Consider the following 287,914-nt stretch of genomic DNA (forward strand, 5'->3'; position numbering starts at 1 on the left):
CTGATGTATACAGTGCCTCCTAGCGGTGAAAATGTTCGCAAGTGGGTTTTGTCCATGTAAATTGTCGAAAAATCCCATACAAACTTCAAGCACGTTGGTCCGGTAGCTAGACTTGTTCGATTTGGCTCAAATTTGGAGCAGACACTCCTGGTGGGACTAGGAATCGACTCAGGGGTGGGCCGATGGGGGTCATTTTTTTCTGTCACTCTAATCCACACACATCATCACCTACAGAGGCAAGCAATATTGGAACGCAGTGAAATTCCTCACAATGAATTGATCTCGTTAGATGAAATTCCATGAAGTACAATTTTCATAGCATAATTTAGTCGACCGAAATTGTAGTCCTCAGTCGAGAGAATTTTCTTTCGAAAGCTAGCGGCGGTTTCGCGTATCCTGCGCTAAGTAGAGAGCGTTAAGACAGATCTCCGAAGCATGTCAAGTGCTATCAGATGAGAAAAAACGTCGCATCTATGACCCGTACGACAAGGACGGTCTGCTGACCAACGGTTCCGTCCGGTACCACCATTACACACAGCACCGGCGACACACACACACACACATATATATATATATATATATATATATATATATATATATATATATATATATATATATATATATATATATATATATATATATATATATATATATATATATATATATATATATATATATATATATATATATATATATATATATATATATATATATATATATATATATATATATATATATATATATATATATATATATATATATATATATATATATATATATATATATATATATATATATATATATATATATATATATATATTCACAACATAATAATTACTTATCCTTCCGAAAAAGTAAATAAATTAACTATGCAATTTAGCATTCGCTGCCTAGTTATTTCCTGCCAATTTGAACAAGACAGCAGTTGCAGATAGCTTTATTGCGGTGCCAAAATGATGGCAACTCGGGATATAATATAAATTTACATGTAATTTCTCCTCCCTGATATTCTTCCAGAATGTATAATGCTCTGCATTCTTATCACTACTATTAAATCCTTCTTACTCCTTATCGTTAGTGCCGAGCACTGATTTGAATTTGCCGGCTAAATCAACGACAATGCGATAATCGACGATACTTTTGCTGTAATGGAACTTGAACACGAATAATAAATAATTGTTCCATTCGAAAGCGATAACCTTGTTGTCCTCATGTTTGCAGCTATCATACGCTGGTAGGCATTCTGACCAATGGAAACGTTCTTCGGTATGGGTATTGAACGATCAAAATCATTTCAACAACTTATCATCGACCGAATTCGTTACCTATAAAGTTCAGGTAAACTTCACCACCTAAAAATGAGTAATCAATCGGATCATCTTGTTAGGACTTAACCCACGAGCAAACAAACAAATGTGTACAAATCCTTATCCATCATCCAGAAAGCAATCGTTTTGTGCCACCGGGTTTTACATCCAGCGCCGATTGGTCAATGTATGAACCAGGTTCTCATTGTTCCAATCAACCTCTCCAACCTCTTGAGTTAATATTCTTTCAAAGAGCATCGAAAGTATTCAAGTAATGTAAATTTTAAAAGTCCATGTAAACAAGTCTTAGGTAAACAAGTACACTGAACTGTCAGAAAAATGAGGTTATACATTTTCATACAATGCTCTGTGTTTTTGACAGGTATATGAATGAATCATTTCAGCATCAGTGATGCCAGGTCTATTTAAACAATAGCCTGCAGTAAAATATAAAAGTCTGCAGATTGCTACAAAAATCTTCAATAAATTTGACATAGAAATGTAGTATGTATATATTTTAAATGATCAAAAATGTTGAAGGCTGGTGTATAAATTGGCGGCATAGACTTTGTTCTGCTAAATATTTGTAATCTGCAAAAGATCTGCAGTGAAAATGCAAAATCTGCAGATTTTCTAATATATATGCAGATCTGGCATCCTTTTAGTATTCCCCACAGCAAATTCATCCAAATGGTGTAAAAATACGGGGAAACAAGGCAAGATAGGTATTCAGAATATGGGGTTAAATGAGCAGCTTACACTATTTTTGATTTTTTCAATAGTTAGAGGTACCAAATCATCGCGGCAATAGGTAGTAACGAATTGGGGATAAAAAAGGAAGCATCCCATCATATAAAATTTTTTGACGAGAAAGGTCTATTGGTCGGAATTCGAGCAAAATTGTATTGAGATTGGATAAATTTGTTTTTTTTTTTCGAATTTTTTAGCAATGATAGAAAATTGCTTAAATTTTCTAACATTACCGAAAAAATACGAATTCATGCAATCGAATGGAATATAACAATTATTCTGAAGTGGCATTCCCCTCGAGTGCCCATGGGCCATGTTAATTAAAATAACATAAGTGATAAAAGCTGGTTGCCGGTCCGATGGGAATTTCTAGTCCATCCGCTGGGTATGCAGGCTTCACACGTAAAACACAGGTTGGAAGAGTGTAGCAGTTCTTTTTTAGGGAAGAGGAAGAATGTGAGGTGTAAATATACCTCAGTTTCTTACCCCTCAATCTCTTACTCAGCAGTGTCCTACACCGCCAATAATACCTAGTTGTTCTGGCACCACTGACACTGCACATCGGATGTTGGATACTGCCACGATGGTCCTTTTCCAGCGACACTGCACATCGGATGTTGGATACTGTCACGATTGTCCTTTGCCAGCGTCCTTGTGCAGCAGATTCTCGTAGTTGTAAGTTATATACAAAGGAGGCATCTACGTGTCGATTGATTTCCTCAGTTGTAATAATAAATTGCTTCCTATAATACATCCTGTGCAGACGGACGATTTTACAAATAGGTTAAATGCAGATAATATTCGGATTTCTTCTCAAATTATTAGTAAGTCAATTGGGTCATTAAATGAGAAAAAAATCTTTTTTTTAATTACATACATCGATAAAGCTGATTTTCGTGATCACAACAATGTTTTTTTTCCGACTCAGGAAACGTGAAAATAAAATTTAAATTTAAAATAAAGAAATATGTTGACAGTCTTGATTTGACACTATCAAAAGCATTTGACATATCGAATTTCACGACAAATGATGCCCTGTCAGAAAAAAATGAATACATGTTTTCCCGCAGGGTTATTTTTATTTGACATAACCACCATCCAATGCATAGAATTTCTCGACAAACATATGATTACGGCCTAAAAGCCAACTGTCAAAATCCACTTTGAACGGAAATTCCGGACAAACCGTTACATGCCAATCACAGATGTTGGTAGTAAACGAAAGAGAAAAGTTTTCTCTTTCATAAACTGTTGTGAACTGTGTTCAGCTAGTAACGGTTTGTCCGGAATTTCCATTAAAAGTGGATTTTGACAGTTGGCTTTTAGGCCGTAATCATATGTTTGTCGAGATTTCTTCTCATTTTGGGTGTTGTCTTAGGCCAGATGTAAACAACTGCAGTTTTCCTATGTATGGTTGTCTATGTTTACATAAGATTTATTTTAAAAAACAAAACAATCGTTTTTACGTATTACAACGAAATTTTTTTTTTGAAATAATGTTATATTATGTATATTGGACCTAAAATTTATCGAATGGAATGGAAAACTATATATAGCTTAATGACCCAATTGAAATTACAGCTAATTAAATATTTGGTTATGTTACACTATTGTAAGGTGAAAAGTAAAACTCGAATGGAGGGATTCCATGAGAAACCTGCCGACTACAAAATATGACCATCGTCGATTCGAACGAAACCTTGAAGTTGTGTTCGGTTTATGAATCTCCATGATTTTCTCTGACAATTGCAATATTTTGATACAAGAGCAATTCCAAAAGGGCGTAGACATTTCTACATGTATCATTTTCGAAATTTTTTTGATCGATTACTGTATTTTATACAGCAAAACCACGGCCTTAATATACAAGGCTAGCTCGTTAGAGTGTAAATATTTAACGAGCGGGCGTCATAGAAATCGTCGGTGAAAACTATTAGATGAAATTCATATATTCTTTACTGCTAATGGATGAACGGCACCTGGTAAATCACAAGGAAGCTATCCCGATGTCCAAAACCTTTGCTGGGAACAGAAAATTACGGTTTGATATGTTTTCTATGGCTGCAGCCAAATTCCCACTTTTCACTAATAATCACATAGATTCATTGAATATCTACTGTGTATAATGTAATTATGGCGTAATTTTAACCACGAATCACATTATTTTTCCCACCTTAAGAGCTTAAATATTGTTAATTATCAACTTTTGAGAAATCCGTTTGTTTATCTCAACGATTTCTCTGACGTCCCCAAAAACTGTCAATTCGCGGAGGCGCAAGCCTCGTTTCTGTGAGCCGTACAGCAAAACTGAGAACGAGTTACAGGGAATGAATCTAGGGGCAGATCACTTGTGATGCATTTTCAAAAATCAGCAAAATTAAATGCATTTCTTTCCATCAAAATAGAAATTCGTAATGCATTTTGCGTTGGGTGCAATGTTTTATTACGTTGCGTGTAAGACGTCAAAACCCTACAAAAAACAGCCCTACATTCAACAAAACATCGAACAAAGTAGATCATCGTAGGACGATTGCTAAAACAGTCTCTGGTTAAATAGTCTTTTCTGCGATGGATTTTGCATTTTTTTTCCAATTTGATGCAAGTTTGTTATACATTCCTAGAGTGATCTGCCCCTAGGAATGCACATTTCTGTACAAAAAAAAAATGTACTGAAAAAATGTGTCATTTTTCACAATAACAAAATAGTTTGTTAAAAATTTAAATTGCAAAAAACCTATTTTTTTTAATTTTTTATATTTTGTCAACAAAAACCTGAAGAGAAAAGAAACATTTTTAATGTGATTGTATGATGGAGAACTTATCGGTAAAAAAGTTTTTCTAACAATAACTTTATACATGTTTTTAAATTCCATACTGAATAACATACAAATCTATAGTTTTATTACAGAATATATACCCGTTGGAGATTTTTACACAAGTTGAATACTGAAGTTGGACGTCTGTTCTCTGTGGACAAACGTTCCCCTTCCGTAGCTCGTGTCAAATGAAATATCTAACAACTATCCTACAAACAACAGCGGCGATAATCTAACTGTTTCTGCCATCAGGGCAGGCATGGCAATGAAGAAATTTGGTCAAAAACATTCCTTTTATTTCAAGCGATGAAATATGTAGGACGCTTATGAATGTCTAGATGAGGTCCGTGTTAGGGAAAGTGTTGCGCAAATTGTATATGTTTCCTTTTTTTTTTTTTCATATTTACGGATTTTTCAAAAGTGTGCTAATAAAATGCACTGATAAATTTGACAACATTTTTTTACTGGCAATTTTCTGAAACGAAACACCAATCGTGAAAATCCATCAACAACTAACAAAACGTAAGCGAAAACTTTGTTTTCTTGCATTTTCCCAATATTTTATCAATAATTCGGATTTTTCAATAGTGTACAGTTTAAATACCAATTTTAGTTACAACCAATTATGCCACATTTTCGTGATCCATTTCGCAATCAGATTTTAGTTTTACACCTAGCCCCAGCCCTATATAGTATGTAGAGTAAAGCATTTTCAATGCTAAAAACCTTTACTATTGAAATTAAACACACCACGCGTTATCAAAATGCCATTATTTTAAAACCCCGCCGTTGCAGTGTTTCCAAATAGGCAAAAACGTGATCGAAATCATTTTGACCACGAAAAAACGATTTTCGAGCTATAGTGTCTTCAGCAAAGTTTGTCTATAAAATATTACCTATCTTATTAAAGTATTATTTTGGTGATAAATCCTCCTAAAGCTGAGAAGCAAATTTTTGTTTGGTCATTTATGAAAATAATAAAAAGCTGTATTTAGCACAGTTGTAGGAAATATCAAATCCCGAGATAACTATTTATCGCATGCTGTCTCTTGCATGCAGAAACATATATTCCAAAAACGACTATAAAACCCTTTTATTAGGCCATTCAAAAATTACATCACACATTTAAGAGTAAAACGAGAAATTAGGAAGCATGTTGTTACATGTCTGAGAGAGGAGAGGGGTTAGTTTGATTATCAGGGGTGTATCATCATTACTCCACAAATGTGTATTAAAAGCAAAAGATAGATACATATTTTCTTCAGCAAAGTTGTTTCTTATTATATTCCCTACAACTTTGCTGAATACAGTTTTTATTATTTTCATGAATGACCAAACAAAAATTTGCTTCTCAGTTTTAGGGGGATTAATCACCAAAATAAAACTTTAATAAGATAGGGAATATTTTATAGACGAACTTTGCTGAAGACACTATAGCTCAAAAATCGTTTTTTCATGGTCAAAACAATTTCGATCACGTTTTTGCCTATTTGGAAACACTGTGCGTTGTGTCATATGCTTCTACAAAAATACAAAACTAAAATGCAAACACCTGCCCTCATCGATTCAGTCAATTTCCTACGTACCACGAATCACAAACAAGCTACACACCAAATACAAATTAACAAATACAAGAACAACAAAGCAATACCTGTGTTGCTAGTTTTAGCACTATCTCATCAAAGTAGACTGACACTCTGACAGTGTACCTTTATTGGTGTACCTGGGTTATAAAACGTGTCCTCGAAAAATCATCAGAGCATTCCGTATTGACATATTTGTATTTGTACACAGGGGCCATGCATAAATGACGTAGCATTTTGGGGGGTAGGGGGGTATACTAAATTTGTGACGAAGTGTGACGAGGGGTAGGGTAGGGTCATAAGTTGCGCGACGTAGCATTAAGAATTTTTTTATGGGAATTAAAACCCATTGATTAGAAAAAACAATTTGATGTTCCTCCATTCCCAAGAGAAGTAAATTTAAATTCACCCAAGTTACATTTCATGAAATTTTTAAAGTGGTAAGTTTGCGTGTATGCGGATTTAACTTGCTACATTAGTTAGCTACTCTTGCTAACTAGTAGACTTAGTTTGTTAGCTGAATTAAGTTTTCTCTTCGGATTCAACCGAACAAAATTTAGTAATTTTGTTGAATGTATGCTTCTTAGAATCATTGGCAGCTGCAGCATCGTGAACTGAGAGATCTTTTGTTCATGTTCCACGACATATAAAACTCAAAACAAAATTATTAACGCGATATTTGTCATGAAATGGGTTTATTTTGTTCGAAATTTGCTATTAAAATAAAAATGTAGATAAAAGCCGTCAAACATTTTGTAAACACATGTATTTAAAAGAATTGTAAACATTTAATTTTTTTTTCATCCCCCGGTCGCGTTGGGAAGGTGGGGGGGGGGGGGGGTTGCACACAGCAAGATAATGGATGCGAGTTGAACTTGAGGCCGAAAAATTTGCACTTGGTTGAACTGAGTGCGGGTTTATTGGCAAATAAACTCAAGCCTGAACGTATTCCACGAAAGCTATTTGTTTATACTTCTTGTTTTTGATGTAAGTCATGTTCTTCCTTTTTTCGCGGTTTCAAGGAACATGTCCAACGGAAAACAGACAGAGAAAGAATGACCGGAACGGCGAGAATGAAGAGGGTTAAAATTCAGCTTATTATTGAAGAAGCTGAGTCCTTAACCCATTATTTCATACGCAAAAACAACACATTTCTGGATCATATTTGTTATACAATAAAGGCGTTTTAAAACTTATGGTCTTCTGTGAACGTTAACTAATACCCTATAATTTAAAATGTTTATGCTCAATAATCTTTTTGCCTTTCTCATATAGAAAGGTTATGCAATCACTCTGAAAAACGTCAACCTAATCCCGGCCAAATTTTTTTTTCGACTCGCATAAGGTTTCTGGATTTTAACAGGGGCGTAGTTGATGGTTTACGGAGAGGAGTTACACCCCCCCCCTCTACTGTTCACTCCCCTCCTTTAAAAATCTCCTTAAATCACCCCTCAGACCACCACCCCATCCAGCCCTCATACCCCTCCCTTTCAACCCCATCGTCTTTAAACCACCACTATATCATAAAGCATACCAATTTAAGCTGGGGAGTCGTTCGTTCATGGGACTTTCGCCCTCCTCACATACCCACCCCGCATGACAAAATGAGTTAGCAAGCAGATAACATTGATCTAATGCTGATTAGGCTAATAGAGTATGATATTTTTTGTTTCAAGTGTTTCGCCGTCGACACGTAGCTCATCAAGTTCGTGGCTGGCATGCCATTGTGTATAAGTGCAAAGTGTACTAAGAATGTAATGGACATTTCCACAATTATGTTGTTAGCCTCCGTGCCATAGTTTAGAGAAATGAGAAAGGCACAATTGCACCGCTAGGTGGATTAAAACAGGTTTTTTTTAATTCCATTGTGTTTACGAATGTCAAAGTTGGACAAAATTCAAACCAACATATGAACAATACATATTATTAAATTTCTCTTCTAAATAACTAATTCTTGTTTCGGATTGAGAACGAATGGCCAAGAGAGTTGTGAAAAAATGGAAGAAATTAGTGAAACAATTGCGAAAATTCTGCTGGTAGTTCAAGGTATGAAATTTCATACGCTAGGTTGAACCGATATTTTTTTTTCTTAAAGCGAAATTATTCCCTCTTTAGGACCCGGAGGGGATTCACAACTTTCTCGCTGATTTTAACGTTGAATCAGTGTATTCAAGGTTAACAAATGCTTAATACGTTGCAAATCATGCCTGGTTCTAACCAGAATATTTTTTATGTGAATTCTTGTAATAAAATGTACTTTTTCTTAAAATAATTGCAGAGATTGAGAGAAAGATAGTTTGATGAAACGAAACAATTGTGCGACGAAACGGCACGAAAGAGGGGAGAAGTGTTAAAAGCATTAAAAAAGCTGCTAAATTAATGATCTCGCAAGGTTGAAGATATTATTCGATTTTATGCTAAATATAAGCATATTAACCGAAATTTCTTTGTTATGATTTTTTTGATAGCCTATCAGCCCAGCGTATGAATTTTCATACGTTAGTTTTTTGCGCAACAAAACGTTTCAAAGAGGTCATTTTATTTTTCCCATACTTAATTCGGAATAATATGAGGGCTCACGAAGTATTTTATAAATTATCAAAAGTTTTAACATACCTGGGTTATAATGGGTTAAGCAAGAAGCGAACCTGCGATCTCCCAGTATCAAGTTGGGTGCGTTAACCACTCCGCCACCGAGGAACTGTGGACTCATCGACCCCCAATGTCTCCTATAAGTAAATCGTCACCGTCGTCTCTCTGGGATCAGTCAGATCTCTCTCGTTATCAGTGTGTTCGATAATAAGGTGAATTCTAACCGAGATGCATTATAGTATAGGTGTTCACATTCGTCATGTTTGAGTGTGTTGGTTTGTTGCTAGTGAAATTAATCATGGTGCGAAACATAATCAACAAACCGACCAATCGAAACGAAGCTTGTAAGCACGTGGTAAAAATAAGTATGGCGTTCGGGATCGCAAAAGAGCAAATGTTTACATCACTAACCAATCAGAATGAAGTATGGGACCACGTGCTTCTGTTTTCTTCTTCATTTCTTCTTGTTTGTCCGAAAAAAGTGACAGCTGATGCACACATAGAAAAAAAATGTGTACACCTGTATACACCTCGAATTCTAACCCGCTTCATTCTCGCCGTTCCAGTCATTCTTTCTCTGTCTGTTTTTCGTTGGACATGTTCCTTGAAACCGCGAAAAAAGGAAAAATATGACTTACATAAAAAACAACTATGAAGTATGAACAAACAACTGTTTCTGAGCTCTAGAGATCTTTCCGCACATAACTGGTGTATTGCTTGATTCACTAAAATACATTGATTTGGGAAGTCCGTTTTTTAATTTAGGTCCGTCGTGTGGGATTTAAATATTGTGCCGAAACCAAATTTTCGGCATCTAGAAACCTTGTTCGTTAAGAATATGTATATTAGGTGGTTCCGGACCCCCTCGGAATTTTTTAAACTTGTTGAAAAATTTTAAATTAGTTTCAATTTTATATTAGTTTCAAACTCAAAATCATTTCAAACCAAATTTGATCACCAAAACTGATTTTCATTTAATGAGGTAAAAACCGTACCGTTACGTATTGTTCAACGTTCATTTCAAAATCGAAATTTCAGACCATTCCCGAAATTTTGTTCTGGATCTGCCCCTGATAGTTCACCTTCTTCACCGTTCCAACAAATTAAAACTATAATGCATGGTTTCAAATGATAAGGACTCATAAATGCTCACCATTTTTCATTTAGTTTTGCCACGTTAAATTTTGTACAGCATTGTTTGATTTCCAAATATCTTCCCATACCAAAAATATTTAATTCGCATCGCTTCAGATGGTTTTTTGTTACACAAAGTTTAAGTTCTTCATTATGAATTTCAACATAGCGCTAGATATCAATTTTCTTGCTCTAGACAGCTCCCAACTCAAAAATGTCTCATTTCTACAATTAATCGCCAAATCAAGGTTGCCATTTTATATGTATTCCGCCATCTTGGTTTTTAGTAAGGCGGCGAACGTCAACTTTGAAACTGTGAGCAATTTCTCGGAATCAAACATTTCGATATTCTCCCATCGACTCTGATCAACCAATGCATTCAATTCACTGGCCTATTCGGCAGCATTGCACATCAATTTACTGCCTTTCCTTATAACCGAAATACCGTATACAGAAAAAACAGGTTCGGTTTCCTAAAGTCGTACCGAAATCGCACTGCATTGCGCACGCACTATTGACACTAGGATGATTTCGGACTTTAAGACGTCCATTTATTTTAGGATTTTGTCCCGGAAATTATGACTCTCATTATTATGGGACTATATGACCTGGGACATTATGACGCAGTTGTAATGCGCTACAATATCCTAAACTATAAGTGCGTCACAGTGTCCAGGATATCGACTGCGACATGAGATCAGAATTCGAATTTGCGTCATAACGTCTGGAACATTATGACACACAAGGAGTGCGTCATAAGATCCGAAAATAAATGTGCGTTGTAAAGTCCGGGATATTATGACGCACGCCCGTTTTCGGATGTTATGACGCAGTTCGAACGCTGTTACACGATGCTCATGTAAACGTAAGTGGTATTAAGGTGGTGAAGCTCATGCTTAGTGACGAGAAATGCGCTATAGGTAAACTAGCGAACGAGCATCTTTTCATTTTGGCACGATTCTGTAATTGTGAATAAAAAGTGAAATACATGTCAGTTTAAATTAGAATTTTTATTTATGCACCTGATTTTTGCAAGTGTACCGAACTGCGAATGAGAATGAATTTTAAGGGGCTATATAACTGCTTGTGAGGGAAATTTGAAGAAAGTTTGGGCTTTTAAAGAATATGTAGACATACAGTTAACTTTCTCTATGTTAATATTCTCTATCTCGATATCTTTCTCTATCTCGATTATTTCGAAGTCCATTCAGATTGCTTGTGAAAAATCCTCCGTATCTCGATATTTTCTCTATCTCCATATCTCCCTGTCTCGATGTACCTAGCTTGAGATTTGCCTACAATTTTCTTTCTCTATGTCGATATGATCTGTTTTTCTGTCGGGACATCACCAAGTAGATATATAATAGAATGAAAATTGATGATTGGGGCGTTTAGTCCGTTAACTACCTGCCTGATTGTGTATTGATATATGATTAGTAGAGGTAGAGTTGACAGATCCCTATCTGAACTTAATAATGAAAATATTTTCTAAAAAGGTGACACAGATATTGTACAAACCTCGCGTTTGGCAAATTAATCTTGATCTATTATAGCTTCACCGCAAAAAATTGCAATTGTTACGCATGAGGATTAACGTATTTTTTAGAAAATTTCACGCTGCACTGAATATTTAATACAAGTTCGTTGAAAACAGTTTGTAGCACGATTTAAAAATTAATATTCATTTGTATTTGTATGATTTTGTAGTAGATGGAAAGAGAGCAACTTTTAGTGAAATATATTTATTCTCTAGAAGGGCGAATAATTTCCTTGTAGAAACAATTCGTATTCAGAAATCTAAAAATATGGAGTTTGAAGAAAAATTGCCCATATAGGGTAATCAGCTTATTTTCACCATGTTTCTATTATCACCCTACCTATTTGAAGCCCTTGGTTAGAGTAGTGTCTACAATCTTTGTTCAACGCATTGGCTGAAATGGTAATTGTAACGGTAGTAACGTAGCAAAGATGCTGATGCATATTTATACGCATTCCATCGATTGCAGGCAGTAGTAATTATTGAAATTTTACACCCTCTCCCTTCCATAATAGGGCTAAAATTAGCTCTTCACCCTAATGGCTATGAAATAGAAAATATTTAGTGCTTATGAAAGCATTGATCATTTAGTGAAAATATTACCAAACTTATACGAAGCACTCTGAGATGTCCACGAATTTTCGTACATTATGCGAATGATTTTTCTAGATCATTTTTGCGCACAACTCCCAAAACTAACATTCCCATCATTCACGTAAACGAGTTTAGCGAAATATGCAACTATATTTAGTTTTAGAGATTAGGATGAATCCCTTTTTATTAATATTTCGGGAACATTAAAATCGTCAAGTGTCTTCAGCAAAAAAATCTTTGTTCTACCTAATTTTGTCAAAAAATTGCATATGCATACAAAAATAAACAAACCACAGCTTACTTCTCACATTTAGCGGAATTGAAATTGAAAATTTATAATCAATTCCGACACTACTGTACTAAAATGAAATTTCCATGGACAAAACAATTTCGATTCTAATGTTTTCGGGACAAATGTTTCCCCCAGACGCACATTTTACGCCGTCTTCTATTATTTCCCCCTAAGAAAAGCCACAGGCAAACTGACATAACACTCTAAAACTCACCGTCGCTCATGTTGGAAAGAGTTATTTTACAAATATGTTAATATGCAGTAACGCCACACTCAGGATGGTGGTGCTACTGTTAAGGTTTAGAAGCTTGTGAGTAGTAGTCTGGCAAATAACTAGAATGGGTTGCTAATACAAGTTTGTGTTATGTCAAAACAGGAAAAGAGTGGCAATCGTAAACTCGTTTAGTTTCTGTACAACATCAATTTAAATAAAAATATCTTTAAAATTTATATATAAATACACAAATAAAGTCTTGTATTATGACTACGCGATGTATGCACATAAAGTGGGTTTTAAAAGTCGCAGAAACTCACTTCAATTGACGCTACGCGAAAATGTCGTGCTGCCATACGACAGAATTTTTGCCCGACGTTTTGCCAATAACATATTGTCAACGAAGTACCCGAAAGTCACCTACTAAGAATGGTGTAATGATCCTCAATGTAATAGAATGTGCGTATATTAGAACAATGCAGTAACTAGGGACGGGATATGAAAACTTATTTTTTATTAAAAATTGGTTTAAATTTACAATCTAGAAACGAACTCTAGTACTACGTGAATTTGTACTGCCCTATCTACAGCAAAAGCTATCTTTCTTTCATCTCTTTGGCAATTTTGTCAATCTCCTCACTGATTCAACCTGTCACATTTAATTTGCCTGGCGCTCATCGGGAAGACACTAAAACAACAAAGATAATTGATTAGATAAAATACAATACTTGGAATCCTTGGTAAAACATTAGATTCTGCTGACCGGATAGTACTAGCTGCTTTACTCCCGAAACATTTTTAAATTGTCCTCCACTGCTTCATCTTTTATATCACGTTTGTCGCAGTGAAGAGAATCAATTTTTACTCATATCGCCAGATGTTCCAAGGTAACATCCCACAGCTGATACAATATACACAGTTGCTATCCAGTTTCTTCTTTGCTGCTGTAATCAGGAATACACAAATTTACATGTGTACCATCCGGAGCTTGCTTCTACACTCTGTCTGGATCTCAATTCAAATAAAACAAGTTCAAGACAGGATTAATTGAGATTTCTGCATTAGGGACCATTCATAAATTACGTAACGCAAAAATTGCCCAAAATTGACTCCCCCCTCCCCCCATGTAACAAATTGTCACAAATTTCTTCATCCCCCTCCCCTGTTACGTAACAAATTCCTAGAAAAATTTTTTTTCTTCGGTGAAAACATGTTACGTAACGATCTAGCTAACTCCCTCTCCCCCCCTATGTCACAACATGTCACAACTTGTTGTACCCGCTCCCCCCCTAAAAGCGTTACGTAATTTATGAATGGTCCCTTATACGACTGGTCTTGATACTTTCCCATAAACTATGAATGGAATTGGCAGTTTTGACGGAATTGCTCACATATCTTTCATCATAAAAAAGAAAGAAAATGTTAGATGCAATAATATTCAGATAAAAAAACGGATATATTTACCACAATTTTGAAAATTGAAGAAAAGCGGTTCGACGAAGCGAAAACCAACGCAAGCCGCCAAGTAGAGCTGGGATAAGCGAGGTTCACATTGTGATGGCAACAAACAAATTATAGTTGAAAATCTACCGAGTATCTATTGTGCCTTGCAGGATAATCGCTTGATATGCGATTATATGAAAGCTCCATTGAGATAGGCGCGTGACAGCCGCCTATATAAATGTATAGGCAGCTTTTTCCTTGAAGCTTTCGAAAAGCACAAAGCTGGCAGAAAAATAAAACTCCACTGAAATCTGCTTGCGGAGCAACTGCGGCTATATTTGATGCGTCTTTCAGACGCCCACAATGCACAGTGGTCCAGATCGCTAATTTAGGAGGAATTTTTACTTTCTGACAAACCTGTATAATTTAGCCGTATCATGTCTTAGGATGAATTTGTGTACTTTAGAAGATGCTTCTTTTTATTTGAATAGTTATTAGGGTGGTTCTAATTTATCTAAAATACGAAAATAAACTTTTTACTGATGAAAGATAGAGCTCCACAGTCTTCCACAAAGTTGTAAAGTAACTTATTTTGAATAAATTTGTTGAACATATTAAAGCTCTATCTCTTTTAGTTTTTGTTATACAAGAAATTTAAAAAAAAAGATTAGGGTGTTCCTGAAAAAAACGTTTTTTTAGTATAACTTTCGTATCTTTTACTTTTTGTTAACACAACCTTTGAACAGCTTATTGAAAACTTCAAGCCGAGTATTTTTCTCCAAGACACCGAAGGTCTAACTTTTTTCTTTAAAAAGTTATGGACACTTTTCGTTAAAAAAATAGCCTATTTCAAGGCTCAATATCGCTGATGCGGGCACCTAAAATTGAATTCTGTTTCCACCACATGAAAGACCATACTTATTAGTATATTTGAGCAAAAATTGGCGAATACGATATTTTTTTAAAATTTGCAATTTAGATTTAAAGTTTGTAGTTTTGCAGGTTCAACGCATTAAAGCATTTACACACATATCGTTGTATTATGAAAAAAGCCACTTTCAAATATCATTCTCTCATCGCAGCAAGCTTTGCATAAGTGAAACGACTGTCAAAAAAGGTTTCTGATTTTATTCGTTTTAAATAAAACTAGTAAATATGGATATTAGTCGAAGAGAGTTGGCGAATTTGCTTATTGCTGGTAAAAAGACAGATGAACTGCTTAAGTTCATTACAAGTAGTAATCCAAATGTAAAATTGAGACTTGTTAGTGCTCGGAAGAAAATAAAAATCTTCATGTTGGAATTTAGAAGGTTGTGGATTCGGAGTAAGCGCACGCAAATTCGGTTTGAGCTGGAAAATTTTGTGTGGCTTGAAGGAAAGCTAAGATTCGAAGTCGAAGGTAAAGGTAAAGGCCGAAAGAGGAAACCATTTTCCGAAATATGTCGCAGAGCCAAAATAAAAAGATTAGGAAAGTTGCGCGATAAGTATTCCACGGAAGAACTTGGTTTAGCGTCAGCCGTCAACGCTAATTCTACTGGTTTCCGTTTAGTTGGCAGACAAATCGAACGATTGTCGAAAAGTCCCGTCAGATCTACCGTAGAGAATTTAGGATCTATGGCTGTCCCGATTGCAGAAGCGTTTACTGCGGAGGAGGCACTTAGATTTATTTGTGAAAATGATTTTTCTAAGGCGCAGTACCAAAACATACGCAGCTCAGTTATGCAGAAGGGTTTGGACATTTATCCCGCGTATAATAAAATAGTAGAAGAAAAGAAACTATGCTATCCGATCGGTATGTACTATTCTCAAAGATTCGTCCCTGAATCAACAATTTTTTTCAGGAATTTCTGTTCAGCCTTTTTGTGCGTATGTTCCCCTTCAAGCTCTTGTTAACCATACCGTGGAACGACTCATCTCGTTTCTGAATATTGGAGTTCTACCACTGCATCCTGAGGATAATACGTTTGTTATCTTTAAGTGGGGCTGCGATGGAAGCAGCAACCATTCCCGGTAGGCAACATTATTTTTCTTCTAAACTTTGACTGACAGTCTCTTTTCCACTTGAACATAGATACAAGCAAATGTGCGTTGACGAAGATGAAAATGGAGAACTATTCGAGTATAACGATTCGCATATATTTGCTCTATCTATAGTACCTTTACGTGTAGTTAGTCGCCGGAAAGATGAGTCAAGAGATTGCATTCTTTGGAATAATGATTTTCCATCTTCAGTATCCCTGTGCCGACCAGTAAAATTAATTTTCAAGAAGGAAAATCCTGAACTAACAAAGGATGAAGTTGCCGCGATGAACAAGCAAATCGATGAATTAGTCCCGACTATAGTAAATGTTAATATGCGCAAGATTCCGATTAGTTCAAGCTTCATATTTTCCATGGTTGATACGAAGGTAGTGAATGACGTAACAGGCACACCGTCTCAAGCGTGTTATATATGCAAACGCTCCGGGAAGCGATTGAATGATCCTTTACTGGAAGCCAGCGATCCACCGGATAGTTTATATGTTTTTTCACCTTTACATGCATTAATACGAGCAATGGAGTTACTATTGAATATTGCTTACCGTTTAGCTCTAGCAAAACCGCGTAGGCAAAAATACCAGCGAGCTTAAGGAACGACAAATAAAAATTCGACAAGCGTTACGTGACCGTTTAGGTCTTCGTATTAGCGAACCTTTGCCAGGTGGCGGAAATTCTAACGATGGTAACACAGCTCGAAAATTTTTCAGAAACCGAGATGTCGTTGCAGAAGAAACCGGGTTGGACGAAATGTTGCTAGAACGTATGTATGTGCTATTAACAATCATCAACAGCAAATTGGGAATTAACGCGGATGCTTACCGGAGTTACGCCGAAGATACACGATTGCTTTATGTACGCCTGTATGGTTGGTACGCTCTCTCACCAACCGTGCATAAACTCCTGGTCCATGGAGGAAGCATTATTCAACATAACATGCTGCCAGTAGGTATGTGCAGTGAAGAAGTTCAAGAAACCAGGAATAAAAGTATTCGCATATTCCGAGAATTCCACGCACGCAAATTCGATCGACTCGTCAATCTTGATGACGTTTTCAAGAGACTTCTTGTTTCATCAGATCCTATAATTTCTCTTAAATGTAAACGTCGAATTCAACGAGCACCGCTGGATATACCTGAAAATGCAATGCATCTACTTTTGAATTAATTGGCATTGAATAAATTCTCCTTATATAAATCATAAATTGTTGTCATAGCCAAATTATTTTTAATGAACACATTCTGTATTGTTGATATGTAAGCAAAACAGAAAAGGAAATACAAAGGCTTTAGGCAATTTCTTTTATGTCGCTATGCGATAAAATTTAAAACTTTGGTTAGTAAATTTAAAATTACATGCTTAAAAAAAATAATATTTTCCAATTTTTGCTCAAATATACTTAAAAGTATGTTCTTTTCTATGGTTCAATCCGACCTTACTTTTATTTGCCCCAATCAGAGATAATGACATTTGAAAAAGGGCTATTTATGAGCGAAAAGTTTCCATAACTTTTGAAAGTATAAAGTTAGACTTTCAGAGTTATGAAAAAACGTGGATTGAAGTTTTCTAAAAGCTGTTCAAAGGTTGTTTTAACAAAATATAAAATTTCTTTCGAACATTAACAAGTCTCAATTTTACATTTGGATTACTACTTGTAATGAACTTAAGCAGTTCATCTGTCTTTTTACCAGCAATAAGCAAATTCGCCAACTCTCTTCGACTAATATCCATATTTACTAGTTTTATTTAAAACGAATAAAATCAGAAACCTTTTTTGACAGTCGTTTCACTTATGCAAAGCTTGCTGCGATGAGAGAATGATATTTGAAAGTGGCTTTTTTCATAATACAACGATATGTGTGTAAATGCTTTAATGCGTTGAACCTGCAAAACTACAAACTTTAAATCTAAATTGCAAATTTTAAAAAAATATCGTATTCGCCAATTTTTGCTCAAATATACTAATAAGTATGGTCTTTCATGTGGTGGAAACAGAATTCAATTTTAGGTGCCCGCATCAGCGATATTGAGCCTTGAAATAGGCTATTTTTTTAACGAAAAGTGTCCATAACTTTTTAAAGAAAAAAGTTAGACCTTCGGTGTCTTGGAGAAAAATACTCGGCTTGAAGTTTTCAATAAGCTGTTCAAAGGTTGTGTTAACAAAAAGTAAAAGATACGAAAGTTATACTAAAAAAACGTTTTTTTCAGGAACACCCTAATCTTTTTTTTTAAATTTCTTGTATAACAAAAACTAAAAGAGATAGAGCTTTAATATGTTCAACAAATTTATTCAAAATAAGTTACTTTACAACTTTGTGGAAGACTGTGGAGCTCTATCTTTCATCAGTAAAAAGTTTATTTTCGTATTTTAGATAAATTAGAACCACCCTAATAACTATTCCAATAAAAAGAAGCATCTTCTAAAGTACACAAATTCATCCTAAGACATGATACGGCTAAATTATACAGGTTTGTCAGAAAGTAAAAATTCCTCCTAAATTAGCGATCTGGACCACTGTGCAATGTGAGATTTTATTATAAGCGCGACAATACCTATCAAAGGTAACCAGCGTCGCTATCTTTGATGAGGTGAGTAAAAAAGTTGAGCAGGAATAACGATAGGTAGCGCTAGCGGCAAGCAGTAATGCTCATTTAAATGTGATCGATGGAAATATTGAATAATTATTCAAAGTGTTATGTCCCTTTTTGTGAGGCTTATAATGACCGCGATGAAAGTTCATCAGGTCAACTGTAAACCACAGAGAACCGACATATAAGCTGGAACAAACTTTCCCGAAAAACCTGTGTAAACATTTAAATGAAAATACGTTGAAAATCACCATCGCATACAGGTTCGCATGCGTGAGTCATCATTGTATCCAAGTTTGCACACAAGTCCCGTATAGCGATTGCTGGCTGATTGAAGCGCCGGCCAGTGGCAAGTTGCTGTTTGCTGTTGTCATTTCAAAGCGACAGTTTTATTTCTTGCGCAAGTTGAAAACTTTACTTGTATGTCAGTTCTCAGTGCTGTAACGTTGTTCGGCTCTCTGAAAAATTTGCAACGTATTTTTCGATTTTTTGAAAAACAGACCTGTAACACTTAATTGAAATATCACCCAAGCTTTAAAAACATAATTAGAATTTGATAAACTTCATGTTAGCGGAATTGGTCGCACTATATTGGATGTTTCTCCAACGCGGTGTGATTGGTTTCCGAGTTTTCGTTATCAAACGCACTATCGCTAGAAAGTGATTGAATTGGTCATTCACGTGATTTGCTTCTGATATATTGGTTTTGTCGATCTACCACAAACCGGCTTTTCAAGTTAGCTATAGAATCGTAGCAATATGCCGTTCATACTGCACGGACTGAGCTGCATATATTCGAATGAGTAGGGTCAATGTACCAATAGTCGTAACTTCAAAGGGGCTATCTTGCAACAGCGAGCAACGTTAACAATATTGTTTACAATATAGCATTGTGGCTGTCAAATGTGAGCATATGGCAACAGTAATCATGCACTGTTAGTTATTGTGTTTCTTTTGTGCGGCAGTTTAACCGTCAAAAAGGCAAGGGGTATCAGGGGCCGGGTAGTTACAGTTCCCTAGATTCATTGAACTTGTAATTTGAAATACAAATGATTGAGATTTTTCAGGCTTTCAGGCTTCTCTCGCTGATAAAAAGAGGCTTTTGATTTTATTGGGTCTTGGGGGCGTTGCTTATTGAAGTCACAATTTTAGCTTGCCTTTTTGATGGTTAATATTCGTAATCTTCAGATTTTCCAATAGAAAAGAAGCTGGAATGTCGAGCTTTGCTCCACTTCAATAGTAAGAGCATATTATTTGTACTTCTTACTTACAGATCGAATATACAATAGCAAATGTTGCGGTTTGATAAATATTTGTTTACCACCTCAAGTACACCTAGGCAGTCGATGTTACACTAGCTTGCTTCTCTCACAGTACTAGAAACTGCTCAATTTCTATCTTCTACTACACACAATTTTTCTAGCATTTATACTAGCCCGATTGGATGCAAAAGTTAGTTATTGACAGTGTAAATTGATAGGATTATCAGTTTCCAATAATATTTCAAAATATCGAAGATACAGCATAAATTAATTTTAATTACTGCAACTATCCCTAGCAGCACTGTTCCAGCGGAATCCCATCACGATAACGGCAGTTTTAAGAATAATATTTGGAACTATTAGTGCTGAAATGACGGCTTATGGCTCTAGTTATTGGTAATTTTTGCTTTTGTGAGCAAATCTTACATAAATCATAAGTTATAGCAATTTAAAAATACAGTTGTTTGTAAATAACATGGGCTTGATTTTTAGACTAAATAAAATAAATTAAATTAAATTAAATGAATAGTCCAAATTACCGCACATTTGGTCAACGTACTACAGGTAAACGAAAGTAAGTACCGCTTAGTACTCTTCATACCCCCTTAGTGTTTGTACATGGGTACACTGAAACCTCCATTTACGAACCAAAGCGGGGGTTCGTAAATTGAATTAGTTCTTGGAAAAAGTGTTCGTTATTTGGGATTTAGTTCGTAAAAAAAGTTTGCTCCACATTCTTATTAAGATTCGTTGGTTGAGCAATATTCTCGATAACCCTGATAATATGGGTATTTTTGGAACGGGATTGACAAGTAGATGCTGAAAATGGACAATTGGAAGCGTTTTGAAATCCAAGATGGCGACTTCCGGTTGAGCAATATTTTTGATAACCCTTACAATATGTGTATTTTTGGAACGGACTTGACAAGTAGATGCTGAAAATGGACAATTGGAACCTTTTGAAAGTTTAATATGACGATTGCCGGTTGAGAAATATTCTTGATAACGAACAATATGGGTTCTATTTCCGTCATGCACTCGTCAACCCTATCCCAAAAATACCCATATTGTTGAGGTTATAGAGAATTGAATTCCAAAATAGTTCAAGACATCGATTTCCGTCATGCACTCGTCAACCCCATTCCGAAAATACCCATACTGTTATGGTTATAGAGAATTTATCTAAACCGGAAGTCGCCATCTTGGATTCCAAAATGGCTCAAGACATCGATTTCGGCATGCGCTCGTCAAACCCATTCCGAAAATACCCACATTGTTGTGGTTATAGAGAATTTATCTAAACCGGAAGTCGCCATCTTGGATTCCAAAACGGCTCAAGACATCGATTTCCGTCATGCACTCGTCAACCCCATTCCGAAAATACCCATATTGTTGAGGTTATAGAGAATTTATCTAAACCGGAAGTCGCCATCTTAGATTCCAAAACGGCTCAAAACATCGATTTCCGTCATGCACTCGTCAACCCTATTTCGAAAAAAAAAACCCAACTTATATTAGTAACAATTAACTAAGAATACATAAGTAGGGTGATGAGCCTATTTTCACCATACTAAGCAAGATGCCTCACTAATTCTGTAATTTCTTGCCTTACAATCAATGGAATGCGTAAAAATTGACATCAACAGCTTTGCTTCGTTGTTAAGAACCAATATAATAACACAAATGCGTTGAAAACAGTAAAATTCTCGTGTTTGAGCACAATGAAAACTCTAATCGAGTGCCCCTATTGTTGCGCTACCATTTGACTCAATGCGTTGAACAAAGATGGCAGACACTGCTCTAACCAACGGCTTCAAATGGGTAGGGTGATAATATAAACATGGCGCAAATAGGCTCATCACCCTATATGACTTCATGCTGTAATGTACTTTCCAAACTTTTCAAAAAGAGTTCGTTATTTCGAATTTAGTTCGTGAAAAGTTACGTATATCGAATATTACGTAAAAAAAGAGTTCGTAAATGGAGGTTTCAGTGTAATATTATTCTAAAGTTTCGTTATTTTTCGTTATACCGCTTTGATGTTGGAAAGCGTTTGTTACACCATTTGACGGTACCTTAATCCAGTCATATGTACACACCAAAAAATCTGAATTTTATCGTTGACGTAATTGCAAACATGACACAATTCAACAAACCGTAATTTACGATATGACGGAACATTACCGTGTTCCGTTTAATTTTACATGAAACGTATACTTTGCATGCGCAATAACATAAAATTACACTTCCTACCATTCAGAACAAACGCTGTATGTGGAGTAAAATTACATGATTTACGAAATTAATCGTCATGTAAAATTAAAATCAAACCTAAAACTAAGTCATTTTTGATGCTCGTATATGTCAGGGTCAGGAAACGTAAATTTACACTATTTTTTCTAGGTGTGTAGTGTACTGCCTGTGTGTAATCGCAAGTCAGTCCCATGTAGAAAACAAATCCCATAGAACATAGGACTGACTTGGGATTATGGGTAGTGTAGTAGAGTAACCCACTACTACTGCAATTATTGGTATACCTCAACTATAGGAGCATGCACCCTAGCACAAACTTTGTTGTAATTGTGAACACCCGACTATTCCTGTTCATGACTCATGTACATAGATATAAATGTGTACAACGTGTTGCTGGAGTAAGTATCACATTCTATCTAACGAACAACTTGAATATAAATTAGCAATTTATGGTTTACTGAGCAGAAAATATGAACCATTCCTTTCTCTTTCTTGAAACAAAACATAATCTCGTGCTTCAATGCATTGGCTGAGAGCTAATTGTTAATTAGAATTTGGTGCAGCTTGCCTATAGGATGTCAAAAGTGTCAATTAAAGATTTCTAAATTTTCCTTCCTAACTTTTGTCACTGTAAAATGACGTGTGGTGGAAATAATCAGCAGAGATTGTCTTCCCAGTCCCACTGTATCTGGTTTCGCTGTGATACAGCAGCTTGGCACACAACCGCATTGCTAAGCAACTGCAATTATAACTTTTCATTCCGGAATCTTTACTCGTGAGTGTAGCTTCGTTCTAGAAAACATTAAAGTGTTTGCAACATTGAAATATAGTTTGATCATAGAGAACAGACATCGATGTTCGAACAAATGAGTGAACGATACATCTTCTTCTTCTTCCAATTTTGTTTATTTTCCGTCGGCCTATTTCCACTACGAGGCCAAACACCGATGCCAGAGAGGTGACACTCCCACTGTCTGGACTGGATATCGACCCATCAACTCATGGACCGGGGACCAACGGCTTTACTTCCCTTCCGAAGGAAGGCGTGACCTCAGATTTTTCTCACCTCTGAAAAATCTCAACTACCTCGACTGGGATTGAACCCAGACCAACTGGGGTGGGTGGCGGTCACGCTTACCACCCAACCATCGGCGCCGTCGAACGATACATCTGTTGACTGGCTCTTTAGAGGGTGTGCACGGTGTCTTTTTTAACAACTTTATGCAAAAAAATTCAGCATCTCTGAAACTTCAGGATATGAAAGAATGGGCTTTCCCCTTTCATTTGAAACCAACATCAAAATAATCCGTCGGGGGGTCTAGAGCAACTTTTTTTTTTAAGTTTTTTTCGTGAAAACATAGATTTTACAATAGAACTAGTTCATATTTCTGTCCCTAGATGGTGCTTTAGACATTCGAACAACACTAAAAGTGAGAATCTGATATATATTTTAATTGTCTACAACTTTGTCAACAACTAAAAACGGATTTGAAATTATCCGGAAAAGTTGTTTAATATTTTAACGAAGTCTAAGTCTAAGTTAGTTTCACAGAAACCCTAGTGGTTTGTAAGTCAATTCACACGCACTTTTTTATTTGCCAAATACCTGTGTTTAGTTGAACAGTGCATTCAGCGGAATTTGAGAGCTTGGAAAGTCTCATCTTTTAGCAGAAAATTATAATTCCAGATTCCACCTGATATAGGGCACCATTATTATTTTTGGGATGAAAAGTGTTAGATAAGTGTTGATCAAACTAGTATGATATTAATATTCTTCTCCAAGATGGTGAGTGATTCCTCCAGCAGAAAACGCTTTTTCAATGATGTATGCCTTCTTTTTCATTTTTTCGATTGTTCTCGGTGATGACTGATAACTATTCTTGCATGAACCTCCTACTTTGTTAGCATCTTCGTATAAAATTCACTTGTCCTGAACTTCAACCTTTATATTTGAAGAAACTCAATGAAACTGTTAACACCATTGCAATATTTCGCGAATTTCATTGCAATGCTTGGTTAAAAATGCTGATTATCTTTTTCAAAATTAACTCAATGTGACAAACAGTGAACAAAAAACTGAGTTTTTGGATCAAGATAATTTTTTTGGGATAAATTCGTGGATTTGTATGTACCTATATAAAGTTTTTCTTTTACTCAAATCATATTTTGTTTTCAAAAGTAATACATTTCGCATAATCTAGGATCAATTTATTAACGATGTCACGCATAATTGATAGGTAATTGCCGTAAAATCCAACTGCCACAATATACTTTACGGAAAAAATTGAATAAATCGTTTCACGCTTACCACTAATTTGGACAGTTACTTCTGTGCTTTGCGTTCAATTATAAACTGTGTGTCCCAACAATTCAGAATTCAACAGAATTATAATAGCTGACTTAAACGATCATAACCTAAATTATGCGACGTATGGTCCTTTCTAAAACATAAATGTAAGCAAACCCTTGTAACCAAGCAATACCTTCTGATGAATGGTAGTTCCTTCGAACCTATCGGGAAAGATTACAAACTTGAACCAAAAGCACAAATAGTTTTCTGTCTCTGTCAAACATCCAAATTTTCAGAAAATCAATAGGAATTGCCAATGAATAATTTGTAATGAATCCCGTCAAATATTTTCATGTCACTAAACCCAATTATTTTTATGGTAGTGAAATAAGTGCGAGAAAATATATTTCCAAACCACTAGGCCTCATGTGAAACTGTCTTAGATATAACTTCGTTAAAATCTTAAACAACTTTTCCGGGTGATTTCAGATCAATTTTTAGTTGTCAACAAACTTGTAGACAACTAAATTTTCTATCAAACTCTCACATTTAGGGTTTTTCGAATGTCTAAAGCACTATCTAGGGACAGAAATATGAACTAGCTCGAGTAGTAAAACCAATATTGTTACGAAAAAACTTCAAAAAAGTTGCTCTGGATCCCCCGACCGATCATTTTGATCTTAGTTTCAAATGAAAGGGGAAAGTCCATTCTTTCATATTCTGAAGTTTCAGAGATGCTGAATTTTTTTGCATAAAGTTGTTCTAATAAATACACCGTGGTGTGGCGTTGGTTTCATAAACCAGTCGGCTGCAAAGTCTGTTGACATAGGAGATGAACATTCCACAAATGGATTGGTGTACCATGGCTCTGCTTTGTTAACATCTGAACGGGCACTAGTTTAAACACAAGCGCCGTCTTACTAACGTATCCTAACTAGAGGCATATCTACGTTCGGCATTTTGAAATCTATGTGATCTCGTCGAACTCAATAGTGGTTAAAATTATCACTCACACGTAAGATACAGTTAGGTCGCTCGCATGTTATTTCCCCATGGTAACGACCCGTCGAAAGCAAGCGAGAAATATTTTTGCCTTTCATGCAGAGAGTTGATTTTATCAGCAGCTCATTTTCTTCGAGAACAGTTTATCCTCTCTCCCAGAAGATTGGAAAATATGAATTAATGGGTACCCGTGTAGTTACGCGCACTGGTTTTGTACTTCTTGTGCACTTTTGAGCAGAAGTGAATAACACTACAGTTTCCATTGGCAAACTACTTCGGTGCACAGCTATCGAAAATGAATTAGGTTTGTTCCAGTACTAGGAGAAACTGGAAGTACTCCGGAGCAAACAGGGAGAAAATCGTTCCTGTATTATATTCTTTTCTTTTTCATCTTCTGGTAGCAAATCGGAGTGAAAAGGAGCAAGAATTTTTTGCTCCGGAGCAACAGGGAGTGACTTCCGTGTACTGGAACAAACCTATTATAATATGTAAAGATAAGCAAAGCCTTGGTACAATCAGATGAGCTAAAAAAATCAATTCATTAGCTAGTCCACAATACCGCGCGTTATTTGACTTTATCGTCAACTCTAGACTGATGATAAAGAATTATCATCTCTTACGGAAGGAGGATAAGATCAAAGTCCATAAGGAAGCGATAAACGAAAGAAGGAAAAATTAGAATCTTTCCTCCAACAATATAGGAAAAAATACACGCATGCTATGTTAACGATAGACACTGAATAGGTATAAGGCATTCTCTCCTTGCTTCAAATTCACAAGTTATCATCAATGGTGGAAAGCGTTGCTTATCCTCTCCGCGAGAGGATAAATATAATGCCTGGTGACTATATTCCAATCTATCTATCTATCTCTATATATAAAAGTCAAAGTTTGTATGGATATGATTTATAGGCTCCCAAACGGCTTAACCGATTCCCGTCAAAATTTATACATAGTAGGCATTTGTTGTGAATCGTGTTTGTGTGCTATTGGTTGGGGATTATCTGCCCATCAGATGGCGCTTCGGAACAAATTGTGTTTTCCTCCTATTTAGTTGAAAGTCGCAGCAACGCGCGATGGGTATTAGCTGGTATCCTATAAATATACCGTTATTTTTTAAACAACTTTTTACTCGAGAAGTGCGTCTGTTCTCTACGGTGTGATCTTTGTTCTGTAGGAAAATTGTATTGAATAGTGTACCTATGGGTTATTTTTTTGTGTCGAAACTGATCATCGTGCAAGTTCGAGGTGTATACAGGTGTACACATTTTTTTTCTATGTGTGCATTAGCTGTCACTTTTTTCGGGCAAACAAGAAGAATGAAGAAGAAAACAGAAGCACGTGGTCTCATACTTCATTCTGATTGGTTAGTGATGTAAACATTTGCTCTTTTGCGATCCCGGACGCCATACTTCGTTTCGATTGATCGGTTTGTTGATTATGTGTTTTGCGGTCCTGGGCCGCCATGATTAATTTCACTAGCAACAAACCAACACACTCAAACTTGATGAATGTGAACACCTATACTATAATGCATCTCGGTGCAAGTTGTTGTTCATATTTTCGCGTATTGTTTTGACATAATATCAAAAATAAGCAATTTTTACAGCTATTGATTCCGATCCATTTCAGTTAAAGAGATTATACATATGTCGAATTAATGGAGCTATCATATAATCTCATGGATCATTTATTTCCGGAAATGTCTCCGTTTCTTACTAAGTAGAATCTTACTAGTAGAATTTGTGCTTGTTTATTGTTGTTTTTGTCCGTTGAATGTAGAGTGTTTGGCATAAAATCGATCGCTAGCTACAATCGCTGCAATACACTCAGGTTTTTTACGCGGGGGATACGAGCCGCGTAAATGAAAACCGCGTAAATGAAAACCGCGTAAATTTCAAAATCCGCGTAAATGAAAACCGCGTAAATTTCAAAATCCGCGTAAATGAAAACCGCGTAAATTTCAAAATTCGCGTAAATGAAAACCGCGTAAATTTCAAAATCCGCGTAAATGAAAACCGCGTAAATTTCAAAATCCGCGTAAATGAAAACCGCGTAAAAAAATACCGCGCAAAAAAAAACCGCGTAAAAAAAACTTGAGTGTACTTTCTTTGTTCAGTCAAGTTCTTTATATCTAATACTTATCTTATCTAGTTTTTAGAACAATTAAAAGGATAAAACGTCCAAGCGAAGTACCACTTTCATCATGATTATCATCATTACTGAAACATAATATGAAAGAAGTCGGTCCTTTTACAGGTTCCCTGCTGAACATTGCTTTAGCTGGTCTCTTTTTCGGTATTTATACTAAATATATGCAAAAACTACTGTAGTCTGCCGAGTTTTACTAGCCCAAGATGTTTTCAAGGAGACTATTGAAAAACTAGGAAAAATGAACAAATCCTGAAAACGTGAAAACTCCCATACATCAGTCAATCTATCCCCGGCAGAGCCGTCAATAGGGAGCAGCTTAGTGATTCAAACGAACACGAAAAGTTATAAATAAATGTGCCGAGTGCCTGTTTGAATCAGTTGTTGCTTTTTTGCTAGACAAATAACATCGTGCCCATAGCGTCTCGTACGACAGATTAGAGCACCCAGCACACCAAGACGGATCTTGCCAGCACACTACGCTTCTATGAATGACGTCATCCTCGACTATTTAAAGAATATTATTCCTCGAGCGACTTCATTCTCCCGCCGAACGTCGGGCCGTAAAGAACAGCAGTAGCAATCATGCATGTTGACAATGCGCTGCGATGAGTGCTGCATTTGATCACTGCTACCGCTGGGGGTGATCCGATGTAGATAGCGCGCGTCTGGAAGAGTTGGCAAACCTCAGTTGAAGCTGACTAATTGTTCCATTCTGAATGTTATTATTGTTAAATTGAAAGGCCTTTTAAGTGCTATAACAATAACAAACAATAAAGAACAAATTGGAATATTTCCAATCATTGACGGCGATAATCCAATTGCGCAGCTTATATTCGTTATTTGTTGATTGCTCGTATATTGACAATCTGAAATTTGCAACAATCTGTTATTTGTTTAAATTTTTACTTCCGAAACAATACAAAAATGTGCAGCTACTTAAAGTACATTTCCAGGCTGAAATTGGTGAAAACCTGCGATTTTTTGAAAATAATCTTTCGGAAACATAATCCAAAATTCTGCAATGCTTCAGAAAATTGGAGGATGTGGAAACACTGCCAACTAGCGAAAGCCGTACCAAAAAGAATCCGCAATTTTTTTTTCGTTATTCTGCATGAAGACAGTCCTTCCATCATCAGTGCGAAATTGATAAAAGCCGATGTCACGTTTCAAGCTATCAGTATTTCATATAAGATACTGAAGGGAAAGATAGTTTCTTTTCATTTCGAAATATTTATCTGATGTAAGTAGCGTGCGGCTAGAAGAGATGGCAAACCTGTTTTTGCAGCTGACTAATATTTCCATTCTGCATGTTGTTTTCGTTAAACCAAAAGCCCTTATTTAGTTTAGTACTTTTCATTCTATAGCACGCTTGTTTGTGGATACCACAAATAGTCCTTTTCAGGATTCCACCAATGAACCCCAAATATAGAACATTTCAGAGTTAATGTTAATTAAACCACTGAATATATTTGTATTTGTATAAAAAGTCCAACTGACAATTTGTCTAAATGAACTAAACTAAACTAAGTTAAACTAAACACAATTAAACTAGTGACAATACACGACGACGAAACTGCGAAGAATTCACGACGAAGTCGAAAATTTCAGCAAACTCGTTGAAGCGACGACTCATTGCTAAAACCGGACTATTGGCAGCGTAGTTAGTGCTGCGCATTTCAGAATGCAGCAGGGCTCGTGGGCGAAGAGAACGGGTAGGCGCGTAGAGGCTGATTTGCGCTAGTAGCTCCGGATCATCATATTCAGCCAGCAGAATCTTTGACACGAAAGTAGCCTGCGCTGCATGTCTCCGATGCGTTAAAGTATTAAGTCCTAGAAGACGACAACGGTCCTCGTACGGTGGCAGGTTTAACGGATCGTTCCACGGCAATCCACGTAACGCATATCGTATGAATTTACGCTGGACTGCTTCGATCCTAAGGCTCCACGTTGCTTGATAGGGGCACCAAACGACGTTTGCAAATTCCAACTGCGGGCGCACCAATGAGCAATAAAGAGCCTTGAAACACAGAGGATCCCGAAATTCACTGGAAATTTTGAAAATAAATCCCAGTAATCGATTGGCTTTGTCGATGGACGCAGAGACGTGATGAGTATACGTTAGCCTTTCATCAAGAATGACTCCTAGATCCTTCACGTGGTCAACGCGTCGCAGCTGAGTTCCTGCGATGTTATAGTTGAAGGTAAGCATATTTCTCGTTCGAAAATAGCTGATGACAAAACATTTTGCAACACTAAGGACCATCATGTTTCTTACACACCAGCTATAGAAGGTGTCGATAAGATGCTGTAGCTCACGGCAATCGGCTTCATTTCGTATAACAAGAAAAAATTTTAAGTCGTCGGCAAAAAACAACTTTCCTCCACGCCTTAGAACGAAAACTGCATCATTCACGAACAGTGAAAAAAGCAGTGGACCCAGCGTACTACCTTGAGGAACTCCGGAAGTGTTGATAAAGGATTCTGAAACAATATCGCCAATTTCAACAACGACTTCACGGTGTACAAGGTAGGATCGAAGCCAATGGCAGAATCTAGTAGAACACCCTAGCTTATCAAGCTTTGTTATCAGTATCTCATGATTAACTCTATCAAAAGCTGCTTTTAGATCAGTGTAGATAGTATCCACCTGCAATTTCTTAGACAATTGATCCGTGCAAAATGACGTGAAGCAGACGAGATTCGTCTCGACCGAACGTCCGGGGAAAAATCCGTGCTGGGATGTACTGATGTAGTGTCGACAAGCAGAAAATAACGCTTCGTTGATGATTGATTCAAATACTTTAGATTCGACTCCAAGCGAAGTGACTCCGCGATAGCTCTCCATGTTGCATCTGTCACCCTTCTTGAATACCGGGAACATTACTGAGCGTTTCCAATCCTCAGGAAACGTTTGCTGCTGAAGCGATAGGTTAAAAATATATGCAAGTGGTGTTACAAGGAAGTCCGAACATTTTTTCAATACAGTTGAAGGTATAGCACTGAGGCCGGGTGCATAAGATGACTTGGTTTTCCGAATTGCAGATATAACCATTTGTTCGGAGACAGTAAACACATCCATATCAACAGCACAAGCAGGAACGTCACGAGTAGCATTTTCGAGTTCGATTGCGGTTGGCGAGTTAGCTGAAAAAACACTTGAGAAGAATCTGGCAAACAGCGTACATTTCGCCACAGTTGTCGTAGCTTCTTCGCCGTCGTAAAGCATCCTTGATGGAAGTCCAGTTTCTTTTCGCTTCGTGTTAACAAATGACCAAAAGCCCTTCGGGTTTCGGCGTAGATTATTCTGCATGCGGTTTACATAGCGTTTATATAGAAGCTTGTTGTAACAACGATACTCATTACTGGCAAAAGTGAACATGCGCTTAGAAAGAGGACACCGTCGATTTGTGTACGCACGTAGAGTTTTTGCTCGAGTGCGTTTTAGCTTTCGAAGAGTGCTGTTTGACCAGGGCGGCTTGCTAGGAGGCTGACATTTAGGCACTGAGGTCTCAACGCAGTTCAGTAGTAGTCGCTTGTAGAGGGCAACTGCAGCATTAACACTCCTTTGGGCATACAGTACACTCCAATCAATTTGCGACAGAGAACTGCGTAGCTTTACAAAATCAGTTTTGCGAAAGTTGAGACGGTCGACAGAAACAGTTTCTACGTACTGAACTGAGCGAAAAGTGCCAATTGAGATTTCAAGCGCTGGATGAAAGTTGTCAAGTGGAACAATCACGCTGGATGCTTCATTGACGGAACATACAGGTATAATAGTCTCACTAACAAAGACGAGATCCAGAAAGCGTGACTGGTGATTGGGAATCATGCTTACTTGACTTAATCCGTTGAAAGCAAATCCGTCCAGTAGCATACGACTGGCGATGTTGGTTGTCGAAGCAATCGGGTCAGGGTAAGCGTATCCGTGTCGTGACGGCACCCAAATGAGCCCTGGCTGATTGAAATCACCAAGGACAATCATCACGCCATCCGCGCCAGCTTGTGAAGAAGCGTTATTCACAGCATCAATGTGAAGTTGCATGACATTGCAGTCGAGTCGCTTTTCAGGAGGAATATAGACAGCACCAATATAAAAGTTCCTCGATGGAGTTGTAATTCTAACCCAAACAGCCTCAACACTGGTTAAACTACCTACATCAATCTCACATGAGGCAAATGCGGTGGAAACAGCAATCAAAACTCCTCCTCCACGACCGCGAATACTGTTGCCACTATTTCGGTCCGCACGGTACACGGTGTAAGCATCGCCGAAAAGCTGCACCGATGTTATCCTCGCATCAAGCCATGTTTCGGTGAAGACGCAAACATCGTAGTCACCGTCCACAGCAGCTAAATACACGTCATCAATTTTCGTCTTAAGCCCTCTCGCGTTCTGATAGTAGATCCGCAAACCATCAGCGTCATGTGAGAGGTGTTGTGCTGCATACCAATTTTCAGGACTGCGAGTTCGATGATCAGCATAACCGCGAGTGACGCGGGGAGAGCAGGATGTACTGTTGTCCAGAAGGGGAGCAAGCAGCGGTGCGGAGGGAATGACCGAGTTATGACTGTTGTGTCCAGCAGCTGACTGCAATAGGAGGCGTACTTGAGGGTGCGCAGTATCACGTGTAGCTTCGGAAGGACATATATTCTTCAAATGTTTACCTGAGCGGACAGATGCGATGCGATCGAAATTTTCATTTTGACATTGTAGATTCGCTGCAGCGGTAGAGTTCATTAAGTTGTGTTCATCATCAGACTGTAAGTGAAATTTACATTGAGGGTGTGCAGTATCTGGAAGTGCTTCGGAAGGACATATACCCTTCTTGGCTTTACCTGACACAGAAGAAGTCGCCGATTCGTCAGGTAGACCGAGATCGCTCGCCGGGGTACAAGAAGTTGGACAGACGAGTTTATCCAGAATAACTTGGCGCTACTGTCCACCACCAGATGGATTCTTCTCCGCAGCAATTCTGATGATAGGTCGTTGAATTTTTGAATTGGTCACAAATTCACGGAAGTAGATGTTCTCCGGCCAAGAGTCTTTGGACAGAGCCTTATCCCTGTATGATTTGCTAACGCCAACTTTAAAGGTTATGAAGCTCAGAGACGAGAGATCCTTGTCCTTAGGAACTAGACGCACTATTCTCGGTTGCAGATCCACCCCCAGACAGTCTTTTACAAGCTTAGAAATTTCATCATCCGTCGTGGTGGGATCGAATGCAGACAAGTAAACCCATAACAACTCCTCAGGTGGTGAAATTGTTTTTATCGTTTCAAACGCAGCTTTGGATCCGCGAATATTAGGGATTTTCGTTTTGAGCGGATCATCTTCACGTTTGCGCTTCGGCGTGTTTGAAACTGGGTTATATGCAGCAATCCCTTTCCAAGGCGTGCTTACGGTTGGGGATAGCGGTCTCGAGTCAACTTTAACCGAGAGAGCTTTGACGACATCTTTCAAATCAGCTATGTCATTCTTTATAGATTTCAAGGAACTGTCGTCGGGTACTATGTCGCAACAACGCGAAGCCATTCTACGGAAATTATCATTCGAAAATAAGTCAGCACAGCCGTTGCACATCCAGAATAGGTTCCGTGGGTGGGTTCCCAGAACGTCACGAACATCATAATCCATCTTGACGCAAATCATGTGGAACGAATTTCCGCAGTAACCACGACATGTGATTCGATCAGAATCATTAACCACTTTCGAGCAGTTGGTACAAGCCATGCTTTTGGTGCAGAAATAACGCCTAGCGGGTATGCAATATGCGCAAAATAACTAACTGGTATGATAACGTGCGTCAATCCAAGCGAACTTGCACACAATGTGTAATCTCAGCTATCTACCAGAAGATGTCGCTTTTGGCGGAAAAATTGAGCGAGACGTAGTGCGCAGTGATAACGTCAACAAAAATCACAAACAAAACTTGCACTTTCACGAATGAACACAACTAGATAATATCGTGCTTGAAGCCACTAAATTTCAATGCACTCGTACAATCGATAAACAAGATATACACGTAAAACAAAAATAAAACAGATCGCGATTGTAAAAATACTAAAAACTTGAAAAAAACTTTCAGCTTAATAAACAACCGGTATTCAACAGACAGTGATGCCAGAATATAAAGATACATATGTTAAACTTTCTTCGTTTACGAATAATTTGATTTATGACCAGTTATTTTTCTATCGTGCCGTGCTTGCAAACATTTAATTTGATAGCAGGTATTGTCTATCTCGAGATAATCTAGCGTTTTGTCCAGTTGTTGCTATATAGAAAACACTCGAGAGTGAATGAAACAAAAATAAACGTCAAATCGCTTTCAAACTCGCACTGATGCAAATTGAATGGGCGCGTAATTTGACGCATGGCCCGGTGGCGCACGGCTGAAAAGTCACAAAGTGGATTTAAGAAAAGATTCGCAATATTTAAAGAAGGTTTTGTTGTGAGCATCATTAATTTATGTTCCCATTTCAGGGATTTGAGTAAAACTTTTTTAAAATTTGATTTTTTCACACTACAGGTTATCGATTTTAATTTAAAAATTCAAGAATTATCTCTAGTGAAGAAAAGCATGCCTGTGTGTAGTTCTAAAACAGTCGATGTTATTAAGGGGTTTTAGTTTGGCCACGGATAATATTGCTTGCTCATAAAACTGGCTGCATTTTTAATGTCATCGTGGTCGTGTCTTGTACACAACCCTTAAATTTTTTTTTGTAAACTTTTCTGGTGATTTTTTAGAATTTAGAAATATTCCACAGCTATGTCCGGCATAAGATTTAATTATGGAAGTTTATTTCTCTCTCTTACATTTGTTCAGATCGTTGAGTTCGTAGTTTTCTAACGGCTTGGAAAATTCGTGTCTTCCGAAAAAGTGTTGAAATGGTCATGACCATGTACATGCCAAGCATATTAATTCGTAACTTAGCCACCAGGTGGCGCTAGCGTATATGTGAAATGATAGATTAGTGTTCATATCTTATCTGGTGACTGTGGAGCTATTATATATGTTTACTGATGCTTTTTAGAACTCGAATTATTCAGTTAAACTCGCGTCTTTAGCGGAGTAGAATAGAAAAACGTTGTGTTAGTGTACTTGTAACTGAATTAATTATGACAATGAATGGTTTGTTAAAGTTGACCCTGTCACTACATGATGCTTGAGCACTTGTGAAAAATATCGATGAGAATAGAATCATTTTCAAGAAAATGAAGTGAACGATTCATGAAAATCTTTGAATCACTTGGACATCTAATTAATATCAGGTGAATAGTTTGAAATAACTTGAAATAAAGTGAAACAGATCTGATATAATTTTTATGTCTCAAATTGGTTGTGAATTGTTAATCCGGAATTGACAAAACCTTGTTGTCTTCGTGATGTATTTAGCTTCCCCACAGTGCACTATGGTCCCAAAGCTGTATTTAGGAAGACAAAACTGTTTGCGCCCAAACCGTTAGTTTTAGATATATAGTATCTTCGGCAAGCTTTCTTAGAACTTTCTTGCCGATTTTTTTATATTAGTTGAATTAGGGTGGTCCTTGTGGTTAGGTTGTTTAAAGTATCAACTTCTTAGATATGTAAAATTCAGCTAGGGTGGTTCTTGAAAAATTGTTCTATTAATATTTTCTTATGTGTTAATTTCTCGCTAGTACTTTGTCCTAGAGGTTTTTAGAACTTTTGTAAATACACAGTTTTGGCAAAGCAATGAAGTTTCTATCTCTTTTGTTTGCATAGTTACAGGCGATTTTCAATACAAAAATGGGTTTTTTCAAAGCTATATATCTTCCAACATTGCAAATGAATTTTCAATCTTTAATTTAAAGCTTTTTTAGTTTTTGGTGAAAAAACTACGGGAGCGTTATTTCTGTAAAAAAATAATTAATTTTTAAAAATGATGTATTTTACAACAAAAATCGTCCATAACTTTTCAAATAGACTAGATAATAACTTTGTTACTTCAGCAAAAATATGCGCCATAAAAAGTTCTAAAAGTGCTTTAAACAAAGTATTAACGTTAAATCAATGTATGAAGTGACAAATCAGAAAAAAGTGATATTAAGGGGTCACGTTTTCATCGCTCAATCTCTTATGGTAAAATCAACTGAGAAATAGTCAATGTGTGTGTTAATGCCAAAAGTCACAGAAAACCTATTGAATGTGACACTTTTTGAAAATAAAACAGTCTACCGTACAACTACATGTTAGCGTGAATTTACAATAGTGTTAATAGCGTACTATAGTAAACTCTAAATAAAAGTTATCTATTACTTGGACAATAAAGTAAGTACCGTCATCATGCATTATATAGATGCAAGGGAATTATGCTTTAAGAGTTATTTTACCAGTTCGCTGTTAGCGATTTTCAGACCTCTTTTTTTTTTTTTCATAAAACGTTTATTTGACACGGCATTTGCAAAAGCTTTTTTACGCCGGGGTTTTTGTTTACATAACATGTTACAAAGGTTCTTAAGACTATCACGTTATAAAAAAAAATCACTTTCTAATGCTAACACTGAGGATAATCATCATTTTGAATGTTTTTAATTATACTCTATTTTCTTGAATTTCATTGTAAACCTATTGATAGTTTTTCTGTAATTTTTGTTTATTTTTTTTCTTTATTTATATCGTTTTATCTAACTTAACTAACTGCGAAGAAATCTAAATTGTTTGTGGGTAGCAAGGGAAAAAAAACTAGAAACATTGTGGGGATAATTATATTTGAATATTTATTGTTTTCAGGAAATGATAAATATGGCTCATGTATGTAAGATCTCGTAAAGCGAGGATATCACGAACAGGTACATAGGGTGGTTTTCTTCTGGCTCGTAAGGAGTCTATTAATTGGGATCTGGCTTCACGATATTCAGTGCAAGACCAAACAACATGTTCAATGTCTTCGTAACCCTCTCTGCAAGCACATTGATTATCTTCTGCGATCCCAATACGGCGAAGATGCGCATTCAACGTATAATGGTTGGACATGAGTCTAGACATCAAACGAATGAAGTTTCGACTTACATCCAACCCTTTGAACCATGCCTTCGTTGATACTTTAGGGATAATTGAGTGCAACCACCGTCCCAGATCTCCATTGTCCCATGATGTTTGCCAACTAGTAAGCGTCCTCTGACGAGAAGCATTATAAAATTCATTGAAGGCAATAGGTCTTTCATAGATGTCACCGTCCAGCGCCCCTATTTTGGCTAAATTATCTGCTCTCTCATTACCCGGTATGGAGCAATGAGATGGAATCCACACTAAGGTAATTTGATAAGATTTATTTGTTAATTTAGTTAAGTATTCTCGTATCTTCTTCAAAAAGAACGGAGCGTAATTATCAAGCTTTAATGAGCGTAGTGCCTTAATTGTGCTGAGGCTATCTGTGAGGATGAAATAATGGCTCGGAAGTAAAGTATCAATGATTTCCAGACTATAGTGAACTGCTGCTAGTTCGGCTGTATAAACGGAGGCAGGTTCAGCAAGCTTGAAAGAGATCGAGGTGTTATTGTTGAAAATACCGAACCCAGTGGCCTCATTGATTCGTGACCCATCAGTGTAGAACATTTTATGGCAGTCAATGTGTTGGTATTTACTTATGAATATTTTAGGGATCTCCAGAGAGCGCTGGTGATCTGGAATTCCACGAATTTCCTCTTGCATGGACGTGTCGAAAAATAAAGTGGAATCGGGAGTATCTAGTATATTAACACATGTCAGAACATAACTAGAAGGTGTTATTTCTTGTGACATGTGATTGAAGTACACTGTCATGAATCTGGTTTGGGATTGAAGCTCGACAAGTCTTTCGAAATTTTCAATTACAAGTGGATTCATAACCTCACATCGTATAAGTAAACGAGAGGAGAGATCCCAGAATCGATCTTTTAAGGGAAGAACTCCCGCTAGAACTTCAAGACTCATCGTATGTGTCGATTGCATGGAACCTAAGGCGATTCGTAAACAACGATACTGTATTCGTTCCAATTTAATAATGTGAGTGTTTGCAGCTGAACGGAAACAGAAGCACCCATATTCCATTACTGAAAGTATCGTTGTTTGATACAATCTTATCACGTCACTTGGATGAGCACCCCACCAAGATCCGGTTATTGTTCGGAGAAAATTTATCCTTTGTTGGCACTTCTTTATCAGATACCTAATGTGGCCTCCCCATGTACCTTTAGAATCGAACCAAATTCCGAGATATTTAAAGGTCATGACTTGGGCTATCGTTCTACCAACCAACTGAAGCTGAAGCTGAGCTGGATCACGCTTCCTTGAAAAAACAACCAACTCTGTTTTCTCCGTAGAGAAATCGATGCCTAACTTCAAAGCCCAACTTGATAAATTATCCAAACTATCTTGCAGTGGTTGTTGTAAATTTATGGCTTTTGGTCCTGTAACAGAAACCACGCCATCATCTGCAAGTTGCCTTAGAGTGCATGGGCTGACAATACAATTATCAATGTCATTCACGTAAAAATTGTAGAGAAGGGGGCTTAAACAAGAACCTTGTGGGAGGCCCATGTAACTTATTCTGAATGTTGCCAAATCGCCATATGAAAAATGCATGTGCTTTTCTGACAATAAGTTATATAAATAATTATTTAATATTGGTGAAAGACCACATTGATGTAGTTTCTCTGAGAGAACATCAATGGAAACAGAGTCGAATGCTCCTTTTATGTCTAAGAACACAGACGCCATTTGTTCTTTTTTTGCGTAAGCTAGTTGGATTTCTGACGAAAGTAGCGCCAGACAATCATTCGTTCCCTTTCCCCTCCGAAAACCAAACTGGGTATCTGATAGCAAGCCGTTCGCCTCAACCCAATTGTCGAGACGTCGTAGGATAATTTTTTCCAACAATTTCCTGATACAGGATAGCATTGCAATCGGTCTATACGAGTTATGGTCGGAGGCTGGTTTTCCCGGTTTTGGAATGGCGATAACTCTCACTTGTCTCCAGTCGTGCGGGACTATGTTCTGTTCAAGAAGCTTATTGAATAAATTCAACAAGCGTCTTTTTGCTAGGTCAGGCAGATTCTTCACCAAGTTGAATTTAATTCTGTCTGGACCCGGAGCATTATTGTTGCATGAGAGGAGTGCAATTGAAAATTCCATCATTGTCAAAGGCGAATCTATGGAATCGTTACTTGTGGGAGCATCGCGAATGATTTTCTGCGCAGGAGCAGAATCTAGACAAACTTTCTTGGCAAAATTAAATATCCAGCGATTCGAAAAATCTTCGCTTTCATTAGTTACGTTTCGATTCCTCATTCTTCTGGCTGTGTTCCAAAGAGTACTCATTGATGTTTCTCTTGACAAGCCATCAACGAAACGTCTCCAATAACTAGACTTTTTGGCATGACGGAGACTGTCAAATTTGTTTTGTAAAATCGAATAATTTTCAAAGTTTGCACGTGTACACCCTTTCCGTTTCATAATTTCTTTGTAAGCAACTTGTTTAGCTTCATATGCATCCGAGCACTCTTTGTCCCACCAGGGATTAGGAGGCCGGCTGTTCATTATCATGCCAGGATTGCATTTCGTTTGGGTTTGTTCTGCTGCTTCAATAATCAAACCCGCTAGAAATTCATATTCTTCGGTAGGTGGTAGCTCTTCCGTCGAAACAAGAGAAGTGGAAATTAAAGATTGGTATTTTTTCCAATCAATATTTCGTGTCAAGTCATAAGGGACATTGATTGAATTCGTGAGGCCTAATTCACTGTTAATTGAAATAACGACTGGCAAATGATCGCTACCGTGAGGATCAGGTACAACCTTCCACGTGCAATCTAACCGAAGTGATGTCGAGCATAGAGATAGATCTAATGCACTTGGTCGTGCGGGTGGTCTGGGAATGCGTGTTGCTTCGCCTGTATTTAAAACTGTCATATTGAGCTCGTCACAAACATTGTATATCAAAGAGGATCGATTATCATTGAAGAGGGAACCCCACAATACTCCGTGCGAGTTGAAGTCTCCCAGTATCAGCCGCGGAGCAGCCATGGATTCCACTACCTCAAAAATCTGACGTTGTCCAATTTGAGCTTTGGGAGGTATATATATAGAAGCGATAGACATGTCTTTGCCTTTAATATTCGTTTGGACAGCTACAGCCTCAATGCCCGCAAACAAGGGGATGTTAATTCTATAGAAAGGATAGCACTTTTTAATTCCTAGAAGCACTCCTCCATATGGGGTGTCTCGGTCTAGGCGAATAATGTTGAAATCATTCAAGTTGAAATTGATGTTTGAGGTAAGCCATGTTTCACATAAAGCAAAAGCATCGCATTTCAAATTATGCAGCAAAATTTTTAAGGAGTCAATTTTAGGTATGATACTTCTGCAATTCCACTGTAAAACAGTGATGGAATCTTTCATTGGAGGAGGTGAATTACCCATTGAAAGATACAATCGCTGCAAGGATGGGCCATTGAGCAATCAGCTGCTCTAAAAATGTTCTAATTGTTGGGAGGAACGCTGAAAGTATACTTTTTAGTGGTTCAGAAATATTGAATGCTTTGAAAATCCAATCAACAATTTCAGAAAATTTCAATAAACCTATCCCCGGTTGAGGCTCGGAGGAAGTTGAAGTTTTATTATTTCCAGTAATGGTGTTCTGTTTGGATTGTACATTACCAAAACCGGGAGGGACTGGTTTCGGTATTGCATCGGAATTCTTTAGCTTTGGCCGCAATTTATTTGTTGGAGGAGAAATTTTAAGGCCCTTGCTTGGCAGTTTGGGAAAAGAGGATTGTTTTCTTTTCCTGGATCCTCTAGGTAAAACAAATGATGTACCTTCGGACGCTTCGTCAGAGTCAGACTCTTTTGGCAATAGAATAGCGTATCTGTTTTCTGGGACCGTGGGTTCAGGAGTAGCATTTTTCAGTATTTCTGCATAAGAGCGCTTAGATCTCTCCTTCAAGGATCGTTTAATTTTCTCCTCCCGAAATTTATATATGGGACATGCAAGGAGCTCGTGTGAAGTTTCTCCGCAATGTAAACATTTTTCTAAGTTTTTATTGCATGTATCCTCTTGATGAGGCCCCCCACATTTGCCACACCGTACCTTATTGGAACAGTAAGTGGCTGTGTGGCCCAGCTGTTTACAATTGAGGCAATTCATCACACGAGGGATGAAAAGGCGAACGGGGAGACGAATTTTATTAATGAGAACATGGCTAGGCAAAGCAGACCCAGCGAAAGTTACACGAAATGAATAGGATGGTCGGTAAACTTTTTTCTCTTCTTCAATTGACACTGAGTACAATTGCTTAACATCGAGTATTTTTACTTTATTAAGCAAGGTGTTCTTGAAACAACCTTCACCATGCTTAAGTATATCCTCGGCAGTGAGGCTGGGTTCGGAGATGACTCCATCGCATTCTATATCGCGCGAAAGTATATAAACTTTATATTCACGCGTGAAGAGTTCGCAGGCTACTATCTCGTTAGCTTGTCTAATGTTATCAATGCTAACTCGAAGTTTATCTTTATTTACTTTCACGATCTCTGTTACAGCCGAAAATCGTGAAGTCAGATCCCGTGCAATTTGCACAAGGTTTAATGGCTTTCCTTTCCGCCTGAAGAAAACCTGCCAAGGTCCAGAAGACCCTTGGGGGTATAATTTTATTCTAAGGGGAGGTGAGGGAGGGGGATCAGAAGAATTTTGCTCTTGTGAAATGGAGGATTCCATCTCACTATCCTCCATCTCGCCTACCATACACAGTAAGTAAATTAAATACTAACACTAGCAAAATTATATTAAAATCTACCTGTCCTTCGAAGAGTTGCAGATTCTCGCTGTCTCCCTCTATCACGCTCGGGTTGAACACAGCGCAACCACCACTACCAAGATGGAGCCGCTGTTTACCTGTGGGTCCAGGGGTATTTCCTTACTATGCAGCGTGGCTAGGTACACAAATACACAAAAGCCCGTTTCTGCACTAGCACAGATGAATAAGTGATGATGAAGCGAGACGCTTCACCAACAAGATGCAGCTCTGTCTCACTTAGCGCCGACTGTATGCAGCGTAACCACTACCACCACCAAGGTGGGGCAGCCGGTAGTGGTTACAGAGGTATTCCCCTGCTACGCAGCGTGGCTAGGTACACAAATACTCAAAATCCCGTATCTGCACTAATACGAATGAATGAATGATGATGAAGCGAGCCGCTTCACCAACCAGATGCAGCTCTGTCTCACTCCGTCGCAAGCGCCGGTTGTATGCAGCGCAACCACTACTACCACCAAGGTGGGGCGGCGCTTACCTGAGACTTCGTTGCCTTCGCACCAACACTCGCTTATCGCGTGGTACCACCACCAAACGACCGCTCTCGCAGCCAACAATCCTGCCTGTCTCCGCACCAACACGGCATCAAATACTGACACAGTACACAAACTTCTAGCCTATTCACGGCTTGCACAGCCTTGGTTGCTACAACCAATCAGCAAACACAACCTTTCAAGGCGAAGGCTAAAACTGTTATGATTTTCAGACCTCTTACTTTTATTTGTTTTGAAGTAACAAAGAATTGAGAATCTTTCCTTACCTTGCCGACAGCCGTCATTATAGTCGATATTAAATTTATACTTTCAAACATTGCATGAATGTTGTAAAAGCATACAATGATTTCCGTTGCTATGAATAACAAACTCGTTTCAAGCTTTTATTTTAAGATAACAAGACGTGAACTAAAGTATTTTCTTTCTATCACTCGTTTTGAGCACTAGTCCAAACCAAAAAGGATTTACTTAAGTGAGCATAGCTAACTTTTGTTGGCCAATTTAGAATTAATGATAGTTTGTAACTAACACTACTGTAAATCCACGCAACCATTTAGATGTACGGTAGACTATTTTTTTTTCAAAAACGTTTACAGATACAATAGAATTGCCATGACTTTCGGCATCATCACGCACATTGACTATTTTTCAGTTGGTTTTACCATAAGAGATTGAGCGATGAAAACGTGACCCCTTAATATCACTATTTCTCATTTGTCACTTCATAAATTGATTTAATGTTATTACTTTGCTTGAAGCACTTTTAGAACTTTTTATGGCGCATATTGTTGCTGAAATAACAAAGTTATTATCTCGCCTATTTGAAAAGTTATGAACGATTTTTGTTGTAAAATACACCATTTTTAAAAATTAATTATTTTTTTTACAGAAATAACGCTCCCGTAGTTTTTTCACCAAAAACTAAAAAGCTTTAAATTAAAGATTGAAAATTCATTTGCAATGTTGGAAGATATATAGCTTTGAAAAAAACACATTTTTGTATTGAAAATCGCCTGTAACTATGCAAACAAAAGAGATAGAAACTTCATTGCTTCGGCAAAAATGTGTATTCTAAAAACCTCTAGAACAAAGTATTAGCGAGAAATTCACTCATAAGAAGATATTAATAGAAAACCAAATTTTCAACCTTAAATATTGCAAAAATCATACCACATCACAGTGTTTTAAAACGTCGTTTTCGTGCTCAAAATTAATGGCGTCTAAACCGTTGAATTTAGATATATAGTTTGTTCGGAGAAGTTGTTGTTCTTATGATTGCGCATCCACAGGAGTATACCGTTCAGTGATTAATTCGCTCATTTTTTAGATCGCAGTGCCAAACAGAATTCGAATCAACCCGGCATGCAACAAATAACACAACGCAAATCCAGTTCGTCCCGAGCACTACCACAACGAATGCAAGACATTCGCATCAACAGTCAAATTCAATCACCACGTTTGTTCCCAATCGGCCCACGGTTAGTTCGTCAACCCACTCCTCGCACTCCTACACGGCTCCCAATTATACCCACATGTTACCAGTCAGCTCGGGTAATTCAGACAACTCTGGTTTAATCATCTATTACCAGAATATCGGGGGCATGAACGGTGTTATTACTGAATACAATTTGGCAATTTCTGACAACGTTTATGACATGTATGTATTCACTGAAACTTGGCTAAACAGTAATACTTTATCAAAACAAATTTTTGGTAGCTCGGTATACAGGCAAGATCGAAACAATGATAATAGTAGCAAACAGAGTGGTAGGGGCGTACTGATCGCCTGCAGCACAAAATTCAAATCCCGTCTGGTGTCTCTTTCTAACTGCGGTAGCATTGAGCAAACCTGGATCGCTCTCACACTTACACACTGTACACTGTATATTTGTGTGCTTTACATTCCACCTGATCGCGTTAACGATGCCGATCTAATTGATCAACCTTTGCATTCTCTTTCATTGATCACTGATCAAATTGGTTTCAATGATAGGATAATTATATTAGGCGACTTCAATCTCCCTGGTATCAAATGGGTCCGCAGCTCTTCAAATTATTTATATCCTGATGCAAATAGTTCTACAAAAGCACCAGCTACTTCAAAACTCCTAGATGATTACAACACTGGCGGTCTAGTTCAATTGAATGATAATAGAAACAGTAACAATCGCTTGCTAGATCTATGCTTTGCCAGTCAAGAGTTATCGAATACTTGTACCATAACCGTTGCTCCTTCCCCGCTAGTTAAAACTTGTCGTCATCATCCTCCCCTTCTAATGGCTATTTCGGAAGGTACTCCCGCCGTTTTCAATAATGCCGACGAGACAACATACTACGACTTCAGAAATGGAAAATTTGATGCCATGAATCAATTTCTGACATCACTAAACTGGAGCTCTCTATTATCCAACTGCGACTACAACTCTGCAGCTATGTTATGGACGCACATAACATTATATGCTATCGACCAGTTCGTACCAAAAAACACCCGTCGTGAACCAATCCATCCCCAATGGTCCAATCAAACTCTGAAAGGCTATAAACGTGCCAAACGGTCCGCACTTAAGAAACTCACGAAGCATCCCTCTCTTCATTTAAGAGCGCATTATTTGCACCTTAACAACCGCTACAAGCGATTGAATAAAGCCCTCTATTTTGCCTACCTTCGTCGCATCCAGAATAATCTGAAAACTAACCCTAAATGCTTCTGGAACCACGTCAACGAACAGAGAAATGAAACTGGACTACCAACTCACATGATACTCGATGACGTTCAATCATCTACTTTGCCCGACATATGCAGCTTATTCCGAACGCACTTCAGCAGTGTTTTCACTGAAGAAACATTAACCAATGAACAGGTTTCTGAGGCTGCCAGAAACGTCCCTGTTCGTTCTGCAATTGGATCCCATCCTATTATTACATGTGACATGGTAAGCACAGCATGTTCTAAGCTAAAATTATCGTCAAACTCTGGTCCCGATGGAATTCCATCTGTAGTACTGTTCTAGCAGTCTACTGATACCATTATCAATCATATTCAACAGCTCTCTACAGTCTGGAGCTTTTCCTGATACATGGAAGAAGTCGTATATCTTCCCAGTATTTAAAAAGGGCAACAAATCCTTTATCTCTAATTACGCGGGATTGCCTTATTGTGTGCTGTTTCAAAGCTCTTTGAAATAATCGTTCTGGATTTCATTACTCACAACTGCTCTAATTACGTATCCGAGACTCAACACGGATTTATGCCTCGCTGATCAACTTCCACGAACCTTACATCATACACATCATTCATTATTCGATCATTAGAAAATCGTCAACAGGTTGACGCTATATACACCGATTTCTCGGCAGCTTTTGATAAGATCAACCATAGAATAACTGTTGCCAAGTTGGATAGGCTCGGATTCAGTGGATCTTTATTGGATTGGCTTCAGTCTTACCTTACCGGTCGCGAAATGGCTGTAAAAATTGGAGACTGCACCACTGCTTATTTCGCTGTCAGCTCTGGAGTTCCTCAAGGCAGTCATCTTGGGCCATTCATATTTCTGCTCTACCTCAACGATTTGAACCTTTCAGTAACTTGTCTGAAACTATCATTCGCCGATGACTTTAAGTTATACCATCTAATCAAAAATGCTGAAGACACTGAATTCTTACAATCACAGTTAGATATATTCACCAATTGGTGCACAGTGAATAGGATGGTTTTGAATGCTTCAAAGTGTTCTGTTATCTCGTTCACCCGCAAACGCTCGACAATTACATACGACTACAATATTTCGAAAAATATTGTTAAGCGTGAATCTTCTGTAAAGGACTTAGGAGTTATTCTAGATCCCAAACTAAATTTTAAGGATCATATGGAATACGTCATTTCAAAGGCCTCCAAGCTCCTTGGATTCATTTTTCGAGTTACTAAAAACTTCAGCGATATACATTGCTTGAAAGCACTTTATTGTGCTCTGGTTCGCTCTACTCTCGAATATGCAGCAGTGGTTTGGTCACCTCATTACCAAATCGATGTCCAGCGCATTGAAGCTATTCAGCGAAAGTTTGTTCACTTTGCTCTTCGTAAGCTACCATGGAGGGACCCGCTAAACCTACCATGTTACCAAGACCGTTGTCAACTTATCGACCTCGATTTGCTGTCTGTTCGTCGAGACGTTGCTAAGGCAGTTTTCATAGCTGATCTGCTTCAATCAAGAATCGATTGTTCTGATCTTCTGCAACTGGTGGATTTTGACATTCATCGTCGTATTCTTAGATTTTATTCATTTTTAAGAATCCCTCGAGCCAGAACTAATTACGGCTATAATCAGCCATTCATTAGCATGTGCCGTCTATTCAATCGTTGCTCCAATGTTTTCGATTTTCACCTGTCACGTAGTGCTGTAAAACAATTATTTCTAAACTCCCTGTCTCGATAGTCATAGCTCTAGTACTAGTCCTTAGATATAAATGAGGTTCTGTTAATGTTAATTGTATAGTATTAGTCAATGAAATGTATCATTTGGAAATGTGTAATCTGTTGATACAAAAGATGAGGAGGTTTTATGCCGCCTGGAGAGCGAGATTGGAAGGTTGCAAGAATTTCAGCTCCAGGAGGCTTTTCCCTACTCCAAATAAATAAATAAATAAATAAATAAATAAATTCACCTATAAGTGATATACGAAATTTATTTTCCGAACTAATTGAGATATAGACTTTATGTCTTCGGCAAAGTTGTAGCAAATGTTACTAGAAAAGAAATTGCTGAAGATACCATATATCTATCTTCAGTAGTTTACGAGTTATGGAACATATTATATGGAAGACCCCTTAAAATTAGTTTTTTCATGATAACTTTTTTAGACATTCTCGTATCTACTTGGAATCTTCCACAAAATTTTTTGCGGTATCGAAACACATATTTTTGCCGAACATAGTCACTTCCTATCTGTTGAATCTAAAAAGATATTCCAAATTTTACGATTTTTTTTGGGTAACTTCCACCTTAAATAATTCGTTAAGGAGCAAAAAGGAGCAAACAACATCATAACATACTGAAAGTACTAGCTTTTTACTTTCATATAGTGGCCCGATTGTTAGTCGACGAAGAAAGATTCCAAGTAGATACGAGAATGTCTAAAAAAGTTATTATGAAAAAACTAATTTTAAGGGGTCTTCCATATAATATGTTTCATAACTCGTAAACTGCTGAAGATAGATATATGGTGTCTTCAGCAATTTCTTTTCTAGTAACATTTGCTACAACTTTGCCGAAGACACAAAGTCTCTATCTTAATTAGTTCGGAAAATAAATTTCGTATATCACTTATAGGTGAATTAATCACTGAACGGTATACTCCTGTAGATGCGCAATCATAAGAACAACAACTTCTCCGAACAAACTATATATCTAAAGTCAACGGTTTAGACGCTATTAATTTTGAGCACGAAAACGACGTTTTAAAACACTGTGCACATGAACCATTAGAGATAGCCACATAGTTTCTTCACAAAAATTGCTTCAATTAATTGATTTATAACTTTGTAGAACATTATGTAGCTGAATTTTACATATCTAAGAAGTTGATACTTTGAACACCCTAACCACAAGGACCACCCTAATTCAACTAATATAAAAAATTGGCAAAAAAGTTCTAAGAAAGTTTGCCGAAGATACTATATATCTAAAACTAACGGTTTGGGCGCAAACAGTTTTGTCTTCCTAATTACAGCTTTGGGACCATAGTGCAGTGCAGTGAAGGGGTTTATTTAGATTGCGTTAAAACTGTTGACTTTAGCATGTAGTGTCTTTGGGAAAGTTTCTTGGAATTAGGGTTACCACCCCTCCGGTTTTGACCCGGAGACTCCGGTTTTGACCCGGAGACTCCGGTTTTTGGGAGCGATCTCCGGGTCTCCGGGTTTTACATCAATTTCTCCAGGTTTGGTGGGAAGAAGCATAGGTTAATGTTTTTTTGAATTAATTGATTCTTTACAAAATATTTAAATAGTCTTAGTTAACTATTACTCTAGTTCAGATTTATTTTGCCCGACTAACCCTTCGTTTCAAGGTAGCGAAGATGAGTTCACCAAATATTGCTAATTTCTTTCACAAAGCAATGAAAATGAAAAACAAACAAAATTACTACAAATTAACATTCCGCCAGTCGCGCTAGTGCACTGAGTGCACTCTGCTCTGAAAATCTAGCGAAATCGTTTTAGGGTACCAGCGGCTGCTCGTTCGGTAGGCCATATGCGCGACTTCCGGAGGGTTAAGGAAAGTAATATTTCGCCATGTGCTACAATTGAAATGTTGCAAATGTTGCACTAAGTCGTTCAAGATTATGTAAAAAAGTTCTTTGCTGCAATTTTACCATATCATTTCACTCATAGTGGTGCTTATCACCAGCTGCACCAAGGTCTGGCAGATTTGTTCTAATCCAACTGATTAGGTCAACATCAAACGAGTTCTTTCGGTGTTGTTGCTACTCCGGCAGCGATCCTTAACTGGGCTAGGGAGGTGAGTTTTGCCCCTTTGTTGCGAAATGAAAATTTGCTGGTGATGAATAACCGACACCACATAGTGTGATGCCGCAGTTCTGCCTCCTTTGCTCTCCTTTTCCTGTTAGTTGCGAAGGAGAGCAATGCCCGTTCGACTTATCCTCCACAGTGAGAGTAGCTGGTGCTTTTGTATTCTTGGCACTTAGTCGGGGAAGTGAAATACTACACCACATTAAACCGATAAAACCGTTCTCAAACGTGAAAAATTTACAGCTTTACCTTAACGTAGTAATAAAAAGCGATTAAAGTGCACTAAAATGTCGAGCAATTGTTTTGATTTTAATTTCTGTTTCATTTCACTCAAAATCCACCCCCCCCCCCCAGATCAGTGAAAATCTCCGGGTCAAAGCCTCTCCAGAGGTGGCAACCCTACTTGGAATAGAACTCCCCTTCTTTTCGTGTTATCGGATCTCCTTGGACAAATCAACCTCTACGCCCCAAACCGTGTTCTTCGCCCTCGGACATTGCTACACATCGAAATGCGTAACACTAACTACGCTGCTAATATTCCGATTTTAGCGATGGTTCGTCGCTTCAACGAGCTTGCCGAGCACTTCGACCTCAATTATAATTCATCACAATTTCGTCACCGTTTGCTGTTACATTGGGTTAATTATTTTTTGTTTAATTCATTAAGGGGGTAAAGGTTTCAGCGTAAAAAATCAATCCTTTTTCATTTTTTAGAAAGTTGGGTGAAGCGAATTGATCGAAACTTTGTACATTAAACTAAATCATTTAAATAATATCCTGTAATTTTTTCATGCAACAATATCTACAAGCGATTAGGTGGTGAAGCTTTTAGTGGAACGTGTCTGGAAAAAAACACGATTTGCGATGTTAATTGCCGTTTTGATCAATTCGCTTCACCCATCTTTCTAAAAAGAATTGGCAAAAAACTGATTTTTTTAACGCTGAAAACCTTGCCCCCCTTAAGACTTAGTGTCAGATGAACACAAATTTTTAAATACAAATACAAATACCTCCCCAAGGCGGCCCTTTATGGAAATATTCGAGTTGAAGTTTGTCTCATTCCGTATTAGGTTTTTTATGTAGAATGTATAAGCATTAAGTAATTTTTGAATGCAGGTAACACCGCAAATTATGTTTACCCCCACCCCCCGTGAATATTTTGCATCCAGGCACAAATTCTTTGGTAATTTTCGACATACTCCTAATCTTGCGACATTATGCAGTATGGTTTTAGGCATGTTAAAAAAATAACTCAATAAAAAATCTGGTTATTGGCTAGGAATTTGTTCTAGTTACTCTGTGCATCGGTATAACTTTCCTTGTTTGATTTAAACGGTTCCGATTATACTGACAAAAAATCGCCAAACAGTTTTTACGCAACAAAAACAGAAAGCATCGCGCATAATCATCATCAAGTATGACACGAGTTGCTAATTATTTTCTTCTCATTGAACAAGATGTGCACTGAGACAAAAGTTTGCTATATAGGTAGCAAGTATGTATTCTGAAAAGAGAACATCGGATAGCAAAGATGTCCGGGGCTATATACGTGCTAGGGAAAGTGGATACATTCGTAATGACAGCATGTATCAATTGGAAAGCGTGATTGCGGTACATAACCGATACAGCACCGAAGTCCAAGTTAAAACACTTGTGTATCTAGGTAGCACTGACTTCTATTTAAGTAGGTCTTGATAGAACAGAATATTTAGTTTTTACATTACCTCTACTCTTTTTTCTTTGAGCATCATACCGATTGTGTGTTTGAGAGGGAGGAGAAGGTAATACTTCTCAAATAAGCTGAACTTAGCTGTATTATGGACATGTAGCGATGATCCTAAATTAGTAGATGATGCATCTACGTGGTCGGACTCAAGCGAACATTTAATCGCTTCAAAGCGGTGTAATAATGGCACAAAATTGCGAATCCGAAACATAAATGGGTTTTTATTTGTACCTTCCCATATTAAGGTGTCTCTATCACAACTTTCTGTCTTATGTGTTATTTAACGAGCTGCAATGCAGGAATAAAATATTAAAAATTATTTTGCATTTATAAATCGTGCATTTATTAATTAGCTTCTTTCTAGAAAAGCAATACATACAGCCCCGCGGCGCCGTGAAGTTAGCGCCTTGTGCAGTGACAAATACAGAAATTTAATAATAAAAACCAATATTATCCACCTAGCAGTGAGATTGGATATTTCTTACACATATCCTGGCTGGATCAATCATTAGTTTGCAGAAGTCATGTCAAGTAGGCACCAAGCATCCCACCTCTAGTTGTATCCATCCTATCTCTAATTGGTGGTATGGATCCAACTAGAGGTGGGATGGTACAGATGCAGAGTCCTGCACGAACAAAATCTCCAATAAACGAAATAAATTACAGAAAATCAATAAAACAAACGACATTAAAAAACAAAAGTTTTTCACTTATTTTAATTATTTATACACTTTAAATATGCCGTGTTTTGACAAAAGCACCCTTAACTCAGAAAGTAAACAACATACCCAAAAACAAAAATAATAGTGGTCACGTTAGGCTCTTCGTTTGAAACTAGTTTCGTTAGGATCGGTTCAGCCGTTGTTGAGACTTTTACATGACATTAGTGTACATATATACAGACTCACATACATACAAGCATTGTCCCAATTTGTTGAGCTGAGTCGATTGGTATATGAAACTAGGCCTTCCGGGTCTCGGAAACAGTTTTCAAAGTTTGAGCGTAATCTATGTACACATTTCTTTTATAAGAAATGTAAAAAGCCACACATATACTGAAAAATTTGTAGTGTGGAGTTTCCAGATTCTTATGCTTCAATAGCAGATTGAAATGAAAGGTTTAATGATTTAATCAATATTTATCAAACTACAAGCTGATACGGTATCGTATGGTGGATTGTAGTTTGTATTCCACGTCAGTTTCTAACTACACAATTTTGGCTAATCACAATATTCAAATGTTCGAACGGATTAGTTAATCTCGGACTTTGTAATGCAGCACCTCTGCGTTGATTGGATGTGAACTGGAAGGTTGATAATAGTACATTGTTTTACGTAATGTAGGAAATTGTTTTACTCCATGTAGAAAATCGCACAATATTTACTTGATCTGGGAGGAAGATCAACTAACTCAAAATATCATTATCTGATTGCAAATAAGTCATATTTGATCATACGGATGCTCCATTTGAAAGCCCAAATCTTCAAACCTAAACCTCTGCAAAGAGCACTTTGTGACTAGATTTTATGGATATATTTTTCAACATTTGTTTTATCAAGTGGCATGGATAAGGTCGTGGATACGACAAACGAAGGGGCTCATTCGTTCCGCGCACTTTCATTCTTGGACTAGTCTCTTTGGGGCGACTAGCTCGGCCGTAAGCAGCTCTCTCGCTCTCAGGGTCGGTTTGTACAGGGATGAACCCATCAAGAGATCAATTAATACGGACAAGTGTGAATACAACATTTTTATTTTACTCAAATTACAGATGAAAGATTTTTGGCGTGTGTGGTTTGTTGGCTGAAGGTTGACCGGATGCTGACACGTTTGCGGGAGGCGAGGAACAGTGGTCGGAAATTAAAAAAAAACCTGTTTTAATCCACCTAATGGTGTAATTGTGCCTTTCTCATTTATCCCATAGCTGGTTATATTCAATATAATTGTGAAAATGTCTATTAAATTTTAATTTAATTAAAGTCTTATTTCACTTTGCACATATTCACAACACGGTGTCTGTGGTAGAACAATATTTAGACAAAAAAATCAGTATCGCTGAAGTACTCATTAATCGAATGCTTAGATACTCCTCTTTCACCTGAGACTAAATTTTAAATGTTCTATCGGAGGGTCTAGAACAATATCTTTTTTAAACATTTTGATGATTTTTTTTGACGATTGCGTTTCAATGAATAGTTCTCAAAAAATATCGCACTTTTGGGGGGATGAATCTTTAGACATACAGTATCAGAAGGAGGGACTTGTTACGGTAATAAATACCGCCGAAGACACCAATGTCCAACATTTAACCAAATTCGCGTTAATTAAAATTTTAAATTCGAATTATATTTTACTCGATATATTTTTTGTCTCTGGTAGAACAATATTACCACAAACAAATCAATCACAGTGTGTTTGGTAGAACAATTTTATTCGAAAAAAATCGGCATCGCTAAAATTTCAGCATGTGATAGAATGGGCTTTTTCCTTTCATTTTAAAGTAAAATTAAAATATTTTGTCGGGGGCTTCAGAACAACTTTTTATTTAAAGTTTTTTTTTGTTTGAAAACTTAGGTTTTTCAATTAAACTGATTCACATTTTTGCCCCTAAGTAGTACTTTAGACATTCAGATATTACAAAATGTGCGAATCTGATAGATAATTTCATTGTGCATAACTTTGTAGAAAACTACAACGCGATCTAAAATCGCCAGAGAAAGCTATTGAATTTTTATCAAAGTTTCTAGATTCGCACGGGGCCTATTGGTAAAGAAGCTTTATTCCAAAAACATTTTCATTTGTAAAAAATGGATTGCCTTATTTTAACAGTGTGCATAGAAGAACCTGAATTCCAGCAAAGTCCCACCTTTAAGCGGAAAAAACATAATTCCAGATTCCACCGTTTTACGCTCACCAATGATATTTTAGGAGCAAGGAGATATAGAGAAGAGTAGATAAAATTGGAACGAAATTAAAACTCTTTTGAAAGATACAGGGTAATGCAGCAAAATGAAACCGTTTTTTTCTGTCACAGATATATTTGTTTCTTCTTTTTTATTTCTTCACTCATTCTGGAGTATGCTTGATATGATCTTGAATCAATCTTTTTGCTCGTTGGCATCTTGTGGGATATATTTGGCCTAAATTTTAACTTTATATTTGATCAAATTCGATTAGATATTCAGTCATTTGATTTGATTTCGATTGAGAATCCTGATTGACAGTTTCATGAAGGATAGAAAAATAATTCGATGAGATTTATGTTCAGGTTTGTTAACTTTTGGGAATCGCTGTACATTGAACAGAAATCGCAATAGTAAATGAGGAATAAATCTTTTGTCTATTGTACGAAGATAGCGATCTCAATATAAAAATAGATATAGAAAGAATCACCTTTACCCGAAAGTGTTGCAGTTAATGTCTCCAGATTCTGAACTGAACTGGCAACTCTGTCTTCTTGATATATTGTCTTTGCTCTTATCCCGTATTATGAGGGAAATCTTCAATAAACAGACGTATTACTTTGAGAATTTACTGAATGTATGGTCCAGCCTGATATTTTCTTGTTCGTTTTCTTTTGTGATTCGTGTTCAACGAGTAACGATTCCGGAATTTCTTCTTAAAGGAAATTATGAAACTTGGTTTTGTTCTTTTTTCTAAGATTGTGTGTAGTGTGTTCGGTTTGGAAATAAAATTTGAGGACAAGCAAAAATCTGCTTCTATAAATTGTGATGAAATCAATCTACCCCAAAAGATAACAAACATGGATCCAAAACTAGAAGAGCTTTTTTCTCTTTCAATCATCTTTCTTTTAATGTTGATAAAGACTAACAGGATTCTCAACCAAAAATTGCAATAAAATCCGTCGTTTATTACAATGACTCGAACTGTCTACTCTGGTTCATTTAAATATAAAGCTTTGAATTTAAGCCAATTGTATTTTATCAGGCACTATAGGACCAGGAAGAAGGGTGATTCTAGTTTACATTAGCTATCTCCTAGAGTCAGAAAAGAAATGAAAAAGGCATGATAAAATCCGTCACTACATTAATCAACATCTTGAAAATGTATAAGATAATCGAATAAATTTGGACAACACCTTTCCACACCTCCTTGTTCAAAATGTGGCATTTTCGTCCAACACCCGGAGGAATTTGAAAATATATTTTTCTGCTGAGAATGGGACTTTGTATACATTGAAATTTATCTGAATTTACTGTTCATTTAAACCCAACATTTTTTTGTAAGTCCTTGTTATTCGACTTCTAAATCCATAGGCCCTGCGCACACCTAAAAACTGATAAAATTTTAATAACTTTCTCGGGTGATTTTACATTGATTCATAGCATCCTACGAAGTTGTAGACAATGAAATTGTTCATTAGATTCTCACTTTTAGTATTTTTTGAATGTCTATAGTACCAATTAGTAGCAAAAATGCGAATTACTTTCATTAAAAAACTTAAGTTTTCAATAAAAAAAAACTTTAAAATAAAAAGTTGTTCTAGACCCCCCGACAGAATATTTTACTTTTACTTTTAAATGAAAGGGAAAAGTCCATTTTTTCATATCCCGAATTTTTACAGATGCCGATTTTTTTTTTTAAATAAAGTTGTTCGACAAAGACACCGTGCAACTGACATACACTATCCGGAAACTTACTTCTCTTTTAAACGAGACAAGTTTTGAGTTGTTCTTCCTAAGGGTCTAGAATTTTTAAATTTTAGAAAATTTAAGATCTAAGTTTATAAAATATGGCTGCTATTACTCATTTGTATGTCGATCTAGGAAATAAACTTGTTGTTAACATTTATGAATAATTGGTATCAGAAAATATTTTTTTAGTTTATGATGTATTTGTGTTCGTTGAGCTCAATTAGTTTTGCGAATGTATTGTTGAATATTTAAATTTAGAGAAGTTTTTTTCACAAAAGAGCATCCTTTTGATCGAGAAGTCATTTTTATATATACCGACTTCAATGATTACAGTGTTAATACATATGTACTACATATGTTATAAGAACATTGGCATAATATTTACTTCCTACTTCAATGGTAAGTAAGATAAAATCGTGTGAATTAACCTTCCGAAATTTCGAATACTTTCTTTTGTATTTGCGATCAATGCACTAAAATATTTTACTTTACAGAAATACTTCAAGTCCCTTATTTATTTTTTATTTTATGTTATTAGATTTTTTTTGCTCTTGGGTTCTTTTCCGACCCTTTTCTTATTCAAAATTATATCATTTTCGGATTTCTCAGACCATTTTACTCTTATTTGCTATATTTAGATTCTTCGTTTCATCGATTAATCAAATCGAAATACTTGATAAAGTGCACTTTAAAATTTCAACTATCCCATATTTCCAATTATCCGAATTGCTACTTTGAACAAATACAGAATCCCTAAAACAGATAATACCCTGCTGCTTCCAAACTCGCTTTCTCGCAGACTACAAAACAGAACATGAAATGATTCTGCGGTAAATATAATGTTCTACTAAAATGTGGATCACTGACCTCATGTGTTTATAAAGGGAAAGTCTTTCAATCGTGTTTAAACCCCTTATTTTTCAACGAAGTTCAAAACGAAAAGAAATCTAATTGAGATAAAATTGTTCAAAGAATCAATAGAGCAATGGAAGAATTTTGAATGTAACATCAGTTACATAGGAACGTCAAGCAAAAATATATTTCGATGAAAAATAAATTGAAGGAAACGTTTTGTTTTGTGAATTTCAAGATACCTAATTAACAACGCGAAACTGGCTAAATGGTGTCTTCGAAGGCTTTCATTAACGTTACAAATCCGTTCCTCTGACAGTGTGTGTTCACTGATTTAACCTCCTAAAAGGGAGATATCTATTTTGAGCTACAAATTGAAAAATAACCTAAAAAATTGATCATCAAAATGTAAAAAAATAAATGTTCTAGACCCCCCGATATAACATTTCAAAGTTATGCTCAGCTGAAAGAGGAGCATCTAAGCTTTTGATTAGTGAGTAGTTTAGCCATACTGATTTTTTTGTCTAAATATTTTCTACCAGAGACACCATGACAAGGGCACGACTGCCACGAACCTGATGAGCAACATGTTGACGATGACGTCCTTGGAACAAAAAATATAATATTTAAATGGATAAATCAGCATGAGTTAAATGTTGTCTTCGTGTTAACATATTTTGGAATGCAGTGGGAGGGGAAAGGGATTATAACTGTAAAAGAGGATATGAGAGAGGCCTAGTTGGTGAAAATGGTTTCAGTCATCACCGAATCCGATGTGACTTTAGTTCTGGAATATGTCCGGTACATTCTTCCGGTTTAAATTCCGTAGTAACTTCGGAATTAAAACATAGATTTGAATGAAATTCAATTCAGTCAATGAGTGTATTGTATTTATCATTCGAAACCAAGTTTATAAAAATCAGTCAAGAATTTGGTGAGAAATAGGTGTGAACGAACTTTGTGAGTTCCCCGGGAGTATCAAGAACCGTCAAAGGTGGCCAATATGGTCAAAGCTACTTTGATTGGTATTTAGTTATCTAGGAATGCTAATCTAAGTAATGTTAAATACGTTTCAATATGCATTGCATCATTTGGACATCTTTATGGTGCAAGTTTAGAATTTGCTATGTGCCGCAGTCTTCAACCCGTAGTTCCGGAACCGGAAGCAGGAAAAATACAATAGCAGCTTGTGGGAGCATTAGAACCATTCTTTTGAAGCTAAGTTGAGAAAACTGAGCGGCTTTATTTGACACACACATGCTCCCACAGACATTTTGCGGTCTCGACGAATTGAATCGAATAGTATGTGACACTTGGCCCTCTGGGACACGATTGGCAGGTCCATTTTTGAAATGATTTCCTAATATGTGAACAAGAAATCCAAAAATGATTTATATTTCCAAGCCAAACTAATTTCCTATCGGTATTGCAGAGTAGATTTGCTTCGTAATGACTTATTTGATAGGTCGATTGATTTGAGATATCAATTAATGAAAGTAGTACTATTCGTGAAATCTTTTTTCTGGTTGTAGCTTTGCCAAATTTTGCCTTGCCTGATGCCTTTTTAGTTTAGTTGTGTAAATATTTTTTCGTAATAGATGTTCAAGAATATGGTAAGTATGTTTGGTTACATTCAAGATGATGCTGTTCGAATAATACTTCTGAAATTAATAGCATTATTTCAGCAACAATTATAAGCTCACAATTAGCTAAAATATATATTTTCGATATCTGGACGGATATATTTTTTTCAAATTTGGACGAATCTGATGCTGACAAGTCCATACAAGTAACAAATATTGTTATCACTAGTGTATTAGGAAAAGATTGAAGATTTAAAATAACTCATTTGCTTCTTTGATTTAAAATAACTCATTTGCTTATGTGATATATGATTTCTAATTATTCGAATATGATTTCTAATTATTCGAGTTGTTTGAAACACACAAAGAACATCAATTTGAAGGAACAATGTGATCAAATGGTGGAACTAGTTCGCTATGGACGTGTGTGACAAAGATCTATTTAGCGGAGAGTACAGTCGCAATGAGACGAAAAGGTATTTATGGAACATTGTTGTCATGTTTGTTACTATTTCAAGCACGGCACCTTCACTGCACATATCTACATTATAGAGAGAACATTGTACGAATGATAGATTATTAGAATTGTTTAAAGTTGATGAAAGTAATTATGAAAATTCTGCTAGTTAACTTGAGAACTTATGCTATAGAATTTGCGAAGTTAAGTGCTGATGAAGCAGTATCTCTGATAGTCGACACTAAACTAACAAGTCATCAATACTTATTAATTAGCGAATAAGTTGTGGAAAAGCGTCTTTTAATATTTGGTTAGACTATAAAAAATGCACTATTTCTAAAGATAAGTGTTATATCTAAATCGAAAACATAGTTAAGAAATTAACCGAACTGTGGCTAACCTAAACACACAATTAATAAAATCGTCGATTAAAATCAAAAAACCATCCCGAGTCGATAGCTGAAAGTCATAATAAGAATGCCGATAGATTCTATCATCTAATATAAAATTTGTAGAAAAAATATGATACAGTTCACTAAAGTACGTTGAAATCTAATTCGCAAGAAACGAATGGACAATAATGAAATAGGATAGTTTATTTATGTTCTTATTCGTATTCATCATCAACGATTGGCAAACTTATAACATAAAATGTGTGACAAAATCAATGTATCACTAAGATGAATTGATTCGATCGACTTTTTAGCTGAGGCCCGGAGTCATATACCATTCGATTCAGTTCGTCGAGATCGGTAAATGTCTGTGTGTATGTATGTGTGTATGTGTGTGTATCATTTAAACTCACACAATTTTCTCAGAGATAGTTGAACCGATTTTCACAAACTTAATTTCAAATGAAAGATATAACGCTCCGATAAGCTGCTATTAAATTTTTAGTTGATCCGACTTCCGATTCCGGAGTTACGGATTGAAGAGTGCGGTCACACAGCAAATTCCCATATAAACTGGTATCATTTTGATGTACAAATGGTGTAATACGTATTAAAATGGGTTCAAAATTACTTGAATTTGCTGGTCTAGATCACTAATGATCATTCAAAGCAGCTTCGACCACATTGGCCACCTATGACGGATTTTGAGGCCCCCGGGGAACTCGCAAAGTTCCTAAACTAGTATCACACCTATTTCCCAGCGAATTCTTGATCGATTTTTACAAACTTGATTTCAAATTTAAAATACAGTAATTCCATTAACTGCTATTAAATTTCATTTGGCTCTGACTTTTGGTTCCGAAGTTTCAGGTTGGTTGGTAAGGTTACTCTGGAATTTCCTATACAAACCGGTACAATCGTAATACCTCAGAGGCCAAAAACTATTGAAATCGTCACCAAATTACATCCATTCGCAGGTCTAGATCACTGAATGGAAATCAAACATCCTTTGAATATATTGTCCACTATCGACAATTCCGGAAATCCCGGTATCCGGGCGTATTCCACAATTTAAGTCACATCTATTCTTAAGTGATGACTGAACCGATTTTCTCAAACTATGTCTCAAATGGATGGTATAATATGCAGCTGGGTGTTGCATCGTTCGCCCCTCTCCCCCTTACAATTGCGCCTCACCCCTTCATCACCCCCCTCGGACCACCCTCACACTCGCATTCTCTTCATTGACCCCGCATACCGGAAGTGTATGTGTGTCATTTAAACTTACACAATTTTCTCAGAAATGGCTGAACCAATTTACACAAACTTAGTTTGAAATGAAAGGTATAGCGCTCCCATAAGTTGCTATTGAATTTTTAGTTCATCCGACTTTCAGTTCCAGGGTTACGGATTGGAGAGTGCGGTTACACAGCAAATTCTCATATAAACACCATGATGTCTAAATTATTAAAATGGGTACAAGATTGTTTGGATTTGCAGGTCTAAATCACTTATGACCAATCAAAGTTAATTTGACCACATTGGCCACCTATGACGGTCCTTAATGCCTCCGGGTAACTCGCCTAGTCTCTAAATTATTAGCACACCTAGATCCCTGGAGGCTAATCAAGAATTTTTTAAATATATTGTCCACTATCGACGGTTCTGGGTATATACCAGAATCAGTTCTTCGGTGATGACTGAACCAATTTTCACTACCTTAGTCACAAATGCAAGATATAATATGGGGTTGGATGTTTCTCCTACCCTTGATCCCCTCCCTCATACCTTTCCATTCTCTTGGCCCTCTCGACAAAACGATTCGAGCCAATATATTCCGATTCCCATGGGATTTATTTTTTAAGAATGTGAATACTGTTTATCCAATAATGTAATAAAGCATATAAACATTTATCGTCGGTGTGGTTTAAAAAAATGCAACAACGTCATGCGTGGTATTGATGTGATGAAATAACTTCGTGCCAGGTTTTCATTAATAATGCTGCATGTTCAATGTGACTGCGGTCGCGTCTTGTACACTACCCTTTAATTTTTCACTTTTTATTTTGTTCAAACCAATTTATGTATCATTGATTCAATAAAATCCTTACTTTCACTTACACAGCTGTTTTGGAAATTTAAAAACGAAGAAAGTGATATATTATACATGTTTTTTGTTTGCATTTTTACCTGCGAAAAATGCGATAAAACGCGTGGGGTACATTTGTACCCCAGTGCAACGTTCTAGGGTGGAAAACGCAAGTGCAACGTTTAAAATAACGTCGGCATATAAGCTAAAAGGTATAATAACCACAGTTTTTGACTACATGGTAAACGAGGTATTGATAAAATACTCATTTACGTGCATTTTTCAGCTCTATAAGTACTACCAGCAGCCTCCATCGAATTCGCTAGTCTTGCGAATCTCGCCCATTCAATTCTAAACATTGTATCTCCTAGAATGTATGGGACTCAACACGCAATTATTTAATCTAATTTTAATTTAATGATTTACTTTAAACGGCACAATGCGTCAGCACAACTGAGCCGTGGGTTTTTAATTTTTTTTACAATAAGTAAAAATTAAAAAAAATTTCTAAGAATGTCGGTCTGCCAGATCTTGTTGACGTAGTTTGCTGCTGCGTGTTGAGATCCTTTTCCTTAGCGGTAAAGCCGCTTGGAGATCATTCAGTCTGCCTTCTCCCGCGTAATTGTTCCCGTCCATGTTATCATCGGTACTGCTTTCTTGTTGTTCACGATCAGATGTTCTTATTTGTTTCTTGTTCTTACGGGTCGCTGTTGTGAATCCTTCTTGTCTTCATAAAAGAGATTATAACTACTAGAGGGAGCAAAGCGCTACTGTCTCCATGTATTCACGGACTGAAACATGGGGTCTCGCTCTAGCATATGGTATCCCATTACTTTGACATGTGTGTACCCGGGGCAATAGGTGTCAAACTAATTTTGACAATTAACACAGCATTAACATAACTATTGCTGACAAATTTGAACAAACCTAACTTATACAAGTCAACAAATAAAAAAACGGGAAAATACCATTAAAATTTCATAATCACAAACGCTGCGGTCTTCAATGCGATCATGGATTCCAGGGTGCTTCAGAATGGTTTCTTCGGAATTCGCGATACCGTATACCGCGTGGCCATGTTCCCCGCGAAAGAGCTTTCTCCTTCATCGATGCATCTAGTTGAACTTTAAATGAAACAAAGTCGAGAGTTTTTGCGTCTTGCCAAACTGGAACTAGTTTCTTAACGGACAAAGGTATTCGATCATCCAGGCATGTCATTACAAGATTTGACACTTGTTCTTCGCTGACGTCGTTACCGATGTTAGAAAGAAATAGTTCAAAACAGTTTACGGATTCCGAAATGTTAGCATGTGGACTCAATTGCGTCGATGAAAACGGGTGCATTGTTTCATTTTCAGGCATACTAGCAATGTTCATAGCTGGATCGTTCGAAGTTGCCAATTCCATTAAGCCACTGACGGACGTGTTCAAAAGTTCAATGCTGGACTTCAAATGTGCGATCTCCTCGTCATGTTTTTTTCGAGTAGTGCATGAACGGATTCAAGAGATGTTATGGTACTGCGGAATCTTGCATTCTCCAACACGTCACGGCATCTATTACACATCCAGAAAATATTCGAATTATTGCATGCCTCTATTTCATCCTCGGTTAAGCCAGCACATTTTTTATGAAATACTCGCCAACCATCACAAAACCCGTCACAAATAATCCGTTCCGTCTTTCCAACAGCAAGGTCACATTTTCCGCAGATAACTTCCTTCGTCACAGAGGTACAGCGGTCCCACGTACAGTACAATATAAAGCGATCGTTTATTGCCAGCAGTGTGTTATTATGGCAAATCGAACAAAGACCAAATGATAAATTTTCAATGTTAACAGCGACATGTGACCTCTAGTATTTATAATCTCTTTTATCTTCATCGGTATTTGCTTCTTTATTGGCAATGCTAGTTGTTGGTTTGGGAGCGGTTGTCGTGGTCGTTGTACCTGCATTATTGGTTAATTGGATCGTTGTTTTTGGTTTATGTGAAGGTGTCGGTGGCTGCTTGTTAGAGTTGGCTGTAGTAGATGAGTTTTGACTAGATGCTTCGGCGTCTGTTTTTCCGTAGTGAGCTGTATGGTTACAGAATTGGCATGTTGGGGTCTGCCCGGGATATGTGATTAGCGTTGTTTGCTTATAGGTCACGCCTTCCTTCAGTGATTTGCATTCGATAGTCTGGGTGCAGTTGAAAATCGAAATATTGAACTTGCGCCTTTTGGTTTTTTCCCTATTTGAAGAGTGGGCAACTAATGCGCATCTTGTGTACGTGTTAGAGCATCAAGTTGCGCATCATCTACACCAGTTGCGCTTTAGTTCCGTACGCTGAAAATAGGAGAAAACCGAAAGGCGCAAGTTCACTATTTCGATTTTCAACTGCAACCAGAATAGTCATGTAAGAAAGTATTGGTTTAGTCACTCGCATCCTCACAATACGAAGGCCGTTGGGAATGTCGGTGAAAAAATTTCTACAGGTGTCATTCGTAATAGATTCTACTTCTCCATATTGCGACATAATTCGTTTGATGTAATCATCCTTAGTGCGCGGGGCCAAATCATGGATACGCACGTCCACCATGTCGTTTTCCATATGCACGGGGATCTTGAATCTGGTGTTATTAAATTCGACCTCGTGTTGCATGTTGTTTTTTGCAATGAAGTTTTCTGCCTGTGCTAAGCTTCTAAACGTGATCAAAACACAGTTTTTTACGTGGTGTAGCTGAATGTATGTAATTTCTGCAAGATTAAGCTCCATTTTAATCTTAACTAACTGTTCCACATCCTAAACTGTGGGTCTAACACGAGTTTTATTAAAGTCGATCTGTTGTTTCATTTGGCAAACTCATTTCACTACGCAGCAGGGGGCAACGATACAATTTGTTTATGCACTGATATAGAACAAAAGCTGGCTTGATTCACTGGTGCCTATAGCCTGCTATAGCGTAGTGATTTTTTTGCTTCTGCTTTGTGCGAGGTCTGATAGACTGACTCAAATTTTATGTACATAATGTTTGAAGATCGTTCATCAAAAATCGTTTTATCACCGCTCTAGATATTAACCTTCAAAATTGCCTAAAATCGTTCGAAAAATGTCTCGAATTTCTGCAATTTTCCTTAAGACTTGAGACATGTTGTACCTAAAGCTTGAAGAGGCTTTTTGATATTCGTCACTTCTCAAAATTTTATAACTTTTTCTCAAAATAGTTCGTTGAAATTTAGTGTGAGTTTCATGAAATGCACTCGGCATTTTTTTAAGTTTGATAGAATTTTGTAAAATTTGCAGACACCCCCTGATGTTTAAAATTTTTCATAAATCCTTAGAATAGTCTTGAAACGAACTTTCTAGAGCTTCTTAAGATTTTATTTAATATAGTAGGATTTCCTTGAAGCAGCTTGACTGAATCACCGATAGTCGTTAACAAAATCTACTGAAACTGTAATATTTCTAAATGTTCAGTTCGAAGAATTTCCCGAGGTTAGTGAAATCGTAAGCACTCTGTTTTCAATAGATCAAGATCATCTTTAAAGTTCATTGAAATACTCTGACGTTTGACAAAATCAAATTATAACTAATGAGTGTCGTACAAATTATCTGAAGTATTAAAGATCTTGTAAGTCAGCAGTCTCGCAAAATATAATAGATATTCCTGGAACTTGTAAGGCCTCCCTGAAGCTTGCAGATTTTTTTATACTTGTTGGATATCCACAATAAATTTATGATTTACTTAAAGATTGAAATACTTTACTGAATTTTACAAAACTACTGTGAGTAGCACATAACTTCTCTAAAGTATGCAGAAACCCATAGAATTTCCTTAAAATTTGTCCTAATTCGTTGAAGTTAAAAAAAATCAAAGGAAAAAAAATGATGGTAGGTGTACGTACTATCGAAGCAAAATGTACGTACTATCGAGTTATACCTGTATACGACCAGTGGGCGATATCTGGAAATTTTTCCACCCTGAGTATCTACCAGATTGTGGTCTACTGGAACGGCGACGTCGAACCTTGGTGTAGGAATTGGTCTGATTGAATAGTGCGCTCCCAGTACCGTTTGAAACGGTTATCAGATCAGGCCGGAACAGCTACAGACAGATAACGGTAGTTCGATACAATCTCTTCCAAAAAACATATTGTAGCACCAATTGCTGGTGCCATAATATGGTCGATGATCTCGTGTGGCGTGTGGCACATCCTGCATATATCCTCGACGTCTTAGTGGCAAACATACCTCCTGCTATGCCTCAACGGCATTATCCTGTCCTGGATGGCTATCATGTCGGATTCGATCACTTAAGAGAGTTTACCTCGCTTGAGCCACAGGTTCGATGTACCCTTGTCGACGTACTGCTGCTCCACCTGGTGGGCTCCGTCTTTCTGCTTCCATTCTGCAACCTTCTCCTCCGCAGTCTTCAGGTTGTAGTTAAGCTTGCGATAAGTGAACTGCACTATAGTTGTGGTCCGCACCATAAACTGCTTGATATACTCCATGTAGGTTGGAACTTTCCATAAAGTATTCTTGCAGTCGTAGCACCTGCGCTACGCATAGTGCATTGATATCGATTATTCCTTGTCCCGTGGCAATGTGAATCTCTCCAGCACCGACTGCGGATGGCTCATTCCCGCGTGTCTAAACGCATTCCTCAATTTTCTCCAACGATCTTTCAGGTCAGCCTGGCTCCATATGATGACGCCGAAACTGTAGGACACCACGGTGACAGCAAATATGTTGATTGCTCTAATCTTATTTTCCACGTTCAGGAAAGACTTCAAGACACAGTTCACTCGATTAATGAATTTATCTCAGAGCTTAAGCTTAATATCGGTGCGGCGGATCCCGGGGAGCTGCCGGAATCCGAGATACTTATACGATTCGCCATGAGCCACGTCTTGAATTATCACACCTTCGTCGATCTTCCAGTGTCGACCAATCACCCTGATAGTAGATGACCAGATCGGCATTTCTCTAGGCTAAACTCTATGGCGATGTCGCCACTATTCCTTTCAAATAGTTTCATGGCTACACCCAGTCGTTCTGCCCAGTCGGCACAGATCTTGAGATCGTCCATGTAGATGGTATGGGTCACCTCATCTGGAGAGCTTTCTGCGTATCTTATCTGACAGCCATGTGCGTTTCGATGAAGTGTTCTACTGAGCGGGTGAAAGGAATCGCCTTGGAATATCCCCCTCAAGATGCAGAGCGTTCTAGACCGCAACACGTCTCACGACTACAGGTTCAACTTTATACATCTCCAATACTTTAATAAGGAATGAATGCGGTATGGAGTCGTATGCCTTCTTGTAATCGATATAGGTCATACTAAGGTTCCGTTGGTTATACACTGCTTGTCCAACAATGATGGCATGATTTTTGCCGTCATGTCCGTTTTTCTTGCATCCCTTCTGCCCCTAGCATGCTATTCTGCTCACAGTGTGCTCATGCGTATGTGATAATAAAGTTGCTCATGATCTTGTGCAGACTTGCTAGACAGGTAATTGGTCTGTACTTTGATGAATTGGACGTGTCCTTGGGGAGGAGAATTGTGGTACCACGGGTGATGAAATCTGACAATAAGCGTGGCTCGCGTAACGTCCTGTTGAAATACACAGCCATCGGGGGATTTACAACGGTCAGCTTCTTGTATCAAAAGTATCCAATGCCGGGTTTGGTCCAGGTGCCGCCCAATTCCTAAGGTAGCGCGTAGCCTCGCGTATATCATCAGTTTCGACGGAGACAGCTAGCATATCCTCAATTTCTTCACCTGTTAATTTTTTTGCGCCTTAGCCACGATATCGCGATATTGTACGGGGCTTTCCCAAAAACTGGCCCAAAAGCTAGTGACATTCCGGTAGACCTTCGCTGAAATCGATCTTCGTGTGGCTGATTTGGTCATAGAAGTGTAATGCATTAGCCATTTTGATAACACATTCTATTGCTTTACTAGTGTGTCGAGTTTTGCCGTCAGCTGATGAGCATGCAAAGCTGATAGGTGCAATGATCGCAGCCACATGACGATATGGTTTCGCCGATATTTTGCCTTCTCTGTATGCGGTCAACCTTCCATTAGCGGCTCGTTTGCTCGAGATCCGATTCTCCAATCTTCGCTACCACGGAGGTCCTCGTATTTCCCAGTGATGTTCAGGCGGGCCCCCTTTAGGTGTTAGTCGGTATTCTAAACATCAATCGGGATCCTGGGGTCCGACATTGGGCTCATGTCGTGATACTGCGCAACTGCTTCGTCCATATTGAAGATCAAATCGCGTAAAGACGTAGTTATCAAGGGATGGGTCTTCTCATTTCTGGCAATGACACTCTTTTTAATGACTAAGAGTAAGTCAGTTTTTTTTCTGTTTATGGTGTAACGAGCGATGGTGCTGAGTTACTGACAAGATGAATTCGAAACACAAAAAAGCAAGACTTAATTTGGAGAATGAGTATGATATTTCCCAATGTGGTATTCTCTCCCCATCTACAAGTAAATCGACCAATTTAATATCAATTTTTAAAGGTTCTTGAAATTTTTTGTTAAAAATTCCATTGCAGCGTGAAATTTCCTAAAATGCACGTATAGTAGCTATTGCAAAGTTTTTGCGATGAAGCACATCACGATGAATATGTCAATTAAAAACTTTCACAATGTATGTGTCTCTTTAAAAGAAAATAAATTCAGTATTACACTACCAGTCAAAAGATTAAGTTCACCCTACAATGTTAATCTAATATTCAAAAAGCTATGGTTTACTTCATTTATTGATATTAATTATTATTATTCATAATTATTTTTCGACTCATTCCTCTACCATAGACACATAAAATATGTATTTTTTTACTTTTCAATGATGATAATCTTCGAATTAGGTCAATTTGAATAGATATTTTTTCGACAGTTACGATTTTCAATATTAAAATCTTTCTACTTACCTTTTAATAAAGAAAAATATAAGAAAACAATTTGGACAGGAATACAACCTGTCATAACAAGTTTGTTTGCGATGTACGCGTCACCCAAACGCATCAATCCCCCTCCTACACTCTGACCAGTAGCGTGTAGCAACGTGATATAGTCTAGACGAACGTGCTTGACAAATCCTACTGAGAAACTCACTCAATTATGCAAAAATTCAAAAAAGGAGGTGAACTTAAAATTTGTACTGGTAGCGTAATTTAATCCTATCTCTGATAATACTACCTCTACTAACGACATATCAATACATAACAAGCGAATGCGGGATTCCATGAGAAACCGGCCGACCGCAAAATATGACCATCGTAGATTCGAACGAAACTTTGCAGGTGTGTTCGGTGTATGAATCTCCATGATATTCTCTGGCAATTGGAATATTTTGATACAAGAGCAATTTTTCAAAAGGGCGTAAACGTTTCTACGTGTATAAATTTCATTTTTTTTTGTTCGTTCACTGTATTTTATACACCAAAACTATCTGAGAACGAGTTACAGGGTATAAATACTTCTATCCAAAAAAAATATACACTGAAAAAAATGTTGTCATTTTTCAAAAAAACAAAAATTTATGTTAAAAATTTAAATTGCGAAAAAACCTATTTTTTTAAATTTTTCTGTTTTGTCTACGAAAACCTAAAGAGAAAAGAAACATTTTGAATGTGATTGCATGATGGAGAACTTATCGGTAAAAAAGTTTTTCTAACATTCCGGGTTATAAAGTTGCTTTTTGCCTATCTCATTCCAGACATACCGGTGGAGTTGCTATTTACGCCAAAGAATCGATTAAATTCAACGTTCGATTAAACGAAGCAGTTGATAATAATTGGTTCTTGGGTATATCAGTTGAAAGAGGCATGCAGATGGGAAACTTTGCAGTAGTATACCATTCTCCTAGTTCTAGCGATCGACGATTTTTAGAAATTTTAGAAAACTGGTGGGAGAATTTCGTTGATTTAAGCAAACTTAATGTAATTTCGGGCGATTTCAATATTGATTGGCTCAACGATCAAAATTCGAATCAGTTGAAGCAGTTGGCTGAGTTTTTCAATTTCAAGCAAACGGTTAGTGAGTTTACAAGAATTTCCAGACACAGTAGAACATTGATAGATCACGTGTATTCCAATTTTGATGGGGTTCATTCGTATGTAGAGGCCGATTGTAAAATTTCAGACCATGAGACAATTTCAATTTTACTGGAGAATGAACCTTACCGTGAAGAGGATAAAGTTAAAATCAAGTGCTGGAAAAGATATTCGAAACAAGCTATGTCTCAACTGGTTTCGAGAAGCATGGATTTTACGGAATTGAATGGAAATTTGGATAACAAGGCAGCTGTTCTAACTAACGTGTTAAAAGAGTGTACAAATAGTTTAGTTTCTCAAAAGTATGTTAATTTAAATAACTCGAACAGTTGGTACTCTTTAGATCTTTTGCGCCTGAAACGTAAAAGGGATAAAAAGTACAAGAAATTTTGCAGAACTAATAGTGAACGTCTTTGGAATGGGTACACACACGCGCGAACGCAGTCCATAACTTTTAACGGGGTAGAAGAACAATCTGAGCAAATAATAGCTGAAAAATTGAACAGTTATTTCGTTAACAGTGTGCAACTGATCAATCAAAGTATTGAGCTGGTCAGTGAACCTGCGGAAATAACACAGCCGATTAATATTAACTGTAGATTTGATGGATTTCACCCAATCACTTTTGAACAATTGAAAGATATTTGTTTTTCTTTGGGAAAATCGGCTGGTATCGATAATGTAAACGCAAAAGTGATACAGGATTGCTTTCATGTCATCGGACACGATCTGCTGGACCTTGTAAATGAATCGCTACAAACTGGGCACGTGCCGACAGTTTGGAAGGAATCACTTGTGATTCCTATTCCCAAAGTTACTGGGACGGATAAAGCCGAAGAGTACCGCCCCATTAACATGTTGCACACATTAGAGAAAATTTTAGAACTTGTTGTTAAGGGCCAGCTGATGAGTTATTTGAATAATAATAATTTGCTAATTCCGGAGCAATCGGGATACCGAGAGGGACACTCTTGCGAAACCGCTTTGAATCTAGTGTTAGCAAAATGGAAAGAGAAAATCGAGGTTAAAGAGACTATTTTTGCTGTATTTTTGGATCTGAAACGCGCTTTTGAGACAATTTCGAGACCGTTACTTTTGAAAACTTTAGAGCGATTTGGTATCGGAGGAATAGCACATAAGTGGTTTGAAAACTATTTATGTGATAGAACTCAGAAAACTAGTTTCAACGATTTTGTATCTAGTCCTCTCGGTAATCCTCTTGGAGTGCCGCAAGGTAGTGTCTTAGGTCCTATTTTATTTATTATGTATATAAATGACATGAGGCGAGTTTTACGATTTTGTGACTTAAATTTGTTTGCTGACGACACTGTTCTGTTCATTGCAGCTAAGGATATAGATGAAGCCGTGGCGCATTTGAACGAAGATTTGCATTCCCTTGCTCGTTGGTTAAAATTTAAACAATTAAAGTTAAATGTTGCTAAAACTAAATATATGATTATCTCTTCGGCTAATAATAGGCCTGACGTTAACGTTGAAATAAATGGTGAGACTATTGATCGCGTTAGTGAATTAAAATATCTTGGAATAATCATTGATGACAAGTTAACCTTTAAGTCTCACATCGACAATGTCATCAAAAAGATTGCTAAAAAGTATGGTATATTGTGTCGTCTGAAAAATGATTTAACAATTAGTAGTAAAATTTTATTATATAAATCTATTGTTTCACCACATATTGACTTCTGCCCATCCATTTTGTTTCTTGCCAATCAAACACAAATATTGAGGTTACAGCGATTGCAAAATAGAATCATGCGATTAATTTTAAAATGTAACAGATACACTTCCTCTAGTTTCATGCTAAGCGCATTACAATGGCTCTCTGTGAAGCAAAGAATTTATTACTTAACAATGGTGTTCATTTTTAAAATTATTAATGGAATGCTGCCTCGATATTTGTGTGATCGAATTGAAAGAGGAAGTGATTTGCATAGGTACAACACTAGAAACGCGTCGGATGCAAGAACACCAAACTTTTTATTTAGTAGATCACAGAACTCCTTGTTGTACAAAGGAATAAGTTTTTTCAATTCGATGCCTAGACATATTAAACGTGCAGCAACATTGGCGGAGTTCAAAACACTATGTATTTCACACGTAAAATCTGCTTTGTAGACAGATTTTTAGAATTTTTATATTTTGGAGTTATTTGAATAACTATGTAATACCACGAAGATTGTATTTTTTTTTCTCTTCTATTATTTGCATTTAGTCACACTAAGTTATTATATTCGCTATGATGATGATGGATTTTTGTTACTTGTTTATTAAAGTTATTAAAAAATAATGAGATGTCTACAAAAGTCTGAGCCACGCGCGCGCTAAGCAGATAGAGACTAACTTGAAATCGAACATGGTGACCAGCACTAAAAGCTCATCGGGTTGAATCGAAGCTTTTAGACTTTTGTTGTGTTCAGGGTCTGATTTGATGATGGAGTTGTGTTGACTTTGCTCGACAATAGAGTTAATTTCGGTTATTGCTGCGATAGTGGTAATAACGGAGTTAGCTCGTTTTGTATGGGGCTTGATGACTCCTTCTGATAACTACTAGATATCGGGTTCAATTCCTGATCAATCAAGGATGTTCTCGGATAGGAGTATCCCTCAATTGCCTTGGGTTAATGGTAGGAAACTTTCAATAAAGGGGTCTGATGTGGATGATATAACTCGACCGGACTCTGCACTGCCACTAGGCTCGTCACTGCTCACCTTAGCAGGTGGTAGTACCGATGTCTTGGTCAGGCGGGAGGAGTCTTACAGAGAATTATCGGAAATGGAAGCTATTGGGTTCAATTCCCGATTCTATCAAGTATCTTCCCGGAATGGAAATTTTCTTGATGGACCCTGGTTGTTGGCGGAATATTCGAAATGTATCTGGTTACGTTCTTTTGAAGGAAAGGCTATGTCTGCAAATTGAACCAGTCCGTTTCTTTTTGTTAACTGGTTTTGTTATGGATCAAAATATTAATTATCTTTTAGATAAATCGTTCAGCTCACACCTTTGTGGGGGTATGAGGTGGGACCATCATCATCATCATCAACAATAACTTCATACATGTTTTAAAATTTCATACTAATTGACATACAAAATTGTTATTTTATCTCAGAATATAATTCTAAGAATCATTTAAAACCAAAATGTATTTAACAAAAATCTTCCAAAATCCGATAGTTTTCGAGATATTTGGAATTTTGCTCCATCAAAAACAAATTATTCCTGTAATTATGCTCTTTTCAAAAGTTATTCGCGTTACCCCATCATAAAATGTCAAAAATCTAATGTTTATCGTTTTAAAGACGTAAAAGCAAATTTTTAGTGTATTTGGAGCATGGAGAAGCTTTCAATAAAAAAGTTTTCTTAACAACAACTTTTGACATATTTTTATAATTCATACTATTTGCAGTCAAAAATACAATTTTCTTTTTGAATATGATTCTAAACGCTTTTTTAAATCGAAATGCTTATAACAAAAATTTTCTGAAATGTAGTATTTCTCGAGATATTTTAACTTTTGTTTTAACAACAAAATTATTTTGTTTTATTACGACCTTTTCATAAGTTATTCGCGTTTCTCCATCAACAATAATAGGTTTTTCAAAAGGCCCATAAACTTTCCTACAACTTTTCCTTTGAGATCAAGGCGATATTGTAAACCATTTGAAAGTTACATGAAAGTAACCAAAATATTATTTAACCATAGGGTCTGATGATTAAACTATATAGTTGAATCATATTTTGGTTGCTTTCATGTAACTTTCAAATGGTTCACAATATCGCCTTAATGTCAAAGGAAAAGTTGTAGGAAAGTTTATGGGCCTTTTTAAAAACCTATTATTGTTGATGAAAAAATGCGAATAACTTATGAAAAGGTCGTAATAAAACAAAATAATTGTGTTGTTAAAACAAAAGTTAAAATATCTCGAGAACTACTACATTTCAGAAAATTTTTGTTATGAGCATTTCGATTAAAAATGGCGTATAGAAAATTCAAATATATTCAAAAAGAAAATTGTATTTTTGACTGCAAATAGTATAAATTATAAAATTATGTCAAAAGTTGTTGTTGGGAAAACTTTTTTATTGAAAGCTTCTCCATGATCCAAATACACTGAAAAAGTTGCATTTACGTTTTTAAAACGATCAACATTAGATTTTTGAGATTTTATGATTGGGTAACGCGAATAACTTTTAAAAAGAGCATAATTACACGAATAAATTGTTTTTGATGGAGCAAAATTCCAAATATCTCGAAAACTATCACATTTTGGAAGATTTTTGTTAAATGCATTTTGATTTTAAATTATGCTTATAATTATATTCTGTAATAAAATTACAGTTTTGTATGTCAAACATGTTTGAAGTTATTGTTAGAAATTAATTGTTTTTGATGGAGCAAAATTCCAAATATCTCGAAAACTATCACATTTTGGAAGATTTTTGTTAAATGCATTTTGATTTTAAATTATGCTTATAATTATATTCTGTAATAAAATTACAGTTTTGTATGTCAAACATGTTTGAAGTTATTGTTAGAAATTAATTGTTTTTGATGGAGCAAAATTCCAAATATCTCGAAAACAATCACATTTTGGAAGATTTTTGTTAAATGCATTTTGATTTTAAATTATGCTTATAATTATATTCTGTAATAAAATTACAGTTTTGTACATGTTTGAACTTATTGTTAGAAAAACTTTTTTACCGATTTTTTCTCCATCATGCAATCACCTTCAAAATGTTTCCTTTCTCTTTAGGTTTTTGTTGACAAAATATAAAATTTTTAAAAAAATGGGTTTTTTCGCAATTTAATTTTTTAACAGAATTTTTTTTTGTTGGAAAATGACACAACATTTTTTTTAGTATATATTTTTTTCGGACAGAAGTATTTATACCCTGTAACTCGTTCTCAGATAGTTTTGCTGTATAAAATACGGTAATCGAACAAAAAAAAAATTGAAATTCATACGCGTGGGAACGTTTACGCCCTTTTGAAAAGTTGCTCTTGAGTCAAAATAATCTTATTACCTGTGGAAAATGTTTAGTCTTCCATGCCGGTGAAATGTGTAAAGTTTCATCGGAATCTAAGATGGGCGGTCACGATTTTAAAGATTTTCGGACGGATCTTCGTGGAATTCCGCAATAGTTATCGGACTAAACGCTTCAATCGTCAATCTTCATTCCATTATGTATCTACTTTGTGATGTCCCTAAAGAAAAAAAGATTACATCGACATAGAGAGAGAAAATCACGGGCACATTTCAAGCTAGATACATTGAGATAGGGAGATATCGAAATAGAGAAAATATTGAGATGCGAAGGATTTTTCACGGCCAATCTTACGAAATAATCGAGATAGAGAGGAATATCGAGATAGGGAAAGTTTACTGTTCTGTAGAATGTAATCGACCGACTTGGCCCCTGCCAAGTGCGCCAACCTTATAGTTGTTTTCTGAATGTTTAGCTTCCGTACATACCATACTGCCTAAATTCAGAGAGGTGAAAGCATTTTAAATACTCTACAACTTTGTAATATCAGATTGCGTTATCTCTTACCATTTTACAGATAGGCGTATTACCTTCGTTTTTCTAACTGTTGCCACCCTGCGGCCGAATTGTGGATTTTTGAAATGAGGAAATAAAGTTGCTTTTAGCACTCTACAACATCCTAGAGCATCAAACTGCTCTATCTTTTACCGTTGTACAGATAGGAATATTCCGAAGACTGCATATCAAGAGGACTGGCAACTCTGTACAGAATCTGGAGACAGCAACAGCAACGCCACTTGCGAGTAAAGGTGGTACTTCCCATAGTGATGCACACACACACATATACACTTTTACATTAAGCTTCCTACTTTCAGGCAATAGAGGTGCTGTAACCTCTGTCGCTTGTCGTTTGTATGGGTGTAGGAAAGAGATATCAGTCTTTTTAATATGTAGTCTTCGAATATTTCCTGAAACTTGTAAATCACAGCGATCTCTAGTGGCAATTTTGAGAACCGCATTACCCATACATTTTGACTAAAAATCCCATTACAAACTTTATGTTCTTTAGGGAGGGGTTAAGGTTAACCGAGTTGGACAGCGTCATGTTTTCATCTTTTGGGACGATACTGGGGGACGTAGGTTGCGAGATATTTTTTCATATAAATTGTCACCCTAATGTGCGTTAATCATTAAATGTATAAATTTCGCCCGCATGCGGTTAACCATTATACTTTAGGTTTCAATGCAAACAAAAAACCCGAGCGACGGTTGTTCAGGCACAGCGAAAATTTCTTTTTTGAGCTTTCGCAACCTCGATCGCAAGTAGTTGCTCATCTTATATTTTGATCCATGGAAGCATCACCAACTTTTCATGGCAACAGGAACGGACTTATAATGTTTTATTCCGAATATATCTGAAAGGCAACACGCACATGGAACAAGGTAACACTTGACCGACAATGTATTTGCTATGTCCACAGGTATGTATAGGTATAGATTGTACAACGGAACTGACGGGTATAAGCGCGTAGTGTACGGCATACGTATAGAGTATACCGAGCAAGCAGGATTCATTCACGTATACGAGCGCAACGCGCAATAATTTAATCTTTAGCAGTTCGTCTCGAGTGTCTTGAGTAAACGGTATTGATTATTTAGCAGAAACGTTTAATTTCACTAATTTCTCGCAAGTTCCAATTGTTTTTAAATACATTGTTCTACTTAGTTAATGGTTGTGTTAGACTAGTTTCCTGGCAATTTGATCGGATTGCATACTTCCAGACAGGTGAGCATTTCGGGTACTACATGTGTCTGTCTTCAAGTAGTTAATGTACGGGCTTGGTTCGCGATTACGTACTACGATGATCAAAGCACTATTTTTAGAGGTGCCCATATTCGGACGATTGTTTGATGTGTTGTCGGCTGACTGGTTTAGATTTTGTTCTGTGTATTGGCTGGTTGAATGAACGGATCCACGAAGAAGGTACATGTGTGGTTGACTAAGGGTTGAGGTGGAGTGGGTGTCACCTTTTCAACACACCTCACTCTTACTTTGCATGAAACTCACACCGAAAGCAAACCTCAACCACAAACGTTGCCTGTACAGCCTAGCTAACCACAAGCAAAGTTTAGTGTACCTATTACAGTCCCAGCGGTTAGTGAGTCAGTTAGTGATGCAGTGAAGCTGCCTCGCGTCCACACGATGATTGTCTCTATGAAATTTGTTGGCCTTGTGTATGGGATATGTGGGAAGAGAAGAAAAATGAAATGAATTTCAGAAAAGCGATGATCTTGAAATTGTTGTTTATGTTTATGTTTTCCTTTGCCTCACAACATTCAAATTCCGGTGAAAGGTTGGCAGTGAGGAAACGCGTTAGGCGGGTTGAATTTTAAGATTCATTTCTTGCGTTGGTTTAACGATGGCACGCTGATCGATATAGGTCGTGGCCTTTCTATCCCTTTAAATTTTTATAATGTATAACGGAGCATCGTCGACTGCCCGGTTATAGGTAATACAGCGGCTTATTCAAATGCTTTTTACGTGAATTTGGGTTGGTCTTATTCGGATCTGAAAATCTGATACAACCGAATGAAACAAATATTAAATCAAATATTGACGAACATCAATCCCCTACATATAATTTTCAGCGCTTATAATGCTATAATCGTTTTTACATGCTGCTAATACGGTTTAGTTCAAGTAAGAGACAGACTTATTACACTCAAGTTTGAATGAGCGTAGCACCGACTACACCGGTGTAGTGCAATGTAAAAAAACGAAAATGCCATTAGTTTAGCCATGTGGCTTTTCTATTTTCTTTACATTGAAGACACGTTGTATACTCTTGTATACTGCATATAATCGCATGTCAGACCCATGTAGATAGCGAATCCTATAGAACGTGGGATTATGCTTAGTATATTCCAGTAGAATCGAAGGTTGGAAACATGTCTGTGAAAGAAATTATGTATGTACACGGTCTATTTTGAATTTCCCCTTCTGTCAAGATTACATTTTTAGATAGTTTCCAGAATAAGTGGTAGTCAAGGTCGACAGGAGCAGTGAGAGTATTTGATCGCAAACGTTTAGATGAATTTTCGATACATTACGAACTACCCGAATTTTTCAAACCGTGAACAAAGTTTGATCAGTTGTGTTTTGAGATTATTGATTTTTATGTAGTATTATATTCAAATGCACAGTTCACAACTAACTACAGAGAGTTTCAGTCGTGTAAATATGAACTACTCTTATAATTTAGTTCGTTACTTGGTTTTGGTCGAATTCGCAACTGATCAGATAGACACTTGAAAATAGCTGACACTTTTGTACCACTAGGTTGTGATGTATCGGTACCGATGCGTTGGTGTATTCACATTTTTCCTTCAAATTTTACATAAGTCCAATTGAGGGCTCGTTAGTTGGATAGTCGCTGATTGGGCTATGCTCAATTTATAACAATAAACGTTTATATCACCCTCGATTGTATCACGTATCTCGATTATATCCCGCTTTAAAAAATTAGACAAAGCGCATTACGATTTTTATATTATCTGCCCAATATTGTTCTAGTGTGGACAATTTTTTTTCCATGTGATATACTTACTATGTACCATGAAAATATTGAATAAAAACATTATTTCGCAGCGATTATAGTCTAGACTTTCCCGTTAACTCTCCTGAAGTCGAATAGCGCACTGAATGAACATCGTTATGAAATTCTAGCGAAATCGACTTAAGCAGTCGCCTAATTGTAGATATTAACGAAACTATAGTATGGTTAACCATTTCAATGATGCTTAGTGGCTTCGCTAGCAAATTGGAATAAGAAAGATTGATTAACTCAAATTTCGGAGTTTTTGTACCACTAGGTTGTGATGTATCGGTACCGATGCGTTGGTGTATTCACATTTTTCCTTCAAATTTTACATAAGTCCAATTGAGGGCTCGTTAGTTGGATAGTCGCTGATTGGGCTATGCTCAATTTATAACAATAAACGTTTATATCACCCTCGATTGTATCACGTATCTCGATTATATCCCGCTTTAAAAAATTAGACAAAGCGCATTACGCTTTTTATATTATCTGCCCAATATTTTTCTAGTGCGGACAATTTTTTTTCCATGTGATATACTTACTATGTACCATGAAAATATTGAATAAAAACATTATTTCGCAGCGATTATAGTCTAGACATTCCCGTTAACTCTCCTGAAGTCGAATAGCGCACTGAATGAACATCGTTATGAAATTCTAGCGAAATCGACTTAGGCAGTCGCCTAATTGTAGATATTAACGAAACTATAGTATGGTTAACCATTTCAATGATGCTTAGTGGCTTCGCTAGCAAATTGGAATAAGAAAGATTGATTAACTCAAATTTCGGAGTTTTATGTTGTGTGCAACAAAAGATGGCAATTCAAATTAGCACTACGATGAATTTTCAGGCTTGGTGCTCCGCGTAATTTTTTGGACTTATGGTTAGGAGTGTTAATATCTATGTGTGCGGTGGAGACGGCTGCACCATACTGATGAGCCGGAGACGAAAAGCTGATTATTAAGCCAAAAAATATTCAAGAGCACACCTCGAGATGCTCAAATGACGAAATGTGCACCAATATCAACCACGTCTCTACAAACAATCAACATTGTTCCGACGTCCTTGATGTCATTGCTTTCCAAGGACCGAACTTTGACTCAGACCATTATCTGGTGGTACGTATGATTCGTGATAGATTATTCAGCATAATCGGTTCTAGGTATGTATGACATAAGTGAGCTTGACGAACAAAGCTAAGAACGACTAACTAGCAATAACCTCAATGCAACGACGTCAGTACAACGTGAAATGGAATGGATGATTCCAAAGGGAGTACCAACGTGCGACCTATGAGAAAAACTAGATCGGAAAATCACTACTTTCAGCAGATACACGTCACGATAGAGAACGACATGACAACCGACAAAAAACATCGATGTAAGAAACGTGGATGCGATGAAAAGGTGTTCGCGGAGGCCGAGAAACGCGTTTCTACACCCAAAACTCGGCTGTAATACCTTTACGGTAATAAGAAAAAAATGCTCTAATAGCAAGACATTTCATGCTAAAACGGTCACAACAAAAAGTTTCTCAAACGGCAATACCAACACATTTAAATCTTCTCTGCATCGCACTCATGTTTCATCAATTCTTATTCAATAAATATTATCGCGTCGGATTGTCTGGAAGTGTGTAGCACTTCGCTTGTCATTGTATTGCGCATCAAATGAAGTGAACACTATGTGGACAAAAACGAGGTTCGATTTTCTCTACACGACTTATTCCGTATTTGAAGATCGGCTCACACTCGGTTAGCTTCAAAGCACAGTCAGAAAAAAAACGATTCGGAATAGTGGTGGGGTATTTCGGCTGGTGTTAAATTGAAATTTCTTTTCTATCACGGACGTTAACAGCAAGGTAGCGACTGCACAAAACATGAACAGTCCTTCCCGTCATGTACGGGAAGCAAGACCTATGGTTTGGATCCACGTATCCGAACCGAGGGTCCGGATCCAGACACTTGTCTGGATCTAAGCACCAGGTCTGGGTCTGGTTCAGGTCTGGACTTGGTAGGGGGAAAAGGGGATGGGCTAGATCCGGGTACTAGTCCGGATCCAGGTAACTGGTCCAGATCCGGGAACTGCTTCGGATCTGGATCCGGGAGGTCCGGATCTGGCAGCTAGGCCGGATCCGGAAACCGCCTAAACTTTTTATTCCACTATCCAACCTACCCAGTAAAAAATCCATAATTCTGGCTGGTTTCTGCCAATATTGGGGCAGATTCCAGCCTGAATTTGATCAGAGATCCGCCAGGATTCCGGTTGGTTTGACTCGGTACTAATACTATCATAGAAATCTACCGAATTAACCTACATCCGAACAGAGCCGAGGTTGACACATACTGAAAAAGTGTTTGATTGTGTGATGCGCATACATGAACAGCAACCGAAATTCGCCATTCCACCGTTTACTACTTTTGCGGGAATATGAGTTTAATACCGCAATGCGCAATTGCGTGGTCTGTTACCGAAAAGACAATAGAATCTTACCTAAAAGTAATAAAAACATACCCGTCGGATTTTGGGTGTAGGAACGACGAATGAAATTCTTATAATGACCACGTAGCGAACACAAAAAACTGTTGAGTTCATATAATCTATCTATAAGAAGGACCATAAACTCGAGTGTAATAACTATCGAGGTGATAATGATCACTTACACTGCCTATAAGGTACTCTTTCGTGTTCTGTTTGGCAGAAATAGTGCTGCATTCGGTAACCGTAAACCAGGGCCCTGCTAGGCAGCCATTTTGTCCTAGCCAACATCTGCCTTTGTGCTGAAATCAAAACAACCCAATGCTATTGCACGGGCGACATGGGCCTAGAACCGGCTAGGCCCACATATGTTGACTACTGTCAAAGTCTGTATATCTCAATAGCGGATGACAGGAGTGACACCCCCCTGCCGTAAACAGAAAACCTTCCAACACGGTCGCAAGCACTCATATTCGACTCTCTTTCCGTGTAAGTTCTCACACTGGGACAGCAACATATACAGTCAGTCATACTACGTGAGTGTCTTTGCGGAAAAATGACATTGAAGACTTTTTTTTTTCAATGGGTCCAATCTGAAAAAGAGAGCCTCTTTTTGTTTACTTTCTCTTCCGCGAATTACTCGATCACCTTTCTGATTTCCCTTCAACTCTATGCATAATAAGCTAGTAAAAACCTTGGTCTTTCGAAACATACTGATAAATGTTTAAAAAGTTTTATGGTTTCGCAGTAATAAGCGAAAGAGAAAGCGAAAAAAGAGGGCTCTCATTTGCAGATTGGACCTAATGAAAAAAAGTTTTCATGTTCTGTCTTTTTGATCTTTTGCTCCCTTGGTTTCGGTTCAGCTTGACTGAAACCTCTCGATGACAGTCAGTTTCGAAAATTATTGTCATTAAGTCTGGCAAAGGAAGTGTTAAATTCTCCACGATTCATGTCTAGAATTCAATATTATAGTTCAAATATATTACCAAATAAAAATTGGCTTAATTGCTAACCGAAGATTGTTTGAGGAAAATTGTACTTCAATTTCCGTCGTATTTTGGGAAAGAGTTGTAATAGAATTACGCACATTCTTAAAATCATTCGATGTATGATGATGGAACATGCTAAAGCCGCGTAAAATGCTCATGTAATGTAATATTTGATAATATAATAGGTATTCGTTCTGTTTTCTATGGGATTTCCTAATAATATAAACCTGAATTTTGTCATTTCGCAGACTAGAGTATAGAGAAGATAGAAAATCTAACCTATTCCCAATAGCAGTAGGCAGACTTAAAATGTAAAGAAATCAAAACAAATAAGTTTTTAGCTTTTTAGTCATGTTGATGTGTTCGGTTAGTTTAAAAATGTTCTTTATCTGTTGATAAATATGGTCAACCATATACCACCAGCTCAAAAAGCATATAAGTATCTTTCAAGTTCAAATATCAGTATAGTAGTTTTCGATCGAATTTAAGGCAAGTGCGAATAGTCAATTAATACTGGCTAGTGATTGAATCGTATGGTGTTAATTCAGTGAATAACTACGCTTGTTGAATTTGCGATGTAGACAAAACAGCGCGAGGTAAACAAAACGAGGGATTGCCCTTCCTATGATGATTCTCAGGGATAGACCGTTCCAACATCAAATTATGGTCTTGTCAAATTTTGGTCTTGTCAAACTGCAAATGACGTGAAAACCCAAGATGATACCAGATAAGGTATAGGCATACGTAAAGCGAGAGTTTTGGTTTTACAATTGGCAACATCTATATTGCGTAAATACTGCTTTACTTCCAGAAAAAAGAAGTTGTTAAAATCGAAATTAATTAAAACAATGTTTTATATATAGAAACTAGTGCTTTCAGCCTTTTTGAGGTCCTCAAGGCGTTTGCCACCATTAATATTATTGTACACACATGCATGCACCTCATGCAGATTATCTTGAATCTGTTTTGCGCTTGTCAAATCTGCCACTCTTCTTATTCTTATCTGGACACGCTCTTCTTCCCTTTGGGGCAGACCGTCGAAACAAAACGGAAAGAGACGAATTTGCATTGTGTTCTCACTTGACTCTGCTAGTGCAGTCTGCGCTGCGTGCCGTCACTTTTTTTCACTCTCCTTCGTCACTGCTGTTGGCACTCACTATGCTCAGGTTTGGTGGCTCAAGTTCTCTCAACTGAAAAAGACGATCATTTTGTTTTGTGACCGAAATTTTACGTACATTTTGATGAAAAAGTGATAGTCATGGCAGAATGCTTTGTTGACAAATACGAATGTGTGTTTCGATAAGGACCTTTAACATCGGACCAGATTTACCCGGCGACAAATTCTGGATCGATTTCTGTAATACAACTTGCGGGCTTATCTATTTGTGGACTGCAAGCCGCACAACTCAGTGAAACGAAACGAACATTATAATTGAACGTGGCGTCCCCACACAACTGATTAAGGTTCAAAGAACTTTCGGGGAGCGTCTACACGAATTGAACGCTTGATAGTATGCGTTGGAAAAAATGCGTTCAACTTAGTCACCGGTTTATCCATATAAAGCATTTATTAAACTCTAAAAGAAGAAAATGAGTCGATTTATTAGATTATCAGGATTCAAATCATGCAAAATAGTAGGTGGAAAAACAATTAACAGGGTGGAATGGTGCTTTTGAAAAAGTTGCGGTGATTTTTCGTCACACCACCACACTGTCCCAGGGCACGCAACACAACTGCGTTGTGATAAAACAACAGCCACTTTTTCAAAAGCACCATTCCGCCCGGTCAATTGTTTTTACACCAACTATTTTGCATGATTTGAATCCTGATTATCTAATTAATCGACTGATTTTCTTCTTTTAAAGTTTAATGAATGCTTTATAGGCAAAGCTGTACACAATTTTTCCTACGCATACTACCAAGCGTTCAATTCTAACACATGCTCAAAGAAAGTAACTTGAGCCTTAAGCAGATTCATTGGCTACTGTATGGGTAAAGAACATCGGAATAACCGGAGGGATCTCTGACTCGTTTGTGACAGTCAATGAAGTGGGAGAGACGTTTGTGCCACTATAAACTAAGACAAGGAAATGTATATGCTAGCTGGAACGGCAGTCCGAGTGGTAGTAGACAGACGACAAGTTTATATAGCTTGGAATACTAGGGATATGTGGTTATGATTTTAGCCTTGCTTGAGGTAAAATGCATGATGGGGCTACGAATAATACTTTCTACGGCTGTCGTAGCGATCGAAAGCCCGGTAGCGTGCGAACGCGTACAAATCCTATGAAATTGTCATTGGGCTATCGTGTCCTCGATGTATTTAAGAAAAAAGGCTCGACAGCTCAGTGATAGAGAATGGCACAGAAGAACGAAGTATACAAACATACTGATGGAAAGGTGGAAACCACGGCAGACTACAGTAATCTATTCAATATTGCAGAATCTGTAGATATGATGAACAATACCAAGAACGATGCATCGTCATGTCGTACGACAATTCCGCACCGACGACTAAACTTGTTTTGTAAAGCAATACTCACTCTGAAGTAATAAGGGTATCACAATCTGAAGAATTGCTGAAAATAATAGTGCACCTTATACTTCAAGAAGGCCCACATTGGAAAGATTTTTATCTTTCTGACTGACTAACCATCACTTTTTATTGATTTGGGTTAACTTTTTATTTATCCACTTTTTGTTAGTAGGGGAATGTGTTTGGTTGTCGACACTTTTGTTTTTGGCCCACAACATTACTCCAATTGAACAATATATGGGAATAAGCATACCAATGGAAAGCTAAAGGCCTTTGCTAATAACTTATTAAATAAATTAATTTATTCTGTCAACTTGAAAAAAATTATTAACAATATAGTAAAATGATTTGAAAAATGTGGTCGGTTGTCGGCACCCTAAGAAAATTTACTAAAAATTGGAAAATATGAGTGATAATCATCAAGATTCAAAGGGAAAAGGAAATTATTCATTCAAATAACCATCAAAGGCATTATGAATATTCATTCTTAATCATAATCATAATATGTGTATGTGAAAAACTAGTGCGAATATTACGCACTGTTAAGGCACTGACGGATCGTATTCACTGCAATTGAGTTAGTTTCAGGCAGTTCATTTTTTACCAAAGCGTCAGACAGAACAGATAGAGATCAGCCAAAGGGGGTGGTGAGCTACAGGGTTAAACTCTCCCCCTTCTTACACCAAATTGTCTGGTCGTGACAATCTGGTATATGCACTGCTACCTAGCGGTGTAAACACGACCAAGTGGGCTTTCTTCATGTAAATGTAAACCGGAGGTCGCCTTCCTGGTTTTCAGAATGGTGCCAAAGATCGATCTTCAATGTTGAATCACAAAATAGAATAAATTCACATCGAAAATATTCAATGCGCATACTTTTACGATCGATTTACTTGTTTCTATAACACTAAGCAAATCATCAAATAAAACTTTTAAGTAGAATTTCACTTGTTCAAAAAATATATTGGTTGTAGAACAGAACATTCGAGTCTGTTTGCTTCAGCAATCGGCACAAAAAGATTTTGCCAATATAACACACAAATATTATTTATCAGAATGTCCATGTCTGGTTTCTGTCAAAAGCTACAAAGGGGTGCCGACAACCGACCAGTGCCGGCAACCGACCACTTTCCCCTAGACACACATTGATTGCGCGAATTTCTTTTATTTTGATTTGAATATATCACGCTTCAAATATAACACGCTAAAAAACAAACCAACTGAGATGTAATCGAGATATCACTGTACTTTTTTGCAATATTCCAGCGTAAACACGAATAATACGATGAATCAGTCAAAGTATTCTCTAAAATCAGACTTGTTATTTGCTCACACAATGTGCCACAATGAGCGAAATACACCGATGAAAAAAGCAGCACAAAAACACTGCGATGTGCAGAACGGCCGCACAAAGAGAAACTTGATAACGAAAAAGAGAAAGATCTGTGCACCAAGAGCTGCACAATTTCGTTCAAAGAGTCACCTTGACGAGCCACTTTTTTGTGCCTCCCCTCACTGGCAATCAGGTAGGAAGGCTATTCAAATAACAATTCAGATAAATGTTGATCGGAAGATTGTTTTTAAAATGTTTTTTGGTTGCCTTCTCTGCTTCCGTGCGCGTGGGTCCAAGATTCATACTAAAGGGCCTCTTTATTTCTACTCTTTGAGGTGTGCAGCTATGGAGTAGAATAACGTATGGGAGCAACACACATCGGAGTGAAGAGGTTTATTGTGTAAGAGAAGAGCGGTGGTTCGCATGAAAAGTACAAAGAGCGTTTTTTATTCTTCTCTTTATTTGCTCTGAGGTGCATTACATCCCTGTCTAAAATATTATCAATAGAGGAGACCGGGGCTAGTTGGTGGTGTTTTCAGTTTTCAATTTTTACCGCTTTGATGTAGGTAGATCTTGCAAAATAGAACACGCGGCATGAAAGAGCAGACTGTTGGCAACATCTTTGATTTTTTTTACCCCGGCCCCGGGGTAAGTTGGCGGTATGTGAGAATAAGCCGAAAACTAAGCAAACAAATTGAGATGCGATTACTTCAAGGGTCATTTTGTAACGTGCTGAATGTCTTCTCGAGCAAACTGTATATTAACCGATATTTGCTATTATATTTCAGTTTCATTACCCCGGTATTTTGACTTTGACGCGTACTCCTTATTCAAACGCAAATTTTCGAAATTCTTTATGTGATTGGCCGGAATAAATATCTCCTGCATTGACGAGATTTTCTTACTTTGGAGTGAATTCCAGAAATAAATTTTTTGATGACTTTTTTGCACTGTAAATAGTACCGCCAACTTGCCCCGCGTGCAGCACCGCCATCGTACCCCAACCGCATATTTTATTAAAAACTATTTAAAAAATAACTTGTTTGTTGATAGATGTAATATCTATACGGATACTGAAAGCTCTTTTCACGCGCTATCAAAAATATAATCATTCGGGAAATAGATTGAAAATCACTCTAAATAACGCGAAGTATTTAAAATTTAGAAAATTTACTTGGTATGCTCGAAAACACAATATCACTCACAACTTCCACCAAACAAATCGTTTTGCAACAAAAACACTTTGGATAATGGGTTTCACATAACTTGAGCTACATAAGAAGAGGCAGCGCTGTATGTCTAATAGAAACAGAGAAAAAGGGATTCCGCCAACTTACTCCAACCGCCAACTAGCCCCGGGCTCCCCTACTCATTGATTCTAACAAACGAATCATAATGGGACTAGCATTCATATGTAGGGGCTGTTAGTTGTCCAATCAAGTTCATGAACTTTTTCAGTAGTTATTGCCGTTCAAAAGTTGTGAAGAATATCTCTTATGCTATAGTTACTATATACCATACTATCTATACTATTATACTAAACTTATTGGGGGTACTGTATAGAACAAATCTGTCTCCAACTGGCTTTTTTATTTTAACCGTATTAACACTACGTTCTACTCCATCTACAGGAATTGAGTGAAGAATGGCGGAACCATTGCTGAATTCATGTTGCCGGTGTTACTCCCTGAAGACTGGATCAATCATTTCCGGCGTGATGGGAATCATTCTGTCCATTATTTCAATAATTTTAATTTTTACAACGAGAGTGGAATTTAAAACAATACTGATGGATTGGTTACCACAAAATGTGGTGAAAATTATTTTTGCATTGAACCTTTGCATGACTATTCTGATCTCATTGATAATGATACTCGGCGTAATCAAGGTGAGCTTATTCCGCCATTGCAGTAGCTGATGAATTGTTATTGGATTCTTTTTTTCATAGAAAAATCACTACCTTATGATGCCTTGGGTGATACTTGGAATAATGCTGGCAATTGGGTTGCTAATAAGTGTCATTTATACTGCCGTTGTTTTCTTTATCGATGGATTCGTACTAGGTGGTACGCTATGGATCATCATTGGTTTAGTGTCTGTCGGTAAGTTCCAAAATTGTATAGAAAATATTATAATTGTGTGACATTAACTCAGAAGCACTCCCGGAGCATCAAAAAGCGACATTGATGGCCAATGTGGTCATAGCGATAGTACTATAGTATTTACTAGCACTGCACTTGCACTCTTCAACCCCAAACTCCCGATCCGGAACTGCAATCGAAAAAATTATGTGAGCGTTATACCGTTTTTCTAGAACTAAGTTTGTACAAATCTTTGAGGAAATTGAGTGACATTGGTTGACCTTCTCTGAGTATATGTAGTGACCCAAGTAGCAACTGAAGTTTTATGATACTCTTGAAGGAGCTCATAAAACTTAGATTGCTTTTGTGGTGTGATATAAAACTACTTGTGTACTAATGTTACTTGGGGACATTGGTTGACACATACATATAGTGTCTATGGTTGCCAATCAGTCCCATAAAAATAACCCCATAGAAAATGGGACAATTATGCGATCATGAGCAGTATACACATACAGACATTTTTCGATGTCGACAAATTGAATCAAATGGTATAGGATACTCGGGCCTCTGGATCTCGGTTTGACTTTTGGAGAGATTGCTTAGCTAAAAATTATCGTTAAATTTAAAGATTTTCATCATTTTCTCTAACCAAGATAGCAAAATTTTATTAAACAAACTTTTCATAATATGGTGCAAAAATATTTTTTTTGAGAATGGTAACAATTTTTTTCTAAAAAATTGGACAAAAAGATTAGTCATGGTGCTCAACACTAGAATGAAAGATATGGATACTTGAAGCAATGTTGTAGAACAAAACAATATTCTAAAAAATCATCTAGATAAATCGATGCAAAAAGGCCATTTTCGAGCAAAATTATCCTATGTTGAAAAAAATCCGCATGATATGAATATCAATAATTTTTTATCCTGAAACATGCGATATGTATTGGAAAGTACTGCTCATTTTATAATGAAATTTATAATTTTTTAATGAAAAAATTTGTAACAGTAAGTTGACGACAGTGGCGGAAATGATAGAAGACGGCGGATAAATTCACTAATCCGCAGATGTTTTTACAACCGAGTGCTTTCGAACTAAGTCCGCAAAATCGAAAAGTTCTTCAACGAACCGCCCTTTAAAAATCCCTTCGCTTTAGCGGCAGTACGAGTCATCGTACTGCGAAAGGGCGTTTTAAAGGCCCGTCCCGGCTTGATCCTCTCAGGGCAGGTTGGGTAAGAGCTAGTTATTCTCCAGGGTGAGATATGCGGAGACGCCATCTTGAGCCAGCGAAGCTGTCAAATTCTTGATCCATCCGAGCCAGTCTATTTCTTTTTGGGAGCACTGCTAGAATTTACTAATGGAATTTAAGATTGCCATTTTGTCTGCATTTCCCTCCGCATATCTCTCGCTGGAGGATAACTAGTAAGAACTATCTAAATAGGCTTTAAAACCCGAATAAAACAAAACCGAATATGACCTTACGAAAGCTAAAACCGTTATCGATTAACCTAGCACTAATTTATATTTGGTGGTATTTCACTTTCGAGTTGGATTTATTCCATTGATTTCTTCCTGAACCTTAAACGTGCACGTTTATTATCAATAGTTCGATCTAGCCTGTATTTACAGTAGTTCCCTAAACTCGACGATCGCTGGTTCACAAGATATTGTTGACGCCGGTCGTCATGTCATGCGTTGTCGTAACTCTGGTCGTCTACCAAGGTGCTTCTCGAAGAAACACGTGTCGCACGCTAGCTCGGGCTTGGTAAACAAAAATGGATCTGATAGTAATATTGGCTTTGAAGCTAGAGCAATATCTTGCACTGGCAATATTTCTATTTTGGCTCCAATTATCTTCATATTGTTGATTATTCCTACTCGCGAAGCAACTATATAGCAAGAGGCCGTATTTCTGATACGTAAAGGTGGTAATATATACTTTTTTCTTCTCCGCCACACTATCTTTTGGTGATTGGATATCGATGATAATACCATTTTGTGCCTCATTAATATGAAAGTGAGAGCCATCATCAGGCGGAGATTTTAATCATAAAAATAGTGCGATTAGAACTTGGCCTGCGGGCGTTTCTAATTTCGGTTTTATCTTATTTTTACCAAATTAGTTTCAATGCCTACCACTTCACTAGATGGTAACGCTGGGATTACTCAGTGGTTAAAATAAAAAAATCGTTCGGAGAGTTTAGATATAGCATTTCTAGTGAAGGATTTCATACCTTAAAAATTTGCCTACTTTTTCAATATTGATCAATACTTCAACCCCAATTTCACTAGTGTTGGTGTGACATAATTAGCGTTTTTTCTATTTTGCAAAGCTTTTTCATATTTGGAATTTACCACATTATTCTGAGGTAGTTGTTAAGTCATTTTTGGAATTATGCAACTACAAACAAAAAGTGATAACAGAAATGATGCTATAACACTTATGATAACACAACCAAATTGAAACCTTTGCATATGCTATCGATTAAATATGTATGCCTGAAGCTTTGGGACGGACCCTTTCTGATTTTGGAGACAGTGATAATTCGTTTTTCTCAATAACATTCTCCGGACTATCTTCGTTGAATTCTCTACATGAAACTACTGCTCTTTCAGTACGATCATTGATGTTATATTGTTTTATTATAAAATTTATCCTACTTTAGCTACATAAATATATTCAATGGAAATTGTTATACAGGATAAAGCATTATTTCTGTTATCACTTTATGTTTGTAGTTGATAATTGCATAATTCCATAAATGTTTCAACAACTACCAGAATAAGAATTCCAAATATGATTCACATTTGTAAGATAAAGAAAAATGTTTTCTATTTCACACCAAAGGTGCCTATACTGGTGATGTGTAAATGTAGGCAAATTTTCAAGGCTCAATATTTTTTACTAAAAATACTACATGTCAGGTCCCAAACAGAATTTTTACAAAAAAAAAAAAATTGTTTTCTGCGCAAATGTAAGTAAATGTAAGTCCTCTTCTCGGATTCTTTTATGCCCGGCGGACCCCTTCTTTCAGGGCGACCTTGGTGCTCCTACCGGAATTTCGGATTTTCGTTTCACAACAAGAAAAATATAAACAAACAAATAAAATTCTAACTTTACCGTTTATTCGTCCACCGAAACTCTCCTATGCTGGTCGTTCCTTATAGTCCGCTGCTGCTGACGACGGGAAGGCGACGGTTTTGTCCGACAGGCCGGGACTACAACGGCCGAGTTCTCCCGGATTGTCGTTGGCTGCTCCGGCAGCGGTCCTTGGCGGTTAGCTAGGGAGGTGAGCTTGGCTCCTTTGTTGGTACCTCCCTAGCGACGTTGACGAACTATCGCCGGATCAACTTGCTCACCGCAAGCGATCCCGGAAGTCACTTCAGTGCACTTCCCAGGGGAACCTTTGTCCACCCTGCTTCGTTCTCCTTGGCTATTAGCTATAGAGAAGAGCTAGGCTCGTTCGACTTATCCTCTATAGCGAGAACGGTCGATGTTCGGTTCCTTGGGTTTTAGCCGGGGACGCAAGAATGCTCCTTTACGGTTAGCTGTCTCACTTCGGCAAACCAACACCACTCACTTCACTAGTGCCCGAACCACGGGCCGGCACTATTCGACGGTTTTATATCGCCGTCACACGCGCGCACTGAATCCTTCCTTCTAGTGGCGGAGAACTGTCCCGAAAAAAGAGAACACTTATCTCGACGTCTGTTTGATGCCGTGATCTGTCACTTTCTGATATTCAACAATTAACAATTTTGCTCGAAATGGCCATTTTTCATTTCGCATTTCCGGAACCTATAGATTTTTTAGAATATTGATTTGTTCTACAATATTGTCCGTACTTTTCCAAAGGAGACGCTACGATTATTTTTCGTCGCAGCAAGATTCGTAGCGCTATTCGGCGCACGATTTGTCACAATGTATTTCTTATGGGACGAATGACACTTTAACAAAAGGTGGTGCAATTTTGTGTAAAAACTTTACTGTAAATAAAACTTACGAAAACCTGAAGCGTTAGAAGCACAGTTTCCAGTCAGTTTTATTGACAAATTCAGTTAAAGTAAATAATTAGCACACATTAAACTTGATTAGGTTTTAGGTTTTTTTTCGGCTTTCGTTTGGTGTTAAAGAATGAAAAAAAACTACAAATGAATTTACAAATACAAATTTTCCTCTGGTGTGGCTGTCAGGGGCGGAGATGAAGAACGAAGAGATTGCACACGCCATGGTTAAATGTGGTTCGTGTTCAGGCTTTCGTTCTTCCAGCGAAGTACTCAGAGAAAACGGCCGGCGGGTGCAACATGGTACTCAAGTCAGTATACAGACGGTAGAGTGTCCTAACATGTTGGTAAGATCCATCCTGTTTGTTTTGTTTTTCTATTTGAATGAATGATACATTAAATACTCGTCAATTTCATGCGCACTTATTCTTGCGGGGCTTGCCGACGGGAAAATGACCTCGAAATGTACCGCTAGATCTCTGTCATTCAGAAATAGGTCATTGGGAAATCGGCAGAGATAACACCTCCAACATTCCGAAATCAAGTTGTTTGCATAAGGAAGCCAGAACATATGCAGATTTTTTTTTTTCAATCGCCGCTGGCGGCCAGTGGGATTTGGAAGGTTGACACACACAAATATACACATCCTTCCTGCTAAAGTTGAGCACTGTGACTTTTCGAACATATAGTTTTTTGGTAGAGCCTAGTGGGTACACTATTATCCCTATTTTCTTTTTCATAACTTTTCAATGAAATAAAATTATTGTTTGCGAAATTCCCTACTTTGCCGCGAATTCGAGCTGTAATAGTTGTGCATAATATTTAAATCCAAATATTATCGTTATTTTTTTTTACAATGGAGAAGACCTATACGTCCTAGCCCAGCACACGTGCTATTGGTAGGGTCCAATCTACCACACGGGGTGAATTGGGGGCGTGTCGGGCTCGAATGGTAACGCTGCCATTAATACCGACTAAACTCCATTGGCCTCCGCCATCATTCCTCCCAGGAACTACCTCTCGGTATTACTTCTGGGGGGATGGCTGTACTAAATGTACTCATTCACCCTCACTGTATGAGGCTTACTTGGGTGCTCTCTCAATCGCACTTTGATTCACTCTCAAACACTCCCACATGAGGCTGACTTTTGTGTTTACCTTTTTCGTTCCTTGCGAGGCTGATTTGTGTGCTCACCTTACTCATTCCTTGCTAGGCTTACTTTTGTGCTCGCCCCACCCATACCATGTGAGGCTGACTTGGGTGCTCACCCTATCACCTGATTCATTCTCAATCGTGCCACTCTATTGTACCTTTGTCACTCCCCCTGGCATCCCATGTGGGACATTTTTCTTAAGCCCCACTTCTGACATACCATGCGAGGCTGACTTGTGTGCTCACCTTTTTCATTCCTTGCTAGGCTGACTTTTGTGCTAGCCTGTACCATACCATGTGAGGCTGACTTTTGTGCTCACCCTTAACATGCCGTGTGAGACTGACTTGGATGCTCACCCTTTCACTCCTCTGCCACGCCATGAGGCATCGATAGCTAAGTTCCAACATACTACGCTACGACCCTCCCGTCTTGGCATGAGGCAGTCCACTTATACGCCTATACACACACTCTTCTGTCTTGCTTCGGGGTGGCTGGGTTTACCCCTTACGCGGTTGCCAGTCGCTGCGCCAAACCTGCCTCGGCATGAACAGACCATTAGCTCTCTTTTTTGCGCTTGGCCTTTTTCGCTCCAGCTAACCAATCACTAGTTAGCCGTGCCCGTCGTCTGTTGCTCGGTTCGCCAGATTACCTGTAGCCTACTGGCAATCTGGATGGTAGCAGCCGAGACTGCGTTCCACTTCTCCACCGATTGACACATCCGCTGAATAAGGGTATCAGGGGTTGTGTCCCAGCCACAGACGTCAAGCATTGCTCTTCTTTCGACGTCGAACCGATGACATACGAACAGTATGTGTTCGGCAGTTTCGTCTACCCCTGGGCAGTCCGGGCAGGCTGGGACCTCCGCGTGCCCGAACCTGTGGTGGTACTGTCGGAAACAGCCATGGCCTGACAGGGATTGTGTCATGTGGAAGTGAACTTCCCCATGGGGTCTTCCCACCCAGCTCGATATGCTAGGTATCAGCCGGTGGGTCAACCTACCTTTCGAGGAGTTGTCCCACTCACGCTGCCATCTGGCGACCGAGGTCACCCTGGTGCGCTCGCGGGCTCCCCTATTTCCACGTAGCTCGAAGCACTCCTCATCTCCCCGAATGACCAGCCCGACTGGCATCATGCTCGCTATCACGCAGGATGCATCGTGTGATACCGTGCGGTAGGCAGATATCACTCTGAGGCACATCACGCGGTAGGTGCTCTCCAGTTTCTGTAGGTAACTGGTTACCCTCAGTGCTCTTGACCATGACGGGCCGCCGTGCCTGAGGATAGATACGGCAACGCCTGCCAGTAACCTACGTCTACTGGCGCACACCTTTGAGCTGTTGGACATCGTTCTCGATAGAGCCGCAACAGTAGTCGACGCTCTCTTGCATGTATAGTCGACATGGCTGCCGAAGGTCAGCTTGTCGTCTATAATGACTCCGAGAGACTTCAGACTTCGCTGTGAAGTGATCGCGACTTCTCCCACATGGATAACTGCATGTTGTGCTGACTTTCGGTTGTTGACGATAACTACCTCCGTCTTATGATGAGCGAGCGCCAGTCCTCTCGCGCTCATCCATTCCTCCACCGTGCTGATCGCGTGTTCTGCGGTTAGTTCTACCTCAGGAATTGACTCCCCGTAGACCTCCAAGGTTACGTCGTCGGCAAAGCCGACGATATTGACCCCAGGAGGGAACTTCAGTCTCAGAACCCCGTCATACATGAGGTTCCATAGCACCGGGCCTAGGATCGGGCCCTGCGGGACTCCGGCGGTAATCGGAACCCTTTTCTGACCGGCATCGGTCTCGTATAGCAGTACGCGGTTTTGGAAGTAACTTTCCAGGATCCGGTACAGACCCACCGGTAGGCTAAGCCGGTGTAACGAGAGCGCGATGGCATCCCAGCTTGCGCTGTTGAATACGTTCTTCACGTCAAGTGTCACTAACGCACAGTATCGAATACCTCGCCTTTTTCGTTGGATCGCTATCTCGGCAGTATTTATCACTGAGTTGAGAGCGTCCACTGTGGACTTACCCTTCTGAAAGCCAAACTGGTTGCTTGACAGACCGTCCGTACCTTCCGCGTACGGGGTTAGCCTGTTGAGGATGATCCTCTCAAGCAGTTTGCCAGTCGTGTCGATCAGACAGATTGGTCTGTACGCCGATGGGTCGCCCGGCGGCTTCCCGGGCTTCGGCAACAGCACCAATTTCTGCCTTTTCCATCTATCGGGGAAACGGCACTCGTCAAGGCATCTCTGCATAGCTAGCCTGAATATGTTCGGGTTCGCTATGATCGCTGCCTTGAGTGCGTTGTTTGGAACTCCATCCGGCCCTGGAGCTTTGTTCATTGCTAGGGATTTAGCCACCGCGAGTACTTCTTCATTCGTCACTGGAGCCACCATTTCGGCCGTGCCCGCACTGTCTCGTAGTGCGGGTGGCCAGGGGCTTGTGGCTCGAGACGGGAAGTGTACTTCGAAAATCGTTGCCAACCGGTCCGGAGACCGTTCTGGGGGTGAGGAGCCCCCTTTGGTCTTGGCCATCACAATCCTGTAGGCGTCACCCCACGGATTCGCGTTGGCACTCTCACACAGGTTGTCGAAACACGCTCTCTTGCTGCTTTTAATGGCCTTGTTAAGGGCCAATTTCGCAGCGCGAAACACTTCACGGCGGTTCTCTCTTGCATCCTCGGTGCGAGCTCTTTGCATCCTACGTCTAGCTCTGAGGCAGGCTGACCGTAGAGCTGCAATCTCGGCACTCCACCAGTATACCGGGCATCTGCCGTTTCTTGGCAGTGTTTTTCTCGGCATAGTGGCGTCGCACGCGCGTGATAGAACAGCTACCAGCGCATCCCCGCTTAGACTGTCGGTGTTGGCCTCCAGTCCCAGGGCCGCGGTGAAAGCTTCGCTGTCGAAGTGATTGGACTTCCACCCGCGTACCTGACAGGGCACAATTTTGAAAATTATCAAAAATATATTTTTGATTTGATAAAATGTCTACTAGAGCTACAAAACAAAGCAGTCCATGATTAAAAACACACAAAACTATTATCTTATGCTGTTTTCGGTTTTAGAGTCGAGTGGCCCTAGGTTCGCTCTAATGTTCACAACATCCATGCAAAAGTGACAGTTCCGAGCAAACCTAGTGCAGCTCTGATCTAAAAACGAAATTAGCATTAATCTGGTGAAATAGCTAAATAAATTATTCAGATGCACAACAAACTTTAATCACAGTAGAAAGTCATGGCAGCTAGTTGCGGTATGCACGAAAAAAAGAACTTTCGCGACCAATGAATAGTGTCAGGAACTATGAAGGTCGATTTTCCGAACAGTTGCTTAACCTTTCTATTTAGAAAGGTAAAACTAACACAAGAGACTTATATGTGATATTACAGAATTAGTCTTAAATTAATTTGGTTTTCCATTTTTTTTTACAGTTGTGTATACCTACATGTGGGCAGTCGTGTATAGCCACTTTGTCGAACAAAGGAACGAAAATGAACGTGGTCGATACTCCAAGCAACCCTACAGACGATAATTACATAGTACAAAAAAATGAAATAATATTTAAAATTAGAACATGAATTCGCCGCATACATGTTTGTAGATATTTACTAATGTGTAATAATTTATTTGTAGCAGTACGAAAATGGAATAACTCATATTGTTAAGTTTTAATACTCGATTTTTAACATTCAAATACGTTCTAGTGGTGTTTTATTTACTTTTTGACATTCCGAAAGCACTATACATTTCACGAGAAAGCAGCAGACCAACGATTAAACTCGACTATTTCTGATTCGAACTAAACTTTGCAGTTGTGTTCGTTTTATAAATCTCCATGTTTGTCACTGACAACTAGACCATTTTGGTTAAAGATCAATTTTTTGAAGATCGTAGGAATTTTTGCATTACCACACAATAAAATATGTTGCAAAATATGATTTTTTATTCGCGAAGAACGCGCATCGAAAAACAGGTGCTATAATTTACAAAAGCGGAAACCTAGCGTGAATGGTAATACAAGAATCAAAATGAATATTGGAGTGCTAATAAGTTGTAAAAAGGATGGGTTGGTAGTTTCAGAGACCTAACCGCAATGAAGTTGAAACACTGAGGTGTTTCCTGTTCTAACTTGTGCTGTAAATTTCCATCGGAATCTCCAAGTATGTTGTTTGTTACTATGTTTTGATTGCCGCAAGATTATACTGTATCGATTTTATTGGCTATTTTCGCAAACTTGAATGAATGAAAATTGAAAGACGGATAGGTATTCTAGAGTGAATTAGTTATAAATTTAGAACGGAAAACTAGGACTGGGCAGGCTCATATCGACATGTTCGAAAGGAAATGTGAAGAATTCTTTACCGGCGTCGGCGGCAAAACATGATGATGAGTTATGTTCTATCAAAGATCATGTAATAGACTTGGGTGCGACGCCCAACTCCTACTTAGCAGAAGGGAAAGGATTCTTCACATCTCTTTTCGATCATGTCCATATGAGCCTGCCTATTCCTAGTTTTCCGTTTATAACTGATTCACTCTAGAATACCTATCCGTCTTACAATTTTTATTGCTTTCGTTTCGCTTAGCCTTAAAATTTGCCGAAAATAGCCAACTAAATCGATACAAGTATGTCGTTTGGAATGATTTTTTTCTAACTCGCAAAATAGCAATCTCAATCAAAAATTGTAGCTTTCTCAAGAGCATGCAATATATTCGCGCATGAATTTTTATCTAGCAGAACCATCTTAGGATTGAAGACTATGTAGTCTTCAGTAAAATCATGTTCTAGGTTACTTTTCTGTTCGTATATTATAATCTGTTATGCACCCTCCCCCATTAACCCATTATGTCCTAGCGTATGAAATTTCATACGCAAAAATAACACATTTCTGGATCATACTTGTTATACAATCAAGGCGTTTCCAAACTTCTGGTCTTCTGTAAACGGTAATTAATACCCTATAATTTATAATGTGTATGCTCAAAAATCATTTTTATAAAATTCCATTGTGTCAATGTTAGACAAAATTCCAACCAAAATATGAACAATACATATTATTAAAATTCTCTTCTAAATCACTAATTCTTGTTTTGGATTGAGAACGAATGGCCATGAGAGGTGTGAAAGATGTGGCTTCTGCTGGTAGTTCAAGGTATGAAATTTCATACGCTAGGCTGAACCGATATCTTTTTTTCCTAAGGCAAAATTATTTCCTCTTTAGGACCCGAAGGGGAATCACTACTTTCTCGATGATTTTAACGTTGAATCAGCGCATTCGAGGTTAACAAATGCTGAATACGTTGCAAATCATGCCTGGTTCTAACCAGAATATTTTTCATGTAAATTCTTCTAAGAATATGCTCTTTTTCTAAAAATAATTGAAAAGATTGAGGGAAAGATGGTTTGATGCAACGGACGAATCACGCGACGAAACGGCACGAAAGAGGAGAGAAGTGTTAAAATCATTCAAAAAAGCTGCTAAATTAATGATCTCGCAAGGTTGAAGATATTATTCGATTTTATGCCAAATATAAGGATATTAGCCAAAATTTCTCTGTAATGATTTTTTGATACCCTATCAGAAATTTCAAACGTTAGTTTTTTGCGCAACAAAACGTTTCAAAGAGGTCATTTTATTTTTCCCATACTTAATTCGGCATAATATGAGGGCCTGCTGAACGAAGTATTTTATAAATTATCAAAAGTTTTAATATAGCTGGGTTATAATGGGTTAAAAATAATTTATTAGTGGTCCCTTAAGAGTAAGAAAAGTCTAGAGCCTACTGCAATATTATGGTCTGTGCTATACTTTTAAACTAATCGATTATTTCAATTAATTGGCTCTTGCCATTAATTGATTAAAATTACTAACTATGTATAATATATTTGCTATTAATCGATCAATCGAAAATATGGCATTATTTGGCAGATCCATCTAACACCAATAAACTAGTCTGATCAGAAAATAAATTCAAAACCAGCAACTTCTGCCGGAGAAAGTAAGTTCTAGGTTTAAAATTTTCCGTGTTATATTACAGAGCTGCCATAATGTAAATGAAAACACCAAGTCTTACTATTTTTGAAAAGGTAATTTTTCATAATTATTTTTAGAAAAAAGTAAACACCCAAATAATTGAATCAAAATATGCGCAGTTAACGGGCCCGGTGAAGGCTCCGATGTTTCCGGTACATTGATGATCCATATTGCGGATGGACGGACAAGCGGACGGCAAATGGCGAATGACGATCCATTACGGATTCCTAGTATGATACTAAGAAACGCTTAGAGATCCTGCTGAACGAATCGCAACAATTTAAACAAGGGGAGGGGATATATTACACTTCACCAGTTAATTTTAACTACAGCACACGGGCGCCTGATATTGAAAAGAGACCTTTGAAGTTCTTAAAAAGTTGAGGGTTTCGAAATTATGTGATCTTTACGTCAGAAATTTTTCGAACATTTATTCTATTTAAAAAATATAAATTATTATAAATGTAAAAGAAAATAATCTGCTTATATTTTTGAACTTTCAATAATTTATCAAACTTACGTTACATTACAAACCCCCCCCCCCCCCCCAAACCAAATTTCTGGTTACGTCACTGTTCTATAATAAGCACGCACAAAGTTAGATAGCAAACGCCAAATGCAGCATTTTCAGTCGATTCCGAATGAGTTCTTTCACTGACATCAATATCCCTTTTCGAAGTGATCGTGCAAGAAACGATAGAAAATTGTTTGAATATTTTGTATTGCCGAAAACTGTATTGAAGTTTGATGTTTGTAGACATGTAAACATAACTGATTTTACTATAATCTTTGAGAGGATATTGCTGTTTACTATAATCTTTCAGAGGATATTGCTGCTTTCAAATTAACCGGCTAAAGTGTATTCTAATTCATTGCGGATACGCCTCTGACATTACGCAGCCAACCTTTTTGGTTAAAATTATCTTGAATGACTTTCCGATGTATTTTAAAGAACAAACGCCGAAGAAGAATACTTCCTAAGTTCCTATTTATCATATAATGGTACAGGGGCAATATTTCAAATTAACCAGAGCTTCAAATTTCAAGTACTTGATAAATATTATTCACCAAACAATATCCATTATCCACAATCACAAAAAACATTAATAAATCGCAAAATAGATAGCCGATGTCGATTTCATCCTACTGTAGGTATTGTTACCGCGAAATCAGCTGTTCCTTGCAGCTTCAACAATTTAGTATAGATTTTCATATCACTTCAGTACGTTTGCAGCTTTCGTGGATGTAGGTGTTTTCCGCTCCACTATCTTGTATAAGTATAGAATCCGACACGAAAATATGCTTCCACGTGGTTTGATGTAGACGGAAGATCCAACAGGCTATGAATATAAAATTGTTTTTGCATCGAGTTTTCCATGAGGCTTGTAAATAGATGATATATATGCGAAAATTTAGGGCCGTCGCGATGTCAGTTCTTCTCCTCATTGTGAAATAGTTTTTCCTCATGACTACCAAAATCCGATTATTTTGAAATGTTGCACAGTGTATAGAACGCAACGCACGCAAATGGATGGCTCTGGCCTGAAGCGCTGTTGTTTGTGTTGTCGCAGTTGTTGTTATTGTTATTCATTAGATTGGTTTAAGGTTGGACAGAGAATGAGCAAAATTCGCAAACGAAAAAAGCAGTTTTTTCCACACCGTATGTCAGATCTTCATAAAAATCAATAAATGTAGAATGTTGTTACAGTACTGCTGATTGACTTTTATGAAGATCTGACATGCAGTGGGAAAAAAACTGCTTTTTTCGTTTGCGAATTTTACCCTTTCTCTGTCCAACCTTAAATTTATATGAAAGAAATTATCTCTCGCTGCAATAAAATTTAGAAAGGATCGGTTGTAGCTACGGACCCTCTAAAAATTCTAAAGTTTATATGGAAATTAGCTTGGAAAACTGGGTGACATTGAAAATAAATACTCAAAAAATCGTGGTGATCAATCAATTAATGAGAACATTTTTTATTCTGCCTTTTGGTTTCTGAATTACAGGTTGGTTATTGCGGTCATATAGGAGTTTTCCATATAAACTGTTACAATCGTAATACTTCGAAGGCTAAAAATTTATTGAAATGGACATCAGATTACTTCGAAGAATCTGTGATTGGACAACGGTGCATCCCAATCACAGATTCTTTTAATATATTGTCCACTATCAACAATTCCAGAGGTCCAGGGTTAAGCATATTCCAGAATTGTAGTCACATCGATCCTTCGGTGATGATTGAACCGATTTTCGCAAACCAAGTTCCAAATGGAGCGTAGGATAACCAACCAATTTTGGACTCCTAGGGGAAGTGAAATTACGTTAACGTCAATAATATCAATAATGCCTATGCAATACATGCACGTGTCTGCTCCAAAATTACTGTTCTTGAAAAAAACTGTCAATGTATGTTTTATACATTGGCATACGCTCGAAAATTCACTTTTCGGACACTTACACAATAATTTAGATAGAACATTACAATGAAACCTTTTCAAACACGTAACATGCATAATATCAAACCAGACAAACTAATTGAATCAATAAAAAATATTACAATTGGATATTTAAATCCAAAAAAAAAGTATCACTTCCACCGGTTCATCTTGGCTGTCGTTGAAATATGAAATGTGATTTTTTTAACTATGGTTTCTGTTTAATTTTGAACAATTAGAGATGAGCTAATGATATTAAAACTTAATAGACAACCCAAGGAATGTAATTGTTGCATCAAACCAAACAAATGCAGAGAAACCTGGCAGTGCAGAAGGCAAACATATTAACACGATGACGTAATTTGTAACAAATGTCGCGTGTTGATCTACTAAATGGGCTACTAAAAAACAATGCCTGAAGAAGCAGATTCACGTACCAATATTTGATATGAAGATTTTCAGAAAACCATCTGAGTAGAAAATTGAATTTTTCCGAGTAGTCGCAACATACAAATATTGTTTTATTTGCGGGTCTTTACGAAACAGAGTCATTGTTCTTTTTGAGATGCGGTTTAAAGTTTTTTCATCCCGAATGGAAATCGATGTTGTAAGGATCATATAATTGAAAATCGTTTGAATGAAGATGAACTCCGACACCTTTGTATTAATTGAAATGAAAGCTCTAGAAGTGTGGACGAATTGATACATTATTTTAATTGTTTGTCAATAAATACTGTAACTGCTCTAATGGATTCAGTAAGTGATTATTCGCTTTCAGAGGAGCGTCTCCAGACATTTACTGGCTTGAAATGGGAAAATACTATTATTACAACTCCTGAATATGCTTGTTTTAATGAGAAACTCATCTCGAAATATTATTAAAGCCATTGTTGTATTTGTTTTCAAATTACGCTCTGGAAATTCTATTATGATCATAGCTTCAACCCTTGGGAGGAACGAGAACAACAAGCGTCCGAATTTAGTAATTTTGTGATTGAAGCGTTCGAAAAAGATGTCTTACTAAATAGTTTTGGGTTTCAAGCATACTTCGGTAATGGCGATAAAAATTATCGGCATCACTAATAACTGTATCTTATTTTTGATGGAACATATATTCAAGCTTCAGTAATGACTACTAACGCAGGTCGTATTCTGGGCAGCAGAAGAAATCACGTCTCAAAATTACACCACATATATTAAAAAATACTTTTCTATTCTATGGGGAGGCATGATAGTTGGATATCGTTGTAGTAGGCAAACCTCGTCTTCATAAAGGTTTGATATATTACACGTTCACATTGTTTTACAAATATATACAAATCAACAACGCGCGTCAAAAAGCAATTCCATTAAGATTGAAAAATTTAGATAAGTACTTAATAAAATTTAAATGTGAAGAGAACAATATTGCAAAAATTTCAAATATTTTTTTTGCTTGAAATCCTTTTCAAAAAATCAGAAAAAAATCAAACTATGCCTCTTAATGTATATAACAAACGTGATCTATTTTTCAAATTTTTCCAACAGAAGTTTTTTTTGGAAATAAAATGAAACTACAATCGAAAAAACCACGCTAGCTTCTCCCAAGTATTCGATTTTGGTTTGGGGGCATATTTGACATGCTTACCAGGCTAGACCCTTTGAGTTACGAAATCATAAAACTCGTCTCATGTCATTTATATACATAATAAATAAAATAGGCTCAAAGGCATCACCTCGAGGCCCTCCAAGTAGATTGCCGAGAGGACTAAAATCGTTAACAATAGTTTAGTGAGTCACTATCACATAAATAGTTTTCAAACCACTTATGTACTATCCCTTCGATGTCAATTCGCTCTAAAGTTTGCAACAATAAAAGTTTCGAAATTGTCTCAAAAGCGCGGTCCAGATACAAAAACACGGCAAAAATAGTCTCTTTAACATCGATTTATATTTGTCATTTTTTTTAAAAGCTGGATTCAAAATGGTTTCGCAGCTAGTCATTAGCAAGTTCTAAAATCTTCTGTAATGTGCGGAACATGTTAATGGGGTTTTTTATCCTTCGGCTTTATCCGTCTCAGTAGCTTTAAGAATAGGAATCACAAGTGATTTTTTTCAAACTTTTGGCACGTGCCCAGTTTGTAGCGATTAATTTACTAGGTCCAGCAGATCCTGTTTGTGACATGAAAGAGATGAGATTTTAGATGAAATTTTAGGTGGATTTAATTTACCTATTGTTTGTAGTTTTGTAGATTTTAGGTACAATTTATTTAGGAATCCAGAAAAGTTCGCAAACTTAGAAGTCGTAGTATGTTCACTATACCTAATTGCAAATGAATTATGGCTATCTTCTACAATCGATGAAATGCAGTTAAAGAGGTATCAATAGCTTTGCTTCGTTGTTAGGATCCAATCTAATTATACAAATGCCCTGAAAATGATGAAATGCTTGTGTTTGCGCGCAACGAAAACACGAACCGAATACCCCAATTGTCGCCTTACCGTTTGACCCAATGTGTTGAGCAAAGATGGCAGACGCTGCTCTGCTCAATGGATTTAAATGGTGATAATAGAATCAAGGTGAAAATAGGCTAATCACCCTATCTGCACACGCATAAATTGTATGTACGCATGCTCAGCATGGTACATTTTCACTTCCACCTAAGATATAATGGGAAATTCTCGTGATATGCTTCTTACCTTTTTTGTACGTACTCATTGGATTTTCTTCGGAGTTTTTTACGATAAAAATGTTTTGTGGGCGCTATTGTTTACACTTCTCACCGGGTGGCAGATCGGGCACGTAGCAGTTGTTATCGAGTAGCATCGCACTATTTCTTCCAAAAATTTACTTTTAACTGTCCATGTTGTAACGCCGCCTAATTGAAGCTAGTACACTATTCAGTACTGATAAAAAAGTACCCATTAATGCGTAGAAAACTACGCATTTTCAATAAAAGTGGAATAACCCATTAAATGGGTAAAGAGTTTGTACCCATAAATGAGTGCAGACCTTGTATGTCAACCTGGGTATGTTGTACCCATTATTTTTCGCAAAACTGTTACAACAAAATGTGTAAAAAATACCCATTCATGAAAATCGCGTCAGAATGAAAAATACTGTCAATAGAATTATTTCTGAATTAAAAAAAACATAATAACATAATAACATTCATTTAAAATTATTGTCTCCTTATAAAAGTATAGTAATCCAGATAGAGATCCTATTACAAAACTCCTTAACAAAATAAAACCGCTAACTATATATATTTTTACTAGCTGGATCTTTTGGCTACTCTTAAGGCTCAAGTTACCTCAAGGCTTGGTAGTATGCGTAAGAAAAATTGTGTTCAGCTTTGCCACCAGATTATCCATTTAAACCTTTTTCAAAACTCTAAAAGAAGAATATCAGTCGATTTATTAGATCATCACGATTCAATTCATGCAAAATACCTGCTGGAAAAACCATCGGCTTAGCTGGATGGTGCTTTTGAAAAAGTGGCTGTGATTTTTTATCACACTACCACACCGAGCTGGGGTACGCAACACAACTGCGCAATGAAAAAACCACAGCCACTTTTTCAAAAGCACCATTTAGCTAAGCCGATGGTTTTTCCAGCAGGTATTTTGCATGAATTGAATCGTGATGATCTAATAAATCGACTGATATTCTTATTTTAGAGTTTTAAAAAGGTTTAAATGGATAATCCGGTGGCAAAGCTGAACACAATTTTTCCTACGCACACTACCAAGCGTTCAATTCTAACACATGCTTAAAAAAGGTAACTTGAACCTTAAACTGTTCTAAAGACGATCTCCCAAAATTCCTCTCCGCGGAACATTTTGACTGTGAAAATCATCTCTGAATTATCATCTGAGACACCACTGGTTAGCAGACGTGCATAGACCATTAAATGCATGTATCATTAATAGTTCAAAAATGATTGAAATTAACTATTAAATTCACCATAACAAGAAAATTGCCGATGTTTAAAAATAAGTGGATTAATTGTTTAATGTTTCTTGTTATTTCGGTGGTTCAATCAGTATAGCTAAACTTCTACAACAAAGAGTTTACTCGAGTTAATCAGTTCAAAATTTCTCTTCAATCATTTACACTGATTTTAAAATATTTAAACGCCGTTAAATTATTTGTCTTGACGCGGTGCAACTCCGTGCAAACCGGTTCTACTATATTAATATTTGGAGTTTGAAACTTTGCGATAATTCTCTCAGGTGATATGACTATTAATTACATAAGAAAAATAGATATTTTTGAATAGATTTGGATAGCTTCGTCCCCTTAATCGAATTGGATCATCTAGATTATCTAATTAGCTTAGGAATATTGCAATTTGTTTAGGAAAAATGAAATTTGTGTGCGTGTTTGGTTTAATATTTCAGTCAAGATAATACTAAACATCGATAACATTATTTAGAATTCAAGTTTGATAATTTTTAATACTCACTAATGCTCAAACAATGCTTGCTTAGCAATTCTGCACTGTTGGTGTAAGTGGCGTTTCGGCTAAACTTTAATTAGCTATTGGAATATATATTTTGAAACATTCTCGCGTGACTTACTTTGAAAAGAAGAATTCTGCTATACAAATATTTAAAAGCGCTTTCAAATTTACACTTGTATTATATTACATACTATACGGTATTCCAACTAATAGAATAGTGAAATTAAAACGGGAAGCTTTCTCGAAATTTTAAGTAATCTATAAAATTCGAAATAAATATTTTGATTTTTAATTCCCTTGAATTGATACTAATGGATTTGAGCAGTAGTAGACAAAAAACCGATGTGAAAAGCATTATTGATCGATGTTTGTTTTTGTCCTTAGTATTTGAAAGTTTGAAATAAATGGATTCTGATTGCAGTAGGCATACGCGTCGGTTACGGAAATTTTTCGTTCCCGTCAATTCTTTCAACAACAACATCGAAACGTATTCTTTTCAACTTTTCCTTTTATTCTTGTGAATTTGCCTCATTTATGTCGAGAAAAGATTGTGCAGAATTAGTCTTCCCTATTAACAATATCTAAAGAAATTTAATTTCAACGCGGATCATTTGGAAGACGTGACAGTTTTTCTCGTGAACGGCGGATGCTACGCGTTTTGCAAGTCCTTTGTGCGTGCACAATAAAAAGATCTGTGGGCCGAATCTGGTGTCCAGTCGAATATCGAGTAAACAGATAAGTGCCCTCTTATACTGAGAAGAAGGCTTTGACCAAAGGTGGATTTCTTAATCTTTCACGTTTTTTTCACAAAAAATGTTCTTGGTAGTGCAATTCTCGGCTTTTTTCTCTCGCTAATGAAATTTGAAAACTGTAATAAGTATATTCTTTCACATTCGAATCTGTTGTGTTTAGCTGTCTCCATAATAATATACTCAGCTTAGTGAAAACGACAGTATCGGTATTGGTCTGTTAGTGGTTTGCAGTCAGACCAGCCACCCGGATCGTCATCGATGCCATCTTCGTCAACTTTATCTGAGATTTTCTATTGTTGCGTTATCCCATCTAAATGCTCGGAAAAAGTAGTATAATGGTGGTTCCTGACAACTGCCAAGTGAATTGGTGAGATCAATCTAATTTATAATTAATTTTTATTATCCATTTAGTTGACTATTATATAAATCACTCCATACCCAATCCTATTTTCCTTCCCTAATAACCAATATCAACATCCGTAATGCTTAAGGAGATTGCTTGGGTTTCCCACGTAGGCATTCAACTAACATTTCCTTCCCTTGGGTGATCGTAAGGACATGGACAGGTGTGCAGTGAACTATACTATTGTATAAACAGATTTCACTGTATTAGCCACCCATGATGAGTGCGGTCGTTTTTGCTATGCTAAGCTAGTATTTGAAAGTTTGAAATGAATCTGAACGCCTTACGTTTAATTTTATTTGAACATTATAATGTGCTTCTTGCTAAATTCACATTTTCCACAAATAAAAAAACGAGAAGTATGCGTAGACTTTTGGTTAAGATTAAAAGTTTACTTAAGTCTACTAGTAGAGAGGGGGGAAAGGTGTATCAAAAAATCTCAAATTTCGGTCCACGTGGTTTACGAATGGTCCTTTATTACTTGCAATTTGGTACACTTATTATTATTAAATAATGTCTAGAAAATTTGTAATTTTGTTTTTGGAATCGGTATTGGCTTTAACCAAATGGTCATTCGCCCAATGACTGGGAATGAAGAAAGGCTTGTATTGACTAAATCGAACGAAAAGTATAAACCCAATGAGTAATCTTTCAAATGAAACATGTTGGACCAAAATTGAAATACGAACTAAAAAGATCTATTTTTTTGAATAACACAGTTTTGTTCGGAATTCATCGTTTATTTCACTTTTGGAGTACTGCAAGAATCGAACTTTCGTCCCCAAACTTGAAGATTTGAAGTAAACTAACAACCATAAAAAATTAAATTGCCGAAAATCTGGAATTAAATGGTGATGTTTTGTCCAGCTAGGCGACACTGTGCGTCGTTTGAACAGCTCATTGAAGGTCCTTAATGAATGTTTTTTTTTTATTTCGATTATAGAGGTTTTAACCTTAAGGTCATTCGCCTCTTCGGGTTAGAAAAATCTCTTATGAAAATTTCTAACCCTATGTGCGGGGTCGGGGCTCGAACCCAGGTGCGCTGCGTACAAGGCAATCGATTTACCAACTACGCTACGCCTGCCCCCTTAATGAATGTTCACAGGCAATAAAAAATCGGCGCAGCAATCAGATTGTGTGAAATAAGCGGTGGATGAAATCATGAACTATAATCACTTTTCACGTCGGACTTTACATTACAGTGTATTTTTTATTTTTAGCACTATTACATTTTTGTTTAATTATATTGTGTTTTATATTATTCTTTATGTAACCAAAACCGTTAAGAATTCATACATTAGGTATATTATCTTAGGAAATTCCAAAATATTCTTTTTTTTGTGACCGGTGTGTTATGTTTCATTAGTCTGTGTTTGTGTCTATTTACAACGGTTCACGTGAAGCACGAAGTTTCCCCTGCCGGCGGAAACAACCGAAGTTTATGCGTCGTTGTAGCGGAAAACACGTTGCCATGGTAGCCCGATGCCGTGATCGGAAAAGGACTCCCGGTTTGGGGTGGCAGGCGACACCGTTGTACCATCGACAAGTGCCTTTTGCGCTAAGCGGATTCGCCTTTTGTGCTCGGTCGGGACAACATCGCTTCGAAAATATAAAGTAATCATTACTTCGATTTGTCGGTTTGTTGTGTTTATATCTCCTGTAGTGCTACATCTAGTGAACTTTGATTCTCTTCTGCCCATTTTATCTCTTTTGAAGATAAAGCTTTGGAATATTTTTTTTTTTTTAAATTTTGCAAGCAGCGACTGCCAGACATTTGATATTTTGTCGTTATCAAATTGTGTTATTAAAGTAGGAAACGTTGGGTGTCAAATGTGGATTCGACACGGAATAAAGGATATATTTTACCAGTGAGTTAAATATAGGAAAGTGCGTGGTTTAGTGGAAATAAAAGCAGTTTCTGATTTCAATCGAACAACAATTGGATAAACGCAATTGAATAAAGGCTAAAGACAATGGTGAATTTTCATTTTGTTTGAAACAATCGTGCAGTGAGACTGCGGAGCCAAAGATCATCGAGTGAAAGTGCATTTATAGCCAAAAAAGGAAAATCAGAGAAAGAAAAATACGAGCCAGACAACACACATGCTACGTTTTTTTTATCCTGTGGCAGTGGTGGCACGTTTACATAACTGCAGATGAAAAAGGAGTATTGAACTTTAAAAAGGTTTGCGCTCTGCAGTGCTTTCTACTTCCGCAATAAATTTCCCTTTGTTTGAAGATACACTAGAAAAAATTCATGCATGAAAACTTAAAATCAGAAGTATTTACAAGGTTATCTCCAGCTCGACTCAAAATTCCTTAGCGTTCAGTGCAAGTTATAACAATAGTAAATTTTATTCACGTCAATGATCAAAAAGTTAATTAAAGTGCCATGACTTACTATGGCAATGAAACACATCGACTTACAAACCGGAAGCAGCATCACATCATGGTGTTCATTGAAAAGGACTTAATGCACACAGTCGATATGGTCTCTCAGGCAATGAAGGGTTTATAGCGTGAATTAAAATAAGATTACGCATAGATAGTGTGTAAAATGCTAGGCATTTTGTGTACTATCATTTTCAAATAGTCAGGATGGTAGGATGGAGCTTATCAGTATACTCTTGCCTAGGTATTCATTCTATACAGTCACCAGAAATTTCCAGTTGTAATTTAGCACCACCAGAGCTTTTGTGTGAATTAGTTCATTCTCTAGATGGATTTGAAAAGTTTAAGCGGCCTATTTTATGGGATTCATCGTCTGTGTCGCCAATGCGGGTCTCAGGATCCTATTTAGAAGTTCACACTGCAATTCTAAATTATACTTAGTGATTGTAAAATTAATTATTCATTGTTCTACAGTGAATGGCTCAATGAGAAAAGACTAGTGTGGCCGGGAGGATTGAAAGGTCACGTTTTGGCGGTAAAGATAGTGTTAGTTTACTAAGTCAATATACATATAATAATGAAATATTTGAACAAAATTTCCTAAATTTTTGTTTCAACATGCTGAAAATTAAGCGAGTGGTAGTGCAGCCGCCGGACGTACCTGGAAAAAAGTTGATTTATGGTTGACAGTCACCGGAGCCTTTCAAGTCGAAATTGGACTACGATATTGAAGCCCATAGTTGAAATTCTACGTTATTTTTCAACAAAAGCGGGACATAATTTAATTCGTTTCAATCAACAAATATTTAAATTGAATAATGCACGTGCGTGTGCATAATAGTAGCGAACGATGAAGTTAAAACAAAAAATGCAAACACGCTTTTAATCCACCTAACAGTGTGATGAGACATTTCCTATAACTTTTATAACACTCTCTTCGTACATGAAATCGATTGAAATAATTTACATGATGTTTCGCGATGTTTTTGATATCATATGGTACATGGGATAGTAAAAGATCTCAGAGAAACATCAAATTAGCATAGGGAAACATACGCGTGAAAATCCCGAAAGTTTATTCAAATCAGAGAATTCGACAGATCAGGATTGTGATGTACTCCGTCCTAATAGTATTTGTAAGACATCACATCAATTTTTACATCATCTCTAATTAAATGGGCTATTAACTTCGAACCCTACAAATCCCCCGGCCTTGATAACATTTTTCCACTATTTCTACAAAAATCGGTAGCCTTAATTATTCCGGATCTACTAAATATCCTGAGATCCAGTCTTATGCTTGGGAACCCACCTATAAGCTGGAGAGAAGTTAGGGTAATTCTTATTCCAAAATCAGGTAAAAGAGACTTGACAAAGGCTTTTAGAAGTTTTAGTTTGACATCCACACATCTGAAACTGATGGAAAAACTGCTGGACCACTATATTCGAACGGAGCACTTATCGAAAGTTCCGCTAAACAAGTTTCAGTTTGCATATCAAAAGAGCAAATCTACGGAAACAGCCCTACATACCTTAGCGACACTTATTGAAAAAACCCTCGATTTCAAGGAAATAGCAATTTGTTCTTTTCTTGACGTCGAGGGTGCTTTTGATAATATGTCCTACATATCAATTGGGTCGATTTTTTTCCGAAGCAGCTGGCGTTAAAGATACACAATCGAACTGTCGATGGGATTCAATCGTAACATCAATAAAATATTCTCCTCGTTGTACACCCAATCTACACAATTGGATTTAGCTTCGGTGTATATCTATTCCAGTTTTCAGGTTTCCACCTTGAATGCTGCGACCGGAACCGCGCCCGCAGAAAATTAACCGTGCTTGACCGGTAGGAACTGACGTAGAATTCAACTTTTTGATAGAAGATTCGTTCCGGACAACGATGATGATTACCGTAAACCGGGGTGACTTTGATCATCGGGTGACTGATCACTCCAAACTTTTCTCGTAGATTGCTTATTTGGCCCGAATAGTTTACCGAATCGTTAAAATTTGAAATGAGTTTTGCTCTAAAACTTATAAAATACTGATTTGTTATATTTTTTGAGTATATTGTTCGGTTTTTGGGTTAAAAAACGACAAAAAAACCGAAATTTTTCTTTACCTTATTTTTCGAAGCTTCGCATAGTGTTTATTTTTTATAAAACAAATAAATCTTAGATTTTAAACGAGAGTAATAAAATCTAAGTGAGTTTTAATTTTTCTTTAGAGTGGGGTGTGCTAAATTTATTTCAAATAATTCGCTTATTTTAAAAACAATTTTCTGTAAAACTAGTTTGCAATAATTTCAGATTATTTCGAGCTAAAATTCGAAATATTTTTTTTATATTCAACACTCCAAAGCGTTAAAATGGATGAAACTCTTTGTACATTGATAAACTACTGAAATAAAACAAGTGTAGCAGTTAAAAATGCTTTCAGATTCTTTTATTCTAGTTAGGCTCGAATTATACGAATTCTGGTCACTCGAATTTTACAGTAGATTGAAATACTTTGTACATTATCTATTAACATCTATTTATATTTTATATTTAACATTTGAATGAAAAATATTGACATCAAGAATTTAATGTGGGTGAACATGCAGGTTATCAAAGTCACCCCAGAATACGAAAGCGGACTTGAAATTGAAATCATTTTTGGAAAATAGTTATAAGCGAAAAATTTCAGGTAAAACCATCCAATCTTCTTCACCATACACCAGTACATGGTTTGAAAATATTAAACGTAAAAAAAGGGCTGCGTCGAAAAATATGTAATGATTACTTCAAAAAGAGATCAATGTCACCCCGGTTTACGGTACTGCTGTTAGCTGCTTCAGGGGGATTACCTTAATCATAAATATCGTCTTGAGCAGCGGCGATTGTAAAGCCGGAGTAGCGGAGCCTTTTCCAATAGCACAATCCGATTGACACCATTGATCACATCTATTAAATATTACAAAAACCTTGAGAAGAGCAATTTAAAAAAAGCCTGTTTTAATCCACCTAGTGGTGCAATTGTGCCTTTCTCAATCATGAACACAAGAATGTTTGCGTTGTTTATATTCATTAAAAGCTTTCAAATGCATATATTACATTTTATTATTAAACATGACATGACAAATATACAAGAAAAGAAATCATTATTCGAGTTCTAAAATTTTGTAAAAGAAAAAACAGCCACGGTAATATTGAACTGAAAAACCTGTTTTAATCCACCTAGAGGTACAATTGTGCCTTTCTCATTTCTACAAACTATGATTTAATAGCTGGTTCGTACGATTATGGAAATGTCTTTCATTCTTATTACACTTGGTAAGTATATATAAGAGCACCTTTTTGCATTCATCGCGGTATCGGTTTGAATCGGAGTTTTCTATGTGATCGCACTACACAACCCGTAATTCCGAATCCGGAAGTCGGATGGAGTTGGAATTTAATATCAGTTTCCAACGACGCAACACCTTTCATTTGAGACTAAGTTGATCAAATCGGTCTAGCTATTTTCGAGAAACCAATATAACCGTTATTCTGACTTTGGATGCTTCCGGATCCGTCGATGGTGGCCGGTGTGGCCAAAGAGACTTTGAATGACTGTTGGTGACCTAGATCTACAACAGTTGTGTTTACATTTTGGAAAAAATTTCACCTTTTTACATTCATCGCAGAATTTGTTAGAATCGGGATTTGCTGCGTGATCGTACGTATCACCCTGTAATTCAGGAACCAGAACACAAAATTCAATAGCAGCTGATGGACCATTCATTTAAAATCAAGTTTGCCAAATCGGTTCAGAAAATTCCGAGAAACCGATGTGGACAAATCAACAAATTTTGTTTTGTAACCATACTCTTCAACTCGTAATCCGGAACAAGATGTCGGTTGAAAATGAAATTCAATAGCAACCTATGGGAATATTATACCTTTCATTTGAATCTTAGTTTGTAAAAATCGGTTCAGCCATCTCCGAGAAGCCGATGTGGACATTTTGTTAACAAATCCGCACATACACACACATACATACATACATACATACATACATACATACATACATACATACATACATTAGGGTGGGGCAAAATGATCGTTTTTTCAGCACAGCACTTTTTTGGTTCCTTTTGGGGTCCCAAACAACCGTGCAAAATTTGGGGTCGATTGGTGTTGACCCGGCGTAGCGCATTGCGTTTGAAATTTGTATGGAGATTAGTATGGGAAAACCTACATTTTTGAATTTTTAATTCTACAGACTACAATGCATCCTGTAGTATGCCGACAAATAGATAGAAGTGTAGTCCAAGATATGCTGAACAACTTTGCCGAAGGATGTATGGTGTTAGAATGTCTCTAAGCCGAGTTATAGCTGTTCAAAGTTCAATACATCGAATTAAATGCCAAAAATCATTTTTATTGCCAACACTGCGGATGTACTAATGGTATTTCATATAGCATTCCAAAATAACATTATTTATTTTAGATTTACCACATTGGTATGTTTGGATGAATTATTCAAAAGCCTTAGCTCAATTTCATGAGGTAGTTGAGCAATAGGGTGTAATGAGGGGTGATGGGGAGGGGGACTTTAATATGTAGAAATTCGAACTGAAGTGTTGTCGAGTTGGAATGTTCAGATGAATTATTTCAAAACATTTACACATTGTCCTACGCATAATAGTAACGATGAAATGGTCGGTGTTAAGTCAGACCGGACTAAGTCGCAAAACATCAAAAAATGAGATAACTATAGCATTGGATAAAGAATTTCGTCAGCTACATTCGACTCTTGTCAGATTTGAAATATGTAACAATAAACAAGAATTACGGAAAAAATTAATTTCTAATCATAATGTAAAGGATGCTTCGATTTAAACTTTAAACTCGTTTTTCTCGAAATCAATATTTTGTCACTTAGTCCGGTCTGACTTAACACCGACCAAATAAAACATACTGTATCCATTTGCCTTGACTTTTATCAATAGAAGTTATGTTACAGACTGAATCAAATGATGTCGAGTTGATATGTCAGAGGATTATATTTCGGTATAATACGCATGATTTGATAGCATGCTCATTTCTATGCTGTTCGATCACGAGGCGTGAAGCTAATTTCTGGATTTCAACATAAAATCTACCAGATCCCTACATCAATTTTTGCTTCAGGTGATCGAGCAGCATCGAAATGAGCATCCCATCAAATCATAGTGCGTATTAAACTGAAATATAATCAATGCAATCCTCTGACATATCAACTTGACATCAATTGATTCAGTCTGTAACGTTACTTCTATTGATAAAAGTCAAGGCAAAAGGATACAGTATGTTTTATTTCAACGTTACTATTATGCGTAGGATATTGTGTAAATGTTTTGAAATAATTCGTCTGAACATTCCAACTCGACAACATTTCAGTTCGAATTTCTACATATTAAAGTCCCCCCCCCCCTCACCCCTCACTACGCCCTATTGCTAAACTACCTACGCTCATGAAATTGAGTTAAGGCTTTTGAATAATTCATCCAAACATACCAGTGTGGTAAATCTAAAATATAAAATGTTATTTTGGAATGCTATATGAAATACCATTGGTACACCCGCAGTGTTGGCAATAAAAATGATTTTTGCCATTTAATTCTATGTATCGAATTTTGAACAGCTATAACTTGGCTTAGAGACATTCTAACACCATACATCCTTCGGCAAAGTTGTTCAGCATATCCTGGACTATACTTCTATCTATTTGTTGGAATACTACAAGAAAAATTGTAGTCTGTAGAATTAAAAATGCAAAAATGTAGGTTTTCCCATACTAATCTCCATACAAATTTCAAACGCAATGCGCCACGCCGGTTCAACATCAATCGACCCCAAATTTTGCACAGTTGTTTGGGACCCTAAAAAGTACCAAAAAAGTGCTGTGCTCGGTTGATGCGGCTATGATTACGTTTTCCATATAAGAATGGCCCACCCTAACATACATACATACATACATACATACATACATACATACATACATACATACATACATACATACATACATACATACATACATACATACATACATACATACATACATACATACATACATACATACATACATACATACATACATACATACATACATACATACATACATACATACATACATACATACATACATACATACATACATACATACATACATACATACATACATACATACATACATACATACATACATACATACATACATACATACATACATACATACATACAAGAGCAGTGGTTTTTAGCGGGTCGGGTGATGGCAGCTTAAACCTGTTCCCTGAGACATTGGGGTTTTTGTACATTTTTCCTCACCCAGGGTTTTCCTGAAACTTTTTTTACTGCTCTCTAACAAAAAAAAACATACATACATACATACATACATATATACATACATACATACATAAACACATGCATACACACATATATTTTGCGATCTCGGCGAACTGAGTCGAATGTTATATGAGACTCGGCCCTCCGGGCCTCGGTTAGAAAGTCGGTTTTTGAAGCAATTGCATAAACTTTCTATTAGAGAAAGGCAAAAGAATAATATTTAATTAGCTTAATCAGCATGAGTTCAATGTTATCTTCATGTGATTATATTTTGAAATGTTGGTGGAATGGGTTTGAAAGTGGAGGGAATGGGGGGTTAGTAGAGTGGGAGTGGAGGATGCGTCAGAAATCCTTCATCTTATTTCGGTATACGGGGTGGATTGAAGGAAATGCGGGCGTGAGGGTGGTCCAAGGGGAGGGGAGTGATAAAGGAGGGAGGTGTAAGGGCAAGGCGGGGGGAGGGGCGGAGACGCAATACTCAACTGCATATTTTGCCTTCCATTTGAGACTTGGTTTGAGAAAATCGGTTCAGTCATCACCGAAGAATCGATGAGACTTTAATTGTGGAATATGCCCGGAATTCCGGACTTCCGGAATCGTCGATAGTGGACAATATATTCAAAGAATGTTTGATTGGCAATCGGTGATCTAGATCTGCGATTAGAAGTAATTTTGTGAGCATTTTAATAGTTTTTAGCCTCTGAGGTATTACGATTGTACCGATTTATATGGGAAATTCCAGTGTATCCTTACTAACACCCCTGTAACTCCGGAAGCAAGAGTCAGAACCGAATGAAATTCAGCAGTAGTCAATGGTATTACTGTATCATTTCATATTTGAAATCAAGTTTGTAAAAATCGGTAGAGAATTCGTTGGGGAATGGGTGTAATATTAGCTTAGGAACTTGGCGGGTTCCCCGGGGGCGTCATGAACCGTCATAGGTGGCCAATGTGGTCAAAGCTGCTTTGACTGATCATTAGTGATCCAGATCCGCAAACTAGAGTAATGTTACATCAATTTTAATATGTTTTACATCATTTGAACATCATGGTGGTACCAGTTTATACGGGAATTTGCTGTGTGACCGCACTTTTCAACCCGTAACTCCGGAACCGGAAGTCGAATTAACTAAAAATTCAATAGCAGCTTATGGGAGCGTTATACCTTTCAGATGAAAATCGGTTCAGCCATCTCTGAGAAAATTGTGTGAGTTTAAATGACGCACACACACACATACACACAGACATTTGCCGATCTCGACGAACTGAATCGAATGGTTGAATTACTTTATTAGTTGTATCACTGCTAATCCTACGAACTGCGATAAGCGTAATTGATGTTAAAATGCCCACTTGTTACAATATTCTTTAATTTAGAATTATGAGTATCGTAATCACTATATTTGCTTTACGGTAATGTGATCTTACCGCCTCCAGAGCTTGATTGGAAATGCACTTATCAACTCGCTGGCAGGCTTGTTTTCCTGCTTCCCTATCTTGCTTAACCTCACAACTATTTCACACAGAAAGGCGGCAGGCGCGTGTGTTAGCGACTACTAGTGGCGGACCTATCTCTTTAGTGTGAATCACCGCCTTAACTACTTCACCCGATTGACTTCTTAACTCTGGTTTAAAAGATTTTTTTAACAACGCGGGTTTAGATCACTTTCGCGCATCTCTGAGAGAAATGCACGAAGTTTTTTGAAAGCATTTCTAAAGCTCTCACTAGAACTGTCGGTCGCTGGCCGATTCAATTAAAAACAATGGACTGCTCCATAAGGTGATGCCATGCCCCTGCTACAGTAGGGTCGCGGCGTAAGCAAACAATTTTGTTGTTATTAAACATTGCCTTCGCGTATACAAGGCGCAGCGTTAATGAAACCTTAAGCTTAAGCTTAAGGCTAATTCTTTATGATGCAACTTAACTCATGGAATCGAGCATCCAAGAGATTGGCAAATGATAATTGAATATTATCGGGACTGAAACCGGAGGAAATTAGGGACTCTGCATGCCCCCTTACTTATTGAACTTGATGTTGCCTCGGAGAGATGCATCATCAAGACGATTGCGCGGGTTACCTTTAAATGAGGTAAAAAGTCTTTTGTACCTTAATTCCTAAGATTGCCATTACAAAAATCATATTTGTTGTTACTTTTGTCAAAACCAAATATTTACAATTTTCTTTCATTATTTGACATTTTCTTAACATCCTAACTTTACGGTGGTCTCAGTGTGCACCTCTTCCTGCTTCCAAACGTTACATCCACTCTCGGCTCCTCGACTCGGTTGCGTAGTGGTTCTCGGAATTCAGATTTCGGGTCCCTCGTGCGGCAGGATATTTCCAATTGGTTGAGAAGTGACATCCTTTTTTGTCCACAGATTGTTGTCCTCTTGGGCCATGGTTGCTTGCTCATACATATTGTTTCGATTCTGTCTTCTCCGTTCACGTTGTTGATTTTTGTTATCTCATGTTACTCATTTCCTCGATTCTGGTTAGAATTTATTTGTTGTACCAACATTGATATCGACGTCCTTTACGTATTTGTCGACATTGGTTTCTCCCTCAACGTTTGGCTTATCCGGGAGATTTGTCTGCTTGCTTGCTACCTTCAGGCCATATTGATTGTGGGCTACTGAGGCGCTATTTTCAATCACACAGACCGGGTTTGACTGTTCCGACTGTGGCTTTAATCTTTGGTTTAGGCTGATCCAGGTTTAGCCTTTGTTGTCAATACTCCACTCTCAGCTTCATCACCACATGCAACCGTCCTTTCCAAATCCATCCTTGTCGAACGCGTTGGGTAGTGCTCGTGTCTACCTTCTCCACAGGGTACACACTACTCTGGACTTCTGCTTCCATTTTATACAAAATCTCCTATGTTTAGTCATTATATTTTTCGTCAATAGACGTAATTTGCTTATTTGTTCTACCGTTTTGATAATTTGACTGTTATAGATTATTATTGTGTTAAAAATATAAATGAACTAAATTTTTTTTGTTATCTTCAATCTCAACTTTTAATTTACTATATTTATTCAATTATTTCGATTTCTGTTTGTTTTCAATTATTTACTTTACACTTTAAAATTTGTCGTATGTGAGATTACTCTTGCTTATAGTTTATTTTAACATGAAAACCGACTCGGTTTGGCAATCTTCCTAATCTATTCTTGTCGGATATGTATTTCAAGCAAGAACAAGGGTGTTAGTTGTTAGTAATTGCCCCCAATTCCTTCTTTTTCCCCAGATGTGTTTTTTTTTTGTTCGAGATCGAGTTCGTAGCAAAACTCGAGTTTTTGTTCGAGTTTTGCTACTTTGCTCGTTTTAATAATTTCGAGTTCTTTTGCCCTTTGTGCTCGGTTTTTAGTAATTTTTTTGTAATATTGGTTTGGGCTCGAGATGGATAATATATTTTTTTTGTGTGTTCCTCGAGTTGTGTCTTTTTTTGTAATTGAGTTTTTTTCATAAAATTTTTTTTTTCATGATAAATTTTTTTTTCTTTAAATTTTTACATGGTATTGCTAACCATGCGGCTATGAACGAAAATTACTCTGAAATCTTACTTACCAGTATCAACTACATCCATCCTAGAGAGTGCCTGAAAATTACAATTGTCAAGGTGGACTGATGCGCAACTTGTGAAACCAAATCGAAATTCTCCTAATAATATTTAGAAAGATAGGAAAAAAATAACGCACTTTGGCTGATTTGCGACTCTTGTGAAATTTAAAATGAAATTCTTCTGCAGTGTCTGTCTCTACTGCTACTTGTTGATAACTTTCTTGTTTTGGCATGTTTGCCCTATTCATAAAATACTTCCCACCTGGGCGTTTTCTCGCCATTTGTTTAACTGCATTTTTTTATATTTATATTTTAACCAGTACTTGGACGGATTCATGTCACGCCTCTTTGGTAAAATGTAATCTTCTGAGCGTGTTCGCTACACGTTTCTTTATAAATTGTTTAATAAAAATTTTCTATCCCCATTTTCACGTTTTTCGTGACGCTTTCATCACCTATATGGTATAGTGTCCATTAACACTTTTCTTTAATTATGAAACTTTTTCCCTTGTTTTCACCGCTAAGATCTCCTAATAATTATTCCCTTCGTCTTTGTCTCGTATTCCTGTTCTTCACCCTTTTCGCCCTTACTTGGTTTGTCCTCGTTTGTCAACCTCTTCGTCCTATTTGAAATTTTAAACACTCGTTCGTACTTCATTCATTTATCATACATCCTGGCGTCAGTTTCCTTGTGTATCATACACCCTTTTCACTCCAGGGGTCTGACTTCCCCTTGCTCATTCATTCTTGTGTTCCCATCTCGATACTTCGGCATTGTTTACTCTGGAGTTTCAAATCGTAGTATAGTATAGTAGTATAGTAGTATGACTCTCGGCCCTCCGGGCCTCGGTTAAAAAGTCGATTTTTACAGTGATTGCATAGCCTTTCTTCATATGAGAAAGGCAAAAAGGGTTTCGGGGAAAAAGCCATAAGTTCGTCATAATTTCGTCAATAGATTTTTATAAACTTATGCTTGTTTATTTCACTGAAAAATGTACTACCAAAATACTACAAGTTTGATGTAATGAAATTATTGCTTTATGCCTTTACGTAAATTCACATTTACTTGCAATTTTTCTCACAAAAAGGTCCCTTAACTGGAATAGAAAGGCTTATAATGGGGTATTATGTAGCAAAGTACGGTTTCTATTCGTTAGATTGGCTGCAGCATTTCTCGACGTTTTCGTGTAGATAAAAGTTTTAATTTTAATTTTTTCTTTAATTTTTTCAGTAATAAACCTTTCGAAGCTATTAAAGAGGGTGTCGCACTATTCCATGAATTAATCGCCCACGATCTGTATAATGCATATAAATAATTGTATCAATATCTGAGCTACCTTTTAAGGAATCAAAGTAATAACAACAAAGCCTGCAAATGGTGACATAATCGTGTTTTATCGCATCGAAAGGATATAGGTTATAGAAGCGGGTCGAAAGTAAGCTCTTTACCCTGTCCCTTTTCTATTCAGGTCTCTGTGAAGGGTGCGTGAGATTGAATAAACAGTCATAATACTCGAATAGGGTTGCCACCCCTCCGGGTTTGACCCGGAGACTCCGGTTTTCGGAAGCGATCTCCGGGCCTCCGGGTTTTACATCAATTTCTCCGGGTTTGGTGGGAAGAAGCGCAGTTTCAATTTTTGTGGAATTATTTTATTCTTTACAAAATATTTTAAAAGTCTAAGTTAACTATTACTCTGATTCAGATTTTTTTTTTTCGTTTATTTATTTCGTTTCAAGGTGGCGAGGATGAGTTTACCAAATATTGCTGATTTCTTTCACAAAGCAATGAATGAAAACTAAATCAAATTTACTCCAAATTAAGGAAAGTAATATTTCGCTATATGCTACAATTGAAATGTTGCATCCCTCTAAGTCGCTCCAAATGGAGTAAAAAAGTTATTTTGCCGCAATTTTACCAAATCACTTCACCTTTAGTGGTGCTGCACCAAGGTATGGCAGATTTGTTCCAATCCAACTGGCTAGAGCAACATCGAGTTCCTTCGGTGTTGTTGCTACTCCTGCAGCGACCCTCTGTTGGCTTGAAAGGTGAGTTTTACCCCTTTGTTGAGACCTCTGGTGATGAATAACCGACACCACAAAGTGCTTCCCATACGATACCGCTGCCTGCCTCCTTTGCTCGCCTTTTCCTGTTAGTTGTGGAGAAGAGCAATGCTCGTTCCACTTATCCTCCACAGCGAGAGTAGCTGGTGCTTTTATATTCTATACACTTAGTCGGGGAAGGGAAATACTACACCTGATTAAACCGAAAAAATCGCTCTCAAACGTGAACAATTTACAGCTTTATTCTAACGTAGTAATAAAAAGCAATTAAACTGCTCTAAAATGCCGAGCAATCGCTTTGATCCAAATTTCTGTCTAGTTCCACCCAAATTCCACCCCGCCCCCCTTTCGTCGGTCTGTGAAAATCTCCGGGTCAAAGCCTATCCAGAGGTGGCAACCCTATACTCGAAGCTTTTTCGGTCTACTGGAGCTTCTCTCAGCATAAGCAGCATCGGGCGAAGTTGTATGCGTCTACTGCAAGAAAATTATATTTTGTCTTATAATTCCAGGAATTTACTGACAACAAACACGTTTGCTTGATGCACAGCAGACGAAGATTTATTGTTAAAAGCGTAGCAATTTATTAGGCACTAGGAAAATTCTTTGGCGCTTACTATAGAATGTCATGTGCATGGAGTAAAAGTTTGTAATAGTTCAAAATGATTTCCTACATGTAGCGCAAAACTACATTTCGCCTTCAGAAAAATAGCAACTTGCTGTTGATACAACACCCCACTCGCTTCATTATAGTGCTTACACCGTTCATTCGCTCGTTAATTTGAATGGCTTGGGTCTTGGAATAGCAACTTTATTTGGTTTGTAATGAAAATTCATTTCTATGCTTGTAGCAGGTTGGAAACTATCAGAAACTGTCGAAAACTTTTCATTTCTGTAGAATGAACAAAATATTGCCTTCTCCAACACTCGACGCACATTGTACATATTTAGAATTTTCCACCATATTCTCTGAGTACAATTCGACAGCTTTACAATACATACAGGACATTCTACGCACAATTTAGAGGAAAACGGGACTAGTTGGAGATGTTTGAAGTTTTAATTTTTTACCACTTTAAGTTAGATAATCGTGCAAAGGCACGTTGCATTAAAGCGCAATTTTATCAAAGTGATTTTGTATTGTCTTTTATAGACAAAATTAAGTGTCGCGGAAAACCCGCCACCCTACACGGCCCGGGGTAAGTTGATGGTATGTTGAGGTCTTAGTTGTACGCCGAAAAATAAGCAATCAAATCTCGCGTGTTTTTTGAGAAGGGCCAATAAGCATGCTGTCAAAATTCACTTTGAGAGAAAATTCCGGACAAACCGTAACTCGCCGAGAATGGATGTTAACATTTTATGAAAGAGAAAAGTTTTCTCTTTCGTCTGTTTTATAATCGGCGATTAATGGTTTGTCCAGAATTACTTCTCAAAGTGAATTTTGACAGCATGCTTATTGGCTCTTTTGAAAACACGCGAGAAATGAATATTCAATAACTTCAACTGAGTAAAGCCATGTCAAGTGATCCTCGAATTTTTCGCAAAATCACCGCTCTTCATGAGGAATATTTTATTGTATAGGGATTATGGTGAATAGCTTTTGGTATAAATATTTCGTTACAATTCCTTTTTTTCTTTAAGATATTAACCCTTAAACTTTATTACATCATAGAATTGTAAATTTTATATCTCAAAAACTACTGAAGATAATTCAATTAATTTTTGCACACTTATGGAATGATACTTGCACTATCTTATAAAAATGTTTTTACTTTATAATTGTGTGAATAATGGTACTTTGCATCTATTTAAAATTTTCAATTGTATTTTTTCTTATGTTCTTCACGCTAAAACTTTTCAAAACGTATATCAAATTATGCGGCAATTTTTCACCTTTAATAATCTGTATTTATAATTTTTCATTTTTGTTTCTATCGAGAGTTATGGAGGATTTTGTAACAGTGCACTCTTTCAACGCACGGCCCACCTTGATGCAGCCCGCGAGAACGTTCATATTGGCAACGTCGCACGTCGCTACGTCTGAATGCGCATCGCGTGGGAAGTGCGCATCGTATGTCTAAAAGAAATCACATCTTTCTATTAGCGCAAAAGGGCAAACTTTTCTATACGGATTATCGAAGGTGATTTTTTTCCGGATATTTTGAGATGCGTTAATTTTTTTTGACTGAAGTGCACAACAAAAATTATAGTTGTGTAATATATTTTTTATTATTATAATTTAACGTTACTAACAATTAATATCTTTAAAAACACTTTTGTTAGTCAAAACACATCCACGTTATATCCAAATTCATTTTTAGTCTGCAACATTAATATATGAAAATGGAAAATCTTATGTCAATAGCATTTTGTTTCACTTTTTTTTACCGAGTGATATTACCTTTAAACAACGATGTGTCTTTTGAAAAAAGTTTACATAAAATCTGTTGTTCAATCGCATCGATGTTGGGGTTTTTTATCACTATTGCTTCTGTTAATTCTGTACATTGGTGGTTCTCTAAGTTCTGGTAAGATATTATTTACTTTATCGAATTTCAATTAATCATCTACGATCTTTATTTCAAAATCATCGTTACAGTTTTCCGCATGTACCTGTTGAGTCATCGAATATTCCAGTTCCATTACTTTGGCAAACACTATAAGAAGGAAAAGTAAACGTGTAAATTTTCCTATATTTTAAACGCGTTATAGAGGCACCCATTACTATAGACATGGGATGTAAAATTGAAAATTTAACGAACATTGTGTTTTTTCATGTACATATTTATTTTCGTTGTATTTTTTGCGCCCATTACGACATATGCTACACATGTGTCGATCAATATAATTTTAAATTTATCACTCCACATGGATGCCACAAAAACAAGATACGACGAACATACTGATGAAATTTTTTTAACGGAATACATCATTCGTCTGATCGACCCATATTTATAACATGAAACAATCGAATGTTTTTTGAGCAAATATTGTCTATCTTGAGATAATATAGCATTTCGTCGAGTTGTCTCTATATGGGATACACTCAAGTGCGATCGAAACAAAAACAAACGTCAAAACGTTTTCTCCCTCGCACTGATGCAAATCAAATGAGCGCGTAATTTAACGCACGACCCGATGACGCATGGCTGAAAAGTCGCAATGTGGATTTAAGAAAAGATTCGCAATATACCGTGCTACCTCTCAGACGAACCAACTGAAAATAAAACGTGGTGAAGTATGTCAATTTGCGAAAAAAATGTCAACGCAGGTTAAAACATGCCCACTGCTCAACTTTGCTCATCGGCTGGCAACATCCGAGTGCGCTTGTCCGAGGTATTGAGTGACAGAAAATTAAATATCTCCTGAACAATATAATAACGCTAAAGAGCATGCAAATTACTCAGAAAACATTCACTTTCAATTATCCGTAGCGAAATACTTGTCTTTTTGATTTAATCTCAGAAATGCCAATTTTGAACATGAGATACGCTCCTTCAAAGCGATGCGCATTAGGACGTTGCGACGTGTGGCGTTGCCAAAATGAACGTTCTCGCGGGTTGCATCAAAGTGGGTCATGCGTTGAAAGAGCGCACTGTTACGAAATCCTCTATAACTCTTGATAGGAACAAAAATGAAAAATTATAAATTCAGATTATTAAAGGTGAAAGACTGCCGCATAATTTGACATACGTTTTGAAATTTTTTAGCGTGAAGAGCATAAGAAAAAATACAATTGAAAATTTTAAATAGATGCAAAGTACCGTTATTCACACAATTATAAAGTAAAAACATTTTTATAAGATAGTGCAAGTATCATTCCATAAGTGTGCAAAAATTCATTGAATTATCTTCAGTAGTTTTTGAGATAAAAAATTTTCAATTTAGTCATGCAACAAAGTTTAAGGGTTAATATCTAAAAAAAAGGAATTGTAACGAAATATTTATACCAAAATCTAATCACCATAATCCCTATGCAATAAAACATACCTCATGAAGATCGGTGATTTTGCGAAAAATTCGAGGATCACTTGACATGGCTTTACTCAACTGGAACTTAGTGAATATCTCTTCAATAAAACTGTATATTAACCGACATTTGCCATTAGATTTCAGTATCAATGCCCCGGAAGTGAATTTTTCAATTGCGTCTAGCGCAAGTAGCCTACCGCCATGCTTTTCGCTAACACGTGTGTTTGGCTGTAAGAGCTTCTACACGTCAGCGCGTGCGGGCTGATAATTCAAATTTAACGATATTATGGTTACGGTGTGTTTGGTAAAGAAACTTTATGTAAGAAATCGCCATCTCTGAAATTGTGAAATATGAAATAATGACTTTACCCCTTTCATTTGCGACCAACATCAAAATAATTGGAAAAATCTTTTCGGAGAAGTCTCTAACCCTATGTGCGGGGTTGGGAATCGAACCCAGGTGAGCTGCGTACAAGGCAATCGATTTACCAACTACGCTATGCGCACCCCTAAAAATGAGACTTTTCAACCCCACAAATTCCTCTGAATGCACTGTTCAACTATTAAACCAACTATTTGGCAAATAAAACAAGTGTGTGGAAATTGACTTGCAAACCACTATGAGAAGTAAACGCTAACCCCTGGTGCAACGCTTACCGTGTCGTGATGGCCAAGATCAAAAGTCCAACGACGACAGCTGAAATAAGCGCTGATAATTTGAAAATTATTGTGGCAAACTGCTGGAAAGGGTTATCCTTAACAGGCTGACGATCTACGCTGAAAGTGAGAATGCATTATCGCAGAGGCAGTTCGGATTCCGGAAAGGAATCTAATCCGCACAGTCATCGCAAGCGTGGAGAAAGCATTGAAGCAAATGAGAAAGGGTAGTCGCTACTGCCTCTTAATTACGATCGACGTGAAGATCACGTTCAACAGTGCCAGCTGGGTGGCTATCACCGTAGCGCTACACAGAATGTGGATCCCTGTCTATTTTTGCAAAGTTCTGAAAAGTTTCTTTCAGAACCGAGTATTGGTTTACGAAACGACCATGGGGCAGAGGTGTACCCAACGCTCTGAAATATATCTGTATTTATTTATTTCGTCAATCGATGTAGACTACAGATTTCCTTAATAAATAATGTGTATATATCGTGAATTTAGTATAAATGAAGCAATTTCGGCTTTCACAGAATCATCCTCTTACGCGTTAGAATTTCTTTTGTGTATAAAATATTGTTTTAGTTTCAGTTTAGACATTGTAAAATCAATTGAGTCGCAATAGTGATTATAAATAGACATCATTCGATTTATGGGGCTATATTTTGCATAGTTTGTGCGAAAAGGAGTTATTGAAAATATACTTCGATTTCGTAGCTGTCGTGAAGGTGCATAAAAGTTCAATTCTGATAAAATTTCAGCTGAATCAATGCGATGCGAAACGATATTATTAATGAATGAGAGCATTGCAAATTCGCGACGCTCCTTTAATGTTTGAATATTGATAAGCAAGCAGCGTGCTTCATAAGATGGCAGAGGGAATGCTGTCCATCCTAATTTACGAAGGGCAAATAATAAAAACTGTTTTTTACCGATTCTATTCGTTCTTCATGTCTGCTTGAAAAAGGGCACCAAATAATACTGCAATATTCCAATATCGACCTAACATATGCAATATATAATGTTTTTATTGTATAAGGATCTTCAAAACGATAGCTAAAGCGTTTTATAAAACTGAGCATGTTGTTAGCTTTGTGTATAATTGTGTTATAATGATCAATAAAATTTAACTTTGAATCTAATATAACACCTAAATCCCCAATTCTTTCACATTTTACTACAGTCTGATTTCCTAAGGTAATCTCAACATTCGGTGTTTGTCGTTTTCGACTAAAGGTTATTGAATTACACTTTTTCACGTTCAGTTGTAAGAGGATTTTTTGACACCACATGTGGAAAATTTGTATTTCATTTTGAAATGTATTAGGGGAGACTGAGGAGACTTGATCCCCGGGGAGACTTGATCCCATCATTGTAACTCAAAGGCGGATCAGAATACATTAATCGAATATACTAGAAAGTTGCGCAGTTTTATCTAAACATATGTTTCTTTAACAGAAAAAAAATAAATTGGACATGTGTTACTGAATTTTTACCGATTCAAAGAAAAAAATCTCGGAAGAACTGAAGAAGATTTATTTTCTAAATTTTCAAACTTTTATACAATTGATAAAGTAACCCACTACATACTATATTTTTGCATACAGAATTACTGGAGAATGTCAATTATATGAATACGTTATGATTGAGCTGATTTTTTTGTTCAGCTACACTTGTGCTAAAATTTGCTGAAATAGATGCTATGGGTTCACTTGATCCCTTCAAATTTGTGGAGATTTGATCCCCTTCGCCATGCTCCATACACACCACTGAAAATAACCAAATTCACACCAGAACAATTGAAGTCATTGTTGCCATAAAATAACAAAAAATACTGTCAAAAATGAACGCTTCATCGTACAGAAACTTAACTGTAATTGTTTACTACAGTATACGTAGCAACCATGCATCCCACATTTGTCGTTCCTCAACCATAATAACGACATTGCACAGAGATTTGGGGAATTCGTAAAAAAATCTTGTGAGAGATGCGTAATATGTAGTAACAAAAATAGTAATATGTAATCACAACAATTTAAACAATACCACAATACATTTATAACATTGAATGGGGTTAGGTACCTATTTTTGTCCTATTAGGGAGAATACCACATTATTTCATTATTAATTTTATTATTTCAGCTTCTTTGCTTTATTATTAGGAGCCATTTTTTTATTTCGATTATAGAGGTTTTAGCCTTAAGGTCATTCGCCTCTTATTAATAGCCAATATAATAACAAAATTGTCTTGAGAATGGTGAATATCTTCTGTTTGAGCGCAGAAAAAACTCTAATCGAGTACCCCAATTATCGCAACACAATTTGAGCCAATGCGTTGAGCAAAGATGGCAGAAGCTGCTCTAACCAAAGGCTTCAGATGGGTAGGATGATAATAGAAAAAGGGTAAAAATAAATGTAGGGCTTACTACCCTACATGCTCTTTTAAACACGTTTTCAAAAAATAATCAAGTGTCCCCAAATTAGGGATCGAGTCTCCACTAATCAAAGAATTTTCCAGTTTTTTGTTGTTTTCCAAAAATGCTCATAGCTCATGTCCAGTATAATATTTCCATGTAATTTTTTTATGATTATCAGTCAACCCTAGAAACAATATAAAACTACAAAAAATACATAGTTTTTGTATCATTCCACGGAGTAGTATTGAAAAATAAAAAAGGGGATCAAGTCTCCTCAGTCTCCCCTAATATCCTCGGCGTTTCTTATCCCCAAATATAGTTTCATATCGTCCGCATAAATTAGTATTTTCAGTTTTTTGAGAATGAAGGAGATATCGTTCACGTATAAAATAAACAATAGAGGGCCTAAATGAGAGCCTTGTGGAACTCCTGAGGTGACTTTAATTGGTTTAGATTGCTTTCCTTTAAATTTAATTATTTGCTGACGTTCGGAGAGATATGATTCTAACCATGTAAGTAGCCCAGGCTCAATTCCGATCTTTGTCAATTTATAAAGTAACATTGGTATGTCAATGCGATCGAATGCTTTACTAAAGTCTGTATAAAGTGTCTCCACGTAGTTTCCATTATCCATTGCAATCAGTGTATAATTAATAAATTCTAGTAAGTTTGTTGAGGTCGAACGACCTTTGAAGAAGCCAAATTCTGTTTTTTATTTGAAGAAATATTTTTTCGTTAATGATTGATTCGAAAAGTTTCGGAATACAGGAGATTATGGCTATCCCACGATAATTACGTACGTCAGATTTTTTGCCAGATTTATATATAGGCACTAAAAAAGATTTTTTCCATATTTTAGGGAACTGTCTAGATTGCAAAGACATATTAAACAGCCAGAACAATGGGGCAGATAACTCGGTTGTTAGGTTTTTCATAAATAATGGTGGAATTCCATCAGGGCCAGAACCTTTTGATACATCTAAATGTTTTAGAGAATTGAAAATGTCTTCCACTATGACATGATTGACACTAATATCCAGAGGAAAATCGGGAAGAAAAGCGAAGTAATCGCGATCACGGTCTTGTTCAGAAAAAGTCGTATATATTTCTTGGAAGAATGTTGCAAATAGGTTGCAGATTTCTTCCGAGCTATCACGTACGTTGTCATCCAAGTGCATTGTTGATGGGAAATTGTCTGATTTTAATTTAGTTTTGACGTAGTTGGTCGAAATATTTTTCCAAGTGCTCATTATTTTGGTTTTTCTTATATAGCTTATGGGCTTTTTGCTTCCTATTTATCAAACTCTTAATTTGTCTATTATACCAAACGGGATGCTTCGAGTTGCCGTGTCGTCTTTTTTTCTTAATAGGCACCTCTTCATGAATTATCTTGAAAATAATTTTGTAAAATATCGTACAACGAAGTATTAGCTTTGCAACTGCTCAGGGGAATCGAGATTGTCGGCTTTGCAGATGACGTTGTTCCGACGAAAATCGGCGAGACCCTCGAGGAAGGGGCGATGTTGACGGCAGAGACACTACATATCAGGGAAACACAGTCGCACCGGAATACGTAGTCTTCGAATGCCCTAGGTTCGAAGAAGTTCGAGGGGGTATGCCTGCACAGTGGTCGGAAACACCAAAAACGTGAACTTAATGCACTAGATGCTAAACTATCGAATATATGCACAGGGTGTCTTTGGAGGAATTGTTCATATGAATATTGATATATATATATATATATATATATATATATATATATATATATATATATATATATATATATATATATATATATATATATATATATATATATATATATATATATATATATATATATATATATATATATATATATATATATATATATATATATATATAAATCTGATGACAATTGAAATTAGGCATGGCTTACTATGATCGAACTAAAAAAACTAACTTTTTATACTGACGAGGTAGAAAGTTGGTGTCTTCGACAATGTTTTAGGAATGCTCATAGTGAAGAATTTTGTTGAAGAACTTGAGCTTGTAGGACTAAAGGTTATCGATTTATAAGGCGTTTTCTATGGCAACCCCTTAAATCTAGTTTTTTTTAATATAACTTTTTTCATTGTGACTTTTCGTGCAAACTATGTTCAAGACAGATGTGTAGGTATCAAAACTGCACAATATTGTCGAAGACTATATGTAAAAATACTTATTCGTTTCAAAGTTATTGAAGATTTTTACATTTTTTTACACCAACTTCAACTACATATAAGAAAGAAAGGTGCATATTAAAATGCACGATCAGGCACTTTTTCACAGGATATCTGGCAACAAGGTAGACGATTCGGTTATTTGTTTGTTATCTCTCTGTGCTAATATAGTGTTTTTCATTTTTTCGCATTTTTTCGTTGTGGATTACTACGCGTCCGACTTGTTTTTCATCACTACATCGGTGTGGCTTGGAGTACAACCTCTTCTGTTAAATGAAATCGATAAATCTCCAAAAAACTGCACCGCATTTGTGTCGAGAACGTACGGAAAAAGCAATGGAGCCAGTTTGTTGTGCTTGTACTCGCAGTCTTGACAAAGCAGATGAAATAATTTGCAATGGCTTTTGCAAGTCATCTTTCCACCTCAAATGTGCCCACCAGTCAGCGGAAATTCGTGACGCTGTTTCTGGATGTTCACAATTGTTTTCGATGTGCAAAGCTTGTACAAAAATGATGGCAAATGCTTATTTTCGTCAAGTTATTTTATCGACGAACAATGCAATGCAGTTAATGGTTGAGGAGCAGAACAAGGTGCTGGACAAACTGTGGAATGAAGTTGCACTCAACACCACGAAAATCAATACAATACTTCAGCGAACGCCTTTTCCCACCACACCACGTAGAACACCACTAAACCCAAATTCACGCAAGAGACCACGGCTGTTAATCCCGGATGAACCACCGCACCGCGATAACATTTTCGAAGGTACAAAAGATATTGAACCGGACGACGCTGTACCATTGGTCGCAGCTAAAAAAGATAAACAGTTTTGGCTGCACTTATCTGGTTTCGATTCTCAGGTGACAGTGCATCAATTCGAAAAGCTGATCAGGAACAATTTAAAAACAGGCACAGCTGTGGACGTTGTTAAACTGGTATCAGTTCATCATTTCAGTTTATATGGGAATTTGCTGTGTGGCCGCATTCTTCAACCCGTAACTCTGGAACCGGCAGTTCAATCAATAAAAATTCAATAGCAGCCGATGGGATGCTGACTTCTGTCCTCTATGTGCAGGCTCATGTGTTGTTCATGAGTACGATATGACATGGTGGCCGCGAATTTTCAATTTTTTTTTTTGATTAATTTAATAGCGCTGATAAGGGCCATTTTGTTTGCTAATGAAAATATTCCCCGTATGGGAAATATTTGATTCAATATGCTATCACCGGACTGTATAAACAAAATAATATAGTCAATCCACGAAGGCGGCCGAATTCTAATAATCGTTTTCCCTTATGGTTCAACACCATATGCAGTCTCCCGAAAACAGGGCAGTCGATAAGGTTGAATAGCAGCATTTGACTAAAATCACGATCTCTACAAGATTTTCGGTTCGATTCATGAAATTGGCGGGAACCAACTACGAATGAGCTTCGGTCCGATGTCACTTTTCAACCACCGGAAATGAATATAATGGCCTCAGGTAGTAGCACGGAACGACATAACTTATTTGAATCGTAATCCACCAGCCATGCACAGTTCGCAAGCATTTCCTTCTCGGGATTGTACAGCCGTTTGAGAACATGCTCAGTTCGTTTCAAATAGCTGCCTACGAATAATAATAGAAACAAATCTATATCGGACCTATATATATATATATATATATATATATATATATATATATATATATATATATATATATATATATATATATATATATATATATATATATATATATATATATATATATATATATATATATATATATATATATATATATATATATATATATATATATATATATATATATATGTATATATAAGGCTTTTCATCATTTTAGTGTACGGTTAGTGAGACACATTGGCGGTTCTGATCGAGATGAGCGTGGAAATTTTCACTCTCCCAAGTAGTTCTCGAAACATTTTTCAAAGCACAGTTTTTTCGTTATTACTGCTTGTCATATGTATTTCAAAATTTAATTCAACATTTCTGAACATATTTTCGCCAAAATGGTGAAAAAATTATTAATTTCATGCAATACAACAAGAGATATGGAAGTTCTAAAGCTTACAGAACTTTTCTTTTGAAATTTTGAAAAGGGTCCTCTATGTTGAATAGTAAGTTGTTAGTCACGACAAGTCCAGTGCCATGTTTGAAGTAAATCTGTTTGTTATTCAAGTCTTGGAATCTATTTTTTATAACCTTTCAATATTTTTGATTAAATAAACAATATTATTCAGTTTTAATAGACTTCAATCGAAACATTAGAAGAACGTGCACATTTCATGTCTTGGGCAATGTTTTCTATCTTCTTTAGTTATAACAGTACTAGCAATTGTATAAAAGGAGTTTTTTGTCAAAAGTGGAAAATAAAGACAAAATATCTTGAGAAGCCCTCTTAAACAATTATTTAGAGTCTCAGTCTACTTTCTAGGTCTACCGCAGTCAAGACTACAGTCGCGCCAAGTGAGCAACATACCTCTCGATTTAGTGTGCATTGTCTCGAGAACAAAGGAAACATCGGATTATTCTTGTAATCATGAGTAAAGTTAACGAAAAAGCTCTACTCCGACCCAACGCCGCGGTCGTTGACTTCAAATTTTGTTCAATACGACCGAGTTGTTGTGAAGTATATACCTTCTATAGGTAAAAATTCAACTTAGGCTTACGGAGGTTTTTTTTTATTCAGTTCGTTTATTTAATAGGCACAAATGCGTTAGCTTGGCGGCGCCAAATTTTTTTTTACATTTTGAATATTCTAAATCTAAAAGGTTACAATGCACAAATATTTTTTTTTAATTTTGAGAGAAACATTTTTTACAACTATCTTAAACTAAAAATACGATTCGATATACAAGATTGAACAATAATCATTTTCAACAAAAAATTTTTTACAGCTATCATAAAACTAGGAATGTATTTTTGTATATATTATTTTCTATTTGATTATATTGTTTTGTTTGCTTTGCTTGTTTTGTATTACATTTCTAATTTAGTATATTGGGTGTTCAGCCACAAGTGGTGACTTTTCATCCCTATTGTTTACATGATTCAGTTAACCCTTAAATGCGCAATGTTGTTTAAAAACAACATTGCGAAACCCATCTTAAAATTATCAGAGTAACGCAATAAAGCTGTGAGACAATTTTCAGAAAATTTGAAAAAAAATTGATTTGCGCCTTTAAGGGTTAATTATTATTAAGTTATAATATACTTTCGCAGTTAAGTTTTTTTTCAGTAGGATGTTTTAAACCTACTTGTCTTCTGAATAAGGAGCTAAACAAATCTTATAAACTAAACTAACTATAAAGAGAGCTAATCGTTGCAATTGAAGATTGCAACGATTTTTGTCGGAAGTTGCTTATAATACTGTTCGTCATAATTTCTAATGTTTCTATGTTTGCGAGTCTGTGCAACTCATTTGTGCTAAACCAGGAAGGACGCTTCAAAATCATTTTCAGAATTTTATTCTGAATCCTTTGAAGCGTTTTCTTCCTAGTAGCACAACAAATTGCCCAGATTGGCACTGCATGTAGCATTGCCGGTCTAAATATTTGTTTATAAATTAATAGTTTGTTCTTTAGGCAGAGCCTAGAATTCCTATTTATAAGAGGGTATAAACATTTTATATATTTGTAGCATTTTGTTTAGATTCCTTCAATGTGATCCTTAAAAGTGAGTTTTTTATCGTAAATCAAACCCAAGTATTTAACTTGATCTGACCACGTTAAATTCAAACCATTAAATTTAATAATATGGTTATTATTTGGTTTAAGATAAGAAGCTCTTGGCTTATGCGGAAACACAATCAATTGTGTTTTGCCGCATTAGTGGAATTTTTTTTATTTTTCAGGTAATCATTGAAAATATTCAAGCTTCGTTGCAGTCGACTGCAGGTAATACGATGACTCCTCCCAGTGGCTGAGATGCTACTATCATCACAGAAAGGTGACTTTTTACAGCCTGTAGGTAGATTTGGAAGATCAGAGGTAAAAGTATTGTATAGGATTGGTGCGACGCTTGATACTTGAGGGACGCCTGCTTTAACGGGTAGCTTATTAGATTTACAATTCTGATAAGAAACCTGTAGGGTACGGTTAGTAAGATAATTTTTAATTATCTTTATTATGTAAATTGGAAAATTGAAATCCCACATTTTGGCAATTAATCCTTTGTGCCAAACACTGTCGAAAGCTTTTTCGATGTCTAGAAGAGCAACTCCAGTAGAATAGCTCTCTGAGATATTTGCCTTTATCATGTTAGTTACTCTCACAAGTTGATGAGTAGTTGAATGTCCAATACGAAATCCAAACTGCTCAGGAAGAAAAATAGAATTCTCATTGATATGTGACATCATTCTAGTTAGGATGATTTTTCAAATAATTTACCAATATAAGAAAGTAAACTAATTGGTCGGTGGTGCTTCTGCTGAGTTTTTATCTGGCTTCAAAATAGGAATAACCTTGGCATTTTTCCATCTTTCAGGGAAGTATGCTAATTCAAAACATTTGTTGAATATTTGGACCAAGTATCTCATGGTGATTTCGGGAAGGTTTTTAAGAAGAATGTTGAAAATTCCATCATAACCTGGAGCTTTCATATTTTTTAACTTTTTAATGATGGATTTGATCTCATCATAGTTTGCTTCAACAATATCGTCTAGAGACAATACTTGATTTGAAACGTTTTCATATTTTTGTAAGACTTCGGTTTCAATAGAACTCACAACGTTGAGATTAAAATTATGGACGGTTTCAAACTGCTGAGCAAGTTTTTGAGCTTTTTCTTTGTTTGTAAGAAGTATGTGGTCACCTTCCTTCAAGGCTGGAATTGGTTTCTGAGGTTTCTTAAGAACCTTGGAAAGTTTCCAGAAAGGTTTAGAATTTGGCTTGATTTGTTCAACCTCTTTCGCGAAATTTGCATTTCTTTTTGTAGATCCTGATAGATACATTTCATAGCACGATCACGAGAACGTTGATATTGACGTCTTCGAACATTCTTCAAGCGAATCAGAAGTTGAAGATCGTCGTCAATAATAGGAGTGTTAAATTGTTTCTGTATTGTTGGTACTGATAAATTTCTAGCATCAACTATAGAATTACTTAAATTTTGTAATGCCGTATCAATGTCAGCTTTATTTTGTAAATCAAGGTCATGATTAAAATTATTCTCAATATAAGTTTTGTACCTTTCGCAATTCGCTTTGTGATAACTGAACACTGAGCTAATGGGATTGGAAACAGCTTCTTGAGAAAGTGAAAAAGTTACTGGAAGATGATCAGAATCAAAGTCGGCATGTGTAATCAATTCGCTACAAATGTGACTTTGATCTGTAAAACCGAATCAATTGTTGATGGATTCCTTACAGACGAATAGCACGTAGGACCATTCGGGAACAAAATTGAATAATAACCAGCAGAGCAATCATTAAAAAGTAGTTTACCGTTGGAATTGCTTTGAGCATTATTCCAGGCTCGGTGTTTGGCGTTAAAATCACCGATTGTGAAGAATTTCGACCGATTTTTTGTAAGTTTTTGTAAGTCTCCTTTCAAGAAATTAATTTGCTATTTGCTGCAGCAATGAAAATGATAGGGTGATGAGCCTATTTTGGCACCATTATGGAGAGGGTCGCACTATTTTTTGAACAACTTAAAAAGAAGCCATATTACCTATAACCTTTTTCAGAATAAAGTATCAATGTACTGTTTCTTAAACATCTGTATAATGCTTATTTGGCAGAATTGTCTCAATTTTCAGCATAAATGAAAATAAATGTTCTATTCTGTGCATCTATTCCCACCTGAACGTTCCAATTATCGCCTCATGGGTGTGCCGATTTCCACCTCATCGAAAAACAATCTAGTTGAAACGCAATGCCTCATATTTCATTTGCGTCGATTCTAACTAGGTATCCAGATCATGGACGCCAACGCGTGATTTGTAAAACGAATTATTCTGCTTTTTTCAGCCGATCAAAACAAACGTAAACATTACGCACACGAAAGAAACTCATCAGCTGTTAGTAGAAGAGCGCCCAGAACTGCGCATGCAGGAAATAACCATGCGAAAGTTAACAACTGGAATATAAAGTTCACATCACACATTACTTCCTCCCGATCCAAATTGTATGTGCAGATGAAAATAAAATATCTGCGATCAACAATTAGTTGAATAACTTGAAATAATTGATTACTTATACCTGAAATTGCATAACATTATGTTTTCAAGTTCATGTTTTGGTTTGGCCGCACTGGTGATTCTTTTCTGTATGATGGATGCAAAAAGTTGGTTTTGATTGTGGTAGTGTATCAGCAAAACATGCCAATAATAGGAACCCCCGTATTTAGTTTTATCCTATTATAACACTAGGCCTATTCTAGTGTTTGACGAGTGCTTTTAAAGTGAAATAATCGTAAAAAGGTTCTCCAGCTAAATAAAGGTATGTATCAGTGCAATATTTAATATATTTGTGCCGGAATAACGAGATATGAGGCGGTAAATGCTGGCTCGAAAGTGTTTATTTTGCTAAGCGCCGTTGCGTCCTGTTTCGGTTCACTACGCGAGTGAGGCGGATCAGCAAATATTTCAATAAGGTGATTTTGTTTTAATTAAAAGTTGGATTTAGTGGATAGTTCTGAATACGTATGTGCACAACAAATAAAGAAATTAACTTGAGCTTTTTTTGCACACCTGTTTTAGCCAAATCGATATTGTCATTATCTCATATGCTTGGTTCGAAACCAAGGGGTACGAAATAGGGTCACAATAGGCTCTACTGCCATAATAGGCACATCACCCTACCAAGATCAGTTTCAACTTCGACACCCAAACTCTCAATCACCTTGGTGTCCAGAGACGGCGTAACGGAATGTTTGATCCTGCGATTAACCGCTATTGCGATTCCTCCGCCGAATCCAACAATTCGATCAAATCGATGAATAACATAATTAGAGTTACTCTTCAATTTAATATTTGGTTTTAAAAAAGTTTTGGTCACAACGGCTATATGCACATTATGTATCCTCAAGAAGTTGAATAATTCGTCTTCGCACGTTTTCAATGAACGAGCATTCCAATTTAATAAATTTAAATGATTATTTAAAGTCATTGTTAAACTTTAATTTCATTACAATTTTGTTAGCAAATTCCCAACCCGCTTGAAAAGCTTCAAACATGGAGGTAGAATTTAACATGGCAATCATCATAGGTAACATTGAGTCCTGCAGATATTTTAATTTTTCTTCCGTTGCGCTACCTAGATCCATTGGACTAAAGGAAGCGTTGGGTGCAAACGAGTTTGTGGGCGTGGTAACTGTAGCCGTTATTTTGGCCTTGTTACCTGCCACTGAAGCATAAGATGACATACCATTGTAGGGTGGTGTGACGGAGGTAGAAGAAGTTGTTAATCTATTTTGAGTCGGATTAACACGTTTGGGCGTGTTTTCTTGAAGTGTACCTGAAGAAGTAGGTACATTTTTTGTTTGTTGTTTTTGTTGTCTAGAACGAGAATTTATAATTTTTTCTCGAACAGGACAACCCCAGAAATTCGATTTATAATTATCGCTACAATTAGCGCATTTGAAACTTTTTGTGGTTTTTTTCACCGGACAAGTATCTTTAGTGTGCGATTTATCACCACAGATCATACATTTGGAATCCAAATGACTTTTTTGTGCCGTGCCCAAAACCTTGGCATCTACGACACTGGGTCAGATTTTGAATTCTGCCCCCATGTCGTTTATAATGTTTCCACTTTACTCGCACGTGGAACATAAAACGTACTTTTTCAAATACTTTCAAATTATTAACCTCATTACGGTTAAAATGAATTAAATAAAGCTCCTGGATAATTCCAGAGCGTACTGGCGTGTTATCGCCGCTAGCCTTTCTCTTCATAAGAATAACTTGTGAAGGAGAAAAACCAAGTAAATTTTTCAATTCGTTGGATATTTCATCCAAACTTTGACCTTGTGGTAGCCCTTTCAAGACAGCCTTGAATGGTCTATCTGTCTTGAAATCATATGAATAAAATTTATATAACTTCTCCGTAAGATACTGGAGTAGTCGTTTGTGGCCAATCAATTCTTCCGCTGTAACTCGACATCCTCCTCTTCGGCCAATCTGAAAAGAGACTTTCACTTCCGGAAGGAACGTCGAAAGCTCAGTTAGAAAGGCTTTGAAGTCGGAGATCAACACTGTTATAGGCGGAGGTGATTGCGTTTTCTTCTCATTGGCATTATGAGCAATGCGAGGAAATTTAGAAATTTCATCAGCTTCACATTCGGATAAAACATCGAATGAGTTGCTGCAGTCAATTGAATTTTCGGGTGGAGAAGATACCCTTTTGCGTTTAGCTTTAATTTTTGGCACACGGCCTTTCTGGGAGGATCCAGGCATGTTGGAAGAATTAAATATTTCTTTAGGCTGAATTGTTCTTGAAAAATGTTTTAGTCTTGAAAAAGACTGATTGAGTAGAAAAAGTAGGTAGTCTGGAGAAAGACTGTTGCTGTTGAAAAACTCTAGGTAAACCAGGAGCTATCAAGATTTGTGACCGGTTCGAACGAAGGTTCAAGCCGGTATGAGACTAGGAATGTAGATTAATATGAATGAAGGGGAACAAATTTTTATGAGAAATTTCACAGCTATCTTAAAGCTAAGAATACAATTAGATATACAAGATGGGACACGAAAAAAAATGAAAAGGTTTAAGGCTAGCTTAAAACAAGGAATATAATTTAAATTGGTTTTTGTAAAAGCTGCAGGAGTTGTATCAGGAACAGGGGGAGTAGGCGAGCACGATGACGGGGAAAGAAGAACAAAACTTGCAACATTCAGGCAAAAGAAGAACAGTGACGTGAGTTAGAGCCTCATGCTGGTAGATGGTAGATGCCCAGGATCGGGCGGACGGCGGAGAATCCTTCAGGAGTGATCAGACCATCGACCTGCTCTCGCTTTGACTTCATTTTTGCAGGCGTGGTAAAGGTGACGGCAGTCACATAGTGTCACTCTGGTACTCCAAAAGGAAGGATAGCGAACTCTAAGAACGAGAAATAAAGGATATGGAGTAGATTAGGATATTTGTTGATTCAATAAAAAGGTAGATGAGAGACATATAGGGAAAATCGCGATTTGCCAAGATATCCCGAACTAGAATATCGGGTGGTCTACCTCGGGCACGGAGGGAATCCTTTAACTGCAATCTGGCGCCACAATACCCAGCGCATGCCCAGACAACGTGATCGATGTCGTGATAACCTTCATTACAAACGCACCGACTACTCTCTGTGAGCCGCCGCAAATGCGCATCCAATATGTAGTGGTTGGTCATAAGCCGGGATATTACACGTATGAAATCTCGACCCACATCCATCCCCCTGAACAAAGGCTTCGTTGATACCTTTGGGATAATCGAATGTACCCATCGTACAAGTTTCCCATTGCTCCACGAGGTTTGCCAACTGTTGAGTGTCCTCTGACAACATATACTAAAAAAATCGTCGAAGCAGATTGGTCTTTCGTATATGTCACCATCTAATGCGCCCACCTAATGCTAAAAAGTCGGCCTTTTCATTCACCGGGATAGAGCAATGAGAGGGGACCCAAACAAAGGTAATCTGGTAAGATTTTTCAGATAACTTGCGCAGAGATTTCCGTATCTTCCTCAGAAAATACGGGAATTGTGATCTGTGGGAAATGAGTACCAATGAGTAAAAGCTGGAGTTGCGCCGGTCACTCTTCCTAGAAAAGACAACCAATTCAGTTTTCTACGTAGAGAACTCGATACCCAGCTGGAGAGCCCAAGCAGACAAATTGTCCAAGGTATCTTGTAATGGTCCTTGCAAGTCGGCAGCTTTGGGCCCTGTAATAGAGACCACCCCGTCGTCTTCAAGTTGTCTTAGCGTGCATGAATTGGCAAGACAATCGTCAATGTCATTCATGTAAAAATTGTAGAACAGGGGACTTAGACATGAGCCCTGGGGAAGACCCATGTAGCTAAATCGCGATGTTATTAAATTGCCATGCGAAAAGTGCATGTGCTTTTCAGACAACAGGTTTAACAAAAAGTTATTTAAAATCGGTGAAAGACCATGATGGTGCTGCTTCTCTGACACAATGTGGATAGAAACTGAGTGAAAAACCCCCTTAATATCCAAGAAGACTGATGCCATTTGCTCTTTGCTAGCATAAGCCATTTGGATTTCTGTAGAAAGCAACGCAAGGCAATCGTTCGTCCCTTTGCCTTTGCGGAAGCCAAATTATTTATCTGACAGTAATCCATTTGCTTCAACCCAATTGTCGAGGCGGGATAGTATCATTTTCTCGAACATACAGAGGGATACAGGAAAACATTGCAATTGGCCGCTATGAGTTGTGGTCGGAGGCTGGTTTTCCTGGTTTTTGAATGGCGATGATCTTCACTTGCCTCTAGTCATAAGGGACAATGTTACCCTCAAGAAACTTGTTAAATAAGTTCAACAAGCGCCTTTTTGCAGTCTCAGGCAGATTCTTCAGCAAGTTGAATTTGATTCTGTCTAACCCTGGGGCGTTATTGTTGCATGATAAGAGAGCAAGTGAGAACTCCACCATAGAAAACGGTGTTTCGTTCGCGGTATCGTGAGGAGACGTGGCGTGGTAAGTTTTCTATACCGGGACAGAGTCCGGACAGATCTTTTTGGCGAAAGCGAATATCCAGCGGTTTGAATATTCTCGTTGGTACTGTTTCGGTTACGCATACGTCGAGCCGTACCCCAAAGAGTGCTCATCGCTGTTTCTCTCGTTAACCCGTCGACGAACCGGCGCCAGAAACTGCGTTTTTTTGGCTTTCATTAGACTATTCATTCGCCTTTCTAACGACACGTACTGTTGATAGCTAGCGGGTAACCCGTCTTCCCAGAAGGCCTTATAGGCAGTGGACTTCTCCGCGTACAGCTCTGAGCACTCTTTATCCCACCACAGTGTGGGAGACCGTCCTTGGGTATTCGCGCCCGGTACTGGTTTAGTCTGAGCCAGAGCTTTAAAAAAATCGATATCTCTGCGTGAACTTGAAAGAAAACGAAATTCAATTCATTCCCGCTGTGATGAATGAAATGTTTGGTTCGTTTCCATCGTCATTCGTTCTCCCGACACAGCGCATTCAGATTCGGACATGTTCGGTTTCAGGGGCAAGCTGAATTTTTTGTCTATTCTACCTACGAGAGGGATTTTTCAACAAAAGTGTACCAGATATAGATTACGCAGTTCGTTTATACTCGAAAATGTAAAAGATGCCAACATCTGCCTTCAAACTGTCCACATAATATCGAATGAATGCTTTGGTTAGTGAAGGAATTTGCATTCACTCTGCTCTCAAGCATTCAATTCTGCATGAAATTTCAGTCAGTTGGAAAGTGAATGAATGAGGGAGGCGTTGAATCTGAATGTCGGTTTCGGTAAATGCAAGTAGAAATAGGTAATTGATTTTGAAATTTCCGAGCACTGGTCTGAGCTTGATTCGCACTGTCGAGAATCAAACCAGCCAAAAACCTGTACTCTTACTCCGGAGGAAGCTCTTGAGTGGATTTCATTTTAACGGATATCGCGGTCGCGTAACTCTTCCAATCAATGTTCCGTGTGAGGTCATACGAGGCATTGGTTGTTTCTGATGGTCTTGAACCGTTAGCAATTGAAATCACGATAGGCAAATGATCGCTACCGTGGGGATCAGGGATCACATTCCACATGCAATCTAACTGTAGCGATGTCGAGCACAGCGATAAATCCAACGCGCTTGCGCGTGCTGGTGGTGTAGGAATCCGCGTCATTTCTTCCGTGTTTAAGATGGTCATGTTGAAATTGTCGCAAAGATCTTGGATTAATGTTGATCTACTATCATCGTGAAGACCACCCCATACCGCACCGTGCGAGTTAAAGTCTCCTAGACTTTAACTCCTCGGTGCCGGTAAGGATTCCGTGATATTAGAAAGTGTTCGGTGCCTGATGCTCTAAGAGGAATGTAGATGGAAGCAATGCAATGTACTCCTCCATAGGGGTTTTCTCGATCCAGACGAATTATATTAAAGTTGTGGAAGTTGAGATTTATATCGGAAGTTAACCAAGTTTCACATAACGCGAAAGCATCACATTTTAAACTATTTAGTAAAAATTTAAAGGAATCGATTTTCGGGAGGATATTTCTGCTGGTCCACTGTAGAACAGTGATCGAATCGGTGACCTCGTTCGATGACTTAGCCATCGAATGATACGATCGCTGCAAGAAGGGGCCATTTAGTAGTCAACTGCTTCAAAAATGTTTGCACTATAGGGAGAAAACGTATCAGAAGGCTTTCAAGAGGATCAGTAACATTGAAAGCTGTGAAAATTAAGTCCACGATGTCAGAAAATTTCATTAGTCCATTACTGGACTGAGTGTCTGTTTGTAAAAGGGAGTTATTTGGGGTTTCAGGTGTCCCTGGAAGTGGTGGGTAGTCTAGGGGAGGCTACAGTTGTCCTCTTTCAAGACTCTCCCGGGTTAACGAGAGATGTTCCCTCTTAGGGGTCGTCAGATTCTTGCTCAACGCATTCTTTAGCATTTCTGCATAAGAGCGCTTCGAGCATTCATTAAGGGAGCGTTTAATTTTATCCCCGCGCTGTTTGTACGCAGGGCATGATTTAAGAGCACGCAAAGGGCCCCCGCAGTAAATACACTTTTCAGTTTCTTTGCCGCAAGAGTCATCCTCATGCTCTCCCTCACATTTGCCGCATCGTTTTTTATTTCCACAATACGTGGCTGTGTGGCTCAACTGCTTGAAATTGCTGCAGCTCTTGAGCCGTGGTACAAACAGGCGAACAGGTAGGCGAACTTTGTCAAGAAGGATGTAGTTGGGAAGAGAAGACCCGGCGAGGGTCACCCGAAGCGAGCCTGATTGAGAGTAGGTAGTCTTTCCTCCCTCGGTGATTGCGGTATATAATTGTTTGCATTCTAAGATCTTAATCTGTTGGAGTGAGGAGTCCTTAAAGTAGCCAACCCCGTGCTCCAACAGTTTTTCGCTCTTCTGGCCCGGTTCTGACACAACTCCATCGATTTCTACGGCCACACAAGGCACGTACGCTTTAAATTCTCGCGTAAAGCGCTCACAGTAAGCAATCCCGTTTGCCTGACCAAGATCATTCAATAGAACACGTATCTTCCGAGTATCATCAATCAAGGACCTTGGTGTTATACCGTAAGCTACGTTTCATCGAACACTTCAATGCAGTTACTGCTAAAGCCTTTGCAGTACTAGGACTCATCAAACGAAACACCCAAGATTTCAACGACGTCTACTGCCTGAAGGCACTGTACAGCAGTCTGGTACGCAGCATTCTAGAGTATGGAGTTATCGTTTGGGCCCCGTATCACACCGTACACATTAATCGCATAGAACGGGTGCAAAAGAGCTTCGTCCGGTATGCCCTTCGACGGCTTCCCTGGCGAAATCGATTTGAACTACCACCGTATGAGCATCGTTGTGCTCTTATCAACCTGCATACGCTACGAAACAGGAGAGTTTTTCTGCAGCGACTTTTTGTGTTCGATCTTCTCGCTGACAACATTGACTGCCCTCTGCTTCTCGCTAAGCTGGACTTCAACGTTCCTGGTAGGTCTCTGCGGAGAATGGACTTCTTTCGGCGCTCTACTCATCGCACGCAGTACGGCCAGAATAACCCGGTAGATGTTTGCTGTCAGCTCTTCAATAGCGTTTTTCATCATTTTGACTTTAACTTAAGTAGAGAAATGTTCAAATTGAAAATAGGTTTAAGTTAGTATAGTATTTCAGTCTGTACGAAAATTTATTAATTCGAAGACAATATATATATATATATATATATATATATATATATATATATATATATATATATATATATATATATATATATATATATATATATATATATATATATATATATATATATATATATATATATATATATATATATATATATATATATATATATATATATATATATATATATATATATATATATATATATATATATATATATATATATATATATATATATATATATATTTATCTTGTTTGCCCGAATACGTGTTATCTGTGCTACGGCCGGGTAGTTAGCAGTCAGATCCCGAGATAGTTTCAATACGTTAACCGGTTTCTCCCCGGTCCGAAAGTACACCACCCATGGCCCAGTGGAATCTAGAGGGTACTGTTTTATACGCGGGGCAATGCGCGTGTTAGGGTAATCAGGGACTTCCATGAGAATATCAGATGGTATTTCGCCCTCGGCCATTTAACTACGAGGGCAGAGCGTTGTATATACGGGAATGTGTCTTATTGTTAGATTACAAGGTAAAATAAAAAAAAGAGAAAAGGAAAGAAAGTAAACGAGAGGGAAAAAACAGACCAAACTTATCTGCAGTAACGTCGATTGTTCCGCACCAGCGAAAACAAAACACTGGACTTGGCACCGGCACCAACAGAACGGCAGCCAACAAACGAACAAAGGCTGACCTTCACTCACTGAAATTTACACACCGAACACCACTGTGAAGTATAACCAAATACTAATATATTTGTATTTGGTATAACGATCTGCTCCGTTGAAAGGCTCGAAAACAACTGTGATTACGGGAGTCTTGTATCTTCAGTATCATCATCTTCGCAATGCAGTGTTAATATCATTCAACATGTTAGCACAATTCGAGCGTTTCGTTTTGCAGAACAAACTAAAACACTTGGTTGAAAGGGACAACGTTGGAATTAAGATGCCCGTATATATTGAAAATGATTATATAGATATAAGGCTATATGACCTATCACCTCGTACCCCTCCTAAGCCAATTGCAAAATGCATGTCGCAATCAGAGGTGGGAAAATACCGGTTGAGTACCGGTACAGTAAACCAAATCTCCACAAACTGTTTGTTTCCTTTACATTGTGTGCGGTCTTATCACTGGTTGTGTTCCAACGAGACAAGAAAACCAAACTGAGTTTCGTTTGTACAGCACCGCGGTTTGATTTTCATATTCGTTTACCGGTGCACGAGTATGCGAAAGAAACACGAGAATTAGGCGATCCATGAGACGTTTCTGATCAGCTGATTACTTTCGTTTAATTATTCTGACGTTACTCCAAGGGGTGCGACGTCCGACGTCGATCCAACATCAAACGAATCGGACTAACGAAAGTTGTTTGTCGGACGAGTTTTTCTGTTCGCAGGAGTACACTTGTTGACAGAACCCACCGCTGAATTGTCAAACAAACGTTTAATGGATTGCCTAATAACGAAACCAAACTTCGGTTGTGTTGCGGTTGTGTTTTCGGGTTGCTAGTATTTTTATTAAGAATTCTAAACAAATTTCTTTTGGGTATAATATAAGGATTTTTTTCGGTAATTGAAAAAATGTCTTCAGACATCTTTCTGTTCAAATAAGTTATGTTTCTGGTCATAAATTGCGTTCCTTAACTCAATATTGCGACATTTTTATAATGATTTATCATCAGGAACCTTGCAATATGGGTATATTTGGTATGGAAGCTGCCCAACAATCGAAAGTAAAAGGAAAATTAATAGCCTCCGCTATTTTTATACCTATGATATCAGATCAAAATTTAAGATGGCGGTATATTCAAGAAATTCTGTTATCTAGAATCACGCGACATGGACATTTTTAATATAAGAAATATTTCAAAAGATCGCACAGTGATGCCTGCCGTCATTTAAAATCTGATAGGGCGAGCTATATTCAATACTACTAGCATTCAATAACGTTTTAATGGTAAAACAATCATGAAACAAGAGTATTTTTGATATCGAAAAGTTGTGTAGAGATTAAAAATTGTTATTCTTCGTCATTTTGCATCCCAATATGGTGTTATTTTCACAGCGATTTAGCATTTAAAAGCATGCATATTTAAATTAAAGGCCCTAGTATAAAGGTACGCAAAGAGCGTGCAGAAAGTGAAACCGAAAAAAGTCTACCTATCGAGCAAAATTAGAATCCAACTTTGCTGCAGAGGTATCAGAGATGGATTCCAATTGTGCTCGATAGGTAGGCTTTTTTTGACTTCACTCTTTGCGCAACTGTTCTGTATAGACTGTGATTTAAATAGGCATGTGGTTCCAAGGAAACGAAACTTGAATTGCGGCGTCAATTAGAAATTCAAAATGGCGCCCTATTCAAGATGATTTAACAACTACACACAGAAGAATCAGGCCTTTTCGAATCAACAAAACGTTTAGTTGAATCTAAAACGTGGCGAAAGACTGTTTCAAACTGAAATGGGCGTTTTTCGAAAGCATGTATTTGGTTTAGTTCAACAAATACTACTGTTTATATTTTAAATAGAAACATTGTTGAATCAAAATAAAATTTGTTAGATCTAACTGATCCCTTTGTTAAAAACCAACAGAATCTTTGTTTAATTTCAACTAAATTTGAGTTGTTCTCTCCTTTGGTTAATACAAAAGATTTGTTTTTGTTTCTTCGAACTTGTTTGTTTGGTTCAACTTATCATGATTTTGTTGTTTCAAACGAAATATTTGTTGAAACTACTTAAAAAGCCAACAAATGATTTTTTGGTAATTTCAACCAAAAGTATTGATTGAATCAAACCTGAATCTTGTTTGTCACCATATCAAACGGGAAAATTGTTATTCAAAACCAAAATTTGTTTATTTTCACTATTTTTTTTTTTCTGCGTGTGGCATGGTTACAGTATTGGTCACTGCACAGTGACGTCATGCATTAAATGTGACAGGTCCTGTTGATTACATTTTGAACTTAGAGACTTCGTATTTTCAAAATGATATAGTGGGTAACATTTGAAATATATTGGGAATAATGTTTTTAGAAGTATAAATGTTCTCAAGAACGCCTTATAATTAAAGTGTGCCTTTCTCTACTGTGGGAAAATGTATATGAAAGAACTAATAAGTTAACTAATTATTTGTTTATCAATTACTTCTAGTGTTCTCTGAATCGGTAATTAGTTTTGCGGTAAAATTTGTTGGGAATTAATTATTAGCAATAAGCTTAATTTAATGGAATCCAAATTTGTTAAGTCCAAACTATAAACAACAGGACCAGCACTTGTCAAATTTATGAGGTTAAGGCATTTCATACAATGGTCAATGGACCAATATCCACATTAATGATTGAAGGTCGACTGGTATCGCCGGAAATATTTATTCCTTAAAGCTTAGTTTTTAACGGCGGTCTATTAAATGAAAGTGTTTTTGCTATTCGTTAGTTGGTTGATGTTCTCGATGAATTAAGTTTTTTAGCAATTGAATAATTGAGTGGTAGTTTTCTCTAAACTCAAATGTTCGCGACCAAACCTTCTAGAGGACCTCAAAAATGTTTCAAAGCGAGGTACAGTAACAGCAAAAATAACAGAAATATGTTTTACCAGCACTCAGTACAGTATATAAGAACCTAATCGTGAGTTTCCCCCCACTTGCGTCTTTTTTTATTAACGTGACTTTAAAGTTTTTTCATTCGTCACGGCCACTTGCGTCTGAGTTGCTTACCATATGTGAATAACACACACATACACGCAATTGCCTCTGTGCAAGGATAGATGTATCAATACGATGCGCCGTAGCAGTAATAAGGATATATGTATACAAAATGCGAGTGTGTGCTCGAGATTATTCGAGAATCTCCTAACCAGCGCAACCAGACGTGGATTAGATCAAAAGAGATTATAACTACTAGAGGTCGCATGTCGCTGTTAACACTGAAAATTTATCATCTCGCTCTTACATATGCTAGGCCCATTAGTTTGACACATATTGCCCCGGGTACACACAAGTCAAAGTAATGGGATACAATATGCTAGAGCGAGACCCCATGTTTCAGTCCGTGAATACATGGAGACAGTAGCGCTTTGCACCCTCTAGTAGTTATAATCTCTTTTATTAGATCTCGTTGATACGACTATTGGCGATATAAATACAGGCCTCTTTGAATGCATTGAGTATTAATGTGAAGTTTCAAGTGATTCAAGTCATGTTTAGTTGACATCATTAATTTTGATTTCATTAACTTAATGTTTTTATAGTTTTTGTTGCCTTTCTCCTATAGAAAGGCTATGAAATCACCCTGAAAACCGACTTTTTAACCGAGGCCCTGAGGGCTGAGTCTCTTATACCATTTGAATCTGTTCGTCGAGTTAGGCAAATGTCTGTGAGTGTGTGCGTATGTGTGTGTGCGTGTGTATGTATGTATGTGACCAAAAAATAAGCACATCGGTTATTCAGGAATGGCTGAACCGATTTTTTCAAACTTTGCCTCAAATGAAAGGTACAACGTTCCCATAGGCTGCTATTGAATTTCATTTAATTTCGACTTCCGGCTCCGGAGTTACAGGTTGAAGAGTGTGGTCACGCATGAAATTCCCATATAAATCGGAATCAGCATGGTATCTAAAAGATGCAAAACTTTATAAAATGTGTTCGAAAAAGTTTGAATTTATAGTTTTAGCTCACTGATGCCCAATCAAACCCACGTTGGTCACATTGGACAACTTTGGCGGAACCGGAAGCGTCGGGAAATTTGTTATGTTCCTGAGTTGAATTCACATCTGCTTCTCAGAAATGTCTGACTCAATTTTCGCAAAATCAGTCTCAAATGAAAGCCAGAATATTCCTATTGAATGCTTTTAAATTTCCTTCTAATCAGAGCTCTGGTTCCTGTGTTACGCGTTGAAGTATGCGGCCACATGCGAAATTTCCATATAAACCGGTAATCAATATATGTATAAATGATACAAAAATAATTAACATGAGTTACAAATTGCTTGAAATTATTGGTCGACACTCTTATATCATTCGACTCACTTTGTTGAGTTCGGAAAACGTGTGTATGCGTATTTGTGTACGTCTGTGTGTGACCAACAATTGCGCATCAGTTACTCGGAGAGGACCGAACCGTTTTTCTCAAAACAAGAGTCAAATGGAAGGTATAATATACAATTTGGTTTAGTATCGCCCTTTTTTCAACAGCTCCCCCCCCCCCCCTTGGCCACCCTCGCACCCGCATTAGAGCATTGCAAAAAAAACACTCATTTTTGAAATCTCAAAGGCCTCCTATTGTGACAAATAGCAAAGTTAACTCAGATGCCAAATTTCATATCATTTGGACAATTTTAGACCTCCGCCCACTTTGCTTGAAGTTTGTGACATTGAGAAAATACAGTGTGTCCAACATTTATACGTTCACCCTAATTTCTCAGAATAACTTTTTTCTATTCAAACCAACTGCACCAATTTTTTGCGTTTATTTTGAAGTTTAATCAACGATGTTTCTCGAAATTTAGAAGTCCTGGTGCGTTTTGCTCGTTTGTTATAGTAGTTTAAGTGAAATAAGTGATGTCCCATATTTATAAGTTCACCTTACTTTTTTGCCTTTCTCATATAGAAAGGTTATGCAATCAATCTGAACATCGTCAACCTAATCCCGGTTTATCCCCACATCACACACCATCTTTCCCTAAACCCACCTTCCCTCATCAATTATCCCCCCCCCCCCAAGAAAATTTCTTAGTTCCTCCTAAATAAACTTCCTTAGTAGGTCTGTAAAACCAGTGAACAATTTGGTTTGAAACGATATTGAGTTTGAAAACTACTTTAAATTTGAAAATAATTTAAAATTTGTTAACAAGTTGAAACTTTTTGGCGGGGTCCGGACCCCCCGAAGCTTCCTCCTGGATCCGCTGTTGGGTTCAAGTGTTTCAGCTACGACACATAGCTTCTCAAGGTCGTGGCTGTCGATCCATTGTATGCATATGCTAATCGTACTGAATATGTAATGGATATTTCCACCATTATATTGAAGCCATGGAATCGTACACGAAAAAACCAGTCATAAATTCATGAACAAAAGGTCACGATCTCGTGAACTGAACATTTAACGAAAACCATGACCAAGTTCCTGAAATTATGAATAATAAACCTCAAATTCATGAAACTATTTGTGTTTTCAAAAAACTTGTTCGCTCCGAATATATACATGGCGTTAAATTAGAATGTTTGGTTAGGGTACTGTTATTGTTCCCTGGACATGTTTAATTTTTGTTGTGATTCTAGTTCATGATTTGAGAATATACAGCTGACAGCCAAATGATTTCAAGAGCTTATTCGCGATTCTTGTGATTTCTCATCACGTTATTGTGCTATCTTATTCATAAGTTTACTATCGCAATTTTCTGTCAGACTAGCAAGTTTAAAATTCATGATTTCAGAATCTTTGTCGCGGTTTTTGTAATTTTTATTCACGTTATCGTGATATTTTAGTTGTGAGTAGAGTGATTCATGTTCATGATTTCAGGATCTATGTCACGATTTTTGTAACTGCTGTTTCAAAATCGAATGTGCATTTTTGATGCCAAATGACTTTAAAATGCATAAAACGTTGAGATTTTATGAAATCTCGAAAAAAATTTTTTTGACGGAAATTGACCTTTTTGGATATATTCTCATATGTAATCACTCTAAAAATCGCCAACCTAATCCCGGCCTATAAAGGCTTAGGTAGGGATATGCAATGAGGGGTTGCTACTTTAAAATTAAAACTAGTATAAAATTTCTTAACAAGTTGAAAATTTTCGGCAGGACCCCCGAATCTTCCTCCTTGATCCACCGCTGGTTTCAAGCGATGTTTCAGTGTCGATATATACTATCTCAAGATCTTGGCTGTCGATCCATTGTATGTATGTGCAAATCGTACTGAATATATAATATACATTTCCATTATTGAATTGAACATAACCAACCATGGAATCGTAGTTTGGACAAATGAGAAAGGCACAATTGCACCACTAGGTGGATTAAAACAGGTTTTTTCATTGACATCGCTGATTTCATTGTTTTCTTTAATTTAAATTTAAACATTTTGACATTAACATCAATTTGAATGCCCTAGACAACTTTGCCAAATCAAACATATCTAGATTTCTCGGTTTCATGCGATTATTCACCAAGACAAGGTAGCGGTTTTTAGTTTGATGTACGCCATCTTGATTTTCAGCATTGAAACAAACATTAATTGTCGAACTTTTAACAACTGCTCAGAACCGGCCATTTCGATATTGACCCATTGACTCTCAACAACTATTTGAACTCAATTCAGCTGTCTATTCGGCAGCACTGCAGACGCTGCTTCTTCTTTCAACCGAAGCACCGTGTACAGAAAAAACCAGGCTCGGTTTTCTAAAGCCAATCCAAAACTGCTGCTGAGAATACATCAACACAAATTGAAATTCGTACACACATGTGAACGGTGCTGAGTGGCTCGGTTTGGTTTTAGAAACTGAGACTCGGTTGAGGTTTGTCTTTCGTTTACCGTGTGAACGAAATCCAAACCGAATACGATGTGGATCACTCGTTTACACGTGTTGAGATTTAGGGAACCGTATCAGTGACTGTGCGTACCGGTTGGTTTTCTTACCCACCTCTGGTCACAATATGGAGAAGTAGAATCCCTTACACCTGATACTTGGAGAAACTTCTTCTCGGGTAATCCTAACGGTGTTTTTGTAGTGAGGATGCGGGTTGAAAACCCTATACCCTCCTACTTGACAATACAACTCAAAACTCACGGAAATATTATTAAACAAACTACTCTGCGTTAAGCTATGAGCCGTGTCAAATAAAAATATAAAGAAACATCATTTGGCACGTTTCAATTCAATAAGGCACGTTTGTGTTAGCTTGAAGATACCAATTTCTTTGTTTTAATTTGACATTTCTAAAAACTCGCTAGGGATACATTTCTATATACAGAAATGACCAATATGATTTTATTAAGTATAGGTGGGTCATTTAGAGCTATTTTGTGAGTGGTAATATAGTTTGGAATTTTTTAGTAGGTAAGATTATTGGAGCATTAGCACGTAATGACCCAAACTGATTCATCCACCAGCCGTGTACAGTAGATATCTCCACATTTTGAAAAGTTTTGAAATATACATGGGTCAGCTCAGATTTTTGTTCAAGGTGCGAATTTAAAAACTTTCTCCAAAGATGACTTAATTTGGACATGATTTAGAGGTGTCTCCAATCAAAAATCGTGTTTTTTCTACGTTTCCATAGTATGATCACTTACAATTTGATTAAATAGGTCCTACATGCCCACAAACCATCAAAGGTTGCTCCTTAGGCATATCTTAAAATGTTTTCACAGATGAACATAGCTCTAATCGCAATCGAAAATTTGTTAACTGAATTTTTATTTAGAAAAGAATATCAAAACCAAGAAAATGTACTACTAATTTTCCATGGATTTGATAAACTTTTTTATATAAAAATCCAGTTAACAAATTTTCTATTGCGATTAGAGCTATGTTCATCTGTGAAAACATGTTAAGATATGTCTAAGGAACAACCTTAGTGTAAGTGATCTTACTGTGGAAACAAAGCAAAAACACGATTTTTGATTGGAGACACCTCTAAATCATGTCCAAATTAAGTCATCTTTGGCGAAAGTTTTTAAATTCACACCTTGAACAAAAATCTGAGCTGACCCATGTATATTTCAAAATGTGGTCTAGTGTACAGCTCATACATATTTTCTTCTCGGTATTGTACAGTCGTCCGTTCGCCCCAAGCAGCCAAATACGAATGATAATAGAAACAAATATGTAACGGACTTATATTTAAAACTTTTCATCATTTAAGTGTTCGGGTGGTGCACCATATTGACGGCTCTGATCGAGATACTCTGAGAATTTTCACCATTTCCTAAAGATTTTTCAAAACACAGTTTTTTCGTTATTAGTGCATGTTATACATACTCCTAATTTTAATACTACATAGAGGAACATATTTTCGACAAATTGGCCTAAAAATCAAATCGTTCTGTTAAGTATGATGGAATTAAATCTGACGCGGCGCCACAGTCGATATTTTGAAACTGTACCGCTATATTGAAAGCTTAAATGTATTCTACATTAAAATATGAACAGTCGGATAGGTATTCTAGAGCGATAATCAAAACGGAAAACTAAAACTAGACAGGTTCCCGGAAAGTATAACTAATCGTCATGTTTTCGTACTAGAGCGGAAAGCTCCACTTCTATCAAGCTTTTCTGTATTTCCTATCGATCATGCCAATTTGAACCTGTCTTAATCTATCTTTCGTTTCTCTTAATCATCAGTTTGCCGAAAATATCCAGCAAAATCGATAAAGTAGATTGTTGTGGTATTTAAAATACAGTAACATTTGAATAAGTTACAAATTCTAATGCCATGCCTTGCCATTGATTTTTCATCCATTTCGCACCAGGTACAAAAGTTATCTCCAATACGGTAGTGATGTGATTCTTTATGAACACATCACATCCATCGTTGTTTGCGTGCTTGATCCTTTTGATGATATGCTTTAACACTCGGAATACCAAGGGGGTAAAAAGTTACGCGGACTACCAAGGGGGTCTAAAAAAATGGGAACGCTTACTTTGACCGGTCATATCTCAGCCGTTACATAATCGATTTTAAATCTGTCTTCACCAATATAAAGGTATGTCTTTTGTGAACACGTCGAACTAAAAAAATAGAAGAATAGAGTTGTTTACCGTAAGTTAGAGTAAAAAGAGTATAACAAAGTCAGTGAGAAAAAAAGATGGGTGGGTAATGTCTAGGACATAACCGGAGTGTCGTGACTACTCGTTTGACTTGTAATTCAAATCGAATGATACTCAATGAAATATGTGGGATTGTTTCAAGTTATTCTTTATAATAATTATGGTGGTTTTGAAAAGAACCTTTATTGTTGGCGTCTGCGTTGATAGGGGATGCGCTGGATTCTAAGCTGGTTGAGACATTCATTCATGAAATGAACAATTTTCTTCCTTTGAAATATCAATGTTAAAATCTCTCGAAACAACCATCGGAATCTTTTTCGTACAAAAATGAACACACTTAGCAAAAACCTAGGAGCGGGTAATGTCCGGGACATAACCGCGATGATCATATTCTTAAAATTCTGCTTGTATCTCTTTCAAATGGCTAAATTTTACGCATTAAGTTCGATTCACCGGGCTCAGCGAAATTTTCCTGGGGATCCCGTTCGTTAGTATATTCAGCAAAACAATTTTATTAACGAGTTCTCCGCATTGAATACAGGTCAATAATTTCATATAATGATTTCAACAAGCAGACAATGTGCATGTATGACAGGTGGGAGTGTTCTGAAGTGTTTTTAGTGGAGGTAACAACATAAAATCATGTATTGGACATTTTACAATGATTCTCCTTAACCCTGCAAAACCACGGGGTTGGCAGCAGAGGGTTAAGTTGTTTGGAAGAGATGACAGTTAATATATGATAACTAAAAATATAAAATTGTTCTATAAATTGCAAAGTTATTGCCGCGTTGACCTGAAAATTTGTCATTTCATTCATAAAGGAACAATCATTGAAATTATGTCAATTTATGCTTTGCAAGATTTGAAATAACTTCGAAGTGTGGTCACGACACCCCTGTTATGTCATATACATCACCAACCCATCTTTTCATCATTCGTTTTGGTGTAGCTTTCGCTTAGTGTCAGAGTTGCGACATTCACTGATTTTCTTGGAAGGATTTGCAAAAACCTTCGAGTTTGTAGATTAGAAAAACATTTTCTCATGATTCACTGGTAAAAGTACAGAATTACCAAGCGCAAACTTAATACTAGTTAATAAAAGAAACTTTCTAATTAAATTCTTTTTCCATTTTACATTCGTCCTAATAAGGACGGTTTGTAGATAGCTATGTTGATACAAGACGGGAATCTTTTAAAACAATTAAAACCTTACCGACGATTGTTTTTACTGCGTACATACATCTTTCCCCTTTCGCAGCTCACTCCGAATGAGTACGCTTCGCATCAAGGTGTTCCTATTTATAGACTTTACAATGCAGATGGAAGGCCGTCCTTTTGTTCGATAAATGAAAATATTTTCATCATTCGTTTTGGTGTAGCTTTCGCTTAGTAGTAGAGTTGCCACATTCTATGATTTTCTTGGAAGGATTTGCAAAAACCTTCGAGTTTGTAGATTAGAAAAACATTTTCTCATGATTCACTGGTAAAAGTACAGAATTACCAAGCGCAAACTTAATACTAGTTAATAAAAGAAACTTTCTAATTAAATTCTTTTTCCATTTTGCCTTCGTCCTGATAAGGACGGTTTGTCTATGTTGATACAAGACGGGAATCTTTTAAAACAATTCAAACCTTGCCGACGATTGTTTTTACTGCGTACATACATCTTTCCCCTTTCGCAGCTCACACCGAATGAGCACAGTTTTCATCATGGTGTTCCTATTTATAGACTTTACAATGCAGATGGAAGGCCGTCCTTTTGTTCGATAAATAAAAATATTTTCTTCATTCGTTTTGGTGTAGCTTTCGCTTAGTAGCAGAGTTGCCACATTCACTGATTTTCTTGGAAGGATTTGCAAAAACCTTCGAGTTTGTAGATTAGAAAAACATTTTCTCATGATTCACTGGTAAAAGTACAGAATTACCAAGCGCAAACTTAATACTAGTTAATAAAAGAAACTTTCTAATTAAATTCTTTTTCCATTTTGCCTTCGTCCTGATAAGGACGGTTTGTCTATGTTGATACAAGACGGGAATCTAAAACAATTCAAACCTTGCCGACGATTGTTTTTACTGCGTACATACATCTTTCCCCTTTCGCAGCTCACACCGAATGAGCACAGTTTTCATCATGGTGTTCCTATTTATAGACTTTACAATGCAGATGGAAGGCCGTCCTTTTGTTCGATAAATGAAAATGTTTTCATCATTCGTTTTGGTGTAGCTTTCGCTTAGTGGCAGAGTTGCCACATTCACTGATTTTCTTGGAAGGATTTGCAAAAACCTTCGGATTTGTAGATTAGAAAAACATTTTCTCATGATTCACTGGTAAAAGTACAGAATTACCAAGCGCAAACTTAATACTGGTTAATAAAAGAAACTTTCTAATTAAATTCTTTTTCCATTTTGCATTCGTCCTAATAAGGACGGTTTGTCTATGTTGATACAAGACGGGAATCTTTTAAAACAATTCAAACCTTGCCGAAGATTGTTTTTACTGCGTACATCCATACAATCTTTCCCCTTTCGTAGCTCACACCGAATGAGTACGCTTTGCAGCCTTCGATGTTTTGGTAGCATTTTTAGTGGCAGTTACTACCGCCTTTTCAGTGACTGCGTTTCTTAGCCTTTGGATTTTTGGCCTTCTCACCGCCACCACCGTTTTTCCTCTCTCCGGTGGTAGCCAATTTGATTGGTCGTCCGATGCAGCTTCTCACGACCACGCACGTCTGTTATGCACTGCGTCTTACACACGTCTGGCTTTGAGAAAATTGATGAGATGATGATGAGATTGATAAATGATATTTATTTTTAGTTTTTGTCGATGGCTAACATATTAAATTTTTAAGTGACACAGAATATTTCTTTACATCTTTAGTACTAAGCTATTTGTAATTTATATTGAAATTTTTTAGACTAATTTGTCTTGAAATGATGGACCACCTTGGTGGATAGTTTTGTTTAGAAGCAAAGTTGGAAAATAAACTACTTAAAACTACTATATACACCTTAAATCTACTATATACAACTTAACCTACTATTTACACTTAACCTACTATGTACAAATTGCTTATTAAAGCATATTCTGATGTGCGGCATTTTTCCACGAATTTTGTTCTGATATCCTCGATGCTTGAGTCGATTTTTGGAACATTTGCCTCCTCATGTAGGTCTGATATTCTGGTGTCAAATGGACGATTTAGGATCATCCTCAACACTCGATTTTGTGCTACCTGGATCTTGTTCCTGTGAGTTTGAGCACATGATTCCCACACTGGTGTTGCGTAGAAGATCGCGGGTGCTATTATTTGTTTGTAGACAGCCAGTTTGTTCACCCCTGAGAGGCGGGATCGGCGGCAAATCAGCGGATACAAACACCTAACCAAAGTGGAGACCTTAACTAGGGTTCTCTGAACATGCGATCGAAAGAGAAGTTTCTCGTCAAACAGCAGCCCTAAGTAAACTACTTCGGTGGACCACTCAACCCTTATGCCGTCCATGGTTATTGTGCAAGACTCGGGTGGTTTTAGTTTTGGGGACTGTCGATGTAAGAACATAATTGTTTGGGTTTTAGAGGCATTGATTTTAATTTTCCATATATTACAATACTCAGCAAAGCCGTTAAGGCATCGTTGGAGTTTGTTAGTAATTTCGCGAGGCATTCTTCCTTTGACTGCTATTGCAGTATCATCTGCGAACTGGAAGAACACACAACCGTCCCCGAGAGGAGGAACGTCGGAGGTGTAGATGCTATACAGCAGGGGACCTAGCAAGCTGCCTTGCGGCACCCCCGCTGGGATGGAGAACGTGTCTGAGAGGCAACCATTTAGTGATACCCTAAACGACCTTTGCTGGAGATAGTTACGGGTGATTTTGACTAGATGTGAGGGAAAATTGAAGTTGCAAAGCTTGTATACAAGTCCGTCGTGCCAGACATTGTCAAACGCTTTTTCGACGTCTAGCAAGGCCATGGCTGTAGACTTGGATACAGATTTGTTCCTCCTGATATTATTTATCACCCGTACTAGTTGATGTGTGGTGGAATGTCCCTTCCTAAACCCAAACTGTTCCGGTAGGAGGATGTTCTGTTCATCGACAAACTTGAGTAAGCGATTGAGAATCAATTTCTCAAACAATTTGCTCAGCGCTGAAAGTAGGCTAATTGGTCTGTAGCTGGAAGGTGATGTTGGATCCTTCCCGGGTTTTCGGATTGGTATAATTTTTGCTACCTTCCAGCTGCTTGGAAAGTAGTGCAGCTCTAGGCATCTGTTGAAGATAGTACTTAGTAGTGTGTAAAATTTGATGTTCAATCTTTTTAGTACCAAGTTGAAAATTCCATCAAACCCGGGGGCCTTCATATTTTTGGTATATTTCAGCGCTGAGACAATTTGTTCGGATGTTATTCTATCCTCTGCTGGAACGACACAAGGGGAGGCATCGATATTCTGGACGCATTGCGCAACCTGATTTTCAAGCGGACTTGGGATGTTCGAGCCAATCAAATGCGATGAGGCAATGTGATCACCAATCGCATTTGACTTCTCTAGTGGGGTAATAAGAAGCGAACGATCAACCCTAAGAGGAGGAACGGGCTTGGGGTGGGTTCTCAGGACTTTAGCAACCTTCCAGAATGGTCTTGAGCGATCGTCCAGATTTTGGACAACACGTCCGAAACTTTCGTTTCGGAGTGAGTCCATTCTGGAAGCAATCTGCCTGTTCAGATCGGCCATTTCGCGCTTTTTATTCAGATCACCAGACCTCTGAAACTGGCGTCTACAAACATTTCTTGATCGAATAAGGAATTTAGTGTGGGAATCAATGGCAATAAACTTACCCCTCACAGGAACTTGTCGAACGTGCATCTGGTCGGCCACGGAAATGGCTCGTTGAAGCGCCTCCAGCGCACGGTCGATGTCTTCTACGGTGTCTAGCTGCGGGTTTTCATCGATGTTCCTGTCCACCGTGTTGCTGAACTGCACCCAGTTGACGTGGTGGTAATCCTTCCTCATGCAGCTCGGAGCAGGAACCACGTTGACACCGATCTCCGTCACCACCGGTTGATGGTCGGAACTGAGGTCGTTGAGAGCCACTGGCTTTGTCATGTTGATGTTCGATAAGAAGAAATCCAGTGTTGAGGGATTACCCGACGGAGAGATAAACGTTGGTTCATCTGGAAACTGCACTGTATACAGCCCATGCTGCGCGTGATCAAACAGCAGACATCCATTTTGGTTCCGCTGATAGTTCCGCCAATCCTCGTGTCGAGCGTTCAGGTCTCCTCCGATGACGAAACGAGAGTTTGTACGAGTGATGAGGGTCAGGTCGTTCTTGAATTTCGCCGCTAAGCCGTTGCTTATGTTGCACTGTCGAGGGCAGTATACTGCAATGAACCGAACGTCTCCAGTTGATGTTTCCACCTCCACACTAAGAGCTTCGATGACAGAAGTGCGGACGTGGGGCAAGGTGCGGTACTTAATGCCTTTCTTGATGATGACCGCAACACCACCCCCCCTGGAGTTGGTGCGATCAATCCGTACGGTGTTATAATCTGGCATCCAAAAGCTGTCACCAGATTTTAGGTGGGTCTCGGTGATTAGTCCCACGTCGATGTTGTGCCTGCGGACGAAGTCAGCAAGCTCGATTCTTTTTGCCCGTACAGAGCAAGCGTTCCATGTGACGATGGTTAGCGGTTTACACACCATACTGGATGATAAATTTTCCTAGCACTTGAATCTGCTCGGGCTTATTTCGGCACTTGCGAAGCGCACCGGTCATGTTGACGAATATTTCCATCAGTTCATCTGCAGAGAACAGATCGGGGTTGTTGTTTTGTGGTGTTGGTCTCCGGAATCCAGGGGGGAGGGGTGGAGATCCTTGCTCGGCGGAAGCACTAGGAGTATCTGGACGGAACGCAGATTGCACCTGCGAAGGTAGCGGCGGAAAATCAGTTGCATTGAAGACTGGAGCTTTTTCCTTCTTGCGACCCGGTTGGTTGATGGCTGCAGCCTGCTTTCGAATGCGTTTGAACTCCTCTCGTTTCGGACACTGTTTGTCTGTACTTTGATGAGCACATTTGCAGTTGGCGCATTTAAACGGCGCAGTTTTGTCCTTAAGGCAGTCAGACGTGGCATGATTTTTAGCGCAATTGTTGCAGCGTGGGTTGATGTTACAGTTGCGGGTACCGTGCCCGAAGTTAAGACAACGCTGGCACTGTGTTACGTCACGACGACCGCCACGATATGGTTCCCAGCGGATGATGATCGAGAATAAGGTACGGATTGCTTTCAGAGCGTTGAGCGTTACCGTTCCCTTCCGAAAGTGAACTAGGAAAAGGCTGTCCGGATACTTTTTATCCTCTTCGTCTTTTCTCGTCATCCGGAAAACAGCAGTTGGTTCTAGTTTGTACCGGTCCACGATTTCCCTTTCAATCGTCTTGACGTCAAAGTTCGGTAGACCCCTGATGACAACCTTGAAGAGCTTATCACCGGGAATGTCATGTGTGAAATATTCCGCTTTGGATTCCTGCAGAAATTTCACAACCAGATCGAAATCGTCTTTCTTTTGTAGCATCACCTTGGTTCCAATGCGCGTTAATTTATATTCTGCTTTTACACCCATAGCAGCGAAGTTGCTTACGAGCGTCTCAAGCGGCACTTTTTTAACCACCAATGGTGGAAGTTTTATCTTAACTGCATCCTGTACAGCAGCATGGTTTGGAGAAGGCTTTTGCGTGGTTGGAAGTGGGTCCGGTGGGGCAGTAGTACTGCAAATGCTGACGTCGTCAACCGAACCGAACGATGAACGCTCGCTTCTAGAGCGAACAGAATTTTGTTTCCTCTTTAGGCTGGCAGCCTGCTGCGATGAATCACTGCCCGACGATAGGATTCCAGCGCCAGGCTTCTTCTTCCTCTTCGGCCTGTTACGGCCCTTCCCTTTACTCATCTCACGGGTTGAACGAACAAAATAAGAGCGAATGTAAAAACACGTCTATACCGCGCGAACAAATAACGAACACTGATCTGATGGCTTTGAGAAAAGCTGCGACACCCCTATTTATAGGTTTTATCATTAATGTTGATTCTCATTTAAAGTAGTTTTTGAACTATTTAAACAAATTTTATATAGCAAACAACGTATCGGTAGCAAGCGTTGAACGTTTTCCTTCCGATTTATGAAACAAGATTGGCAATCCGTTTAGTAGAAGAAAAGTTATTAAGGTTCAAATTGTACGTAACGCTTTCGCTAATATTCACTACTATCGCTTTCTCGCTCGTTCTCGTGGCGTGCATGAGCCTTTCCTTTCCGCCCGGGTTCTAATGACATAACCGAAACTAATATGCCGGCTTTCCCCCACCAACTGCTCTCGTCAAGCAACCCAATACGAATAATCAAAGGAACAAACATGTAGTGAACCTATATATAAACTTTTCATTATTTTATTGTTCATTTGCTGCACCATTTTGACGGCTCTGTGCGGGATGGGCTGAAAATTTTCACTTTTCCGAGTCGTTTTCGAAAGATTTTTCAAAACACTATTTTTCCGTTGATAATGAATGTCCTACATATTCCAAAATTTAATACAACATTGGTACAAATATTTTCGACAAAATGCCGAAGAAATTGATTAAATCCATTCAGTACAACAAAAGATATAAGCGTTCAAAATCTTACATCATTTTTCTGCCGAAATTTTGAAAAGGGGCCCCTATATTGAAAGGTAAGTCGTTAGTCACGACAAAAGAAACTTTCTAATTAAATTCTTTTTCCATTTTACATTCGTCCTAATAAGGACGGTTTGTAGATAGCTATGTTGATACAAGACGGGAATCTTTTAAAACAATTAAAACCTTACCGACGATTGTTTTTACTGCGTACATACATCTTTCCCCTTTCGCAGCTCACTCCGAATGAGTACGCTTCGCATCAAGGTGTTCCTATTTATAGACTTTACAATGCAGATGGAAGGCCGTCCTTTTGTTCGATAAATGAAAATATTTTCATCATTCGTTTTGGTGTAGCTTTCGCTTAGTAGTAGAGTTGCCACATTCTATGATTTTCTTGGAAGGATTTGCAAAAACCTTCGAGTTTGTAGATTAGAAAAACATTTTCTCATGATTCACTGGTAAAAGTACAGAATTACCAAGCGCAAACTTAATACTAGTTAATAAAAGAAACTTTCTAATTAAATTCTTTTTCCATTTTGCCTTCGTCCTGATAAGGACGGTTTGTCTATGTTGATACAAGACGGGAATCTTTTAAAACAATTCAAACCTTGCCGACGATTGTTTTTACTGCGTACATACATCTTTCCCCTTTCGCAGCTCACACCGAATGAGCACAGTTTTCATCATGGTGTTCCTATTTATAGACTTTACAATGCAGATGGAAGGCCGTCCTTTTGTTCGATAAATGAAAATGTTTTCATCATTCGTTTTGGTGTAGCTTTCGCTTAGTAGCAGAGTTGCCACATTCACTGATTTTCTTGGAAGGATTTGCAAAAACCTTCGAGTTTGTAGATTAGAAAAACATTTTCTCATGATTCACTGGTAAAAGTACAGAATTACCAAGCGCAAACTTAATACTAGTTAATAAAAGAAACTTTCTAATTAAATTCTATGTTTGTCTATGTTGATACAAGACGGGAATCTTTTAAAACAATTCAAACCTTGCCGACGATTGTTTTTACTGCGTACATACATCTTTCCCCTTTCGCAGCTCACACCGAATGAGCACAGTTTTCATCATGGTGTTCCTATTTATAGACTTTACAATGCAGATGGAAGGCCGTCCTTTTGTTCGATAAATGAAAATATTTTCATCATTCGTTTTGGTGTAGCTTTCGCTTAGTGGCAGAGTTGCCACATTCACTGATTTTCTTGGAAGGATTTGCAAAAACCTTCGGGTTTGTAGATTAGAAAAACATTTTCTTACGATTCACAGGTAAAAGTACAGAATTACCAAGTGCAAACTTAATACTAGTTAATAAAAGAAACTTTCTAATTAAATTCTTTTTCCATTTTGCCTTCGTCCTGATAAGGACGGTTTGTCTATGTTGATACAAGACGGGAATCTTTTAAAACAATTCAAACCTTGCCGAAGATTGTTTTTACTGCGTACATACATCTTTCCCCTTTCGCAGCTCACACCGAATGAGCACAGTTTTCATCATGGTGTTCCTATTTATAGACTTTACAATGCAGATGGAAGGCCGTCCTTTTGTTCGATAAATGAAAATATTTTCATCATTCGTTTTGGTGTAGCTTTCGCTTAGTGGCAGAGTTGCCACATTCACTGATTTTCTTGGAAGGATTTGCAAAAACCTTCGGGTTTGTAGATTAGAAAAACATTTTCTTACGATTCACAGGTAAAAGTACAGAATTACCAAGTGCAAACTTAATACTAGTTAATAAAAGAAACTTTCTAATTAAATTCTTTTTCCATTTTGCCTTCGTCCTGATAAGGACGGTTTGTCTATGTTGATACAAGACGGGAATCTTTTAAAACAATTCAAACCTTGCCGAAGATTGTTTTTACTGCGTACATACATCTTTCCCCTTTCGCAGCTCACACCGAATGAGCACAGTTTTCATCATGGTGTTCCTATTTATAGACTTTACAATGCAGATGGAAGGCCGTCCTTTTGTTCGATAAATGAAAATATTTTCATCATTCGTTTTGGTGTAGCTTTCGCTTAGTAGCAGAGTTGCCACATTCACTGATTTTCTTGGAAGGATTTGCAAAAACCTTCGAGTTTGTAGATTAGAAAAACATTTTCTCATGATTCACTGGTAAAAGTACAGAATTACCAAGCGCAAACCTAATACTAGTTAATAAAAGAAACTTTCTAATTAAATTCTTTTTCCATTTTGCCTTCGTCCTGATAAGGACGGTTTGTCTATGTTGATACAAGACGGGAATCTTTTAAAACAATTCAAACCTTGCCGACGATTGTTTTTACTGCGTACATACATCTTTCCCCTTTCGCAGCTCACACCGAATGAGCACAGTTTTCATCATGGTGTTCCTATTTATAGACTTTACAATGCAGATGGAAGGCCGTCCTTTTGTTCGATAAATAAAAATATTTTCATCATTCGTTTTGGTGTAGCTTTCGCTTAGTAGCAGAGTTGCCACATTCACTGATTTTCTTGGAAGGATTTGCAAAAACCTTCGAGTTTGTAGATTAGAAAAACATTTTCTCATGATTCACTGGTAAAAGTACAGAATTACCAAGCGCAAACTTAATACTAGTTAATAAAAGAAACTTTCTAATTAAATTCTTTTTCCATTTTGCCTTCGTCCTGATAAGGACGGTTTGTCTATGTTGATACAAGACGGGAATCTAAAACAATTCAAACCTTGCCGACGATTGTTTTTACTGCGTACATACATCTTTCCCCTTTCGCAGCTCACACCGAATGAGCACAGTTTTCATCATGGTGTTCCTATTTATAGACTTTACAATGCAGATGGAAGGCCGTCCTTTTGTTCGATAAATGAAAATGTTTTCATCATTCGTTTTGGTGTAGCTTTCGCTTAGTGGCAGAGTTGCCACATTCACTGATTTTCTTGGAAGGATTTGCAAAAACCTTCGGATTTGTAGATTAGAAAAACATTTTCTCATGATTCACTGGTAAAAGTACAGAATTACCAAGCGCAAACTTAATACTGGTTAATAAAAGAAACTTTCTAATTAAATTCTTTTTCCATTTTGCATTCGTCCTAATAAGGACGGTTTGTCTATGTTGATACAAGACGGGAATCTTTTAAAACAATTCAAACCTTGCCGAAGATTGTTTTTACTGCGTACATCCATACAATCTTTCCCCTTTCGTAGCTCACACCGAATGAGTACGCTTTGCAGCCTTCGATGTTTTGGTAGCATTTTTAGTGGCAGTTACTACCGCCTTTTCAGTGACTGCGTTTCTTAGCCTTTGGCTTTTTGGCCTTCTCACCGCCACCACCGTTTTTCCTCTCTCCGGTGGTAGCCAATTTGATTGGTCGTCCGATGCAGCTTCTCACGACCACGCACGTCTGTTATGCACTGCGTCTTACACACGTCTGGCTTTGAGAAAAGCTGCGACACCCCTATTTATAGGTTTTATCATTAATGTTGATTCTCATTTAAAGTAGTTTTTGAACTATTTAAACAAATTTTATATAGCAAACAACGTATCGGTAGCAAGCGTTGAACGTTTTCCTTCCGATTTATGAAACAAGATTGGCAATCCGTTTAGTAGAAGAAAAGTTATTAAGGTTCAAATTGTACGTAACGCTTTCGCTAATATTCACTACTATCGCTTTCTCGCTCGTTCTCGTGGCGTGCATGAGCCTTTCCTTTCCGCCCGGGTTCTAATGACATAACCGAAACTAATATGCCGGCTTTCCCCCACCAACTGCTCTCGTCAAGCAACCCAATACGAATAATCAAAGGAACAAACATGTAGTGAACCTATATATAAACTTTTCATTATTTTATTGTTCATTTGCTGCACCATTTTGACGGCTCTGTGCGGGATGGGCTGAAAATTTTCACTTTTCCGAGTCGTTTTCGAAAGATTTTTCAAAACACTATTTTTCCGTTGATAATGAATGTCCTACATATTCCAAAATTTAATACAACATTGGTACAAATATTTTCGACAAAATGCCGAAGAAATTGATTAAATCCATTCAGTACAACAAAAGATATAAGCGTTCAAAATCTTACATCATTTTTCTGCCGAAATTTTGAAAAGGGGCCCCTATATTGAAAGGTAAGTCGTTAGTCACGACAAAAATGGGAACGCTTCTTTGACTTGCCATATCTTAGCTGTTTGCTCACCAATTTTAATTCTTTCTTCACCATTGGATAGGTAAATCTTTTATAAAAACAGTGAACAAAGAATGATGGAAAACAAATTTGTATATCTGAAGTAATTGTGAAAACAGTAATTGAGAGTCAGTACAGACGAAATGAGTTTTTCTGTTCAAACAATCGTATCACGACCGTTTGTCAACCAATTTCAATTTTCCTTACACCAATGCAATCCTTAGAGCTTCTAGACTTGTAATATATGCAATAAATAGTAGATTTTCAAAAATTACTATACTTTTTCGAGTTTTTACGGATTTTTACAATGTACGTGGCATACGGTTGATTGAAATTCTTTGCGACTTGTTAGTTTTACGGTTTGAAAATTACCTGTTTACTCAATAGTTCTACATATTATACATGGATATTATTATATCAAAATGTTTGCACAAACGTGGAGAAACACAATATTGTATGTAAGTTACTAAATAATAGAGTGTGTTAGGACGATTCAGTAAATACGAAGAAGTTCAGAATTTTAAAATATTCGTCATATAACTTTAAATTTGAAGTGATGACCTATACATTTTAATACACCAATCGATTGTAATTGATGGCGGCTACAATTTCTGAAAAAACACATTTTTATATTTTCTCAAAAAATAGCCAAAAGTACGTAGAAGTACAGAAATTTCATTTAGTTGGCAAATAACGTCGAATTCAAAGTGATGGCCTCTACCTTTTTATATACCAATCGATTATAATTGATTTTGGTAACAATTTTTGGAAGAACGATTTTTATATTTTCTCAAAAATAGACAAAAGTACGTAGAACTACAGTAATTTCATTTAGTTGACAAATAACTTCAAGTATTCAAAGCTATCACCTATGCAATTTATACACCAATCGATTGTAATTGATTTTGGCTACAATTTCTGAAAGAACAAATTTTTATATTTTCTAAAATATAGCCAAAAATACGTATAAGCACAGAAATTTTATTTAGTGGGTAAATAACGTCGAATTCTAAGGGATGATTTATACTTTTTTATACACCAATCGATTGTAATTGATGACGGCTACAATTTCTGAAAGAACACATTTTAATATTTTCTCAAAAAATAGACAAAATACGTAGAAGTACGGAAATTTGATGTAGTTGGCAAATAAGGTCAGATTCAAAGTGATGGCCTACACTTTTATATATACCAATCGATTGTAATTGATTTCGGCTACAATTGTTGCAAGATAAACTTTTTATATTTTATTAAAAAACGACAAAAATACGTAGAAGTACAGAAATTTCATTTGATTGGCAAATAACTGCAAATAAAAATTTATACACCAATCTATTGTAATTGATGGCGGCTACAATTTCTGATAGAACAAATGTTTATATTTTCTAAAAAATTAGCCAAAAATACGTAGAAGTACGGAAATTTGTAGTTATGTGCCAATCAGACGAAATTTATGTACTTCTACGTATTTTTGTCGTTTTTTTGGGAAAATATTAAAAGTTTATTTTGCAATAATTGTAGCCGAAATCAATTACAATCGATCGGTATATAGAAAAATGTAAGCCATCACTTTGAATTTGACCTTATTTGCCAACTGCATCAAATTTCCGTACTTCTACGTATTTTGTCTATTTTTTAAGAAAATATAAAAATGTGTGCTTTCAAAAATTGTAGCCGCCATCAATTACAATCGATTGGTGTATAAAAAAGTATAAATCCTCCCTTAGAATTCGACGTTATTTACCCACTAAATGAAATTTCTGTACTTGTACGTATTTTTGGCTATTTTCTGAGAAAATATAAAAAATTGTTCTTTCAGAAATTGTAGCCAAAATCAATTACAATCGATTGGTGTATAAATTGCATAGGTGATAGCTTTGAACACTTGAAGCTATTTGTCAACTAAATGAAATTACTGTAGTTCTACGTTCTTTTATCTATTTTTTGAGAAAATATAAAAATTGTTCTTCCAGAAATTGTAACCAAAATCAATTATAATCGATTGGTATATAAAAAGGTATGGGGCATCGCTTTGAATTCGACGTTTTTTGCCAACTAAATGAAATTTCTGTACTTCTACGTACTTTTGGCTATTTTTTGAGAAAATATAAAAATGTGTTTTTTTCAGAAATTGTAGCCGCCATCAATTACAATCGATTGGTGTATTAAAATGTATAGGTCATCGCTTCAAATTTAAAGTTATATGACGAATATTTTAAAATTCTGAACTTCTTCGTATTTACTGAATCGTCCTAACACACTCTATTATTTAGTAACTTACATACAATATTGTGTTTCTCCACGTTTGTGCAAACATTTTGATATAATAATATCCATGTATAATATGTAGAACTATTGAGTAAACAGGTAATTTTCAAACCGTAAAACTAACAAGTCGCAAAGAATTTCAATCAACCGTATGCCACGTACATTGTAAAAATCCGTAAAAACTCGAAAAAGTATAGTAATTTTTGACTATTTATTGCATATATTACAAGTCTAGAAGCTCTAAGGATTGCATTGGTGTAAGGAAAATTGAAATTGGTTGACAAACGGTCGTGATACGATTGTTTGAACAGAAAAACTCATTTCGTCTGTACTGACTCTCAATTACTGTTTTCACAATTACTTCAGATATACAAATTTGTTTTCCATCATTCTTTGTTCACTGTTTTTATAAAAGATTTACCTATCCAATGGTGAAGAAAGAATTAAAATTGGTGAGCAAACAGCTAAGATATGGCAAGTCAAAGAAGCGTTCCCATTTTTTTTCTCACTGACTTTGTTATACTCTTTTTACTCTAACTTACGGTAGACAACTCTATTCTTCTATTTTTTTAAAACGACGTGTTCACAAAAGACATACCTTTATATTGGTGAAGACAGATTTAAAATCGATTATGTAACGGCTGAGATATGACCGGTCAAAGTAAGCGTTCCCATTTTTTTTACCCCCTTGGTATTCCGAGTGTTAATGCGCTGAAATCTATGAACCAAAATAACATTTAATCCCATATTTAATTACGCCTACACGTTGTAGCGCACATTTCCCAATATTGAATTGATTTGACATCACAAGGCAGCAGTTTCGATTTTGAATACCTACTACAGAGTTAGCAAAGTAAATTATATTTTGTAGCATAATGCGGTTCTGTGGCAATAGCTGAAATTAATTTGCCATCAGTTATCTCCTATCTGGCCTATTTACTCAAAAAATCAAATGCAAAATAAGGTGTTTGTTTATTGTTTGTTATTCTACACTGGCTATATAACTCCAAAGTATAAGGCATTCCTTTAAAGAATTTGTTGTGCGAAGTGCGTATATTCTCATAAGCCATAATATGGAACAAGAATAAATGGAACGACGTTTTGCTCATTTTCACTTCAGTTGTTGTTTAGAGAGCTGCATGAAGCACATATACATACACACAGCAACTTCATTAACTTCATATCATGATAAAAAGATGAGCGCATTTTAACCAGGTTATTGTTCTAGTGAAAGTTTGTTCCACCTATTTGCAGTAATTGCTCATTCAATTTTAAAGTAAACATCAATGATATTGAGCGCTAACCTACCTTGGGCGTTGACTTTTTGTAACGAATAAGGTGTTAGCTGCTCATATTGATCCGGATTTCGCACTCAATTTTAAGATAGAATTTTCAGCCAAATCTATATGTAATTGCACCCAAATTGTTTGTTAGAGTTTCTATTTTAAGTCTGATGAATATTACCGATTTTTACCACGTTGGTCTGTGGGAATCGATGCAAAATATGTTTCGACTACATAGATGTATGCATAAGCTGACCAACTCTGACGAAAAAATCCGTACACCATACAGTAACGAAGCGAAATCGTTCGCCACGCTCAGGCAAACAGTTCGCACACTGTACGGATTTTTTCGTCTGAGTTGGTCAGCTTATGTATGCACAACCGGTATCACAAATCACTGATTTATTGACAGAATACTAATAATAATAATAACTAAAACTAAAATCAGACTGTATAAATCAATTTTGTTTATGGTATGGTATTGAATATTCAGAATTACCTTTCCGATGTCGATTCTGGCGGTATAGGGGAAGATGGGGTAAAACGCACCCCCTAAGGAAATATGTTCACAACTCAGTTATAGGACATCAATTGGAAGAATTTAATTAATGATATCGTCTAGCCAACATTTTCCTCTATAATCACAATCATAACGCTTTGCAAAGTATTCAGAAGCATGAAAAATATTCATTTTTTCAAAATCATTGAAAATTATCTTTTCAAAAATAAGCGGGGCAAAACGCACCTGTGCAGGGGCAAAATGCATCACAATAACGGGGCATAATGCACTACAACAACGGGGCAGGATGCACCGCAACAGCGGGGCAGAATGCTCGGAGAACAAGCAAGTAGTTTTGTTTTCTAACGGGATATCACAAAAGTGTGCCATTAAATAGCCGAAGGTTATGCAATTAGCATGTTTTCAGAGCGATTTTTCTGCTTTCGATTAAAAAAGATGGGTGGGTAATGTCTAGGACATAACCGGAGTGTCGTGACTACTCGTTTGACTTGTAATTCAAATCGAATGATACTCAATGAAATATGTGGGATTGTTTCAAGTTATTCTTTATAATAATTATGGTGGTTTTGAAAAGAACCTTTATTGTTGGCGTCTGCGTTGATAGGGGATGCGCTGGATTCTAAGCTGGTTGAGACATTCATTCATGAAATGAACAATTTTCTTCCTTTGAAATATCAATGTTAAAATCTCTCGAAACAACCATCGGAATCTTTTTCGTACAAAAATGAACACACTTAGCAAAAACCTAGGAGCGGGTAATGTCCGGGACATAACCGCGATGATCATATTCTTAAAATTCTGCTTGTATCTCTTTCAAATGGCTAAATTTTACGCATTAAGTTCGATTCACCGGGCTCAGCGAAATTTTCCTGGGGATCCCGTTCGTTAGTATATTCAGCAAAACAATTTTATTAACGAGTTCTCCGCATTGAATACAGGTCAATAATTTCATATAATGATTTCAACAAGCAGACAATGTGCATGTATGACAGGTGGGAGTGTTCTGAAGTGTTTTTAGTGGAGGTAACAACATAAAATCATGTATTGGACATTTTACAATGATTCTCCTTAACCCTGCAAAACCACGGGGTTGGCAGCAGAGGGTTAAGTTGTTTGGAAGAGATGACAGTTAATATATGATAACTAAAAATATAAAATTGTTCTATAAATTGCAAAGTTATTGCCGCGTTGACCTGAAAATTTGTCATTTCATTCATAAAGGAACAATCATTGAAATTATGTCAATTTATGCTTTGCAAGATTTGAAATAACTTCGAAGTGTGGTCACGACACCCCTGTTATGTCATATACATCACCAACCCATCTTTTCATCATTCGTTTTGGTGTAGCTTTCGCTTAGTGTCAGAGTTGCGACATTCACTGATTTTCTTGGAAGGATTTGCAAAAACCTTCGAGTTTGTAGATTAGAAAAACATTTTCTCATGATTCACTGGTAAAAGTACAGAATTACCAAGCGCAAACTTAATACTAGTTAATAAAAGAAACTTTCTAATTAAATTCTTTTTCCATTTTACATTCGTCCTAATAAGGACGGTTTGTAGATAGCTATGTTGATACAAGACGGGAATCTTTTAAAACAATTAAAACCTTACCGACGATTGTTTTTACTGCGTACATACATCTTTCCCCTTTCGCAGCTCACTCCGAATGAGTACGCTTCGCATCAAGGTGTTCCTATTTATAGACTTTACAATGCAGATGGAAGGCCGTCCTTTTGTTCGATAAATGAAAATATTTTCATCATTCGTTTTGGTGTAGCTTTCGCTTAGTAGTAGAGTTGCCACATTCTATGATTTTCTTGGAAGGATTTGCAAAAACCTTCGAGTTTGTAGATTAGAAAAACATTTTCTCATGATTCACTGGTAAAAGTACAGAATTACCAAGCGCAAACTTAATACTAGTTAATAAAAGAAACTTTCTAATTAAATTCTTTTTCCATTTTGCCTTCGTCCTGATAAGGACGGTTTGTCTATGTTGATACAAGACGGGAATCTTTTAAAACAATTCAAACCTTGCCGACGATTGTTTTTACTGCGTACATACATCTTTCCCCTTTCGCAGCTCACACCGAATGAGCACAGTTTTCATCATGGTGTTCCTATTTATAGACTTTACAATGCAGATGGAAGGCCGTCCTTTTGTTCGATAAATAAAAATATTTTCTTCATTCGTTTTGGTGTAGCTTTCGCTTAGTAGCAGAGTTGCCACATTCACTGATTTTCTTGGAAGGATTTGCAAAAACCTTCGAGTTTGTAGATTAGAAAAACATTTTCTCATGATTCACTGGTAAAAGTACAGAATTACCAAGCGCAAACTTAATACTAGTTAATAAAAGAAACTTTCTAATTAAATTCTTTTTCCATTTTGCCTTCGTCCTGATAAGGACGGTTTGTCTATGTTGATACAAGACGGGAATCTAAAACAATTCAAACCTTGCCGACGATTGTTTTTACTGCGTACATACATCTTTCCCCTTTCGCAGCTCACACCGAATGAGCACAGTTTTCATCATGGTGTTCCTATTTATAGACTTTACAATGCAGATGGAAGGCCGTCCTTTTGTTCGATAAATGAAAATGTTTTCATCATTCGTTTTGGTGTAGCTTTCGCTTAGTGGCAGAGTTGCCACATTCACTGATTTTCTTGGAAGGATTTGCAAAAACCTTCGGATTTGTAGATTAGAAAAACATTTTCTCATGATTCACTGGTAAAAGTACAGAATTACCAAGCGCAAACTTAATACTGGTTAATAAAAGAAACTTTCTAATTAAATTCTTTTTCCATTTTGCATTCGTCCTAATAAGGACGGTTTGTCTATGTTGATACAAGACGGGAATCTTTTAAAACAATTCAAACCTTGCCGAAGATTGTTTTTACTGCGTACATCCATACAATCTTTCCCCTTTCGTAGCTCACACCGAATGAGTACGCTTTGCAGCCTTCGATGTTTTGGTAGCATTTTTAGTGGCAGTTACTACCGCCTTTTCAGTGACTGCGTTTCTTAGCCTTTGGCTTTTTGGCCTTCTCACCGCCACCACCGTTTTTCCTCTCTCCGGTGGTAGCCAATTTGATTGGTCGTCCGATGCAGCTTCTCACGACCACGCACGTCTGTTATGCACTGCGTCTTACACACGTCTGGCTTTGAGAAAAGCTGCGACACCCCTATTTATAGGTTTTATCATTAATGTTGATTCTCATTTAAAGTAGTTTTTGAACTATTTAAACAAATTTTATATAGCAAACAACGTATCGGTAGCAAGCGTTGAACGTTTTCCTTCCGATTTATGAAACAAGATTGGCAATCCGTTTAGTAGAAGAAAAGTTATTAAGGTTCAAATTGTACGTAACGCTTTCGCTAATATTCACTACTATCGCTTTCTCGCTCGTTCTCGTGGCGTGCATGAGCCTTTCCTTTCCGCCCGGGTTCTAATGACATAACCGAAACTAATATGCCGGCTTTCCCCCACCAACTGCTCTCGTCAAGCAACCCAATACGAATAATCAAAGGAACAAACATGTAGTGAACCTATATATAAACTTTTCATTATTTTATTGTTCATTTGCTGCACCATTTTGACGGCTCTGTGCGGGATGGGCTGAAAATTTTCACTTTTCCGAGTCGTTTTCGAAAGATTTTTCAAAACACTATTTTTCCGTTGATAATGAATGTCCTACATATTCCAAAATTTAATACAACATTGGTACAAATATTTTCGACAAAATGCCGAAGAAATTGATTAAATCCATTCAGTACAACAAAAGATATAAGCGTTCAAAATCTTACATCATTTTTCTGCCGAAATTTTGAAAAGGGGCCCCTATATTGAAAGGTAAGTCGTTAGTCACGACAAAAGAAACTTTCTAATTAAATTCTTTTTCCATTTTACATTCGTCCTAATAAGGACGGTTTGTAGATAGCTATGTTGATACAAGACGGGAATCTTTTAAAACAATTAAAACCTTACCGACGATTGTTTTTACTGCGTACATACATCTTTCCCCTTTCGCAGCTCACTCCGAATGAGTACGCTTCGCATCAAGGTGTTCCTATTTATAGACTTTACAATGCAGATGGAAGGCCGTCCTTTTGTTCGATAAATGAAAATATTTTCATCATTCGTTTTGGTGTAGCTTTCGCTTAGTAGTAGAGTTGCCACATTCTATGATTTTCTTGGAAGGATTTGCAAAAACCTTCGAGTTTGTAGATTAGAAAAACATTTTCTCATGATTCACTGGTAAAAGTACAGAATTACCAAGCGCAAACTTAATACTAGTTAATAAAAGAAACTTTCTAATTAAATTCTTTTTCCATTTTGCCTTCGTCCTGATAAGGACGGTTTGTCTATGTTGATACAAGACGGGAATCTTTTAAAACAATTCAAACCTTGCCGACGATTGTTTTTACTGCGTACATACATCTTTCCCCTTTCGCAGCTCACACCGAATGAGCACAGTTTTCATCATGGTGTTCCTATTTATAGACTTTACAATGCAGATGGAAGGCCGTCCTTTTGTTCGATAAATGAAAATGTTTTCATCATTCGTTTTGGTGTAGCTTTCGCTTAGTAGCAGAGTTGCCACATTCACTGATTTTCTTGGAAGGATTTGCAAAAACCTTCGAGTTTGTAGATTAGAAAAACATTTTCTCATGATTCACTGGTAAAAGTACAGAATTACCAAGCGCAAACTTAATACTAGTTAATAAAAGAAACTTTCTAATTAAATTCTATGTTTGTCTATGTTGATACAAGACGGGAATCTTTTAAAACAATTCAAACCTTGCCGACGATTGTTTTTACTGCGTACATACATCTTTCCCCTTTCGCAGCTCACACCGAATGAGCACAGTTTTCATCATGGTGTTCCTATTTATAGACTTTACAATGCAGATGGAAGGCCGTCCTTTTGTTCGATAAATGAAAATATTTTCATCATTCGTTTTGGTGTAGCTTTCGCTTAGTGGCAGAGTTGCCACATTCACTGATTTTCTTGGAAGGATTTGCAAAAACCTTCGGGTTTGTAGATTAGAAAAACATTTTCTTACGATTCACAGGTAAAAGTACAGAATTACCAAGTGCAAACTTAATACTAGTTAATAAAAGAAACTTTCTAATTAAATTCTTTTTCCATTTTGCCTTCGTCCTGATAAGGACGGTTTGTCTATGTTGATACAAGACGGGAATCTTTTAAAACAATTCAAACCTTGCCGAAGATTGTTTTTACTGCGTACATACATCTTTCCCCTTTCGCAGCTCACACCGAATGAGCACAGTTTTCATCATGGTGTTCCTATTTATAGACTTTACAATGCAGATGGAAGGCCGTCCTTTTGTTCGATAAATGAAAATATTTTCATCATTCGTTTTGGTGTAGCTTTCGCTTAGTGGCAGAGTTGCCACATTCACTGATTTTCTTGGAAGGATTTGCAAAAACCTTCGGGTTTGTAGATTAGAAAAACATTTTCTTACGATTCACAGGTAAAAGTACAGAATTACCAAGTGCAAACTTAATACTAGTTAATAAAAGAAACTTTCTAATTAAATTCTTTTTCCATTTTGCCTTCGTCCTGATAAGGACGGTTTGTCTATGTTGATACAAGACGGGAATCTTTTAAAACAATTCAAACCTTGCCGAAGATTGTTTTTACTGCGTACATACATCTTTCCCCTTTCGCAGCTCACACCGAATGAGCACAGTTTTCATCATGGTGTTCCTATTTATAGACTTTACAATGCAGATGGAAGGCCGTCCTTTTGTTCGATAAATGAAAATATTTTCATCATTCGTTTTGGTGTAGCTTTCGCTTAGTAGCAGAGTTGCCACATTCACTGATTTTCTTGGAAGGATTTGCAAAAACCTTCGAGTTTGTAGATTAGAAAAACATTTTCTCATGATTCACTGGTAAAAGTACAGAATTACCAAGCGCAAACCTAATACTAGTTAATAAAAGAAACTTTCTAATTAAATTCTTTTTCCATTTTGCCTTCGTCCTGATAAGGACGGTTTGTCTATGTTGATACAAGACGGGAATCTTTTAAAACAATTCAAACCTTGCCGACGATTGTTTTTACTGCGTACATACATCTTTCCCCTTTCGCAGCTCACACCGAATGAGCACAGTTTTCATCATGGTGTTCCTATTTATAGACTTTACAATGCAGATGGAAGGCCGTCCTTTTGTTCGATAAATAAAAATATTTTCATCATTCGTTTTGGTGTAGCTTTCGCTTAGTAGCAGAGTTGCCACATTCACTGATTTTCTTGGAAGGATTTGCAAAAACCTTCGAGTTTGTAGATTAGAAAAACATTTTCTCATGATTCACTGGTAAAAGTACAGAATTACCAAGCGCAAACTTAATACTAGTTAATAAAAGAAACTTTCTAATTAAATTCTTTTTCCATTTTGCCTTCGTCCTGATAAGGACGGTTTGTCTATGTTGATACAAGACGGGAATCTAAAACAATTCAAACCTTGCCGACGATTGTTTTTACTGCGTACATACATCTTTCCCCTTTCGCAGCTCACACCGAATGAGCACAGTTTTCATCATGGTGTTCCTATTTATAGACTTTACAATGCAGATGGAAGGCCGTCCTTTTGTTCGATAAATGAAAATGTTTTCATCATTCGTTTTGGTGTAGCTTTCGCTTAGTGGCAGAGTTGCCACATTCACTGATTTTCTTGGAAGGATTTGCAAAAACCTTCGGATTTGTAGATTAGAAAAACATTTTCTCATGATTCACTGGTAAAAGTACAGAATTACCAAGCGCAAACTTAATACTGGTTAATAAAAGAAACTTTCTAATTAAATTCTTTTTCCATTTTGCATTCGTCCTAATAAGGACGGTTTGTCTATGTTGATACAAGACGGGAATCTTTTAAAACAATTCAAACCTTGCCGAAGATTGTTTTTACTGCGTACATCCATACAATCTTTCCCCTTTCGTAGCTCACACCGAATGAGTACGCTTTGCAGCCTTCGATGTTTTGGTAGCATTTTTAGTGGCAGTTACTACCGCCTTTTCAGTGACTGCGTTTCTTAGCCTTTGGCTTTTTGGCCTTCTCACCGCCACCACCGTTTTTCCTCTCTCCGGTGGTAGCCAATTTGATTGGTCGTCCGATGCAGCTTCTCACGACCACGCACGTCTGTTATGCACTGCGTCTTACACACGTCTGGCTTTGAGAAAAGCTGCGACACCCCTATTTATAGGTTTTATCATTAATGTTGATTCTCATTTAAAGTAGTTTTTGAACTATTTAAACAAATTTTATATAGCAAACAACGTATCGGTAGCAAGCGTTGAACGTTTTCCTTCCGATTTATGAAACAAGATTGGCAATCCGTTTAGTAGAAGAAAAGTTATTAAGGTTCAAATTGTACGTAACGCTTTCGCTAATATTCACTACTATCGCTTTCTCGCTCGTTCTCGTGGCGTGCATGAGCCTTTCCTTTCCGCCCGGGTTCTAATGACATAACCGAAACTAATATGCCGGCTTTCCCCCACCAACTGCTCTCGTCAAGCAACCCAATACGAATAATCAAAGGAACAAACATGTAGTGAACCTATATATAAACTTTTCATTATTTTATTGTTCATTTGCTGCACCATTTTGACGGCTCTGTGCGGGATGGGCTGAAAATTTTCACTTTTCCGAGTCGTTTTCGAAAGATTTTTCAAAACACTATTTTTCCGTTGATAATGAATGTCCTACATATTCCAAAATTTAATACAACATTGGTACAAATATTTTCGACAAAATGCCGAAGAAATTGATTAAATCCATTCAGTACAACAAAAGATATAAGCGTTCAAAATCTTACATCATTTTTCTGCCGAAATTTTGAAAAGGGGCCCCTATATTGAAAGGTAAGTCGTTAGTCACGACAAAATCAGCAAAATTAACGATGAGGGCATTTTGCCCCCGATGGAGCAGAGGTATAAATTTAGCAAAAAGTAAACTATTTAGTAGATTTTTCATATATAGTGCGACTGAATAATAAGCAACGGTATAAATAGAACTGGAATGCACTGATATAATAGTAAAACAGCATTTATAAGAGCTGAAAATCCTTGTTGAACGAGCCACAATAATTACATGAGAAAAGCACGTTATTGTTTTTTGTTTATTTCTCGAGTTGCTATTGATATACGGTTATCAAACTTTGACAGTGTAAGTTAACTATGAAGGACTTCCGACTGGTGTTACCCTTTTCTAGAAATTTTCAGCAGTTTTCGATATAAACAAGGGGTGCATTTTGCCCCGGGGGTGCGTTTTACCCCATCTTCCCCTAATAGTATTTTTCATAACAATGACCAAGCGACAATGTGGTTAAACGCTGAAACTGATCCCAAATTTTTTTAAATCTCACATAAAATGATATTGATGCTTTGGCTTTAATATTGACCCTGGATGCTACGTGAAAATATTCTGGAAGATCCGGAACATTCGTATTACTGGTCAATGCAAGTATCTAGTCTCAGTCCGGTTTCTCATCTCAATTTACCCGGGCGCCGCCGCAAAAAATGATTCCTTCTACCTAGTGTGTGAAACGTCAACAAACAATGAGTGGCAATGCACAGCAAGTTTATATCCCGCTGCGGGCAGACTGTGTTGCTGTTGACCACTCGAAATGTCCGGTAAGACCATTTAACTATTGAGCAAATCAAACTTGCTGCTAGCACAGCTCCACTTGTGGACTAAACTCTGGGTGCTATCGATGTCAATGCAACGTTGATTACCAGAGCTTCCACTCGACTTAAGTCATCTTTCAATCCTACCCGACGGGTTCACCTCCGCTATTCTGAAAAGGCACATCGAAGTTCTGGTTACTCCGCATCTTCACATCTTTCGAGCATCTATAGCTAGAGGTATTTTTTCATCTTGCTTTGCTGGAAATCAGAGAACATGATCCCCTTTCCATAGACAGGGCAATAAGCGAGACGGCAATAATTACCGTGGAATAACTTCATTGAGTGCTGTCTCGAAGTTGCTCGAGTTGGTGATTATGGAACTTCTTCAGGCACACTGCAAGCAGTATCTAAGTGATGATCAACGCGGTTTCACGTCCGGACAGTGAACTACGTTTAACCTGTTATGTTTAACATGCTACATAACCGAGAGTATGGGACGTCGCGCTAAAACCGGCGTTGTTTACACCGACTTATCTGCCGCTCTTGATAAGATAAACCACGATATCGCAATAGTTTAATTGGGAAGATTTGGAATAAATGGTAGTGTTTTGCAGTGGTTTTAATCCTACCTCTCAGACTGAGAGATAGCGGTTGTCAGAGGAGATTTCTGTCTACGTCAGGAATTCCTCAAGGAAGCCTTTTGGGTCCGTTGATGTTTCTGATATACTTCTATGATGTACATCTGATTCTGAAAACTCCACGATTGTCCTTCGCGGATGGCCTCAAGATTTTTCGCTTAATTCGTTCAATTGAAGATTGCAGATTTCTCCAACAGCAGCTTCAAGTCTTTGCTGATTGCTGTCAGACGAACCACATGTATGTAAACCCGAAGAAGTGCTCGGAAGAAGGATTCGATTTATTTTAACTACCGTCTACTAGAAACAGGAATTGAACGCATCAGTTACGTGAACGTTCTGGGAGTGATTCTGGATTCTCAATTTACGTTTAAACATCGCATCTCTTATGCAGTTATTAAAGCGTCTCGAGCACTGGGATGCACCTTTAGGATAGCTAAAAACTTTACGGATGTTTGTTGTCTCAAATCGCTGTACTGCTCTTTATCCCGATCAATTCTAGCATTTGGAGCCCAAACTACAATAACTGTGTTAAGATAATTGAAAGCGTACAGCGTCGTTTGTTACGTTTCGCGCTCAGTAGATTGCCGTGGAGTTATCTTATCCGACCTCCTAGCCTAGCTATGAAAAACGATAAAAAATTGGTCAACTTTAACTTGACGCATTTTTTCATTGTGCATTAAAAACCTTTCATTTTAAAGATGTATGTGTGTGGCATGATACCTACTATATGATTTTGACATTTGTTCTTCAGATGTGAAAATGGCAGCAAAGCAAGAGGAGCAAGCGAACTACTCGCACGCCAAGTTGGTGAACTGACGTAATGAAAGTGTTCGGGAAACGTTTGTCTACAGCCAGGGAGACTGGATCGGTAAAATCGAGAGCCGGAAGCAAAAACGACTAAAAAAGTGGTCAACTCTTTCAAGCGGAACTCCAACCTCTCCATCCGAGATGTTTCGAGCAATCTAGGAGTATCGTATACAACCGTGCATCGAGCTAACAAACGAACAAGACTGTCGACTTACAAAAAGATGGTGACTCCGAATCGATAAGCAAAACAAGTCGGTCAGAGAACGGGAGCTCGGAAGAACATGCTGACGAAGTTTGGCATAGATAGAAGCGACCGAAGCAGCTGAATCAGAAATCCGAAACCACGCGTATGAGATTAAAGCACCACCGATCGATGAAGGTTCTACGCAAAAATTGACATAGGATATTATTCTTTTGAAAAAAATACGGTATACAGTATGTAAAATAATTGAAGATATCCCTTTATTGTTCCGGTATTCTTGTTGACAGAAAAGGTTTGTTGTATTATATGCTGGGGATATTTTTAAAAGTTTAAGTTTCCATTTCACAGCCAATAAATCAAAAAACTAAACGATTTTGTTGCGATAGTAAAGAGGGGTAGTCGAGTAGTGGTAACAAATTTAAAAAGAAAAGGGCGGGGGTGTCTTCAATTATTTTACATACTCTACATGCGCTTTAATAATATTGTTTCACTAGACTTTTGAGAGAATTGCATTTTCGATTTTGCGGGGATAGGTCATAACTTGATCAAGTATTAGAAAGGTCAGTGTGATTCAAATTATTTTATGTTTCAAGAAAGGTAGTTAAAACTTTGGTGTGCAATGGCCGGAAAATGTTGATTTTATAAAGCAAACTGTCTCCTTCAACATTTTGCTATTTTTCTGCCAAGCAAACAATGCATTTAACCATTCGTTGAAGCAAAAAGCACGATGAGTGGGCAGCAGGTATACATACCGTTTGTTCTTGTTTGAACTTTTTCGTTCTTGTGCTTAAACCGTGGCTGCAAACGTGTAATAAACTTATAATTAATGTACCACCAAAGCAACAACAAATGCAGGCGACTGGAGCGAAAAACTTTTTGTCGTTCCTTAGATTGCTCCTTTGTTGTACGGTGCTGTTTTAGAGGGTCATCCGTAAACCACGTAGAAGGACACGGATGGAGCAAACCGGAGGACACATAACAAAACTTTATACTGTTGAAGAGGGGGAAGCAGATTGTTTTGTTGCCATTATTCGACCATCTCGTTTGAGCTGAAGATAAATTAACGGCAATGGCGCATGGAAGAAATTTGAAAAAGAGGAGCAAGAGCAACACGTTTTTGAAGGGTAGGTAAAGATACGTACCTTATCTATCGTATTTATAAGTTTCATGATGTAATATTAATTGATGAATTGTTGTGCTGTGCAAAAATTATTAGGCGTCATTAATGATCAAAATACTATACTTTCGACATTCTTCTGTTTATGCGAAATTAAGGATTGCAATACTTTCTGTGCAAACCTTGCGAAAGGTCACCAAAATCAAACAAATGCTTGACTGTGAAGAATTTTTGTAAACGCGCAGTTATCAGTTTGTTGAATCAAAAGTCTTATTTTGCTTTTATGACGGCGCCGGTGGTTGAGTGGTAAGCGTGACCGCCACTCATTTCAGTTAGTCTAGGTTCAGTTCCAGCCGAGGTCGTTGAGATTTTTCTGAGGTGAAAAAATCTGTGGTCACGTCCTCCTTCGGAAGGGAAGTAAAGCCGTTAGTCCCCGGTCCATGAGTTGATGGATCGATATCTAGTCCAGATAGTGGAGTCACCTCACTGGTGTCGGTAAAGAAGAAGTAAAATCCAACTTCTGTACTTACTACAAATATCCGCCTCCCGTGATACGTGTGGAGTGCGCAGTAGTATTTACGGCCTCTAGCAAAAGCAAGTATCGGACTAACAATTCCTTCCCTTTCCTTCCGCGATCTACATTCGGGACTGACCGGAGCCTGTATTGATCAATAACACTTTAGGATTACCAGAAGTTGCACATTGAAAGATGTTCCGCTACTCCCAAGCCTAATTATCTACTTATTCCCTGTGCAACTTCAGCTAGTCCAGATCGATAACGGAGTAGCAGCCAGGGGTGGTCGGATAAGCTGCTCAAGCTCTCAAGCTCAAGCTTATTTTGTTTTGAACAAGAATTACAAGTTGCACTAGTACTGTGACGAGACGCTTCACCGATTGACGTGCTAAGATATTCTGTGATATTTTTAACGAAAACATTTATATGCGTTCTTCAAATATATAAAGTGCCTAGAATATAGAAAACAACTTCCAAATCTCATGAAACACCCTTAAGGGGATGGCCCGCTCTAAGAGGCACGAAGAAACGGGTTTTCGCGATGTTTTAGAAATGAGACATACATTTGAAGAGCTTCAATAAGCTAGGTTATTTTCATAAGCGTATTTCCTACATGAACATAAAACACTGGAAAAAATCATGACATTTTCCGTGTTTTGCTGGAAATGTTGCACTTTCAATAAAAAAATATATTGATTTGTTACAATCGATGAACATTCTTCTGGTAATCTTCGCCCCTCCCCCCAATTCAAAAGAATCGTGAGACTAAAATCTCTTTTAATCCATCTGACAGTGTGATGAGACATTTCTTATAACTCTCAGCACTCCCTTATCGGATATATTACCGATCAAATTAGTATGCGGAAATTTGAAATTTTGTTAAAGTTAAAGTAAATTAAAGGTTACTAATTACTAATGCTTTGTGAATAAAATATTTAAGTTCTTCATTCAATGCATTATTTATGGAAAATCTGAATTTCCCAAAAAATCAAAAAAATGTTGCAATTATTTGGGGGGGCCAAAAAATCAAAAAAATGTTGCAATTATTTGAAATATATATCCTTACGTTGAAGAAAGCACGACAAGTCGTGTGTATTTGTGGTGGAACTTAATTTTACATTTATATTCATGCTCCAAATATGTAAATGAAAATAAATTTAAAATTACAAAATAATTTTTTAAATTGAACTTTTCTGGTTGGAAAATATTACGAACAATCTGTGGTTCACGATAAGTTCGTTAAAATTTGTTGATTAGGTCGTCCGTAGTAATTTTTCATAAATAAACGGGATTAAAATTTCAAATGTCAATATTTTGGTCAAAGATGTATTATTCGCAAAACCCATCTGGATTGGTTTTGTAATACCAAATACTACCAAAAAATTCCATCGAAATTGCGATATCACCTAATATTGGTTGAGAAATTTCGACTCCAAAACAAAGATAATGCAACAAATTCTGATAAAATTCAGAACAACCACAGTTTGCCCTTTTATGCAACGTTTTCTATTTTGCACGATCTATCAAAACGGATTTTTCATAATTTAACAGTTTTCTCGGTTTGTAAACAAGTTGAATGTAGTCTTTTCCAAATATTTAGAATTTAGGACGAAAGTTAGATTTTTTACAGGACTTCAAAGGTGAAATTGTGACCAATTCTGAAAAAACAAACCTGCACAGTACGAATAAAACCAATTAATTAACGTTTACTTGAATGTAGCAAATGTGCTAGATTACCTGTATCTTTACATGTCATTTGAAATTTACACGATTTTCATTTAAATAAAACATAATTTTACATGCATTATTAAATGACATGTTATTGAAAAAATCGTTGGGTAGTGGAAATTTCTATGTCGCTTGGATAAGATTTAATCTTCTGTAGTAATATGACTGATGTGATTTTTATTTTTTGTTAATTTGTACGGAAAATTGCATTAGATTAATTTTTATGTCAATATTTATTGAATTAATTTACAAATTACGTTATAATTATTATTCATGAATTTATTCGAATTAATATATCTTTTTAGTTAAGATTTCGATTAGAGTCGAACTGGTTTAATTTGACTGGACGCTGGACTTATACCTGCCATTCAATTTAGTGGATACTAGCTTTTCTTTTTTTCTTTCGATTATAGAGGCTTTAACCTTAAGGTCATTCGCCTCTTCGGGTTAGAAAAATCTCTTATGAAAAATTTCTAACCCTATGTGCGAGGTCGGGACTCGAACCCAGGTGCGCTGCGTACAAGGCAATCGATTTACCAATACGCTACACCCACCCCCACTAGCCTTTCTTCTCGCTTAAGTAGGTCCGAATACCTTCAGCTAAGGCGATTCCAATAGAGATCATCCCGGCGATGACGTATACGACCTTCCATGACATGGTATGACATAGTCGACGTAGTAATTGAAGTTTAAATGATCGTCTATCTTGACTTTTACCTATTTCAACACATAGTTCTTGATTGTGTTGATGATCTCCGTTGTCAGCTTCCACCTCTTGCAGCATCTGCCCTGTTCTCGTTGAAACGATGTCATCCGCGAATTCAACTACCTTGACTCCTATAAGCAGCTCTAGCTTTCTGACTCCTTTTCTGTACTCTCTCTATGACTGTCCGGATTGCTTTCACCGTTGATCATACCTCACCGTTTTTTGCCTGTGTGACAGATCCCGAGAAAACGGGTTTCACGGGTTCTGACACCATACAATCCCTTAATAAGACCATAAATATGGTCCGTGTCAAATTTAATAACCATGAAAATGCCATAAGATGGTGATACCCAATAACCCATAAATACACCAAAATATGGTTTTTATAGGGGATCTGTCGGACCATGGTGATGGTGTTTTCGTGGGTTGATTCCATTTAAATGACTATGAAAACACCATGCAGTGGGGATGAAATTGAACCATAACCAGGGGGTTTTATGAACTTTTCGTTTGCTCGGGATGGCTTCCCGAGCAAACGTAAAGTCCATAATACCCCCATGCTCATGGGGCTTGACATGGGTGTTTAAAATGGGTTCAACCCATGAAAACACAATCACCATGGTCCGGTAGATCCCATATAGAATACCATATGTTGGTGTATTTATGGGTTATTGAGACCATTTTATGGTATCTTGATGGTTGTGACTTTTGGCACGGACCATGTTTAAGGTCTTTTCAAGGGGCTATGTGGTGTTTGAACCCATGAGTATTTGCTCGGGTTTCGCGTCCTGTGAAATTCGTTATCTCGTTGAGGGTAATCCTTTTCATGTGCTTATCGCGAGTATCCAGCAGGCACATGGCGTTTATTAAAGTAGTTTTCGCTAATGGTTTAGCAGTGTGTGCAGAAGTTTCTGTATCCGTTTTTGTTGTAATTAATATTTTACTTTTTGCTTTAGTACTCTCGCGCAGGGCTTTCGGTAGTGTGCTGAATACTTACGGTACTGATATGTGGGAGATTGATTGTCATAAGTACTGTTTTTTAGAAAAGGCAGATACAGATTCCAGGCTAACGAAGGAAGGAATACAATGTTTCAACCGCATTCTTTGCATTCGAACACCATAGAGAATACCTGGGAAAAATCTTCCATTTATCCCTTTGACTGAGAGCTTTACCATATTCCGACATAAGTTTTACTTCAGCTACGTTATCTCCATAGTACACGCGGATCTTCACTTCACAATATGAAAAACTTGACTTGGGTGTTGAAACACAAATATCATGGAAGAATTTGAACATTTTTACGAAATGACAGACCAGTCTGTCAGTAACAGATCATTTTTAGAGATTTTGTATCGCTCATATTACATGGATACGAAAAACTACCAAAAGTTGAGTTCTTTTGACTAAATCTCGGGGTATCGTGGAATAAGGTAAACTTAGGTAAACAGTGTTGAAGGTAGTTTCTCTTTAACCACGGCAAAAATCATAACTCATTCACAGGTTTTTTATACTCAACCTTGAGTTAAATATGCTTAAATTTAAGTTGAATATACCTAATTTTGAGTATACTCCAAACAACTCAAAAGTACCTTATTCCATAGAAGACCTCGACTGAGTCGAATCTCTCTCTCTGTTTTTGACAACACTAATAAGTGCGAAAACGACTCAAAACTACCTAAACTTAAGTTAAATAACTTATTCTGTGGGTTGTTTTATTTTTCCGTGCATGAATACAGTAACTATAGTTTTAATTAAAGACGCTGAATCTCTGGGGGTAAAAACTCGACACAATCTTTGGTTACCAGTTCTCGTGCTCGATTGAAATGAAAATTATAGATAAGGTGTAAACAAAAATTGAAATGGCGAGTCTTTATTCAGAGATCCGGGGTCGTTAGTTCTGACTACAGACACTTTATACACAGACTAGCGAAATGTCAAAAAATAAGCCAAACCGACTGTCAAAAACTGCAGCCAAACAAGTTTGAGGGTATAGTGAGCACCCCGGTGGCACGGTGATAGTTTCCTGAAACCTCCGTTTGGTGTTGTGGTGGCGTTGTTGTCAACAAATTATTAAGCTACATTCATACTGTTCCTAGGTATGGCGCACATGCATTCAGAAATATGAAAATCTATTAAAAGGTTTTCAATGTTATTCGAATAAATTGCATTTGTTTCGACACAAAGACTGAGCTAAAAATTTAGGTGTAATAAAAAACGAGTAAAAATATCGATTGAAGATGCAGTATGTGATAAGCCTACTCTAACGTTGCGGTGTGATAAGAATCTTCAGGGGTATAGAGTATTTTCCAAACTGTAGCTGTATTAGTGTGATTAACGATTTGTGTTGATCCACCTACTATAATTTTCTGATAGGTCGAGGAAAATAGTTGACCTTAATCAGCTGAATTATTTTTGTAATTGAACATGAAGGAGTATTTTATGTCCCCGGCTTTAGTTTAACAGGGGCACAGAGATTTTTAACAACATTACAAATAGGATATGGGATTTTATTCCAATATTTCAATTAGACATGAAATTCTACATAGGATATTGACACTACAATGTTATCTAACATCAGAAAAGCTTTTTCGCATAAGCAATCTAACCTAGCATCTTCAAGATAAGTAAAGATTAGGAAACTGAGTGTATGCGGATGTCCCCAAGGAGTTATTATTTGATTCATGCGATCTTGTCGAGGATGGTTCATAGAGGAAATGTAATGATCGTGCAACTAGTCACACATGATGGTGACCCGAAAATATTTAAAATACCACAACCACAAACGAGACATTTTTTGAAAAAAATTAAATCGCCAATTACAGAAATACTAATAACGCTGTTGATAGAACACGATCTAATGAAAAAGTAAGCTTATGCCAATAGTGACATTTGACAGTAGTTACAACAGCAGTCCACTGTTGTAATGAAATTGCGTATGTTTGCTAAGAAATGTGAATAGTCGGTCGATCGGAATCGATTTCAAACCCCCAGAAAGATTTGTTTACTATCTGTCACTTGAGATGTTTTATCCCTGTTATTTGTGCAAAAATCGAATCGTTGGTTAAATCAGAGGGAAGAAATTTGCTTGCAGTAATTGTTTTTCAACAAGTTGTTAAGCTACGTGGAAAGCCAATAAATTTTAAACACGAAACTTATCAATAAAATAATTCAATGTCTCTTCAAATATTGTTGCTCTGCGATTTTATTACCAACCATCATTTTATACATTTATATGAAGTTAAACAATATTCAGTTAGCATAATGACGGATAAAATAATTAATTGTTTAGTAAATATTTATTACGCACAGAGACGATGTCGTACAAAAATAGATATGAACATAGCTTAAACGCATTTCTTGACAGCTAGTAGAACCAAAGAACCAAATTTTTTGGCTTCAAGACAAATGTATGTAGATGACAGCCGTGCCACCGAGGTGATAGTGAGGGGAAGTAAAGAGGTAAGCCAATGCAAAGCTTATGACATCTTCCGTGATACTAGTAAATATTCATGGTTACTGGTTTTACTGTTTTTGTTTTCGCAAGTCTGTAGTTTTGGCTACAGACACTTTATACACAGACTTGCGGAGACAAAAATTAGCAACTATTAATGTGAACTGGCATCACAGCAGATCCGGGATGCACGCATGCGAATGAAAAACTACCTAAAATAGAGTTCTTTTGACTCAATCTCAGGGTATCGCGGAGAAAGGTTAACTTATGTAAACCGTGTGGAAGGTAGTTTATGCGTGTACACGCAAAAGTTAAACAAACCGAAGAATAAGTTCTTTTAACTTACTTTTGAGTTGTGCGTCGCTTTCGCACTTATAAGTGTAGTCAAAAACAAAACGAGTGATTCGACTCAGTCGAGGTCTTCCGTGAAGTAAGGTACTTTTGAGTTGTTTGGGCATACTCAAAATTAGGTAAATCGTATTCAGAGTTGGCAGCACTCGCTCAGATTCTAACTTTCTGTACATGAAGATATTGTCACAAAATCAAAAAGCCACTTTGCATATTTTGTTTTTCCAAAAATGATCTAGACTGTCTTTTGAAAAGGGCCAAACTTTTTTTACCATTCTTTTTTCAAATTGCTATAGTCTAAAAATGATAAATCCTACAAAAAAATGTAGGAATGGTTTTTACAAAATTAGTCAAATTTTTTAATAAAAATATTGAAAAAATTCTTCATTGACTCCTACACTGAAAAAAATCGATTTTAAAAATTTAAAATCGATTTACAAAAAAAAACCATTTTTGATTTGGATAAAATTCTGATTCAAGATAGATAATTGTGTTCCATACTTGCTAAATTGGACAATATCTTCTCACAAACTGAGTTTTATTGGATCCTGAGATGATTATGACTTTCATTGGTTTAGTGTTCGATTAAAATACACTGGAAAAAATCAGTTTGGACAAGGAAAAGTTTTTTTCAAATAACTTTTTTTCCTTGAAAGTGCCCAACTTGAATTTTTGACGGTAGGTAGAGAACATAATTACCCAGCTTGCAACAAAATTTCATCCAAATCAAAAATGTTTTTTTTTTGTAAATCGACTTTAAATTTTTAAAATCGATTTTTTTCAGTGTAGGAGTCAATGAAGAATTTTTTCAATATTTTTATTCAAAAATTTGACTAATTTTGTAAAAATCACTCCTACAACATTTTTTGTAGGATTTGTCATTTTTAGACTATGGCCATTTGAAAAATATTGGTAAAAAAAGTTTAGCCCTTTTCCAAAGACATTCTAGATCATTTTTGGAAAAAACAAAGTATGCAAAGTGGCTTTTTATGACAAAGTTCTCATGTTCAGAAAGTTTCATTAAAATCTGAGAGGGTGCCGCCAACATTTGTTTGAGTTGGCGCGAAATTCGTAATATATATTGAATTCAAGGTTGAGTATAAAAACCTATCAATGAGTTGTAATTTTTGCCATGGTTAAATGGAAACTACCTTTCACACGGTTTACCTTATTTTACCTTCCTCCACGATACCCCGAGATTGAGTCAAAACAACTCTATTTTAAGTAGTTTTTCGTTTGCGTGTAGGCTTCCTCCCATGCTTCCCCTCACAATACATCATGCTCGTTTGGCTGTACTTTTTGATAGTTCATTTGGCTGCAACTTTTGACACTTTGCTTGTCTGTGTATAAAAGGTCTGTAGTTTTGACTACCATAAAACGGGGTATCTTTGATCACCGGGGTAACTTTGATCAAATGAGATTTTTTTTTCATTAACGTACGATAAGATGATTCCCTCTAACAAAATCATTGAAACAAAATACAAACCATATTCTGAACATGTTCAGCATCTATCGGCAACGATTATTTTGTCATTTAATGTACCTTTTATGAAAACAAATTCAAATTGAAAATGATTCAACTTTCATGCATCGTTCCAATCTGTTCAAACAATTCCTTGTATATTAATGAAATCAAACAACTCCAACTGAACTGATTACCTTTTTAGAAACTGAAAATATTTTTGTCCAATAATTTATTTAAAAAATCCGAGATTTTTATTGCTAACTATTTTATTTCGACTATTTTCCCGAAAAAGTTCATTAAAAGTCGGCTGACACAATATAGGGCCATAAAATCGCCTGCAGATATGCATTTTACACAACATTTGGAGCGTTATCTCTTATTTCGATAGACATATTTTGCTGATCAAAGTTACCCCGAAAACAACGGATCAAAAGTTAAGTAAATTTATTTTATTTTTATAGTAAAACGAAATAAATTACCAAACAATTTGGACGTTTTCAATCTATGGGTACCAGTACTTGTTTTAAAAATGCAAACAGTAACATTTACATGATTTGAAGAAAATTATTCGAAAAAATGTAGATTGCTTAAGTAGGTCCGAATAGCCCCGTGTTCTCCTGTACTGCAGTTTATATTCGTAAATGTTTCGGCGCACAGTGATATCCTTCCATACAAAAGTTGGACAAAACCTCATAAGTAGCCCGAATTTGATGAAAATTTCACATTGGGGTAATTTTTTGGCGTTTAATACATATATGATGTTAAATTTTTATTTTTTTTACCTAAAATTGTTGACACTTAGGATGGTTCGAGAATTCAACATTCACGAATAAAATGTGCACTATATCTGATAATTCATTTTCAAAAAACTCTGTGTAGTGAATTTTCTTCAGAATACACCTTTTTTCTGTTGTTGATAATGCCGAGAGACAATTAGAAATTATATTACGAACCCTGGGTAGTCAAACACTACCATGCGTCTCCTTCAGATATATCTTGAAAAATCACCTATTTCATACCTCGGGCAGAAAAGGGCAAAACAAAGCATTCATTTTTAGAAAGTGCACTAATTTTCAAGTGTCTGTTTCAAAACAAAAAGTTCAGGCACTTTGAACATTATAATTTTAATTTGATGCGCGATTTATTATTTTTTCTTCGTGTCTGAGCGAGAAGAAAGGCTAAAGACTAAATCGAATGGCAAGTATAAGTCCCGCGAATAACCTTTCAAATGAAACTAGTTCGACTATAATCGGATCTTAACTAAAAAGATATATTCACTTGAATAACACAGGTTTGAAAGCGGTTTTTTCAGTATTGCTCATCAATTTTACCTTTGAAGTTCTGTAAAAAAATCTTCTTTAAATCAAGAAAAATCCAAATTAAATTTTTGAGGTTTTGTCCGGCTAGGCAACACTGTGCAGCGCCATAAAATTTCCCCAATGTGAAGTTTTCATCAAATTCGGGCGACTTTTGAGGTTTTGTTTTTGAGGTTGTATGGAAGACGATCACTGTGCGTTGGTGGCCTGTGGAAAATGATTATCATAGAGCAGTTTTCTTTAGTTTAACCTGACAGCGTTGGAATGTTTTTGTATGAAGCATGTTGGAATTTAACGGAGTCGGAGTACATTTCTTAAACAGAACGTAGAGTGGAGACGACAATCTGAGAAATAATTTAAGAGGGTTGATAAAAAATCAAATCAATTTGCCAAAGAGAATAGGGAAAGAGACGAATAGTGTGAAGCCAACAATACCTTGTTGAGCAGACCAATCGAGCAATGTAAATAAACATTACTCATGCCTGAGTTGGAGGAGATAAGTATTGTACTTCTATCAAAAAAGAAATTTGAATTTTCGTCAGAATTTAGTTCAATCGTGATTGTAAGGTGCATTCTAGAGTATATGTATGAGTAAAAATATGCTTTAGAATTATTTCATCTCTTTGTTTCGAAATGCACATCCTTTGATAAACAAATCCATCGATCGACATACGGTTTATTTTCAAAATATAATAGGAGTCATTTAAAGTGCTGCCTGTAGAAGCGGTTGCCAAAATTCTAGTGTTGAAATCATCATAAAGGGAGTGTTGCCGCTTTGACTGATTTTCACTCTTCGTCTCTTTCACTATTCTCTTTGCAATTTTCCACCTGGGCTGGGCAATTTTGTTAATTTATTACCTGTGCAGCGGTGGGATAGGTGTACAAGGGGAAATATCTAAACACGTGCTACAATTCACGTGCACGTTTCTGTACAAGTGTATCCGGGCGGTAATAACAGTTTAGGATGTTGTTATGCATTCCCAACCCTGATATGGATTGAGAGTCATTGTTCCGTTGTGGTAATCGTTATCAAACAACAAATATCCGTTATCAGAAACAGCCAACCGGTGTTGATTTCGCTTCATCCCTACTTTCGCATGAACAGCTGTTGATGCTCAGCTTACCAATCCGAAAATTTTGCCACGGAGCTCAAAGGATATCAATAGCAATTTCTGTTTAATAGTGTTTCTATATTTTCTACTACCGCCTTATCACAACTAATTGCAGGGCAAAGAGCAGCAGCATCATGGCTAGTGGAGGTACGTACCTACATGGTCTGTCTCTACCAGAGTCGGCTGGATGCAACCGATTATCCTCATCTATTAAATCGTGCTGTGGGACTATAGCTGTGCACTGGTCCGGATCACAGAACCAGCCTATACTTCAGCTCAATGTGGCCACGCTCTACAAACTGCGAACGACAACTTCGTAGGAGAAGGGATGGATGAGAAATATTTTATTCGCACGAAGCTATTAAGGATCATGGCAGTTATTTTTATGGTGGCATTTATTTTTCACCCAGACTATAGTGAAAGGATAAAACGGAGGAAAAATAAGATTATTAGAACCATGCTATGTACGTCTGCTGCTGCAAGAGAAGTAGAAGCATATTATTTAGTATGTTAACAGCTGGGTAACAACGCTTACATGAATAGATAAGCAACAGACGAATTATTTCATCAACAGGCATATGTCAATGCACAGCAGATACAGGCGATATGGACAAGGAATTTATTGCTGATATGTTATACATACACACCAAATTAATTTTTGTATGGTTGGCAGGGTATGGAGTGTAAAGAACAGTTGTTTAATAAGACTAAAGTACGAAAATGAACATCTTTTTCCTGTATTGCACCAATCTTATGTAATACCAAGATAGATGAACAATACTTACTAGTAGAGAATACAACACACAACAGTAATGAAATTGAAATATGTTGCAATTAGAGTAGCATGGACTTCTGGCGCCCTTGGCGGAGTCTCAATCTTGCGCCCCTTTAGAGTTTTCATTGACTTTCATTTTCAGTTCGGCTTTCGAACAATAATTAATTGAGTACATGGGAATGGCACATTTATCCTGACTTATACAAATTTATTTTATTTTATATTTTTTCATCTGGCCTATGACGTATGATATGTTGTTTTTGTTATTGGATGGAAAAACACATGTAGAAATTCATTTTAGAAGCAGACCTCGAATAGGAGTAAAAACTAATAATCTTGCTGTTTCCTCAGTGGCGTAGTCAGAAATTTGGTTTGGTACGGAGAGGCCCCTCTACCCTGTTGATTTTTTGAAAATGCTAAAATTTAATAAGAGTTTGATCAATTATTGAAATCTCTACAATCAAGGAGAACCAATATGGAACAGATTTCAAATCTCTATAGATTATTTTCTTTTATAATATGTAAATGAAGTCAATGAATGTGGACTTTTAATGTCAAGATCATATAATTTCGAAAATATCAACTTAGAAGGTTTAACAACTTCGAAGAAGTTTTCCAATATAAAACAGAGCCTTTTTGATATACAATTTAGACGACCGGTTGAGCTTCAATAACCACGTCGACTGCTCCTGCGTAAGGTTGACGAAGGTAACGAACGCAATAGCGAGGATCACACCAAATGGTGGTGGCCTTAGAAGCAGCACGAGACGTCTGCTATCTACTGTTTCGTGAACGATACTTCGATATGTGGTTCCTGTCTGGGGTGCGGCGATCAAAATCAAGCGAAACCGCGAAAAGCTGAACAGGAAGTTGAGGCTGATGGCTTTAGGTATGGGACAATGCGGAAAAGGTAAAGTGGAGCTACAGACTCATTCCAAAACTATTGACGTGGGTCAATATTAATCGCGGAGGGGCGTACTACCACCTGACACAGCTTCTTTTGGGCCACGGCGGATTCGGGAAGTATTGCTTTAAAGCAATGAAAACGAACCCATACTAAGGTAATCTGATAAGATTTTTCAATTATAGCTCGCTGGAACTCTTTTCTTTTCCCACCAGAAATTAGAGGAATGTTTTCCAAGCTTCATCGAATAGAGAGCTTAAATAGAGTTTAGGCTTCCCATAATTATAAAAAAATGATCTATGAGCAAAATAAACAAGAAACATGATCATCGAACTTGCACTAAACGGAGTTATTTTCATTGAAGATACCTAAGTCAATCGATATTTAATTCATCTTTGTAATTTCGGTCTATTATTTGTCCACAGCGGCTTTGGTTATCGCTCTAGTTATTTGTATATTCGCAGTCTCCAAAGGGAAGATTAGTACTAATTTTAAATCAAATAAAGTACTGTCGGGAGGAATATGACTTGTTCCAGCCAAATAAGAGTTTATATTTTAAAGGCTTAGATTGGAATCTACCCTGATTGAATTTTTAATCATTGTGTAGCCTGTCGACTGTTCCAGAATATTTTGTATAACGGTATTCGGCGATTCAGACAAATAATGCAGTACAAACGACGTATATTTATGTTTTCCAACGTTTCGACAATTTATTTTGTCTTCTTCACAGGAATAATTGGACAAAGAAACGTAACCTATTATTCCTGTGAAGAAGACAAAATTGTCGAAACGTTGGATAACATAAATACGTCGCTTGTACTGCATTATTTGACTGAATCGCCGAAAACCGTTTTACAAAATGTGTTTTTAACTTTTAAAACTTTTGCTTATTTTTATCTATGTTGATCGTTATTAAGGTTAATAAATTTGTGGTTGAGTAGTTATAAACATTGTACATATAAAATGTAATATACACACTTAATATTTTTCTGCCGAATCTCAGTTTTTTCGTATCTTTTGACGAGATCTCAATAGCTGAGATCTCAGTAAAAGTGACATTTGATAGCTGAGACTCGGAAAATACTGCACTGATAATAAGCAAACAAATTTCACTTTACTGAGATATCAGTTTCTAAATTTGCTGACTACACAGCCTTTGGGAAATTGCCGAGCCGAATTGAGTGTACATATATGGAAGTAATTTTATATATTAATACAATTATAGACGGTATTAACGCAACGAGCTTAAGATAAAAAAACAAAATTGAAACTACGCCTGAAAAGTCATAATGTGGCTTGTATGAACGCTTATAAAACGGCCTTATAAATTGTACTTTGTTTGCTATAACAAGTGAATTGGGTAGAGAAGAAACTGACTTATTTGCATGTGACAGCATCTACTACCGTGCAACGTTCAGTATAGTAAGTTAGTGCAGCTGTGCAATCTATTTCACCGCTGCAATCTAAATGAAAATGTCTGACTTTGAACGAATACGACTGGTGATTCTTGGTGGAGCTGGCGTTGGAAAAAGCTGTATCATTAAACGTTTCCTCTTCAAAACTTACTCAGACAAGTACAGACCAACGGTGGAGGATCTGTATAACCGGGAATACGATCTGGGCGCTGTAACGCTAAAGGTACGTATGATGCTATATGCTCTAGAACATATGTTAGTTAGCTATTTAGGTTGAATGTTACCTCTGGATAAAAGATTTCATTATACTAGAATCATGCTTTTTCTTTCGTACTTCTGTTGAAAAAAGGTTGATATACTCGACACATCTGGGGAGATGCAATTTCCTGCAATGAGGAGACTATCGATTGCCACCGCTCATGCCTTTTTGTTAGTATTTGCAACCACGTCGGAAATAAGTTTGGGCTGTGTAAAGCAATGCTTCGAAGAAATTCGGGAGCAACGAGCTGATTTTCAAGACATCCCTATGGTGATTGTTGGAAACAAAAGTGATCTCAGCAGTACACATCGAGAGGTTCGCATCGAGGATGTTTCTGAATGGGTGTTCTGTGAGCTGCCCAAACTGAGGTAAGTGATGTATCAACCACTCGTACGTAGCGCATATTGAATTGGAAGTAATCCTGCAAATATTTTGCATAAGTGATAGTTTGGTGCATTTTACAAGTCTAGAAACTTTTTCGTACACATAATTAATATGTTGTATTGGGCAGAGATATTTATAATGTGAAAAGGCAGCAAAATTATTTTGAAAATAGGGTAGGAACGCAATAAACAGACCGTCTTTATTGTGACTCACTCCACCACAGACTTATGTATAGTATTGTATGCTTTGAATACGTTTACTGTACATAAAGATACAAGCAATTGGCTTTTCATTTCAGTGACTTTTCGCACTAGACTAGAAACGTTTGTTCGCAGATTTGTATTTGATTGAGCAGTGGAAGTTTTCATGAACAGGCTGTTTGATGTTTGATTCCTGTGCTCCGTTTGCCTTCTACGGTAGCGAACAGGCGACATCCTACCGGAAATGGTTTGTGAAGGACATTAGCGATGAAGCATTTGAGAACGAAAGATGTACATTATAATAACCCCAACCGAATATAACTAATTTACTCTCAAATACCTAAGCGTCTTTCATTTGTCTTAATCGACTGGAAATAGCCAATAAAAAACGAAGGACTAATACTAAATATTGTTCATTTCAACCTCGTGTGTATTAATAATATCACGCGAATCGAGTCGTTAGATCTTCTCACAGCGCAATGTGCTGCACTTATTACGTCGTGCGATGCATTCATTAACGGATAAGACGACAAGAAACCAGAACAAATCAAAGGAATTTGAAGCTAAACGAAGCAAAATCAATTTACTTGCCAGCATAAAGCGTGTGATGGTGACCTACTTGGGTAAGGATGAAGAGATTCTATTTGCTCACGTTTTATGACCACTATTTCCCTGTAAGTCAAAACTGCTCATACTTACAGAACACGTAGTAGGATCGTACACTAGCTCTGCAATCAACCTGTAGGCTGTGAAGTTTGTTGAAATGGATAAAAATGAATTTTCAGCGCGATGACTATATATAGAAATTTAAAATCATGCATTGAATCCATCTTGAATTCATTTCTTTTGTCACCTTTTGAAGCCTTTGAAGAGACACGGCCAAGGTTCCGAAAATGGCAACTACAACCTCTATTTCTCGTATGTATAAAACCAGAGTTACAAGCCAAAAATCTTCGCTTGTCATTTATTAAAACTTGTTGATGGGTTTTGCACGATTTGAAGGTGATTTAAGGTTCGACTGAGACAGCTTAGAAAAGCGGCCACCTTGGAAAACGAAAAAAGCAGTTTTTCTCACACAGCACAGTGGTTCCACTCCGAGGCGGAGATAAATACACTCAGGTTTTTTTTACGCGGGGGATACAGGCCGCATAAATGAAAACCGTGTAAATGAAATAAAAATATCCATACAAAACTATATTTCTTTAGTAAATTTTGGGTCGCTGAGTCCGAATTTCACATTAAAAAAATGATTGTATCCACCTAACAGTGTGATTTAACCTTTCATATTACTCTAATCATTTATATTTAATTATCCTTATTTTTCGCTCTAACATTTTTAGAGTATCAAAATATAGTACATGTTTTGATGTCCTTGTAAAAAATGAATCATGATTTTTCATTGAACATTTTCGAAATTTCAGCTTTTGTGTTAGAACGCCAATATTTTGAAATCATTTCCAGTGAGCATGATATCTCGTGAACTAAATCACAGACCAATTTTCAATTTTTGAATCTTCTTTGTGATTATAATAGTAAGCTCACGACAAAATTTCAATTTTATTGTGAATTTTTCCCCAAAAGTTTTTATGAATACAAAGGGTTTTAGTTACCGTAAAAATAAAGCTTTTCGCATAAATAAAAAAATACCCTCATTACCATAATGAGGGTTTTTTATTTAATATAAAAAACGATAAAGTAACTATTGTTAAAAAAAGCAATAGTCCATGACTTCAAATTTATTTGTAAATTGGAACTACGGACATCGTATGAATCGCAACGGGCTTTCTCAAAAAATCCGTATTCGAGAACATCGTTGTGGTACGAAGTGGCCGTTTGCCTCGTACATCGAATATTCCGTACCGACACGTATTTAGAAAAGTAGCGTCCTACAAATTAATATAACTTAAGTTGTAATGATCCGATCGAAAAATTTTTTTTGTGAAAATAATAATTAAGCTATATAACATCAAGATCTGAAGCAATGATAAAATAATATAATTTTAAAATGAATTTTTTTCATCTTGTATTATCTCTTCAAACATGTACAACATCTTAGATTCTCTGGGCATTCTGGACGCAGACTTGCGCAGCTAAAGCCTAGTTTAAGTAGAACTGAATAGTTTGAAAGCCATTTTAAAGAAAAATTCGCGAGGGATGTCGAGGGAAAAAGTTAGTTAAAGCCTAGTTCAATATTTTTAGCTAAATTCTTCAAATACATATACAAACATACTCATCTTTCTACACTTCATATTCATCGAAACCCGATAATTATCGTTCAATACGCAGCAAGTAGTAACGTTGTCCGATAAAATTACTAATATTGATAGCTACAGTTCGACAAAAAAATTTGATGAGCAATCAATTATTAATATTATATAACTTATCGGTAAATAACGAATTACCCTATGCATTCATCTATATACTAAAAAATCAGTTCATTATTGGCAAAATCAAGTTTGCAACAATAAGAATCCATAACGATATAATCGAGAGACAAAAACACGCTTTTGTCGAAATATTTTTTTTTGTATATTTGGCCAATGGGACACAGTTGGAAAAATCTTCATGAAAATCAATCAATATTACTCTACTACTGCCCCGAATACATTGATTCATTTTCATGAAGATTTTTCCAACGACATGAGAAAAAAACTGCTTTTTTCGCTTTTGAGGCACTCTGATGAGCTTTAAACAACTCAAAGAAATGAAAGGATAAATACAATCAATATTTTCAATTTTTTGGTTGTTTTCCATCATTTCCATCATCGTCTAATTTAAATTTGACAACATAGCTCGAAAATTGGAGATCAACATGAATTAACGTTTATTGTTCATTGTGAAGGAGTGGACAACAAATAACTTGCAACGTGATAGTAAATTTTTTGGATAACACCGATTGCTTTCATAAAATGTGTAGCCTATATTTTTACTACTTCGAGTCGACCTTCATTAATTTTGGGACAAAGCAGTTAAATTGATGCAGTGTGACAGATATTTTCAATCTCTAGATCCAATTACGTCAAAAATAAATAACAATAGATAAAAATTTACAGAGAATAATGAAATTGGGCAAATAATCTTGCAACGTTATTATTTTTTTATCAGCAAAATAACTGCAATTTCCAACAAAAAAAATACCCACTATGTCGAAAAAATGAGTGACGATTATAATCAGAAAGTACCTTATTGTGGTCAAACTGTATTTCTGTTTACTTTTCGAGGCGTTCTCTAAAATATATTGTCAAAAGTACAAATGAAGCTAAAGATGGCCAATGTTTACACCCTACAATTTCACCATGTTAGACATAGTGTGCTGATTATGTTTCAGACCATAAATCAAGCAGAAACGTTTGTTTCGCAAAACGAAATATTTCGTTGAATGTGGCAAGATGAAGTCAGTACCTCTGTATACATCGGCGATGACACAAACGAGGTACCAATACACGAATTAGCACCGTGCACCTCTAATTACGTTGTACATCGTTATGTACACCCGAGTACCCGCAAATTGAAAAACTCGTAACTATGGCAATTTTACCCGATTTGGATACCACGGAATAAGAAGTTGTCGAATATCACCTGTCTGGCACGCTATCTGTGGATCTTGCAATATTAGTCAACCGGAGACTAATAGAAACCACGGAACCACGAGTTTTCCATGGCTGAAGCGGTACTATCACATGCTGAACTATAGGGCTTAGGTTTTTTTTTTACAATGGAGAAGACCTTTACCTCCTAGCCCAGTACACGTGCTATTGGTAGAGTCCAATTTACCACACGGGGTGCACTGGGGGCGTGTCGGGCTCGAATGGTGACCAGCCATTAATACCGACTAAACTCCATTGGGCTCCGCCATCATTCCTCCCAGGAACTACCTCTCGGTATTACTTCTGGGGGGATGGCTGTACTAAATGTACTCATTCACTCTCACTCACGCGTTCATACGTCCTGTATGAGACTTACTTGGGTGCTCTCTCAATCGCACTTTGATTCACTCTCAAACACTCCCACATGAGGCTGACTTTTGTGCTCACCTTTTTCGTTCCTTGCGAGGCTGACTTGTGTGCTCACCTTACTTATTACTTGCTAGGCTTACTTTTGTGCTCGCCCCACCCATACCATGTGAGGCTAATTTGGGTGTTCACCCTATCACCTGATTCACTCTCAATCGTGCCACTCTATTGTACCTTTGTCACTCCCCCTGGCATCCCATGTGGGACATTTTTCTTATGCCCCTCTTCTGACATACCATGCGAGGCTGACTTGTGTGCTCACCTTTTTCATTCCTTGCTAGGCTGACTTTTGTGCTAGCCTCTACCATACCATGTGAGGCTGACTTTTGTGCTCACCCTTAACATGCCGTGTGAGACTGACTTGGATGCTCACCTTTTCACTCCTCTGCCACGCCATGAGGTATCGATAGCTAAGTCCCAACATACTACGCTACGACCCTCCCGTCTTGGCATGAGGCAGTCCACTTATACGCCTATACACTCACTCTTCTGTCTTGCTTCGGGGTGGCTGGGTTTACCCCTTACGCGGTTGCCATTCGCTGCGCCAAACCTGCCTCGGCATGAACAGACCATTCACTCCCTTTTTTTGCGCTTTGCCTTTTTCGCTCCAGCTAACCAATCACTAGTTAGCCGTGCCCGTCGTCTGTTGCTCGGTTCGCCAGATTACCTGTAGCCTACTGGCAATCTGGACGGTAGCAGCCGAGACTGCGTTCCACTTCTCCACCGTTTGACACATCCGCTGAATAAGGGTATCAGGGGTTGTGTCCCAGCCACAGACGTCAAGCATTGCTCTTCTTTCGACGTCGAACCGATGACATACGAACAGTATGTATTCGGCAGTTTCGTCTACACCTGGGCAGTCCGGGCAGACTGGGACCTCCGCGTGCCCGAACCTGTGGAGGTACTGTCGGAAACAGCCATGGCCTGACAGGAATTGTGTCAGGTGGAAGTGAACTTCCCCATGGGGTCTTCCCACCCAGCTCGATATGCTAGGTATCAGCCGGTGGGTCCACCTACCTTTCGAGGAGTTGTCCCACTCACGCTGCCATCTGGCGACCGAGGTCACCCTGGCGCGCTCGCGGGCTCCCCTATTTCCACGTAGCTCAAAGCACTCCTCATCTTCCCGAATGACCAGCCCGACTGGCATCATGCTCGCTATCACGCAGGATGCATCGTGTGATACCGTGCGGTAGGCAGATATCACTCTGAGGCACATCACGCGGTAGGTGCTCTCCAGTTTCTGTAGGTAACTGGTTACCCTCAGTGCTCTTGACCATGACGGGCCGCCGTACCTGAGGATAGATACGGCAACGCCTGCCAGTAACCTACGTCTACTGGCGCACACCTTTGAGCTGTTGGACATCATTCTCGATAGAGCCGCAACAGCAGTCGACGCTCTCTTGCATGTATAGTCGACATGGCTGCCGAAGGTCAGCTTGTCGTCTATAATGACTCCGAGAGACTTCAGACTTCGCTGTGAAGTGATCGCGACTTCTCCCACATGGATAACTGCATGTTGTGCCGACTTGCGGTTGTTGACGATAACTACCCCGGCTTATGATGAGCGAGCTCCAGGCCTCTCGCGCTCATCCATTCCTCCACCGTGCTGATCGCGTGTTCTGCGGTTAGTTCTACCTCAGGAATTGACTCCCCGTAGACCTCCAAGGTTACGTCGTCAGCAAAGCCGACGATGTTGACTCCAGGAGGGAACTTCAGTCTCAGAACCCCGTCATACATGAGGTTCCATAGAACCGGGCCTAGGATCGAGCCCTGCGGGACTCCGGCGGTAATCGGAACCCTTTACTGACCGGCATCGGTCTCGTATAGCAGTACGCGGTTTTGGAAGTAACTTTCCAGGATCCTGTATAGACCCACCGGTAGGCTAAGCCGGTGTAACGAGAGCGCGATGGCATCCCAGCTTGCGCTGTTGAATGCGTTCTTCACGTCAAGTGTCACTAACGCACAGTATCGAATACCTCGCCTTTTTCGTTGGATCGCTATCTCGGCAGTATTTATCACTGAGTTGAGAGCGTCCACTGTGGACTTACCCTTCCGAAAGCCAAACTGGTTGCTTGACAGACCGTCCGTACCTTCCGCGTACGGGGTTAGCCTGTTGAGGATGATCCTCACAAGCAGTTTGCCAGTCGTGTCGATCAGACAGATTGGTCTGTACGCCGATGGGTCGCCTGGCGGCTTCCCGGGCTTCGGCAACAGCACCGATTTCTGCCTTTTCCATCTATCGGGGAAACGGCACTCGTCAAGGCATCTCTTCATAGCTAGCCTGAACATGTTCGGGTTCGCTATGATCGCTGCCTTGAGAGCGTTGTTTGGAACTCCATCCGGCCCTGGAGCTTTGTTCATTGCTAGGGATTTAGCCACTGCGAGTAGTTCTTCATTCGTCACTGGAGCCACCATTTCGGCCGTGCCCGCACTGTCTCGTAGTGCAGGTTGCCAGGGGCTTGTGGCTCGAGACGGGAAGAGTACTTCGATAATCGTTGCCAACCGGTCCGGAGACTGTTCTGGGGGTGAGGAGCCCCCTTTGGTCTTGGTCATCACAATCCGGTAGGCGTCACCCCACGGATTCGCGTTGGCACTCTCACACAGGTTGTCGAAACACACTCTTTTGCTGCTTTTAATAGCCTTGTTAAGGGCCAATTTCGCAGCTCGAAACACTTCACGGCGGTTCTCTCTTGCATCCTCGGTGCGAGCTCTTTGCATCCTACGTCTAGCTCTGAGGCAGGCTGACCGTAGAGCTGCAATCTCGGCACTCCACCAGTATACCGGGCATCTACCGTTTCTTGGCAGTGTTTTTCTCAACATAGTGGCGTCGCACGCGCGTGATAGAACAGCTACCAACGCATCCCCGCTTAGACTGTTGGTGTTGGCCTCCAGTCCCAGGGCCGCGGTGAAAGCATCGCTGTCGAAGTGATTGGACTTCCACCCGCGTACCTGACGGGGATCTCTCGCCCTCGGATGCTGCACACCATAGTTGATCTTAAAGCGGATTGCTAAATGATCGCTATGGGTGTAGCCTTCGTCTACCCTCCATTCCATGCCTGGAGCCAGACTCGGGCTTAGGTTTAAAAGGGCCCGTTAGTAATACACGCCTTGGGGCCCGACGCGGCTCTCGACGGCCCTGTTGATACCGAGCCAAACCAACCAGAATTCTGGTTGGTTTTTGGTAAGTTTCTGCCGAAATACCCTAAATACAGGCAGGAAGCATCAGCCGGAATTTGGGATTTTTGTCTGGGTAGGTTGGATATCGCAAATTTTAAATTTCGATGCAATGCTTTGTATAGCCAATCTTTCGCTTTAATGCTCAGATCCCAAATCTAGGATAGATCACGGATCCAGACCAGTCCATAGATCCGAACTAGTTTAGTATTAACCCTAAAAAAGGCAAGCGGGTCTCAGAGGCCTGGCACGTTACAATTTTTTAGTTGCAAAAAAATGTGTATGCAGTATAAGCTTGGGCATGGAAATTTTGATAAGTAGCTTTGAAATCTATAACAAAAATAAAGAATTGTGAAATTTTCATCTATGGAGTGATGCACAGCTATGTTTGATTTTTTTACATGCACAAAAAGGCAAGCCGGGCGTGGCAGGCCCGGTGTGCATGCAATATTTACTAGGAATACCACGAGTTTTATACATTAATATTTATCTGAAAAAAAAACATTTTGATGAGTTCATCTTCATATTGGCAGGATTTTTTTCATGTTTTGATTGATTTTATCTTTTTACCTTTTCTTATAAGAAAAAAATCTTGAAAGTTTGAGCGAATTCTATACATTTCTTTTATAAGAAATGTAAAAATAGCATACGATAATGACGTGTGTCATATTTTTTGGGTAAATACTTTTATTTCACCCAGTGGGGTCTACTTCACAATTATTTGGATACAACATAACCTAACTCTGTCGTTATTGTCTATTTTTGTTGTCTATTCTTTGTGTTATAATTGTTGTAATTATTCAAATTGTAGGATCTAAAAGCAACAAAAAATTGAAATGGCTATAAGACGATATGCCCATGTTTTCAATCGTCTCAAAGAATCTGAAATAATGGAAGAAATTCGAGCAAATTCAACAGCAGACGATTCCGAAACTGATTTGCAAAACGAGGAAGAAGATGTGAATGATATTGCTTCCGACGATGAATCTGATGCAGATTCGGAAGAAAAATCTGAATATGTACTCCGGTTATGCATCAGAAGAAATTAATAGCAACCCAGAAACATTTATTGTTCAAACGAAATGGAGCTCAGAACCAATCGACAGTCACCGTGATCTTCCGAGTACTCACCTTTGGAAAAATTGACCTTTTTACATCTATCGCCTTATACGCTGAAATCGAGATTTGCTGCGTGTTCGTACTCATCATCCTGTAATTCCGGAACCGGAAGTCGGATCAATTAGAAATTCAACAGCAGCCAATGGGAATGCTGTACCTTTCATTTGAAACCAAGTTTGTAAAAATCGGTAAAGAATTCGCTGAGATATATTTATGACATTATCTTAGGAACTTGGTAAGTTCCCCCGGGGCATCAAGAACCGCCATAGCTGGCCAATGTGGTCGAAGTGCCTTCGGTGGGTCATTAATGATCTAGACATGCAAAGCCAAGTAATGTTGCACATATTTTAATATATATTTGGACATCATGGTGGTATCAGTTTCTATGGAAATTTGCTGTGTGATTGTACTCTTCAACACGTAACTCCAGAACCGAAAGTCGGATCAATAAAAAAAATCAATAGCGATCGATGGGAAGGCTGTACCTTTCATTTGAGACTAAATTTGTACAAATCGGTCCAGCCACCTCTGAGAAAAATCGATGAGATTGTTTGCCACACACATACATCCATACATACATACACACACATACAGACATTTTACGATCTCGACGAACTGAGTCGAATGGTATAAGAGATTTGGCCCTGCGGGTCTCGGTTATAAAGTCGAAATTTCGACCGATTGCATAACCTTTAGACTTGAATAGCTTGAATTTAGACGGGCCTGAGAGGCCCGGCTTGCCCTTTAATGTTAGGATTTTAGCTTGCCTTCACAAGGGTTAATCAGGACAATTTCAGGATCCGAACCAGTTCCCGGACCTAACCCATCTCCTTCTCTTATTAGGTCCGCGCCTAGGAGAACCCAGACCTAGATTTAGATCCAGACAAGTGTCTGGATCCGGACCCTCGGTTCGGACAAGTGGATCTAAATCGTAGGTCTTGTTTCCCGTACAGGAAGTGAATATTTGTTTATATTTTGAGCATTCGCTACTTTGTGTTGATGTCTGAATAGAAAAGCGACTCAAACTCAACACGGCACGAAACACACCACCACTATTTCGAGTCGGTTTTTCGTTTGATTTTCTTTTAAAGCAGACCGAGTGTGATCCGATCTGCATATACGAAAGTGTGTCGTGTTGTGAAAAACTAAACTCATCTTTCTTCCCAATATGTTCGCTTCACCTGATGCGCCATGAACCGACAAGCGAAATGCTACACAAATTAAGAAGATCCGGCGCGTTTACATGTACTATATAAGGAATGATGAAAGGCGAAAATTCTCATATTCCACATGAGTGCAACACAGAGAGGGTTTGAATGTGTTGATATTGCCAGTTAGGGAATTTTTTCTTGACACCTTTTTGATATTAAACGTCTTGCTACTATAGCATAATAGAACATTCATATCTTCTACAAAGTGGTTTGTAATAGCACTCTCGATAACTTTGCTGAAGGCATTGAGTCTAAGCCATCGAAATTGGTGGTTTCGAAACAATGTGATCTTGACCTTTAAAACTGTTTTCGAATGCTTATTTTAATTGATAATAGAACCAAAATCAAATGCTCACAAAATCGATCAGGACCTACTAAAGTCAAACGGAAAGCAGCATTCTTTAAAGTGCCATTCTTGTTATTAGTCGTCTTAAGTTTTAGTTACTACGCATTCCGAGAACAAAAACATTTTCAGCGTTTTGCAATTTTTCGGTGAGCAGTTCTATGTTTCATAGACAATAGGTTGATTCAAACTACGCTTTTTATTCGAAAAATTGACCCTAATGCATGTTTCGGTACATCCCTTCAGAAGTTGGCTCAATATGGTTGGAAATCTGATGATTCGTTTTAGAACTACGGATAAAGTTTGCAATGGAGTGTTTTATGCAGGTGTTTGATATTGATGAAGTTTGACAAATATGGAATCCCGACTAAAAGATTAGTTATTGATTAGGATATCATTTCCACAATTTTTCAAAAGTCCTCTTGATGCTTAAAATAATAGGTTCTCAATGTACAACTCAGATTATTATTATTATTATTATTATTCTAGTATTAAATTAAATCAATAAGCATTATTTTTTTCTTCAATCCAAATCATTTGTGATGAGGGGTTTAACTGTCAAAAACCTGCCTTGGTTACACCCAATATATATAGGTGTGGCAGAACACACGGTTTGCTAGTGTTGGCAACCAAAAATATGTAAACAATCCAGCAGCACAACAGGTCGACGTCATAGCGGTCACACGATTCAATGGGAGCGGAACGACCGCTATGACGAAAGCAAGTCGATTTATACTGTGATCACTCACACCCCTCATGTAAGATTCATCTTACGAATACCAAAGTGCCATCTTCGCCAGACCTGTATATACGACATTGGGTCACACCGCTGTTTGGAGTTATTTGTTACGCTTTTAATTTTCCTCATTTCTCATGTTTTAGATCCATTCGATGGGTATAAGTCAGAAAATTTGCTGTCAGAAGGTTCATGCAAATGATTTTTTTGTACCGATAAGTGGCCAAGGTTCATCCAGTCAACTTGGAATTGGTTATTTCTAGCGGTGGTAGAGAGAAAAATTAAATACAAAAATGTCCTGATATCATCATCTTGCGTTTTATCGAAATAAAATTCGGATTATTACTATATTGAACAATAATTATGGGATAAAGGGTAATTCACAAACAACATGCTATTATGTTTTCAAGATAGATATTTGGTTCCTTGCGTAAAAGTGTTCCCTAAAGTAACAGCTACAAATTTACTAAAGGGACCATCTCAATTATGTTAAATCACTGAGAACTGACATACAAGTAAAGTTTTCAACTTGTGTAAGAAATAAAACTGTCACTTTGAAATGACAACAGCAAGTAGCAACTTGCCACTGGCTGGCGCTGCGATCGGCCAGCAATCGCTATACGGCTCTTGTATGCAAACTTGGATACAATGGTGACACACGCTTGCGAACCTGTATGCGATGGTGATTTTCGCCGTATTTTCATTTAAATGTTTACACAGTTTTTTTGGGAAAGTTTGTTCTAGCTTGTATGTCTGTTCTCTGTGGTTAAATGAAAATAAATAATATCTTGCACTCAATCATCCATATCTTGGAAACTAAGCATCAGAATCTAAAACAAATTAATAGCGTTCTGTCTGAGCCTTTCATTTGAAATTGGCTTGGATACGATAGGTTCAGCCATTGCTGAGAAACACAAATGAAAGTTTGCTACATACATACATACACACAGAAACACACACTCATACGTTCTCCAAAATCGTCGTCCTGATTCGATTCGTATATAAGATTCGGCCCTGCGAGTCTCGGAAATTTTTTTGAAAGTTTGGGCGAATTCTATACATTTCTTTTATAACAACAAAGATATCTGTTTAATTTGTATATAATTTGATCTATTTGTTTGAGTCATAACGTAGTAGATAATTTCCGAATTTGTGTAGTTGAGTCGACTATAACATATGACCGCCAAGCTAAATATAACAAATACGTTTTCAAAAATAGTATTAGCTATCCTCTACGAGAAATGCAAAAACGTTTAGAAAGTGGAATGCAGGTCTAATTAGTCGAGGCGTATAAAGAAAATTACACATAAAATAACATAAGATAACATAACAATTCCTAGCTTTGAAAACTTTTATCACATCACATATTCTTGTTAATGTTAAGCAATGTTTTTTGATTAAAAACTGAAACCTGGGGAACACCTAAAATAACAAAATTTAATATAAACTCGATGAATCTCATAAACATACATTGAAGTCCTCTTCTCGACAGTGCCCACTTTAAATACCGTTCTGGACGCATTTGCCGTTCGTTGTTCCTAATGTAGAAGTCATTCCATACTCCATACAAGATAGTTTTACACATAAATTAATCCGTCATTTTGTATAAAAGATTTCAACCAGTTGTTAAGCAATGTTCTGCAGTTAAAAAAAATCCAAAGAGTGTAACCGGTGAAAGGGTCCATCACGGTACAGTTTAATAAGTGGTTTCCTGTTTCACCAAGCAATAAGACCGTCGGAGAGGACGACATAACGAGCGTTCGTCAGGCGTTATTAATTAAATGGAAATTTAATTACGGTACCCGTTCGGCACTTTGCTGCCGTATAGAATGTGTTCACAATCAGATCTTGCCCTGGTGGAGCGAGATCTATAATAATCTTTTTTGTTCTTGCTAAAGGAAATGTGAAGCTGGTATTTGCGGAGACGTTCGTTTTGATTAGCAGATCGCTTTAATACTAGAACCTTACATCAATATTGTTTTTTTAATTGTATATAAATTTTCATTTTTTTGGAAATTTTGCAGACCGTCAAGAAATCTCTATCCGTTCCTTTCGAAACATCAGTAAGCCGAGAGAGAAACACAAATTGGCAGCAAAACCGCATGTAAGAAAAGAATATGATTACGTGCTGACTAAATTCAACAGGTGTCTGTTAAATTATAAAGGGAGGATGGGCTATAACAACACTGTCTGGTGTTCGAAAAGTCTTGCCGTGATTCTGTAAACTAGCCTTTGCAAGCTCTAATTCTAGAAAGCAGGTACTACAGTGATACAGTGCCAACGGCCTCAACTTAATGAAATAAGAACAGAATTTCTACTTGCTATAATGTGGTAATGTTCTTATAATTCTAAATATATTTGTTATTCATATTAGTACATTCGTTAATTGTAGAGCTTATATAATTTCACTGCTCTGGTGATGCAAAATTTCAAATGCCAACAACCAGTTGAATCTAGCGCAACTAACATTCAAATTCGAAACTTCCCTAAATCGTTCCTTTCCAACGTGGCGATATTTTCGTGCAGAAATATTTTCATTTCTTCATTTATTCATTCGCCAACTAAAGCCTTTATTTGATCTTTAGACTCCAGTTTCGGTTAAATGTTGACATGTTTAGCATTTTCGTGCATACGGGAGCCAGGGCTAGTTGGCAGTGTTTTCAATCTTACAAATGAAATGTAAAGGATTCGCTCGAACTTTAAAGAAAATCCCGAGGCCCGGAGGGTCGAGTTTCTTATACCAAATGATACCAATAATTTCATGTAATTATCTCAGCAAACGGTGAACCGACCTTAACAAACCTAGTTTCAAATGAAAGACCTTACGTGACAATGAGACGCTATAATTTTCGTTTATGAATATGTTATTTACTTTCTGATATATGGATGATTTTGTCAAAACCCAATATGTTTTAAGCATATTCAAACAAATAAAAAATGTTATGATATGTGCACATGTTTAGAAATCTAACTAACAAGCTATAGATTGTCAAAATCCGTTCACGAACGGCGGAGATATTATTATTTTTATATTTTCTTCTTCACTTATATTAATACCCAAATAATACTCTAAAATGAGACCTACTGGTTTTCGGGGTCAAAACTAAACCGATTTTGAGTATCCGGGTATGAAAAAATCTATGTTCTAATAATTCAGTGCCTTGTTCCAAATTGAGCTTTTATAATTTTGGGGAAAAAACCCAAGGTTTTTTCCCGGTTAAAACGGTTTTTTCATAGGAAATTGTTTTTTTAAGTTTCTGTTGTTTTAATAATTGAACATTAATGTATTGTTATATAAACATTTTTGTTTGATTAATGCGCATTATTGTCGTTTAGATTGGTTTGAATCTAAAAATTCTGATGTCTTTCTCGATTTAATCATTGTCTGAGCTTTCCTACACGAGCTAAGCTAAGGCGATTGCGTGTCTTACTGCAAATCCACCACCAGCCGAAAGAATTCGGATTGCAATTTGTGGGAGTTTTGATTGCGGTGCGATCTCTTTCTACATATTACTATTTTTTACTTTTTACCGAATTAAGTCGGTATTTACTAAATTTTGAGTGAAAAATTATCTAACTTCGTTAAAAGTTGCCCGAGCCACATGATTATTCTGATTTTTATTAGTCAGGGAACTACGACTATTGTTCGATGTATTACATAAACGTGCTGCGGACTAAATGAGTGACCCAAAATAAATATCGCAAGAACAGAACATGCTTCATAAAACCCGTTTTAAATATATTAGAATATAAAAATCGGACAGGAGCTCTTCTATGCAAGCGTCGATAAAAAAACCTTCGGTATAAAAACCGTAAAAAATATATTCGGTTCTTACATAAAATTTGTTTTTATTCGATTTTCAATCTTGAATGTAACGTTATACGGATTTTACGGCGAGCAAATCATGCTGGAGGTTCCTTGCCGAATTTTTCGGGTGAAAATTTTCTAAGTGATTCTCATGCTGAAGAATCTCTGTTCGATTTTTGCGCTTGATCTTTACATTCGATTTTTACACTTTAAGGTATGTATTTGAAATAAGTTTTGCAAAGCATGTTCTATCTTTGCCACTTTAATTTTCGGTTGCTTAAATCTAAATGCAAGATTCTTAAAAAACGCTAAACAAACATTCTAAATGCGATAATATGAAAAAACCAGGTTTCGACCGGGTTAAAATGATTTGGGAAAAAACCCGGATAAAACCTAAAAATAAAAACCCGGGAAGATGGAATTTTTCCCAGCGGTGCATCACTGGTTCCAATACCTTATTTAACCCTTCGCGACGCGATTTTTTTTTCATTTGTAATACTGTTATTTTTAGCTTGATATAGGTTTTCGAGGTCGCTGATTCTGATTCTGACGTCGAAAATGTTAAATTCGAATTGGCGGATCCAATATAGCGACTGTGCTTGGCTAAATTTCATGTTTTTTATATTGACCTAAAACGTCTTACAAGAGGGTTTTCCGGGTCACTGATTCTGATTCTTAGGTTGAAAATATAAAATTCAACGTTTCGTCCTTTGGTGTTTGCCTTTTTCCAACGGAAACTACAATTTCATTGAAAAGACCAACACCAAAGGCCGAAACGTCGGGTAGTAAGTTTTGATCATTCAGACTGAGATAGCCGACTTCGTTCTTCCAGCACCTTATTCCAGTCGTAATTTACATAACTATAAAATTCAAAACGGCGGATCCAATATGGCCTCTATGCTTGGCTCAAAATGGCTATTATTGTGTAGTCGCCATTTTGAATTTCCAAATTCTGTTATTAGAATCGTAATCAGCGACCTCAAAACCCACATAATCTATTTTATGCTAGTTGAGAAGTTATCCCTGTCTCTCATAATTTTTTATACACTAACATAATAATAAACTCCATTTCTGCATATTTTAATAAGTTTTTTCAAAAATACTGGCCTACGAAAAACTCTGCAAAAAATCTATTATTTAGTTCAATGTTTGAAACACTTGTAAAAAAATTTAAATCTCGAAGACTTTTAACTCAGGCTCAGCCGAATTTATTGTAAATAGACAAGATTTTCGAGTTCTAATTGTTTATAACTAATAAGTTTTACCAAATTTTCCTCCTTAGGGTGAAATATAGCATAGTGCTTTCGCATAGGCCTGCTAAGCCAAGACAAGTTTCGGTTTCACTGTGTCTCATCGGCATAAACAGAACTTCTGCTCGAACGGGACATCACGTTTGATCAGTCGTTCGATTGAAACACAAAGTGTGTTTTAGTTTTAAGGGATTTGCGTCAAGCCGGCGCTAATCTATTCCGACAATAAGTTAGTGTTGGTTTCTGATGAGGCGAAGCCGAAACGCAACACAGTATGAACTAATAAATTATTAACAAATTCACATATGTTTTTTGATAGTTGTACTCCTTACATCCCTAAGAGTTGATTAAAAGAAATTCGTATTTATATCACTGAGAACTGACATACAAGTAAAGTTTCCAACTTGTGTAAGAAATAAAACTGTCGTTTTTAAATGACAACAGAAAGTAGCAACTTGCCACTGGCTGGCGCTTCGATCGGCCAGCAATTGCTGTACGGGACTTGTATGCAAACTTGGATACAATGGTGACTCACGCATGCGAAGGTGATTTTCGACGTATTTTCATTTAAATGTTTACACAGGTTTTTCGGGAAAGTTTGTTCTAACTTGTATGTCTGTTCTCTGTGTTTATATGTCAACGCTTACTAGAAATCCAATAAAAAACTTAGGAGAAGTAGGTGGGACGTATACGTCCCACTGCGTCGCAAAGGGTTGATACCTTTTTGCTGGTATCCAACGGGGAAATCGAAGTGGTAAGTGAACCAAAAGCAATTATGTGAAAACAAATTCCCCCAGAGGCGAGATTCGAACCCGCAACCTCTGAGACTCCGGCCAAATGCACTAATCCTTATGCTATCCCTGGGATATGATGAGTCTTAAATTAAAAAAGTCTCAAATAAGGTATTAGTTTAATTCGAACAGTGTCGACGTATTTAACCCTTGGATTAAATGTTGTGTTCAGCCGTGAGGTAGATGTTGGATGGTTTATAAATACACAAATAACCAACTAATCCACCTAGTAGTGTGATAACAGATTTCTCGTATAATTCATATTCATATTATACTCGTGGTAAACCCGAGAGCAACCGTAGTTTCAAGTTCCGAAATTCTAGTCAAAATTAGACTTCTTTTACAACAACATATATATATATATATATATATATATATATATATATATATATATATATATATATATATATATATATATATATATATATATATATATATATATATATATATATATATATATATATATATATATATATATATATATATATATATATATATATATATATATATATATATATATATATATATATATATATATATATATATATATATATATATATATATATATATATATATATATATATATATATATATATATATATATATATAAGTCAATGTTAGTATGTAAATGATTTATGGACTCCCAAACGGCTTAACCGATTGCCGTCAAAATTTATACATAGTAGGCATTTGTTCTGGACCGTGTTTATGTGCTATTGGTTGGAGATTATCTGCCCGCCAGATGGCGCTTCGGAACAAATTGTGTTTTCCTTCTATTTCGTTGAAGGTCGCAGCAACGCGCAATGGGTATTAGCTAGTAATATATAAAAATAATTTCACGACACTAGCCACCATGTGCGATTCCACATACGCCCCCTCCCACATTCCTCTCTCACTCTCTTCATGTTCATGTCATGACTTTCATCTATCGTACTATTTCTCTATTTATTTCTATGTTGTGTTATAAGACCTTCTATTAATCCGTAATTTGTATTTTGGAGTATAGTTAGGTTTAAACCTAACGTTCATTTGCCTCTTTACGATCCAGTAATATTTGAAGGCCGTACGCGGAAGTGGAAACGTATGTCTTCCTGGACAATAGATCAGAACTAACCCTGATCGAGGAAGGCCTGGCTAGTGAGTTATGTCTGGAAGGACCTCAAAGATCTTTTTGCCTCAAGTGGACAGGAGGAACGCAACGCTTCGAAGAGAGTTCTCGTAAAGTCGATCTCGATATCGATCACCAAATGAGTGGCCTGCAATGCCATCGAGTTTGGGTAGCAAAGATGAAGAAATTCGGATCATTGACGTCACAAAGTTCTCCAGCTGGGTACGATTACGCAGAGTGGCAGCTTTCATACTACGTGCGGTTAATCGGTTCAAATCTCTTGTGGACGTGCCAGTCGAGTATCAACAAGAAGCGGCAGAAAGTTTGCAAAATTTATCCACTGACGCAGAAAGAGTTGTTGCAAGCCGAAAATATTCTATTTCGACAAGCTCAAAACGAAGCATATCCAGAGGAATTCGCAGTCTTAAAAACGGCAAATGGTAACATATATCCGAAGCTCCCAGAAAAGAGTCAGCAACTTCGCGAATCTCCCTACCTAGATGACAACAAAGTTATTTGTAACCGGGGTTGGACCAGTGCTTGTCCAAACACCGACTTAGAATCTCACAACCCAATAGTAGTTTATTGTATCAATTTTGTTGGCTATTTTCGGCAAATTTGAGACTAAGAGAAACGAAAGCAATGAAATTGAAAGACGGATAGGTATTCTAGAGCGAATCAGTTATAAACTTAGAACGGAAAACTAGGACTAGGCAGGCTCATATGGACATGATCGAAAGGAAAGGTGAACAATTCTCGACATGATCGAAAGGAAATGTGAAGAATGGATACAGTAGAACCTTGCGGCAATTAAAACATAGTAACAATAATCCTTTATCCAACACATCATATCACCCAGCTTGTCATTCAGTACTACCACCAAAATCTCCTCCATCGCAATCACGAGACAACCATCAATAAGCTTCGGCTTCGTTTCTACATACCAAAACTACGAACAATGTACAGGAAACTTCGAGGAAACTGTCAGCGCTGTAAGTTAGAACGTGCTCTCCCACGTGATCTCGCGATGATAGATTTTCTTGCAGCCAGACTCGCCACATTCACTAGGCCATTTCATCGCTGTTGTGCTATCTTATGACAAACGCCATTTTGGGGTGAACTGAGTTAGATATGCCATGTTACTAAGTTTTAAAATCTCCATAAAGTCGCGTTTTCAGAATTTTGAAATTCTGATGGGTTACTGAGATATAGCGAAACACGATTATGACAAGCGCCAATTTCTCGAGTGATCGAGTTGTGCTATCTTATGACAAAGAAAAAAAGAGACAACATTCTTAGTTTGTTTGCTTGCTATAAGCCGAAAAGGTTATAGCAAGCCAACAGATGTCTCTGATGACATAGGTAATTCCTATGCAGATCAACCAAAAGCATTAGCTAGGTTCTTGTCTCGGGAGCAAAACTTTTCCTACCATAGTTTTTTTCTGGGAATGGTTGGCTTATATATTCATGATTATTGAACAAATTTGCTTTTGAGATTTCCACTTGTTTTGGAAAGTATACCGAAATGTAGTGATGGATTATGCAAGAAGAACATTTGTTTCGTCTAGTCACCTGTCAACAATAACATTGTTTGATATACATTGTCTCTAAATTGTCAATGAAACCAATTTTTGTTCATTGTTTTTCCTGAATAAAGGAGGAAAATTGGAAAAACTTTGTGTTCTAATATCATCATTTTGTAACCTGATATTGCTGCTATCGCATGGAAAAGTATGATATTGGACATAGTGTTCTATAACGCATAATTTTCCGAATCAGTTATAATTCATTTTTATATGAAATCTTCTGTACACATTTGTGACACGTCATACATATTTTATCATCAATGCACACTTATGACACGTATGTGAGCGACTTTAGTTTACATTTTAAGCAAAAACTGTAAGTGTGGTCAACCGATCTTCACACAAATCGAGAAATTACTTCAGAAAAGATAGAAGCATCGAATGCCTTCTCCGAAAAGCTTCTAACATTTATAAATTTTAAGATATTCAATCTCAAACTTTAAAAAATTTTCTCGAAAAGTGCTAAATGGCGCTTGTCATAAGATAGCACAACAGCGACGATTTGCTTACGTAGGAATAGACTACTTTGGCCCAATGACTCTATCACTAGGGCGACGAACGGAAAAAAGATGGGGAGTGCTGATAACCTGCTTAACGGTTCGCACGATTCACATCAAACACGCCCACTCGTGCAATATGGCCCTAAGACGCTTCATAGCCAGACTTGGTGTTCCTGTAGAAATCCATAGCGACAGAGGCATAAACTTCCAAGGTGCATACAAGGAACTCACCAGTGAGTTGCAAAAAATAAACAAGGAAAAACTAATTGCCGAAATAATATCTCCAAACACCGCATGGAAACTTATTCCCCCATCCTCTTTGCATATGGGTGGTGCCTATTACCTACCTTACCAACCGACCAGTCTTGAGGAACACTATCAACTCAAGGCCGCTAACGCACATCCCACTTGATGATGAAAATGCATCTGTTCTCACGCCAAATCATTTTCTAATGGGGTCGTCTGAGGGAGTAAAGCCTCTCGTACTCTTCGACGATACTTCCACTGTATTGAAGCGTAGGTGGCAGATGTCACAAACGATGGCCAATCTATTCTGGCACCGTTGGCTTGCCGATTACCTTCCAACACTGACTCGAAGGACCAAATGGTTCAACATCGTTAAACCGATTGCAGTCGGCGACATGGTGATTATTGTTGACTCAAACGCTCCAAGAAACAGCTGACCAAAGGGGAGGGTGATTGCTGTAAGTCACTACAAAGACGGACTAATCTGAACTCAACCGTTTTTATGCTATCGACAATAACATAATCAACACATTGCTTAGAAAATTCACACTCTCTTTTATTTACTTCAATGAAAATTAACACTTTGAAATATTAACCTGGAGAATTCGCGAATTGCATTCCTTCTCTGTTTAAGAGGCTCGAAAGTACATGTGGCCTTAGCTCAATTTACTATTTAAAATTACGCATTGCTGGATCTGAAAATTATATTCTGCACAAAAATCTTTTTTTTTTCAGTAATCTGTCACCAAAAACCATCTTTCAGTTCCAAAACAAATTGAACGTTCCAGTTTCCCGATAACTAATTAAGATACTTCAATAAAGTAAAGAAGTTTTATTTCCGAGAAAATTATTTCCTAGAATAATTATAGGTCATACTCATACTCATTTTAAAAAAATTTCGTGTCTCTGTACTTTTTTTTACTTTTTACTCTGAATCTATATCCTAATTAAAAAAAATGATCTGATCGGAAAATCTACATACAGAACAAAAGCTGCTGATTTACCCTTTCCAGGAATATATAATATGTGCAGATCAAATGGAAATTCATTAGGGTAACTTACGACCAAATTTGAAAAAAAGAGGAATTTTTAAACGATTTGAAAAATTTCATATTTTTGGTTGATTCTTCGTCACGATTTTTTTTCATGTTTTCAGAATTTAATGTTACAGACAAATTATTCACACAAATTTTAAGCTTAAGAACGCTAAAAATGGATGAAAAATGTGGATGTTATGAGGTACTAAGTACATAAAGAAACTTTGTAATTTTCGCCCAATCGCACCGTCGGTCGAAAATAAACTTTTCCGCTTGAACGTTTTCCTTTCTATTGGATTGCATATTCTCAGAAAACCATGCACAAAGCCACAAAAAGCCGTCCAAAAACTCCTCTTTCAGCATCGTTCAAATACGGTGATGAAAAACCTTTTTCAACCTATTAGCTCGACGCGCGAGCTTAACCCTCCGGCAGTCACGTGAGTGGCTCCCGAAATAAGCGGCCGCTAATGCTCAAACGTGATTTCGCTGGAGCTTCTGAAGGTGTTGTACTAGTTGATGCGAGTTTTAGAAGGTTAACAAAGTCTTTTCAATATATTTGTAAAATAGATAATGAAATAAAAATCAATCGCAACTCGTGTGCATCAAATCCTGTGCACGCAATTTACCAGTGCGGACTCGGATTCCTTGCTGTTGATGCGTTTTTAGGGTTTTGTTTGATCCGCTCCTTCTAATACCGATTACATCCGTAATATTTGTCGGTGCAAGTGTCTCACAAAAAAACCTTTGTCGATCAAAAAATGTCATCATATCATCATTGAATGTGAGCTGATCCCGATAATTATTGGCTAAAATATTTTATAAACAAACCACCGAAATTGTCAATGGAGAAAAAATAAATAGCGATATTTGTTGGTTCACATATAAACATGTAATACGAAAAAGTATAATTCAATAATGCTGAAATAGGTGCTTTTGTGTTATTGTACATGGGAAGCAACATAACTTGAAATGCGCTTCAATTGATGGAAAAATCAGACTATTGGTTTGTATAATCTGTATCATAGCTTAGTTTATGAACATTATTTTCAAACCTTGAAAATAATTGTTTTTTCCAAAGGCATGTTGGCCGTTTCCCTTTGCGGCGAAAAGAGATGAGCAAGACGAAAAATTCCATCAGGAAGGTCTTGGATTATCACAAAACAACCCAGAAGACATAATTGTTGCACAACACAACGCTTTTCGTCTTGCTTCGATATCATTTTTGCAAGTGTTGGGAACGTGGTAAAATAAAATAGGGACAACATTCCGTAAGCACACATCTACAAAATAAAGGGTATTTTTAAATGCAAAATTAAAAAAATAGTTTTCCAGTTTCACGAAATACGCCAAGTGCACTGTACAGCAGGGAACTGAGAGTAAAGTGGACACGTTAAAAGGTAATAGTTATTCTTATTTCCTTTTGCTTTGTTTACAAAGTGGTAAACGAACTTAAGCCGGCCTATCTGGAGTCTACCGGGCAGGTAAAAATAGTTCCACGAGTAGTAAGTAATAGGCACTTACAATAGTAACGCTGAACACTTCACAACAAAATAAGTTATTTTGTTGATTAGGTAACCTCGCTAAACTATTCATGTGGGACAAATTTGGTCATTCAAAACAATCAAAGCTCTCCACCGAACGCTCCCAGCAACGTGACAGTTTGACACAAGATGAAATTGAAAATTATAACTCATTCTCAAGCTTCTCAAACATATGCTGGTCAACCATTTACTACACGAAAATTAATATTAAATTGCTATCGTACACTGGTTTCCACTATCCAACATTCCACGCAGCAGGCCCCCAATTAATGGCAATCCAATTTGTCGGCCGTCATGACCAAAGCTCGTTCAATTAAAATTCTATTAGTCCTTCTTTAAATACAAAAATTGTAAATTTACATACCGTACAGTAGATGTAAAAATATGCTTATCACGAATTATTCATATATCCGTTTTGGTTCCAGATTACAAAAAAATGTAGAAAACTCACATTGAAAATATTCACATCATGAATCTACATCGAGAATAGTGCAAACAATTTTTTGTTTACTAACTCCCCTTTAATTTTTTATTCTCAATAAGATGTCACGGCAGAATTTTTGGATTCCAGTTCGACTATATACTTGCCAGCTGTAATCGATGCATATAGATACAGTAGCTGTTATCTGTTAAGAGTTTTCAACTTTTCGCATACGGTTTTATTTTGAATCCCGTTCACGAAATCGGGTCATTGATAACTGATATCCATGTTGAGTCACAACTTCCCTAATAAAAAAATATTATACACGAACTTTAACCCATATAGTGCAACGATTCCACATAACGTTTGGATGATCAGGGTGAACAGGTCGTTAGGCTCTTGAATCATAAGATGTTTATTAGAGTTACCGCAAGCTCGCGCTGCGATCGGCAAGCAAACTTTTAGCAATCTATAGCTTGCGTACCAACTTGGATATTCGCGGACGCTATATTGAGTGCGATGGTTGTATTTTTTATTCGAATGCTTTTCCGGGAAAATGTTCTAAATTATATGTTATGTCAAAAACTATAGAATGAAATAATGTGACACTTCCTTTTCTCAATGTTGTGTAGATTTTGTAAACGTATTTCAGATACAAAAAAAATATTGTCCGTAGTATAAGCGTGATGATATAACGTTAATTTCACCAAATAACACAACGCTTGCTGCGAACACAACTGTCAGTGAAAAACGGAATCTTGACCAAAAGTCACCGATTACAACTAGAATGGTTTCAAACGTTGTTAGTAGGTGCATTATATTGCGACCCATACTGTAGAATTCAATGACTCAGGTAGGTTGACATGCTTGGGAAGGTGGTAAAGGGACGATACCATTTTTACGGGAGCTTGTATCATCGTTTTTTGTGATTGAAGGTGTCTATGAGTGCTGGAAGCGAAGTCAGGTGTCATTTGTGCCTGGAAGCAGAACAGTTGTAAATGAATAACACGGTGCTACAGTGATTTTGAACTTTTTAAGTGACTTTGTGTAGGTAATAGGACTTATCAAATGCAACACATTTTTTTCGAAAAACATTGTATACCCCTAAAAACTTTGGATCGACAGCCACGAACTTTCGCGACAATTCCTATTTTGAGGAAAAAATGAATTACGTTGCCATTTCTAGTTCGACTTCTAGAATCCAAATGTCGTTGGACGCGCAATCAAATGTTCTTTTCAATTATTGTTTGAAAAAAGGTTGAACCATTTGCATATTTTTCATGAAAAAATCCAAAATTATAGGCAATTTTCTTATTGTGCAAAAATCGCACATTATTTTTTATAAAGGGTCAATAATCGGTTGGAAAATAACAGCGTAACTAATTTTTAGTGGCAAAAGTCTTAAACATGCTTTTTGCTATAAATTAAGATTTTGGGGGTATATTAAACCGGCCAAACGTGGTTTTGTGTTGCATTTGAGTACCTACATTTGGTCATTTGAAACGTTCATTCAATGTTAGATTTTTTGTAGCAGCGTGTGATTGCTCTACAGTGCGGTTGAGAACCCAGTTGCAGTAATACAAGATATAGTGTTATTCTGAGATTGATTCGGTTCAGAGCAGCTCATCACTCCATAGCAGTCATTTTCCTTCGTACAATTAGTGTACATTGACGAAGGGGAACTTCGAGCCGTGTGCTCTAATTTTAGCATTTGAATCAATGCATATACAGAAATGACAAGCTCTGGGCGAAATCGCATATTCAAATGAACACACCATACTCAGCATAAGACTAATATATTGTAATTTAGGTAAGAGTTTGGGCAGGAATAACCCATAATTTAACCCTCCGGCACTCGCGCCGTTGTATTTAGTGCAACACTTTCAGAAACTCTAACGAAATCTTCTTCCACCACAAGCGGCTGCATATCCGGGGAGCCATTCGCGCGAGTGTCGGAGGGTTAAGGGATTTTATTCACATGGTCCTAAATTAAGCGCCAAATGCATCTTTGTACTTGACATGTATTGTAATAGGCACTTCGGATGACAACCATAAAGTGTACTGTTCGACGGACACATAAGAACTACTCTTTTTTTTTGATAACAATAAATGAGTTCAAGAGGAATACGTAGTTAAAACGGACCAGAGCCTATGTGACTTCACCAAACTTCTTGCGAATATTACACATAATATACCTCGGCCATGCTTCCATCGTTTCAAAGCATAATATAAGGATAGCATAAGAGTTTGTGCATTTGGTCAGAGTCCTAAGAGTTGTGGCTTCATATCCTGCCTCTGGAGTGATTTTTTTAAATCAAAACTTTTTGAGCGAATTAGTGGAATGGTACAATAAACCCTCGTAAGGGGTTGTTATACAAAGTTGTGTTTTATTTGAAAAAAAGTGAAAAACAGCTTGTTGATAGTACTATCTAAGAAAATTGCACCTAGTGGTGCAATTGTGGCTTACTCGTTTATCTAAACTACGATTCCGTGTCTGGTTATGTTCACAATAATAGTGGAAATGTCTATTACGTATTCAGTACGATTTGCACATACATAAAATGGATCGACAGCCACGAACTTGAGATGCTATGTGTCGCCGCTGAAACACTTGAAGCCAGCGGCGGATACATGTGGAGAGTCCGGATCCCGCCAAAAATTTTTAGCTTGTTAAGATATTTTAAATTAGTTTCAATTTTGGAGTAGTTTCAAACTCAAAATCATTTCAAACCAAATTTTTGCATTTTCAGACCCACTGGGAAAGTTTCTTCTGGAGGAACTAGGAAATTTTATTCAGTGGGTTGACTTCTAGAGGGAAGGGGGGTTTAGGGAAGGATGGTATGTGATGTGGGGGGAATCAGGAATCAGAATATATTGGCTCAAATGGCACGTTATATTATTGTACAAAATTCAAAACATTTTGAGCGACTTAGTGGAATGTCACAATAAATCATAAAGTACGGTTTTTGTTTTAGTGTTTCGGATTCTCCTCGTCAGTAACTAGCACCAACTGGGTGTCTAGTTAGACGATGTATCTAAGCTAGTACCAAAATTAGCACTAGTTAGACACTAAAATCCAAAAAGTCACACGTCTTGCGTGAACACTAAACAACTGGCTTATACCGAGTGATGTCTCGATAGTAAGCACAGAAGTTCTGTTTGCCGACGAAGAATATGAACCGAAACTGTCTTATGGTTTGAAGACCCAAACGCCTGAGATTATGCAAATTCCCAAATGGGAAAATTTTGGACGGTACCAAATTTTTTGTGCATAAGGACACATACCTTACATAAAGTACGGTTTTTGTTTTAGTGTTTCGGATTCTCCTCGTCAGTAACTAGCACCAACTGGGTGTCTAGTTAGACGATGTATCTAAGCTAGTACCCAAATTAGCACTAGTTAGTAACTAGTAACTTAATTAATATATTATACGAGCATTTGAAATTCTTTGCCCATTTTGAGTTACACAAGTGGTTGCTTAGGCGGTCTTACCCCGTCTAGATTTACAGTGGAACTAGTTCATATTTCTGCCTCTAGACGGCGTTCTATGCTTTTTTACAATACTAGAAGTGCACAACAGAATGTTGCTAGTTTGCACATAGTTGCTATTCAGGCAAACCTCACTCTGATATGAATCTGAATCTAACTCTGATCACCAAACTAACCTTCCGTTCAAATTTGCAAACCAATTATTAACAACCCACGAATCGCTGTTACATTTGGGTTCGCCGAGTTCATAATACAAAACATCACCCAAACGATTCGATGATTGGCATAAGTTGTTCTCTATAGTATTATGAAGCAGGTTGTGCCATCGGCGAAATTGAAATAAGTTCCGTGAGCATGAGTGAATATTTTTAGAGCACGACTCACTCATTCACACGAATGCACATGTATACGAGTGAAGGTGTCCTTTGCATGTGTATAAGTGCAGGGTTATATTACCAACACTCCGATAACGCTGAATGCATCAATAAATTTCCGACTGTGGGGATGTATAGGTTTCTAATCGCAGTATGATGCATTTTGTTCCGGACCAATAACGCTTTATATGCATTATACCAGTTATAATGCCTCGTTCGCATTAGAATCATACTTCTTTGCATGTAAATCATTAAACTCACGTTTTGGGTGCATATGCACCGCTTAATACAAAAATTTGAAGGCCTTTTTCACAAAAGAACATCTCTTTGATTGAGAAATGCATTAAAGTGTCTGTTTGTGCATATATAATAAGAAAATTTGCCTTATATCTGCTTCTTATTTCAACGGAAAGTAGCGTGAAACGGTCATTGTGAATTATATTATACCATGAAAATAAGAAAACACATACGCATATCATCGCTGTTGTGCTATCTTATGACAAGCGCCATTTAGCACATTTCGAGGAAAACGATTTAAAGATGTACATTGAAGGGATTCCATGAGAATAAAAATTGGAGGGATTCCATGAGAAAAATATGGCCATCGTCGATTCGAACGAAAGTTTGAAGTTGTTTTTGGTTTATGAATCTCCATGGTTTTCTTTGACAATTGCAATAATTTGATACCAGAGCAATTTTTCAAAAGGGCGTAAAGATTTCTACGTGCATTGTGTTAAAAATTTAAATTGCAAAAAACTCTTTTTTATTTTTTTTATCCCTAAGGAAAAATGAAACATTTCATACTAATTGACATACAAAACTGTAATTTTGTTACTGAATTTAATTCTAAGTATCATTTTAAATCAAAATGCATTTAATAAAAATCTTCCAAAATACGATAGATTTCGAGGTATTTGGAATTTTGTTCCAGCGAAGCAGTTAATTCGTGTGATTATGCCCTTTTTAAAAGTTATTCGCGTTACGTCATCATGATATTTCAAAAATCTACTTTTTATCGTTTTAAAGACGTAAAAGAAACTTTTTCAGTGTATTTGGATCATGGAGAAGCTTTCAATAAAAAAGTTTTCTTAACAACTTTTGACATATTTTTATAATTCATACTAATTACAGTCAAAAACACAATCTTCTTTTTGAATATGATTCTAAACGCCATTTTAAATCAAAATGTCAATTACAAAATGTAGAAGTTTTCGAGATATTTTAAATTTTGTTTTAACAACACAATTCTTTTGTTTTATTGCGACCTTCTCAGAAGTTATTCGCGTTTCTCCGCCAACAACAATAGGTTTTTCAAAAGGCCCATAACATTTTCTGTAACTTCTCTTTTGATATTAAGGCGAAATCATAACCCATTTAAATTTTTAACGCAAATTTTTGTTTTTGTGAAAAATGACACATTTCTTTCAGTGTATATTTTTTTCGTACATAAATATTGTTTCCCTAAAACTCGTTCTCAGACAGTTTTGCTGTATAAAATAGAGTAAGCGAACAAAAATTTTAAAATAATGCACGTAGAAATGTTTACGCCCTTTTAAAAAATTGCCCTTGAGTCAAAACAATCTTACCGATTGTGGAAAATGTTTAGTCTTCCATGCCGATGAAACGTGTAACATTTCATAGGAATCTAAGATGGTCGGTCACGATTTTAAATATTTTCGGACGGATCTTCGTGGAATTCCTATTTGAATATCTTGAAACTTATACTGCCGTTATAAGCTTAATTGTCCCATGTTCCATGGGATTCCCTATCTACATGGGACAATTATGCGTAGAACGGCAGTTTACATGGTAGAAACAATTCAATGAAGACAAATGCTTCTATCTATTATGTACTTCCTTCTCTGAAATATTACGAAGATCGGTTGACTATGTTACGAGTATTAACTAAAAATGTAAACAAAAGTCGCACTCACACGTATCATAGGTGTATTGATGACAAAATTTGTATGGCGTGTCATAATCGTGCAAGGAAAATTTTTCGTAGAACAAAAGCACCAATTATTAATATTTATTCATATCTTTGGCTTCATATGGTCTATAAACAATCGGTGAGATGCATTTTGAAGGAAATTGGCCAGGGAATCTAGAAAAAATAGTTATTATTGGTTATAGTGTTGCCAAATATGCTATATTTCCAGTATAAAACTAAAACTTTCTTTTTTCTCAAACTTTGCGTATTTCCTTTTCAAAATGATTATGCCATTGAGTTTCTCAGATAGTTTTGCACATAAAAAGATTGTATAACATCACAAAAATTTGAGCCAATCCCCAGTCACAGTCATTTGAAGCAAAGAATTGAAAATTTCTCTGCACGTTTCTCGCTAATATCTCAATAACCAAGCAGAATGTCAAAATTCTGAAAAAGCCACTTTGCACAGAATTTTTCAAAAAGTAATATGGCACATCTAACTCAGTTTACCCCAAAATGGCGTTTGTCATAAGATAGCACAACAGCGACGATATATCAAGTTGAGAAAATATTTAAACAGATTAGATATAGGGCCAACCTAAGACTATTAACCTATTATAAACTATTTATAATTTCTTCGAATCCCCAGCACAATACACATTTCTTAACTTTTTTGGGATTTTTTGCTCGGGATTCTTTTTCTACCATTTTCTAATACAAAATTATAACATTTTCGGATTTCTTTGACCATTTAACCTTTATTTGGGGCATTTAGATCCTTTATTTCGAGGAATAATCAAATCAAAATATTTCTTTTTAATAAAACGCGCTATAAAATTTCAACTCATCCATATTTGCTCTAATAGAATTACCAATCCGTACAAATAAATAAATCCTAAAAGTAAATAACACCTAAAGGTCACTTTCAAGTATTTCCTCGTAGACTACAAAACAGATAGTATGATTTTTTTGGAAAAGGTAATTTTCTACTAATATGTGTGCTCTTATGTGTTCTTAAAAGTAAAATCTGTCGGTCATGTTAAAAGTCGTAATTTTCAACGAAATTAAATCCTAAATAAACCAAATTGAGGTAAAATTGTTCAAAAAATCCATAGAATAATGATAGAATGTTGAATATAATATTAGCTAAAAAGGAACCCCAAGTAAAGATATTTCGTAAAAATCAAAACGTTTTGTTTTACGAATTCTGAGACACCTAATTACTTTCGCGGAATCGGCTAAATGTTGTAAACGGTGTCTTCGACAGGTGGTATAAACGTAACAAGACCGATCCTCTGACACTGTGTATTCATTAAAAAACTATCTTAAAATTGATCATCGTAATGTCATAAAAAATAAGTTTCTAGTCCCTCCGATAGAACAGTTCAAAGCTACGGTCCGATGAAAGAGGATCTCTGAGCATTCGATTAGTTAATATTTCAATGGTACTGATTTTTGCATGATAATATTTTTTACGAGGGACACCGTGGCACAGTGGTCGGAAACGTCAAAAACGTGAACTTAATTCACTAGAGGTCAAACCATCGAATATATTCACTGGGTGTCTTTGGAGGAATTGGTCGTATGCATATTCCCCACAATCTGATGAAATTTGAAATTTGGAATGGCTCGAACTAAAACTTAACTTTATTTTTTCTGGCGAGTAGAAAGTTGGTGTCTTCGAAAAAGTTTTAGAAATACTCATAGCATCGAATTTTGTTGAACTTGCGCTTGTAGGACTAAAGGTTATCGATTTTCTATGGCAACCCCCTTAAATCTAGTTTTTTATAATATAACTTCTTTCATTGTGACTTTTCGTGCAAACGCTGTTCAAGACAAATGTGGAAGTTACTAAATAACGTAATATTGTCGAAGACTGTATGTAAATATACTCATTCGTTTCAAATTTATTAAAGATTTTTATATGTTTTTGCATCAACTTCAATTACATATAAGAAAGAAAGGTGCAAACAAAATGCACGAACAAGAACTTTTTTCACTGTCTAAACTATGCACAACAAAGGTAGGCTATGAATAGGGTAAGCTTACTTTATCATGTTTTTTGGCATTTTGCATACAAAAATCAAGAAAAAAACTTTTTTTGCTCAAATTTTAGTAATTCTTGTTTCGATATTCAATTACAAGTATTATTTTCACTTATACCTGAATATTTCCGATTTTAAAACGTGGGAGCAAAAATGGGAAGTTTTTAATATCATTATAGATTCCAAACTGCACAGCCAAAAAATAGGAAACCGATATTATTAAAATTGTCGTAAGCATATTTCATAATATCGCAGAAAAACTATTCGTGTAATAATGTTTCACGAATAAATTTACGCTATATATCGCACATGAAATGAACCCTGATAATCATGCTAATCTGTATGTTCTTATGGAAGTTTACATTATTCTGCTCTAGACTTGAGCGCTGTTCATCCAACTTTCAGCCAAAATATCTAATTTTTACACGTTTTTGTACGAAACAGTGTTGAGCAGAGAGAAAAATTAACTGCGTTATACACATACATGCACGAGTCGCAGCTAAATGCGCTTGGATCGTTGACGCTCAAGCGAAACTTATGTACGCCACTTTGCAGTCACGTTGTTATGTGTCGCTTTAGCTCAGTCAGTAAGGGGGGTGATATTATTTAACGGAATTTTTTTCTGGTGTCGGTATGGTCACCAAGTTATTTATAGTACGATTTTTGGCCAATGTAAAATAAATCAGACGCATAATTTTACACCTAATTTTACATGAATTTTTTTAGCCGTTGTTGATATATACCCGAATAGACATGTCATAATGAATTCAATGCTTACAAAAGACATACCATTAATTACAAAATTTTATGGATAAAACAGAAAAAAATTTGTTTGGTTATTTTTGTATGGAAAAAGTAAAAAAAACATGATAAAGTAAGCTTACCCTATTCATAGGGGTCTAGAGTGCCACGGATCAAACTTTCTTACCTTTGTTGTGCCATGTTTAAACTGTGAAAAAAGTGCCTTTTCGTGCATTTTGGTTTGCACCTTTCTTTCTTATATATAGTTGAAGTTGGTGTAAAAAATGAAAAAATCTTCAATTACGTTGAAACGAATGAGTATTTTTACATACAGTCTTCGACAATATTATGTAGCTTTAATACCTCCATATTTGTCTTGAACATCGTTTGCACACTGATAGAATATATTCGTAAATCGCTATGCATTGGTTTCGTACAGATAATTTTCATAAAATAAAAAAAAATCGGTGTTGTCAAATATCGATCCCAAAAGATCGAATGAAAAGTAAGAAGATAATAAATACGAAATTTTTTCTAATATGAACGAAATGAATTCGTGCGACCAACGAAGTCGTTCGTAATATACACAAACATTTATTAAAAAAACGAATGATTTCATTTCATTCCCGAAAAATAATGTCGTTATCCACGATAACATTCGAGCCATGTACACTAGATAAGTAAAAGTTACTGAAACTTTTGTTCATCAAGCGTCCATTTCTTCACACCGCAATCTTTCTAGTCCTTAATAATGACGAGCAGGTTAAAATAAAATCGAATTTGCCAGATCGATCTTTTTATTTAATAAAAAAATCGGTGCTGTCAAACATTGATCCTAAAATATCGAATGCGACAAACGAAATCGTTTGTAATATACATAAACGATTATTAAAATACACGAAACATTTCGTTTCATTCCCGAAAAATAATGCCGTTTTCAACAATAACATTCATTTAATGTACACTAAATATGTAATATTTACGAAAACTTTCGTTCATCAAGCGGCCATTACTTCACACCACAATCTTTTTAGTCATCAATAGAAGGGGGCAGGTTGAATTAAAATCGAATTTGCCAGATCGATCCTTTTAGTTAGTTGAAAAATCGTTGTTGTCAAACATGGATCCTAAAATATCGATTGAAAAAATAATATGAATACGAAAACTTTCCTAAGATGAACGAAATGAAATCGTGCGACCAACGAAATCGTTCATCATATATATACACATTTATTGAAATACACGAAACATTTCGTTTCGTTCACAAAAAATAATTTCGTTATCAACGATTACATTCGTGCAATGTAAACTAAATAAGTAAAATTTACGAAAACTTTCGTTCTTCAAGCGGCCATTTCTTCGTGCCAGGTCTCGGTTTTTGTGTCCGTTAGTTTGGCCGTTTTATCGTGTGTTAAAGTTACCTTCGAACGCTAAGTTGTGGTAGATTGTGCGGGAGGAAGATCCTTGCGGATGCGGAAAGTGGAGTTGAACTTAGATACTCCTGTTTGGTGCATTAAATTGTTATTTTTGGAAGGTGTATGGCGACAGCGCAGTATCGAAAGAGCAGGCTTGTGTGAGGGGCGACTCACGGGAGTTTCTGGTTTTTGTATTCCGGAGTTTCCAAATATGTAGCCATACATGTGGCTGTGCTGACATCCGATGTCCATCGGCCCCATCAGAGGTGATGGTTGGCTACATTGAGTATCAGCAAAACGATAAGTACAAGTTTTTTATACATATCTTATATTAGCCTCTGTATATCTCATTGGCATTTTCAGCACCGCATCAATGCGAATTGCTTCAACAGAAAAATTAACATCGAGAGCCCCTCGGCTTAATCGATGGGGGTTTTGGAATAATGTATATATCATGTTGTATTTTGTGTGCGTTGCGCATGCGGGTGTGTGTAACACCACTGACGACGTGCAGCGCGCAACACACACACCCAGCCATTTCGTGTCCCGACTTGTCGACTTTAGGAGGGGCACACACCGTTCAGTCTGATGGGACGTTCTCTCACTTTTTCGTCCGCTAGTTGCTTGGCAGTGTATACTTCGACTCTGCATAGTGTCCTCTGGAATCATTTTCTTGCGACTGTTTTATGATTTGATGATATGATGATTGTGCCGTGGCGCCTGAAGGAAGGGGAAAGCATGGAGATACGCTTGTTAATTTTGTGTGCCCTGTGTGGAAGCACCTATAAGCTACCATTGACTAATCCAGTGCAGTTGTGTTAGTGCGAGATTGCGGTTGAGGCGAGTGGATTTTTTTGCCAAATGAGGTTGGGGAACGATTCGGACGATGCATTGGCTTCGTCCGTCGGCGGGGCGTCACCGTTCCGTCGGGATGAGTTCCGTGCAGTTCAATGAAGGCGCTGACACACAACAAGGGAAATGCATTTGACTTGCCCTGGCGGAGCGGTGGCGTTCCGTTGGCGTTGGCGGGGGCTGGTGTGTCGTCTGAGTCGTCCTTGAATCAGGTGGAAAATCGTACACATCCACATCGCTTATACATATCTAGCCAGGCATGTCGGGTGGTCCTGGATGCGAGAGACAGTTTTTCTTTTTTTTACTTTCTCTTTCGCTAATAACTCAGCCGTTTATACGTTTGTTCCTTAATTTTAATCATAATATGCTAGTCGAAATCGGAGTTTTTCGATATATCCTGAAAGAATATTGGAAAATTTTATGATGACGTAATAATCGAAAGAGAGGATAAACAGGGAGAGGCTCTCGTTTGTGCTTGGGATCATTTGACATGTTTGCCGGGATATATGCCAATACGCATTGGGACTGCGTGGGTGTCATAGACGTCAAATAAGTCAATTTGTTCGCACGCGGTAAGAAGGGTGGCGGGGGGGGGGGGGGCAAGTCATGCTTTGACGTCCACTTACACGATCCGTCGGTCTCCCATCACCAGCACGTTAACGGAAAGTCAAGATTGGTGACCCGCGGTTCCTGTGGACACGTTCGCGCGTACTGTCGATGGGTATTTTATTGCATAAATTGACATTATTTGTTTGTTTATTGTATGCGGAGGTTATCGGCTATTTTTGTACATATCATTTCTCATCCTTTTTATAGAGTGATTCGTCTTTGAGGATGAACCGCCTTGGTTGGTTGTTCAGGGTTTTTTTTCGATCTTGTTTTGTTGCAGGTGGGTGGTGGTCTTAATTTTGATTTCAGGATTGTGCATGTCTTGTAGTGTGTGGTTTTGGGAGTTCGTTGATTTAAGGGCGTTGAAGGAAGACACGTGTTCGCCGGTTGATGGCAGTCGGGATGGTATTTGTTTGTACTGAGCGGATTGATCTGTTAGTGTTTGTTGGACCAACTTGTTTGAGTGAAATGGTGACTGTTGAGTCGTGTGCGAGGGTTGGGTTTTGGGTTCGTGGGGGGGTTCACTTGCCGGTTTGCGGTAGTCAAACTTGCGCGAAGAGCGGAAGTTTTGTTGCCATGTTCGATGGTGTGCTTTTGGTCGATTGCGTCATGTTCATTGTAGTGGTTGTTCTCGAAGTGTTGCGTACTTTCATGCACTTTTATGTGGTGGTGATATTGGAGCTCGATTATTGTCGCATAGGGCGACAGTATCAGGGCGCTTTGTTATTTCTTGCATCTTCTGCTTTTACTGATATTAGTTTATTGTGGTTTTAAATTAGTGAAATACTTTTCTTCGTTCTTGTAATATTGTTCTAGTTATTAACATAAAAACACGCGCGCGTCATCGGTTGTATGTTCGACATATAAAGTCGGTCGTTTCAGGTAATTAGGAAGAACTGTTTTTATTCCCTTCAAAATGAATTTTAGTTAGCATAACAACGCGCGCGAATAATGGTGACATAAGAGTCCACATCCTATCAAATCATTTATGGAGAAAGAAACTAATACATTATTGTCATTTTTTTCATTTCTTATAATAATAAATACCAAAGTTTAGACACGATTAATTATACCAATACTTATACTACGAACCCTTCAAGGTATAAGCATATATATTTCGAAAAATGTCTCCAAGAAGTAAAGGTAATCGCTAATCGCTTTTTCATATATCGTATTGTTCTTGGAATGTTGTGCTTCACCGGAACACAGAAGCAAGGATTATTAAAATCGTCGACGGTTGATTCAATTAAACACAAGCAACACTCCCGACAGTCGGCTGTCCGGAGTTGAAGTTGCATTTTTTACAAACCGAGCATTTCCGAATTAATTCAATAAACGATAAAACTATCATCAATTCTTGGCAGCCGGCTGCCCAGATCAATTAACACATGATAACAGTTCTGAGAAAGACATAAATCGCATCACTTATCAAGGTGAATCCAGATTGTGTCTAACTCTTTACCCCACCCTACTAACAAAAACACCTTCCCGTGGCAAACGTGGAGATGCAGAGGTATACACGGTCTCCGTAACAACGTTTGTCACACTAACATTCCTTTCCTTCCCCGATGACTGTAAGGACGTGGCCAGCACCGTTATTGGCTTTTCAAAGTATAGAACTCTCGAAACGTGCACATTGAGAATGGATAGCTACTCCCAGGCCCCATTCGTTGATTCTCTGTGCAATTTCGCTAGTTCTGGTCAATCACAGAGTAGCAACTACGAATTGTACGGTCATCATGCTCATGCTCATGCTTAAGCGGCCATTTCTTCGTGCCACAATAAAATCGATTTGGCCACATCGATTTTTGTAAATAAAAAAAAATCTATGTTGTCAAACATCGATCCCAAAAGTTCGATTGAAAACAATAAGAGGGTAATAAATACGAACACTTTTCTAAGATAAACGAAATTAATTCGTGCGACCAACGAAATCGTTCGTAATATACACACGCGTTTATTAACAAAACATTTCGTTTCATTCACGAAAAATAATGTCGTTATCAACGATAACATTCGTGCAATATACATTAAACGTGTAAAATTTACAAAAGATTTTGTTCACCAAGCGGCCATTCTTGTTCATGAAATGAACAAGAAAACGACGAATGAATTCGTGCATTTTATGATCGATTTCATTATATTTTCGAATTTATATTGTCCGTGCACACATTGAAAAAAGTTATAATAAAAAACTAGATTTAAGGGGGTTGCCATAGAAAACGCCTTATAAATCGATAATTTTTAGTCCTACAAGCTCAAATTCTTCAACAAAATTCGGTGCTATGAGCATTTCTAAAACTTTGGTGAAGACACCAACTTTCTACCTCATCAGTAAAAAAGTTATTTTTTAGTTCCATCATAGTAAGCCATGCCAAATTTCAATTTTTATCAGTTTGTGGGGAATATTCATACGAACAATTTCTCCAAAGACACCCTGTGAATATTTTCGATGGTTTGGCCTCTAGTGAATTAAGTTCATGTTTTTGGTGTTTCCGACCACTGTGCGTGGCTGTTCATCGTTATATAAAAGTTTCCTTTGTAGATAATTTCTGTACCACCATCTGTATGGATAAATTTTGAACATGCGCTGAGCCACAACTATTAACCTAAAACAATTTCTGAAATGTCTGTTTTTATTTTCCAGAGTGAAAGTAATGGAATGTTCAGCCAAAGAAGACGTGAACATTATCGATATATTCAAAACATTCGTCTCACTATCCCGTATAATTCCGGCAAACGGAAATAGCGACTCAACGTCGGGACTGAAAAGGCGTTCATCTGCTTATGTTAGTGCTAGTAGTAAAGGTATGATCAATCGTTTGCATGCTTATGCTACATAAAATGATTCGAATATTCCTTTAATTTCAACAGCAAAATCCAGAATCGGAAGTCCGTCCATTGGTTGTGAAAAAATGAAAGAAACTTCATATCTCACCGCTGGGTGTAGCGAAGCTTCGACCAGTGATTCAAAGTCCAAACCAAGATCTAGGTACGTTTGGATCGGATACTGTTCGTTTATCATAAAAAATATGTACTATGTACAAGTTTACACAAAATTTTGCGATATAAGCACTAGCGTTTTAGTATAACATATTGTTTAATATTGCAGGTCCCTGATCCGAAGATCATCCAGGAAAACCAAACAACAAATACAGAACGCGTCCGGAACGGAAGACTGTAATATACAGTAAATTACCTGTTTGATATCACATCAATCACATTTTCCGTGCACTGCGAACCATAACAGCATTAATATAAGTTGTACCTCTTATTTATTATACATTGTGTTTTATGACCACAACCAGTATTTTATAAAGATTATTGTGAATGATTCAATAATCGATGCGAAGTGAATTGTGATCCGTAATAAATTATATTAATTAAAATCAAAGTATTAAAATCCTACAAAGGATTTACCAACCAACTAGCTTACGGTATCAGAAGATAGAATAAATCAAACTACATGATAAGCTGTAATCACTAAGTAGGGTAGTTTTGTTGGAGAATAAGGTGGATCAGTATATCTTCCTTCACGAAGGAAACTTCTAAAGCGGTGTCACATAAACGAAGTAAGCAATTGGTAACCTACTAGGAAATGTAATGTTTTCGTACTCGTTTGCTGTAATGTGAACAGTGAGACGATAAAATGTGACCAGCGTGCGATGCGAAGAATTTATGAAAAAGGAACAATATTCTTAGATAGGAGCTTGTTGAAATTTAAACTTGTTGATTAACAATAACTAAACTGTAGTTGGTGTGCATGTTGAATTTAGTAGTCGCAATCACGTATGATTAAAAGACACATTCTTTCGTGGCTTTACAACGATTTGACGAATCTTCATTCGACAAATGTGTCATAACTTTATGAAATGAACACTTACATCAAAGCTTATTACAGATTCAGAAAGTAGGCAAAATTTCACGAAAGATTCAATCAACATTAACTGAATATACTGGAAGAGGATTGTTTTATGACCGATAATGTAACGTGACGTCACAACACGTGACAAATCAGAACTTTCAACGTATTCCAAAAAAAGTCAAATCATCAAATTCTAGTATATTCAGATTATGTTGATTGAATCTTTTGTGAAATTTTGTCTACTTTCCGATTCTGTAACAAGTTTTGATTTAGACGTTCATTTGATAAAGTTATAACATATTTGTCGAATGAAGATTCGTCAAATCGTTGTAAAGTCACGAAAGAACGTGTCATAAAATGCTTTTCATTTAGTTTAACTCTGCAATGATTTAATGCTTTCGACTCGATTCTACGATATTTTAACTCTACATCTCCTGATTGATCCATATCTATAATCCATAATAATACAAAATGCAGAAGAGGACAATTTACCATAATTTGATTTTTATTAAATATATGTGGTCCGTTACTAACGCAGCGTGAGGTTGAAAAGTTTTGAGGTTTTAGGATTACATCGCTCACTCACTATGTACAGCGTGGTTGGATAAATTAGCCAAACCGGGTTTTGACACTCCGTGTACACAACATTCTGTCGTATACAGGATGGAACAGCGCCGGGATCCGTTCCTGCCACACACTTTATTATTATGTGAATTCCATGAAATGATTCTCACCTAACGTATGGAGGCTGGTAAAAATTAAAAATGGCTTGCAAATAAGCCTCGGCCGTGTTGAGGCCTGGACACGACACGGGTGTAGTGGGAATAGCGCTTTAGTTATTCTATTTGAATCCTTTGTAATTTTTCGTGTGACTATGTTTAACACATTCTATGTGTTATATTTACGACCCAATCTACTTTTAAAATTATTTCTAGAATCCTTTCCCGAAAAATACATATTTTCAAATCAAAGTGATATTTCTTTTAGGAGCTTTTGTAGTTCATAAAATTACAAAATATTAATTTCTGGTAACTCGTAAACTATTTAAACCATGGACAAACTTTCCAAATCATAAACATCTTTCTATCGAACATGTCAATGTCCACATATCGTGCAAAGTAAACGAACATTCTTCTTTCGGAGAACATGAAACAAAAGTTTTAGCATTGATTGAAATAATATTATAGAGAATTATTTCAATCGACTAAACAAGATACTTTATTCATTTTATTATATTCTTTTGTAACAATGTACAATAAATGACATAATAGAGTATTATAAAAAAGGTGCTGTAAGCCTCTAAACAGTAACGTTTCTGTTCACTCGGTATGTTTTTTTGTGTAACTCGATTGAAGTCACTCAAAGTTACAGCAAAAATGTGGCTGCCAGAAACAAAGAAGTATTCATCATTTCATGCAGTGCTGTGCATTCCTCTGTGTGGCATTCTAATAATGCACAGACTTTAGTTTGGCTTAGCAATATGCACAATGCTATATATCTATGCTCCCTGAGAGAGAATAATTTAGGTAAATAATACCTAGTGGTAACCTTTCTTTAGAAGATACTCTAAGATCTAAGTCTTCCACGGTCGCGCATTAATCCAGTGGAGTACGATTTCTGGATTGCTACAAGCAAACCATTCCACTTCTAAGTGTGAAACGATCCCACCACCTTCGTCATTAATGTTGAACGGAGAATTGTACAAAAATCGAAACGAAAGAACCTTTTTTTCCACACCTTGTTCTAGATCTTCATAACAACCAATAAGCAGTGCTGTAACAAGATTCTACATAAGGTGATTGATTTTCATGTAGATCTAACACAAAGTATAGGTAGAGAAAAACTGCTTTTTTCGTTTTCAATATTCGTGATATTCGCCTAAAATTTGCTTTATTTTCAGCAAAAACATACGTTTTAATTTACAACGACACACTTTAGCTTACTCCCCCATACACCAGAAAATGTCGCATTTTGTCATACAATGACCACTATCACGACCACTACCGCTAAAAAATACATAATTTATGAACAAATCCATTATTTGTCTGCGGATGTAAATCATTATTGTCCTAAGTAACCTATTGTGATTGAATCTTTGGCTCAAAATCTCATCGAAATCGCCAGATAAACATTTTAAATATAGTGACTTTGTCGAATTATATTCAAACCAAACAACATGTAAGCATTAAATGATTGCAAGTTGAAGAATTATTTTAATGTTTGATACGTGATTAGGTCAACTCCTTGTTCCAATTTTTGTTCAACAAATTTCGGGGTTATATATGTTGAGGTGCGGGGAAATAGGGAAAGGTTTGAATTTTTGAAAAGGTTGTATTGAAAACTTTGTCGGCAATCCCAGTCACCGCAACGACGTTTTTTTTTGGAAAGAAAATATGATTTCGGGATATTCGCGTTTAAAATTTCAAATATATGCCACGTGTCGTAAGGGAGCCAGATGAAAAACGCTGTATCCTTGGTTTTATTGTTTGGATCTCTATAAATAGTTCGATAACATTCTTCTGAATTTATAGTTTAAGGTAGAAGAATACTTGAAAACCTTCGATTTTTTGACCGACCTCAACATATATAATCCCTTTATTCAGCACAAACAATGTAGTTCCTCTTGTCTACGCTATAGCCTCTGTAAATGTGACCTATAAAAAGTGCCCGTTTTTACTTGCACAACTGTTCAACGACGTTACCAAACAATGATATCCCTCCATCACACACATAGACTCACTGAGAAATACTTGGCAATTAGTGCCGTATCTAGTGTATGCCAGAATTATGTGAAGATAGAATGTTAGTCAGATTCGTATAAAAGCACAGTTCTTTAGATCTTCAGCGTTAAACAATTTTTGAACTGTATTATCGAGTTGAAACAATCATATTTAACTCTCTTGTATCACACCCATTGTAATTTTTTTTTAAATGTTGGAAGTTTAGAATTTTTATGCAACATTTAGTTGACTGAAGCTCTCCTTAACACACCAATATATAGGCTGACGGCAGGACTCTAGAGTCAGGAAAAACTCGTGTATTGATTTGGGTCATACCTTATTAACTTGAGGCGCTTGGACACATTACAAACTAATTTTATTTAACGATATAGCTTAAATGGCCTGAGTAGCGGTACATGAACGAAGTAGGATTCAAATCATTTTGTTTCTCTCTCTCTCTCTCTCTCTCTCTCTCTCTATGAAGGACTTAGACCAAGAACCGCCACCGATACAGCATTGACTGGTGGATCAATGCCCGGCAAATACAATAAGCGACATATATTTGGTCACATCTTCATACACGTCACTCTTGTTTTGAAATTTTAAGAGCACATACTGCTGTTCTACGCATAATTGTCCCATGTATACAGGAAATCCCATAGAACATGGGACAATTAAGCTTATAACGGCAGCATACTCCTATGGCAATTTGGCAGTATTAGCTGTTTTTCGTTTTCCGTTTTGTATACATCTACAGTTCCTATTCTCTTGTAACAGTTTTCTCCATTTTTAGCCTTAGAAAATGATGAAGCTTTTTTCACATTCTGTCTACAAACTTCTTCATATCTACCTCCGTCGTCCCGGCTAGCAATTGTCCACATATATCATGCCACCTTCTGATTTAGCATACAAGCTTTATGAGGGCATTGTACAGCTTCGCATCGAAGAGACCTTTTATGTTACATATCTTTTAGTCTACGAACTATGGAACGCTGCGGTTGCCGCCAAAGAATCTCTTCTTTAAGAATTTAGTTGATACACCGTGGTTTTAACGTCAAGAGATAAAGAGTTGGTCATTTTGTCAGATAGCCAGGCCGGGTTATGAGTTTTGGAATCGAGTTGATTAACAAAGGAGAAACATTATGTTTCGCATGTCCAGAGCCATGCTTGGATTTGGACCTATAAATTTTAAGGAAAACCTCGATGAGTGGAAGCAAATGATGAAAACTGGCGTCCATGTCGTGAACTTCTATGTTGATTGATGGCTGTTGCTATCCGGATGCATCGCGTGGTGTCAGATGTCACAACGCGGTGTATTATTGAAATGTTGAATCCGCAGTTTAACATGGATCTCTGTTCCATGATTCTCTATGTTAGAGGTGCAGTTTATTGTACAAAAGAAATTTGTGTGAAAGTATTGATCAGATAAAAAATGTCATGTTATTGGCGAAGCATCACCATCTACTTTTTTATTCCCTGTGGTGGTCTACCTTGAAAAATCTTATGAAGTACCAACTCCAGCCAATTCAAATCGAAGCTCGTCTCGTTACACCAGCGCTTCTCGAGACGCTAGCTTAGGTGTTGATTCAACATGGACCATTGCAAGAGTGTACATCGATTAAGCTATCGACACGTGGTCCAAGTTCCATGGGAAATGTGCATGCAGCGCTGTAACATATTCCTTCACACCCATTTGTAAAAATTATCAACGTCATGCTGCAACTCACGGCAATCCTTAAAACAAGGAATGTTATTTTTCCTTATGACAAAAAAATTCAAGTCATCGACGAAGAACAGTTTTTCCCCACAAATTAAAACGAAAACCACATCGTTAACGAGAATTTTCTACAGTGAGAACCAACTATTCAGAAATAGTGGAAAAGCTGGAAAAGTAGTTGGATCATTTTGCCTTCGGTTTTATTGTAGGAGTTTGTTGAATGTGGTTCATATATTCTTTGTACAACAGCTTATTGTAACAGCGGTACTCAGAGGACATCATACATGCAACGCACGTAGAGCTTTGGCACCAGTTCATTTTAGATTCCGCATAGCTTTAGACCAGGGAGGTTTCCTAGGAGGTTGACATTTCGCCAAGGATGTTTCAACACATCACAACAGTAATAGGTGGAGAGGACAACGGGTTAGGGTAATCATATTCCTGCATAGAAGTCTACATAAGTCCTAATTGGTAGAAATAACCAAGGACTACCATTGCATCATTGACTTCTAGATTGTCTAGATTGAGCTGCGTAACATTGTAGTTAAGTTGTTTTCCGGTAGGAATGTAAGTAGCTCCAGCTACACAACAAATGGTAAATACGGAAGAAGAACAATGTAAACTCCTGCGTCACGACTATAGAATCTGTCGTTATCGCTACGACCGGCACAATATCATCCTTGAAGAGCTGCGTCGATGTAATACGATCTTCAAGCTGCAATGTTTCTGCCAGAATGTATATGTCGCAGTCGTTGCAACGCGTCCTCGATTTTCGTCTTTAGTCCTCAGAATTTCCGTAGTACGATCTCCACAACAGGCGTTCTGGTGATGGGAGCGCAGTCTAAAAATGATTATTTTCGAGGTATTTTGAGCTACATGAATAATGGCGGAGGCAAATAAATTGTCTGAAACATTCACATTTCTTAAATCGACAACGCTGAGGAAAACTTTCGTAGAAATTGTAGGGTTCTTTCACGTAATTTTTTTTAGTTTCTTCTCCAGCCAGTCAGCACGATGAACTGTGATATCGCAGTTAACGCTGAGACGACATGCGCTATGCGAGAAAAACAACGGGGCATTGAATCGTTTCATTAAATACCATCAAATCGTTCAATGTAGCAATGAGCGTTTCAGAAATTTCATCGGAATCAAGGCCAGCTTATAGAAACGTATTTTTTTGTCGATCACAAAGCATTCAAAGACGTTTTGGAATCTATTGTGTTATAAGTTATCGCATACGGTATAATCATGCGATTATTGACGATTAACATACATACGTCTTGATGATACAATCCTATGAACAGATACGTGGCTTATGGATCTTCGTAGCTTTCAAACCAAACATTAATTTGTATTGTAATATATTAACTTTTTAACTAGACCTCTAACAAAAATTTCAAAATTTGCACTTTTCCTAATTATTTGGTCTACAATTTTTAACCAAATCTTTGAAGTTATTGGCACTCCCTTTCGTTTTCAGATTTATTAGGTCTTCATTATTTATTACAAGAAAAATAACATGCCTGAAAAAAAGAACTATTCATAGTGTCGGACAAAACAATAAGATCACTATATTTAAGATGGAAAAATAGTCATTTTCTATATTTTCTTTCTTTGAATATCGAGTTATTTTTACGCAAAACATTTCATTTAATATTGAGTTCTACAAGATGACGACACGAATGAACTCATGGTGAATGACGTTCATGTTTGGCAATTCTCGGTGGTTTGTTTACTTCGTCAGTTGCAAGAGTGCGAGTGCAACGGGTGCTCATCTGTTACATTCGCACTCACGTAACTCCCGTGTAAACAAACCGCCGAGAACTGTCAAACGAAGTTCATCCGGCTCATTTTGTGGGGTTGTATCGGTTGGTGCAAAAACCTAATTGCGTTTATTAATAAAATGAGAATAGAACATATCCACCGCCTTTGTTAAGAAATTAAAAGAAAGTATATTTGAGCTTCGAAAAATTGGTGGCAAAACAACATGACCACTTTAAAACGCCTTTGTAAAAATGAATAAATGAGTTAATGATCTAGTCTCATGATTCTATCATTAGTATCTGTTAGTATAACTAATATTTGTTTTTAAGTAGAAGGATCAGCTCTACAGCCACATTGCGATATGTAGTAGTTGGGGTGCCAGAGCAAGCGTCTTGGATATCTCTCCACTATTCTTCATTATTTGAGGTGTTTTAGGGACAATTGCACCAACTCCGAACCAAGAAAACAACCCTCAACCAAAAAATTCTCTCTTCCGTGCTTAAATGTACTGTGACTAACATTGTGAATTCTCTGAACTTAGAATTAATTTCCCAATTTTTTTTAATTTTTGAATAGAGATGTTTTAATCTTAGGGTCATTCGGCTCTTTATCGGGTTAGAGAAATCTCTTTAGAAAAATTTCTAACCCTATGTGCGGGGTAGGGAATTGAACCCAGGTGAGCTGCATACCAGGCAATCGATTTACCAACTACGCTATCTCCACCCCCCTCGAACTAATCGTTTGCCCTCAGATCCAACCATTTAACACCATTATTAATTGTTCCAACTGATCAGAAGATGTCTTGCCATCTTCGGAACCAACCCATTTTATTTGCTCTTTGGCGAACTACTGTCGAGTCTCCACTCTCCAGAGGAGGAGTTCTGCATGACACAGATTATTTCAGATCAACCGTGATCTTCGATACTGGTTTCAATGTATACATAGTGGAAAGTTGTTTGATAGAAGTATCATCAACAGCGATAGTTTTTCTGCGCGTTCTGTTGCTATACGTGGTTTTGCATCATGACCATCATGACCATCATCGCCATTTTTGATATTTCTCCTAAGTTTAACATAACAACAAATAACAAAGGTGGACCTATTTTGTGCAGCGTGGTCTTTTGACATTCCTTGAACGTGTCTGATCAATTTGCATCACTTAACTTTTCACGCCACAAAGTTGGTAACGCTCACTATCACATAATTACTAGTATCCACCGCTTGATGACATCACCTTAATCATAACGTCGAGGATAGTGGCGCAAAAAGAAATGTCAACGCCTCAGTGATCTTATTGTTTCGTTCGTAACTATACATCTATTGTGAGATTTTTTATAAAGTACAATTTCCTACGCATAAAATACTAATATTAGTCCAAAATCTTACACTACAAGCAAAATACTATTATCCTATAATTGGAATAACATATGCTGTTACAGGTTTTGTTGTTTGATACTCTATGCTTTTAGTACAACTAAATAAAGCTTTCATAAAAATTAAGGCGGTCTTGTAAGAGCTTAATCAGAATTTCAAACACACTTTTTGGGTACAGGATAGTCACAACCATTCACAATACAAGTCCCATTTAAACTAATATACCCAATTGAATTCTTAGCTCTAACTTTTTTTTTAATTTTAAGGATATATTACTATCTGACCAACCAAACCATGAAGTATTTGAAAAGACTATACAAATAATATCATATTGCTCTAATTATTACACCGTAATGTAAATTAGCTCAGAATTCCCTTTTGATAGCTCCCAGTGACGTAATTCACGCTCACTAAGTGTACAAGTACGAAAGTTTGTTAATATTTGGATGGTTATACAACAAAACATCATATTGAAAATAATGATGATCTGTATGATTAGATCGTTATCATGAATAGCTTGCATTTGGATTATTCCTAAGAATTGTTGGAATGCTAAAAAATAAATGATAAAAAATATAGAATTATTTTTTTCCTTCTTCGAAATCCACTAAACAACACAAAAAACTATAAGGAGTTCAATTGTATTACCATTCGCAGATCTTTGTATCTGTGTCGAACTCCGGACCAGCCCAGACGGTAGAAAATTACTGGAAGCTATTTAACATTACTTTTCCTCACAGAGCTTCTTCGTAAGCGAGCCACGCACTGTACGGGACGATTATTTACCCTTGCATACCCAACTTTTTACGAGCATTGTTAAAAAGTTCTGGGGTCTGGCAGGCACCCAAGTAGCAATTGCAACTTGTTGAAAGTTTTAAATGTTGCACAACTGCTACACAATATTTTTTATTGTTGGATATATTTGAAATGAATTTCACCGGGTTTTTAAACTGGTTGTGCATCTATGTAACTATAGAGCAGGCCAATAGTGTTAAGTATGCAAACATCAATAACAGTTGTGAAACTAATCAGAAACTTTTCTAACTTGCACAAACAGTCTAACAAGTTGCAAATGCCTCTTTGTTCCACCCTAAAACAGAACTGTCCAACTACCGAGTGCTCGACAAATGGCACAGCTATTGTTTTCATTATTTTGCTGCAATTAGGAACATGTTGCACAACATACAAACAAAGTGCGCTTTTCCCATAACATAGTTGTTACCAAGAGAGTTACAAATACTATACAGTAACAAAGCGTGCTACTTGGGCAGAACGTCGACAGTAAAAAAGTTCTGGGAGTCTGGGAGGCAGCGCTCTATCAGAAAGTCTTTCATCGGAATTCGATCACCACCACCACCGACTTTTTCGGATTTACACGAAGGCAAACGTTTCATGCACTATCAGCAAACGTTTCATGCTGAGATGGTCCTTGCAAGACCGGCGAGGAATTTTTAGTACTAAAAAACGACATTGACGTAAATCAGAAACATCAGCGATCCCAAGTAGCTTCCCTGCGCTATGCCTGACAATCTCCATTGATAACCATTATCCCTCGATTTGGGAGCTGCAAAATCTACCGTTGTTACCAAAAAATTGTACGTTTAATCGATTTTTATATGAAAACTGGCGGTTAGCTTAGTGTAAATGATATCAGTTTGAGCCCGAGCTTCAAAAAAATGACATCCCTGCGTGAACTTGAAGGAAAACCAAACTCAATTCATGCCCGTCGCGATGAATTAAATGTTTGGTTCGTTTCCCTCGTCATTCGTTCTCCCGACACAGCGCATTCAGGTTCGGACATGTTCGGTTCCAGAAGCAAACTGAATTATGTTTCCATTCTACCTATGAGTGGGATTATTGAGCAAAAGTGCACCAGATATAGATTATTCAGTTTACTTATGCTCGAGAAATGTAGAAGATGCCAGCTTCTGCCTTCAAACTGATTACATAAAAACAAATAAATGCTTTGGTTGATAAAGGAATTTATATGTCCTCTGCACTAAAGCATTCAATTCTACATGAAGTTTCAGTCAGTTGGGCAGTTAAAGAATGAGGGAGGCGGTGAATCTGAATGCTGGTTTCGGTAAATACAAGCAGAAATAAGTAACTGATTTTGAAATTTCGCAGCACTGGTTTAAGCACGATATTCCACACTCCCTGTTATGTAGGATGCTAGACTCGGCGGTTAGTCGCTGTTCAGCGTCCAGGCGTGAAGGCATGTTAATCGTCCATTAGCTATTTCATTTATTTGACACGCCTCAATGCATTACTTGAGCCGTGGAACTTTTAATATTATCAATTGGTAAATAAAAATAAATATATCGAATCTTATTGTATATCCATCGGATCTTTTGTACGCGATTTGTTACTTTGAATAAAGATCTTATTTCTTGTTGAAGATCTATTTACTTCATTGCCTCTTGTTGCTTGTGGATCGCTTTCTCTCGGTTTATCATTTTCGTTCATGCTATCCTCGCTGTTAAAGTTGTATGGGCTTTCACGATTACCTGGTTTGAGTTGTTTTTGGGGCCTATGGGTCACGATCGCTTATCCGTGTTCTTTGTTATTTACTTTATTATCGGCGGTGCTGGCAGTTGATTGGGAAGTAGTAGGCGCATCACAATGATCGTTCACGTTATGCGTATGTTCTGTTGTTTCAGTATTCATTGGTGCCTGAGCTGCATCTCCGGTGGTTTGTGATTTAGTTGATGTTGATGAAGGGCTGTGTGATGGGTATGCTTGCAGTTAATATTGCTTCGTTAGAGGTTTGTGTACAGGGTTTTTCGTAGTGTGTCTTCTCGTGTAACAACGTAGGGCACGCAGGGGTCTGTCCTTCATACGTGCACAGCGTGATTTGAGATTTGGTCACGCGTTTTGCTTTGAATTGAAAGTTCAGATATGAAAGAATAGGTTCCGTCATTCGCATTGTCACGAAACAAACACCATTGGAAATACCTAGAAAAATTTTCTCCAGGTTTCAAACTTAATGGATTCCACCGTTGCGTATTCCGACCTGATGGTTGTTATAAATTTACGAATAGTACCCAGGTGTAGATCGTTCAGACGCATATCAATCTTATCATTGTCAATATAAACGGGTATCTTGGTCCTAACATTATCATGCTCAACGACGTATTGCATGTTGTCTTCCATAGCGTAGCTTTCCGTTATGGCCAAAGTTTTAAACGTTATCAGTAACGAGTGTGGTGGGCTTGTATAACGACGACTTCCGTTAGTCTAAACTGCATTTGCAAATTTGCTGTTGAATTTACTGTGGAATATCAAACATCGACTATATTAAGTTTTGTTTGTCGCATTCCGATTGAGGATGAGTATACGTTGCAGTTATGGTTGCGGTCGGTCGTAACTGCGATGTGGAGCATAGTGAAAAGCGAAGACTAAATAAATAGAAATATATTAGGCTTACGGGAGCAAACCAGGACAAATCAAGCATTTTTCTCGATTTCCCAGGACAATCAATGCAAAACCAGGACTTGTCCTGGGAAACCAGGACGTATGGTCACCCTACTTGAGGCTGGTGTGCTTGACAAGTGCACACCCGGCAAACATAACGCTACGAGTCTGCGCAAGTGAAATGACCGATAAAGGTTTTTACATACTCTTTATGCTAGTTGCTAGGAACATCGGCAGTCATACATCGAGTAAAGAATACATTTTTGATTCACTATCCCCTGTCTCATGTTCAGAGAGGTCGCATGTTCGCTGCTAACACTGAAAATTTATCATCTCGCTCTCACATATGCTAGGCTCATTAGTTTGACACCTATTGCCCCACACACCTAGAAAAAATAGTGTAAATTTACGTCTCCTGACCATGACATATACGAGCATAAAAAATGACTTAGTTTTACGTTTGATTTTAATTTTACATGACGTTTAATTTCGTAAATCATGTAATTTTACTCCACATACAGCGTTTGTTCTGAATGGTAGGAAGTGTAATTTTAAGTCATTGCGCATGTAAAGTATATGTTTCATGTAAAATTAAATGGAACACGGTAATGTTCTGTCATTTCGTAAATTACGGTTTGTTCAATTGTGTCATGTTTGCAATTACGTCAACGATAAAATTCAGATTTTTTTGGTGTGCAGGTACACACATGGCAAAGTAATAGAATACAACATGCTAGAGCGAGACCCCATGTTTCAGTCCGTGAATACATGGAGACAGTAGCGCTTTGCTTTCTCTAGTAGATATAATCTCTTTTATTATATCTCCTGTCATTTCTTCCTCCATCTTCGTATTGCTTCAGTTTTCATTTTACCCTGGGATCTAGACCTGTGCATAAATGAATGCTGAACAAGATTCGTAATCAAAAGGTTTGTTCCAGTACACGGAAGTCACTCCCTGTTGCTCCGGAGCAAAAAATTCTTGCTCCTTTTCACTCCGATTTGCTACCAGAAGATGAAAAAGAAAAAAAGATAATACAGGAACGATTTTCTCCCTGTTTGCTCCGGAGTACTTCCAGTTTCTCCTGGTACTGGAACAAACCTAAAGACTGCGGCTTCCTACTTATAGTGGTCTCCTCATCAGTCAATTTCAAAAAATCGATTTTTTTGCTTCAATTGTTAGAATTATTATCAGAGAACATTCTTGAAAAGGATCAGAGTATAGCTGATTAACATCTTATGCCCCTAAGTTTCTTTTAATTTGTTTTTTCCTTTTAAAAACTTAAAAGTCCGTTTAACGAAAACAATGTTTTTCACAATTCCGTGCACGATTACAAAAAAATAACTATAAAAGCTATTACTATAAACTTACTTGTAGGGTAAGGTGGGGCAAATCCGACCTAGCAAATGGTTTTGGCTGTAAAATGCTCATTTTACATCGGATCAAATCATTTTATATACCAAATTGAAGGTTATACTTCTGGGCAACTTTTTATGTATAGCATTTTATTCGCATCGTGGAAAAGTTTTGAGATGCAAGATGCGTTTTACGAAAAAGTTCATTTTCGCTGTTTTAAAAAATGGTAGGGTAAACCGGACCGCCTATGTTCTTGGTTGATTTAGTACAGGTATTACCCAAATTTTATGGTTTTACATTTCTTTTGTAAGAAGGATTCGCTCAAACTTTGAAAACTTTTTCCGAGGCCCGAAGGGCTGAGTCTCATATACCAAACGACTCAGCTCAACAAATTGAGACAATGTCTGTATGTATGTATATACTAAATATCATGTAATTATCTCAGCAATGGCTGTACCGATATTAATGAAACTAGTTTCAAATGAAAGACCTAACGTGACCATTTGACACTATTATATTTGTATTTCGATATGTAGTTTACTTTCTGATATAAGGGTAATTTTGTCAAAACACAGCAGGTTTTTGGCAAATAACTTTCAAACCAAGCAATGTTGTCCCACAAACTGCATAATAGAAAGTTTGTAAAAATGCCTTTCTAACAAGCTAAAGATTGTCAAAATCCGTTTATGAGCGGCGGAGATATTAAACATTTTGTATTTTTGTTTTTTGCTTGTTAATTTCCACTAATTAAAAATGAGATCGAGTATTGCTCTACTGGTGTTTAGGTACGAAACTAAACCGATTTTGAATATCGGGGTATGAAAACACATCTACGTGATTCAAGAAATTCAATATTGAAAACATTTTGTGAATTACCTCTATAATAGGGTGATGAGCCTATTTTGGCACTATTAGGGAGAGGGTCGCACTATTTTTTGAACAACTTTAAAAGAAGCCATATTATCTACAACCTTTCTCAGAATAAAGTATCAGTGTACTGTTTCTTAAACATCTATATAATGCTTATTTAGCAGAATTGCCCCAATTTTCAGCATAATTGAAAATAAATGTTCCATTCTGTGCATCTATTCCCACCTCAACGATCCAATTATCGCCTCATGGGTGTGCCAATTTCCACCTCATCGAAAAACAATCTAGTTGAAACGCAATGCCTCATATTCCATTTGCGTCGATTCTAACTTGGTATCCAGATCATGGACGCCAACGTATGATTTGTAAAACGAATCATTCTGCTTTTTTCAGCCGATCAAAACAAACGTAAACATCACGCACATCAATGAAACTCATCAGCTGTTAGTAGAAGAGCGCCCAGAATTGCGCACGCAGAAAAAAACCATTCGAAGGTTAGCAACTGGAATGACAAATTTCACATCACACATTGCTTTCTTCCGATCCGAATTGTATGTGCAGATGAAAATAAAATATCTGCAATCAACAATTAGTTGAATAACTTGAAGTAATTGATTACTTATACCTGAAATTGCATTACATTATATTTACAAGTTTATGTTTTGGTTTGGCCGCACTGGTGATTCTTTTCTGTGTGATGGATACAAAAAGTTGGTTTTGATTGTGGTAGTGTATCAGCAAAACATGCCAAGAATAGGAACCCCCGTATTTAGTTTTATCCTATTATAACACTAGGCCTATTCTAGTGTTTGACGAGTGATTTTAAAGTGAAATTATCGTAAAAAGATTCTCCAGCCAAAATAAAGGTATGTATCAGTGCAATGCTTAGTATATTTGTCCTGGAATGACGAGATATGAGGCGGTAAATGCTGGCTCGTAAGTGTTTATTTTGCTAAGCGCCGTTGCATCCAGTTTCGGTTCACTACGTGAGTAAGGCGGATTAGTAGATATTTCAATAAGGTGATTTTGTTTTAATTAAAAGTTGGATTTAGAGGATAGTTCTAAATACATATGTGCACAACAAATAAAGAATATAACTTGAGCTTATTTTTTCTCACCTGCTTTAGCCAAATCGATAGTGTCATTATCTCATATGCTTGGTTCGAAACCAAGGGGTACGAAATAGGGTCACAATAGGCTCTACTGCAATAATAGGCACATCACCCTATATGAATTATTTCTCAAAAATTAATATGTAAGTTCATTTCATGTATTTATCCCTTGGATTGGGCATTGCGTTCAATTGTGGGGTAGATGTTGATGGTATATTAATACACAGATCAGCAAGTAATTCACCTAGTAGTCAGATAAAAGATTTCTTATATAACTGGCATCACCGAAAGTAACTGTATTTTTGAATCCCAAAACTCTTGCGAAAATTTAGCTCTTTTGCAAGATTTAGGATATTTATACTGTTTATGGCGCAAAAATTACTACTTACATTATTTATCAATAATCAATATATCGCATAATATACCAATAAAAAAAGGTCACGGCATTAACCATCATTTGCCATTCCCCACACGCCACCCCCCATCTCTAACTCACTCCCTTTCTCACCCTTCGTGTTCGTGGCAACTGTCACGACTCGCATCTATCTTGCTATTTCTTTACCCATTTCTAAGTTGTGTGATAAGATCTTCTGCTGATCTGAAATATTTATTAATATGCAAGCCAACTTTATGTATGCGATGTAATTGTGAAGGTTTGAGAAAACAAATCTATTTTTTGTCTGCTGTTACCCTATAAATAGTTTTTGGCATTTTAGTGTAGGAAAGAGCCACTCGCGGAAACAAGAATAATACATCCTACATGGCAAATAAAATATTTGTAGTCCTGAAAAAAATTGCAAAATATTTGCATTATGGGAAAACTATAACTGTTTTCAAATGTTTTCACCCTCAAGATTAAAGAGGTATCCCTTCGAAACGTTGCACTATGGGTAGACAGGTGACCATCGAAAACTACATCAACTCAAATTTAATTCAGTTCTATTCACTAAATGCACTAATTAAGGAAATTCATGGCTATCTGTGAAAAATATATGGCTTAACTGGGTAATATGAATGTTTAACGATGAACATTTTCAAAAGAGACATCCCACGTGCGATATTTAAACTCTTCGTATCTCTATTGAATGTTGAATGAAAGATATGCTCAAATATATCATTTGAAAACTAAGAACTCCTCTTTTGTGATGATATTATTGAAAATGCACATTCGTTGTATTGGTAAGAACTTTCATGAAAAATAACGGATTAAAGACCAAAAATATCCACGAATTAGATCCGGGAAAAGTCCCCACTCTTGATGGGAAATGCAAGTACAATGTGTCTTCTAACTTATCGTCGTCCATATCTGCTCTATACCGACTAAACTTCAAATGATGTCTTTTTTCCCTTTTTTTTATTTTTTTTATTTCGACTATGTTAGTCACATTTTCTTTTTTTTACGTTTTAACGACATTCAATTAGCTAGAGATTACTGGGTAGGGAAAGTTATGAAACTTAGAGCCATAGTACTCAAGTGAGAGCAAGGATGTGAAGTAAACAGATCGGAAAACTAGAAGTGGCAGGGTCATTAGAACAGGCTTAATATCGTGGGCCGGTTGTCACGGTAAAGATAGATACGTCTACCTTTATCAAGGACACATGATAGTGAACTCGAGTGATTCGTAGTTATTCTGCCTAAGCTCGACCCTCATTATCAGAAGGCAAAAATTAAGCCCGCACGATATTAAGCCTGTTCTAATGACCCTGCCACTTCTAGTTTTCCGATCTGTTTACTTCACATCCTTGCTCTCACTTGAGTACTATGGCTCTAAGTTTCATAACTTTCCCTACCCAGTAATCTCTAGCTAATTGAATGTCGTTAAAACGCTTCAAATGATGTTTCAATGGCTTTCACAATTAGTAGAAAGGTATTGGATAATTCGGTTTTGCATATTGTACAAGTAAATTAGCGAGGATTACAATCAGAGTTTATGCATTGGACAGAGAGTTGATCTGACTACAGACGGCGTCGGTGGTTGAGTGGTAAGCGTGACCGCCACTCATTCCAGTTGGCCTGGATTCAATTCCAGCCGAGGTCGTTGAGATTTTTCAGAGGTGAAAAAATCTGTGGTCACGTCTTCCTTCGGAAGGGAAGTAAAGCCGTTGGTCCATGAGTTGATGAATCGATATCTCGTCCAGATAGTGCAGTGCAGTCACCTCTCTGGCGTCGGAAGAAGTAGAATCCAACTTCTATACTTACTAACAAATATCCTCCTCCCGTGATACTTGTGGAGTGCGCAGTAGTATATACGGCCTCTAGCAAAAGCAAGTATCGGACTAAAAATTCCTTCCCTTTCCTTCCGCGATTTACGTTCGGGCCTGGCCGGCGCCGGTATTGATCAATAAACACTTTAGGATTACTAGGAGTTGCACATTGAAAGATGTTTCGCTACTCCCAAACATAATTATCTATTGATTCTCTGTGCAACTTCAGCTAGTCCAGATCGATAACGGAGTAGCAGCCAGGGGTGGTCGCACAAGCTCAAGCTCAAGCTGGACAGAGAGTTGATCTGACTACATTTTTGCCATCCTGATAGTTTGAACCATTTCTTTTTCGCAGTATGTTTTTGATAACTAATTAGGATCCATCAATAAACTAGAAACACCAGATAATCTTAAAATGACCCCGTCAAGTAAAGAAGAATGAAAACGAAAAGACTAAAACAAAAAAAATGGAAGCCCTAGAAAGTCCATTGTATATTATTTAGCCTTTGCTCAGAAGATTGGATTTTCAAAAACATTTCATAACTTTCTGATGCAATTGTTCTCAAATTCGTACAATCCAGTTTATTCGTTTTCTTTATTCATCAATTTTTTAACTTTTAATATATGATCATTGAATTTTAATTAATTATTTCATTCTTTTTATTCATTTTGTTGATCTGCGTTCATTTTATCTATTTCATTCGTTTCATTCTTTGGATTCACTCTCAGCTCATCATTTTAATAATCTATTTTTCAGTTCTATTCATTTCATCCAAATAATTCATTTGTAACAATTTATTTTGACATTAAAAATGTCTTACTCCACTATCTGGGGCTAGCTGTCATTCTAAAATCTAAACTATCTCTAATGTAACGAAACTATGTAAGGTTTGCACGCTTATAACTCCGATATTACTAGATGGATTTTAATCATTCATACACCAACCGATTCAGAAACACCTAACTTAAATATTGGTAATAATTTAATATCTCCCCAATAAAAGTACTTTTAAAAATTGGTAAAATTAAAAAGTTCACGAAAAACGGGAAAATTACCATTCGTGATGCAGATTTCTCAGACACAGCCGTCATTAGAGGGTAGGTTAGTGGCTCAATCACACACGAAAAGTCATAAATAGAAGCAACGCATGTCCGTTTAAATCAGTTGTTGCGAATATCCCATACGAGCAACATTGTCTCCGGGCGATGCAATAAGCGCTATCGATTTTCGGCAACGTTGGCATTCGCACACACTCGCACCTAAGTGACTAAACCATATACGGTTAGTTTATAAATAGAGGTGACGCGTACCCGTTTGAATCAGTTTTTGTTCTTATGTCGAACGGGTAAGATCATGGCTGCAGCGTCTAGGCACTACAATAAGTGGTAGACGCTATGCATTTTCGGCAGCGGTGGCCGTGTGCGGATTTTTCGGGTACCAGCACGGTGTTACAGAATGATTTGCAAAGTGGGTGGGTGGGTGGTTGGATTTAATTCAATACGGTGTGTGCTGCTTAAGAGTGTTGCGCTTGAAAAAAATATATTTATTTTTATGCATGCGTGTGCGTTGTAACTTGTTAATCCATGTTTACGGCGCTTTGTAGCTGCGTAGGGTAAAGAGCCTATTGGTTTTCATGTTTCATATTTCGGTTATATGTTTTTTATGAGTAAGGCATCTGACAACGTGCTTCTGTAGTTATTGCACTGTTCAGGGGCCTGTATCCCCTGCGTGAAAAATCTGAGTGTAATTGCATCGGAAACAATCACATTCCCAGCAGAACTTTTTGTTTTCTAATTTCAAACACTTTTGTTTCGTACTGCACACAACGGAAAATTTTAAAACAGAACTTACCGTCCCAGCAGCAGTTGAGGCGGGTGTTCTTTTTCGATTCAAATTCAAGCCATGTCTTAAGCGTTACTGGACTTAAAATTGTTTTCCCAGTTTATGCAGTCAGAGTATCTGTCCTGCCCTATGTATTTAAAACACAGTTCTAATTGCGTTTTAAAGTATACAACAAATAGAACGGTTGGATATACTAATTTAAATTTTAAAATAAATCTGTTTTAAATTATGAAACAAACCGCTGTACTGAAGATATAATTATGTCAGTCCTATTACCACATAAAACACCTATATAACATAACACGCTGCAGAATTGGTTTAATAATACAATGTTTACACTACAGAGTTATAACACGTTTTAATAATTAGCAACAAGAAAAATGTCACCAAGATAGCATAAAAACCCGTTTTAACTGGTAGTGCGAACGTTGTATTACAATGTAATTTATCAAATAATTTCATTTGTTCAACCACCAATCGATCAAGAAATACTTAACCTTAAGATTGTTTACTTAAGTTCATTAGTACATTATTGAAAATTTAAATGGAAAATGAAATTTCATATTTCATGGAGAATCTGTATATTTCCGTTGGCGGGCGTGGGCTTCCTCATCACAGCTCTCAATATGGAGCTTTTCCTTTGAATATATTTTCTGGACAGACCAGCCTATTTTTACTAGATGGATCAGCCAAATAATGCCAATCACCTAGTGAGATACTTGATTAATTAATAGATTACCGTTAAATGACCTTCAATAAATTATATTTTGATGAGGAGGGTATATAGCAAATTGTAACATATGAAAACAGGCGAGTGAACAAGAGCGTGAGTCGATATGTGTGATAGATAAAATTCATTTGCACGCTTTTGAAAAAAGCTACATTTTTAATGTCACCGTGGTCGTGTCCTGTACACAACCCTTTATTTTTTTGCTATTAATTTTCTATTAATTTAACCTTTTAACATCGTTTAATTTTTCATTTCAATCAATGCATTTTATTCTGCTCATTTTCTTCTTTTTATCAATTCAGTTTATTTTGTTTATTAGATTCGTTTGTTTTATTTATTCTTTTAACTTATTATTTATTTTATTCATTTTATGCATTTTGCTCATTCCATTCATTTTATTCATTTGATCCATTTCATTCATTTGATGCATTGTATTCACCGCATTCTTTAAATTAAAATGATTAATTTTATTCTTTTGATTCATTTGACTCATTTGATTCATTCGATTCAAATTTTTATTTAATGAGCTAATGTAATTTGATTCGTGTATTTTATAATCATTCAACTCATTTTATGAATTTGAGTACCTTTTTATTTTATTTTTTGTATTATTTTTTTATTTCGTTCGTTTTAATGATTTAATAATTTATTCAGTTCATTCGAGATTTTATTCGTGCAGGACTAGAAACTGTTTTCATCCCACCTACTTCGCATGAGTTCGGCACTGTTATTTCACTGTTAGGCGGGTTTTCAATGAAAAATCAATGAATGTTGTGTTATTGAACTGCAACAAGAAGAAAATGGAATTCAATGTCAATTTTGGAATGTCAAAATAACGAGCTGTAGAACGCAAAGATATTCCGATTTGTATCGGAGCAATTGCTCGACGAATGTTATATTCATTACGTTTTTGTGTCTTTCGTTTGTAATTATGAGCTATTGTGCAAAAAAATAATAAAAGCACATTACCATTGCGCTAAAAGATAATAAAAATATATTTCAATTTGAGAAATAAACATTTTCTTAGCGGAAAAAACCGTTTTAATCCACCTAGTGGTGCAATTGTGCCTTTCTCATTTATCCAAACTACGATTCCATGGCTGGTTATGTTTAATATAATTGTGGAAATGTATATTAAATATTTAGTGCGATTTACACTCAAAATCATTTCAAACCAAATTTTGCCTTGATTTTCAGACCCACTAGGAAAATTTATTCTAGAGGAGAAGATTTTATTCACGTAGAGGGGTACTTGATGAAGGAAGGGCTGTTTAGGGTACGGTGGTGAGTGATGTGGGTGGGGGGTGCTCACCGTATCCCCTTAACTACGACCCTGTTAAAATACAGAAAACCTATGTAAGTCAAAAAATTATTAAGTTGGAGATGTTCAGAGTGATTGCATAACCTTTCTATAGGAGAATGGCAAAAATGTGAATTTGCTGTGTGTCCGTACTCTTAAACCCGTAACTCCGGAACCGGAGCTCGGAATTTAATGAAATTCAATAGCAGCCTATGGGAACGTTGTACCTTTCATTTGAGACTAAGTTGAAATCGGTTCAACTATCTCCGAGTAACCGATGCGCATATTTTTGGTCACATACATACATACATACATACATGCATACATACTTACATACATACATACACACATACATCCGCACACACACAGACATTTGCCGAATTCGACGAGCTGAGTCGAATGAGTGCTGCATTCGGTAACCGTAAACAGAAAATCTTCCTACACGGTCGCAAGTACTCATATTCGACTCTCTTTCCGTATAAGTTCCCACACTGTGACAGCAACATATAGTGTCAGTCATACTACGTGAGTGCCTTTGCGAAAAAAATGTTCTGTCTTTTCGCTCTTTTGTTCACTCAGTTTGACTGAAGCCTCTCGACGACAGTCAGTTTTGAAAATTATTGTCATTAACCCTAGCAAAGGAAATTTTAAATTCTGCACGATACAAGCCTTGAATTCAATATTACAGTTCAAATACATTACCTTTTAAACAATTGGTTTGGTTGCTAACCGAAAATTGTTTGAGAAATATTGTCTTTCATTTTCCGTCACCGTTTTGATAAGAGTTGTAAGCCACGTAAATTGCTCATGTAATGTCATATTTAATAATATAATATTCATTCTGTATTCTATGGGATTCCCTAATAACATAAAACTAACTTCTGTTTATTCGCAGTCTAGAGCACACAATCACAGTAGGCGGGGTTAAAATGCAAGAAAATCAAAAGAAATATATGTTGTGTTTTGATCATGTTGATGTGTTCGGTTAGTTAAAAATATGCTCTGTCTGTTGATATATATTTTTGCAGTAAACCAGGTCAAAAACAACATGCATTACTACCAATTCAAGAGTATATAAGCTATAAGTATCATTTAAGTTTAACTATCAGTATGTTGTTGATTTCGATCGAATTTAAGGCAATTGCGAAGGGTCAATAAACACTGGCTAGCGATTGAATCATATATGGTGATTATTTAGTGAATAAAAACTACGCTTGTTGAATTTGCGTGGTAGACAAAAAGGAAAGAGAAATTATCATTGTGTGTTATCTTTTGACTCGACTATCTGCGCCTTGTCATTTTTTTCTCACTCTCCCTCGTCACTGTTATTGGTACTCACTATGCTCAGTTTTGGTTGCTCAAGTTCTCTCAACTGAAAAAGACGATCATTTTTATTTGTGACTGAAACTTTGCGTACATGTTGAAGAAAAAGTGATAGTCATGCTTTTGTGCAACTCTGTATACGACAGACGGCCCTCCGGGCCGTGATTAGGCTGACGATGTTCAGAGTGACTGCATGACCTTTCTATAGGAGAAAGGCAAAAAGCGGTCGGATTTACCCCACTATTTACAGGTCGGATTTTCCCCACCCAGGCATTGCATTTATCGCTCATATGAGTAAATGCGCCCGGATAGTTTGCTACTGCGACAATAAAAACTCACATTTTCACACGAAAAGTTATTGGCACTCACACAACTTCTCCGGATAAATACAACGTGTTATTTCTCCGGATAAATAAAACAGCCGGAGAATGAGTGAATGAGTTTATCACGGTATCCTTTTGGCGTTCCCTGCTTTGCTGTCGTTATTCCAAAACACGATAAAACAAGTCCATCATACTTCTTTGCCGCTTTTCTTTGTAATTAAGTGTATTTTTTGAAGTTTTTATTGATTTCCACGAAATTAAAATTTTATCACCTTCTCCGGTGAGAAGGAAAAAGTCAAATAAATTTTATCCGGAAAATCATTCTCACGCTATTTGTGGAGACGGAGAATTTTGCGACTCATCTTATCTCGGAAAAGTTGGACATCGGATAAGCTACTTCTCGCGTGAGTGAGAGAGAATTACAACCCCTGGCCCCACCGCATCATTTTTCAATACGAATTAATTAAAAAAAGTTGAAAAAAAATCATTTATGCACTTTGTAGGACTTTAATCAAAGAATTGAAATCCACTTACATTTTTGCCTTTCTCATAAAGAAAGGATATGCAATCACTCTGAAAACCGACTTTTTAACCGAGTCCCGGAGGGCCGAGTCTCATATACCATTCGACTCAGTTCGTCGAAATTGACAAATGTCTGTATATGTGTTTTTTTTTTTTTTTTTTCAATGGAGAAGACCTTTATGTCCTAGCCCAGTACACGTGCTAACGGCAGGGTCCAATCTACCACACGGAGTGCACTGGGGGCGTGTCGGACTCGAATGGTGACCAGCCATTAATACCGACTAAACTCCATTGGGCTCCGCCATCATTCCTCCCAGGAACTACCTCTCGGTATTACTTCTGGGGGGATGGCTGTACTAAATGTACTCATTCACTCTCACTCACGCGATCATACATCCTGTATGAGGCTTACTTGGGTGCTCTCTCAATCACACTTTGATTCACTCTCAAACACTCCCACATGAGGCTGACTTTTGTGCTCACCTTTTACGTTCCATGCGAGGCTGACTTGTGTGCTCACCTTACTCATTCCTTGCTAGGCTTACTTTTGTGCTCGCCCTACCCATCCATGTGAGGCTGACTTGGGTGCTCACCCTATCACCTGATTCACTGTCACTCCCTCTGGCATCCCATGTGGGACATTTTTCTTAGGCCCCACTTCTGACATACCATGCGAGGCTGACTTTTGTACTCACCTTTTTCATTCCTTGCTAGGCTGACTTTTGTGCTAGCCTCTACCAACCTGTGAGGCTGACTTTTATGCTCACCCTTAACATGCAATGTGAGACTGACTTGGATGCTCACCCTTTCACTCCTCTGCCACGCCATGAGGCATCGATAGCTTAGTTCCAACATACTACGCTACGACCCTCCCGTCTTGGCATGAGGCAGTCCACCTATACGCCTATACACTCACTCTTCTGTCTTGCTTCGGGGTGGCTGGGTTTTACCCCTTACGCGGTTGCCATTCGCTGCGCCAACCTACCTCGGCATGAACAGACCATTCACTCTCTTATTTTGCGCTTGGCCTTTTTCGCTCCAGCTAACCAATCACTAGTTAGCCGTGCCCGCCGTCTGTTGCTCGGTTCGCCAGATTACCTGTAGCCTACTGGCAATCTGGATGGTAGCAGCCGAGACTGCGTTCCACTTCTCCACCGTTTGACACATCCGCTGAATAAGGGTATCCGGGGTTGTGTCCCAGCCACAGACGTCAAGCATTGCTCTTCTTTCGACGTCGAACCGATGACATACGAACAGTATGTGTTCGGCAGTTTCATCTACACCTGGGCAGTCCGGGCAGACTGGGACCTCCGCGTGCCCGAACCTGTGGAGGTACTGACGGAAACAGCCATGGCCTGACAGGAATTGTGTCAGGTGGAAGTGAACTTCCCCATGGGGTCTTCCCACCCAGCTCGATATGCTAGGTATCAGCCGGTGGGTCCACCTACCTTTCGAGGAGTTGTCCCACTCACGCTGCCATCTGGCGACCGAGGTCACCCTGGTGCGCTCGCGGGCTCCCCTATTTCCACGTAGCTCAAAGCACTCCTCATCTTCCCGAATGACCAGCCCGACTGGCATCATGCTCGCTATCACGCAGGATTCATCGTGTGATACCGTGCGGTAGGCAGATATCACTCTGAGGCACATCACGCGGTAGGTGCTCTCCAGTTTCTGTAGGTAACTGGTTACCCTCAGTGCTCTTGACCATGACGGGCCGCCGTACCTGAGGATAGATACGGCAACGCCTGCCAGTAACCTACGTCTACTGGCGCACACCTTTGAGCTGTTGGACATCATTCTCGATAGTGCCGCAACAGCAGTCGACGCTCTCTTGCACGTATAGTCGACATGGCTGCCGAAGGTCAGCTTGTCGTCTATAATGACTCCGAGAGACTTCAGACTTCGCTGTGAAGTGATCGCGACTTCTCCCACATGGATAACTGCATGTTGTGCCGACTTGCGGTTTTTTTTTTTTTTTCATACGTTTATTTGACACGGCATTTGCAATAGCTTTTTACGCCAGTTTCTTTTTTTACATAGCACGTTACAAAAATCCTTAAGACTAATTTTAACTATACTAGTACTTTGTCTAAAACTAACACTGAAATCACTTTATTGTTTGCTTTTTTCCTTACATTGTTGTATTTCATACTGATCTAGTATTTTCGGGTGTATTTATTTACTTTTTTTCTGTTATTGTCTAAATTTAAAAACTAAATATTCTAGGACACTTTAATTGGTGAATGATTAGCCTTGGATGAGAGTATGAGGAGATGAATTTAATTAAATTTTGACAGACGCTGTTTTTAGAAAATGATAGATAAGTTCCATGTATAGAAGATCGCGATACGCCAGGATGTCTCTAACAGGAACATGGATTGGTCTTCCTCGGACTTGTAAAGAATCTACTAATTGTGATCTGGCTTCACGATATTCAGTGCAGGACCAAACAACATGCTCAATGTCATGGTAACCTTCTCCACAAGCACAATGATTACCCTCAGCGAGCCCAATACGACGGAGATGCGCATCTAAAGTATAATGATTGGACATGAGCCTAGACATCACACGGATGAAGTCCCGACTTACATTCAATCCTTTGAACCATGCCTTCGTTGATACTTTAGGGGTAATTGAGTGTAGCCATCGTCCCATATCTCCATTGTCCCAAGATGTTTGCCAACTAGCAAGTGTCCTCTGTCGAGAAGCGCTATAAAATTCATTGTAAGCGATGGGTCTTTCATATATTTCACCATCTAGTGCACCAATCTTGGCTAAATTATCAGCTTTCTCATTGCCCGCAATAGAGCAATGGGCGGGGAGCCACACTAGGGTAAATTTATAACATTTTCTTGTCAGGTTACTCAGAGATTCTCGTATCTTCCCCAAAAAGAATGGATCGTGATTATCAATCCTCTTTGAGCGTAGAGCTGCAATTGTGCTGAGACTATCAGTGAGGATAAAGTAATGGTTCGGGGGTAAAGTATTAATTATTTGCAAACTATAGTGAACTGCTGCTAGTTCCGCTATATAAACAGAGGCGGGTTCTGCAAGTTTGAGAGAAATTGAAAAATTATTGTTGAAAATACCGAAACCAGTGGCCTCACTGATTCGTGACCCATCAGTGTAAAACATTTTAAGGCAGTCTTTGTGTTGATATTTACTTGTGAATATTTTAGGGATCTCCCGCGAGCGTAGATGATCCGGAATTCCACGAATCTCTGCTTGCATGGACGTGTCGAAGAATAAAGTGGATTCAGGAATATCTAGTATATTGACGTATGTGGGAACATACTTAGCAGGCGTTATTTCTTGTGACATGTGATTGAAATACACTGTCATGAATCTGGTTTGGGGTTGAAGCTCGACAAGTCTTTCAAAATTTTCAATTACCAGTGGGTTCATAACCTCACATCGAATAAGTAAACGAGAAGAGAGATCCCAGAATCGGTCTTTTAAAGGAAGAACTCCCGCTAGTACTTCAAGACTCATCGTATGGGTCGACTGCATGCAACCTAAGGCAATTCGTAAACAGCGATACTGTATCCGTTCCAGTTTAATAATGTGAGTGTTCGCAGCTGAACGGAAACAGATGCACCCATATTCCATTACTGAAAGTATTGTTGTTTGATACAATCTTATCATGTCACTTGGATGAGAACCCCACCATGATCCAGTTATTGTTCGCAGAAAATTTATCCTTTGTTGGCATTTCGTTATTAGATACCTAATGTGGCCTCCCCATGTGCCTTTAGAATCGAACCAAATTCCAAGGTATTTAAAAGTCAGGACTTGGGCTATCGTTCTACCAACCAACTGAAGCTGAAGCTGAGCTGGATCACGCTTCCTTGAAAAAACAACCAACTCTGTTTTCTCCGTAGAGAAATCGATGCCTAACTTCAAAGCCCAACTTGATAAATTATCCAAACTATCTTGCAGTGGTTGTTGTAAATTTAAGGCTTTTGGTCCTGTAACAGAAACCACGCCATCATCTGCAAGTTGCCTTAGAGTGCATGGGCTGACAATACAATTATCAATATCATTCACGTAAAAATTGTAGAGAAGGGGGCTTAAACAAGAACCTTGTGGGAGGCCCATGTAACTTATTCTGAATGTTGCCAAATCGCCATATGAAAAATGCATGTGCTTTTCTGACAATAAGTTGTATAAATAATTATTTAATATTGGTGAAAGACCACATTGATGTAGTTTCTCTGAGAGAATATCAATGGAAACAGAGTCGAATGCTCCTTTTATGTCTAAGAACACAGACGCCATTTGTTCTTTTTTTGCGTAAGCTAGTTGGATTTCTGACGAAAGTAGCGCCAGACAATCATTCGTTCCCTTTCCCCTCCGAAAACCAAACTGGGTATCTGATAGCAAGCCGTTCGCCTCAACCCAATTGTCGAGACGTCGTAGGATAATTTTTTCCAACAATTTCCTGATGCAGGATAACATTGCAATCGGTCGATACGAGTTATGATCGGAGGCTGGTTTTCCCGGTTTTGGAATAGCGATAACTCTCACTTGTCTCCAGTCGTGCGGGACAATGTTCTGCTCAAGAAGCTTATTGAATAAATTCAACAAGCGTCTTTTTGCTAGGTCAGGCAGATTCTTCACCAAGTTGAATTTAATTCTGTCTAGTCCCGGAGCATTATTGTTGCATGAGAGGAGTGCAATTGAGAATTCCATCATTGTCAAAGGCGAATCTATGAAATCGTTACTTGTGGGAGCATCGCGAGTGATTTTCTGCGCAGGAGCAGAATCGGGACAAATTTTCTTGGCAAAATTAAATATCCAACGATTCGAAAAATCTTCGCTTTCATTAGTCACGTTTCGATTCCTCATTCTTCTGGCTGTGTTCCAAAGAGTACTCATTGATGTTTCTCTTGACAAGCCATTAACGAAGTGTCTCCAATAACTAGATTTTTTGGCACGACGTATACTGTCAAATTTGTTTTGCAAAATGAAATAATTTTCAAAGTTCTCACGTATACCCCCTTTCTGTTTCATAATTTCTTTGTAGGCAACTTGTTTAGCTTCATATGCATCAGAGCACTCTTTGTCCCACCAAGGATTAGGGGGCCGTCTATTTATTGTCATTCCAGGATTGCATTTCGTTTGGGCTTGTTCTGCTGCTTCAATAATTAAACCCGCCAGGAATTCATATTCTTCGGTAGGGGGTAGCTCTTCTGTCGAAGCAAGAGAAGTGGAAATTAATGTTTCGTATGTTTTCCAATCAATATTTCGTGTTAAGTCATAAGGAACATTGATTGAATTCGTAAGGCCTAATTCACTGTTAATTGAAACAACGATTGGCAAATGATCGCTACCGTGAGGATCAGGTACAACCTTCCACGTGCAATCTAACCGAAGTGATGTCGAGCACAGAGATAGATCTAATGCACTTGGACGTGCAGGAGGTCTGGGGATGCGTGTTGTTTCGCCAGTATTTAAAACTGTCATATTAAATTCGTCACAAACATTGTAAATCAAAGAGGATCGATTATCATTGTAGAGGGAACCCCACAATACTCCGTGCGAGTTGAAGTCTCCCAGTATCAGACGCGGAGCAGCCATGGATTCCACTACCTCAAAAATTTGACGTTGTCCAATTTGAACTTTGGGAGGTATATATATAGAAGCGATAGACATGTCTTTGCCTTTAATGTTCGTTTGGACAGCAACAGCCTCAATGCCCGCAAACAAGGGGATGTTAATTCTATAGAAAGAATAGCACTTTTTAATTCCTAGAAGCACTCCTCCATACGGGGTGTCTCGGTCTAGGCGAATAATGTTGAAATCATTTAAGTTGAAATTAATGTTTGAGGTAAGCCATGTTTCACATAGAGCAAAGGCATCGCATTTTAAATTATGCAGTAAAATTTTTAAGGAATCAATTTTAGGTATGATACTTCTGCAATTCCACTGTAAAACAGTGATGGAATCTTTCATTGGAGGAGGTGAATTACCCATTGAAAGATACAATCGCTGCAAGGATGGGCCATTGAGCAATCAGCTGCTCTAAAAATGTTCTAATTGTTGGGAGGAAAGCTGAAAGTATACTCTTTAGTGGTTCAGAAATATTGAATGCTTTAAAAATCCAATCAACAATTTCAGAAAATTTCAATAATCCTACCCCCGGCTGAGGCTCAGAGGTAGTCGAAATTTTATTATTTCCAGTAATGGTGTTCTGTTTGGATTGTACGTTCCCAAAACCGGGCGGAATTGATTTCGGTTTTGAATCGGAATTTTTCGGTTTTGGGCGCAGTTTATCTATTGGTGGAGAAATTTTAAGGCCCTTTCTTGGCAGCTTGGGAAAAGAAGACTGTTTTCTTTTTCTGGAATTTCCGGGTAAAACAAATGATGTACCTTCGCACGCTCCGTCAGAGTCAGACTGTTCCGAAAATAGAGATGCGTAAGTGTTTTCTAAGAAGATGGGTTTAGGGGTAGCATTTTTCAACATTTCTGCATAGGAGCGCTTAGACCTCTCCTTCAAGGATCGTTTAATTTTATCCTCACGCAATTTATAAATGGGGCATGCAGAGAGCTCATGTGAGTTTTCTCCGCACATTAAACATTTTTCTGAATTTTCATTGCATGTATCCTCTTGATGAGAACCCCCACATTTGCCACACCGTGCCTTATTGGAACAGTAAGTGGCTGTGTGGCCAAGCTGTTTGCAATTAAGGCAATTCATTACACGAGGGATAAAAAGGCGAACAGGGAGACGAATCTTATCGATAATGACATAGTTGGGCAGCGCAGACCCAGCGAAAGTCACTCGAAATGAGTCAGACAGTCGATAAACTTTTTTATCTCCTTCGTGTGATACTGAATGCAATTGCTTGCATTCAAGTATTTTTACGTCTTTAAGTATGGTGTCTTTGAAACGACCAACCCCATGCTTAACTAAGTCATCAACAGTCAAACTCGATTCTGTGATGACCCCATCAATTTCAATTTCCTTTGAAGGAATATACGCTCTATACTCACGCGTAAAAAGCTCGCAAGAAGCAATTGCATTGGCTTGTTTGAGACTACCAACGACAATGCGTATTTTATCTTTATTGACTTTGACGATCTCTTTTACATCCGAGAATCGCGAAGTCAAATCTTTAGAAATTTGAATAATATTTAGCGCCTTTACTTTACGCCTAATAAATACAATCCATGGTCCCGTTGACGACTCTGGGTAAATTTTAATTCTAGTCGGATTTACATTTTCAGCATAAGGCTTAGGGGGAGGGTCTGGTACTCGTTCTCCCATCTCTTCATCCATTTTACCTAGCAAGAAAAAGTATCACAAAAAGGAATGAAAAATATACCTGTTATACCTGTAGAACACACCTCATGTGTTACGTTGTAAACTCGGTGCCCGTTGTTTGACAATGTGACACTTGCTGTCCTTCTTCGTCGCGTTGCTTCTTCAGTAGAGAAATAGTCCTACCTGCAACACTTCAAAACTCTCTCCGATTAAGCTGCTCGTCGGTATCACCACCACAAGCGCGCTCTCTCCGTTTCCACCACCTCTGTAGACAAATGTGGCTACCTGTGGCTTGCTGCGAAAATCCCACTGTCGATGCGGCACTTTTCGGTGCCACTTGTTTTCCTTATTCGTCGTACCACTTCTGCGGTAGACAAATAGAGCAAATGGGTCTACCTGTGACGCTTCCCTCTCGTCGATTAGAATTGCCCGACGACACCAATACACTATATTTTTTTCTGTGTGTACAGGCACGATCACTGTCGATTTCTGCCACCGCGGTAGGCAAATTCGTCTACCCGCGGTTTGCTGTCAAACACCACTTGTCGAGGATGCCGTTGACCACGCCTCCGACGTATCAACTGTCGACTCACACTTAACAAACTGGTCTCTCTCTCTCCCACAATAACGCATACAGCGTCTCGCACTCCGTCACTCTCTCGAGAACAAAACCTTCCACCTGGAGGCACAACCGTCTCGGTCGGTTGCAAAAACTGTTATGACTTGCGGTTGTTGACGATAACTACCTCCGTCTTATGATGAGCGAGCTCCAGGCCTCTCGCGCTCATCCATTCCTCCACCGTGCTAATCGCGTGTTCTGCGGTTAGTTCTACCTCAGGAATTGACTCCCCGTAGACCTCCAAGGTTACGTCGTCGGCAAAGCCGACGATCTTGACCCCAGGAGGGAACTTCAGTCTCAGAACCCCGTCATACATGAGGTTCCATAGAACCGGGCCTAGGATCGAGCCCTGCGGGACTCCGGCGGTAATCGGAACCCTTTTCTGACCGGCATCGGTCTCGTATATCAGTACGCGGTTTTGGAAGTAACTTTCCAGGATCCGGTACAGACCCACCGGTAGGCTAAGCCGGTGTAACGAGAGCGCGATGGCATCCCAGCTTGCGCTGTTAAATGCGTTCTTCACGTCAAGTGTCACTAACGCACAGTATCGAATACCTCGCCTTTTTCGTTGGATCGCTATCTCGGCAGTATTTATCACTGAGTTGAGAGCGTCCACTGTGGACTTACCCTTCCGAAAGCCAAACTGGTTGCTTGACAGACCGTCCGTACCTTCCGCGTACGGGGTTAGCCTGTTGAGGATGATCCTCTCAAGCAGTTTGCCAGTCGTGTCGATCAGACAGATTGGTCTGTACGCCGATGGGTCGCCTGGCGGCTTCCCGGGCTTCGGCAACAGCACCAATTTCTGCCTTTTCCATCTATCGGGGAAACGGCACTCGTCAAGGCATCTCTTCATAGCTAGCCTGAACATGTTCGGGTTCGCTATGATCGCTGCCTTGAAAGCGTTGTTTGGAACTCCATCCGGCCCTGGAGCTTTGTTCATTGCTAGGGATTTAGCCACTGCGAGTAGTTCTTCATTCGTCACTGGAGCCACCATTTCGGCCGTGCCCGCACTGTCTCGTAGTGCAGGTTGCCAGGGGCTTGTGGCTCGAGACGGGAAGAGTACTTCGATAATCGTTGCCAACCGGTCCGGAGACCGTTCTGGGGGTGAGGAGCCCCCTTTGGTCTTGGCCATCACAATCCGGTAGGCGTCACCCCACGGATTCGCGTTGGCACTCTCACACAGGTTGTCGAAACACGCTCTCTTGCTGCTTTTAATAGCCTTGTTAAGGGCTAATTTCGCAGCTCGAAACGCTTCACGGCGGTTCTCTCTTGCATCCTCGGTGCGAGCTCTTTGCATCCTACGTCTAGCTCTGAGACAGGCTGACCGTAGAGCTGCAATCTCGGCACTCCACCAATATACCGGGCATCTACCGTTTCTTGGCAGTGTTTTTCTCGGCATAGTGGCGCCGCACGCGCGTGATAGAACAGCTACCAGCGCATCCCCGCTTAGACTGTCGGTGCTGGCCTCCAGTCCCAGGGCCGCGGTGAAAGCTTCGCTGTCGAAGTGATTGGACTTCCACCCGCGTACCTGACAGGGATCTCCCGCCCTCGGATGCTGCACACCATAGTTGATCTTAAAGCGGATTGCTAAATGATCGCTATGGGTGTAGCCTTCGTCTACCCTCCATTCCATGCCTGGAGCCAGACTCGGGCTGGCAAAGGTCAAATCAATCCACGCCTCCACTCCGTTTCTACGGAATGTACTAGCGGAGCCATCATTAGCTAGCACAGTATCGAGTTTCGCAAACGCTTCCATTAGCGCTTGACCCCTGCTATTTGTACAGCGGCTGCCCCACTCCACTGCCCAAGCGTTGAAGTCTCCCGCTATTACTACCGGTTTCCGGCCCACGAGGTCCGACGAGAGCCTGTCGATCATCTGGTAGAACTGTTCTATTGGCCACCGTGGTGGGGCGTAGCAGCTGCAATAGAACACACCATTGATCTTGGCAATCGCCACACCCTCGGCGGAGGGGTGTATTACCTCTTGAACCGGGAACCTTCCCGTTGTACAGATTGCCACCATTCCAGACCCGTCCGACACCCAATTGCCGTTGCCGGCAGGGATGCTGTACGGGTCTGATAAGAGGGCGACATCTGTCCTCGACTCCGAGACCGACTGCCACAGCAGCTGTTGGGCTGCTGCACAATGGTTAAGATTTAGCTGTGTGACTCTCACGGCTTCTTCTTATTTAACTCGCCGAAGGGACACGAAGGTCCGCCCATAGCATGTTTATGGGCTTGCTTCTTAGCGGTGCAGATAAGGCACTTATATGCCTTAGTGCACCCCCGCTCTTTATGCCCCTCCTCGCCGCAGCGACGACATAGCTTGCTCCTATCTATGCCTTTGCATTCGTATGCTTTATGGCCGGATTCTAGGCACCGATAGCACCTGTCCACAGAAGGCGGCTGGGGTATACTAATAGGGCATACCGACCAGCCGATCTTCAGCTTCCCTTTCTCGGTTACCTTTTTGGCATCCGCATTCAGTAGCCTGAGGTAGGCTACTTGGGTGCCAGAGGGTCCGTCCCTCAATCGCACAGAGGCCCGCTCGATTGTGACGCCGCATTGCTCCTTGACGGCTGCGACGACGTCTTCTGCGGTCGTGAACTCGTCCAAGTGCTTGCACTGGAGAGTTGTTTCCGCACCTAGCGACCTGATTTGGGCGCCCTCACCAAGGACCTCTTGGGCCAAGGCCTTATATACTGCACTTGATTGTGCGCCTCGCTTCAGCACCAGGAGCATCTCTCCCGTGTTGGTGCGTCTTACGCTACGCACATCCTGCCCAAGAGCTGAGAGACTTTCGGCCGCCTTCATCGATTTAAGGACATCGGCGTATTTGTCCTTGTCGGTTTTTAACCACAAGGCTTCGCCTCTGTCCTTGGCCTTCCTCACAGGCCGCGGTACCTCCGGTTTCGGTGCCGGCTTTTTCTTGGTGACCAGCGTCCAGGGGTTTGAGCCCCCCTGCCCCGGTCGTGCCGGGTTGCTGGTACCATCGCTCTCCACAGCGAGGTCACTCTCGCCCTCGCTTACCTCACCCAGGCGGCGTTTGACCTTGACGGTTGCACGCCGAGTGGTGTCGGTTTTGGCACCCTCGCCTGGCGACTTCCTAGGGCGCTTCGCATTCGATGCCGTCTTGCGATTGCCCTTTCCTTTTCCCTTCGAGGGGAACTCAGTTGCCGCTCCGATCGACGTGGCTGCTCCGTAGAAGGTAAAGGCCACTGTCTGTGAACCTCTATCGACCTTCTCTCTTTCCTCCCTATTGGAGGCCACTGTCTGGGTTTCTCTGTCGGGCCTCTCCCGACATTCCACCCTCTCAACATAGGCCTGCTGTTCCTGTCTTGCGACACGAACAGCTTTCCGGAGCTCCAAGAGGCTCAACTTCAACTCCTTGGCTATGTTCTGCTTTGCGCTAGCGAAGTCGATTATAGAATCGAGTTGCTTCGCTACTTTGCGCATCGCAGCTATTGGCCCCTCCGATGCATTGGTAGGGATATTGCCTACCGCTGCTGGGGGGTCACTGGTGCTTTTGGGTGCAGCACTCATCGCTCCACTACTCTCCCCACGGGGGGGGGGAGACCTCGCCAAACCACCTCTAGCGAAGGGGTTTGGCACCTCCGTCTGTTTGTTTTTATTTTTATTCATCTCCATGTATAGTCCCACGAGTAGCGCGAGAAATATATGTCCGCCACGCCAGAGCTCCGCATTAGCGTGGTAAGGGACGCTTACTGTGGGGGTTGCCCAGGTACCCCACAGGCTCCGTTAACGATCGAGCATCTTTTTCACCCCCTCGATCACTCATCCCTCGGCACGGGTCGCTTCACGCCTTGGAATTGGGGTTATGCCCTACCTTGCTTTACGTGGTGATCTCGGCCCGGATCATCACAACCATCCTCCATTAAGCTAAGTATGCACCTCTTGCGAAATGAAATTTCCTATACAAAACCTATACATAAAAAACGTCGCGAAATGCTCGCGAAAAAATTTTTCGTTTCCATTTCGTAAGCGGTACGCAGCTCTCGCGAAAACGATAACGAAATTTTCAGTTAGTCGAGACACGGTTCGACAAACGATAAGTTTCATATTACTTCCACGAGATAGCGCTGCTTTCTATGCGCTGTCACCACGGCAAGCTTTTTCCTTGCGAAATAATGGACAGTGATATTATTCCGCTCGGAGGCTCGCGAAATTTTGACAGATTGCGATAAAAGAATACAAAAAAAACAAGTCTTGTACATTTTTTGTATTTTTTCATCGCAAGCTGTCAAAACTTGTTTTTATAGAATTTGCTTTTGTGGTGTAATATTCGGGTGAGTTTTAAAATATTATTTGAATTGTTTAATTTCTGATTCGAAATCATTTTTCAATATGTAATGATTATTTACAGAACTCCCAAACAAACCCGTATTCAGTCGATACAGCGTGTGATTATACAGCTGAAGAAGTCAGTACCGTGTTCAGTGCATTGTAATTTGTAATGTAAATAATACTTTATTCTTTTTAAAAAAGTTCGCGTTCACTCATTCACGGGAACATTTTTTTTAATGATTTTTCAGATCGAGCAGCAACCATAGCGGACACACATCATCGAACACCAGCAACAGAATACCAAGGTCACCATGGTCAGAGAACGCAGTAATAATGGGGCAACAGTAAACAACATCAAGATGCTGGTAAAGGACTTTCTCTTTCGGTAAGTGTTTATTACCCGGTCAAACCATTCGGAATTTGATTCGGAATCCTGAATCGAGTCAGTATGGATTCCAAATCAAATGCAACAACCGATTCTGAAACCGATTGAGTCGGAATCGGTTGTTGCATATGATTTGGAATCCATACTGACTCCATTCAGAAATCCGAACCGGTTCCGGAATGAGTTTAACTGGGTAGTAACTTCCCTCCTGCAAACATTCTTTTGCATATCTAGATGTCCTTGTCAATTTACAGAACAAACATTATGGAAACCTGAGTGCTTACATACACTCTGATGGAAACGTCGTATCCTCTACACGAACGTGTCCAATCGCTGTGACTCGTTTGGAAAACAAACAAAAGAAGGCATTGTTTTTTCCGCAAGGTCGCTCTGAGAAAAATTTCAGCAAATTGCAAGGAATGAACCCCCGGAGGGGTACTGGTGTCGATTCAGGACGTTTTCCCATACATTGTAGCTATTGAATTTTGATACCCGGTCGAAACGATGGCAAGCGCTGCCGATAACTGGGTCAAAAAAGCGGATGGTCAGTAAATTTCTGTACACGGTAAGTGTTTTTTTGTCAATCACCTAACTTATTTTTGCAGCGATCATTGTTCCATGGGACTTAAATTTTTCTTTTCAATGCAAATAGGCGGCTGACAGTCCAGAGAATGTATAAATGTCTAGTTTATCGGCAATCGAGCCAGCGAGAATCGGCTGCACCTGCAGTTTTGAGTTCGATAGCTGCGAAAATTCTGACTTTAGCAAGCGAAAATGGAGAAACAGCTAAGTAAGTCGAAATCTGGAGAAATTCTGATTAGGACATAAATAACATTGATTTTATTCTCTATTTACTTTCTCTTTCGATTATTACGACGTCACTATAACACTTTACACTAATTTTCCAGTACATATCGAAAGCAAATGGTTTTTACTAGAATATTAGGCAAAGAGTTGAATACTAAATATTGAAACGACCGACTAATTAAAAAAGAACCCAAAGAGAATCTCAATGTTACTTTCGTCCTATTTTAAATTTTCTTCTGAAATATTTAGCTAATATTAGAATTACCTATGATTAATCTTTTAGCCTGGCGGATGCAATTTCACTACTGAAAATTATTCGCAAAGGTCTGGTAGAATCAAAGCTGGATCTGGAGGTGAAGCGAAAGAATGCTTCTTCCCCGCTATACTCGGTTAACACTTTCGAAGCTTTGCACAAAAGCAGGAACTGCTTCAGGGAGTCTATGCTATGGGTTCCAACGCCCCTTCCTAGATTCACGATACGGCTTTACCTACTCTATTGGCCGATCTGCCACAGAACATGATCGCCAAGTCAATCGGGAACAGGAAAAATAGCTGCTTTAGTGCTGGCAATGCTCAGTCGATTCGATCTGTTAAAAAACTATCCGCAGGTAATTTGCCTTTCCGCCACGCATGAACTGGCAACTCAGAAGGAGAAAGTAGCTGCCAAATGACAAAGGATTGTCAGGAAATCAAACTTCGTTACACCGTTCGCGGTGAGAATATCGTCAAAGAGGTGAAGCAGACTAATCATATCATTATCGAAACACCCGGTAAGCTGATAGACTGGGGAATAAAGTTTCAGGCGTTCGACCTTAAGAGATTGCCGTTTTGTACTGGACGAAGCGGGCGTTATGATCGTTACCCAGGGCAACCAGGATCAGTGCATCCGGATACAGAAGCAGCTGTCGTCGTCCTGCCTGATGATGTTCTTCTCGGCCACGTACGAGTGGGAGGTGATGGAGTTCGCCGAGTACATCGTAACCTATCTGATCGTCATTCGGCTGGCGCGGAAACAAGAATCACTCGAATCGGACTCAAACAGTACTACGTCAAGTGCCGTCAATATCTACGGTGTGATTACCGTCAGACAAGCGATCATTTTCTGTCATATGATGTATAGAACAGTTATAAGCTCCAAGTAAACTTATTTTCGGCATCGTCAATCGATCGAAACAGGCACGCAAAACAGCCGGTTGGTCTGGCAAGATGTCGCAGGATTGTCAGTCGGTAACGGTGCTGTCCGGTGATGTAACGGTGGAGCAACGGTTGGCCGTTCTGGATCGATTTCGTGCCGGACTAGAGAAGCTACTGATTATAACGAACGTTTTGTCCAGGGGTAAGTTCCACCACTTGATTCTGACTACAGCACCAGGTTACGGAGAGATTCTTTCGCCTTAGGTATCGACGTCGAACAGGTGACTATTGTTAATTTCAACCTGCCGAAGGGATGAGCCGGTTGCGATACGTATCTGCATCGAATTAGACGCACCGGTAGGTGTGACACATTCTTGTGTTTTATAAATTGTATTTTTCCCGCTTCTGTAACGGAAAGGAATCACCATCAACCTAGTGGACAGAGATCGAAGCAAGATGATTTGCAGCTCAATAGAAAAACACTTCCAGAAAAGATTCCGCTACTAGACGTTGAGAAATCGGACGAAATTGAAAAGATCGGATCGCAATAGTGTTTTCGACCAGGTGAAAGGCGCAGGAGCTTTTTTGGGTCATACTTGTTTCGATTCTGAATTTAAATATAGTAATTTGATTTAGCTGTACCAAGTTCTTGCCAAACATTTGAAATGAACCTAACTGCAAAATGTAACATATTGAATTTTCATGTTTTCCATTAACAAATATCTACCCGAACACGTACATAACGCAACATTTAATTATGAAGAATTTTGATAACGATTTCCGGATTTTTATGACAAAACTGATTATTAAAGAGCCTAACTGATTACAAAAGAACTTAATTGATTATAAAAGTGTCTGATTTCAAAAGCGCCAACTGATTGAAAAGTTCTTAGCTAGAAATACACTCATTTTAAAAGGACTAACGAATTAATGTATTATAACCAGGTATGCACAAGAACGGTGCTGCTCTGTGTCCTATTCCTGTGCACTGGCTCTTAATGTGTCACAGCTAAATTAATTTAGCTAGAGCTTGTGCTGGTTTTAGATGAGCTAGAGCTAGCAAGTAGCACGAGCACCGATTAGTGAGAGCACTCGCTAGCACGGTGATAGCTAGCACGCTGCATGGAGCTATACACGCAGAATTTTATTTATGCATCGATAGCATACTTTTCTATAGGTCGTTAACAAAAAATGGTTAACAAAAAATGGTAAAAATAAAAAATTGGTTTGCGTATCGATCTAGTGTTTAGAACCATGGCAACCATTCATGACTAAGACACCAGGCGGGCGCTAGCCCAAAATTGAAAGCACATTAAACGACTTCTAGCGTACAAGTTAAGTTCTGTTTGACATACTGAAATCGAACCAGCAGGACTAGTGTTAGCCTGGCGCCTTAGTTAGGTGCCACGGTTCTTAAGAGACGACATGATTATGTACACCTGTCATATGATGTGATGGCCGGAAGGTTAGAAAAGCAATTCACCCGCAAATATGATTGTGATATTAAATAAAAATCGCAAATGCTTAAACGTATTTAATATATTTACATTGACTGGTGATAAAAAAAAAGATGGGTGGGTAATGTCTAGGACATAACCGGAGTGTCGTGACTACTCGTTTGACTTGTAATTCAAATCGAATGATACTCAATGAAATATGTGGGAATGTTTCAAGTTATTCTTTATAATAATTATGGTGGTTTTGAAAAGAACCTTTATTGTTGGCGTCTGCGTTGATAGGGGATGCGCTGGATTCTAAGCTGGTTGAGACATTCATTCATGAAATGAACAATTTTCTTGCTTTGAAATATCAATGTTAAAATCTCTCGAAACAACCATCGGAATCTTTTTCGTACAGAAATGAACACACTTAGCAAAAAACTAGGAGCGGGTAATGTCCGGGACATAACCGCGATGATCATATTCTTAAAATTCTGCTTGTATCTCTTTCAAATGGCTAAATTTTACGCATTAAGTTCGATTCACCGGGCTCAGCGAAATTTTCCTGGGGATCCCGTTCGTTAGTATATTCAGCAAAACAATTTTATTACCGAGTTCTCCGCATTGAATACAGGTCAATAATTTCATATAATGATTTCAACAAGCAGACAATGTGCATGTATGACAGGTGGGAGTGTTCTGAAGTGGTTTTAGTGGAGGTAACAACATAAAATCTTGTATTGGACATTTTACAATGATTCTCCTTAACCCTGCAAAACCACGGGGTTGGCAGCAGAGGGTTAAGTTGTTTGGAAGAGATGACAGTTAATATATGATAACTAAAAATATAAAATTGTTCTATAAATTGCAAAGTTATTGCCGCGTTGACCTGAAAATTTGTCATTTCATTCATAAAGGAACAATCATTGAAATTATGTCAATTTATGCTTTGCAAGATTTGAAATAACTTCGAAGTGTGGTCACGACACCCCTGTTATGTCATATACATCACCAACCCATCTTTTCATCATTCGTTTTGGTGTAGCTTTCGCTTAGTGGCAGAGTTGCGACATTCACTGATTTTCTTGAAAGGATTTGCAAAAACCTTCGAGTTTGCAGATTAGAAAAACATTTTCTTATGATTCACTGGTAAAAGTACAAAATTCTCAAGCGCAAACTTAATACTAGTTAATAAAAGAAACTTTCTAATTAAATTCTTTTTCCATTTTACATTCGTCCTAATAAGGACGGTTTGTAGATAACTATGTTGATACAAGACGGGAATCTTTTAAAACAATTAAAACCTTACCGACGATTGTTTTTACTGCGTACATACATCTTTCCCCTTTCGCAGCTCACTCCGAATGAGTACGCTTCGCATCAAGGTGTTCCTATTTATAGACTTTACAATGCAGATGGAAGGCCGTCCTTTTGTTCGATAAATGAAAATATTTTCATCATTCGTTTTGGTGTAGCTTTCGCTTAGTGGCAGAGTTGCCACATTCACTGATTTTCTTGGAAGGATTTGCAAAAACCTTCGGGTTTGTAGATTAGAAAAACATTTTCTTACGATTCACAGGTAAAAGTACAGAATTACCAAGCGCAAACTTAATACTAGTTAAAAAAGAAACTTTCTAATTAAATTCTTTTTCCATTTTGCCTTCGTCCTGATAAGGCCGGTTTGTCTATGTTGATACAAGACGGGAATCTTTTAAAACAATTCAAACCTTGCCGACGATTGTTTTTACTGCGTACATACATCTTTCCCCTTTCGCAGCTCACACCGAATGAGCACAGTTTTCATCATGGTGTTCCTATTTATAGACTTTACAATGCAGATGGAAGGCCGTCCTTTTGTTCGATAAATGAAAATATTTTCATCATTCGTTTTGGTGTAGCTTTCGCTTAGTAGCAGAGTTGCCACATTCACTGATTTTCTTGGAAGGATTTGCAAAAACCTTCGAGTTTGTAGATTAGAAAAACATTTTCTCATGATTCACTGGTAAAAGTACAGAATTACCAAGCGCAAACTTAATACTAGTTAATAAAAGAAACTTTCTAATTAAATTCTTTTTCCATTTTGCCTTCGTCCTGATAAGGACGGTTTGTCTATGTTGATACAAGACGGGAATCTTTTAAAACAATTCAAACCTTGCCGACGATTGTTTTTACTGCGTACATACATCTTTCCCCTTTCGCAGCTCACACCGAATGAGCACAGTTTTCATCATGGTGTTCCTATTTATAGACTTTACAATGCAGATGGAAGGCCGTCCTTTTGTTCGATAAATGAAAATATTTTCATCATTCGTTTTGGTGTAGCTTTCGCTTAGTAGCAGAGTTGCCACATTCACTGATTTTCTTGGAAGGATTTGCAAAAACCTTCGAGTTTGTAGATTAGAAAAACATTTTCTCATGATTCACTGGTAAAAGTACAGAATTACCAAGCGCAAACTTAATACTAGTTAATAAAAGAAACTTTCTAATTAAATTCTTTTTCCATTTTGCCTTCGTCCTGATAAGGCCGGTTTGTCTATGTTGATACAAGACGGGAATCTTTTAAAACAATTCAAACCTTGCCGACGATTGTTTTTACTGCGTACATACATCTTTCCCCTTTCGCAGCTCACACCGAATGAGCACGGTTTTCATCATGGTGTTCCTATTTATTGACTTTACAATGCAGATGGAAGGCCGTCCTTTTGTTCGATAAATGAAAATATTTTCATCATTCGTTTTGGTGTAGCTTTCGCTTAGTGGCAGAGTTGCCACATTCACTGATTTTCTTGGAAGGATTTGCAAAAACCTTCGGATTTGTAGATTAGAAAAACATTTTCTCATGATTCACTGGTAAAAGTACAGAATTACCAAGCGCAAACTTAATACTGGTTAATAAAAGAAACTTTCTAATTAAATTCTTTTTCCATTTTGCATTCGTCCTAATAAGGACGGTTTGTCTATGTTGATACAAGACGGGAATCTTTTAAAACAATTCAAACCTTGCCGACGATTGTTTTTACTGCGTACATACATCTTTCCCCTTTCGCAGCTCACACCGAATGAGCACAGTTTTCATCATGGTGTTCCTATTTATAGACTTTACAATGCAGATGGAAGGCCGTCCTTTTGTTCGATAAATGAAAATATTTTCATCATTCGTTTTGGTGTAGCTTTCGCTTAGTGGCAGAGTTGCCACATTCACTGATTTTCTTGGAAGGATTTGCAAAAACCTTCGGATTTGTAGATTAGAAAAACATTTTCTCATGATTCACTGGTAAAAGTACAGAATTACCAAGCGCAAACTTAATACTGGTTAATAAAAGAAACTTTCTAATTAAATTCTTTTTCCATTTTGCATTCGTCCTAATAAGGACGGTTTGTAGATAACTATGTTGATACAAGACGGGAATCTTTTGAAACAATTCAAACCTTGCCGACGATTGTTTTTACTGCGTACATCCATACGATCTTTCCCCTTTCGTAGCTCACACCGAATGAGTACGCTTTGCAGCCTTCGATGTTTTGGTAGCATTTTTAGTGGCAGTTACTACCGCCTTTTCAGTGACTGCGTTTCTTAGCCTTTGGCTTTTTGGCCTTCTCACCGCCACCACCGTTTTTCCTCTCTCCGGTGGTAGCCAATTTGATTGGTCGTCCGATGCAGCTTCTCACGACCACGCACGTCTGTTATGCACTGCGTCTTACACACGTCTGGCTTTGAGAAAAGCTGCGACACCCCTATTTATAGGTTTTATCATTAATGTTGATTCTCATTTAAAGTAGTTTTTGAACTATTTAAACAAATTTTATATAGCAAACAACGTATCGGTAGCAAGCGTTGAACGTTTTCCTTCCGATTTATGAAACAAGATTGGCAATCCGTTTAGTAGAAGATAAGTTATTAAGGTTCAAATTGTACGTAACGCTTTCGCTAATATTCACTACTATCGCTGTCTCGCTCGTTCTCATGGCGTGCATGGGCCTTTCCTTTCCGTCCGGCTTCTAATGGCATAACCAAAACTAATATGCCGGCTTTCCCCCGCCAACTGCTCTCGTCAAGCAACCCAATACGAATAATCATAGGAACAAACATGTAGTGGACCTATATATAAACTTTTCATTATTTTATTGTTCGGTTGCTGCACAATATTGACGGCTGTGTGCGGGATGGGCTGAAAATTTTCACTTTTCCGAGTCGTTTTCGAAAGATTATTCAAAACACTATGTTTCCGTTGATAATGAATGTCCTACATATTCCAAAATTTAATACAACATTGGTACAAATATTTTCGACAAAATGCCGAAGAAATTGATTAAATCCATTCAGTACAACAAAAGATATAAGCGTTCAAAATCTTACATCATTTTTCTTCCGAAATTTTGAAAAGGGGCCCCTATATTGAAAGGTAAGTCGTTAGTCACGACAAAACCTGTTTTAATCCACCTAGCGGTGCAATTGTGCCTTTCTCATTTCTCTATACTATGGCTCGGTGGCTGGTTATGTTCAACAATGTTTGTCCACATTGTTATGTGGAAATGTCCATTACATTCTTAGTACACTTTGCACTTTGCCACGAACTTGATGAGCTACGTGTCGACGGTAAAACACTTGAAACAAAAAATATACTTAATTAGCCTAATCAGTATTAGTTCAATGTTATTTGCTTGGTTACTCATTTTGCATGCGGGGGTGGGCGTGGAAGGAGGGCGAAAATTCCACGAAGGAACGACTCATCAGCATAATTTGGTATGCTTTGTGATATAGTGGTGGTTTAAAGATGACGGGGTTGAGGGAGAGAGTAAACGGTAGAGGGGGGTAACCCCTCTCCCCTCAGCTATGCCACTGTTAAAATCAAGAAACCTTACGACAGTAAAAAAAAAATTAGGCTGGGATTAGGTTGACGGTTTTCAGAGTGATTGCATAACCTTTCTATATGAAAAGGCAAAACATACAAGACAATGTTTCGAGTTTTCCACGTCTTACCATGTAAATGACTATCACGCCAAAATACCTTACAGCTCGCAGGTTTTACTTTACCTAACTCTGCCCAACCACAGCTAAAGGAATGATAAACATTCCCTCGGCAGCTTCAAAAGTCTCATCTCCAACGTCGCAAACGTTGCCCTCATTCTTTGGCGCCGTTTCCATCATCATCCTCAGCAAGTTGTTCCTTACTAACATCGAGTTTAACCGATTGCGACAAATCGTCTGTATCATCTCCTGCTGATAGCCTAGGAACGAATCACTCTCATCCAGTTCGTGCTTATGCTCCGTACCACGATCCTTAATTGTCCCGAAACGGCCGGTGATGGCAAAACACCTTACACTTGGTGCACTTCCATGCGATTCGCCCGTCGCTGATCAACCGACCGACGAGTACCGGTAGCCATTGTGCACGACCAACCGCTGACCCCGCTCAGCCGAAATAGGTTTGTAAGCAATCTACTTGTTTGTTTTTGCATCCTACATGTAACCTTGGTTGATGGCATTCTTTTCGTAGTCGTCCTGCGCGAAAAAAATCAATCCAATTTTTTTAGCATGAAAATTAAAAAAAACTTCCTTGACCTCATTCAGTCTGTACTAACAGGTTATCGTGCTCAATAAAATTACAAATTACAAAAAAATGGCTTACCCCAGGCGCGTGGTTGTGTGCCCATTCGCTTTCCTTGTCGACCCGACCATCCCGGATCGTGCACAGGTTGGCCGGGCAATTGAACGAGCATTTCTTGTAGCAGGCTTTCAACAAATAAACAAAAACAGCTGATAGTACTTTTCAGCTGTCAAAAGCGACATCTGACGGCAAACGCACAGACTATTTTTCGCGATCAAATGTCAAAATTCCGCACGGAAGAAGGAAAAATATTTCGCGACCTCATTTCGCAAGAGGTGCATACTAAGCTTTACCAGGGCTTTGGACCTGTAGCTCTGGTTCTCAATAGTTGCATGTACGTATGTTATTACAGACATGCTGCTATTGAGATCCGTCATTCGCTAGCGGAGTCTGTATATGTGTATGTGTGAATGTGTGTATGTTTTCAAAACTCACTTTTCTCAGAGATGGCTCAACCGAATCGCTCAAACTTGATTTCAAATGAAAGGTACAACGCTCCCATAAGCTGCTATTGATTTTTTTTGTCAATCGTTGAAGAGTGCGGTCACCCAGCAAATTCCAACATATACATATTAAAAAGGGTGCAACATAACTCGGATTTGCGGGTCTAGGTCACTTATGATCTTTCTAAGCAGCTTTGACCACATTGGCCATCTATGACGGTTCTTGATGCCCCCTTTTTCTCAGGGAATACTTGACCGATTTTTTTAAACTTAGTTTCAAATGAAAGATACTCCTATGAACTGCAATTGAATTTCATTCACATCTGACATTTGGTTCCGGAGTTACAGGTTGGTTATTGCGGCCACATAGGAATTACCCATATAAACCGGTACAATCGTAATACTACAAAGGTTAAAAATCCATTTATATTTGCAAGTCATTGCACATCATTTCTATTTGCAAGTCAATTACGGAATTATCGGGTTCTGGACGTTTTCCAGAATTAGTCACATCGATTACTCGGTGTTGACTGAACCGATTTTCATAAACCAAATCTCAAATGGAGGGAATAATATGCGGTTGGGTGTTGCATACTCCATCTATCTCCCAACTTCCCCTCACACCATCTCTTTCTACATCACCCTAACCCCCTCCCTTCCCTTTGACCTATATTCTCTTCATCCGCCATAGTCAATTTTTAGAGAATTTCGTCCCATCATCATTTAATATAAGTGAATTTGGAGTCGCTGAGCTCAAATTTGATATCGAAAAGATCGAATCAGTTCATCTTATACACACCTAGAAAAAATAGTGTAAATTTACGTCTCCTGACCCTGACATATACGAGCATCAAAAATGACTTAGTTTTACGTTTGATTTTAATTTTACATGACGTTTAATTTCGTAAATCATGTAATTTTACTCCACATACAGCGTTTGTTCTGAATGGTAGGAAGTGTAATTTTATGTCATTGCGCATGTAAAGTATATGTTTCATGTAAAATTGAATGGAACACGGTAATGTTCCGTCATTTCGTAAATTACGGTTTGTTGAATTATGTCACGTTTTCAATTACGTCAACGATAAAATTCAGATTTTTTTGGTGTGTAGTGATAAATTGATTTTGTTACACATTTTATGATATAAGTTTTGCAAGTTGGTGATGAATACGAATGAGAGCATAAATAAACTATCTGATTTCATTATCGTCAATTTGGTTCTTGCGGATTAGATTTCAATGTACTTTAGTGAACTGTAACTTTTTCTTACTACAAATTTTATATTAGATGATAGAATCTATCGACATTTTTACTATGACTTTCAGCTATCAACTCGGTATCGTTTGTTAGTTTTAATCAACGATTTTATTAATTGTGTGTTTAGGCTATCCTCAATTCGGTTGATTTCTTAGCTGTGTTTTCGATTTAGGTATACCACTTATCTTTAGAAAAAAGCCCTTCTTTTATAATCTAGCCAAATATTAAAAGACGCCTTTCTACAACTTATTCACAAATTAATAAGTATTGATGCCTTGTTAGCTTGGTGTCGACTATCAGAGCACTTCAACAGCATTTAACTTCGCAAATTCTGTAGAATAAGCACTCAAGTTAACTAGCAGAATTTTCATAATTGCTTGCATCAACTTTAGACAAGTCTAATACAGTGAAGATCCGTTTTTAAGAGCCCTTTGGTGAATTTTAGGCTGTTAAAACGGAGATATTGACAAAGTCGGGGCAAACATTTTTCTTTCTTTTTAATAAACCGAAGCTCTTAAAATATTCTTCTTCAGTCTCTAGATACAGCTTTCTGATTATTTTGTTTAAATTCCGCTTAATAGAATCAGACAACGTAAAATTTAAAATAAAATTAAAATTTGGATTTTCGCCTTTCTCATATAAAGAAAGGCTACGCAATTACTCCAAAAATCCAACCAAGGTCCGGAGGGCCGAGTGTCATATCCCATTCGATTCAGTTCGTCGAGATCGCAAAATGTCAGTGTGTATGTATGTGTGTATCAAATAATGTCACTCAATTTTCTCAGAGATGGCTGAACCGAATTGCACAAACTCAGTTTCAAATGAACGGTATAACGCTCCCATAAGACGCTATTGAATTTTCAGTTCATCGGATTTCCGGTTACGGAGTTACGGGATAAAGAGCGCGGTCACACAACAAATACCCATATAAACTGGTAACCGTATGATGTCTGAATGGTGTAATACATATTCAAATACGTTCAACATTACTTGGATTTGCGGTTCCAGATCACTAATGACCAATTAAAGTAGTTTTTCCACATTGGTCACCTATGACGGATCTTGATGCCCCATGGGAACTCGCCAAGTTCCCGAGCTGATGGCACACCTATTTTCCAGCAAACTCTTAACCGATGTTTACAAACTTGATTTCAAATGAAAGAGATAATACCCCCGTGACTGCTATTGATTTTCATTACCCATTATAACCCAGCTATGTTAAAACTTTTGGTAATTTATAAAATACTTCGTGAGCTCTCATATTATGCCGAATTAAGTATGGGAAAAATAAAATAACCACTTTGGACCGTTTCGTTGCGAAAAAAACTAACGTATGAAATTTCATACGCTGGGCTGATAGGGTATCAAAAAATCATTACAGAGAAAATTCGGCTAAAATCTTTATACTCAGCATAAAATCGAATAATATCTTCAACCTTGCGAGATCATTCATTTAGCAGCTTTTTTGAATGATTTTAACACTACTCTCCTCTCTCGTGCCGTTTCGTCTCATGATTGGTTCGCTGCATCAAACCATCTTTCCCTCAAACTTAGTAATTATTTTAAGAAAAAGAACATTTTCTTACGAGATTTTACATAAAAAATATTCCGGGTAGAACCAGGTATGATTTGCATTAGGTATTAGGTATTTGTTAGCCTTGAATGTACTGATTCAACTTTAAAATCAGCGAGAAAGTTGTAAATCTCCTCCTAATCCTAAAGAGGAAATAATTTTGCTTTGGGAAAAAAGATATCGGTTCAGCCTAGCGTATGAAATTTCATATGTTGAACTACCAGCAGAATGTTTGCAATTGTTTCACCAATTTCTTCCATTTTTTCGCACTGAGCCACATCTTTCACATCTCTTATGGCCATTCGTTCACAATCCGAAACAAGAATTAGTGATTTAGAAGAGAAAATTAATAATATGCACATTATGAATTTCAATTTTGATGAAAGCAATGCACATAATTTCGCTGATTTTTTAAAATGCATCTCGATCTTGAGATGTTATATATATATATATATATATATATATATATATATATATATATATATATATATATATATATATATATATATATATATATATATATATATATATATATATATATATATATATATATATATATATATATATATATATATATATATATATATATATATATATATATATATATATATATATATATATATATATATATATATATATATATATATATATATATATATATATATATATATATATATATATATATATATATATATATATATATATATATATATATATATATATATATATATATATATATATATATATATATATATATATATATATATATATATATATATATATATATATATATATATATATATATATATATATATATATATATATATATATATATATATATCCATATATATATATATATATATATATATATATATATAATATTATATATATATATATATATATATATATATATATATATATATATATATATATATATAATATTATATATATATATATATATATATATATATATATATAATATATATATATATATATATATATATATATATATATATATATAATATATTATATATATATATATATATATATAGAAAACCGGGTAAACATATATTCATTTTTTCTGACAGGGTATCATTTTTCGTGAAATTCGATATGTCAAATGCTTCTGATAGTGTCAAATCCAGACTGTCAACATATTTCTTTATTTTAAATTTTAATATTATTTTCATGTTTCCTGAAATGGAATAAAAAAAATTGTTGCAATCACTAAAATCAGCTTTATCGATGTATGTAATAAAAAAAGATTTTTTTTTCTCATTTAATGACCCAATTGCAATCTGCGCTTTTCTTAACGTTCTTTCTTTGTCCTATATATCAATTCACAAAGGCCTCACAAAAAGAAGTGGAAAATCGATAAGAGACTGGATTCTTACAATGCTCATGTGTCGAGAGATCACAATAAACGGGGTAACTGGTCTCGAATTCTGGCCAAAATTATGTATTGCTGTTATTTGCCTTAACCCTCTGGCGCCCAATATTTTTAGCTTAAAAAAACTTTAGTAGTTGATCTTCGTGACGTGAAACAAGAAAATAATATGGATAATTCTTATACTTAATGGATTTTTCATTTAAATCTTAAAATAAGTAAGCCGCCTAGAGGCGGTGTTGAGCACCTGAGCGAATAATTTTTTGACATTAAAAATGTCTTACTCCACTATCTGGGGCTAGGTGTCATTCTAAAATCTAAACTATCTCCCATGTAACGAAACTATGTAAGGTTTGCACGCTTATAACTCCGATATTACTAGATGGATTTTAATCATTCATACACCAACCGATTCAGAAACACCTAACTTAAATATTGGTAATAATTTAATATCTCCCCAATAAAAGTAGACTTTTGGAAATTGGTAAAATTAAAAAGTTCACAAAAAACACAAAAAACAGAGGCAGATTTCTCAGACACAGTCGTCAAAAGAGGGCAGCTTAGTTGCTCAATGAAACACGAAAAGTCATAAATAGAAGCAACGCATGTCCGTTTAAATCAGTTGTTGCTCTTATCCCACACGAGCAACGTCGTCTGCGGGCGATGCAATAAGCGCTATCGATTTTCGGTAACGTTGGCATTTGCACACACTCGCACCTAAGTGACTAAACCATATACGGTTAGTTTATAAATAGAGGTGACGCGTACCCGTTTGAATCAGTTTTTGTTCTTATGTCGAACGGGTAAGATCATGGCTGCAGCGTCTGGGCACTACAATAAGCGGTAGACGCTATTCATTTTCGACAGCGGTGGCCGTGTGCATGGTGTCACAGAATGATTTGCAAAGTGGGTGGGCGGGGTGGTTTGGATTTAATTCAATACGGTGTGTGCTGCTTAAGAGTGTTGCGTTTGAAAAAAATATATTTATTTTTATGCATGCGTGTGCGTTGTAACTTGTTAATCCATGTTTACGGCGCTTTGTAGCTGCGTAGGGTAAAGAGCCAATTGGTTTTCATATGTTTCATATTTCGGTTATAGGGTGATGTGCCTATTATGGCAGTAGAGCCTATTGTGACCCTATTTCATACCCCTTGGTTTCGAACCAAGCATATGAGATAATGACAATATCGATTTGGCTAAAACAGGTGTGCAAAAAAAGCTCAAGTTATATTCTTTATTTGTTGTGCACATACGTATTCAGAACTATCCACTAAATCCAACTTTTAATTAAAACAAAATCACCTTATTGAAATATCTGCTGATCCGCCTCACTCGCGTAGTGAACCGAAACAGGACGCAACGGCGCTTAGCAAAATAAACACTTTCGAGCCAGCATTTACCACCTCATATCTCGTTATTCCGGCACAAATATATCAAATATTGCACTGATACATACCTTTATTTTAGCTGGAGAACCTTTTTACGATTATTTCACTTTAAAAGCACTCGTCAAACACTAGAATAGGCCTAGTGTTATAATAGGATAAAACTAAATACGGGGGTTCCTATTATTGGCATGTTTTGCTGATACACTACCACAATCAAAACCAACTTTTTGCATCCATCATACACTGCCGTGATCCGCATAACAGTCCCATTTGCTATGGGTTTCCTATGCAGGTGGGACTGTTATGCGTATCACGGCAGTACAGAAAAGAATCACCAGTGCGGCCAAACCAAAACATGAACTTGAAAACATAATGTTATGCAATTTCAGGTATAAGTAATCAATTATTTCAAGTTATTCAACTAATTGTTGATCGCAGATATTTTATTTTCATCTGCACATACAATTTGGATCGGGAGGAAGTAATGTGTGATGTGAACTTTATATTCCAGTTGTTAACTTTCGCATGGTTATTTCCTGCATGCGCAGTTCTGGGCGCTCTTCTACTAACAGCTGATGAGTTTCTTTCGTGTGCGTAATGTTTACGTTTGTTTTGATCGGCTGAAAAAAGCAGAATAATTCGTTTTACAAATCACGCGTTGGCGTCCATGATCTGGATACCTAGTTAGAATCGACGCAAATGAAATATGAGGCATTGCGTTTCAACTAGATTGTTTTTCGATGAGGTGGAAATCGGCACACCCATGAGGCGATAATTGGAACGTTCAGGTGGGAATAGATGCACAGAATAGAACATTTATTTTCATTTATGCTGAAAATTGAGACAATTCTGCCAAATAAGCATTATACAGATGTTTAAGAAACAGTACACTGATACTTTATTCTGAAAAAGGTTATAGGTAATATGGCTTCTTTTTAAGTTGTTCAAAAAATAGTGCGACCCTCTCCATAATGGTGCCAAAATAGGCTCATCACCCTATGTTTTTTATCAGTAAGGCATCTGACAACGTGCTTCTGTAGTTATTGCACTGTTCAGCAGCGTAGTATTTTATATAGGAGAGTACACTCAGGTTTTTTACGCGGATTTTGAAATTTACGCGGTTTTCATTAACGCGTTTTTTTTTAAATTTACGCGGTTTTCATTTACACGGCCTGTATCCCCTGCGTGAAAAATCTTAGTGTAATTGCATCGGAAACAATCACATTCCCAGCAGAACTTTTTGTTTTCTAATTTCAAACACTTTTGTTTCGTACTGCACACAACGGAAAATTTTAAAACAGAACTTACCGTCCCAGCAGCAGTTGAAGCGGGTGTTCTTTTTCGATTCAAATTCAAGCCATGTCTTAAGCGTTACTGAACTTAAAATTGTTTTCCCAGTTTAACCAGTCAGAATATCTGTCCTACCCTATGTATTTAAAACACAGTTCTAATTGCGTTTTAAGGTATACAACAAATACGGTTGGGTATACTAATTTAAATTTTAAAATAAATCTGTTTTAAATTATGAAACAAACCGCTGTACTGAAGATATAATTATGTCAGTCCTATTACCGCATAAAACACCTACATAACATAAAACGCTGCAGAATTGGTTTAATAATAGGGTGATGAGCCTATTTGCACCATGTTTCTATTATCACCCTACCCATTTGAAGCCGTTGGTTAGAGCAGTGTCTGCCATCTTTGTTCAACGCATTGAGTCAAATGGTAGCGCAACAATAGGGGCACTCGATTCGAGTTTTCATTGTGCTCAAACACGAGAATTTTACTGTTTTAAACGCATTTGTGTTATTATATTGGTTCTTAACAACGAAGCAAAGCGGTTCATGTCAATTTTTACGCATTCCATTGATTGTAAGGCAAGAAATTACCGAATTAGTGAGGCACCTTGCTTAGTATGGTGAAAATAGGCTCATCACCCTACAATGTTTACACTACAGAGTTATAACACGTTTTAATAATTAGCAACAAGAAAAATGTCACCAAGATAGCATAAAAACCCGTTTTAACTTGTAGTGCGAACGTTGCATAACAATGTAATTTATCAAATAATTTCATTTTTCCACCACTAATCGATCAAGAAATACTTACACTTAAGATTGTTTACTTAAGTTCATTAGTACATTATTGAAAATTTAAATGGAAAATGAAATTTCATATTTTATGGAGAATCTGTATATTTCCGTTGGCGGGCGTGGGTTTTCTCATCACAGCTCTCAATATGGAACTTTTCTTTTGAATATATTTTCTGGACAGACCAGCCTATTTTTACTAGATGGATCAGCCAAATAATGCCAATCACCTAGTGAGATACTTGATTAATTAATAGATTACCGTTAAAAGACCTTCAATAAATTATGTTTTAATGGGGAGGGTATATAGCAAATTGTAACATATGAAAACAGGCGAGTGAACAAGAACGTGTGTCGATATGTGTGATAGACAAAAAAGTTATATTTTTAATGTCACCGTGGTCGTGTCCTGTACACAACCCTTTAATTTTTTTTCTTCTAGTCAATGCAATATTAGTGAATATAGATGGTTGCTTATATTTTAGGCTCCATCAGAACGCAAATTTCCTAAACTGTACGGAGTATTTCTCTAGTACTTTAGTTGTTTAATTCTAGACTTCTAATTTATGGTAGGGGAGTGCAGGACCTGCTGACGATGGTTTCACTTCTCATTTTTATCTTTTTAATTTAGGAAGATCGTGTGAAAGATAATACGTTGCATAAAAGAACAGACTGTTGGCTGCATCTCAGAATTTTAAACATGTGACATGGAAATCTCGCCCACTTACAACTGTGCGCACAATGATGCCACCTCGCCACTTTTGAATATAGATCGTGTGAAATGTCTTTTCAATAAAACTGCAAAACAATCGATACTTGTTATTATTTTTCAGCCTCATTATTTTTCTACGTCATTTTAAATTCGGCGCATACTTTGTATTCAAAGCGAATTTTAGAATTTCTTAAGCTAAAATTCCGATGTAAACAAAAAAGCCTGTTTTAATCCACCTAGTGGTACAATTGGGCCTTTCTCATTTGTCCAAACTCTGATTCCAATGCTGCTAATGTTCAATACAACAGTGGAAATGAATATTACAAATTCAGTACGATTTGCACATACATACAATAAATCGACAGTCACGATCTTGAGATGCTATGTGTCGACACTGAAACATCGCTTGAAACCAGCGGCGGATCAAGGAAGAGGATCCGGGGGGTCCGGACCCTGCCATAAATTTTCAATTTAAGAAATTTTAAACTAGTTTCAATTTTAACGTAGCAACACCTCATTGCATACTCCTACCTACCTAAATAAGTAAAAAAAATCGCGGTCGGGATTGGGTTGACCATTTTTAGAGTGATTGCATAACATTTCTATATGAGAAAGCCAAAAAGGTGCCAAAGTCCAAAAAAGTCAATTTTTTTCAAAATTTTTTTTTTTTTCGAGATTAGATTTTAAGTCATTTGGCATCCAAAATACAAATTCGATTTTCAAATTTTCCCTTACTCCCCCCTTTGAGAATTTTTCATTTCAGTTTATATGGGAATTTGCTGAGTGGTCGCACTCTTCAACCCTAGGGGCAGATCACTTCTGATGCATTTTAAAAAATCAGCGAAATTATATGCATTGCTTCCATCAAAATTGAAATTCATAATGTGCTTTGCGTTGCGTGCAATGTATTTTGCGTTGTGTGTAAGACGTCAAAGTACTACACAAAAACTTGCCCTACATTCAACAAAACGTCGAACAAAGTGAATCAGCGTAGGACGTTTGTTGAACGAACTTTTCTGCCAGGGAGTGCAAAGTTGATGCAAAAATGGAAATTAAATGCATTTTTTTCTAATTTAATGCAAATTTTTTTATACATTCCTAGAGTGATCTGCCCCTAGCTTCAACCCGTCATTTCGGAACCAGAAGTCCAATCAACAAAAATTCAATAGCAGCCGATGGGAAGGTTGTACCTTTCATTTGAGACTAAGTTTGTGCAAGCGTACTGCCTTCGAAAAGTTTCCGATGTATTCACAAAACTTGCGTTGATAGTTTTTAGCGTTTCTTAGTTCAGCCAAATACCACAGAGATCGAACAAAAATATTTATAAAACGTGTGTAAACATTTGAATTAATATACGACAAAACATTAGCGCCGCCACACCAACCTATCCCAACTATCCGTCAAATCCATTCCGGAACCGATTCGAAATCCTGAATGGAATTAGTATGGAATCTTGCTCAAAGAAAACAACCGATTCCGACTCTATCGATTGATGCATTTGAGCTGGAATTCATGCTGGAAGTCCGAAACAGTTCTGGACTAGTTTGACTGGGTAGAGGAATAACCGCTGTCAATTCTGTCGAACTCAGCCACAAAAAACATGACAACAGTAGCGCACCTGGTTTTGATATGCCAAGTATCTTCGAAACCGTTAGGAATTTTACACAAGTTGAATGCTGAAGATGGACGTCTGTTCTCTGTGATTATATAATACTAATGTGGTTTTCGTTTGAAGCGAAACTGAGTCAGTTCCTAACCCCAACTGCTGTCAAAATGTATGAACTGACAGCAGTTGGGGTTAGAACCTGACTCAGTTTCAGGTTCAAGCGAAATCGCCATAAGTGTTCCTTACGTAGTAAAACAACAAGTATTTAAACTGGTATTGTCACGAATCACATTTCCACTGACAGTACGAAACTTGACG

The 287,914-nt window shown here is 37.5% G+C and overlaps 3 protein-coding genes and 1 long non-coding RNA gene across 4 annotated transcripts; all 4 read left to right on the top strand.

Annotated features, from left to right (window-relative positions):
* The first annotated feature begins 43,685 nt into the window (after positions 1 to 43,685).
* On the top strand, positions 43,686 to 45,164 carry LOC131687854 (uncharacterized). Its single transcript, XM_058971940.1, has one exon. The coding sequence runs from the start codon at positions 43,686 to 43,688 to the stop codon at positions 45,162 to 45,164; it is 1,479 nt and encodes a 492-aa protein (XP_058827923.1).
* Positions 45,165 to 75,033: 29,869 nt separating this feature from the next.
* Positions 75,034 to 95,336, top strand: LOC131691004 (uncharacterized). The gene is made up of 4 exons (XM_058977127.1): positions 75,034 to 75,268; positions 86,050 to 86,306; positions 86,367 to 86,520; positions 95,092 to 95,336. Exons 2-4 carry the CDS (start codon positions 86,064 to 86,066, stop codon positions 95,190 to 95,192), a joined length of 498 nt encoding a protein of 165 aa, XP_058833110.1. The 5' UTR covers positions 75,034 to 75,268; positions 86,050 to 86,063; the 3' UTR covers positions 95,193 to 95,336.
* Positions 95,337 to 107,300: 11,964 nt separating this feature from the next.
* Positions 107,301 to 241,156, top strand: LOC131693308 (GTP-binding protein Di-Ras1). Its single transcript, XM_058981022.1, has 6 exons — positions 107,301 to 107,599; positions 193,763 to 194,175; positions 194,302 to 194,579; positions 231,783 to 231,943; positions 232,010 to 232,127; positions 232,248 to 241,156. Exons 2-6 carry the CDS (start codon positions 194,005 to 194,007, stop codon positions 232,327 to 232,329), a joined length of 810 nt encoding a protein of 269 aa, XP_058837005.1. The 5' UTR covers positions 107,301 to 107,599; positions 193,763 to 194,004; the 3' UTR covers positions 232,330 to 241,156.
* Positions 241,157 to 267,053: 25,897 nt separating this feature from the next.
* Positions 267,054 to 269,616, top strand: LOC131692336 (uncharacterized). The gene is made up of 6 exons (XR_009305962.1): positions 267,054 to 267,764; positions 267,842 to 267,933; positions 268,011 to 268,147; positions 268,402 to 268,712; positions 268,800 to 268,937; positions 269,238 to 269,616. It is a non-coding gene; the product is annotated as an uncharacterized LOC131692336 (long non-coding RNA).
* Positions 269,617 to 287,914: the final 18,298 nt, after the last annotated feature.

The sequence above is a fragment of the Topomyia yanbarensis genome, chromosome 3 (genome assembly GCF_030247195.1).
Source record: "Topomyia yanbarensis strain Yona2022 chromosome 3, ASM3024719v1, whole genome shotgun sequence".
In the NCBI taxonomy this organism is placed as follows: Eukaryota; Metazoa; Arthropoda; class Insecta; order Diptera; family Culicidae; genus Topomyia; species Topomyia yanbarensis.

Coding starts and splice junctions, on each gene's coding strand:
- LOC131691004 (XM_058977127.1), top strand. CDS start 86,064: ATGGCGGAACCATTGCTGAATTCATGTTGCCGGTGTTACTCCCTGAAG. Junction 86,307..86,366: donor TGATACTCGGCGTAATCAAG/GTGAGCTTATTC, acceptor TTTTTTTCATAG/AAAAATCACTACCTTATGAT. Junction 86,521..95,091: donor CATTGGTTTAGTGTCTGTCG/GTAAGTTCCAAA, acceptor TTTTTTTTACAG/TTGTGTATACCTACATGTGG.
- LOC131687854 (XM_058971940.1), top strand. CDS start 43,686: ATGTTACCAGTCAGCTCGGGTAATTCAGACAACTCTGGTTTAATCATC.
- LOC131693308 (XM_058981022.1), top strand. CDS start 194,005: ATGAAAATGTCTGACTTTGAACGAATACGACTGGTGATTCTTGGTGGA. Junction 231,944..232,009: donor TGTTAGTGCTAGTAGTAAAG/GTATGATCAATC, acceptor TAATTTCAACAG/CAAAATCCAGAATCGGAAGT. Junction 232,128..232,247: donor AAGTCCAAACCAAGATCTAG/GTACGTTTGGAT, acceptor TTAATATTGCAG/GTCCCTGATCCGAAGATCAT.